Below are 288358 nucleotides of genomic sequence, written 5' to 3'. Positions count from 1 at the left end.
TCTTTCAGATTTGGGTTTCAGGACATGAAATAGAGTGTAAGCCATTTATAAGCACTGAGGGAATGAGGTGCAGATATTGATTATCTATTAAGGTTCTGTAACATTCGGCTGGATTCAAATCAAGGACAGAGAAAAATAGGTTTGGCTAAAATAACATTTCTCACTTTTCCCTTTTATCTTTTTCTTAGCTAGCAAAGCTTTGCTCCCCAAATTACTTTGCATTAGCTGCTTCCCTCACAGTCTTTCATTGTGCTCAACCTCTGCACAGCCTTGATATATTCAGGTTTAATTTACAAAAAGACAGAGGGAAACTCTGCCAGGAAGAGCTGCATTAAGCTGAAGATGAGTAGAAAACCCAGATGAAAAGAATCTGTCAAAAAATGCTTAAAATGTCAATGACATTTTTGTCAACATTGTGAATTGCTGTCTCCAGTAAAGGAATATTTCTTTCTAGAAGATATGACTTTTTTTTTTTTTTTTTTTTTTATTATTATTAACCAAATATACTGACATTTGGAGTAGCTTTATTTATTGAAGTACAAAGTCCATGCAGTATTCAAATAGAGGTGCTTTCTCTTCCTGCAACCTCTTCAGACCTAGAGTGTGGTTCTGAATGCCACAGCTTGAACCTCACTCTGTTCACCTGAAAAACTCACATCATTATCACCATTTTGTAACTGATAGGAAACAAGACCTCTTTTGTTTCAAAGCACATCATTATGATTTGACACTTGGGGTCTTGCCAGATTTGTTACTTGTGATGCTAAAGGATATTATAGTAGTTCCTATTCATCGATAAATATCATTCAAATGTTGAACAACTCCCAAGCCTATTATGGCAAAGTGTGAGAACACAGTCTCTGTCCAGGTGCACAGTCCGTATAAGAAAGACAAACAGTAGCAGAAACTTTAGTTATGAATTCCCTACCTGAAAGCATCTGTTAAATAAAGCAAATTGTTCCATCCAACAAACAGCATGCAGATATTTTATGTGTGTTTTTGAGGGATTTTTAAGCAAAGATGATATACATATCATACATATATTCTTAGTGTCAACAGTTTCATTATTTATGTATTTCTCATATGACCATACAGCAGAACACCACATAATTTCTTCTTCTGTCTTGCCACTAAAGGTGAAGGTGCCGTAATAGAATTGACTTGCTCAGTCAGGTGGCAAAATGTTAATTAGTTTTCATAAAAGATTAATCCATTGAATTCTAAGTGAGTGAATTTGCTTCCAGGGTATTGAAAAAAAAATCACTGTGATATGCTTTGAATTAGTATGTAATGCCTTTGAAAAACCCCTCAAAATGATGTAGGATTTCTTGAGAGTACTATTCTGTATGTATTCCAGTAATTTAAAGGTTAAAACACCTGGAGGTATCACAGGGAGAAAACGATGCTACTGTTTTGATGCAATATTAGTAGAATCCACATTCATACAGCTAATTATCATCAAAATCTAATCCAATAGTTTTTTGAACTCTTACTCTCTGTTATGGGGGTGTTTCTACTGCCCACAGCTGAAAAGAAATTAAAAACAACCTGGTTTAGAGAAAGGGGCTGCAAAGATTAAATGAACACAGAATAAAAGTTGATAGTAATTAATAAAACTCAGATATTAGCAATTGCAGAAGGTTGGTGGGGGAGGAAAAGGATAATGGAAAAATCTGTAACCTGTGAGATTTGGCAGATAAGAAAGATTTTGGTGGCAAAATAAAAACATGAACACGGTCCTGGCTTATTTCTACCAGGAAACAATACAAACATTGATAAAGAAGTGCAAGGGGCATGTGGATTGAGTAAATATTTCTGTTTCTGGGAAAAAAAAAAAAAAATGTATTCCTAACAACTGATGGTCTTTCAATACTTTCATTTGTGCCAGTAACATGAGAAGATAATAAGAGAGCTACTACTACTAAATATATATTTAAGCAGCAGACCTACATAATTATGCACAAGTATGCACAAGTATTAAACTAAGTTATCTTTGATATAAAAGTTGATTTTCTTTAAGTCTTGGAAAAAAAGCAGATTTCCAGAGGTTGCTTAGATGAAATGACCTGAGTCATTGTCAGTCTGACACTGATCACAAACACAGTAATGGGAAGGCTGATCCAGATCTAGATTAAAACCAAATTAAAGGAGGGAAATACACTTAATTACAATCACTGTGGTTTTGTGAAAACCAGGTCCTGTCAAGCTAACATCAGAACTCTGAAAAAATTAAAACCTCATAAATATAGTAGATAAGATGTATTTCAATTTGATTTGAAAAGGTATGGTATGACATGAAAATTTAAAAATCAAATTACAGTTACATTAAATCAAAAACGCACATATTACTTGAATTAAAAGTTGTCTAATTGGCAAGCTTCAAGAAGGTACTTGTGAATTATATTTCTGTAAAAGACCAGCTATCAGTATCATCTAGTCAGGATCCATTCTTTTTCCTAAGCTGTCTGCCTGATGTAATTGCAGACTCTGAAAGTCTCAGGAGTGTGAGAATGTGAGCAAACCAAGAAAAAAAAATATATCATTTTAAATGTATCCTATTCCTTGTAAGTTTTCATTAAATATTTTTTGCTGGCCACTGTTGGAGATAAGGTGGCCTAGATGGTCTACTTTAAACAGTTGCCCTCAAATAGTACTTCTTTTATTGGCAGCTCTGAAGAAAACATAAAAAACTATTAATGTTTTCAGATAACAAAAATGTTAGGAAAGTGAAGTAAAAGGGAATAGAGTGGCTAATTAGACCACTGTACATATAAACAGGTCGAGCAGCTGTAGAGCAGTTGCATTGCCTCTATCTACACTTAGCAGCCTTGTAGCACTACCTGCAACACCATGCTCAGCTCTAGGGTCTGTAAACATGTAAAATATGGAATAATTGGAGAAAGTTCAGGGAGTTACCCTGAGAATGGTCAAAGAAATGAAAACACACCCTTCGAAAAGAGATTTGAAGAGCTCATCAAAAAGGTTTACTGCATAGCAGTCTGTAAGTATCTAGTTAAATCAAAAAAAAAAAAAAAAAAAAAAAAAAAAAGACTAGAGAAAAAGAGGGAATACATAATTCAAAAGTGTACTTTAAACACTTAGGTTATCTAAACAAAGGATACATTATACATTTTACTGTGGCTGTTGTGGAGTTCCTACCTCTGGCATTTTTTTTAATGTCCTTCAAGTTATGATTATCTTCTCAAACTTTGCATCATGATTCTACAAGACGTTATGGAAAACCAAAAGGGAGAAGGGTAAGAAATGTCAGAAAAGGCTTAGTAAATATTTGAGCTTAAGTAGTTCTACCTGTTTCCACAGGGAACTGTGTGAAGACTGATCATCAAATAAGGAGTTAAATTTTAAAAATATTTGGGAAAGAAGCAATTAACTCCAGAAATCCTTAAGGCCTATTACAGGAAGAAGATCAGGTGGGATAATCATGATGTCCTTTCAGTTCTTGTAATTTATTTATCTATTAATTAGACCTATGTAAGTGGGGATTTGATTGGACCACAGCACTGAGCTAGAAGCTTAATTTACCGGGTCTACACGGACTTATTGTACCAGAAGTGTATGAAATTGAACTTAGAGGTTTAAATATATGTCAGTGACCCAGCAGTTGGGTTGACAAAGGGCATGGAAGTAATAAGACAGCTATGATATAGACCTTTTGCAGGTATGAGTCAGGATTTACGCCAAATGAGGATCTGTCACTCAGTTTCAAGCCTCCACTGGCCAATACATTCTGCTATCATGAACTTACTAGAAGTTGTATTGTAATTAAGAATGGCTTCTGCATGTTTAAAACATCCTCTAACATTTACCTAAGTCTCTTGGACTGCATTTTAGCCCCTGTATGGCTGCCGAAAGTAGAGAAGTTCTTTGAAATGTTTATATTCATTATAATAGCACCAGTTGATCAGAAATCTCTCAAAAATGTATGGTGGCACTAGGAATACATATTTAGAATATTATTCAATAGGAAGGAAAGAAACAATGGATGGTTCTGGCTTTGTTTTGTCTTGTCCTCCCCCACCCACCCACACCCTGTAGGAGGAAGAACACAGAGAGCAAGTATTAATTTTAACAATTCAGCATTTGTTCTACTATTTCTTAAACAACTGGTTAGTATTTATATTGCTGTGTATTACCATTCAATATGCAAGTGCTACTCAGTCCACTGGTTCTTCATGTTATGGCAGGCAGCGATTCCCACTACTCCTTTAAAATAAGGTTAGTTAAGTAAAACAAGCAAAGAGGAGAAAATGCTCACTCTCCCATTATCTTGGCCATCTGTGTGTTTTCCTCACGGCATCTCTCCAAATGCTTTCAAAAAATACCACGTAAAGTGTTAATGACTAATGAAAATGCACAGTAGACCCTGCTCTCCTATACTTTGACCTTCTCTTCTTTTTCTTCTCAAAAAAAAAAAGTAAAAATAAAAAATCAGAATATATTTGATTAAATGCTCTGTGACCATTTGTGCTATTAAATCCTCTCAGGACTGATAGCAACTCAAACTAAAATCCTACTGCCTGTTTTTCCTGGGGGGGGGGGGGGGAAGGGGGCGGGAAGGGGGATGGAGTTTGTCTTGTTTCTGGATTGACACAAACCTACAGATAATCCCTGCAGTTCCATAGTGGTGAGTGTAGCAAGTATTCCTGGGCAGATCCCTACAGACTTCAGTTTGTCCTTAGGGTGCAGCAGCAAGTGCAAGACACTTCCCTTTCCTCTGGAAGCATAGAAACTAGTTGTATCATTCCTGGCTTAAGTCTGCCTATTTAACCATAAAAAAGGCAGCACCTCCACCAGGTGCAGAGCCTGGTGAACACAGACCTAACATCAAACACTGTCTCGTATGTACCACTGACATAAAGGCACATGGTAGTTCACAGGTGGAGAAAAACCCTCAGATAGTGTCTGGCCAGCTCCAAGATAGACTGCAGTGTAAGTCACTTCTCATGCTAGAAGGTACTAAAGGGGTTTTAGCCATCACTAGCCACCAGGGTCTTTAGCAATCACTAGCCACCAGTAACTGCAAGTGATAGAATTATATAAAAGGAATACAGCTGCAGAGAGATACACCCCAAATGTGAACAGACTGGATAACAACTGTTGGTTGGATATGTGTGTTAAATCACTGGCTATCTGCAGCCCAAGAGATGGATTCAAATGACTTATTTTTTATTTTTTTTTCCCAGCGTCTCCTTCAGTACGTTTATTCACCTCCTTTTGAAATCTATAGACTATTTGGCCCCAGTTGATGGATATCATGTTAAGGGCTCTGCCTGGATGATCCTGGACAGCAAGAACCCTATCTCCCTGTCTGCCTCTAAAACAGCATGTACACATGATTACCTATGGAAATGAAATATCAAAAGCTAATTACAGCAGTTTCCACTAGTATCACACTCTGATGTTTTCCAAACATAAGGATTCACACTTTTGGTCTTATTTTTAGAAACAAACAGTAAACACAGCATGCTTTTAGTATGGTTATCCTTTTATTTGATCATCACAAGCTCCCCAGAAAGCTATTACTCCTTTACCTCATTTTATCTGAGTGAGACTCCCCTCCACTACTGCCCCTCACACAAAATTAATTTGTCATTGCACTTGAAAAACATTATGGCTAGTTTGGCTGTGATGAGTCAGCAATGATTTATCATTCTATAGAGAACCCCTGTCCTGTAAGTACCAGAAAATGAGATTAAAAGAAAAAAAAAAAAAAAAAAAAAGGAAATTCTCCGGTCTCATAGGACAGAGCAAGAACAGATTTATTGAAGACAAACAGTATGCTGGAATGTGTGGGATGTAGCACATTTCTCACTTTCAGTCATATTTTTTATGTTTCAAAATCAATGGCATCGTAATTTGATATAAAAATCTGTTTGGAGAATAGGAACATGAAATTTTGTTTTGAGGTTAACATTACTTGGAAAAAAAAAAAATATATATACATATATATACAATGTTTTCTGACCAGATTTACATATTTCAAGTTTTATGAATTGAAATACAGAAGCATACAGTCCATATTCTCCTCAGGTAATCTTATGACTCTTCTTTCTCCTTGCATGTAGATTTATTATTTTGTGGCATTGACTTTTATAGGATGGTAATGTTATAGCTTTGATTTAGATTCTTTCCAAATACCACAGTCTATTAAAAACATCAGTTCATCAAAGTCCACAGTATTAATTTTCCAGGAATATCCCCACAGGATTTTTAAAAATAATTTTGTATTATGAAATCATGCTTCAAACTGAACTAACAGAAACCTAATTATAAATGGGAGCACAGTGCTAATTAAACCACCCACTTTAGAATTAAGGCCCACTTGGGGGTATTCACATTGGTAAATTGCCAATTTAAGCTAAATTTCAGGATATAATCTCCAAGTATTGGCTAGCCCTACCTTTCTGCTTTTCTTGGAAGGCAAGAAAACCTAAGATCTCTCAACCTTTGAAATATTTCAGTGATTAGCAGTAGCTGCTATAGTAGCAAGGGTCAATCCAAAACATGAAAGTTCCCAAGCCTTACTCTCCTCATGGTTAAAAGTAGCCTGGCATGGTGTCTAACATGCCTGACTTGTCTCAGATGCTACCCCGGGTGATTTTGTTTGCCTGAGCCATGCCAAAGGACTGGGAAAGGCAGCTGTGTGTTAATTCACACTCAGAGCTCCACCATTCTCCAGTGGAGATTTCAGGTGAAAGGGAAAACCAAAGCACAGTGGCCCCAGCATTGATATGGACCATCTACATTTTCTGCCTTGAGTTTTAATGGTAGGGGACTGGTTCTCCTGCAGAATAGTCAATAGAAACCTCTGGTCAATCCCACCTGAACTACAGTATCTGATGGTATAAAAACTAAGTGTTATATGGGACAAAGAGCCTTGATCTTATTTATTGTAATTTAGACATTTCTTTAAACATTTTTTGTTTATTATAATTTAGGTCACCCATGTGACAAGCAGCCTGTGTATGACAAAGTCACTTGCTGTGCCCTGATACTTATTTTCAGCTCTGAGTGTTCCTTTTAATGGGAAGGGAGAAAATTCAATTCCCGGTAAGCCAGCACTGTGCTGAGAGATAGTGAGAAAGTGATGTGACTTACTTGTGGACTTCATTTCAGAGTAAGGAGAGTGGCTGATACCTTTTGCTCTGAGAGAAAGACAGCTAGGCAATAGATGCCTCACAATTCTGATCAGACAGGGAGAAGCATGGATGGAGAAATACCACGGCAATCAGCCTTTACTAAGTGGTGATAATGTGGTCCAGGAAAGAAAGTATTTCTACCTATTACACAAAAGCATTTGGTCTCTTAGATACCGTCTGGCTGGTACCATCAAACATTTATGAGAATTTAATGATTTTAGTGGCCAGATCCACAGTCAAGCTGGGATCTTTCTGACTCTCTAGAAATGTTTCCTTCCAATCACATACATCTGGAGAGATTCCATGAGTAACCTGGAAAGTCTTGGGTGGTATATCAGTAAGAAGACACCCTGGACTATGATTTCATACAATATCTTAAATGGTGTCAAGCTTGTTCAAAAATTGGCTGAGAAATCTCTGAAGATAGCCTAGGGAAAGAAGTAGCACTAGTACTTTGCAAGTAAAAATTTCCCATACACAGAGAGCTCTGAAGCATTTATTATTGCACCTGGGTTCTGATCCAGCAAAAGGAAGGTTGTGCAACTGATTACTTGTGGACATTAAAACAGCTAACTGTTGACCAAAGAAAGCCTATTTCCCCAACAGGAAAATGAATCCTGTATGTGAAAATAAAATTTCCTCTCTATATAATGTTATTTTCTGTTGGATGTAGTAGTCATCACTTTTTCCTATATATTTATGTATCCATTTTATCTCCCGTGCTACTCTGTATTATTAACTGCCATAATTCATAACACAGTTTTGTCTTTCATGGAAAAAAAAAAATATCCAATTTCTTTCTTCTTTTTTTTTTTTTTTTAAAACTCTATTCCTTTGAAAGATGTTATGTCCTTATATCTCTGCAATGGAATTCCTAGGTGACATGAGACAAAAATAAGCATGTCTGGACATACATTGGATTTGCTTGGCACTAAGACAATATTGTCAATTTCTTGAAATTTTTCTCAACTTTGACAGGCTAAGATTTGTTATCCTGAATTTTTGTCTCAAACTTTATCAGTGACCTGGAGGAGGTGGAGAGCACACTGCCATGAACTTTTCAGATGACACCAAGTTAGTGGGAACAGTCAAAAAGTAGGAGGACAGGACTGTCATTCAGAGGGACATAGAGGGGATGAATAATGGCTTGACAGGAAATACAGCAAGGAAAAATGCAAAATCCTGCACTGGGGAAGGAAGGGTCCCTGTAGTGGCACAGGCTGGGGCTCATTCAGCCTAAATAGCTGGCTTTGTGGGCACCTAACAGCACCTTCTTGATACCTATAAGGAAGTTATCAAGAAAGGAGCCAGCCTTTTCACAGTGTTGCATGGTGAGAGGATGAAGGACAGTAAGTACAAACTGAAATAAGAGAGATCCAGATGGGTTATAAGCAAAAACTTTTTCACCATGAGGACAGTCAACTGGAGGGGCAGGTTGCCCAGACAGATTATGCAGTCTCTGTTCTCTGTTCTGGAATGAAACCCTGAACAATGTGGCCTGACCTATTGGCTGTCTCTGCTTTGAGCAGGAGGTCTAACTAGAGGTCTCCTGAAGTCCCTTTTAACCAGAATTCCATGACTCCAAGATCATTTTTTTGAAAGTTTCTGTCAGGAGAGTTCAACAATTTTCAAGAATCTGTTTTTACATGTACACGTTAGAATGTTTCTTGTAGAATATTATTTTGGAAGCACTCTTTGGAGTGCTAGGCTCTAGAAAGGGCACTTATTTGAAATGACCTCTGTGGCAAGGATGTTCCTGTTGCTGCTCCATTAAAACCCATTTAAAATAGAAACCTTTGTAAACCTCTTCTCAACAACAAAACGGGGAAATGTTTCGGACTTGCCAGCAAAGTTACCTGAAAACGTCCTCCCTATATGTTGATTGCCTAGGAAGACTAGCACTGATATTCACCTTGTCTACCTTTTGATATCTACTGTGTAGGTGTTCACTTCTGAGATAGTCACCCCATGCTCTTTTTATAGCAGAATGTAGGAGTTAACACCTGGTTAACTGAGTCCTGCCCTGGATGACTAGCTGAGACACAGAACTTTCGGAGGATTTAAATTAGAAGAGATGAATCTCATGACTGACAAGCAGATATCTAGTCTCTATTTATTTTTTTGCTCTTGTTATTTATTTTTCCTTGTTACCCTTCTTCCAGAAAGCAGTATACATTACTTCATAGAAGCTCTTCTGTAGTTCCTAATTGCTTCAAACACAGGCTATGTTAACTTAATCTTGTTTTGAGACTATTATTATTCCTACTGTATAGGTGGAGGACAGCACTATCTGCAGTAACAGATACCCACAGGTGTATTTGTCTAAAGACATCTCATCTCCAATTCCATGTCCTCAGTCTAGTTTGAGTTGGTTTGATGTAACCTTACCAGAGATCTTTAAACCACCTCAAATATGGTTTCTGCAAATTTTCACCAAAGCAGTACTTGAAGTACTTGACTCATATAACATATTACACTTCTCTCTCTAACTTTACTCATGCATTTATCACAAAATGTTCCACAAATGATGGTCAGCAGGGTTATCCCCATATACAAATAGATAAACAGAGACATGAGGAGTTCAGTGTGTGAATTGTAGAAGGATGCAAGTTATCATGTTGAAGCTCTAATGGGAATTGACCTCACAGGTGTTTCTCAACTAAGAGAGAAAATACATCTGAAATACTGAAGGGGAAAGAGAGAGAAGGGGGACAGGTGCTGTGGAATCATTCCTTTCTTAACATATATGTAGAAACAGGTTTAGATGGATAACTTAATGATTATTAAATATATTTCTCTTTTTCTTCCAGAAAAAGAATGAATCTTGAGAAAGTTGCAGGGAAAATCCAATGAGAACTGAGTGCCATGACTGATCCTACAACGCATGCAGTGTTAGTAAAATAGTCACAATCCACAGCATGTGTCATTTTCTCACAGATCTCTGAGCTACTTCCTTCTTCATTATACATCTGCATTTAAAGTGTAAGTCAGATACCTGCTCTGTTGTTTTTGGAACAGATGTGTCTTTGAACAAATTGCTGGGGAAAAAAAAAATAATCTTACAAATAAGTTAAAAATGTAGATTTGGCTCATCATATTACAGTTTGCTGAAGTCTTCCACTGAAGCTTACTGAGTTTGTCCAAAGCAATCTTACACTTGTTTCATAATGTTTTGTTTGTTTGTTTGTTTTGGTTTTGTTTGTTTGTTTTTCCCTGTGAGCCTAAAGGCAAAGACAGAGGAAAAGGCAACCTAAATACCGGTGCTCTATACCAAATGCTTTGTCAATGCTCTTGGGAGATCCTGGAACTGTACCGATTCCCTGGAGCAAAATATGAAATACCTGTTTACAGCAAGTTTTGCTATTGTCCATTTTTATCTATTTAGTTCCTGGAAACTGAGAAAATGCTGTAAGAAATTCTGTTACTTTTTTCGTGTGTAAAGGAACTGTTTTACTGCACTGGATGTCTGGTGGAGATTTCAGTAGAGTATAAGTGCAATTTAAACCTCTTTTGAACAAAGGAATTACCACATGTTCCTCATGTCCGTTGTCCTGTCATCATGTGCAAAAGCAGAGCACACTGATGGTGTTTCTTCTCCTGTTACATCTTGCCATCCCAGCGCCACAGTTTAAAGGCTCCCTGAGATGGAGGTTGTAACCCAGCCTTTGTACTGAATAGCTATCAAAAGACTTTGAAGGTTCTCTACAGTTTTCAGGCAGCATAGCAAGAAAAAAAAAAAAAAAAAAAAAAAAAAAAAAAAGTAAGGATCATGCCAACCATCTTTCAAGAAATGTGTATGTGCAGAAACCTGCAAGGTGATGATGGGGGATGCCTGGAGTGACAATGCAAAGGGCACTGGCTCTCGTTCATTCCTACTTGCAATCTGCACTGGAGACACAGCATAGTTGTAAAAGCAGCTGCTGATATTCCAAAGATTCTGGCAGGAAATGGTCTCACTTCTGGTTCGTCATAGGCTGAAGGTGTGTCACAGACTCCCCCACACAAATTTAAAACTCATTTCCTGAGGAAGACCAGCAATTCAGAAAGTTGTGTACATCTGTGTTGGGAGGGTTTCTTTCCTCCCTGAGTCACACATGTAATCATTTTATTCAGAATTAATTGTATAAAAGCTGAAGGGGGGCATTTTCTTTAAGCTGTTGTAAATATGTAACATTTACAAGTTGCCAGCTGGAGACATATATTTTATAGACATAATAGTTGTAAAGGGTTTACAGACATGAGCCTAATTCATAGACAGTGAACGGAGGCAAACAGAGTGAAAAATCAGTCCCAAAGGATGTTTTGTATCCTTTAGAAGACACTCAGAGCCTTGAAGTGAGCATCTCAATCCATCATTCAAGGAATATCACTAGATGCAGGACCTGAACCTCTGTACCTCCAAAAATCACTCTGTTAATGGCCTATAGAATTAGGTAATATTACTCCTGGGCCTAGTGAATACTTCATGATTTATACAAAGTGCAGCTTTTGCAGACATATAGAGGCATAGAGGCGTAAGTTCCTGTGTCTATATGGACATACAGGGAGATGAGCACAGTCAGAAACCCATTACTAGTGCCCAGGATGTGAGTTCAAAATTCTGCTTTCAGTCAAGCACTTCTGTGATTTAAACACGCTGAAAGTCAGCAAGCTGGATATAAGACTTCAAGAAAAGAGCAGTTTGGGAATGTTTCACCTAATCTACTGAAGAATACAACTGCCCTTGAAACAGAGACTCCTTTTGCTTTCTGAATAGCAACTGGCTGTCCTGCTCAAGAGCTCTGATATCACCGATGAACATTACAGCATGCAAAGAACCCAACAGATTGTTTTTGGGTTTTAAACACTCTGTCCACATCTGTGCAACACGTGTATGCCCAATTTATTAAAAAAACTCCTAAACAGAGCATCCTCTGTCATGGTTAGTATATCCTCCACAAAATTGTTGTTACGTACTCTTGCCATTTATGACAGTGGTAATTACCTGTTTTCTAAATTGAGCTGAAGCTTTGACTTTTGGCTTTGGTTAGGTAGGGGAGCAGAAGAGGGCGAGCAAGTGACTGAAGAAGAGGAATGAACAAGTTTAAAAAAAAAATAAAAAATGTTATCTTCCTGCAGACATGCTTCTTCATCTAGTCATTACTTTTTGCATATGCATGTGTGTGTAATGTAGATTTCATTGCTTATATAAGTTTCTGGTTAATATGCTTTAAAAGCTTCATGAAGAACACTATCATTTGAATTATTTATCATTACAGGCATTTCTAAGGCACTTATCACCAAGATATTTGGAAGCACTTTTTATAGCTTATATTAGGACATTAATAGCTAAAAAGAGAGAAAAATACACCTTCCTGCTATCCTGCTCTGCTGTACTCTATAGCAGAAAGGCAAAGAAAGTGTTTTTGGCCAGTGAACTAAAAAAAACCAGAAGCTCATTTCTTCAGATCAGCCCACACATAGAAGTACAATTATAATCATTCCTGAGAAGATCCAGATATATTTCCAAGCATTTCTGATGCAAGTTGTTTGCAAAGATAGGCCTCTTTTGAGGAACATCCTGTATCAACATCCCAGAGCCTTCATCCTGGACCTAGAGATGCCAACATTTTACATGAGTAGAAGGCACACAATCAAGATAACTGAATCCCATTCCTTGGCCTGATGAGAATGACAGAGCACCCAGTAGCTGTCTGTTCTTGTGGGACCTATTGCCTAACTCCGTGTTGTGCATGGAATATGTGGATGCTATGGATGAAATATGGAACGAGTTTTCTGCATTATGTTATCTTCTGGCATTAGACAGAGAGTTATTTTAGCTATATTTCACTGAGTCCTCAGCTATGTCGAATTACTTTGCATCTGCTTGAGGCTAAGAGGATGAATAGAGACAGTTGCTGCAGACCAGTTGATGCACAATAACCTGTTACCTATGATACTTTGTGCATGCATCTAAACCATTAAATGACTCTAATACAAAGCAAGATAACCTGAAATAGTTCTCAGCTGCCAAGAGCTGGAAGTAAAAGCATAAAATGTATTCCACAGGTTGAATACTGTCTTGTTGTTTGTTACCCTACTACATGTCCATGTGTCTAAACCATAAGCAAGATTTCTTAACCATTAGGGAAAATGATTTTCTGGGGCAAGCAGAACAGCGTTCAAATCCCACTTATTCTTGTGCAAAATGCACGCACATCCTTGTTCTATCCGATTCTGAATTTTGGCAACTAACCTTCAAAGGTCTGCTGAGCAGACCCTATGTTTTTCAGAGCATCAAGAGTCAAACTATTCAATACAGCACTTTCCCTACATGTCTCTCATCTTATATGCTGTATTTATTATTCATATCATGAAGCTTTCCCTGCATCATGCTGGACTTGCTGCTGCTTCTGGTACTCTATTTCACTCACACTTTTTTTTTTTTTTTTTTACACACTTATTTAAATAATAATAAGAAGAAAAACTTTCACTTGTAGTCAACCTTGTTAATCCTGCTCACTATCCAGGAGAGAATACAGCACTTTCCCTTATTAAAGCACAGTGGATCATTACCCCAGCTAGACTGAATTAGCCTGTAAAAAAATGCACTTGTGTTGTTACAGAAAATAAAAATAACTGAATAGCCATACTGAACAGCAATCTATCACTGGTCAGTGGCACAAAGGGGTAAAAATATAAGAAGAGGATAAGTCCACAGTAAAACTTCCCTTTTATAACATCCAAGATTCCCTCAGTCACTGGTTTACAGACTTCCTGAGCCACTGTACCTCCACCTTTAACACCTTCAAACTTCATAGCAGTCGGTGGACTTGTCTTCCATTAATATATATACACACACACACACACATATATATATATATTTAAACACATGTTGGAGCCCTGCAGCAATTTGAACCAGCAAATTCTTCAGTTTCATTGTATGAAAGATACTTTCCTTTCTTTTTTTCCTTTCTTAATTTAAAAGCATCCAGCTGATTCTTTCACTTGTACTCTAGTTCCTCTACACTATTCAATGTATAGAGCTCTACCAAACCTCTCTTTGGCTCTCTTTTGCAAGCCAAAAAACCTACTGTGTTTAACCTTTCCTCATGCAAAGGCCTCTGTTCTAGCTTCTTTTTAGTGTAACTCTGCTGACTTCTCCTTAGACTATGTCAGGACTTTATACATCTTTACCTCACTACTGTCAAGGTTGTAGGCAGAAGTTAGCTCTCCCAGCATTCACAAGACTTGACATGTGCATTTAAGAGACAAATGTCTTAGACCTCATAATTTGTTGAGAACGCCTCAAAGAAAAGCACAAATATGTTTTCACATTCCTGGCTCAGTGTGCCATGTTCCACTACAGAAGTTGGCTTACATGAAAAAGAAGCTAACTTCTTCTGCCAGCTGTTCTAGACTTCATTCCCTGAAATAAAGTAGAAAATTCTATGCTTTAATATGGAAATTTCTTGTTTAAAATTGTCATAGAATTGTTTATCAACATTGTAGATTGAAATTTCATGATAGGATAGATTAAAAGGATTTAAAAAAATAAAAAATAAAAAATCCTTTCTGATCAGTGACCTTCTACCATGTTGTAGAGCCACAGCTGAAGTACCTGTCACACAAATAAACTTAACTTACTAAGAAAATAATAATTACAATGAGGTAAGGCATTGACATATCTCTGCAGCTCTGGGCCAGAGGAGGACGAACTGCAATCTATATACTCATGCAAGGATATCTTATGTAGAGTGAGAAATACTGAATTATGAGATTTATCAGTCACTTTTTCCACTTTCAGACATCAAACCAGGACACCACTTTGTAGGAGTAACTCCGCTATGGTCAAATGCAGAGGGAATGCACTTATCTAATTAGACCCCGCTGATACCTCTAGTAAGTAATTTAAAGCAGTAATTTTCTGCTGAGTTATTACTGACAAAAAAATAAATAAATCAAACACTATTTCGGTGCCATCATATATGATTACATTATGCAATTCATATAAGTGGATATTCTCTCCAAACACCAAAAAGAAATATTTGAATACATTTATGCTTTTCTATATTCCTGAAAACTGCTTCCACCTATTGAACTCTATCTATATATATATATATATATACACACTTATTATAAATATGTTTCCATGTTTTTTCAGCTGTAATAAATTGATATGGCATGCCAAAGTGTATAAAATACCACTTTTGATCAGCAAAGTTAAAGTTAGTATTTTAGGAAAAAAATAGATTCTAACAATCCATGATTAAATTGTCAATAGTGATATGGAAAAGGTTAGCATGCAATAAGTACTATATTCTGCTTGGGAAAATATAATATGAATTTATATGATATAAGGATTTGACATGAGGGCTGACGATACATCTTTTCTTGGATTCAAGTTATGCAAAGTTAACAGATTGGAGACAGAACATAAGGTAGGTACTTTAAAACCTGGAAACTTAGCATAATGCAGCAATCCAACAGAGAAAAGGCAAACTTTGGGCTCAGTAGCATTTTCAGAGAAAGCTGTATCAGGTAGGAAGAGAAGGGGGAAAACTGGCACCAATCAAAAAGCTATTTTTTTCTTTTCAAACTAGCACAGAATAGCTGTATACTAGGCAGATTGGACATTTATCCTGCTGCCTATCAACTCATGTAAAATCTTTTGCAATTGGCATCCAATGTGCTAAACCTTGGTGCTGAGTCTTCAAGACAAATTTAAAAGCCAGGGAAATGTCATTCCAACAAAGATTCTTAAAAACTAAAAATTACATTGCTTTCCTGAAAACAATGTAGAACGAGAGAAGCTGTTGAAGGATGGCACCTTTAACATCTATGGTGCCCATGCTGAGAATCAACAGGTGCAGCACCAACACTGAAGGAAACTTAAAAGTAACTGAAGCGTGCACTATGAGAAAAACAAACAAACAAACAAAAACAAAACAAAACAAACAAACAAAAAACAACAGTTAAACAGTTATAACTGCTTATCAAATAAAAGGAAATTGTTTCTGAAGAAGCTTCACTGTGAGATCATGGAGACAGCAGAAGTCTATAAAGATTGTATCCAGAAAAGCCAAGTGAGACAAAGCAAGGGACATGCATTTCCTGCTTCAAGTCACAGGCTGTTAGCTCATACCTTGCAGAAAACAGCCAGCTGCTGTAAGGACACACAGCTGACAGGGTTTAGGCTGGGTTTTGGCTGAAGTTTAAGCCATAGAGAGTTAACAGTTTGACCCAATTTGTAATAAGGCCTAGTTTGTAATTTGTGAATTATTCAAACACAAAATACAGGAAGCTTGTAAAGACTGGAAATAAGGGATTGGTCAGAAACTACATGTAGATGCCCCTTTCTACTATCCACCCTTCAAAAGCATCAGCTTTGTCAGCAGCCTTTAAGCAACACAATTATCCTAAACCACAGAGAAAGTGGACAATGGAGTAACAGCGTATGTAGAGAAAACAAAAAAGAGCATATTTGTGCATTAGGCATAACAAGGAAGATGTCTAGAAGAAGGGACAAACTAAGAGTAAGGAGAAAGGAATTCACAAGAACTGGGAGATGGGACACAGCTGATGGCAATACTACATGTCATCGCTTTAGCAGTAAATCCATCTGTCCTTTCTTTCCAGTGATATCCCTGACTTCTGAGGCATGGACAAATTCTCCTCCCACCCTCAATGATACTTCTAATATTGTCTTGTGCCATTGAAATATATTATATCTCAAGCAAGAGTTATGAAATTGATACAGAATTTGACTACTGAAACACAGAGTTTGTGCTGTGCAGAAAGTCAGATGCACCTAGTGATAATCCCTTTCAGCTTTAATATCTTCTAGTCTGTATGGATCAGCTTCTCCAACAGCCTTATCTTACAATAGGAGAGCGAAGGTGACTTTACATGTACATGACATGATGGCTGAGACCCAGGCCCAGCCTCCTGATGTACTGATTCCACAGGACTCCAGGTTACCCAGTCTTACAGCACTGGCGAAAAACACTGACCTGTGGTATGAACCACTAAGTCTTAACAGAACTAATATGCAAGCAGCTGCAGTTTTAGATTTTACACTTGACACATTGAGTGCTCACTTTTCTCATCTTCATTTGTCTTTATACTTGGTTGGAAGTGGGGAGGAGGAGTTGGAGGGTTTTAACCTGCAGGGGTCATGGCTATCATTTCTATCCAGTCCCTTCTTTTGATGCTATTAGGACCTCAAAAACTGCATTTTGATTTGCTTAGTAATCAATAAATGCAGGGGAGTTCAAATCTAATGGTAAATACAATTTGTCAGAAGGGAAAAGATACTTTCAGATTTAGATCATATGGGAAAAATACATTTGTGATCTTAAAGGAAAACACTGGCCTGAGGCTTTAAAGGCCTCTCCTGCTATCACCTGTTTTATCACCTGCATTTGATCTAGGCAATATAGACAGGTTTGGGTACTCAAAAATAAAGCCAGGTTGCTCAAAAGAGGACAACAGTATTATAACATGGCTGTATCAACATCTCACATTTGCACTGAATTATGGGGAGAAGAAAAAAAGAAAAAAAAAAATCATTTTTATGTTTTTCTTAATATTTTAATGTTAGTAGCTTACTTATTACTATATGAACTTGCCCCCAAAAGTGATCCATTTTGTCATTAGATTACAGCTCAACAATATTTCAATTCTACTTTTGTCCTGACAAGTCATCTAGATCTCTGGTTTCAAGATGCTATTCAGTTCGACTGCTCACACACACCTTTGTCTTTTGCTGCCCTGCAATATGCCTGAGCCCAGACCCACTGTGATCATCACTAAGGTTGGGACTTACTCTTTCATGACCACTTAATCACCAGCCTCACTGCTGAAGCTGGCAACAGACGTGACAATTAGTGTGAATTACAGTGACCATTTGCATGGTAAAAAATGGTGTCTAGAAGATCTGAGAAGAAATTTTCAACCAACATGAATTGAGAACAGAAAAGCAACATCTGAAAAACTGCGAAGTGCCTGGCTCATGAGAATAAATAGGTGTGCAAGACATACATTCTCTTTCCACTCTAGCAAATATCTTCATCACTACAGCACTCAAAGGAAATACAATTTAATGAGGGAAAGATTTAAGTCATTGCAACCAAGTTCAGATTTAGAAGTATGGAAATGTCTTGTTCCTTGAGAAAACTGAAAATGAAATACTGCACTCTATCTGAATTTTAAAAAATGCAATGGTCATGTGGAAAAGGCTCAGTATTTCACATTCTTATAAATCTAGGAACACAAGAAGGTTTTGGTACAAAACAGAAGCCCTGGTTTTTGCTGAGCTCTCTTGTCTAGACTCGGCATCACAGGAACTCATTTCACAGAGTAATTGCACAGGCATTAGATCAGAATGCCAGCTCTCCACTAACCTAAACTGAGGTATAATCTATGATAGAGACACATTTTGCAAATTTGCTGTCATACTGGTACTTCCTGGAAGATGCTAAGGACTTTACAGGGAAAATATTCTTATCAAAAAATAACATAAGATGCAGTAAGGGCAGCAGCTTCTTAAAGAAAAAAATTTTAGAGCAATCCAAAGTTAATCTGTGAAGCCTGTTGCATCATGAAAACTCACAAAACCTAATATTTAGCAGTACTGAAAAATAACTGGATATTGATATAGGTAATGAGGACATCCATATGCTAATTTGAAAGTCTACAGAAATTAAGGGACTTGGAAACCTTTATGACTTTATTACCAGCTCTGAAAATGGGATAATACTAACCTGAAGGTAAGTTGTTTGCAACTGTCTATCATTCAGACACTTACAGTACTCACTGCAGAGTCCTGTTTCAGAGATAAAGCAATGTTAAATGGACTGCCAAGATGATAAGGCAATGGTCTTCTTTCATTCGGTGGGATCATCTGGATGGAATGCCTCTGGAAGAGTATGCAAAGACTTTCTTAACATGTAGCTTTATAGATTTACCTGTAAATCTACCTAACAGCTGCTGTAAAACTCTGTTAATGAAGACCAAACTCAGTCATCTGCATAACCAGGTAGCAGAGTAACTATAAAAATTGCTGTGCTTTCCTGGCAAATCCTTACATCCAGAGCTACACTCTTCTTTTTCTGATTGAGACATCAAAGAAAAGACATGTAGAAATTATACATGATGAATCTGGAAAAATGGCTTCAAATCAGGCACTCCTACTCCTGCTACGCCTTGCTGCAGTGCAGCAATGGATCCACCCTGCTGCAGAGCAGTAGACTCACAAGCTTTCTGCTGACACCTCTGGTGAAAGTGGAACAATTTATTTGTGTCTGTTAAATAAGTGATTTAAAGCCTCCTGGAGGATCGGTGCAACCCACAGGAAGCTGCTATCTAGAGTTTTGCCCTGCAGAGTCCTACACCTGTCTGACAGTGACTCTCTGGAAGGATTCCTACAGCTGTGAAATACAGATGCATAATTATTGCTGTCAGGAAAAGTGTTGTGACTGCAGTCCTGCAAACACTGCGCTGCAGTTCCCTCCTATTCTTCATTTCAGCACAGAAGTCATTTTTGTGAAGCTTTCAAAAATGCAAAAGTTAAATGAGCAGCCAGTGTTTATCCATACTGCTCTTCCATTAGGGCTAATCTTGTGAGGGCTGCACTGAGTTAAGACATTCAGTAATTTTAGGCCCCAAGATGTGCCTGGAGACTCTACTGAAACCACAGTTCACTAGAAAGATGGTATTTCTGGTGCTCACCCTAAATTTTCTTTATCTAGACATTTCCTAGTTACTGCCCAAGCTGTGTTTTTCCCTCTTCCCTGCTGCACACTGAAGTTTGCAGATCTGCTTTACATGCTTATCTCAAAGAAGGTTGAAAATGCAAGAAAGGACAGATATGGTAAAATTAATTTAAGTTCAGGGAGGAGCAACACTTACTGCACATTCCATCAAACAGCTCAGATGCCATTGTGACTCACTTGCATAAGAAACCAGACCACATATGTTAGGATACGTACACAGAGATGAGAATATCCATTCAGACAAGTAAAGAAGGTCCCTTAATTCACACTGACTGAAATCTAAAGCTCTGTTTTGCCTCCTGACATTTTGTTAAATAATAAAGAACTACAGTCCTTAGCAGAGTCTCTAACTAAATCCAGTTAGCAAGCAGTCTACACCATTTTCACTTCTCTGTTTTGCAACGGGAACTAGGCTGTAGCAGGAGCTGCCAAGATAGATTTAGCCTGTAACAAAAAGAAATTGACTGGTTTTCATGATATTTAAAGTGCATAGCAAACCGTCATAAATCCTGCTCTCTGTGTATATATATTGCTAAACAGGGCACCAACAGCACATATTTTAAATGGCTCAGAAATTGGTCTATTTGTAATCTTTTTAATTTACTGGCTGTGTTGCAGATTTATTTTTTGTTACCGTGCAGGTGGGAAGCACATGTTGCTCAGTCCAAAGAAGCCTGCTTTTTACCTCCAGTCTTCCTCCTTTTTCTCTGTCACTGAAGCAAATTAAAAGGGAATTAAAAATGGAGGTTGAAGAGGGACAACGGCTAACAGAGGAGAATGGGGTAGCAAAAGATCTGACAAATTAAAAATTAACCTGCACGCTGGAAAATAATTTTCCCAGTAAAGCATAATTGCAGCTTCCCCTGTTGCTCTAGTAAATGAAATTTAAATATTTAACCAGAGTGCTGGCGTCACAACGCCCGCGGTGTGTGCCATCCCCGGCCCAGAGAGGCAGGGGAAACCTTGCAGAACTAAAGTAGCCCTGCTGCTCTCCACTGCATGGGGCTGCTTGGCTCTGCAATACACCTACCTCTTCTGCTCCTGGCAACTCCACCAGCCTCAGGCAGCTGCAGATGGTGGTTCAAATGCCATACAAATGAGGCAGGTGGTGCCAGGTGCTTCTGCTGATGCACTTTATATTATCTCAGATACAAGCAAAGGGCAGTGGGACACCAGCCCTTCAAAAAAAAAAGTGGCATTGTCTACTGCATCCAGGACAAGCTATGAATCTCAGGCATGTATCATGACAAAAAAAAATAATCCAATGCAGCTTTCATGGTCACATAAATGGGAACAAGGCCATTGCTGATAAGCCATTTTCTTCTCAAAGAATTCGACTGCCAGAAGTCCTGCTAAAGCCAACTGTAGGCATAGCCACGTGACACATTTAGAAAATCAGGCCATTTACCAGGTAACAGGCAGGCTCCCTGCAGAGACGGGATGGTTCCTTGGAGTATATGCAATAGCACTCTGTCTAGTATGCTTTTTCAAATGGTCTGTGTAACAGAGCCGCCACCAGACCCTTAATATCTATCCCGTAATCAAACAGCTCTCTCTCATTTCTTGCTGTTCTGCTAAAGCATTCCCTTCTTAATATATTTATCCTCCCCCTACCTTCTTGTACTCACTTTAAAATCACTCCTTCATGATTCTCTTTGGGACTCCCACTTCCAAATACTTAAAGATTGATACTCCTACATTCATTTAAATCTTAATTGCTTCCCTTTTGTAGTAACCAGAAAGAGAGAGAGCATTGTTCTCTCCGTGTTTTTGCCATCCAGAAGGGATCAGGACTGTGCCATGCTTGGCTAAGGAACAGGCATAAAAGATGGACAAATGGCTTATGCAACATATGTTACTGTGGACATTACAACTGCATCAGAACTGTGCCTACTCCAAGCTTCTTCCAGGTAATGGGTCCTCTTCTCCAATCCCCAAAAACATTAAAGTTTGGACTCTGTCCTATTATATATTTGTAATGGATTTTCCAATGCATCCTAAAGGAAGCACAGACACCTGTAATAAATGCAGCTATTTGTAGCTGAGAAAAGTTTCTGCCTGAACAGAACTCAGTCAGGAAAGACAAAAAACAGTGCGCGTGAGGGTGGATTAAATCTCACTGGAAAAATGTCACTTTTTTCCAAAACCCAAGCAAAGCCTTCAAGATGAAAATCAGATCACAGGATGACATAGTTTCCTCTGACTCTGTCATTATCTCATACTGGAGCAGAAGCCCAAACCTTCTTGTGCGAGCATGCTGAGCCTGAGATCTGCATTGCTCTGTAGGCTGCAGGACATCTAATGGAGACAGGTGGGCTTCCCTTCATCCTAGTCAGGATCCCTGGTAAAGAAGGCACAGGGTACTTTTAAACCAGTTTAATGCAGCCTGGTTTGCCTCCAAAGAATACATGTGGCAAATGTGAAACACATGATGAATGCTACCCTAGTCAGGAGGCAAGTAGTTGAGGAAAAAAAAAAACAAAAACAAAAAAACATGTCTCATGTAGCCAAAATCAACCTAAAACCCTGAAGATCATGCCTGGGTCTCATCTTTGAGATCTTTAGGTCACCCAAGGAGTATTACCTTACCTAGGAGAAGTAACAGGAAACACATGTAACATACCCTCATGGGTCTTGCAGTCACAGAAAGTAATGTCAACTGGTCTTAAAAAACTTACACTGGGAAAGAGAACACAATTCTTAGGAGTTGAGCACAGCTTGCAAGACTACTACTCCTGCTATGCTGCTCCCAAAGACTCCATTTGAATATCATTAAGTATCAGAGCTGTTTAGCAGCCACTGGGATGGTTGTCAAGTCCTATCCCTACTAAGAAAATGAAGTTACACAGCCCCTTTCCACAGATTCTGGGCCTACTCAGTATCATCCTCCATACAGTTTGCCTGGTTATCTGGTGTCAAGATTCATGGACTGAATCATCTACACAGTATGTACTACACCACGAGTCCATAACAGCTTCTATAAAGTAACTTTACAGTCACCCCTTACCTGCTTATTCATAAGCCCCTGTGCTAAGAGGCAGGAATCATCTCACAAAAACTAATACCTGTAGCACATAAAGCCCCACTGAATAACCCTCATGGTCTATTCTGGTATTAATACCTAGGAAAGTATAAGGCTTGAGTATCTATGCCTTTCTCTGCAAGTCAAAATCTATAACCACTGGCCACTTATTTCACAAGGAAAGAGCTGCAGCAAAAAAACAACCCTCTCCTTCCTAGTAGTAAAGTGTACCAAGCAAAATCTGCCTTCCTTTTATCTCTAGTGTCTCTGTCTTTTTGATTCAGAAATCACCCTTTAACTCTGAAAGAGCCACCTTCTTCTTTCACTCTTATAAAATCAGGTGTTCAGAATCAAATGAAAACCTAAGGAGGGAACACCTAAGCTCTTGGGGTCTCTGCTCATCAGAGCCATTAACCTGACCTCTCCATGTGGTCTTCTAGGAGCAGCAAGTGTTTTTACAAAGTCTTTTTACACAAGAACAGCGAAGTGATTTCTCTACACTCCAGCATGGATGAGAGGGTCTGGAGAAAAGTAAGTCCTTATTTGCTTTTCTTGGCTAGAACTGTTGACACTTTACCACAGTGGTGATGAAAGGAGGCAATCCTTCAGCTAAAAGGTAGCAGGCATTTGGGGCTTAAGACCTATCTGTGTTTCTCCCTGATAGCTCCATTTACAGGGCAATGTTTCCTGTATGATACTGTTGTTCAAGCACAAAGCTGCTATGGCTCCTGGATTAACTGGATTAAATATTGAAAATAGAAGGTCCCTTAAGCTTCTGTGAGAAACTTAGAAAAAACAAAAAAAAACACACAGAAGTTGAAGGGAATGTGCTAGCAAATCTGGAGGGGAATGTTGGTGGATAGGGTAGGTTGAGAATGGTTTGGTATAAATCCATGAACATCTACAAAGACATAGACCTTAGCCAGCCTCTGTATGTGACAAGTTTAAGACCTCAACTTAGCAAGCTTTTCAGTGTATTCATATCCAGTAGCGGAGAGCTCCTTAGGAAATAGACAACATCTGTGCACCTAAAGGAACTTCTAAATTAGCTAATCACTCTCTGTCAAATCCAATTTGAATATTGCACTTCTCAAAGGGACAGGACATTCTGAGTCATGCTGCAAAAACCACAGTCTTCAGGTCACCAAGCTGCTTTTCCTCCCTCATGCTCAGAAAGGTCAGATTTCAAAAAGAATCCAGGTGGATAGATGCATAATGTATAAACTCATAAGTGTAAACCAGATTACAGTGATTATACAACAACACAGCCTGGCTGAGTTTCATCTCTGTGTTAGGCAATTCTGAGAATCACTTGCCAAGTGATTTATTGTTGAGTTCCTCAGAAAAGTTTGGTCTCACAAGGCCCTGAAGCTGCAAACTGAAGCAAATACATTCTTCCATCAAAAATAAATATAAATAAAAATGGAGAGGTGGTGCCTTAAATCTTGGTGTATGTAAGCCTGGCTCAACATCCTTTTTGCAATAGGAAGGTGTTTCCTGTAATATGATTGCTTTTGTAGAAATCAGAAACAACTGTTCAATTAAGAGCAGATTTACCTATCTTACCAGAAGAATTTTCTTCTGTAGCAGGGATCCCCCAAGCTGAGAATAAAGAAAGGTGATCTTTTGCAGCTATACCAATGTAGCAGAGTCATTCAGCACTCAAGCAAAAAGGTATGAGTCTAGCTAGCTTTGCTATTTTTCCTCCTCTAGTACTAATTTTCAGTGGCAGAACTGATCACTGCAAGCTGTTTTTTTGAAATCAGACCTCACAATGCTTCCTTACTATGTGAAGGCTGCTGAAATGTTTGGGCAGAAACACCTGTGTTATGAAAACTGAAGGCCGCCTCACCAAACAGAGCATGCAGGCTGAGAAAACCCAGGGGAAGCCAAGGAAGCTCTGTCAGTTTACACTGGCTCAGACAGAGTCCTGGAACATGAGGTGGAGGTGCCTAACAAATATTTATCACAAATCTTTAAATTCTTGAGAAATACCTGACATAATGATCTTTATCTTCCTCAAATCTACACCAAGATGCCTGTTGATCAGATCTGGGGTGAAGCTCGGTATGCTTAAGCAGAAGGGTACTCTTGCCACAGTCAGCAAGGGCCACCGTGCAAGGATTAAAGGCTAGTACATACTTTTGCTGTACGTGGCAAAGGGCCCCCATGCCCTAAGTTCAGTACTCAAGCAGTCAGATTCTGCTTTCACATAACACTGACATAAACCTACAATAACTCCACTGAAATTAGTGGCATTACTTTAGTTTATACCACCGTGCAATAATACCAGAACTTGACTGTATTAACTGTCTCTTAATTGTGCTCTGCACTTCTGAGGATACCTTTGCCAGAGATGTTAAATTTCTGCAGAATTGTCTATTATTTGGGGCAACTGAGAGATTTCTATCTTGGTAATATTTATTTCTTTGCTTCTATCAGAGTGGCCCTGAGGAGCCATCTTTCATCCCTGAGTGATACTGATAAATTCCTTACTATGTATACAGCTCTCCTTTTCAGTGCTTGAACTGAATACATTTATAGAGCAGATATTATTCTAATCTGGAAAATTTACCCCACGAGCGAACGTGCTATTGTTTTCATGGCTTAGCTGAGATGCTGCTGCTTTCTTCTCCCTGGTAACAGTTCTGGCTGGTGGAAGAAATCTTAAACCAAAGAGATCTAAGGGCATCTAGTGGTTCAGAGGGAAAACTGCATCTTCATGCCAGCGGTTTGTGGGTGGACTGACTGCTTTCATAAGTGAGGTGGTGATAAAGTGTGCTACAGAGGAAGAGTGTCACCTATTCCGAGCCAGGTCAGCAGCAAATCTCTGATCTCAGTCACAAAACTTCAGTCTTTTGGAGCTCTGCTTGTGTCACTTCCCCACCAGCATCATCACCATCAAATGGCAGTGATGGGTACAAGATAAGTTTGGGGGAACCCAGGGATTTGGTCTTTTGGCCTTTGCATCAGTTCACTGACTGCAACAGAACAGTCCAGTCCTAACTGGGCTATAAAAACTTGTGATTGTGACACAAAGCCAAATGTGGAATTCTGCCTCAGCTGTGCTTGTATGATTAATGGCAGGTATTTAAAACCTGAGGATTTACAATACAGAAATGCTACTTACTCCCACAAGAGCTGTCCTTTTGAGGACAGAAGCACAGGAGAAGGAGTGTAGCTGCCATAGCCACATACATACCATTCAAATTCTTATTCTTGTCCCTGTAAATGTCAATAGCTTGGCTAAGAGTGTTCATTTTGTGAACTATTACACACTACTTTGAGCCTATTTTTGTATGGCCTACAGGTAGACTGCAAGGGGCTTCTTTCTAAACTCTGCATCTTGAGGGCAATTGTTAAAATTTAAGTATCCAGAGGCCCCAGCTGAGACCAGACCTTTGCTGTGCCAAGTGTCGAGCAAAAATATAAAAGAGCCCCAGGTCTAAATTAATAATCTGAAATAAACTGAGGTGAAGGGAAAGTCATTTCATTTGTAGTGCAAAGAAATAACACCGGACAGAGATGAGCAAGGAGGATGAATGGAGACTGACTGTCACTTCTGTGTCCATCACCTCCCCCAAAGGCCTCTCCAAGCTCCCCACATGAACTGCTCTGTGTTTTTTGTGGTACAAGATAAAGCATGGGCATTTAAATGCCATGTCTGGGAAAGCAACTATACACTTCCATCCTGATTGTCAATTAGATCTGTACACACTATAAGAAGCAAAAAGCATTTTATTAAGGTTGAAAATTCACAATACAAAGTTAGAAAGTGGCAGAATGATGACAAAAACAGAACTTCAGTTCTCTTGTGTCTCTGTCATGGCACACTTCAGTTCTGTGATTGCTTGCTATTTTTCTCAGCAGCCCCTTGATATATTTTGCAGACCTGGGCTGAACTGATCATCGAAATTATGCATGGCAACTAGCAGAAAAGCTCTCAGCTTCTGAAGAGACCTATGCTGAATTCAGTAATTCTAGCAGAAAGAGGTCTGTAGTTCACCTGAACAAAGTTAGACTTATTTATCAGCTTTTTCCAAAACAGCATATTTTTGTCAAAATCCTTCTGAAGGTAACAGGGAAGACCTATGCCAAACACACAATTGATGTGCTTATCAGAGAGTGGATAGTTTAATATTTAAACACACTTGGAGCCCTCAGCAAATGGATCATGCAGTGACAGAGCATACGTTTTTGTATGTAGGAAGTCCTGGCAAACATGCATTGGGTTCTAGCTACTGTATGAAGAGTCACTTCACAGGAGTACACGAATGCTGTGCTACTTCATGTTTGTCTTTGCCAAAGCAAAGATATCTAAATGGTGGTTCTGGTACTAATTCAAATATGTGGCAAGGAAGATCTGAAACAATTAGGCTGAAAAAGACAGGCAGAGTAAATGTGAGTAGTGATGGGTAATTCTTCCAGAGCTGCTTTGTTACTAGCAAGAAGTAGAACTTCATTCAACACTGCTTACTCTTGGAGCAGATAGATCACAGATGTTTTTTTTTCTCCTCTGGCATACTACACAAAAACAAGGCATCCTTGAATTCCCAAGTGACCGTAGATTTGCATTTCGAGCAAATAACTTCAGCAAATGTTACCCTGTTTAAATGTCACCCACTATCATTACATTGTTCTTCACCATGTTTAAAAAAACAACCAAAGAACAACAAAAAACAGCTGGAAATTGAGAGAGCTGGAATGTATCTATTTTATTCAGATTACAGAGTCCAGGTTGATGGCAAATGATGATACTGCTGGTGTCAAATACCTCAGAGAGTCAGCAGCTCTGAGCAAACCAGAATGCTTGACTTAATTTCAAAGTGAAAGTATTCTGGGTAGTAGGAATATTTCAAAGGGTTGAGATAGATACATCATGACAGAGGCCTAAAGGTAAAAAATGATTGTAGCTATGCAGTCTTTATTGATTCAATCACAGGAAAGCTACTTGAGGAAGATAAAGAGATTTAAGGTAATGTTAGATATAAAAAAGAGTAAGCTTATTCAGAGTTATTATAAAGAATAACATTATTAAGAAGTGTATTTTAATGCTGCATATCCCTGCTAGGAAGAAAACTGGGAAGAGAGCTTGTATTCCTGCTCCAAGATACTTAGTGAAAGTGGCCCTGGTAAGATCACTGAAGAGGAGGAATACTTTACTCATATATACTCAAATATCTTATATGCTCATATATATGGATAGCATACCCTTAGCTATCTATGTCAGTTCAGGGGTTATCTAAGGAAGACTTGTGCATATCTTTAATATTAATATATTGCCCTCTCCTTATAACTCCACTTAAATACTTAAATAATCAGTTTCCAATAAGTTCAATTAAGAAGCTGCTTCTCTTCATCCATCACACAGAGCTGTGTGAGCAGTTGAGGGGGGGGGGAAGTGTCTATGAATATTCAGATGGGTTCTCTGTAGAGACATTTCTTGCTCCGTGCAGGAGGAGGGTGGTTGTTTGTGTATGTGTGAGTATCTGTTTTTCCATAAAATTATGAAAACAAATATGAAAGGAAACCCTGCAACAGATCCACTGGGGGGAAGATAACAAAACTCATTTCTTCATTTAAAAAATGTTTTGTCATCTTTCTTATATGAAGCATAAACACCATTACATGTGACCTTCTAATACTTTTTTGTCTCCTCTGAAAATAAGAAATCACTGATAATAGCTTGTAAAGTGTAGAATTGTAAGAGTGGGGTCATAAGGTTATTCTACAACTGCATCAATAAGATTGTTTAGTAAGTCCCCCCCAGCAGAACCAAGAGGGATACCAGCATTTCTTGAAAGTAATAGCACTTGATGACAGGTGAATTGACTAATTCTAAACTCATACACTACTTGCTTCAAGTGAAGAAGTAAGGCTTACTTCTACATTATCCTCTAGGGAAATCAGATAGTTTATTTCTCTCTCACTCATGTTTTTTTCTTTCTTTTTTTTTTTAAATATTTTCTGCAGGAAAGTTCTTTTAAAGACATTCAGGACAGCAATCTAACCACTGATCTCTGGGGCAAAGATTCTGTTCAGTCTATGGTGTAACTTCATGCCAAAGTCTAGCTAGTTTATCCACTTGCTAAAACTTCCCTATTTTCCTCCTAGCATGTAAAAATTAATGAAAGTCCTACAAAGAAGAGAGCTTTGCAACAGGTCTGTGTCAAAACTCTTTGTTTTTTTCCCCAGTTATGCTCTGATTTGCCGCGTTACCTTATAAATAAGTTGGTCAGATTTGCTTGTGCCTTGCTTTCTTCTGCTCTGTACTATGGAGGTAATTAAAAACGCCTACCTCAGGGGAATGCTTTACACTGATACTTAATGGATTAACATTTGTAAAGCTCTTTGAAAGCCATAGATTTGGGTCTCTACACAAATTCAAAGTATTGTTATATTGCCGGATAAACAGACTTTTCTCAAGACCAGTCCTTCTTTGTTCACAATATGTGAAAGACGATAAAATTTGGGGATTGATACACTAGTATAATTCAGATAATATATAAAAGCTTGCTTACTTGCTTTTCCTTCTAAGAACATATCTTGTCTTTAACATCTTCTGCTTATCTTAGCCTGAAATTCTCAGTGTACATAAAGGAAACAAAGGACTTAATGACACAAATGCGTGTTTTTTGAAATTCTATGTCAGGTGTTGGAGAAAATGCATATTCCAGTTAGAATCCAAAACATATTTATTTATTTATTTTCTTCATGCAGTGGACAGGCTAAGAGAAAGCTTAACTTAAGCAGACATTTTCCCCATAGCTGTCAAATGATGTTATCTTTCTAAAGAAGAGGAATGTCCCCTTCTAGACCGTGGTAGCAAGAACACTCAAATCTTGCTATCAGAGTTGTCTTTTAGCTTTGACAGTAAAGGTCTGTAAAGATAAGGCATGAAAAGTCTAATTCTAGTTCTCTAATTCTATATGTATATGGTTTATCTAAAAATTTTGCCTGCCTACTGAGAACAGTGAGACCTTCAAGTCCGTACTTATTTCTCAAGTCCATAACTAATCACTGTTAACAGGACAAATGTAAATGGCACACCTGAAGTCTTCAACATACATTGGATCATACAGCTCCAAAAAGAGTCATATGCCCCACCACCACACCATGCACCAGCTTATGTTTTCCCCATACTTAGGTGATAATGGAAGTGAAATCCACCCAAACTAATACCAGGTTACGCTATATATGTGCCTCATGCCTCTTGGCAATAGCATGGTTTTGGAATGCAGCTTTTAAATACAGAAAGGTTTTGATCCTTGTTCTAATTTCTCTGTTACTTTCTTCCTTCCTTACAAAATAAGTCCATTTCTTTTCCTAATCCTGCCTAACACACACAGATGAAATCTCAGATCCTTTTTTGCTGGTTATAACTAAAGTGATATTTGGCTAAAATGTTACAAGTAATCACAAAACTGCTGATAATCCTAAAACAAATAAGATAGTTGTGGTGAAGAGCCCTTTAGGGTGCAAAATAGCAAAATCGGGGCTGTGAAAATAACAACTGAGGATTTCTTCAAAGATTTGGATTTGTTTTCATCATTTATAAAAGCATTGTAAAGAGAGATATAAGCTTTCCAATAAATAAAAGATTTTCTACATATACACCAAGGGAAATTGAAAAAAAGTTGACTATTTTTAGCAAAGAGATTTGGGCTACATACAAGGAGTTGCATTCTTTCTAGTGGACTAATGAAACACTATACCAGGCTGTTCAGAGATGTGGAATCGCCTTTATGCATAGCTTAAAAGAGAAGCTAAACAATCTGAGAATGGTGTCCAGCTAGCTGGTCTTCTGAAAGAATAGGAGATTGGAGTGTATTAGCTGTTAACCTTGCTTCCAAGCACATAGTTCTATTTAATGTGCACGTATGGTATTTCTAGTTGTAGTGCATATCCTACTCTCAGCTTGGTTTATGCCAAGTAGTCATATATTTATGTAGCAGCCTTTAGAGGCTTGTTTTTCAAAGCAGAGCTCATTTCATAAAGCAGATGAGAATCAATATTTTTACAAGTGGTGTAGGAAAACAATGATTCCCCTGAGGTCAGTCAACAGCTTGTTTTGATATGTGACTGCATGAAACTTAAAGAAGTCAAATCTTGAAGGGTCCCTCCCTTACCTCCTGTTCAATAAGCTATACTGTTTTCTTGTTTGATTGTCTCTTCTCTTACTTTAAATGTTCACTTGCATTTTTTTCTTTATTTTAATATAAATGTGCATTTGCATGTGACTTCATTTTAAGCCTTCTATTCTTTTGGAGTATTTCATTGGGTTTGTTTTATTCCAGAATGGTATTTTGGAGGGTTTTGCTACTATATCAAAGCTGATGGTTGTTTTCCATTTGCTAGTTGGCTCTGAGTCATCAGTAGAACAATGTTCACAAAAGTGGAAGCAGCCAGTATCCTATTCACCCAGGAGATGTTGACACTATGGACAGAATTCAGCCTATGTCTTGTGATGTATTGAGAAAGGTCAGTGTCATGTTCTTCTGTTGTTTGATGTTCAAAAAGAGCCAGATCATCTAGATGTGTGAAGAAGCTTTCCACTATGTCTTTTCCCCCCACCCTACCTCCCATGATATGCTAAGATGAATCCCATGGGTTTTTATACAACAATAACCACTACAGCCTGGTGTAGGAGATGTGTTATTTGAATAGACACATTAATCTCAAGATACAAAGATGCAAGATATTTCAAGTTATAGTTAAATTCTTATTTAAATCATTGGGACATTAATATATGAATAAGAAAAGATCATTTCTGTGGATGTCTTCAGTTTTGCTTTGGAATAAATGAATACTGTCAATACTGGCTTTGGTTTGGTATTGTGGTTTTATTTTCAGTTTTTTGGGTTTGTTTTTTTTTTTGGTTGGATTGTTTGTTTTTTTGTTTGTTTGTTTGTTTTTTGGTCACAATGCACAATGAAATATTCAGCTGTGATCATGACTTCATTATGGGGAGAAAAAAGAACATCCATTTAAGTGGACTAATAAGTTGCTTTTGACAATTTCTCATAAACAAGCAGATTCAAGAATACAATGCCAAAAGCATGCATCTATCTGTTTCTGTGGGTAAAATAGATCTGATTCAGGAATAGCCTAATCAAAATATAGTTTTAAGAATTCTGGCAAGCCCGCTTGCTTCAGTGAGGCAAACAAAACCTTTTAACATTCATTAAATGTCTTCCTGATTTGATGCCTGTAATAGGAAGCATAGGGGATACTTTCTTTACCTTTTGAAATGGTATTCCATGATTTCTTCTGATTCAAACGTGTGTGCTCATTCAAGACTTTGCAGTTCATCTTATGAAATTTGTGCAATGGTCTAACTCAGTTTTGCAAACTGCTGTGTGTTAGTAAGCCTGTCTTCCTACCATTACAACTTGTTCTAGATCTTACTGATATCACTGGACTTGCCCTGAAGAGGAATCTGGATGAGAAGGTCAACAAATAGCAATGCAATATACTCTTGGGACTTTGATATGATGAGGGCATGATGATCATTAGTCCTCTGGAATCTTGTTCTGGTTGCACGCTTTTTTTTTTTTTTTTTTTTTTGTTTTGTTTTTTTTTCACAGAAGTCATTCTATTGACTTCTTTTATTTTGCAACAGAATTAAGTTTGTTCCCTCTTTTGTTGCATATTTGGATACATTAATAGGTGTTTGTTGTGGGGAGAGAATGTTGAATTTCAGTCACTCTTGAACAGTGGGATTCAGTGACTAACACAAGCTAGATCCTAGTCGCACAGGGCATTAACCAGCATGAGCTTAACAACACAGTGTTAAAAATGAGTCACTTAATTAACAAAGGCAGGGAGTGATTAGTATAGACCAGAATAAATGATATCCAGCTAAAAATATTTTCTCTGCTTCATTCTTTCAATTTATTTTTACTTTAAATTACGTAGATTAGGGACACCAGACTGATGTATTTCATCATAAAGTCCCAGCCTGAATTTTGCAATAACAGATAACAGCATCAGGTAAGTATGCAGCAAGTGACTCTACAGATGCTCATTTAGAGCTGTGTTGGTTAGGTGAGTGTGTGCTTTGGCAGGGGAGTTTTAAGTCAGCTGACAGTAAGTCCCAGAACACTCAAAAATGTAATGTGTTCTCTACTGTGTATCTTTCTAAGCGTCAGCCAGACATCTAAAGACAACACAGAAAACACCAGGCTTATTACCATAGAAATAAGGAACTTGCAGATTTATGTATGAAACTATCACATAGTCCACTTCTGACCAAAGCTGAGTACTCTCTCTTCTAATGCTTAACGTACAGCTTGTCTCTATATATTCAAACTATTGTGTTCTACCTTGCACTGCTTGTTTTCTGTCTAAATTGGAATTACTCCCACCCCATTCTGTCATGTCATTTAGTCATTCCTTGCACTGTTCTTCTAGTAAACCAAAAGGGCTGGTTAGTAGCAGGTCTTTCCTTCATTTTCAGTTTTAATTTCTGCTGTTTCTACTACTGATCACCTCATTACTGACAGCAGCTCACTAAAAACATTTTCTTTTAAATGTCAGCAAATTCTTTGTACTGCCTTCTTGACAGCTCATGTTTCCATTAGGAATAAAACAGGACTGTGAACAAGGTATTTGGTCCCACGAGCCTGCTTCCTCCTTGCCTCCAGGTTTGTAGGGATGTTCTTTTACTCCCCACCTCTAAAATGGAGATGATAATTATGTTCTACAGGAAGGGAAGGTTAAAATAGCTTATAGCTTGTTTCAGTCAGATGGCAGGAGCTATACATGTATTAGAGATGTAGCAGAAAAATGCAAATCAGAACTGAAGTATGGTAGGCAACCATAACAGGACTGAAATAATAGCATGCTGCAAGATCAAGACAGAAAATGCAGTACAGGATAACTTGCTAACTTCCCCATGCTGTACAGAGCTGAAGCTACACTGATCACTCCCTTTGTTTATGTTCCTATTATCACTCATTTACTGATGGCATTTTACTTTTAAACAACTGCTCCTGATAAGCTTATTGTGGTCTCCTATGTGCCCACAGGAGAATTACAGCAAAAGAGAATGTGATTAGAGGCAGCTGCCAAAATTGGAGGGTAGAAAGAAACAAAATTTAAGTTACATAGGAAATGAGGTGAAATGAAATGAACTAGCCCAGCTGAGATAATATAATGGTATATGCATTTGCCACACTTATAAATAAAACATTGACTTGTTATTGCACTTCCAGGGTGTACAGATCCCAGGGAATTTAACATAACATGATGCACATGTAGGGGCAGAAGGCAAGGTCATATACAAAAATGTGATGTTGGAAATGGCTTTCATGTGGTCTGAGGAGAAGGAAGGGGGGAGGAAGGGTGGGAGAAAGCAAAGAGTATTTAAAACTATACTCTTTTTTTTTTTTTTTTTCTTTAGAACAAAATTCTAATCAGGACCTGGGCATAGAAAATACGTTAGTTAGACTTATAGTGCAGTCACTCAAATGATACAAGATAAGTGTCACTTCATTTTTTACTGTCTTTGAAAGGTTTCTACGTCTTTTTCAATTTTTATCACCAACTCAATTCATTGAAGCTTGATGTTTTCATTACCAGCTGATGCAAACCTTTCTGATAAACAGAAGAAAGCGTCCAAATAATGTGATGTGTCTTGTTTAAAATACACAAACATCTGGGCTTTAAAAAGCCAGTTCTCTTTCTTTAATTCCTGGTGTTTTGAAAGGAAGGAGAAACTCAATAGTGTGTGTTCCAAATGGAGTGGGCGAGAATTTGATGAATGAACAAAATATAATTCAGAGGTATCCTGCAGAATGTCTTTGATGTAAATGGGATCTCAAAGTACTTTATGAATTTAAATTAGATAGAAGGATCAAGAAATTAAAAGCCAGGAGAGGAAATTAGGAATTTTATTCAGCTCATGAGGCAGAAAGATACAGCTTTAACACAAAAGTAGAGAAAGGTCTTACACTATGGTAGTAGAAAGTTGCAATGAATAAAATATATATGGAAAGCAATTCTAAATGTGTTTATTAAATGTGTGTAAAATTCCTTGAAGGTTTGCAGTTCATTGGAAACTGAGGGTTCTAGTGGAATGGCAAATACAGAAGATTTATTTAAGAGAAGTAACTTCATAACCTCTCTAAAGGTGCCAGGGAGGAAGAAAAACATTTTCAGCTTCTCCAGAAAGATTTTAGAGGAGGCAGGAAAAATGGCTGTTCATACAGATTAATCCATTTTCACTCTTTATGAATCATATTATGCAAACAACCTCTGTTTTTTTACATATGTATTTCTTTGGGACATTTTTTGTTTCTGTGTTGTTGTTGTTGTTTTGCATCCATTCCTTCAAACAAGAACTTCTTTTTGTGGAGTTTTATTGGCATTTTGAAGGACAATTGACACCCAAGTTATTGATCTGTGTCTACCTGCTTACTTGTCATTTTCTCAAAGTCATTCTGTATTTCATTTTAAAACCTGCAACAAACACATTAGGTTCTTCTCAGGTCTTTATAGCATTGCTGCAACACTGAAGTCAATAACTGAGGAAATCTTTCTGTATAAGGAATTAATTTAAATCTATGACCAAACTAAAGTGTCTTTGACAGTGCTCATCAGAGTATTGCTGTCTCCAACCACTGGGTCATTTCAGTACTGTTTGTACTGATTTCAGCTGTTCTGGACCTCAAGGAAAAAAAATCTGGTTTCTCTTGCAAAGTAGCATTGGCTTGTAGGCACAACTACTAAATTTGTCCTGTTGCTTTCCAGCCTCCCTTCATTGTTGCTGATTTCAAACATTTGTCATCACAGGCAAAGGAGGACATGACAGGAATGCCATCATGTGCTACACCTGGATGCTGCCTGCTCTCACTGTATTCCTGAGGTTTAGAAATACAGCCTGGGGGAGTTACCTTTTTGTAGCAGTTTCTTGGTCATCTTGACAGCTGCCTGTGTGTTGCCAGCAAAGAAGACATGATGAAAAGAAATTTTTATGTTTGATTTCTGTTGATGTTGCAGAGTGTGCAGCATTCCCAAATGCTGGATGGAGCAAGATGATTTGCATGTCATATCATGAAGCTTTTACATAGAGGAAAGCAAATCTCTGGCATTCAGTTCTGTAGACTCTTCTTTCTTACACATAAGGGATTTAATTTCCAATTAATGTTTGGATGATTAAACATACAAAATGGTGTATCCTGTGTTTGGCATCCATATATTACCTCTGAGGGTTTTCCTATATTTACAGATATCCCAACCATTTGCACTGCAGCAGAAAACTCGGTATTGCCTACTCTTACACTAAAACATCTCAATGTATTTGGCCAGCTCTACTAAAAACGAGTTAAAATTAACTTCATTTTCCAGATCTTAAAAAAAAAAAATTAAATTAAATTAAATTAAAAATAGCCCTCATAGTCTATTTGTTCTTGAGTAACCTAAACTGACTTACTTTTTATTAACAGCTCTACCTGTACAGCTAAAACTCTTCCAAACCAGCTGGCTAATGCCTGTGAAAAGCTCTGCGTTATGAAAGACCAGGCGTAACCAATGACCCACCCATCTGCCCCAACATCTGTGTGACAGCAGTGGAAAAATAGTTCTGCTGAACACCAGAGCACAATCCTCTGATGAATAACTGCAGCCACACTGATACCACAGTGACGAAGAGGCTTCAGTGTGGGCTCAGTACTTGCCCTGTTTGCCGTTTCATCAGCCTGCCATCTCCAAGATGGATACTTGCATAAGTGGGCCTGGCAGGATGCCTGCAAGCCTCTGGAGTGCTCTGGTTGTGCTTGAGGCCGTCCTCACAGAGTTTCCATGGAAAAGAGAGGCCAGCAGCCTGCAGCAGCCCACAGATGTGTATCCGACTTGAAGGGCTGCATTCTCAGGTTGATGTGCACAACTTCTAGGGTAAAATAAACTTGTATGGCCTTCACTGAGTGGGAGCCAAGCACCTGACTGTCACACATAGCTTGCAAGTGTGATTAGGAGAAGCACTGATGGAAACCTTCCTCATTCTTATCATTGTCCTGTCTACCTTATGTTCCCTGTGATAAGAATAATGGATTTTCTAATGGCATTAGTAATTTTATTTTATTTTTTACATTCAGGAAGTTTTGACTGGTAAAGGCATAAAACTAAACAAGACACAGCACAGATAAGTAGTAGGTAACATTTTTCTATACAATTCCTCTGTACACATTTTCACTGCAAATGTCACTACAAGAAAGAACTATATAATCACGGCACAAATAAAGAGCACAGAATAAATACAATAGCCCTCTTGCTGCAAGACATACAGCTTGTACTTACTGAAGTGTAAAAGAGTGTACTGAACACTGAGAAATGGATCACCTGTGGTGAGATTGCTTTTCCTATGATGATATGGTTCTACGTGACATGGTGACTCAAGAGCAGGGAGGGAGGTAGAAGAATTAGAAAGGGAATGAAGGAACATATCTCTCCATCACAGGAGGAATGTGAAACATAAATTAGTGGAAAGGCAACCTAGCTAAGAAGGGTTTTGAGACCCTTCTAGTGCAGGAGGAAGCCACAGATTTTAATCCATTAAGTGATTTCAATCCCCTTGAAGCTAAAGGCTAAGTTTTGTAAGCTCTACATGTAGCCAGCAATGTTCTGTTGCCCTTAGGGCTTCTGTTGCCCCTATGAATGCTCTCATATGAATGCTCATTATTTTGCTTAAAAGGGCTTATAGATCTAAAACTTTTCTCCTTTGCCTTTTAACCTCTTATATAACTGACTATTTTGCTCTCTGTTGAATTTAATTTACCAGATGTGTCTGGTATTTTCAGAGCATTCCTCAAGTTTGCTGCTAGGGCCTTGAGCAGAGAAGTTCGGCCCCTCTCCTGCTCACATCTGTGTTGTGGAGTTTCAGCCCAGCCTACATACATGCCTGCTCTGACAGGGATTCTTCAAAGCAAGCACATGAATTTAAGCTTAGACACTAAGAATCCTTCCTTAGTAGCCCAAAAATAGGAATATAATATCTAGGCAGTGCTTGAAAGCAGCTGGTCTCTGTGGCTCATTGAAACTCATCTGAATTTCAGTCTCAATTCAGATGGAATCCTACTCCCAGTGTGCTTGTGCATAATTCCCAAAGGGGCCGTGTGACCACATGAGCTGCAGTGAGCTCTAGAACAACAGAGAAAATGAGCCTGACTTCTAGAGGGATGCATGTGGTATATGGAGAGATTCAAGATAACTAAAATTTGAGTGTTATAATATCTACTTATAGCCAGTGATGTTCTATTATTTAAGCCCTATGAAATGCTGTTCCTGTCTTTAAAATTGTGTGATCAACAGGAAGCTACAGAAACTGGAAGTAATGTCTTGAATATCTTAACAGTAATAAAAGTTCAGAGGCTGACAAGGGCCTACCTACTACCCCGACACTGCATCTTCCTAGAACACACAAAGGGACAGAGCCATACCTCTTTGCAGTCAGACTTCATCTAAATCCATAACCTGCATACTTTGTGAAGTGAGCAAAGAGATTTCAATCAGGGCAGAAAAGGAGAGACTTACTCAATAGCTGTAAGAGGAGAGTGAATCTTCCTCTGGGATGCAACTTTGAATTTTTCCTTATTAAATATAGATACAAAATTTGTGTCTAGCTGAAGTCTGCCTTTAGCTTCTGAGTGACTAAAATTAGAGGTGAAGCACACCACCTAGGTCAACTGAATTCTGCCTTCTAACAATTGCATTGCTTCTCTTTGGGTTTTGCCATTAAGTTCAAGCTGGTGAGCCACACGATCCCAGTGCTCTATTAAATGCATTCATGTAGTAATGATGCATTTGTACTCCATGTCATTTATACTGTACTATGCCGTAATCTAAAAATTAGGAGATGACCTCAAATTTTAAGTTGTTAGAAAGGACGGAAAAGTTCCAACTAAAATGGTTCTGTGAACCTCAAGAGCAGTATCGAATCACTCTATTTGGAAAATAATATTTATAAATGTACTTAGCTCATTTCCCCAGCTACATAAGATTGCTGTGGGAGTTTCTTGACAAAATTCATACTCTTTTTGAGGAATTAGGGGAGTCGAGGAAAAGTAACTGAAAGAACTGGATAACTATTCAGGAAAAAGAATAAAATTTATATATGATATTCAGGAGGATGTCACTAGAGAACATTCTTCCATGTGCACAACAAGACCACAAGCATTAACACAAATCTTCTGTGCATGTAATCTCTCCTAGGATTTCATAACGTTCAACTCCAGTCCAAGCAAGATGATTTGCTGTGTGTTTCTGGCAGATCTCATTTCACATCTAGCATTCATGTGAATGAGCTTGATGAAGAGCTCTTACAGAACTTAAGTATGTCAGGAAACATCTCTCTTCTGGTACAGAAATTCTCCATTATTACACCAATTCTGCTGCTGCACAGGGGGATCTTGCAGTGATTCTCATTTGCCTTGGGGGTGTTGTAGGACAGGGAAGAATTCTAAAGTACCTACTATTTCTGCAGCACTAGAGATGGCAAAATAGACTCTGAAGCAATTTCTGACTCAGATCATAGCCAGCTTTTGTACAATATCACGTGTAAAGTGCAAGTGCTCTTACACAGCATTGATGATTTTGTCAGGCTTGCATAAGGCTATGGCACCATCTAGCTGCAAACACTTGATTTTTGTTTATTTGTTTAATTAGTTTTAATTTTTACACTTAAAGAAGTATCTTTCAATTTGGTTGTCAGCTTTAATTCAGCTAGCACAAAACAGAGGGGTTGACTAAGCAGTTCCTACAAATCTGCTTATGGTCTGACCTATGGTTGCCCAGATATTTTCCAGGTCTTCTGCATGTGCTGGCTTGTAATCGATCTGTGATAGGGTGGTACGTGAGTGCTCAGCTATGTGCAATGACTTAGTGGAGATAATGCAGCTGTCTAGGGCTAACTAAAAATTGCAAAACTGCTCATCTGAGCCAAGTTCCTAACTTGCATTTCTTCCTTCTGAATTGGAACACATGATTAAGTTTTATGTTTAATTACAAAATTGTGGTGCCAAGCCAAACAGAAACAAGATTTAGGAATCTAAAACTAAGCACACAAAATATTATTTTAAAGTAGGAATTATGGCTGTCCTTCAAATATTAACAAACAAGTCTACCAAACTATGCTGTTTTATGGAAATAGGAAGTACTTGTTTCTGTGGATCAAATTTAGAAAAGAGTTTCAATTCCTCAGAAAGGGGTAAGAAATATAAAGCTGCCCAAATGGTGTCTCTTTCATTTAACTTCTTAAAAACATGACAAATGTATTTTTGTTTAAAAACAAAATGAAGCATTATAATATTCAAGTTTAAAGGAAAAAGTAAACTTAGAAATGAAACTGTTGTGGGAGCCAAAAGAAATATTTTTACTTAATAGAAAATGGTGTTTTCTCTGTTTTCTTTAAATGGATATTAATTTCTATGTTAAACTAAACCAATATTCCTTCTTTTTCTATTCTGAAGCACTTCGCACAGCCACCAAACAAAATCAAATACCATGTTATTTAGCCAACTGCACAAAGAAGGCTGGAGACACATCAAGATGTATTAGTATCTTCATTGCTCTTGATTTGTTTCCCAGAAACCTAGCATAAAAGAAGTAAAATTTGACATTTACAAAATTGGTCTTTTATGTACCCAGTGGCCTTGCAGTCAGCAAAGATGCTTGAGTGGTAATGGAAAGGTCTTCATGAGTGAGTGATCATTGTATCAGGGGACGTTATTAGATTTGGTGAAAGAACAGGAAGTGGAGGTTTTACTTTGTCAGTGTTCATCTTAAAAAAAAGATCAGAAAAATGCCTTCAAGGAAGATAGAGTACATGCTTTAGAGTACAGAGAATAGTTTGGGGATTTTCTTTTTCTTAAAGATATCATTTTAGACATGTCAGCTTTCTTTTGTCTTCATAATATGGATACAGGATTCACTTAGGACATTGTGAAAAATTACTTGGAGAGATTTATAAACAACAGAGGCTTTTCTTTCCATATTATTATCAAAGGTCCTTCAGAGAAGTTGAAATGATAGCTTTAGTACAGTTGGATCTGTGCTTTCTCAGCATGCGGCCAGCTCCTTCACCCATCTCTGGTGCTTCAGAAGATTTATTTTGGAAGCTGAAGGAAGCAAAAGCAAGAGATCATAACACCAATACCTTAAATCTCATGCTCCAGTCCTCAAAGACTGCTACCACAAACACAATAAAATGTGCACACTTTCTCCCCAAGCAAGTTTTCTGTTAGCAATTAACCACACAGTGACCCAGAGTTGTAAGATTTTTATTAAGCACAGCAAGGCTGTTGCACTGCAGTAAGGCAAGCCATTTGAACGAGAGAGGTGATTGCCTTGCATTTCATCAGTTCTATTGACATATTGACACTCAGAAATCAACATCTACCTGCACAGTATACACAACCGCTTTTCCAAAGCTTAGTGAAGTTATCGCATACTCCTTACAACATAAGTGCATTGACAGCTCTTCCCAGCTGCTCTTGAAATTTCCCAGAAATTAAAAGAGGAGAAAACTTTTGAATAAGTCATGTGTTCTTTCCGGCTTTCAAGAAGGTTTAGAATGAATTTCAGGGCAATGGTTTGGGACAGAATTCAGTATTCTTAATGGCTCATGCTTCCAGACTAAGCAAGTGGGGGTAACTGCTAACAAGTAAGCAAGCTATTGTGTGTGTATGCACACACACACACACACACACGCAAATAAAAAAAAATATATTAAAAAAAAATTAAAAAGGCAGACAGAAAGTCCAAGCAAACTCTCCCAAGAAAAGAATAACAGGAACAGTCACTTTCCTTTTCTTCCACTTTCTGTTGATGAGTTCTTGATTTCCTGTTCCTCATGTAATAATTCCTTACTGCGTGATGCAGTCTCATGCTAATACTCCATAAATGGCTCCTGATTCTCCCAAGGAAAGGTCCCACTATACAATATTCTGAGGATTCATGTGCATATGCTTGTTTATATGCTCTCCTGTGCTGGGTGATTTATGCCACTGCTGTTTACGTGCTGCTATTAGCTGGGAATGATCTAGCTCTGATCCTTAAATTCTGAAAAGGATTTACCTTTAATTTGGAGGCCTTTAGACTCCTGCTTATGTCAAGATAAGGATACAGGTCAGGGAGAGGTAATTGAATCTGCATATTAATACAGGGAATCTAAACAATGAAAATGATGCCGTGTCCAATCCTAAATGATAGAAACCTGCTGCAGTAGTGATTACAAGCGAGCACGTGCTAGCTGTATGCTGTTCAGGAAAGATAAAGGCAGTAGACTAACTCTGTCCTTTAATGATGTAAAAGATTATAAAGAAATGTGGGTAATTAATTGTTGGACCAGGAGCCCAGAGGGGGTCTGGAAATCTCTATACTTACTGGTTCTCAAAGCTCGACTGGATATGGACCCAAGAGGCAGAGGATGGTCCAGTTAACCTCCAAAGGTTCCTTGAAACACAAACTATTCTGTGGCTTTATGCAATATAAGTTTAGGGAAAAGTGAGAAAATAAATACATTTGGGGTAACTTAGCATGCCAGAGGACACAAGGGTAAAAGAAAAACATACTATTGCAGTATGCATCCATACTATTGGACACGGCTTCCCACAAAGAAATTGGATAAGAAAAAAAAATAAAATAAAATATCTGTTTGTCCTAGACATTCCTTGATCCAATGGACAAGAGATTTTATTTATTTTTTTCCACCAGCCCCTTAACTAATAACTGCTGCTGCTTAGACTTGGTTTTGGTATGAAAGGATATTACAAAAGAATCCAAAGAAAATGGCTATACTCACCATTACTGTATTCATTTAAAATTAAACTCCTTAGCTACTCAGTTTAAAAGGGCAAACTTTGAGAGATAAAAGAAATTTGCTACAGCACAGGAATATAAAGCACTGAAAAGGAATATAATTTCTTCCCAAACTAAAAAAGGAGGAAGAAATTTACTCAGGGAATTAAAAAAAAAAAAAAAAAAAAAAAAAAAAAAAAAAAAAAAAAACTATTATCTCCCTTTTGTTTCAGGAGTTTGCTACTCCTGCAGTATTTTACATGGCACAGTCCCTTTTGATGAGTTTGAGTATCCCTCATCTAGACCGCAGTTACATCTGGGATAATAAAATCCCATCTGCTATTTGCATCCCAGTCAAGGTGAAGAATCTTTAAGGATGAGCTTTGAAGCTAGCAATCACTTCCCCAAGAATATGGGGAATGAGAATAGGGAAGCCTTGACCAAAAAAGGGAAGTTATGCTTTGAAGATTCAAAAGTGGAAAAACAAAACTAGTTGGTAAACATCAATGTGTGTCTTGCAGTGTTTCCAAAGTGATGACATGTAGCTTATTTGTAAAAACAAAAAGTAATAAATGAAAGAAATGTATGGAGAGTCTATGGACTGAAGATAACTGATACATAAGCAAATAGTAAAGAATATCTTCTCTAGTTTTGTGTTGGCACTTTCTCATAGAAAGTGCCGACAAGAAAAGGCAAGTAGCCTTGCACTTTCAATGGAGCAAGACTACTAACATGAAAGAGTGCACAGAGATGCAAAGGACACACTGAGCAGGGAAACAATGGACCCATGTCTGGTGGCAAGGTTTTTTAAAAAGCTAGTACATCTAGTCTTAAATAGTCCCACGTGATTTGAGGATAGGATATTGTATTTTCTATTTAAAAATGGAATAGTGGGGTGATTCAGATAATAACTGGCCTATTATTTTGACCTCAGATGCATGAAGGACAATATTTTTTCCTCTGTAATTTTTTCTAATGGTATGAAAGTACCTGGAAAACAAAATAAAACATATACTGAATTTAGGAAGCACAAATTTTAGAGACTATTTTAATATATTATTTGGTAAAATTAATACCATTTTAGAGAAGAGAAAAGCAATTATACAAGTCTTGCTTTATAAAGGTGGTGCTGAATGACAAATAATTAAATTTGAGAGATTAGGCTCAGAAGAGAATGGTAAATTGGTTAAGAACTACTTAAAAATGACAAAAACACTTTGCTGAAACAGAAGGGCTGGAAAGAGATGACTAGCAGAGCTCTTCAGGGTTTGACTTCAGTCTTTTCCTGTCAAGTATTTCCAGTAATGATGTTGCCTCAGAAATCCGGTGCTCTGATGAAATTTGTTCCATACACTTTGCAGCCATTAGTAAACCAGAGGCATACTGAATATCAGGAAAAACTGGATTACCATGAGTAATAGAAATGAGATGAAATTAAGTTGCACAAAACAGAAGGTCGTGCATGTGCAGCATAAATTATTGCTTGTTCCTCAGCAATGAAATGACAGAAAATCCCATTTTTACTACTCAGCTACATACTTGTACATAGCTTGTCTATTACCAACACGTAACAGTATTCAAAAAGAAAAATACACCTTGGGATCATATTATGAAATAGATTTCCACCAGCATATGTACTGAGAAAGAATTAATTTTAATATATAAGGGAGAGTTCAGATTTAAGCTGCTGCAATGATGTATCCCAGAAGGTACCTCTAAGCAGCCACGCAGATGAAGATAAGGATTATCTTCTTTCTTAATACTGGAAAAAAAGCAAACAGAGTGTTGGATTGTGTAGTAAAATGAACAATGTATGTGCCATGTCTAATGGCACTGGGAGTTTATAGTACTGTTACATGTCTGAGGGCCTCCAGGAATGACTTGGCCAAAAAGCAGCAATGCTCGCGGGGCTCACTGCACCTAAAGAATCGTAAGAACAGCTTCAATCACCCAAGAGCAAAATAAATTATGGCAGAAAAAGTGCAGGGAAATGCTTTCCATTTCCCTGCTTACCCTAACAGCACAGGAACCTAAAAGAGATGTGTTTCTTTCACCTGCTCTGAAAAGGGGTACACATTAATGGAAATTGGGACAAAGATGTATATACAGACAGAGGCCAACTTGTGCATAAACTACGAATAATGTTGGGAGGGTCCAATCCTAGAAGAGGCTTACAGCCATCAGAGCTCCTTAGCTCTAAACCGGTTTCTCAGCAACAGCAAAGGTTCAAGCTGGTGATGTGGCCATCTCCAACAGCAGGGGACTCACCTTGATGATCCTCAGAGTCTTACTAAGTTCTGTCTTACTAAGTTTCATAAGGAATATTTTTAGCCAGCTTTTCCCCTCTCCCTTCTTTTCTCCCCCTCTGACAAGTTTTTTTTTTTATTAAAAGTGTTACTAGAAAAAGAGATGCAGAAATGCTAGCAGGCAGCGAAACAGAATTATAAAACTCTGTTAATGGTGGTAACTCAGCCACTTAGGAAGATAAGCAGAGAGAGTATGAAATGCCAGTGGCTCTTGTTTTGGCATTACCTCTGTTGCAATATTTCTGCTTAGAATTACTTTTTGCACATTCTCATTCTCCAGACTCTCAGTCTGAACAAAGTCTCTGTAAACTTCCTCAAGACTGAGTTAATATTCTGATCATACATAAATTAGGAGGACAAGGAGCATATCCTTCCTATTAATCCAAGGACAAACTTTTTTCTCCAATTTAGCTGAAAAATTGGATCAAAGGGCTCAGTACTCTGTAGCCCTGTTCACTCATGCAGTCATTTACCAGTGCAAGATGATTGCAAATTGTTGTACAAGGCAAAAGCCAATGATGAAGCAACTGCTTGGATTATATCTTCTATTTAAAGGACACTCTCTTCCCCCTCCAGGCATAAATTGTATTAACAAAAAATGTTAGCTGTTAAACAGTTTAGTTCTTCCAAAGAAGCAGACAAACCCGCTGCCAAATTGCCTTTTTCCAAGGGAACATGTTCCACTCCAAATTTTCCTGAAGTCTAAATTTTTAATGAAAAATTCTGAGAAAAAGCTTGCTGTTATTTTGTTATATTTTACATTTTTGCAAATATGTAAAAAGAAAGGAAATATATGTCGGGAAAAAACTGTACATACAATATTTAAAGTACTAATAAGGAAACAAACAGAGCAAATATACTCTCAAGGTGTTCAAATTTGCAGACCAAAGATGACAGATTAGAATGAGCCAAAGATTAGAACATTTAATTTAATATTACAGCTATGTTTTGTCCTAAAATAAGTAAAACAGGTTTAATTGGGTTTTGTTGTTCCTTGCATACTAACCATCTTAAAGGGAAGGCTTTATTATGGCTATGTTCTAGATTACAATTTCCTATGTTAGTCAAATATATTGACAGCAAAAACAAACTGCACTTTCCAGAACATTTCGTTGTCAAGACCCACGATTAGTTAATGATTTACAGAAAGTGGAGCCACTCCAGCTGGGTGAAAATTTGTGGACCGGCATCAGATCCTGAAGGATCGGGGTTCGTTTTCTTTTCTTATGTCTCTTCCCCAGCTCCCTGGCCTTTCTTCTGTCACTCTTCTTGCCAAGTCAGAACTAAGTTCTTCAGGAGAGATGTTTTCTCCTCTGATGGGTCAGCATAAGGACTTTCGTATGGCCTGCCTGTGACAGGATTTTTGTAGCTTTTCCTGTGTGCTTGTTTGTATCCTTCTGTTCATCCACAGGTTCTGCTTGCTGCCATTACCAACCAAAGAGGTCAGGGTCTTCCAGTCTTCCCATTATGTGTCCAAATGCCTACACAATGGTAAATACATCCTAATGCAGAAAAATTAGGAATTTGGATACCTGCATTTTGTTCCTACCCTGTACACAAGCATATTTAGCTGTTGGAGCAGTGAAGCGTTAGGATGCACTTGGGTCTGTGATAGGAAAAAAGGTTTGGTGTCAATGTGCTGTGGCAGTTTTACTGCGATACTACTTCTTCCTGCCCCTGAGGTGTTTCAGAACAAATGAAATGCTGGCTGTTAGCGAGTTGTAGCTGCACTGTGAGCCAGGGGCTGCAGGATCCCAGCTACCAGACTACAGTGATGGGAGAAGGCAGAAAAAAGCACTGGTAGTAAAAGTGAAAAGGCATGCCTGTTTCACCTCCTTAATGAGAACTCCGTTATTTAGTTCTGCTTCAGCTGTCTTGACATTCTTTCCAAAACCATATCAGCAGTGCCCAACAAGCACAGAGCTAACGTTTCTGTGCTAGCAGGAAAGCAGGAGCTCCAGAAGCAAAACAATTTCATCAGCTCCTCGCTGCACCCACACAAATGATCTCTGTTCCGATGCAGATGTGGTGGCACTACATGTATGTCTGTGCTTCCCTTCAGCTGAGCTGGCACCTCTGCAGGTGCAGGCTATGCAGCATGTGACTGTATGTGCTCTGCTAGCTTCAGCTCAGCAGGGTCCTGCCCTGCTGTGCCACGCACTACAGGTAGTGTGTTCAGCACCAAAAGAGTGGAGTTATCCCCCAGGAACCTGGCTGACACCACGAGCTGCTTTAAAGACAGTTATCCTCCCTAAGATGTGTAAATTGAAAAAGGGCTTTCTCTGGACTGCCAACAAATGAGGCACGGAGCTGCTTTCGTATTTGTCCCAAAGTCACCTCTGATTCAAAATCCATTTCTGGTAGAAGGAATCTGAACTATGCAGGTTTCCTGTCCTCTGTAACTTTGCCAGAGTCCAAAGGAAAAGTCTATAATGAAGCTCTCATAAGTGAGTGAATGTAAAATAAATTAGGTTACTATAATTAAATAAATGTGAGGATTTAAACAGACTGATTAATTCAATGTTCCTTAGACAATTGGAGGGGGAACCATGAAAGGAAATTATTTTGTTTAGTTATCAGTCCTTGTGGCTACAAAGTTATTAACTGTCACTGGGACAGGCGTACAAATTCCAGTCAAAGAAAGGTACAGGGAGAGTCAAATCACTTCCAGGCTGGAATTAAAATTGCAAGCGCAGCCTTTGGAAATTACAGGTAATGAGGTTGTAAATCATCTCTTTTCTCAGAGGCAGGGTTGCACACAAGGAAAAAAAAATAAAGAAAGTTTGAAGACACCTCACTTGTCCTGGTGACCACAGAGGGACATTTCAGTATTACAATTAGAGGTCCTAACCTATGAAATACGTGAACATCTGAGCTTTCAGACAGCAAGGTTTCTAACAAAGGTTGCCCTAGGAATCATTGCCTTTTTTTTTTTTTTTTTTTTTTTTTTTTTTTTTTCCTGTAACTGTGAGCATTTATTTCTGCCCACTGATAAATTCTTGTGTAGAAATATATTTCTCTCACTCCCCTATCTCAGATGCATAGCGGGCAGATGGGAGGAATGAAAGGTAAAGGTGAGGGGTTGGAAATAAGGGCTAGTAAAGGGGGTGGGCAGTGGAACAGGTGAGCAGAAGCTGAGAGATGAATTTAAGAGAGTGGAAACAATAATAAAGCAAATAAACTTTGAGAAGGAACACTTATGTAAGGGAATGAACCCAGAGTATGCAGCAATGGATGCCAAAACCAGGGCTATTTATTTCCCTAGCTACCTGATTTTGCAACTTTAACTGCAGAATTGGCTGTGGAGGGGAATAGCCTACAATTCTGCTATTAAATTTCAAGGCTGGGAAAAAGAAAATAGAGGGAACTACTATTACCCAATAGGGTGTGGGTTTGCATCAGTGGACATCTGAAACTCCAAAGCAGTAACTGTCCTTTCTGTCAGTTCCAAGTCCCTCTGAACCTTCAGGCTGATGGTCTTTCTTTTACCTCTTTCTGTCCTGTTTTAAGAAATCTGACTGTTTTTCAAAGGTGTTATGTTGCATTACAGAGAGAGCTTCAATTATGTGGAGGAAAATACATCATGTTAAAGCATGCTGGAATCTTATGGAACAGTTACACAATTTAACTGAAAAGACGCAAAGTCCCTGGGTCTAAAGGTTATTTGGCTTCTTGAATGTAGATGTCATTTTCAGCTGTATCCGAAACCTAAAGTAACGACTAAAATCAAGAATCTTAGCCCCACTCCTCTGCTAAGTCCTTTTTCTCTCCATTTTTTGCCATGCTGCATTTAAGTGAAATGCTCAGCCTTCCTCACGGGTATCACCCGAATGCTGTGTGTATTGATTCATGACAGCAGAATGAGGACTGACTGCCGAGCACCGTTGGGTGTCTTTTGGAAGAGGAAGTCTTCATCAAGATAAAGTTATTTTCTTTGGCCAGAAGAAGAAATAAGGTTGTAAACAGCAGCAACACAAAACCTCTTTGACTCAAATTTATAGTGCCAAAAGAGGCTTTAGTGCACTGATCTTTCCAGATTTTGAAAACAGGCAAAGCTGCCAAGCTCAACAGAAAAGAAGGAAAAAATTTTAAAAAAGGCATTCCACTGTCTAAGATGGACAGACTTTCCAGTAAACAAGAGTCCATTCAGGTCATCATTGAACCAGCTTGTTCCACTTTCATGTCTTATTTTATAATTAATTTTCTTGTTTGCTTGCTTGTTTTGTTTTGTTTTTAACTTTACTCCCACAGGGTTTGAAGCTGAAATGAAGGGGTCAGAAGATCAAACTTCCAGGGCTGAAGTCCTAATGAATACATCACTAGCTATGAGGAAATATAAAGTTAATAAAATGCCTTAAGTGCATCCTTCCTGTGGAATAAATAACTCATTCTCACTTCCCCACAGTGGAGTATTTCAGAGACCCAGTGGTTAGCCAGGTCTGAGCAATTACCACTGCAGTGAGTGAAAAGCTTCAGAAGAGCAGCTACTACAGAAAATAAAGGCTTTGACCTCCCAAATACACTGGGCATAGGTGTTGTAACTTTTGAAACCTCTGGCCTGGTGGCTTTGCTGAGGGTAGACTGGCTGCCATTGTTTAGATTGTAATCTCTCAAGGGCTTGATTTTCTGGAAGCTAATAGACTTTGTAGTCTATTTGTAGTGAAGGCGAGTAGCAGGAACCAAATTCTCTTCTCTAAAGGCAACATCTCAGGCTTCCTTTTCCTTCATCAAAGAGACAAAACAATTAAAAAAAAAAAAAAAAAAAAAAGCTTTCCCAAAACATTGTCACATTTTGACTTTTTCTGGATATGCAGCTTATAAACTGGCAATACAAAAACCTTTGGGAGAAGAAGAAATGTGAAGAGGAGAGAGTGAATCTGCAAACAGCTCCTTCCTTTTTATTTTTTTATTTTTTCACAAGATGATAGCCAAAGATGTGAGAGGGAAATATTCAGTGAGATTCTGTTTGCTTAATCACAGTTCTTTATTGTGATTTGCAAGAGCTGAACAGGACCATAGCACCTAGGGGATATGAAATGACAGAGAGAAATATCTGTGGAAAGCTAAATTGGGAAATGACTTACAGTATCTGCAAAAATATAATCTTTGATATAAACACCTACAAAACAATAATGTCACCAGCCCACAAAGATGCCCTGACGTTTTTATTATTTAGTTTTATTTTATTTTGTTCCAGTTTTTTGCATTGTGACTTTCTAACTTGACAAAGCCCTTTGGATGTAAATTAACTTTCTCGGAATGCTGTTTGCTACAGTTTAACTTACCTTCAGGGGATGCTTAACAGGCTGGAAGTTTGCTTCTTTAGCAAAAAATAGGCAGAAAATAAATCCTTTCCTAGGTAGATGGTACTGTGTTGTTGTGAAAGTTACAGGGCGGGTAGACATTAGAACTTAGGAGGAACCAAATTGATTTCCAAGAGGCTTCAAAGAAAGCACACAAAAAAGTCTGCAAACTTTTTGTTGGGATGTGAAGAAGAGTTTTCCCTGTTACGAATGATCATTCTTGCTTCAAAGCAAATGTGGAAAATATCCAGCATATGTCATACGATCAGATTTCCAGCTAACTAAACAGCTGTTTCTAACACAAGGACCAACACCCACATTGGAAAAGAGATAGAACTGGAGCTACCTGAGGTAGCCCCGCAAAAGTTAAGCTGAGACAGGATTTGACTCTGTCTAAACTTTCCTTTGGTTATATCTGTGACAACCTTGTTTGGTGGGGTTGTTCTGTGTCACTGTATTTCTTTCTTTCTTTTACATTTCTCAGGGTTTAAACATGATAAGCATCCAGTTAGACCAGCAAAGCTGTGGTCAGCCCATAATTGACCTGCTTATCAGGAACTTTGTGTAAAGGGTGGAACTCTTGCTCCAGATTTATAAATAAATAAATAAACAAATAAGATGTAGAATAGGGGGGCTAAAAGTGTGCTACTATTGCTCAGTTGTGTCATGCGGAATGCTTGGTGATAGCATTTCATGTAAAGGAAGAAATCCCAGGGAGAAGAGAAGAGTCATACAGAAATAAAAAAGTCAAACTCAGAGTAAATATATTTACCCTTCCTTCCTTCCTTCCTTGATTTCCTCCCTCCCTTTCAACTTTTCTCTCTCCCCTCCTTCCTTCCTTCCTTCATTTTTTCTCTCTCCCTTTCCCCCCTTTTCTACTGATAACACCCTCTGGCTTTTATGCATTTCTTGATTCTCTTTTTGTAGTGTAGCAGTGTAAAAGTAAATATAGATTTAGATTTATCACGTATGATCAGTTGGATTTGTTGGTATCCTACAGCCCATAGACATAATATACTGTTTCATCAATCAAATAGGGAATGCTGAAATGTTCATCTTTATGCGTTGAGTAGTGTTAAATTAATGTTCTTTCTTTTATTATTGTTGTGAGTATAAAAATTGGTAGACATCAAAGAAAATACAGCAAAGAAGGAGGGGCAATAAGATGAGGGAAGAGAGGGTTTCTCCAGCCCACAAAAGAAAAAGAGGGAGAGAAAAAGACAGCACCGACACCTGTTTTCTAACCACCATGGCTGGCTCCATACCAATGATCTTCAGAGCAGTGTAAGCAGAGTGGCTGGTTTTGTTCTGACTTCTGTACATGCACTGATGCATGTACAAATATTAATCGACATCTTATCTAGGAACACCACAACGGGTGGCAGTGTTCTCATGAGTATTTATAAAATGTCTATTTTTAACAACCACCTCTGTTTTTGACATATCCTTGTTAATTCCATGGCAGCAGAGAACTGTGGATGTTATTCTGTGTCAGCTACCAGGAATAAACACCAAGAAGGCTGTCGTGCCTCTTTCTAAAGAGGAAAGCAAACTACAACTGAAACTTCTGCTTTGTCAGCAACCTAGGATTTCTCAACTGCAGATAAGAATATTCATGCAGTACTGTGCTTTGAATTGAAAATTGCTGTGAAGCTCAGGAACAACTGTGATATGTCTTAAGGCAGTCCTTCATGTATGCCCTGATGTTTAACAGCGAATCTCTATCCTAGTGGTATTTTCTTTAAATGAGTGCCTATGTTGCTTATTAATAACAGACACAAAGAGGGGTGGCATTCTGCTCTTGCAAAATATAGACAAAATAATTAGTGTTGAATTTTCAAATTCAAATTAAATTCAATTCCAGTTATTTCCTGCTCAATTTGCAGGAAGCCAGACATGGTTGCTTGCCATAGGCTTGCTCTAGACTAGGCGTTCTTGTAGCCTTTCCTAACCGTAGCCCCAACACAAGCCCTGGCTCTGTTCCAGCCTCATGTGTGGACAGGATCACATCTTCCACCTTGCCCTGTTTTTTGTTCAGGTTCCATGCCCAGTTTCATAAGGTGTTGTGAAACTCTTAATGAGTGCCTAGTTTGGAGAGCAATGTAATCATGATTCAGTGTGACAGCTCCACCAGCTCACATGCTATGCTTTCTCCTTGATTTTCTTTTTATAACTATTTCATTATTAGAAAATATTTAAAGCTTTGTCCTTATTTGAAGCATCAGAGTAGTCCAGCACTTTTTTTTTTTGTTGTTCTCTCACAGAGAACACTGGAATATGGACTGGACTCTGCCCTTTCATTGCCAGGGTGGGAGTAATGCTCCTTGGCCAGCAAACTGACTTTTATGAATAGCACAGTGCAGAGTGTCTTAAGAAAAGCTAGATAATTTCTGAATATGCTGAATTAGACCCGGAAGGTATTAAACATGAATTCAGCAAAATCTTGAAACAAATAAACAGCTAAATCAGACATGGGTAATCAAGGCTCCATGTAAGACAGAAAAGAAAGCAGCAGCGGGAAGGGCAGGCAATTGCATTGTTTGGAATTTGGACTACAGAATTACTCTGTATCAAACATAAATGAAAGTCTGCAAAATGTCTGGAAGACAGTTGAAAGCAAAGTAGCAAGTTTCTGTGGATCCTAAAACTGCCTTGGGCTTCACTAAGTGACAGTGCTTTCTTCAGTTAGATGTAGATAAGTATTATTTTGCCGTGGTAGAACATCACACACAACTTTGGATACAATGCAAGAGCATGCCACTGCACAGCATCTTGACCTAAATATACAAACCTCAAAGCTTTAATTTTTCATAGAATACTAGTTCTTCAGACAGCTGCTGAGACAAGCACAGAAACCAAACCTCCAGCTGCTGTCTCAGATGTGCAAAACCACTGACTTTTCATGACCTGTGATATAACTTTATCCCAGTAAAGTTACAAAGGAATCTTCTCACCTGAAGTTGCTCCTCAAATTTATTTTACAGTTTTGTTTAATTCTGGGCGAATGCTTCTGTCAAGCAACAGTAGCTAGTTCTGAGAGTGAGAGGTTGCCTTTGGAGTTGTAAAAGCTAGTTTTATGCTGGTTTAATGAGACATGCCTATATTTGTATGGTATAATAAAACTGGAAAAATACAAGGCTTCAAGCATGCAAAGACATTTCATTTCTTAACTCTCCTGGTATGCTCAGAGTCACCATATTCACTTAGATTACAGATGTAAGTCAAGCTTAATATAGTCTTTAAATAATCTAAAATAACTATAGAACCAGTCCCTTCACTGTGGGTAGAAACGTTCAAGGGAGAATGATGCCAGGGATCCTGTGGATTTTTTAGTGTTGGTTAAGCAAATTATAATTTTTGTCCCTTCCTGAGGTGTTGTAATGAATTTTGGTCTTTACTCACTTAACACTTTGTTAAACTTTTTTTTTTTTTGCAATTGAAATGTTCACTTAATTGAACAATTATGGCATTTAATATAAAGCTAAATTCCTTTCTATATTTCAGCCGTCATCATCACTTGCTGTTTAATTAAATTCAGGAAATCCTTTAATTACAGTTATTTCTATTCTACAGGGAAAGGTGATGCTTCATAAAGCTACTGTAAATGTAACCATCAAGCTTGCTTCTACATCTTTTGAAAATTGCAATTAAAATCAGTATTTGCCTTGTTATCTTCTCTATTGTTTTGATTTGTGTATGTGTTACCTTGACATTATACCAGTGAGAGTGGTTTCATAACAGATATTTGTTCACATCATGTCATTCAAGTCTATTTCTTCTCAGATGTCTCAGCTTTAAAAAAAAAAAAAAAAAAAAAAAAAAAAAAAAAAAGTTAAATTGAGTTGAACCTTAATGTCTTCCTGTTAGCTTCCATTCAGCCTAGTAACTGAATAAAGTCTAAAGTCTGAATACTAAAGGCTGAATTAGAAGGCAGCATTATGATACAAAGCAAGGATTTAAGTATAACCTAAGTAAAGATTTGAATCTGTACCAATACGTGTAGCTACATCTTGAAATAATGGCTGACACAAGCAATTACAGGGCCCAGTTATTCATGCATCAAGTACAGTACAGGTGAAGTGCTAAAGGATTAAGACTGTGGTTACTGAATGCAGGATTTCTCATCCACAGCTCAGCAAAGAATTGTTAATGCTTTTGTAACCATTAGTTGCAAGAGCAAATGCCCTCGAGACAGTAATTTGGTAATGAAAAACTAAATAATTTAAACTGGAAGAGTAAACATGAAAGCAGCATGGTATATAAAGGCATGAGTTGTACTTTAAGCAGCTGTAGCAATTCAAGAGCTGTAAAGTTTCAATGCCAAGAGCAATAAAAGTCATATATGGAAACGTGTCTTTTGCAAGTGTAAGTGACACAATTAGGGGAAACTTTGGGGGAACCGAGCCCTCCTTTCTGGTATGAAACAAGTTCAGAACAACTGCCTCTGGTGCGGCCTGGTGCGGTGAGGCGACGCATTGCAGAGCGCGGGCAGTTGGTGCCTACCATCCCCTCCCAAGACGGGGATGGCAGCAGGCCTTGAGACGCTTCTTCACAAGGCCCCCAGCCTGTGAAAGGCTGGGTGTGCGGGGCAAAGCATACCAGGCTAGAAAACCAAGAGGTTCTGTTTGCGCCCCATGAGACGAGGACAGAACTTCCATCTTTTGACAACGCCTCACACCATTTCCTCAAGATTGAGGCAGGACTGAGGTGGAGGGCTGCCTTTTCACAGGGCGCGTTCTCCAGCTGTTGCTAGCTGGCTTTCTGTCTTTCACTGATAACTGGATTTTGCTGTTTCTCTCTCACTGTCACGACAGTCTCAGGGCTGGCCGAGCGCCATCACCCCCTGAGGGCAGGGGACTACAACCCCCGGCGTGCAGCGCGGCACGGGCGGCCGCTCCCCGCCGCCCACGTGATGGCGGGAGGCCGGTGCCTTGCCGGTGCCCCCCCCCCGAACGGCGGCGGCGGCCGCATGGCGGCGGCGTGGGGGCGGCGTGGGGGCTCTGCGCTCCTGCGGGGGGCGCTCGGGGCGGCCCCGGGCCGCGCCTGCAGCACCGGGGCGCCTGTCAGGGCTCCCACCGCCACGGCTCAGGTGAGATAAAGGGAGGGAGGGACGGACGAAGGCTGCGGGGCAGGTGGGGGAAGGTTCTCCCGGGGCGGGGTAGGGGGCTGCCCGGTGGAGGGGTGATAACGGGCGTGGGGGAGCTCCGCGTGGTCCCTGCGAGACCCGTGCTGAGTCATTTGGGGTGGCAGGAATTAAAGGAGCGTGCCAGCCCGGGCGAAACTTGGCCACCCGTGCCTGTGCCCTCGCTGCGTGCGGGGGTGACATTTCAGCCTCCTGCAGCGCACCGCGGCTGGGTGCTGCCCTGGCCGGGGGAGAGGTTGCCCGGTGGCGTTTGCTTTGCCGAAATCCCATTGAAGCGCTTCGGCTGTGCGCGGTGCCGGGCTGCGAGCGGTCACCCGAGCCGTGCCGTGAAAGCAGAGCCGTGTAACAGAAACTGACTGTGACATCCAAACTGATCCCAGATGGCACTTATTGATTGTATTTTATTTTTCTTTGTGACTCCGTGGCTGGCTTTAACAAGCACGAAATAAGCTAAAGTTACCAGCGACAGTCTTTGTGTCAGCAGCATTCAATGCGTGCACTACTGTTTTATTTATCTACTGAAAAAGTCAAACGGGGTTGTATAGTGCTTTGTTGAACTCTTACTTGGCGCAGTAATCTAGAGAGCATCTTGAGTTTCTTTTTTCTTTTTATTTTTCTTAAACTGTATATATTTTAATAAATTCTGATCAGAATTACTTTTAATTACTTTCAGTAAATCAAGTAGCTCTTACGTACAGCCAGGAGTTCTTCCGGAAGACCTTGATTACAATGCCCAGCTCTGAAACCCCTGTTTCCTTTGGGGCGGAAAGCCACAGTGGTTGGAAGCGTGGAAGTGGTTGGGAGATTTGTGTGTGCGGCACAGGAACAGTGACAAGCACACTGGAGCACTTGCTGATACCCTGCAGGGCATGAGAAGCAAGCCAATGCAAAAGCAAAGACTGTGCAAACTTCTTAACTGTACCGTGATACGTATCTACGAAGTTGTTTGTAAATTGTTTAGAGATAAAACGCAGACCTTGATGAGATGATTATTGGACTGGTTAGTCCACATGTTTGAGCCTTCATGATAGAGCTGTCAGTCTTAGAGGTGTGACTGTCATGTTGTACAGGGTGTAATCCCCTTTTTAAGACTAGATAACACCAAGTAGCAACATGCACTCTCTGAGAGCTGCTTTTCCATGCTTGTTTGGCTGTATACAATGTTTTTTTGAGTAATTCACAATTAACAATGGAAAGTTTGATGCCAGCCTGTCATCTTGTACATATGATGGTACATGCCCAAATGATATTACTCAATTAAAGAAAAAAAAAAGAGGATTATGTATTACTACTACAAAACAATGTATTTTCCACCACAGTAACCAAATAGCATTTGTACTTCTTTATTGTAGGCTACAAGTTTACAGGAAAAAAAAAAAAAAAAAAAGAGGAAGAGAGGTTTCTTAAGGTAGTCGAGCTTCAAAGCAGTAACATAACATTAAGGAAATTAGCACTGTGGGTTTTTTACCCCTTTGTAGATGTATAATTTCCAGTAATTGTCTTTGGCATCCTGCTATGAAGCTTCCTTTCCGCTTCTGCTCATGTAGATCATGTAATTCAAACATGGCTAACTGAAATTTTCTGTGATCTGAATGAAGTCTTCACCACTGGGATAAAGGGAAGAGCCCAGCTTGCGTAGAGAAGACCTGATGTGGCCTTTCTTGTTGGCCAGTCATGCCTGAAACTCCCTGTGTCCTGGAGCTCCATTTTGTGGGTAGCTGGTCAAAGTCTGTGAGCAGCACTTTCTGTGCCAGAAGCCAGAACTGAAGCATGTTGTTTAGGGCCAACTTGTGCAGCAGTTGTGGAGCCCTCAGAAAAACATTTGTCTTGGACTTTTCAGCTCAGACCTCATTCTGGCACTTGACCTACTTAGACCCATTTCAGCCTCTGTGGTTGTATAATTTCCAGGTTGAACAAGGACACTCTGCCACTTCTTCCCTACCCAAGATGTTAAAGGTGAGGCATGAAACAGAAGAGCTTTTGCTGAGTTGTCTCTGTGATGCTGTCCCAGAGCATGAGGCATTATACTGAGGGGACAGCACTGGTGCATAGACCAACATGACGGAAAAGGACCAGCAGGGTTTGGCAGCAGAAGCCATGCCAACGCTGATGTAAGTGCATAGGTTCTGGTGCTCCCTGAGGCCTGTCCAAAAGAAACGTTCGCAAGCATTACTGTTTCAGAGTGCACAAATGTCACTGGGATAAGGTGAAGGTAGAAGGCTAGAGAAAGTTTAGTACTTGATCTTCAGCTTGATAAATAGATGAAGTTTTACTGTCTTCCCCTTGGATTTAACTGAGCCTTTCCAATATCTGTCAGTTTCTGGTGGTCCTGATGGTTAGTAATAATTCTGGTGGCAGCTTCCAATTTTGCTGCATTGTTAGAAGAGTTTTAGAAATTGCAGGTGAATTGGCAGGTCTGAAGGGTTGACAGCTTGTCAAAATATAGCTGCTAGGTGCAGTCATCTAAGCTCTCATTCTTTCAGTACTGGTTTAGAACATAGGATTGACAGCCCAGAGAGTGAAATTACCTTTTCCTAGATCAGTTGTAGCACACTGTGACAGGGCATATTCCTATGTGCAGAAGTGTCTCCTGTCAACTGCGGAGAAGGGAATTAGGGGCTGGGAGATTATAACTATCCCTTTTAAGTGAAAAAGTTATGTGGTTGGACATTGATATGTTAGAATAGCTGCAGCCACCTTCTTTCCCAACTTTAGGGAACTGAATAACCCATTCCCTCTAGCCTGGGAACTGTAGCTGGCAACTTTTCCTTTTTCTGTGCCCTGATGGCTCACTCAGAGGCTGCATGTGACTCTAGGTTCAGCCTCGTCATATTTTACCCCTTCACAAAATCCTGCTTACCCAACTGCCTGAGAGTGAGCTTCATCCTTACCCAGAGTTACTGGGAAAGCAGCTGAGTTTTCAACCCTGACATTTGGTCCTCCCTAAGAAATTGATTTAAAAACAAAAAAAAAGTGTCAGTTCTGGGTACACTGGCAGACTTGGTAATACAGGACCTGAGCCTGCTGGAGCTCAACCTTGACACTCCTGAACTCCTCTCCTCATGGGTGTCTCCTAATTCCTCCTTGCTGACATCAAACTGGACAAAAACTGTCCTAACAGCTTAAAAATGTCATCCTCAGTTACTCTTTTCTCCCAGACGAACCCATCTCTGTATATGAAGGGAAGCTTATGAAAAGAAGTTCTAGTAGCTCTGTAAAACTTTTGGTTTTAACCATTCCCATTGTGTAAGTATCTTGTAGCAAGAGACAAAAGTTGTTATCTCCAACAGGAACTGTAAGGAGTATTAACACCAGCTGCCTGGTGAGTGCCTGTTTTGTAAATGCTGCTTCTTGAAGGTAAATTTCAGAGTAATTAATGAAGGTCAGTGTTATTCAGCATGTAAGTCCTTTCACTCTAGTTTCTTGTCTGTAGCAACCACCCACATTGGATGGAAGGAACAGAAAAAAACATTGCTTCCTGCATCCCACGCCACTGAAAGTTTCTTCATGAATATAGGAAATTCTTTAAGCATGTTATTGTCTTTGAAAAGAAAGTGTGCTGTTTTGGCATCCATTCTATAAATTCACTAGTTTCCCTGTCTTGCAAAGGACAGTGCGTCACTTTTTTTCTTGCTTGTAGTTCTCACCCTAAAACAGAGGGGCAGGAGGCTGACACTGTTCTGCCTTCAAGTGCTGTGAGTAAGGAAGCCTGGTCTTGCAGAAGGTGCAAAAATGAGTGACTAAGAAAGAAATAGGGGAGGAGTGCTCCTGCAAGGAGGACTAAAATCTTAATAAGCATAAGACTGCTTTCCCTCTCAAATATGGTCACCTTTCTAAAACGATAGGAAGCAGAACATCGGAAATCCAACCTGGCCAGAAAGCAGTGTGGTTTTCAAAGAAAATGCTGCAATGTGGATTTCAGTGAAAATACTTTTGTATTATGATTTTTGAGATTGGCAGTATTTAAAGTGTCCTCGGGTTTAGTCTGTTCAGGGTTGAGTTTTCTAACTGGGAAACAACTACAGTTGAAGTCTAAGTATTTAGCTGGGCTTTTCTGCTGCTTGTACTCTCAGAAATTTTCAGAGTAAGTACAGAAGAACCATCGTTTCTAACAAAGTAAGTTCCCAGCTTTTGATTTCTTGGGGGAAGTAGAGCAGTAGAGAACTTGCAAACAATCCCAGGTGCCCCGGTGGCAGCAATTCCCCAGTGAGATTAAAAACCATGAATTGTTCTGCCTGTGCACATGTGAAAAGATTCCTGTGCAGTAGTTCACCTACCACCTCGTGTGTATGTCTTAGACTATGAATGTGTGAGCAGTGTGCATGCCTGAGGGTTGACCAATTTTTACAGCTGTTGTCGCTGACATCTCTGGTACTGCAGAGGAGGGAAGGCTGGGCCTATGGAGGACTGGGTTTTCACCACTTGGAGGTCTCCAGTTGTGGTTGTTGCGAAACAGAAACTGAAGGAGATTTTTCTTCTGGCAGAAGAGCAATTACTTGGAAACTAGAACCGCTGTTTTATCAGGGTTAAGCAGATGCGTTCTGGGCTCTGAGATCAGCCACTTTGTGTCTCCTTTATCTTCTCTAGCCCTTCCGTGGCCAAAGTTATTCTTAGAGATCTTCTTATCTAACCACAAACCCATTTGGATCAAGAAGTGTAGTAAATTGTTTAAAGGCTGGTGGGATGATTGTGCTGCCAAGAAAGACTGCTTCTGGTGTAAGGTCAACAGCAGCCGTGGTGTTGGCTCAGCTGGAGTCAACATTGCTTCAGCTGCCAGTGGCTGAACTTGAGCCTTCTCCCCAGGTGACCTTTGCTGACTGGCCTGTGTGCTCACCATGGGTGTCCTCTGCCTTCCACCCACCCCAACTCTTAGAAATACTTCCATAATAAAATATTTTGAGGGAAGTTACCAGGGTTATTTAATGTTATAGCTGACCGTTGGGGCTATTTCTGACCACTCTGCGGGATGAACTCCTGTGGTTGCTACTGATGATGACCAGAGCCAGGGAGGTGATGGCCACGGCTGTGTTTGTTTCTGCCCAGTCCCTTGGCATTGCCCCGTATTGCCAATTTTAGTGTAGTTGGAGATTTCACAGGTCAGTTTTGTTCCAAATGGAAATTGTGAGCTTTGCTCAGTTAAGCAGTGTCAATACTAGCTGATGCGTCATTTTGTCCAGCTCCTCGTTCTGCATCTTAGATTTTTGTCAAAGCTTTATTTAACCCTTTACCTACTGTGACTTATCAAGACTAGCAAGCATGATTTTGACTGGAGGTGCAATTCTGTGGCTGAATTTTTACCTTCATGTTTATTTTTTTTTTCATAGCATTTTGTACACCACTGTATCCATAAATCGTTTGGTAGGTGCTTTGTCACTGGAGATGAAGTTCACTGTACTTCCAGGAATCCTTTGTCTTTCCACTGATTTTTTTAGCTAGCTATTCAGTGTTTTTGTGTGGTTTTGTTTGTTGGTGTGTTTTTGTGTGTGATTAACAAGGTCACTGTGAAGGTGGTTCCTTCTAGCAGGGTTCCTGGATCATTGGTTCTAGCAAGTGAAGAGACAAGTGATTGAAAAAGCTACCTTCTATTATGCACAAAAAGCCTAAAGCACCTGTGGCAAAGTGGCTATATCTTAAAATGTACAGGGAACATTTGTAGTACTATTGTATGGAATTAAGTAGGGTGTAAAAATTAATCACTGAATATCTGGGTTTGCCCATGAAGAGAAAACATTGTGTGTTTTTTTTTTTCTTGTGCTGCTGTCCTGACTGAGGGGAGGAGGGAATGGGATAATACTTATCATTTGAGTTCAAAGTTAATATTTATACATCAAGTTTGTAATAAGGATAGCTATTCAAATATTTAGCTCTTTCTTTTCATACAGGAACTTCAAAGCTCAGGAAGAGGACGTTTTCTACTAGAACATGCTGCTCCCTTCTCTGCTTTTTTGACAGACAGCTTCGGGCGTCAGCACAACTACTTGCGAATTTCTTTGACAGAGAAATGCAACCTCAGGTGTAAGTGTCTGCTTTTTTGCATAAATCTCTTAGGCACCAGTAGATAGAAACATTGTGCAAATGCCAAGAATTGAGTTAGAATACTAATTGCTGTATTAGCCCTGTGTTATGTTCCTCATCTTGGCAAAACAATGATACAAGATAATTAGAAACCGATTCATGTTGAACTGCTGATAGGAGCAAGCCTCAGGATCTGCCAGAGGCGGGTCTTTCATCAGACTTGGCATGGTTAGTGGCATGATAGTGTTCATGGCTGTTTGTATACCATATTTAAAGTATGTGATAAGCATGAGAGCTCATACCTAGACCACATACCTAACCACAATTACATCGACAAAGTCTGCAGCAATGTTCCCATTTTGGCAGGTCACATTGGTGTCTGAATGCAGGTACAATAGAAATAAGGTTAGCTTTTCCTTTGAAGTGGGTCTATTTCAATTTAAAGACCCATCAAATGAGTCTTGAGCTTTCTTTTGAAACAAGGAAATTGCTTGTAAGATCTGGTGTATGGTCTTATCTGTATTTAGGAAAGGCAGAGTCAGATGACATCCGTTAAAGGTAGTCACACATTGTGCGTTTTGCATATCAGTGTTAGGTCGACTGCTGCTGAATATTTTTGACATGCATTTCTGTATTCTTTCTTTCAGGTCAGTATTGTATGCCAGAGGAAGGTGTTCAGCTGACTCCGAAATCAGAGCTGCTTACTGCTCAGGAGATAATCACCCTAGCCAGACTGTTTGTGAAAGAAGGTGTGGAGAAGATCCGACTGACGGGAGGAGAGCCACTTATCCGACCCGATGTGGTTGATATTGTAGGTGAGTTCCTAATAAATAAGCCGTATTTCAAAGTGGCTTGCTATATAGTCATCTGCTTATACACCAATAAATATCTACTAATATAGTCCCACAACCTGAAGAGTATATGTGAAGTGGTGATGCTTTTTCCCAACACTGTGAAATGTAAGGTAGTTCCCATTAGAAAACGTCCAATTCTGCTCTTTTGCTTGGATAAAAGCACTTCTTGTCACTTCATAATGTAACAGCTGAACTTGTGCATTGCGTTCATATTCAACATCTATTAGAACACCTTGCAGTTATGCAGTGTAGGGGTGAAAAATCAAGAACTGATTCGACCAGGTCCTGATGGGAGAAGAGGTGATACTTTTTTACAAACTAGAGGACAAAACAGGTTCTTTTTTGTTTTGTTTGTTTTTTGATGTCACTTGCTCATCTGTGTTTAGTCAGGAATGGCAGGAATGTCTGAGCTTTTATAGTTGTTTTTTTTTAGCTATATTTTTATATAGTTATATTTTATAGCTATTGATAAGAATGTGTGCTTCAATGGAAGATAAATTACTGGATAAAGCTTTGAAGTCCATCTCCTTTTGATTTATCTTGTGTTGATTGACTGCGTCAGATTTTATTTCAAGCCAGTTGCTTTTTAACTTGTCCAAAGTATCATATATTACAGACATTACAACAGCTTGGTGTAGTAGTAATGTATTAGATTACAGCTATGATGGTATGTGTGCTTTGCTGTATTGTAGGCAGTGGAACTTCTGTTTCTGCAAGTATACTCCTATAAGTGCTGAATTTAAGGAGGGGTTCACGAAATTTGAAGGTCTTGAGAAATGTAGAGTTACTACTGATAGACTGGACTTTGCTGCATGCAATACTTGGTTTCTGTTCGTGCCCTGTTTTGTTCAGAGAAGTGTTATATTTAGAGATGGAAAAAGCATGGCTAGAGTGAGCTGGCTTGAGTTCTGCTTGGATCTTGGTTGTGAGGAGTCCCAAATCTGTACTAACTTCACTTTTTTGGAACTCAGTTGAATAGCATCCTCTTGGGTATTTAGCCCATACGTGATAAATTATTTGTATTTAGGATTGAGAGTTCTGTGTGCCTTTTAAGAAGTATGGTGGTTGTGTTTCTTGCAATAAAAAGTGTAATTATTTTAGCCATATTTTTCCAGCCAAAAGAGAAGCAGACTCATAAAATTACATCCAGCTAAAAAAGCTTTATTAATAGCGTTGGTATGAAAACGAATTGAAATCAATACCATTGTCTATTTAGTGCAGTTTTCTTTGCTAGTGCTTGTGCCTTCTTGATTTATCAGCAGTAGCTGATGGCTTTTTATACTGAACACTACCACTCCGATGTTGAAGGTGTACTTTGAGTAGCCAGTTGGATGCAATATAATTCTGTCATTGCTACAATTCTGAACTATTGATATTGGAACGATCAAAAGCTTGTTTATTTATTTTACTGCAGTGATAGCATTTTCAGAGACTTATTTTTATGGCTAAAGGAGGGAGATAGATCTTTTTTCACCACTGGACTTTAATTATTCTGCCTCTGTTCTTGTTCACAGTTGAACTCCGACAGAATCATAGTGGTCATTTTATTAACAGATGAGAGGAAATTAGTCATCTTGAGGTAAAGGTGATGGATGTTAAGATGATTGTACTGTTGCATTAATTTGTTCTGTAATGAATTTGTATTAACATGGCTGTTTTTTTCTTAGCCATGTTAAAAACTTAGAAAATAAAGTCTATATACACTTCCTCTCTTCTACAACTGTGTTCTGTGGTGCACGTTTGGGATCAAGAGTAAGTTGTCAAAACTAAATAGATCACGTGTAACAGCTAGGGGAAAAATCACTGAGGCAAAACAATTCCAAAAATGCTTCCTGCAAGATTTCAAGAATGCAGTTTTATTGAAGCCATATTATCACAATATAATTACAAAATTGTACCAGAAGTGAGCATCTCAAGCTCTGAAGATCTCTGCTTTGTAATAGTATCTCAAGAAATAAATGCCTTATTTTATAACCCGAGGTTGTTGCAGTGTACTGCAAGCAACAAACAAAAATGTTTGATCCATTCTGTGCCCAAGTGGCAAGAGCTGTACTTCTCTAGGAGGACTTTTCTTGGCAGTATATTCATTAAATGAGCTACTGCTGCAGGCCAAAAGCTGTCTCTATACTTTGTGCTTTCTGGTTCTTGGGTAAGAACTGAAGAAGCAAAAATTGTGCTGATTCAGGACTAGCAGAATTATAGCATTTGTGATTCCTTTAACAGGCTGGTAGGAAAAACTTGACAGACATAGAAGGAAGCTGAGGCACAATCAGAAGTTCTGAGTTGTTTTATCTAGTGATTCCATGAGTGTCTTCGAATTCGGTATTTAGTCTGAAATACGAGCTGTAGCGGATTACACAGTTCTACTGTACTCTAAAAATCCTACTTCTGGTTACATAGGAAGAAACTGCTGGGCTTAAGATCCAAACACTATTGTCAAGAATTTGAATTCTTCAAGTTTTCTGAAACAGTCTGAGATTGAAAATGTTAATAGAACCTGGGCTGGTGTTATTAATTTTCATGATGCTGTGCTGTACTGCCCATATTTCCAACCACCTTGTTTACTGTCGAATTGCCCTTGCAGGACTATTTGTTGTTTGTTTGTTTTATAACTCTTTGAAATATGTCTCCACTGTTGAGGTGTCATTACCCTGGTCAGGTCTTTCTGACTTCAGCAAGCGTGCTGATAAGATCGGTGTATAGAATTTTGGCACACGCAATCTGTTTGCGGCTTTTCATGGCTCTGACCTACATTTCTTTTTTATTGGAGTGCCAAGAAGTGCAAAACATTCTATGCTGTTACTGTATGTTGGAGTTGAATTGCTCCTCCTAGCGGCTTGTTGAAAACTCTTAGCATTTGCCATAAGTGATGGTCCTCTAACTCCAGTCTAAATGCTCTTGTAGTTTTGAAAATCTGAAGGTCCACAATATCGGAAAAAATGGTTAGCAATTGCTTACTGTGGTTTTAATTTATTAATATCATACAGGAAAATGTTCAAACTTGTGGAACGTCAGCTTTAGAATCCAAGAATAGTTAAAAACTAAAACTTAGCTATGATAAGATTGTAGTAGCAAAATCACTGATGATTTCACTCTAAATTTTCATTAAAATGAGTGTTCACATGTCAATTGATTTACTTTTAACTCTGTATAACAATATTACATATATATGAACACGAAATAAGATATCCAAAACAGCCTAAGACTCATGGGTTTATTGTCCAAAAGCGTACATTAGACTGTAAAAACTGAAGGTTTCAAAATTGCGTTATTGACTTGTTTCTGATGTTTCCTAGTTTGGATACTCAAGTCCCAGTCATGTCTGACAGTGCAGATGGTTTATGGAAGATAGCTACAATGCCTCAGGTGGTGAATTGCATTGAGATTTAAGCTAGGTTTGTTCTCAGCAAGCATCTCTTAAACATAAATGATGTGTGGAACACTGATAAAGCTCATGAATATTAATACTAGGTTATTACTACCATATTTTCCTAATTCTTAGACTCAAGCTTTTTGTTGCTGTTGTTTCAATGAGCAAAAGTTATTTGAAGGTACTATAGGAGATGAGGCCATTGAGAGGCCATCTACAATTCCTTTAGATTATTGCAAGTCACCTTTTACTGTGTGCACATACGTAAGCTCTGACTCAGCAGCTAACGCTTGCTGAAAGCCCTATCACTTCCTAGTGACTGCCAAAACCACGTACATTTGTTTGAGACTTTTCTGAAGCGGCTGATAATGGAATATGGAATCCATCTCCCTTGGGGTACTCTAAACTTAAATTAGCGTTGGGCTTAACCTGTGAGAGCTGTTTATTATCATCTGAGAAGTGCAGCTCTCCACTGACAAAATCATTTTCCAGGGCGGGCTTTTTATAGCAGCCTACATATTTCCAGAGTGATGCTGTGCAGGGTAGATTTGTTAATGCACGTATTAGGAGATAAAAATACCTTTTCTGGGCTCAGTCAGGAGAAATATAATTGAATAAACTGCTGGAGGAGAACATATAAGAAACTCATGTATTTAAGGAAATGCTTCTGATTTTAACCAAAAATGTAAACGTAAAGGGCTTTATTTGATGGCTTGAGCTGCACAAATAAGTTTTTATCTTCATGCTATTGAATTACAGCATCTGTTCTGTTTCCTGGTTTACTTGATAGTTTTATCAATTGCATTTGCTTATGCTGATTGTTGCTAAAGCACTCAGCAACCAGACTTAAACAGGTAAAAGGTGAGTTACAACATTATGAAACCTCTTTAATCCATTTTGAAATTAGAAGACAACAACAATAAAAATAAAAAAAAAAAAAACCTGCAGATGTTCCACTTATCTAAACAGTGTACTGACTGGTTCATTTTAATCTGTTGGTCACAGCTCTAAGTCTCCATCTCCAGTTTCTTGTAGTTGGGTTCTATCCAAATTATTACAGATGGTTCTGCATATTAGAGTATTTCCAGTGCCTCATCCTGTATCTCATCCTGGAATGGGAGGAAGAAAATGCATTGATGAGAGCTGCTGCCTGCACTAAGTGACCTAAACAGTTCATGCTTTTTTTTGTTGTTTTTTTTTTTTTTTTTTAGTTTTCCATTTTAAGGCTGCAGCATTGCAGCATGGGTTCGGTTTTATTCTATGCCTTTATGCATTTTACATTTCTAGCAGTGAAGCCTGTATGGCAGCTAGTTTTTTCTTCTCTCTTAGGAGTTTAAGTATTTTGTGTGTTCTGAGGCTGTAAATAAAAGTAGTGGTGTTCACGTCCTTTCCCCTGACTGTAGAGTGTATCCCATGCTGTCAGAAAGACAAGCCTGCTTAATGTTAGCTAGTGTTAAATGATTTTTTTGCAAACTTAGGCCAATAGCACTTATCTACCAGGAGAAGGTTATTCTTGGTCAATAGGGAGGATTTTGTGAGGTGAGTAGAAGCATGCCAGAAAAAAATCAGTTCTCAGTAAAGACTGCTCTTCTGTTACGATATTAGGTTCTAGATATCTTTACAGGGCTCTTAATCATGATGCAAAATGCTGCTGATGTATGCTTCAGCATCCTTGGTGTTATCCTGTTTGTCCCGTTCCAGAGTTCTGGGCTGAGCTTAGGCTGAATGTTTTCAAGAGCAGCTGGAAAATGAAATAAAGCAGAAGTAAAACCCTTATCCACATGAACAAATAGAGGTAAAATAGGCAGTGAAGAAGGGACTGTGAAATATTTGTGTTGTAACTAAAGCTGCCCCAAGAATAAGGGTTCTTAAAATATTTTTCATGTAATTAGAGTTGGCGCTATGAGAGAAGGAAGGAGGAGGGAAAATAAGAAAAGAAAATGACTGCTTTGGTTATGCTTTTGTGAGTGGTTTATGAGGTTTAGGACTTTTTTTTTCCTATTAGTTCTTGTACTGATAACTGGGGTTTGAAAGGCTGCCTTCTGGAAATCGGATATGCTGAGGATTTCCTCATCTATCTTATGAGGAGGCAGCTATTTTTTAATCTCATGCTGTTAACTGTTTCTTTTGTGGTTTTATTTTGTTTTGAGTGTCTTGCATTAGCCCTCTTCAGTTGGCTGGCGTGCCTCAGTGCGTAATGGAAAGATTTCAGTTGTCAAGTGCAAGTGCTTTTGTCCACTGGATGTTGCATCAGATAGTCTGTAACAGTCTGATATGCTGGCCTTTTTTTTCTCTGGTTGGGGGTATAGATGCTATTTCTTTTGGCAATTTGAAGTCACTACTGCTGGCAGCTGCCTCTAGGTTAGGACTGGCTTTTCTGAAGCATAACAGGATAAATGTTGCTACATAAATGCAGCTAGTTGCAGGTGCCAGGTGTAAAAGGGATGGCTTACTATTATTATTATTACAGGGCACAGAATTCAGTTTGCAAGGCTAGATTGAGGAAAAGGTGGAAAAGGAGATCAGAGGCCTTCTAACACTAAAGTAGGTGTTTAAGAAACAAAACAAAATTAGCATGCATTTTCAAAGTTCTTTATAACCAGTTTTGCTTACAACAAACTGCTGTCATTTATACCTTCTGAAATGGGTTTGTGTTAAAATGGATCTCTTAAAACCAGTACAGCTGGACGAAGGCTGAAATGCTGGTGTCCTTGGTTTCCACACACCCTCAGTGAATTCTTTTGTTTCTTAAATCTTCTGGATTTTTCCCGTGTATCTTACAGTTGAATTAATACTTTTTCTAAAGTGTTCCTGTTATTTTTCTTCATGTTTTGTTTTTCTAGGTCAACTGAACAAGCTAGAAGGGCTGAAAACCATTGCCATCACAACCAACGGGATCAACTTAGCCAGACTGCTGCCCCGACTGAAGGAGGCAGGCGTGAATGCCGTTAACATTAGCCTGGATACTTTGGTCCCAGCTAAATATGAATTCGTTGTCCGGAGGAAAGGTATAGGCTTATCACCTAAGGCAATGTTGTTAACACTTATAGTACCGTTGTGAGTTGCTTGGTTTGTCTTTCACACTCAGTTGTTCTGGGAGAGAGATGAGTTACTACCATTTTGAGGCTAGGGAAAACAACCTCCATGAGCAATTTTGATGGTGACTTTCTTTCTACAGCCCTTAGAGAGGCAGAGCCTCTTCAGTCAGAGCTGGGAGAGGCGGAGAGACTCAGCTCACCAACAGGCAGTGGGACTGTGCCTACAGCTGCCAGTAACTGGCTGAGTAACAGTTAGTAATGGAAGTCAAGAGGACTCTGCAAATCTTGTGCTGGTCTCATGTCACTGTTCTCTAACATTGTTCAAAGATCAGGTTTTCCCACTGTAGCAGCCAAGGACTAATATGCCACAAAAATTAATTCCTTTGTCACAAATAGCAGCAGTTTCTGAAAGTTATGATTGGGATGTGCTAGCTGTGGTTTCATTTGTGATTAGTGGTGTTCCCTACAGCGCTACATTTTAATAGGACTAAAAATAAACTGCGCCTGCATTCATTTGAGGAAGGCTGCTAGCTTTGTAACTTCTCTCTGATTGAGCTAGTAATTCCAGACACAGTTTCAAAAATGCTTAGATATGTCCAGTGTTACCCGTTCTTGTTTAATGAATCCTAAAGTTCCTCACGAAGTTCAGTCATAAATGTTTGAGCTTCTTTCCAGCCTAAAACTGATAGTCTTGTATCATTCTGTTTCTGTGTAGTAATACAACTTTGTCAGTCTGTGACCTGGTAATTCAGACAAAACTTCCAGGTAGCCACTAGATGGTGCAATAACCTAAGCTAAGTGTATGTGGCAAGAGCTGAACAAATCTGGGATGCTGTGAAAAGTAATTTCAACATTTCACAGAATCACTCCACTATCAAATTGAATTTCTGCTGACAGGTGTAGAAAGGGGTTCTTGTCTACAGTCTCTCTGGGAGCGCTTCTTCAGGTTTCTACTTCACGGTGCAGAAATCTGTTGCTGTCACAAATCTGACTGGAACGGTATCCTTCCAGCTTAGGCTGTTTTATTAATGTGATTGTGTCATGGCATAATTGGCATGCAGAGAAATATCTGGGAGTATATAATCACAAGCAGGTGTTGACTGTGCTCTTTTCCTCTGCCCTCTGCATTTGAATGTTACCTGATTTGTGACATTCACTGGAAACAGGACCCTCATTGCTACTGCAGTGGCAAATACTTCTTCTCCTCTTTAAAGATAAAAAGACTCTAACCACATAGAATGAAAATGCTCTCATAAATAGCATAGAGAATGAACAGGGAAACTTCTGAGTCAGTATTTTTTAAAGAGGAAAATAGATTCTAGATACTTTTTTTTTTTTTTAATCAAAATCGGGTAAAAAATAGCATTGCTGACTGGTTTTATATATTTTTTTTTTCCTTTTGTTAAGGGCTGAAATTATGTAAAAATATTTTTAATTGTTTTTGAGGGTTTTTATTTAATAGGAGATTTCCAAGTATGGAATGAGCAGAGAATAAAGCGTCTGCCGTACTGTGCTACCCTGTCTCGTGTGACAGTTCCAGAGGCTTCAGGATATAGCTGTATTAAGGTGAGAGGGATTCCTGGTCATAGACTCCAACAGTCTGGTAATTTCTGTGGAAGGCAAAGGTGTCGTCTAAGTGGAGCTACCCAGGAACTCAAGAAACTTGAAATAATTTTTTCTGCTCCTCTGGAAACTCGTTCTAAGGTTTTGATTTTGTATCTTTAATGCAGATTACCTGCATTACACCTGCTTTTATTCCCAAATGGTTGGGGTATAGAGAACAGCTGTGAGGTGATCAGAGAGATCACTGATGAGTGAAAGCAAGTTGGAGGACCATAAGATTTCTTCTATTCCCTATCTACTACATTCCAAGGGATGAATAAATTAAAAGTATTTGGCATTGCACGAAGCCAGTCTAACCTGCTTCGCTGTCTGTCCCCTCTTTTTGTTCAGTACAAAGAAAATGAGATGATATGTTACTGTAAGTAGATCATTAAGCATTGTCTCGAAACCTTTGTTCTTGCAAGGATGAAATGTTGGGAGGTGTTGTCCCACATGGGATAATTCTGGATGTGGTGAAGAATCTCTGCAGAATACTGCTTGCAAGCACTGTAACTGTGCTAAAGTTGGCTAAGGTTATGGTTCAGAAGAAATTTGAAAAGATGAAAATACTGAAAATTTGTATTGGCTGGAGCACGGGGTAGGTTGTAATGTTGAACTGTGAAACAAAATGTTGAGAACTTTTTCTGTGTCTGGACAATCTTTTCTGACACAATGACATCTAGTACTCATTTTTGCTCTCAAGTTTTGAAATATTTCAGATTTATTCTGTTTGCAATTCCATTAACACATAAGGATTTTGATCTAGAAGGGAAGCTTCATCAAGTACTTTATGGCAATACAGATAAACTCCTAACAGCTTTCCAAAAATAAAAATAGAAAACAGTTAACTTTAAAATATGAAATGCAGTTACAAATTTACTTATTACTCTATCAATTTTTTATTTTAAATAATTACCCTGCTCCCTAAATCTTTTAGTGGAAACAAGCTCGTAATGGTTGTTAATCAAAATAGTGTTTTTTTTGGTAGAGGTTTTTGACAGCTGTTATAAACAGCATTCTTGTGCTAGAGTAGTAAGAGGTAAGAGACTGAACTGGTTAGAACATTAATTTGGATGCATTGCAAGCTGTAGTCTTCTTCCATACCTTTACGTGCCTACTTGTTTGGGGTTTTTGATGCTTGCTAGTGATTGCTTTCTGTCCTTTTTAGTTGATTTCAGTTTCACCTTTCTGCAATCCTGAAGTTGCACATAAGATTTTCTGAGCTGTTGCAGAGCTTTTTGATCCCATTCATGGCTCCGGGATGCGTTTACAGCAAGGTGTCATTTCTCATGCCATATTCAGTGCACAAACTTGTTTAATTGGAAGGAAAGCTGTCACCAGTGCTGCAGACTTCCTGGGTGCATGCAAAACAACTAGGTGATGGAGAAGGGTGAGAAGTTATAACTTAAAACAGTTGTTTGCGTTAGTTACTTTAATGTCCCCTCCGTGCTCTTCACCTCTTTTTGCATCCAGGAGTAGCATTGTGACCTGTTCATAAAGTGATTAGTGTCTTCTGTTTTCCCGTGTCCATGCTTGATATCTTTACCAACCAGGAAGCAGTTAAGTGAAACCTGCACGTCTCTCCTTTTTGTTCTGATCTGGAACACATTAAGTATCACGCACACACAGATTATGAAGTGAGCTATTTTTATTGAAGCTATGATCTTCTCACCAGAGAACCTGAGTTTCCACTAGATAAGAGATAGGGAAAGGAGGCTGATGGACCTACCCAGAAAAAGGTACGAATAACAACAGCACAGGGATTATCAGCACAAGCTCCGAAAAGATACTGCCCCTTTGCTAGCATATGTAAACTTATTTGCTGTTGGAGGCTACAGCTGTGGGAGGAGTTGCTCAGTCTCATGCAGTGGTTTGTCACCTGAGGTTGGAGAGTAAAAGAGGAAGGGTGCTCAGTCAAGTACATAACTGGTTAGGAGAGATGTTCACAAACACAATACTAACAGCTGTGCACATCCACTCACCAGAAATGTACCCAGTGGTTAGCAGCTTTCCATTTCATTCTTGCTACTATCACCTTGTTTCTCTGCCAGCTGGTGAGTGTGGCAGGGAAGGAGCAATCTGTCAAACCTAAAAGTGATATCTCAATGAAAGGTCTTAACTTTAAAGTTGACAGAAGGTGTGGTTTGAATGAGGTGATTAAGAGGTTTCCCTAAAGGCCTTTGGAATCGTGAAATTACATACCTCCTTTTTTTTCTTTTTTTTTTTTTCTTTCCTGTGTAGGAGGTGCATGTAGGGGGAGAAAGTGCTTGCTCTTAATTAACTCTATCTCTGTGTCTGGGAGCAGTTGACAGGTATAGACCATGCTAAAGGGTAGTGTGAGTCTGGGCACTTCATTCCTTGAAGTCACTGCAGCTCTTGACACATCTAATATGTTTTCAAAGGCCAAAAGACGACTGAGTTGCTTTCCTAAATGCTCTGACCCATGCCCCCCACACATTGTGGTCATCAAATCCACATGTTCGAAGTAGTCATAAAATGATGATCCTGTAAAACACTGCTTGTGAACTCTAAAGGATCGTCAGTAGCTTTGGGAAACCAATTTCATCTGTAGGTAGGGATGAATGGGGAACTGGGGGGCTTTTGTTGGTTCCTAACTCTGCTTCTCCCCACGTGCACTTTTAGAAAGATCCTTTTAAATTCACTTAGCAACAGTGTAAGTATCTGATTCAGACCAGTGAGATTCTGTTGTTTTAGCAAAGACACATGTGCTATTATTATCAAATAAACATGAATTTAGTATTCTTTCTTCATTGCATCTGGAGGCAATTCACAAACATTTGCCACTCCCTTTAAGAAGGACACAATACAAGGCAAAGCTTAAGTATGGGGGACTGGAGAGTCATATGTTAATGATATATGGACGTCCAAAGATGGAAAAAAGCATCCCAATATTTTTGACACAAATACTTAGTTAACAAAAAAAATTATCTCACTGACTTGACCATAGTAACACTGGCAGCCTTTAGGGGAGGGAGAGTGTTTCCATGAAAGTCTCTCTGCAGCTCATCGTACTTTTAACACAATACCTTCTGAATTGGATTGTTTTTTATTTGTCATCCTTTTGTCCTCTACCTTCTTCTGTGTTCTGTTTTTATACAAGAAAAATGATCTTATCCCTTCTATATCTTAGGCTTTCACAAGGTAATGGAAGGAATCCACAAAGCTACTGAACTTGGCTACCGTCCTGTTAAGGTAAAGGCAGTGTTTATTTACTCTGGAACTGTTGTTTTACCGTAACTTGTGATAAAAGTTACAGCTCACCTGATGAGGAATTTGTTCCCCCCTACACCTCTCTGAATAATTTTTGGTAAGTCTGAAGATCACATCATGAGGCGATGGGGAAATTCATATTACCTGAGGCAGTTGAGGATATGGGTTCACGCTGCCACAAAGCCCATTGACTGCCTAGCTGCAGGCTCCAGGGTGGTCCTGCTCTGTGCTTACCTCCTCCTACCCCCTCTGTAGAGTTGGCACTTGTCTGACCCAGCTGTGAACTTTGCCAAGGGAGTTAACAGGCAGAAAACAACCCTGCAGAAAGACATAAATTTTCTCCTAGTTTATCTCCATCAGCTGCTCACAGCAGACTCTGATGAGTGCCGGAGAAACAGGCAAAGGGAGTTCTGCTTTGGGGGTGCAGGTAGAGCTGCTTAGCTGTAACATGAAACTTCACTTAACTCAGCTGTTTGCAGTTCTGCAGCTGTAGTTCCCCTCTGTTTCACCAGTGTTTTTTAAGATCAAATATGTGTAAGTGGCATAGGCTATAGAGCTATGCAAAGCATTTAAAATGAAACTGGGTTTTAGGCTTTTCCTGCAAGATTGTAAGACTGATGGCATTCTACACTTGTCTGCCTTGCTAACAGGGAAGAGATAAAGGAGATAAGATAAAGAGGAGAGGACCTGAGGCTCTTTATGATCTTGGAGGTCTTTTCCAGCCTTCATGATTTTATGACTATTCATGAGGATAGCGAAAAAAAGCTCAGTTTTAATCTCCCTTTGGAGGGAGGCATAGCTAGCTGTCCTGCAGCCTATGAGTGCAGAGTGCTCTGTGAATTTATCTTGGTCTGGGGCATTTTCCTGTGGTCTGCCGAAAAGAGTGCTATAGAAGCTCCCCTGACAGTGCTTTTACAGAAGCTGTACAATGTGGGTCTAGGGAATGAAGCTGTCATTTTAGACAGCAAAACTGTCATGCATTAGATGGCTAAGACAGTCTCTGTGTTATGTAGCTTTAACTAGCATGGCAAAAATTGTTAGATTGGATGTAAAAAATTAAAGGTGAGTTTGACAGAAACAATTGTCTGTACCATTTCAGTCCTTCCAACTTCTCTCTTTTCTTTTAAAATAAATTGTTCTTTCCATCTACTTTGTGTTCTGCAAGGACTACAAAACCTTCTGTAAAATGTAAGGAAGTCATGTTCTGCTCACTAATTTCAGGTGTCTGCTTTTCCTGCAGGTAAACTGTGTGGTTATGCGAGGCTTCAATGAGGATGAACTGCTGGGCTTTGTGGAGTTCACAAAGGATCTTCCCCTGGATGTGCGGTTCATAGAATACATGCCCTTTGATGGTAAACAATCCTCTGAGATTCTTTGTGGCATGTGGTGTGCTGTGGGTATATGTGAATTCGCTTGGGGCTATTTACTTCTTGGGCTTGTCTCCAGAAGTTTTGATGAGCTCCTTTGGGGGATTAGGAATTGCCTTAAGTTTTATGTTGTGTCTTTTACAGTTTATGCATCTTCCCTGGCTTTGTTGGAGAAGGATTAGTAGCAGGATTACTTGGGACTGGGATGCCTACAGGGAAAACTGAGAGTTGTGGAGAAATGTAAAGGTGGTTCTTTTCTAATTAAAATAAAATCCACAATCTAAAGTAGTGCTGGTTTTGTTAATTCTAGGCAATAAGTGGAACTTCAAGAAGATGGTGAGCTACAAAGAAATGCTTGATACAATTAAACAGCGATGGCCTGAATTGGAGAAATTGCCCTGTGAAGCTTCCAGTACAGCCAAGGTGGGGATAGACAGAACATATGAAATACACTCCTACTCTTTCCCCTCTTCCTGCCCCACATTACTTAATTCTGACAAGTTCAGTATTTGTATGTGACAAGCAAAGCTGTTTTGTTTTGTTTCTAATTTTTTTTAAAGTTAGAGTGTAGTAATTGTGGGATTTTGGTGGGATGAGTGCCTGCATGTGGTTTGGCTCTTACTTAAAACACTGGTCATAATCTTTACCTGTAGAAACACAATGAGTTCATTAGATGCCTTGGACCCATATAAAGAATGGCAGGATTATATCCTGTATTCACAGCTTTTGAAACTTCTGGCAGTCCAAGTTTGTGTGTCTGAATAAACATTAATAAGCCTGATGAACCAGTTGTTCAGTGAAATAACATTGCTTTGGAGTGTGCAGTGTCACATTGGGAATTTCTAGCCTGTGTGAATCTGTGTCTCGTCTGAGTAAGAAAATCCATTTTAGCATCACCTACCAGTTGATAACTACAAGAGCAAATGTAACAAGTTCGTGAATTTCCAGGAGAAAGGAAAGGGTAGAATAGGCTGGAACACCTGACAAAACTGACTTCAGTTTTTTGTCTTGCGTGACCTTAGAACCAATGAAGTGTCTTCTGGTCTTTGGGCACACGGAGCTTTTAAAAATGAGGAGTCTAATATAAACTTCTTTTTTTTTTTTCTCCCCTGCATTTCTTTAGAGTTATAAAGTGCCACATTTCCAGGGACAAATCAGCTTCATTACCTCCATGTCAGAGCACTTCTGTGGATCCTGCAATAGGCTGAGGATAACAGCAGATGGGAACCTGAAGGTTGGTGGTGAAACATGGTTCTCTTTTTGCTTTCATGAAGCTTAACTGATGTTGAAATTTTCCCCTGAAAAGTAGCTGGGATGTAAGGTAGCTGGTAATAATTAAGCATCTTTCCTTCCGAACTCCAGCTTATCTGTCCTTCGATTTGTTGCAGTATTTGTTCCTGTTCAAGTTTCCTGGGCTGTTAGGGAACTGTTACATCATGTTTTTTGGTTTCTCTGTTTTGCTAACATAGCTAACTTCAGTTGTAAAACATCGGTTTCAAGGCCAGTAAATATAAACATTTATTTAAATCTTTGATTCAAAATCATCTTAAACATGTGACAAGCAGATGATTTCCCGCTTAAGAGAGAAGAGTAAAGATCCAAGCAGCTGTTAGGGCTTGGATTTTTTGTTCCCCAAGGATCCTGTCCTGTTTCACCAAACATCATCTTGGAACTCTTCTCATTCAAGAGCAGGCTGTACATTTGCTCAGCGGCTGTAGAAAGGGGAGGGATAACCGTTTCCTGCCACGTTAAAACTGGCAGTTTCTGGGGAAAAATTAAAGTTTTCAATTAAAAATTGGCACTTACACATTGTCACCTGATATTGACAACAGCTGTGCTGCTGTCTAATGTCATATGACCGAGGCAGCCTGAAGGCCCAATGAGCTTAGGTTACGTAAACTTTTCAGGCTGTCTGTGTGTGGACATGGAGAGAGAGAAAGAAAATCTCCATAAAGCTTTTTCTCTAATAGACTAGACCTCTTCAAAACTCTTTACTTTGAGGTAACTGAGAAATACTTGTAAAAGATGACATGCAGTATTAATAGAACCGAACCTTAGCTGTATGATAGAGAACAACAGAGCCCTAAAAGTAGAACTAGAAGGATGATGAATTGAGGTTTGTATGGTAAAGCAGACTGATGAGGTCTGGAGAGAGAGCAGGGGAAAGAAAAGAGTAGCTATCCTATAAACTGGAGCCAGACTATGAGAGTTGATAGTCAAAGAAGTGTTCTGATGCATAATATCGGCATTTTCCAGCATGGTATCTACTCGGTTAAAGGAGAAAAAGAACTAAATTTAATAAAAGCTCACTTCCTGTTTTAGATAGGGTTGTGTCAGTAGATTTTCCTTTCTGAGGAAGTCAGGCTTATGCAGTCAAGCATGTAAAACGTAGCCATGCTTCTATGTAGGTTACTGTTTCAGTTTTCTGCCACGGTTTTTAACTTACTAGTTCACTTCGGTGAGACTTTGTGGAAGGGTTTACACATGAAATATACGCTTCTCTGTCCCACTTCCTTAAAATAAATGATTTGTCTCAGGTGATGAGCTCAAAAAACTATTACTAGACTGCTTCACCCCCAAAAAGAGACAAGCAACAGGTGAGTGATGTTAAGGGATTCATAATTCCCATTTAAATTTCCAGGTAAATTGTCCTTTTTAGTTTTATGCCTTCCACCTCTTTGAGGGTATGATCTGTTGATTCAAGACCAATTACTGAGCAAAAATGCGTAGTTGCTTTTCTAGTGCTCCACAGAGGGTAACGACACAAGGTTTTGATGATGCAGTCACATCTTAAAAGTTACAGAAGACACATTTATATTGTTCTGCTTTAAAACTACTGCTGTAATTAAAAACTGAATCCCCAGAGTGACTCATGGTTTATCATTAGGATCAGTATGGACATGTGTTCAGAAATCTCTCAGCATCTAAAATCTGAATCCAAGAAAGGACGTGGTTGTTGGCTTCATTAGTCAGCTGTCTATCATGTACCCATGGCTTCTTTCCCCAGTATCAGAGTAGTGAAAGGGACAAGTAGTTTCACAGCATTACTTCACAATGTTAGCAGAGTACTGTACTGACTTGCTAGCATAAACCTTCCTAATCTCACTGCATTGATCCTACTGGAATTGAATTAATTATTTGGTAGCCTAGTAAACCACTGCTTAATGTTGTCAAGTGGCAGTTATACTTAATCCTACTAATAGTGAAATGTGTGTTTTGTTTCAGCTCATTCTGTCCTTAGCCACAAATAATCACTGGGATGTGCCTTCCCTTTAAGCTGACCATGGAGAGCTGCTCTGATTGTCTTTGCTTGCTTACCAGCCAGGACGCCAACCTTTAGAACAGTGTTATGGTGTCACCTTCAGAGCCTGACAACTGTAGGAGTCTGTGCAATAAGAGAGTGTTGTCCTAGGTTGCAGCCATGCAGCTGAACGGAGACTGCTACCTCACAGAAATCTCTCTTATCATTGACCTAAACCTTGTGTGTTGCAGGACTGCTTATTTTAATCTTTCTCACTTCTCTTTTGTTTCCTTGGGTTGGCTGCAGGTGTGCCTTTTTGGGAGTTCAGAAGTGTCCTTGAGAGATCACCTACGGTCGGGTGCCTCGCAGGAAGAGTTGGTTGAAATAATTGGAGCAGCAGTGAGCAGGAAAAAGAAACAGCATGCTGGTAGGTTTGCTGGATTGGAGAAATAATGGCAGTGACCAGGGCAAAAAGTGTCCTACTGCAGTGGGATGCAATGACTCAACAGTAGAAGGAGGGAAGGAAAAGGTTCTTGAATGGGGCTGCATTACTTAAAGAATGTTCCCATCTGATAAAAGAGCATTTTCTGCTAGAAAGTTGGTCCTTTCCCAGTTGTACAGTTACTCCAAAATTTGGGTGCCAGTTTTGAATTTCCTAACCCTCCACAAGACCTGGAACCCAGACTGTCTAGCAGTCTTTCAGACTGATTTTTTTCTTCAAAGAGGTGCAAATACCACTGCTAATGATCACAACAGCAAAGCATAAAGCTAAGCAGAAATTGATGGAGTTGCACCAGATCCCTCTTTTCCAAACACTAGCATTCTGTAAAATAAGTACTGAAGTTAAACTGAGTTGTCAGTTCAACTACTTTCTAGAAGTGGAGACTCCTTTTTTGAGTATACAGAACTGTGTAGCTACTCTAGTGCTCTGTATAAGGTAATGACACTTAAAAAAAAAATAAAATAAAATTGCTTTGGCCCTTTTTGTCTCTTGCACGTTCTGCCAGGTTAATAACAGGTGTTTTTGCTTTTTTGTAGTTATATGTCAAACAAATTTAAAAGAAGTTTGTAAGCTTGAGTATAGATTTTCTTGCAAAATGTGTTGCTCTTACCCAGATTAAATAGTACCTTATAAAGGTGTGTGTGATTGATTCCTTTCCATTCAGACCATTCCTTTTTGCATTTCTGATTTGAGAAGGAGAGGGGGGAGTGTTCTCCCATCTGGTAAAGGCTTTTTGGCCATCAACAACATTTATCTGGCACTTTCTTCCTCTGACTTGTGTTAATCCCAGTATTATCCTTGAGGCCTTTTGTGATTAGACCTCTTTGACCAGGAACACTGTTAATAGCTTACCTCTAGAACTCATATAATTAACTGGTTAAGAAATAAGGTAGTCCTGAGTTGTTTGAATTCTGTACTAGATGGACTGTAATTCAGATTGTGAAAAATGTTTTCTGAAAAGGTTCTACAGTACAATAGATACATAGTAGCTGGATGCTTGGAGACTGTGGCAGCAATGTTTTTAAATATCATGCTCGATTCTTCCTCCCCTAGTTCCCTTCATCTTTATTTAGCTTTGGTTTTCCTAGCGTGCAGGTTGCACTGTGAAGAGCAGAAACCTAAATATATAAACCAGATGCATGAATTAAACCCTAAAAAGCTAGGATTTTTATGTGTTCCTTATTTTATTTCTAGGCATGTTTAACATTTCCCAGATGAAAAACCGTCCAATGATCCTGATTGGTGGGTGACAAATCAGTACGTAATAAACATACCATGATTTTGTTTGGTTTATGTCTTTGGGGGAGCAGAGCGGATTGGGCTTTTAATTCTTGTACAGTTCTGCTTTAGGTTTAGGCAGAGAAATGGGTTTCTTAAAATGCAGTTATGGTTAAAATTAAGCTGAAGTTGAAAAGAAGGAAAGGTTTTGTGTCTCTACCAAGCCTTATATGATCTTCTGACTGACAGCACAGATTGTGTGTTCTCTAGTTTTGAAAGTGTATTACTTTTTCCAAAGGGAAATAGCTTCCTCTTTCCTGTCTGCTTCCTTTGTACTTAACAACAATAATATAATAATTAATAGGGCAGTTTGAGGTGAGCTTTATGAAATTTACCAAACTGTAATATGAACATAAAGGATGCAGGGCTTATTTTTGTTTCTGAATTAAGAAATTCAACTTTGATCACATTATATAGAAGCAGGGACATGACAAAAATGCAAGTTCTTATCTCCCTGCTTCTTTACTTTGGAATTCAGAAACTGCATTTTCTTTCTTTTTAAATGGCCTCCTAACGTTTAAAGGGCTTAGAGTGTAACTTTTTAAACTGTAGTATCTGCTATGTCACCAGTCCTGGGGGAAAGAGCTTTTTTTCCTTGTTAGGTCCAGCAAAGATGTTTGCTAACGGTCCCTTCTGCTTGAAGCTCTGTCCATGACTGAAGTAGCACTAAAGAGGATGCTCTTACAATTTTAGCAAATACCTTTTACTGTGTTTCTGCCTCTTCTGTACCTACTTTTCTCCATTTTGTACTATATCTATCTTTGCAAATACCTGTCATTTTCAGACAACTTAAATGTTTGTGAGAGCTAGCTCTGTGAGATGTATTGGACATTGTTCTGGTGGTTTTTTATCTGTGAAAGGAAAAAAATGCAGCAAAGGTGGGAGAGAGAGAAACATTAAATATCAAGCCCAAACTCTCATTCTCCCATTGATGCTGTGGAGCAGGTTAGCTACTATGCAGCTAAAAATACAGCCTTTAAAACGAGTTAGTGTACTGGGAAGGGTAACGTGCATTAATTGGCATGTCTCTGCTTTGCTACGGGAGATATACTAACTGTTGTCTTTTAAAGCAAGACCCTACTGCTTTTACTTCTGTTGCCTTTATTGCAAAATACATTCTTCCAGGAAAAGGGGAAAGAACTATTGCTTAAAGTGTGTACTCACTTGTTGCAAAAAGAAAATCTGTATTTTTTTAAAGATGATGGAAAATACTACCTTACATTTCTGACAGTGTACTGGAACCTACATAATTTTACAAGATGCTTTTGGGAAAAAAAAAGTTTTGAGAAAATACACTCCAAAATTAACATTCATAGCAATGTTTGGGTATGTACAGATCAGACCTACGTAATTGCCTTTTGAAAAATATTCTGACTTTGTCTAACATACAGTAGGAAAGAGCCTGTCCAGGTCCTCCCCAGCTGTTCCATGTCCCTCTGAGACTAACTGCTGGCAGTCTCTGCATCAGTGGTGCAGAGTCCATAACTGGAGATGAGTAGAGACTCTCTTACTGTGCCACATGGGGAATCAGTAGGAGATTTCCTAATGGTGTTTTGAATTATTTACAAGCTTCAAATAATGCTGGCGTGCAAGTAGTCAGTGGAGAGAATATGGAATTCATTTAAAGAAACTTAATGAACACTGTGGAAATCACTGGTTTTGCTAATCCCAGTAAGCCAAAGCTGATCTCTTCCCTACACTGCAATTGGCTGGTTCTTTGCTGTAATGTGGTTTGTATCATATTTCCCTTCACTGAACTAGTCCTTTCAGCAGGTTGTTCTTCTCCCAGGTTCACTTCAGTTATGGAAAGTTCATCTTTAAGTATCTCCTGGCTTCTTTTTTTCCCACCCTTGACACAGTGCTAGCTGGAATCTAACACGCTTAACTTCCATGTGCATTAGTAGGCTACAACAACAGGCAGTGTGTCAGATACATACAGTTGTATAATGCAACTGAAACTATTTCTACTGCTGTAGAAAATAATTATCCATTTTTTATTTATATGAGCAAGATGTGAAGATGAAGATAAATAAGACAAAGAAAAGGTAGGTTGTTAGGAAAAACAAATGTCTTGCATGCATTGCTCTCTATTGCTCTATTTTTACTTCCTACTCGAGCAAACATTACTTCTGTCCTCCCTGTTCCCATGGCTTTGTGCTTAGCCTATGGAACTAGGTACTTACCTGCCTCCACAGTCCAGCTTTTCTTGGAGACAAGGTACTCTGCAGAGGTTTAGCTTTGAAGCTAATCATGGAAAACAGAAGAACAGAGTACTTTGAGTTCCTGGCTTTTTAAAGGAATATTCAGATTAACCTCTGCTGTATATAAAGGGAAAGAAAAGAACAATAAGCACAATTTTCTGTTCTTCTACAGCAGAGCGATGTTGCATTCAAAACATTCTTGTTTACTTAACCCATTCCTTCTGAGGGTAAATACATTACCACTTAACTTACAAGAATCTTAATTGTGGTGGATAGGCCACCAGCTGTGGACCTGAAAGTGCCCATGCCTGAATTTATATACACTTTAATCACAGCAATAATCTATATGAAATGATTGATTAAACTTCAGCAATTGGCATTTTCAGATCAACAGTTGGAAGGTATTCTGGTTGAGAAGGATTTAAGTGCATCAGTCTCTTGTTATGGCAGTGTCTGGGACTAACAAGGAAGAGATTTGTTTTTTTGAAACAAAAAGGTGAGGAATACAGCCAGTGTGTTACCTACGTTGTTATTGCAATATGGACAGTCCAGCTGTAGGTCTGGGCAGTAGAGGTAGCTCAGCAAGGTACTCCAAGTTCCTCACAGTAGAGCAGAGAGAACAGGAACTCCAGAAGAGAAGGCTGGTTCTCAGTGAGGCTGAGAAACTAGGGTTTAGCCACTTACCTCTAGACTGCTTTCTCTGTGCTTCTTTTACAGATCACTTCTTTCATGTGAAAGACTTCTTCTGTCTTGACGCTTGGCATTAATCCCTGTGCAGATGCCAAAACCAAGGGATTAAATGGTGAAAAGGGCAGGAGGGCTTACAACCTCTCTGCCAGCTGGGAGCTATGCCAGCTCAACTTGGAATGTAGCTCTAAGTAGATTTAAAATCTGTCAATGAGGGGAGTGTGATTTTTCCAGTGCTTAAACTTCAGCTGTCATTAATGCGGTAAGAGCTGGCAGTAATAAGGAAGGTTCTCATCACAGAGCCACCCCGTGAGCCGTAGTTGGTGCAGTTACAGATGGTGCTTCTGGTCCCTGCTGTCCTCAAGCACTGCCATGACCCTTCTCTGCATAATGAAGCAGTAAAAAGTATGTGCCTGTGCTGGGAGAAGGTGTTTGGAAAGGAGGAACCGAGAACTTGAGGGCTAGAGTTTTGTACTTACAATGCCAAGCTTTCACAAGACAACTGGAACTGGGAGAGCCTCAAATGAGATACTGTGACTTGCTTATCTTTAGGACTGCATTCTTCTAAGCTTTCTTCGCTGTTATTTCTCAGGAAGTGTTTATGCTTTTTGAAAGCAAGTTATTTCCTCTTGTCAGGGACCATGAAATAGGTGTTTTAAGTGCTGGCGTTTATGTTAACAAAACAGCAAATTCTGGCACACTGGTAAGACAGAAGAGAAGAGTGGATGGTTGCAGGCTTCTTCAAGTTTTTGTAATGCAGGAAGTCCCAAGCAGTGCTCTGACAGGGTTCTCAGCTATTGTAGACTTAGCTTTGCTTTGCTTCCTGGTTAGTAACACACCCTCTTTTTTTTTTTCTTTTCTCTTTTTCAGAGCCTGTATTGCTGTCATTCCCACTACGCCAAGATGCCCTGCAGTATCCCCCAAATTCAAAACAGTGGGGCCACACATCTAGCCACTGGCCAACTTTGAGAGCAAGTTTATCCAAACAAATGGAAAAAGCATTACTGAAAAATAAACTTCCAGGACAGCTTATCCTGCCAGTATCTCACCCAGAGCAACAGTGCTACATAAGGACAAGAATTCTACAAACCCAGCTGAGAGGCTTCTGTGTCTTCCAGGAGGACCCGAGCTCCACATTTGACACGAAGTGCCTTGAGGCTTCTCCTGTTGGCCAAGTTTCTGTGGACTGTCAGCTCAAAGAGGCAAGTCCAGGATCTGAATTCTGTACCAGGGATTCAGCATCTTGCTCCGACGTCCCTCGTGCCTCGGATAATTTGACTCACACTGATGAGGAAGGACGGGCCACCATGGTGGATGTCGGAGGGAAGCCGGATTCCAGAAGAAGGGCTGTTGCTGGTGCTGTTGTCCGCCTGGGTGAGAAGGCATTTGGGATGGTGAGGCAGAACCAAATGAAGAAAGGGGATGTGCTGGCAGTAGCCCAGATTGCAGGGATTCAGGGAGCCAAACTGACCAGCCAGTTGATCCCATTGTGTCACAACATCCCTCTCAGTCACGTGGAGGTGTCTCTGAGCCTGGACGAGGCCCGGTGCGCAGTGGTGATCCACTGCTCCTGCCAGACCTGGGGGAAAACAGGTGTGGAGATGGAAGCTCTGACAGCTGCCAGCCTGGCTGCCCTGACTGTGTATGACATGTGCAAAGCAGTTACTCACGACATCGTGATCGAGGAGGTGAAGTTGCTCAGTAAAACAGGTGGGCAGAGGGGAGACTTCTCAAGGGCATAGAGCATATCCAGATACCTCCAGCCCTCCAGGTAACCACTGCTCACACACAGCTGCTCACATTATCTGCGCCACTCAGCTGTGGTAGGTTTGGAGATCTCAGTAGGTATAGCACACAACTCTGTCAGCTTACTGCTGAGTGAACAGAGGAGCCACTTACCCCAGCTGTTGAGGATGTGTGTTTTTTAGAGGACAGACTTCTCCACTCAGCCAGTAGTTCCATTTCAGTGTCCTCACCATGAGCTTGAACAAAGCTTCCTAGTTATACCACAGAGGGTTTTTTTTCTTCATGCTGTGAAATATTCACAGCTGCTGTCATCACACCATGCAACTGTGAGCTCTGGAAATGAAGGAAGTGCTGAAAGTACTGTTATTTGACAACTATTTTTAAGTCAAGGATTAGGATTTCAGAGTTCTTTCTGTCTGTCTGTGCCTCCATCCCCGCCAGTTGCATTTAGAGAGTGATAGTAAGAAGAAAACAGCTCTGGGACCCTACCACACAGCAGAGATTAAAGCTGAGGAACAGCTAGGGTCAGAGAGGCAGCTCCCATCCCTTTGAATTGGTATTGCTTCCCTTGCCCACAATTGGGAAACACCCACCTGTCAGCTTTGAAAGAAAAAAAGAGGGCAGCTGCCCAGCTCTCTGCCGTAAATGCTGTGAAATGATCTAAAACAGAGGGTTGCTGGTGTTAGAATTATTTTGCTGATCTGAAAGGTAAGTTATGCAATTTTGGAAGCGTATTGCAGTGTTCTGACCTTAGCACTCAAATACATTGAGGCACTGTGTCTGCACTCTTAAGGGCTTAATTATATCAAGCATGGAAGTAGGTGTCAGCTCGCCCTAACTTTAGACTAAACTGTCACACCAAGCCCCAGAAGGTTCCACTTTTTCCTTCCTACAACACAGCTCCTAGCAGCCAGCAAGCTGCGTGGTCCTGACAGCCGAGACTAAGACCAGTAGCAACTTGCTTGGAAGAACAGGAGAGGTGCTGTTGCCCCACCTGGAGAGTTTTCCTGCACGATTTTTTAACTTGATTTCATGAAATCTTCTGACCTTTGAGCATTTAAGTGGCCCCATGTTAAGTAGCTGAGGGGGGGATTATCAAGTAGCTCTATATAGTTTTGATAATTGACTATCCTAGATATTAATTAACATTGTTTTGTTGATATAGATTGATCCTTTTTTAAACACTAATTTAAATGCACTAAAGGGGAGGATGTTTTCAACCTTGTTTTATGTGTTTTCTAGTGTTTATGGCTAATGTGAGCTCCCATATGATTCAGGATTTTCCCTTTCAATACAGAGTCAAAGACAACTCTAAGTTAAAGAGGTTACTGGAAAAGTGTCTTAAACTTGGCAAGTAGTTGCTTCTCATGCAATAAGATTAAAATGTGAGCATCAGGAAAGCACATACCAGTCACGCACACCCTGCTTGCTTAAAGTAAGCATAGGTTTAAGCTAAGGAGGCAATAGGTTACATTACAAATGTATTTGCTTGTGCACTACAAGTCTCATACAGTGGTTAACACAGAAGGAGCTTTGTCCAGAGCAGATTGATTTTTTACCATTGTTACTGAGGTAAGGCACACACAGCAGCTGCTGAGCAAGCTCAGAAAAGGAGGAGAGACTCTGGGAAGCCTGATAAGAGAGGTGCCCAACTCCGTAACCATTTGTATGCCTACATTCAGTATTGTAGTCCTGATTCCATCAATGTCACTGATCTGTCTGTAAATCAATAGTAAGTCAACTTAACATTGTACAGGAGATATATAGTGAATTATCTCTCTGTGTGGCATCAAGCCAGGCAAGAAGCTGCAGGTCCTCGCTCCCAAAGAGGCTAAACCATGCTTGCTTTTGAGGAGATTGCCAGGTATCTCTGCTAGCTGAAGCACAACTGAAGAACAACAAAAAAGCCAGTTGCCTTCTAGGTTACAAAGGAGCAAGAAACCCAGAGTGGCTTTAGCTAACAAAGGAGACTACAAAGCAGTAACTGGAAGAAAGAGCACTTCACCTTTCCTATGACTGCATCGAGGAACACACAGCTCCCAGGTTGTGTGAGGAAGCTGAGCGAAGAACTTTAGGCTGCCTACAGCCAAGACACCATGCCACCTTCTGGGAGGTGCCACCTTCTGCAGCACACACCTACCTTCTTGCGGCACTGTGGAGGCTTCCCCTGCAGGACACACAGCCTGACTGCACCAAGCATTTCAGCTCACCCTGCAGCGACAGCGCTCATCAGTGGAGCTGCTGTGCACAACAGCTTCCCTCATTTGGCACAGAAGCAAAGCCTCTGGAAAAGGAAGCACGTCTGGAACCTGCTAAGGTACTGCCTCACACAGGCACTGCACTAACCCCCACCACGCACAACGCACCCTGCCCTCCCTGCCTTCACCCAGCCTCCAGCTAGTTTTCAGAGCTAAAAGGAAACTAGGCAACTCAGTAGTGATAAAATGAGACTTTGGGGCATGATTCTTCGGCTTCTGAGAAGTTTGCTGTCATGCTGTAAAGCTCACACAAAGGACTTGAGGCCCTACAAAGCACACGCATGACTGCCATGCACATCCCACTACTTACGCACACATCACTACATTTTCTTAGGTTGAGAGTGAGTGGAAGCTTCAGACGAACAGACTTTGGTGCCATTTTATGCTCATGTTTGTAGTATAAAGTCTTGAAACTATGCACATTTATAGATAATGAAGCCAGCATAAGTCAACAGAATATTTTGCAAGAGAAACAAGCTGGTAGCACTGTATGTTTCGGTGGTTCTGGGTGGGCTATGGTGTAAGATGTTGATGAATACTTTTTGGAGGCTTGCTTTTTTTTGTGTCCACTGTTTTTAATAAATACTAGTTGTTCCATGTGATTTTGAATGCGCTTTTCATTCATTCAAATAAACCTTTATGTTTTAATCCATAAGCTTCTATAAATATTTAACTGAGGGTGAGCACCAAAACAGGCTTTATGTTGCCATGATTAGTCAGCAATTAGTAGCTTCCCTACAGTAGTAAGTTATCTTGACTGATCTCTTGCAATTTCATTGTTGTTGTTGAATGAAACTCAGCTCTATTTGGCCCTTCTTAAACTGAGTAATCCTGTAGATTTAGCATCATAATTTTTCATTTCTTATCTTTAACCCAGCTTCTCCCACTTGCCTGTTCTGAGCCAGTGGACACATAATGTAGCACTGCTTTGTGCTGCAGTCACGTAAGAAACTGGTACCTCAAGCACTCTGACTCTTAGCCTGAGGAACCACAGACTGAAACGGCCCCAAAATGCTGCAGATCCTGGAACCATAGCACAAAGCTCTATACCCCCCTTTCTAGGGGACACTTCCTAATTTGGAAGTGAATTTTTGTCAATTTAAGCAGAAGAAACAGAGTAAAGCATTAGCCCACCACATCCTTCTCCTGGAAGATGCCCTAAGAGCAGCAGCAGCACCGCTACCACCATACACACCAAACCCAACTGGAACACAAAGTGTTGCTGATCGTGGCAGCCCTTACAAGGCACCATTTGTCATTTCCTCCAGAAAGGTCTCACTTGTCCCAGCTAATTTCCCATTTGTGTTTTATTGTCAGTTCCCTGCCAATGCAGCCTGCATCTTCCTTCGTGGCCACATCCTGAGGCTAGCCACCCCACCCTTAGACTGCCCTGGAAAAAACTGGATGCAGAGACTAAAAGGGAAGCCAGCAGAAGCTGGTCACTAAGTATTCATGAAGCCATGAACTGTGTCAAAGGGAGCAGTGCTTTCAGAAAAGTGCTGGGGGAAGAAGAGCAGGGAATAGAAGTAAGGCATGGCCTGAAATACCTTAGAAAGGGACCTCCTTTTCCAGAACAGGAACCACTCAAACCATACCCTAAAAATAACAACAGCTGAACACTAAAAATGGGGACAAACTTTTAGCTATTTTAAACCACTGGTGACCTGCAGTAATTCTTCCTAAGTCCCTAAAGTTACTCAGCTTTACACAGGCTTTGACTGAACAGAATCTGGTCCCACATCCCACCCCCTCCTTGGCCTGTAGCTCGTTTGTGGCTCCTGGCTGCCTCAGCAACACTTATGCAGGCGTGTTACAGCTTAAAAACGCCTGTAACTTCGTGTGTGTGCTTTGGCCAGGACCTAGGACTGCTAATTAGTTAAATAGAAACAGTTTACTTCCCTCCATTTATTACAGACTTGTTCCAAGACCAGCTTAGCATTTCAGCAAAGGTGAAAACAGGAGTTGCTGGGTGCAGTGGGCTAAGCAATTGTGGGGTTTTTTGTTTTTGTTTTTTTTTTTTCTTGATGCTTTAGCATGAAGTCTCAAAATGTGTCTCAAAATCAAGTGATCTGATGATGGCAACTCCTGACACATCTGGCACACTCCCTGGAAAGGCACAGGGTGGAGTGGCTTAACCCTTTTTCACAAGCTGGGCCTGAAAGGCTTTGGGTGAGCTCAGTGCAGGCTGTCATAATAAGAGCACATTTTCACTGTGGTCACAAGAAGCCTATGCAGCAATAGCTGAGACACAAATCCAGCCAGCTCTACCTTCCTCTCCCTCCGTGCTGCCATGGCTGGGTTTAGAAAGCCTTGGGTTTAGCACTTCTAATTTTGAACTCATCCTACTTGCTCCTTTGATGAGGAGACAGTACCCAAAATTGTAGTGGTTAAGCGGGGCTGAGTACAAGTTTACTGGAAGGGCTGGATGCCCTTGGACACTCACTCGGAGCAGAGCTGTGCGACAAACCGAGTATTGCTCAGCTCCACTTTCACAGCCCAACTGCAAGGGCAGGGCCGTCACCAGGCAAGCTGCCTAATGGCTGTGGCTCTCCCCAGTGCCACGCACACAACTTCTGCTCCATCTTGCTGCTGCCAAGCTTCACCTTGCATGGCTGACTTGGGTTTCCCCAAGCAACAACTGTTACAGATACCATTGCTTCTTTAATAGCCTCAGCAGAAGAGGGCAGAGTTTATCCTCAAATTCTGGACAGCCTGCGCGAAACCAGAAGATCTCCATCCTTCTAAGCTGTTCCCACACAGACTTAGTCTCAAACTTCTCTCCTCTATACCCATGACACTTCCAGGGCACACAACTGAAAAGAGGCAAGGCCAGCAAAAGCAAGGTTTCTGGTTCCACTGTGAAGGGCAGCTTGGCTGCAAAGCGTGCCCAAGTGACAGGAGGCAGGGGAGGAAGAGGGGAAGACAGCAAAACAGCCGGGCAACTGTAAAGTTGTGTTAATATTATGCTTGGAAAAAACATGTGCCAGCAGATACACAGCTGCTCCGTTACTAGTGCCTTAGGCCAGTTAGCAGCTGGTACAAGTCATGGCACAGCTCCATCGCCAGCAGCGGAGCTGCACAGCCTGCTACCAGGTAGCATCTGCTCCAGAGGGAGAAGGGTTTCAGCTCTGACTTCCCACTACCACTGCTTTCCAAGTCCTTAAAGAACAGCCTGTTTAATTAATGGGGTCATTCCAGCACTTGAGAGTCTCCCCATGTGCAAAGTTGCAGCTGAGCTGGAATTGCTGCTGTCCCGGGGTAGCGCGTGGGGCTGCATCCTCCCTCCCCTCCAGCCACCTCCCCGGCTGCCACCCACAGCCTCTGTGCTTCCCCACCCAGGGCCTGACGCTGAATGGAAACGTTTTAGCTCTGTGCGGCTCATTTGGCTTCTGCAGATCAGCTCCTGGGGCCATCCTCAGCCCAGATCCAAGAAATAAGCGGAGCTGAGGGGAGGGAATCGTTTCTGCTGCCCTTGAAGCCTCTTCTCTCCTATTGCAGCTGGCAACTCAGAAGGCTCCATCCTGCCAAGACTGAATCTTAATTGGGTTCAGTGGAAACACAGGCTGCTGCTAGGGCTGCCGTGAGCCCCACCTTGTAGGGAACACGGGCAGAGCTCGCCTGGCCCCTCAAGAGGGTTTAGAACAAATAAATAAATAAATCTCTCCAGACCTGTGGTATCAGTGGGAGCCACGGGCTGAGGAGGAGAGGAGATGGCTTAACCAGGCAGTTCACAGAGCAGCCATGAGGAGGAGCAGGCAGAACCATGGCTGTGGAAAATCCTCCCTACCCTGGCAGCCCTCAAGAAAGGGAAGCCACCAGCTCACCCAAGGGGAGGCCAGCAGCCCCCAGGCCCCGCAGTGAATTCATAAACTAAACCTGAACACACAAAACCTATCACATTTTTGCACAGAACACTCCTCCCGAGGGCTGTGGGGATACGAAGGACAAGATATGCTTGTCTTCTTACACAGGAAGGGGCAGAGCAAAACCTCTTCAAGCATCCTTGCCTGCATGACAAGAGGATGCTACATAAAACTTTTTCCAAGCCACAGATGCCAATTTCAAACCCAATTGCTAAAAAGACTGTTGCCAGAGCTCACTCATACCTCTGCGATTAGGCACAGTCTAGCCACCCCTTTGGCTTTGAGGAGGCACCCAGAGTGCTGCTGCCAACTCCTAATGCACCCAAGATGGGTGCTCCTGACCTAATTTCCTTAAAAGCACAGCATCCCGTCAGCTCTGCCACCGTATTGTCCCAGCAGCAGCAGCATGCGGTGGGAGGAAATCCACAACAAAGCCAGTAGCCAGGGTAATTTTAACACCATTTGTTCCATCTAGCAGATTTTAGGTACGTCAGAGGAAGGCCATCACAGTAAGATCTTGCTCAGACCGGGAGCCCAAGAGCTCTCCCTGCTGATTCAGGGCAACAGGGCTACAATCGGCTTATGCAACAGATGCCATGCAGGCATTTCAGAGCTGCTGGACCCGAGAGTGCAAATGGGCCCTTGCTCTGGTAAAATGGCTTTAACAGGATTTTCCAGCCAGCAAGCAAGCTTTGACAGACACACCCAGGACACTCAGCCATAAGCAACACAACTGCGTGCAGAAGGCTCTTGGCCAGCCAGACTGGGAGGGGTATTTAAACACAAGTTTCTTGCATTCATCTTTATAGCCTGCTATTTCCCCCAAGGCTTGCCGAGGATGCCTAGGAGCACATCCTTCTGGGATGTCCCAGATGCAGCAAAGGCATGGACAGTAACACTTAGCCGATGGCTGGTAAACCATAGCTGTTGCAAACCTACTCCAGAGAACTCTAGCTGAACCCCAGCAGCTGGAGGCGTTTTCATTTCCACTTCTCTGAGGCTGGTATTTCAAGGTGTTTTTATTTCTTTTTAATCAATGCACATGGCCTGCTCAGGAGGGGGTCGAAGTAGGGGAGGGAGGCAATGCAGCCACTGTATCTGCACAAAGTAGTTCCACATGCAAGAGAAACAGGGCTCGACTTGCTCGGTGCGTGTTTTGCAGTGCGGTTATGGGCCATCATTCCACCTCGACAAAGCTGTTATTTATTTACTTAAAGACTTGCATTCCGTGGAAAAAGATGCCCCAAGATAGCACTGTGTTTCTAAAATTAAACCCAGCTGGCTGGAGCAGGCGAGCGAGCACTCCGGTGCTTCACCAGCAGCAGGAGCAGGGCTCCCCACGTCCTGGCCTCCCCTCCCTCACTGAACTTGACAAGATCTCCCCATGCCCTCAGCCAACAGCAAGGCAGCTCCTGGGGTGCAAGGCTTGGACTGAGCACCTCACGTGAGAGCAGGGGTACCACCACATCCTACGGTGTGGGATGAGGTCTCAGTAGCAGCAGTTCACTCCCTTCACCTCTCACTCTGCCACATGACAGCAGACATCCCACTAGATGTCTGACACAAGTCCATGCATGGCTGGGAGAAGTCCTTTCACAATTTGTGGGAACAGGTCACATTCCTGATCCCCAACTCCTACCCAATCTGGCCAAGATCTTCCTCCACTTCATGGGTTGCTGGGAGCTCCCTCTTTACAGCAAAGCTCATCCATCCCTCACTGCTGTAACCTAAGTTAAGAAACCTGTTTTAAACGTAACCATTTATAGAAGGGAAGAGTGCAGAGCCCAAGTGTTCCTCCACCCTGGCCTGGCACCAGCAAAAATTTCCCCTGCAGACACACTTTTGGCACCTGTTCCCCTGCAGACACACGTGCACAGAGGCCATGTTCACATCAGCGAGGAGCTCAATGGGGAAACGAATACTTGGGCCTGTCAGAGCAGCTGGTGCTGGAGCTGCTGTTCAGGGGTTTTACTGCAGCCTAGATTTAGCCTCCCCCCTCAGACAAGATGTCTCCACACACACACATGATTGCAGCTTGCTGAAGGACCGGCTGGTCTCCAGTTGAGCCCCTGCTTCCATTGGGGCTGGGAGCACCTCTGAGGCATTTGGGAAGCAAAGCTGCTGGGGTTAGCAGAGGCAGCTCTGTGAGGTTTGGCCCCAAACCTCACTGCTCTGTGCCAGGGGGCCCACACAGAGCGAGAGTAGAGAAGCATAACCTGGGCCCAGAACCAGCAGTGGAAGAGACAGAGATGGCTGGTGGAGGCCAAAGAGCAAGGAGGGGGAAATGGCGGAAGTGCTGGCAATGCTGTGGAGCCACTGACCTACAGGTGCACAGAGATCCCCCATTGCCCAAGCACCATGCCCTGTCCTGGACACAGGCAGAGAGCAGAGAAATGGGCCCTGGCATCCCACATAGCTTGCTGGGACCAAGGCAGGAAGAAGAGGACAGTCCTACTGCTACAGGCCTGGACCACGACCCAGGAGGACCTGACCACAGGGCTTTGGGCCAGACCAACACGTTGTGCTTGCTAAGTCATTCAAATTATTGTTTGCAGATGGGGACACTATTCCAACCTTCCCATTGCTCCATGCACTTGGCAGTGATCACCCATGATCAGATCTTCAGACTTGAGTGCTTCATGTCTGACATATATCTGGAAAAGTTAATATTTGCCATCAAGTTAACATGGTTGCTTTTAGCAGATATGGCTTCTGCCCCTCAGCTTCTTCCAATTGTTTAATGAAGATTTCACCTTTCTGCCTCCCAAGGAGAAAAATCCACTTCCACTAATGACAGCCTAGGTCCCATTTCAGTGACTGCAAAAGGCACAGGCAATTAGTAGTGGTAAAGCTCCTTGCAGAGCTGATGGGAAGTGCTGGAAGGAGTAAGAAAGAAGACAACTGGCCACCACTCCTCCAAGAAGTTCTCAGGAAAGAGCCTACTCCTCATCAGAGCTCAGCTATTTGTATGATTATGTTCAGTCGCCCATAATTATACTGGTTCTGCTCTGTGCAGCACTGTCAGCACTACTGATCCCTGTCCAAGCTCCTGCTGTCTTTCTGTCTTGATTAGGATGCCAGCCCGGGTTAAAAATTAGAGACTGAGATTGTTTCAATATCTGATTTAGCCCCTTTCTCCTCCCATCCCATTTTGGGTTTGGGATGTGCCAGTCAGCATCCCCTGGGAGAGGGTTAATCAGGAACAGATTGGCAACTGGCAGCCGCCTCACAAGGACAAGTCCCATAGCTAAGATCAAGCTGATGTCTCCCCCTTTGACCTTGTTGAAAGTCCAAGACATGCCTGCTGATGCAGCCCAGCACTGACACCCCGGGAGCTGGCACAAGATCAGCATCCCCAAGGCCACAGCCAGCTTGGTCCCAATGTCACATTGCCTCAGCTCTGGAGCTGCTTCAGCAGTGAAAGGCCATGTGTCCCCACTGGCCCCAGAGGCAGCTTCAGCTCTCCAGCTGCAGAAGTTGCTTCCTCCCTGCTAAAGGACAAGCTTTCATTCCAGAGACCAGAAGAAGGGAAGATGATTTGTTATTATTTTAAAAGAGCCACATTTTACATGTAAGAAGGTTCATACCAGGGATGATCTTCTGTAAGGGGCTCTAACCAGAGCCCAACCTCCAGCAGTTGCTACTGCCACAGAGAAAGGGCAGCAAATCCTCCTGAGGCAAGTAGCAAAGGGCCATAGTGACAAAGAAGACAAAAGGGGGGCTCCAATGTTGAGGAGCATCAGGAGCAAAGGTTGCTTACAGCAGAACAAGGCATGGCACTGAACAGTTGTTACCCTGTTTGGGAGCCCAGCTGGAAGGAAAACCCTGCCAAAAAAAAAAAAAAAAAAAAAAAAAAAAAAAAAAAGAAACACTACCTTTGGGTGTTAATTGAAATAAGAGCAGATCCAGACTTGCCTGGGAAGACAAACAGCATCCAGGTTACCTGAGGAAAGTCTTGTCCAGTTAAAATCCTGAGGTACCACAGTAACCCCTCATAACTGCTTCCACTGTATCACCATGATGGTGGACAACTGGCAAAGGCTTTACTATATAACACAGTAGACATGACACTATAGATAGCACTGACAGACATTTCAGCCAGACAAAAGCCTTCTTCCACATCTTGCACAGTTCAGTAAGTTATGATGTCCTCTTCATACTTTTTCCTCCATTTTCTGGTTGTTATTTTTCTAGCTAACGTAACTACAGGCACATTCTGCTTTTAAGAGCACTGCAAGGACTTGCCTCAACACTACAGTACTCCACATCTAAAATAAAGTGGGCAAAGAGCATTTCCTTGGCTCCCACATTAACTTAAGCCCAGCATTTGAGTGGTGACCCCAAGGGTTTGATGTTGTTGTGGTAGGAAAATGCAGCAGCCCTCCCCAGAGGAAAGCCCCCAGCGCACCACAAACCCTCTTTGGGCCTGTGGTTGCCATAACCTAAGGCAGTAGCTGGTGAAGAGGGGAAGAGAGTCAGGACCAAACCTACCCATCCTTTCAGCAGAAGCAGCGAGGAGACAGGGAAGGTTTCTCTCACCCCCATCTCCACCACCCAGCAAGTACCTGAGCCATCCCTGAAGCCACAAGCTCGGGTGCCAGAGGCAACATTCCGCAGTGCTCTGTCAGGGATTTCTGCCTCCACTTCACAGGCAGATAGGCAGGCCCAGGTGGCACGGTCACACCGACATGCTCTGCCCCAAGTAACCCCAGCTTTATAGTCCAGAGGCAGACCCTCAGCCCGGGTGCTGTGGGTACCCTAGTGAGAGCGGGCTTGCAGGTACAGCCCAATGGCTGCAGGACCTCTGCTTGGATTTGCAACTCATACAAAGGTTCTCCAAGACCAAGTGAGAAGAAAGACTGTCTTGGAGGGACAGTGGCAGCAGCACAATGAAGCGCTTAGTTTAAATTTTACCATTAAAAACAGAAAATAAACAAGCAAACAAGAGTCTACAGCCACTAGTATAGATACTAGTAACTATCTAAGTATCTCAAGGAATAGGCCCTGCAGAGACATACAGCTGCCCTGGCCCAAAGCACTGAGAGTGGGCATGGAGCTGCTCCCCTAGGCAGGCCAAGGGTGCCTGGTTCCCCTGTCCTCGCCCCAAGTGACCACAGGCAGTGGGAGACCCCAGGGAGAGGCAGTAAGCGCACTGGAACACCTCACCATATTCACGTAGTTTTTCATGCTTTGATCGTGGCTGAACAGGGTTGGGCTTTGTGGTTTTTTTTCTTCCCCCTTATGAACCAGAAGGCTCCTCCTCATTAATTAAGCATAGGAAGAAAGAGGGGAGCGGACAAATATTTGTCCTTAAAAAAGCAAAAGTTAACCCTTTGAAAGAATCCTTACTTGCAGAAATATACAGACTACAAGAAACAGATTAAAACCAGGTATGCCAGACTGACATCCTATCCTGTTTTATTCCTCCTCTGCTTCATTCTCTCATCAAAGCACATGTGAGCAAGGTATTTTGCCTTCTTAATGCATCATTTCATTACTATCTCACATGAAAATTCAGTCTGACAGGCTGATAGTCATAAAGATGAGCAGACCCTTCCCCTGCCCCAATACAAAAAAAAAAAAAAAAAAAAAAAAAAAAGTAAATAAAATCATAAGTATAGAAAAAAAAAGTCAGAAGAAGAAGACAGGGAAAAAGAAAGACAGACAAAAGAACCTTCCCTCCTGGTGAGAGTCTGACTAAAGTAGAGATAAACAGCAGCTATGTCTCAGTGGCAACAAAAAGAAGCCATCACAGAAACATGTAATGAACAAACAAAATCTAGTACAACAACCTTGAAAACCTTCTGGGCTCTAGGAGGAAGTGAAGCAGGGGGGCAAAAGTTTTTCATTATTTTGTTTTCAAGCAAGAGAAACCAGTTCCCAAGTGGCTAAGCAGATTTCTAACAGAAAAATTCCTATCTGCTATGGCAGAGATAACAGTCATCTTTGTTTAAAGAGAAGCCAAAGGTTAAAGAAAGGAGAAACCAATGAATAATAGATCCTCAGACTTTCCCAGCAAGGGAGAAGAGCTCCCCTTATACTTCTCCTCACTGCCACTCACTCACGGCAGCTAAACCCTGATGCTAGCTTTGCTCAGAAAAAAAGCCAGGAGGCACTTACCTTGCTTCTGCACAGTGATGACAAGGACAGGCCGGTCCATGGCCATAAGGAGAAGCCAAATGAGAAGACTGAAGGAAACTTCTGCAGGAGAGCCATCGTTTAGGGCAGAACAGCAGCCCCTTGCTGTGGACTCCAAAACCAGCCAAAATATTAAAGAAAGAAAAGTCTTCTTCCTATAATTCCAGTAGGATACGTCTCTGTTTGCACAAAGCAGAATGAAAATACTGCTGGGCTTGACCTCCAAGAAGAGGAAAAGCAATGGTCTGGCCTCCTTTACTGCAACTCAAGGAAAGGAGACAGGCAAGTCTCTGCATTTTCATTTTCTCTCTGCCACTCACATCCTGCATGAATTTCAGAAACATCTCTTTGCGTCTACCTTTGCATCTGTAAAACAAGAACCTTATAGCAAAGACTCAAAGCAAAGCCTGACTTAAATAGAGAGTCCTTTCAACATGTACAAAACAAGAGCTTTCCCATGCAGCACTCAGAGCCCCCACCTGCTGTCCATTGGCCCTCAGCTTGTGCAAGCAATTATCCCCTGATTCCTTTTGCTCATTGCCATGGCCCTTCCCACCTGAGAGCCAGAACTCAGAGCAGGGGCTTTGTTTGAGGTCCCTGGAAGCCATGCACTGCAGGAGTATGCTGCTCAGCCAGCAAGCCCCCCCCAACAAAGCTAGGCACCAGACTCACCGGAGCTCACAGTTAAAACATCACCCCTTGATGGGCTGAAGATAAACATGAAAAGTTGCGGCTTAAGGATGAATTTTGTCAGCAAGCTATTTCTGTGATCAGAGACAGGGGGATCTGTGTGTAAATGAACCAGCTGTGTCTAAGATGAAAATGAGGTTCTGCCCTTGAACTCCAAGGAATTCTTTGGCATGTCCCTTCATTCACCCGCTCGTCAAGCGCACACAGATTAGCCCTAGCTCTTATATGCCTCCTGCCTGCACTGCTGTTGCATCTAACTCCTCTCCCCCCTCACCCCCCGCATCTCTGAAGGCTTTAGGCCTGATGTTGGCTCTCCCGGCTTCTTTTCTTATTTAACTCCTGCCTTTGAAGCCATCGTCTCCTCTCAGTCACACTCTTGCAGTGAGTTTATGGCCAGCCCTGCAGCCTTTCCTGCTGGTGTACTAGCATGTTCACATGTGGATTATGAGCTCTTAGATAGCAGGCTTTTTTTTTTTTTTTTTTTTGTTTGTTTTGTTTTTAGTTTTTTGTTTGGTTGGTTGGTTGTTTGGTTGTTTGTTTTGTTGTTTGGTTGTGTGTGAACCCCAGTGTTGCCTGTTGTTCCACCTTGCTGCCAGAATAACCTGTGAAGTTTCTCATCAGCTCTGCAGTGCCTTTGTCACTTGAAGAGCTACAAGCTCTTGACCAAAGAGAAAGACCTAGAGCCAAGCAAAAAAAAAAAGTATACCCAGACCCCAACTTACCTTTAAGACTTTCCAGCAAAAGCGCACAAAATGCACACAAAGAAATTACTGAGACACAGTGGGGGCAATATATCTTTAATTTTTTTTTTTTTGCTTTTGGTTTTGTGTTTTTTTTTTAGTATTACAGTATATTCTTATAAAAAGATACAGATAAAAAGGACACTACAGGATTTGTACATTTAATTCACTTATAGTCTTAAACTGACTAAGAAATGAGGATACGCCAAGGCATTACAGCAGCTTGCAGCCTCCCACTCAGTAAGCAGCACTGTACTTTCCAAGCTCAGCAGGCAGGGGCACCTCCCAAAACGACCTGCAAGTTTCAAGCTGAGCAGGCTCGCAGGGGTGGAGGGTGCATGAAGATGGAGATGGTTTGGAAGGGAGAAGTGTTGAGTGTGGTACCTGGTGTCCCTTTACAACCTAAAACTGCGAAGGCTTCTAAAGAGCCTTTTTAGGGGGAAGTGTAAAGATGGGGAGGGAGGGGTAGGTTGTGAATGACATGCCATAGAGACTTTTCTAGATAAGCTACGTGAGAGCTCCTAGCAGTGGACAGCTGAAAGGACTTTTGCAAAAGCCCTTCACAAGCTCCATGGAACATCTTGTGAACAGCCAAAGCTGTTTAAAGGAGAGTTTTGATCCAGATGCTGCTATGAATTATGCTGGTGTAAACACAGAGCAACTTGTACTGGGTATACTGGATCTATTCTATATTAACACCAGTAACATAAGACTCTGGATTGCAAGATCTACTGAGCATCCAGACCCTCTTTAGAAATTAGGTGCCATAACACCTTTCTAAACTGATGGCACCCTTCTCAGCAGGCACAGCGAGCATAATCTGGCCAGCTTTAGGAGATTTGGGTCATCAAAACTACTCCTTAGAGTAGCAGATAGGTTTAATATATATATATATATATATAAAGTCTACATTTTTAGTTAGCCAAATTGTGGTACCTAGATTGGTTTCTTCATCCTTTAATAACAGAAGTAAAGGTGGCCAATGGTGGCTAACTCTTTGGATGGCAGGCAATCAGAAATCTCCCAAGTCCAGTACAGAACCCAAGGAGTCATCACTAAACACGTAGTGATTGCTAGAGAGTTCATGGGTACAAAACTAATCTGCCAAAAAACTTTGTTTACCTGGATAATCTGAGGAGGTGGAGTGGAGGAGGAAAGAGGGAAAGTAGCAAAAATCCTTCTTCCTTGGCCCTGAAGATGTGAAAGAATCTTAGCTCTGAGGAATGAGAACTGTCCAAGTTTGTCCCACCAACATGTTAACTCTGGTGAAAAGTTACAGGGCATGAAGCACTTTTGCACATCTCTCAAAGCTTCTCTGACATTAAAGACAGAATTTGGGTTGAAGGGTGAAGTTTGAGCTAGCAGCTGTGCAGTTTTGCTCTTCTTAATCTTCTAACCATAACTGATAACAAGAAATTTATTTTTTTTTTTCTTTAGGAAGTGTTCTAAAATAACCCACCTGCATCAGTTCACCACATGCTTTAAAAGCCACGTCTTCCCAGGTTGAGTATCACTGGGGCAGAGTGATTATGATGAAAGCAAAAGGGAATTTTTCCCCTCTGTCCCTTCCCACACCAAGGCTGCTCACAAACAGCCCCTCACCTGGCTCAACTTGCTGCTGAATAGCCACGCTGGCTGTCTCGCTGGTGTAATGCCCTGGCACGGTCTCAATAGTCTTTGCTGCAATGCAGTGTATACATACAAACATAGCAAACTAAAATAAGGCAAAATAAATAGAGGTGTCAGATTTACAGGTTCCCTTTAGAGATTCCTAAAACCTTTTTTTTTTTTAAAAAAAAAAAAAAAAATAATGTAACCCCCAAACAAAAAAGAAAAACAAAACAACAAAACAACCAACCCAGAAACAAAACTGCATATATCATGTACATCATCAACTGTACAACTGATTTCCTTTCCCCTCAAAGAAACTCCTGACACAAGCTTCTCCATGCAACCCAGCTCAGAGTGCGAGCTTTCCTAAAAAAGAGGAAAGATTCAGCCAGTGGGGCTGACCATTGTGGAAACACCTGCCCCACAGTTCTCCATCAGGGCCCTTTACAATTCCTTTCCCTTCCTCAGACACTGTGAACACATTACAGAAAAGCTTCAGAAGGATGCTCAAGTTGTCTCTCTAGCGGGGAGTCTCTCTCCCCGTACATTAGTCCTGCTTCTGCTCTTGTAGGGAACCGGTGCCCAGACGATAGCTATGCTGCACAGCATGGAAGGGCCTCACTGCCCTGAAGTCACTTTACCTTGTAGTGTTGCCAGAGACTTATGGCCAACTGAGAGGAGTGACACAAACCAAAGGGAGTGTGATGTGTGTGTGTAGGGGAGTTCTGCAGTCTTTTCTGGGGTCATCCTAATGCAATCTGCTTAAGAACAGTGCAGAGACATGCAATTAAGTGAGGGAGCACTAAACTTCTACGGACAAGATTTGGAGAATTAGAAAGCACCTCCTCTTCTAGGTGTGAAGAACTTCACCATAAAGTTAGCAACAACTACACTTCTGTAGGAAGAGTAACGCAGAACAAGCCCTCAATTATAACCTTCTGTTACACTTTTCTTCCTCCTCTACTTATTTCCAAAGACAGAGTGATTTCCACGTAAAATGCTGGTGCTAGGCACAGCTGCAAGGACAACAGCAGACTTTGGTTCTTCTCTGTCTCTCAGAGTGTGGGGAAGAGGTTCTGCCTCAGTGTCCTGACTGCTTGCCATACCTGTTCAGGCTGTGTTAGCACTAGAGGACAAGTAATAAGATTTTCCTGTCTTCTTGAGCGCTAAGCAACTCTACCACAACCGCATATGAAGAACAGAGCATAGCTGCACTCACGGCACCCAAGGGACTAGAATCAAGGACAAACTTGGCTTCAGCAAAAATCTGAAGCCAGGCCCTACAGCAGAGCCAACTTTTTCCTTATCTCCTGTGTGGCCAGCCCCATCTCATATGGTAGACATATTAATGGGCCTCTCTGCCTGTCACCACTTCAATGAAATAACTGCTTGCCTCAGTGAGTAATCAAATGCTTTTCATGAACATTCACCATGGAGTGCACAGCCAGGGGAGACTGTTTAGCACGCTGAAAGAAGTCTTCAGCCACCATCACAGATTCAAACCAAACGTCTGGGGCTGTGGAGTGCTAGGAAAGCTGAGCTGCAATGAAACAGGGGCATGGCTCTGGGCTGTCTGTCAGTCCCACTAACGTATCCCACAGCTGATTTACAGGACTTGTACAATCTCTTATTACTGGTGTATGAATTGAGGAGGTGGCAAAGCTACAGCAGCTTTCTTTGACTCTGTCAGTGTGACTGGAGCGCCGCGTACCATCACACAACTTTTCAAATCAGGACCAAACTGTGTACACGAACGGGCAGAGGGCTTAGCACTCTCCCTGCTTTTGCTACATCTGTGGCCTGGCAAAGTGACTTCAGTTGCAAAAAGCACACCACAAACCTGGTTTGAAAAATACCAGAAGGGGGGTGCTGTATTTATATTCAAGGGTTTTGCCCTGAGCTGTTTCTTCTCTAACAGCACTGCCATGCTGACAGCCTGCTTTATCAAACAAGTACCTGGGGAGCAAGCAAGCAGCCATGAGTTTGACAGAGCCACAGGTCACATCTTCTTGCACCAGGGCTGACCTTGGCACTACACCTGAACTTCTGGGTAAGTCCTAAAACCAAGGAGAATGAAGAGGGGAAAAATCTACAATGTCCTAATCCCTAAAAACATCATCTTTGGAATTCAGGGATTATCAAAATCTAAACTCAACTGTATACCAATTTGGCACATATTATCACCTCTCATATGGCTTACATGGCATAGGTTATATGGCATGCTTTAAAACAAGACAAACAAAACAGGGCTGGGATATAGCATGTCTACTTCGGGGAGCAGCAAGGAGCTTGTTAATATAATTTACAAGAGACATTTCTAAAAATCCATTTTGTAATTTAAAATAAAAATGCTTAAAAAAGTGAGAGTTTTTCTTAAACTTTCAAAAACCTTTAAGAAATACAGTCTTTCTTCTACAAGGTGCTTGTGTCCGCTGCAATGGATATTGCTGTTAATAGCTAATCCCAGAAGGGGAGTGGGATAGTAAGGGAGGAGAATGCACCCAGCTCTTGTAAGATACCAGCTCTTTACGATGAGTATTATACAGAGGCGCGGCAGTCTGGAATGTTGTAAATAGGGAAATTCTGGGGTGGGAGACTCGAAATTCAGTAAACAATGAAACATTAGAGTTTAACAATTCTGACTTTTTTGCTTCTTTCCATAGTTTACATAATTACTTTAGTGTTCAGAAAACCACCGCAGTTGGTTTCTCCAATATTGGTAGTGTGTAATACTGATCAGGCAGCGTGCATGGCAGAGAAAGTTCTGTTCTGCAGACTCCGTGCAGAGCCTGAGGTTAAGTGACATTCAGAGAAAAAAATCAAACCAAATGATTAAAGTGACTGACGGAGTTTTTTTCAGTTCCCTGGGATTCCTTGACATTTGGCGCTGTTTACTGTTGATGCATAGTTTGTATGTGGTGGGCCCCTCTTCTCAAATGTTCTTGTTTTCTGCTCGTCTAGGAGGAAGAATCCATCACCATTTTTTTCTTTTCCCTCTCCAGGGATGATAATCAAAAAGGAAGACAAGATTTAGAAAAAAAAAAAAAAAAAAAAAAAAAAGGTCACAACAGCCTGCATAATCCAATCCCTTTCCTAGAGCCATGAAGATGCACCAAATTCATAATTCAGTCCTCTTCTTGGGGTCCTCTGCTTTTTCACTGTGTGCTTCATACATGTAGCTTAAATGCAATTTTATTTTTTTTCTTATGAATTCACCCATCTCCAAAGCCTGCTTGGCTTACACAATTTTGTGTCCTCCTGAAAAAAGTTCTTAGTTTTCCTTACAGGACCTTCCACTGGTTCACGCTAAATAATCCCTTCTAAATGGAACAGGCCATGGGCTCCACAGCTCTCCTTTGACACCATTTATATCCTAGTATACTATGTGATTCCCCTAAGGAGGAGTGGGGTGTGTGCAGTGAAGGTCAGCCTGTTAAACAGAAAGTCCAGTCCATCCCAACAGCAACTGCAGCTAGCATCAAGTGGAAAAGAAATCTCATTTCTTGCAGCTTTTGACCCCGTTTGCTTTTTGCCACTTACGACCTGTGGATGATACAGGGGAGCTCCCAGAGTCCATTGGGCTCCACTAAGAAACCTTGCACAAACAGGTAAGAAATGTTCAGTTGTTTCCTTCCCACCCTCCAGCAATTACAACAGGCTCCACAATCATATAGGTGTAACTCCAACATGCCAGTGGCATAGTTTTCTAAACAAAAGCCAGAACTTCTTTCCTAGAAGAGGCATTTCATCACTTTGAGGCTCTACCATCAACAAGTTCCAGAAAATCATTTCTAGAAAAGCAGAATCCAACAGACTTTTGCAAAACGTTTTATGTCGATCCTGATTCTTGAATTCCATTTTCTTCCAGAACCGATTACTTCCTTCTGAGCATCACTTGCATTGGACAATGTAGGTCACACAAAAATACTGTACAGAACATGGTATCAAAAGCATTTTTCAGGCTCTAATCAATATGGCTTATAAAAATACAATTCTGGGAGGGAACTTGTAACCTCAAAAACCACATCTTGACAAGCCCCCGAAGGCCAATCTAGATCCTGAAGAAGCAACAGGTGTTTACAGAGCTCTTCTGAAATTTGTCTTGCTTATTATCAGCAAGATGGAGATCGTAACACATTTTAACTTTGGCACACAGAAAATTATCTTTCTCCAGCTGTGAGGCAGTCTGCAAGGCCCAAGTACTTTCTGTCATCACCATGAGGCCTTTGATGACACAATAAACTCCCAGAAGCAAATCTGTCGGCTCTGCGTGGCCCAGTCACAGACCCTGCTGGCTCCACAGAGGCACTTTTATAATGGTTCAAATTAGGAGCACAGAGGGGGGATGAGAGGAAAGCTGATCATGGAAAGGTAATGTCTCTAGCCACAGACCAAAGAAATCCTTTGGGGCAGCTGTCAGCCAGGAGCCATCACACACATCCATCTTCCTTGTTTTGCACTTTTTCATCACCTTCTTTCGGTTGATTATTTTTCTTTCTCTTGTAATTAATAATTTAGCTTTGTCACCACCCGCTCCCGGCTTGAATCTAAGCCTTGGTTCCCCGAACGCTTGCGGTTACGCTTGAGCTTGGATAAGTCTTTGTCAAAGACTTCACCCGACCTTAATGCTGACACCAGGTCATCAAATTCCCCGGTTTCTTCAGAGATGCTTCCTGCTTTCACTTTCTTTTGTCGCCTCTCTTTTTCCCTTTGCTCTTTCAGCTGTGGAGAAAGACACATTTAGGTTTTAGGATTAGCTGACCAAGATGCCAGGTCACTACATACACTGTGTCAAGGAGTGGCTAAGATGTGTTAGTTTAGGAAAAAAAAAAAAAAAAAAAAAAAAAAGAATCAGGATCCTATCCACAAGGCCATCACCTATGCCAAGGGCAACAGACGAGCATGCTGGGCTTCCCTTCTTCTGCAGAGGTGAGCAGAGAGCAGGAGAGATGACGAATGAGTAGCATCTTTTATTTGCCACACAAAGCATTACCATCCCGCAGCAAAAAGGACACATGGCAGCACCTACTGTGCTCACAATACCTAACGTGGTGAGTTTAAAGTTAGTCTGATGTGTCTGCACAAACCAGTCACTACTATATTCACAAACAGCTCTGCACTTGGGGCATGGGCAGCTACATTCAGAAAGGCAGAAAGGTCACAATCCTGCAGAAGGAGGAAAGTAAGAAGGGAAAAACATCAGAGAGCCACGGGCTAAACATAACAGAAAAGGAAAATTGTGTGAGATATCAAAACGTCAACAGAAGCTCATGAAACAGTTCATGTCTGGATGCTGCAGTGGTGGGAATGTGGAACATTGCCTCGACTCTGCAAAGAGACACTAGTTATAAATAGAAAGAGCAATGAAACAGAACTACCGATTTTACAAAAAAATAAATGGATAAGTCCCACTGTCAAGGTGATGCCCTCAGTCTCCCTAGGGTAGCAACAGGGAGCTCAGTTATCTCCCACACTGCTCAGCTCCAAAATAAGTGAAAATGGCAAGGCATCAATACGTGCTCTAGTCCCATGTCGCAGGAATATTATTCTCGTAAGCAAACTGCAACCTCTCTTGGTGCATCAGGCCTACTAAAGCATCCTAGTGCTTCAACAGACACTTTCTAGACAGGCTGAAAGGAAACTTGAGCCTAAGTCTTGGCATTTTATCTCTGTGTCCAACAGTTCCAGGAAGTCTGCTGGCATCCTAGAATTTTACCTCTCTCCTCTTCTGAAAGGAACAAAAAGCTGCTTTTGGCACAGCAAACACCTGAAGTAGCAATGCCCCTCAGTGAGGCCTGGGGCCATGGCAGCAGCCAGGGTTAAAGCATTGGCAAGGTGGAAAGAGGCAGGGGAACACTAGGCCATTCTCATCATCCCCAGGAAAGCCTGAGGTCAGAGGGGGAGGCTGGTTCACACGAACCCCTGGCGACATAACACACTGAGCTCCCGGCAGCAAAATCACTGATGCACAGAAGCCCACTTGCCACATCAAGGGTAAACACAACCCCAGTAATCAAGGCATTAAGGCCAGCCAGAGAGAAACACTGCCAGTGCAGGCCCCAGCAGGCTCCAGGGCATTTGCTGTGTCACCATTCACTGTCAGGGGACAAGCACACAGCAGGTGATGATAGAGTCTGAGTGGAAGCTGACCAGCTGGCAGGACAAAGAGAGACCTGGCTCCAAGAGCTTTTGCACAGCCTGAAAACAAGACAGTCTGGCACTGGGCAGTGTGAGCACCATCTTGCAAGTTGCCTTGGCAGAAAAGGTAGGGCTAGATTTGGTACCCGAACCAAAGAAGAGAAATTTGGAAGCCAAACTTTGCAAATATACTTTTTTTTTTTTTTTTTTTTTTTTTTTGTCAGCTTCTGAAAGCTGACAGTACAACCAACAGGAAAACACCATTGCTTGTGAGGAGAAGGATGGCAAATAGAGGTGGCAAGAAGGAGAACATAAAACAGTAACAGCAACGAGCACTGGAATTGGGTCTCTCAACCTTTCTCTGGAGACACGAACAGGTGATGAAAATAAACCCCTTCCTGTGCCCAGGTTCTCACCATGGCCTCCATGCGTGCCCTGCGCTCCTCCTCTTCCTTTTTCTTCCTCATATTCTCCAGATCTTGCTTTGCCTCTGCAAACGACTGCAAGAAAGTGTCGAAGATGCCAAAAAATTCATCTGGCTGCATCTTGCCCTCATTCTCTCCAAAATGCTTCAGTGCCTTGGCATACTGTCAAGGGGGCAGAAAACACAAGAGCAACAATTAGGCAGGCAGGCTGATGAAGACAGCAAGGAAAGCTTATGCGTAACCACACTGGTAATTCAATACCCCCCGAGCATTCATGTGGTGAGCAGAAACTCCTCCCCCAGCCAGCAAGAAAAATGCCTCTCATTATGGCAGGTGCCTCTGTCCTGAGGAATCTGCTCTCATGGGTATCCTTTGGGCAACACAGGGCCATGGTGCTGGAAAACACCATCTATCCCGCTGATGCCAAAAAAATGTTCAGTGCCTGAGGGGGATGGTACAATTTCAGAGGGTGACCATCTGGCTACAGCTGTGGGACAGCAGGGGCATGAAAGGCAGTGAGCTAGCTGGAGAACAACTACCAAAGTAGCCCAGTCTTTCACCTTCCACCTTCCCTTTCCCCCTCAAATCCACAGTAAAAGGGCTGACTTCAGAGGTTTTGAGAAATAATGTTGTAGCCTATCCTTTCAGGAGCCTTTTGTCATGTCATCCATCACTCTGCAGTTCTGAGTCCATGTTGCCTGGGAGAGGAGACTGAGGACAGGCATGGCATGAGAGAGGGGCAAGGAAAGCAGCCAGGGCTCCCAGGCAGACTTAAAAGAGAGTGAATACATCACAAGTGGCTTTTATTTTAAAAGGCAAATGTTGAGGCTGCAGGATACATGTGGAGGGAGCCAACTGGCAGGACTTCAGTCATAGGGCAGTCCTGATCTGGATGTGGTAAATTCACAGCAACCCCTGGCTCCTGGACATCAGTCCTGCAGTACCCATACTCTGTTAATTACTCCTTTCTGCTCACAAACGTGCCTCTGTGCTCACCAAAATGCATGCTGTCCACAGCACATATGCACTAACTCCTAAAAATCTGTACATATCCCTAAACTGCATCATTGTCCTTCACTCACACACCTCCATGCTGCATCAGGCAGCATCAGCATCACACTCCTGATACTGCTGGTGCCCTTGTGCATGACTGCCCTGGCCTTCCCTGCTTGCACCTTAAGGTACCACCACTGAGAAGGAGAGCATCCTCACAGACACCCATGGTCACCAGACCAAACCCCAACTCTCCCAGGCTACGGACTGTCTTCAGTTAATCTTGTGTGTGTGCTCAGTTCGTACTAACGCAGCCCAGCTTCTCTTCCCTTAGGTGGGTACTCTTGCAGAATGGAAAAGAGCAAGAACAGTTCAGGCTCAACACAACATGAGTTTGGAAGCAGGACTTATAAACCCCTCTGGCCCTGTACCAGGTGAAGTACAATGTCTCCCAGTCAACTGCAGGGGGAAGAAATCTCCAAGGAAAACAGCTTCCTTCTGGCACAGCGCGAGAGATTTAGCATCTCCCCTCCTCTGCTTTCCCTGCCAGGCCCACGAGGCAGTTTGAAGCACTGGCTTCTTTTTTTTTTCCTTAAAAAAGGCTGTGTTCTCAGCCAGAAACAAACAAAGAAACCCAAAGTTTCTGAAAATGAAAAGAAAAAAAAAAAAGTGTTGGAAGAAATGCAAGTTGCTTTGAGCTACCAAACATGGCAGGAGTTGAAGGAAGCACTACAACAGCAGCAAGTCGTGGAGGGACTTCAGGGTTTGGAAACAGCAACAGATTACTTCTCTATTTAACTCCTTTTCCCTGAAACCTCTGAAGACAAATGCATGCACATATGCACACCTACTCCCTCTCCCTCAGTTTCCCTCTATATATTTATTCTCTCTATACATAATGTACACATAGTCTACTTAAATACTCAGAAAACTGCAGCAGATTCACAGTAATACACAGTGACCAGCACTAGCTTTTCAGCAGAGAGAATACAGGCTGTAAATACCACAAGCAGTATAACGTATCTCCATGTGCTGTATTTTGTTGGCTTGCCTACACCGGTGTGGCCATCAGCCAGGGAACTGGAGACACCACAGAAAGACTTGAGTCTTTCTGTGGCATTGCCACTGATGGCATTGCCACTGGTGCCTAAGCATACACAGCACCTACAGCTTAGTGCTGCTCATGGGAGATGTGCTACCTGGAATCTCTTCCCTCTTAACTTGTGGTTAACCCCTGTGAAAACTGAAAATAAGGCCCAAATTAAGAGCAGTGACTTCAGCTGCCAGCTAGGAGGAAGCCTGACAGTGTTATTTTTCAGCATTAGCCCAGAGGAGACAGCTGTTGTACCAGTGGTGCACCATTTCTCTTCCCTCAGCTCCTCAATGCTGCTGTGCACAGCGAAGGTGAGTGCTGGGGTCTGCAGGAGCTGTGCTGCTTTGAGCCCGTGGGTGCTTGTTTCCGGGTCTTTTAGGGAGGCTGGGGGTTGAAGAGGAAAAAAGTCCTTGCTTGGGGCTGTTAGATCCTACATACACAAAAGTCTCCATTAGAGGGTGGTGTTGTCTGCAAATGTTCTTCACATGGCCTGTCACCCAACTACCAGCACCAACTAATTCTTGTCACACAGGAAGAGAGGTTTTTGACACTGCCTCCCCAAAGCCACCCAGAAGAGGAGCAGTGTTGCTGTGATGGAAGGGCCCAGCACTCTGGGTGCTGTGGTCTCTGAGCAGCAACAGGGAGGATGAATCCTGAGAACAGCCTGACTTTGGCACCCAGTTACATGGCTTAGCAGATCACAGTCATTTATGGTAAAGCAGTCAAAGATGAAAAGTAAAAATCTGCGAGCAAGATGTCCCAAAATAACTGCAATAGAGAAATCTGCAGTTCTATGAAGTAAACATTTTCCCTCTTTCTCTGCTGCCTCCAGAAAGATGTGACAGGTCAGAGGGAGGCAGGACAGGAGATCCAGCTAAAGTTGCAAGCTCTGCCCATGATGTGGCTTGGGAGCTCATTTTCCTCTCTAAGCCTCTACTTTCTCCATTTGTTAAAGAACAGAAAATGTTGCTCCACAAATCTGATACAGGACAAAGAAAAAACCCTCACTTCACAGCAATAGGGTGCGACATTTATTCAGTGCACTACCGTAAAGAGAACCACACGGTCTTTTCACTGCTTAAACTCCAACAGACCCCTCTGTTTTTATTCCTTCTTCTGTTTCCCTGTAACTCTGGTGCTGCCATCACATGTGCTTTTACAAGGTACTGGTGGTGGGATGAGGGGCAGTATGCAGCTGGAGGCAGCATCCTCAGCCCTGGAGCCAAGCCCAGGCTCCAAGCTGCACACCGGGGCTCACAATGGCTTGGGGCGTTGCGGGTAGAGCAGCATGGCACAGCACAAGCAGCAAATTCCCTGCATAACAGTACCCAGTTTTGGGTAGGCTGTGAAACCCGGAGCTCAGTCCGCAGGCGTGCTCAACTCTTCCCAGAATTTGGTGACGTGCTGTAGTATCACAGGGAGCGGTCTTTGAAACTTGCGTATTCCTCAAGTCATTTGGGGACAGATGACATGGGCAAAAGCAAGATGGAAAACTGTGTTTCAGCAGGTTTTCCACTGTAATACAGGATGGTATCTCTTTTTTTTTTCATTAAAAAATTCATTTCCACACCATAAGGGCCCCCAAGCTCCATGATATAACAGGTCCACGAGCTCAGTGCCAGCTCTGCTTCCTCTGCCAAACTTTCCACTGAATTCATCCCCTTGCCAAAGCAAATCGTTTAGACAGTTGTTTATTTTAAAAAGCCATTTTAGCAAGGAGAGGGAAAGCGGGACAGCAGCACACACACTCTCTGCTGTGCTTGCCAATGAAATGTTAAACAGTGGCAGAAGAGCTCTGGAAACGGCAGGAATGGGGACTCCAGGAGGAGGAGGAAAAACAGCCATGATAAAAATTTCCTGCTGTCTGTGCTGTCCACTATCAAGGGAGAAGCCAACACAAAAATGAATTATACCATGCAACATGAACTGTCTTCCCCAGAAGAGTAATCCCGAGTTTGCTGTTACAAAGAATCCAACCCTGTACCAAGGCAGTTCAAATAAATGTCTGTTCTCTTTATGGGACAGATTCAGATCAGTTAATGGAAAGAGACCTGCTGGTTTCAGGCAGGGCTATGCCCAGCTCTCTTTGCAGCTTCATGCTCTAAAAGGATTCCTCCAGAAGACCAACAGTGACTCTGGAAGCCCCAAAGCCTAGATACAAGTGCTATAAACATTTCCGATATGCTAGATACCAACCTGCCCTGAAGCATTTGCAGTCCTAATCACAAGAGCTATGCAATTTGGTCACCAAATGGCTGTTTCTGATGGCAGGCTTTGGGGCCTGCCCCTGCCTTTGAAACACACCCTGCCCTGACATCCTCCATCTCTGTCCTGATCCTTTCCTCCTCTGCCAGCACCAGAGGCTGACAGAAAATAACAGTCCCCCAAATGAATGACCGAAGTGCACAGCCTGTAACTGGCACTTGGAGCACAGTATTTGCATGTGCTTCATAGCATTTTGCCATTAATGGCTACTTTCTGAAATGGATTTTGGCTTTCACTGCCTTGCTGCTCTTCAAAAACATTAATACACGTGCTAAGCTTATTAAAAGCATGCACGGAGTCTGAACTTTGGTCTCCACAATGCTAAACACAAACACTTTGCCTGCCTGGATTTAGCTGTCATGAGAAAGTCTGGAGATGGACATTTTTCCTGCCTTTCTCATCAGCCTTGCCCACACTGTGGCCCCTGAATGAAAATTCACAAAATGAAACCCTCTTCGGTAGAAGAGTTATACAGCAATATAGTGATTTAAGTCCGTACCTGTCAACATTCAAGTGTATTGTAAAGTTACACATAGGGCAAATGTCACTATTCGAGTAAGAAAATCAAATTCACACAATGGGGGGACACTGTTTGTCTCCCTGGGTATTTTCATTGCCTCCCCACAGGAAGCATAGGGAAGAATTTTCACAAACAAAATTTAACCCCATTCTGTTTTTTTCTGATTTGAAAAAATCAAGGTTTCATCTGTTCAAGCATGTAAGAATTTCACTTTCTTCTACCCCCACCTTCCAGTTTTATGGGAAATGGCAGAAAACATTATCCCTTGATCTAATCTATATATTCCCTTATAAAGTGGTATTGGAAGTGAAAAAAAAAAAAAATCACACAGAAAGAACAAGAAGCAGCTGTGCTGGGGTGCCTATTTAAAGAGTTGGTCTAAGTTTTCAATCACTTTTTAACCAAGCCATCTGTTTACTGCATGGAGATAAGTATAGTTACAAAGCTTCCTCTGCAAAAACGGGTGCCTGCATCTGACAATCTGGCTCTTTAAATTTTAAATACCACTTCTTTTCTGTGACTACTAACAGTAAATAGTCCTGTTTCAGCATAAAGGCCAAAAAAAGTACTGAATGGGATTGTGAAATATATCCTTTACAGAGAAGGTCAGCACCACACCTTAGTAATGGGCCGTTTCCAGAACTTCAATACTGAAATTACTTTTGCCAGTACTAAAGATATTTTAAAAATAAAAAGCTTCCCAGGTTTGAAATGATAATTTGTATTGTTTTAAATCCCAGCTGAGGAAACATGGCTCTGATTAGCTCATGGCAATCAATTAGCCACATCTATATTTAGAAAGATACCCAACTCCAGCTGTTAAAACTAGGGCTTCATTATTATTAATAATTCTGTGAACTAGACCAATTCTTCCTGGGCTCCTTTAAATATTTTTAAAAGTCTTCCCTCTCCCACTACTTTTTTTTTTTTTTTTTAATTATTATTATTAGCTTTGCTTTGAGAAATTAAAAAAGAACAGGATAATCAGATGTCTTAGTCCCTCTCTTCCTTTAATTGGCTAGTTGGAGTAGGTTTCCATGGTAAGAAAAAAGCTCCCGATTCAACAAACACAGAGAGCCCACTGAGAATGGAAGATGTTATAGGCTTTGCAAAGCACATCTGGTTTGTTGAAAATTTCCAGCTTTTTTTTTTTTTTTTTTTTTTTTTTTTTAAAGAAAAAGAAGAAAAAGAGGAAGAAGGGAGGGGAAAAGTAATATGAGGCAAACATGAGAAATAGCTCAGCATTGGTAAGGACAGACAGTTCCCTTTCAGGAGTCCAAAAGCAGCTTATTGCCAGTGGAAGAAGCAAAGCCATAGGTTGAAGAGAAGTTGGAAGGGCATGTGTTCAAACATAGTAAGGGTGTGTGAGGAGAGGTAGAGAAATGTTTCCTAAGCGTGTTATAGTCATTAAAGTAAAACATCTCTTTTTGTCAAGAGCTTTATGTTCGCTATGTCTAAAAAAAGTGTACAACAACTTCCAGACATATCAGTCCATGTGCAGGGAGGCTCTCTGGTTGTTCTTAAAGCAAAGGAATACATTTTTCCTGCAACTGATCGAAAGTTGCATTGCTGTGCTGGATGTGTACCACTTGCTGGGTTTTACTTTCACTTGCAGAAATGGAACTATAATGAAATTGAAAATGTACCCAATCATAAAATGGAAGCCTCCAAACCATAGAAAAATGTGTTTTCCCCAGTAAATTCAGTGGAGGCATGGAATGCAAAATACTGCTTTTGTGATTAGAAAGCAAGCATGATGTGAACATCATTCTGCTGGAAGTGGTTTGAACATTCTCAAACAATGCAACAACAATGAAAAAATTAGGCACATTATTCTCCACAAAATGTCCTTACAACATTAACAAGTGTTATACTGCCCATCTTTGTCTTCAAAGTGAAGTAATCACTACTGCCCCACTGGCATTTGCCAGGATAGCTAGCTCTAACTGAGACCCTGTGGCTCCCCTTGTTTGCAGCTGGGAGTCACCAAAAGTATCTCCACAGCAAGGAAATGCTTTTGAATTGCAGAATGGCATTACTGAAGAGTGACTGGATGAGTGAGGACTCTTACTCTCCACATCCTTGGCCTGTATTTTGCCTGTCCTTCAAAATCTAAGGCCTACCAACCCAAAGGCACAGGTTTCATTAATAATGCAAGAGGTCCCTTAACACTGCTATGTATCCCTGCAAGGTCTGACACCAGCAGTGGAAACAACTCAATCCAAAAGAAATAACACATTTGCTTCATAAAGCCAAGCACTTTTAATATGCCAGCCAACAAGGGTAGATTTGCCATTACATACCGTTTACTTTAGAACTTGCTCTTCTCTAAACATTTTCATATGCTTATGATCTTTGCCTATAAATTCTTCCTCATTCAACTGAGAGACAGAGAGGGTTAGTGCCAGACTCCAATCACCAGCAAAGAGCAAGCACCTCCTTAGCTGTACAAATCTGGTAAAGGAGGTGCAGACAGTGGAAGTACAACATGATCACAGCAGCACCTGAAGAGTAACACACCTGGTACTGGCTCTGTGAGAAGGATCCAAGAAGGTCTGACAAACTGCATGTTTGGGATCTCTGTGCTTGCAATCAAATACAAGCAGAAACAGAGAGTGCAAATGGAAAATACTGGGTATTCAGCATTATCAAACTACCCAGAGGTGCACTTTTAAAGGAAAGAAATGAAGTCCAAACAGCCCCAGTTGAATGAGCAGGATGGGATGAAGTCTGAAGCAGAAGCTAAAAGTTATCAGCTCTGTATCCAATCACCAAAGGGCCTGGTTTTGAGAGACTGCTTAAAATGCTGTCCCTTCAACACCACAGCATGGCAGTGTCTTGCTATCCTGGCGTGGACATTGCCATCACAGTTCTCTGTCACACACAGATAATGTTAAGGAAGGCTAACAAAATGTGGGCAAGTACGATGAACCTTCTTTTAATCCTAAAATGTGTTCTAAATTGCTATACACCAGATTAGGAAAAGATGAAAACTTCAGCCTAAAACATGTTCAGTGTCTATTATAGTTTTCGCTATATGCCCAGCATCTGAAATTGCTGCTTCCATTTTAATGCATGTTTTCAAGAGGTATTCATACCTTGTCTCTAGCTTCGTTGAGAAGGTCTTCTAACTCTGAGAAGCTGAAACTGGCCACAGTGATGAAATCACTCATGACGGGAACAAACCTGTCCCCTGATTCCCGTATGCGTCTCTTCTGATAATCCAGTTCCTGAAAGAGAAGAAGTAGGAGATATAGTTCTTTGGTAAGCACTGTCTGGACAGCAAAAAAGATGCTAAAATTGGTTCTCCTACAGAAGAACGTGCATAAAAATATCAGGTACAACATTTGCCAGCCCGCTGCTAAATAGTAGGCATTTGCTTGGATGTCACAAAAGTCATGGAGTTATAAACTGTGGCTATTGTGATAAGATTTATAGGACAAAACAAAACATAATCCCATAAGAAATTAAGCTCTATTTGTCTGCTACTCAAAAATAAAATAATTTTTTAAAAAATCTTTCTTTGTGGCTCAAGTTTTTTTAGTGTTAAACCAAGATTATCCATGTCACCACTTCTTGTATTCTATTCACCATGCCTGAGGCACTGAAAAAGCTACAGAACTTCTCAAAATGACTAAACTATAGTAAGACTGGCACTCTCCCATGCCTGTGCTCAGCTTGTGTGCAGTTGACAGGCTCATGGGGACAATGAAATCGTAATCTGGTACTCAACTTTATTCTCAGCTGAAAAATCAGTGGGAATGATAAAGTCATGCTTTCTCTGTAGGGAAAAACAGCATGAAACAGCAGGTCAAGTTATGATCTGACCTTCTGTTCCATTTGTAAAAAATATTTTCCTGCTGGCTGCAACTTCAGCTACATGTATGTTTGGTGGTCGCTGTCACTGGTCCTCAAAATAGTGTTTCACAGAGCCAAATGAGTGGGTTTATAAGAATCTATTCAGAGAAACACCTTGGGATTTGCTCTACAGCACTGATGAATGCAAAGAATGACTTTGGCTATCAACAATGTAAAATCAGATGTGACATCTATTCTCTTCTGATGTGAATTGGAAAAAGAATGTAACCACTACAAAGAAAGACCACAAGGTAGAAAAGTGACAGGAAAAACAATGAGTAGGTGGCTGGAGAACAGTCCATGTTAAAGAAGTGCTACCTTCCCTGATTTATATTACATCCTCTTCTCCACTGGTTTTCCTAATACACCATCAGAGATTGTCCCAGGAGTACTATTCAGTTACATCACTTCGCAGTGCATTGCCTCTATGCTACAATTGCTCTGAATTGGACCTTAGAAATAAAGGAAATGTCACTTCACATGCTTTCTAGAATTACTCATATTTTTTTCTCATTCTAATTTTTAAGTTAATTTTAGCTAAAGTTGCTCTACTTGTCCCTCACCCTTCTCTAGCCCCCTCTGCTCCTTGAGCAGGTAAGTGTAATAGTTTTGTTATCTTACTCACGCTGTTGAAAACTATGGCACTTGGGACTGTTACTGGAGAGCAATGTGTTTCAAAGTAAAATTAAGATTAGATTGTCTATTCTTCAATTTCAAATCCAGTCCTTCCCTGCAGAGTAATTCTTCCAAATTAAGAAAACCCACAAAAGTAACCAGCATGATTATGTAATCAGCCCAAGAGCAATGCCAGAGAATAAGAAACTCCTCTGTATCTTCTAGAAATGGCCTCTACTAGTCATAACAGCACAGCAAGTTAGCACTGCTCTTGGTGGTCCGGGCTGCTGGATCTCCGTAGGCATGAAATTATTCAGTCATGGCAGGGGCTTCTCAAGTGGAGGTCATGATCTCCTTGTTGTGCGAGAGAAGGGCTCCGCTGACAGAATTCATTTCTGATTTGGAGAAGACCAAGAATTACTCAGCTGTTCTGGGAGCATCCTACACAAAGGCAATAGCTGTCTTGACAAAGGAATGTATCTTATTTTTACAAAAAAGCTGCAAGTCCATGAAAATGAAGGGTTAATAGTACCTTTAAGAACATCTGACTGTGAAACTATTTTTAGCTTTCTATTCTTAAGGGGCCTTGAAGAAACTTCTCAGTCACTGGAGCCAAGGCTGTGGTGAGAACACACTGGACTGGAATCAAGAATCGCACCTTCCCCTTCTCCCCCTTCCACCTGACAGCGATCTCTTATTGCTGCTATAGTGCCGCTTTTTACATGCCAGAAAACCGCGAATTGAGCAAGCAGACTGGGAGGTGCTGGCAGCCCCAGATGATAAATACCATGGCAAAAAGAGTGAGGGGGGAAGACAGTGATTGAATGGGAAGAGAGATTGCCCACTGAACCCATGTATAGGAAAGAGAAGAAAAATTGGCTGCAAAGGGAAAAGGACAAATAACCCAATCACAGACAGTACAACAGAAGTAGGTACTCACATTTCAACAGGGGGGAATTGCCTGCCCCAGCCAAAACTGGGCCTCTCTTCAAGTCATGAACTTTATGTCAGCCTTCACTTTACAAGTACTTTTAATTCCCAAACATGGCTTCCTGCGAATGCAGCAGTATCTCTTCCCATTGCTGCCTTCCTCTTACCCCAACAGCCCAGAAATAAGGGTTGGAAGACTTGCCTTTTCCCAGGAGGATCACTGACTAATTAGATGATGAACTGCTGGAGACAGCCAGAGAACCTGGTAGGCTGCTGGTAGGCCCCACAGTCCTTTCTCTATCCCCAGGATCCAAACCAAACTCAGGCCAGGTGAAGGGAAAATGAAGTCATCACTGCCTGTCTCAAAGCAGGTATGGGGGACTGGAGAGTCCTGGTTTAGTTTCTTCTAGATAGGTAATCATTTCACAGAAACCACCCAATGTGATTCCCCAAAAGCGGTCCCTTTGCCAGCAGTCCCATGGCAGGAGCTGCAGACAAACAGCAGAGGACATCTGCCAGAAGACAGAATTTTCCTCTAGGATGGTGCTAAGGCCCCGTGCCTGGAACATGTGGAAGAAAGTCACACATTAAAGCTGCTGCTGTTACCAGTATTGCCCCCATTGAGACACTGGAGACACTCAGAGTCAAACATCTGGAATGCTCCACTAGCATTACACTGTCTTGATTTTAAAAAGTCAAGTAAAACATAGCTTCCTGAAGACAGAAGGACACTGAAAAGTGTGGCTAAAGAAACCCTGGTTGAAAAGGCAAGAAACAGCTAACCACTGGAAGGACCTTCTTGGCTTCCAAAGACCTCTGTCTTGCCTCTCTTCAGCACTACCTGTGCCTCAGTATATCCAACAGGCAAGAGGTGCCAGCACCAAACTGAACATATGACTTTGTTCCTTGTAACAGATTTCTGTTCTTAGGGGCAGAGCATATTTATTTGTGCAGATAATGGGAGATGTTAAGAGACTGAGAGAAAAGAGTAATGCTGGCATTTAATCTTTATTTCCTCAAGCATTTTGTGAACACTATTTTGCTATGTACCATGTCAGCCTTTGTGAGAGGTAGGTATTTTTAACTGCCATATAGACCTTCACAGAAATGAAGCAAACATGAGGCTGTTCAAAGCCATGCATATAGGTCAATGGCATAACCAAGAAGCAAATATGAGAGTTCCTAGATCTTGCACCAAACATGGTGTCCCACACTATGCTCTCCTACTTCAGGAAGGCAAGAGCCATTCCCCAGGAAGAAAATCACCATTCTCACTAAAGAAGGCTTCAGTATAGGGGAATCACAGATGACACATTAATTTGTAACTCAAGGGAGCATTCAGACCCATACCCTCAGCTTTTTAACTCCTACAGTTCAATATACACAGCTGCATCAATGCACCATTTGTACTGCTGTCTACTGAGATGGGAGTCTCTGCACTACGTACAGATTAAAAACAGGCAACCTAAGTCCAGCTTAAAGGGTTTTCATTAATAGCTGGAACATTTCAGCTTTGCTTGACAGCTCAACTCCCTCATCCTTAACTAGTCTGTCTTTTCCTTTGTTTTCCCAAGGAGTGCTTACGATACTTTAGGGTTGCATATAACAGTGCACTACCTGTTTACTAGTACTCCAAGAGGCACGTGAAACATTTTCTCAGCAGTCATCCATCCCCCAGTAAGAAAGAGAAAGAATTTTATTTTTCCTTCCAGTGCATGCCGTTTGTCAAACTGTCCTTTTACTCTCCAGACCGAGATCAAACAAGCTTTTCATTGGGCCTAAGTCTGCTAAGATCATCAGCAGGAGCTCCACATGAGAAGCTTTTATTTGTTTTTTCTTGGTTAATGCATTCTGGAAAGGAATGGAAAGGAACTGAAAAAGAAAGCGCACCTTCTCTTATCATAAAATATATAGTGCCCCTGATTCTGAGTGAGATGTTTTAAGTATGGAGCTTTGGAAACCTTCAGATACTTACAGCTTCAACAGCTTTCAATCCGGTCTTTATGTTGTTGACTTCCTTCTCCAGCTCTACCAGGCTGCACAGGAGACAGACACAGAGCAGATAAAACAAAAAGAGCAGTGTTACACAGGAATACAGGAACTGTGTAGCAGAACAGACCATTGGCCCATCAAGTCTGGTATCCGGTCTCTGGCACCAGCCACAGCAGATGATTAGAAATAAGGGGAAAGGGGTCTGTTCGTGCTCTGTGTTGCTTTTTGTATGAAATGTAAGATGCAGCAGATCCTGCTTGCCCGTGGACACATTAAAGATAGTGATTTTCCTGGGAAGAAGCAGGGGGTTGCCCTCAGAACATCTGCCCTGTGAGCTGAGCCTGACCCTCCAGCAAGGAGTGGCCAGCCTGCAAAAAACTGCCTGACACATTACAGGGTCCCCAGATTTAGCATACACATTACTGTGGTCTCAGATTGTCTCTGCATACAATTCATGAACCAGTCAACTATTAAGTTCCATTATAAGTATATTGACTTGTGATTTTCGTCTTCCTTATGGTCCAAAAATAGCTGATTTTTTCCATCTGTATCTCTACCATATTGTAGTCCTTGCAAACTTGCACTGTAACTGAGCATATAAATTTACTGTTAATAAATACTTCCCCAGACACAACTGGCATACTGATTTTCTGCCCATCATATACAAACAAGAAACTTTCTCTAGGACTTTTATGAAAAAAGACATTTAATTTTCAGGTAACCAGTTGGCAGTTATTTGTGAGTCAGCAGGCATCTCCTCTAAGTATTTGCTAAGGAGTAGATTACACCTCTGAAACACCACTATAGCCTTAATAAATGTCTTTAGGGGTGAGCCTACTTTTTTTTTTTTTTTTTTTCTTTAACTCCTCTTTTAGTAGCTGGTGTAGTTCCCTGTACAAAGAACCATAGCTGGGCAAATAATATGCAAAGGTTATTTTTGAACAGTGCCAACAGTGCTTTGTAAAGAAAAAAAATGCTAGCATTTTAGGGGATGGCTTGTATATTCATTTTCAACAAACATCTACAGAAATTGAAAAAATCATCCTTGAAATTTGTGCAGACAATACAATTCTTTTGAAATTTCTGTGCAAAACTGATTTGTGCAAAATTTTGAAGGATCTTCTTGAAAATGACTTAATTTAGCCTCTGTGCCTAACTGACTCTAGTTTAGGATTATCCAGAAAATCATCCAGATAATTAAACAAATTCTCCAGAAAAAAATGGCACATGACATAGATGACCTGCCACAAAGTATGGTGAGTGAATTACAAACAACAACCAGCCTAGTTACAATATCTGATTCAGAAACAGAGCAGATATAAACATATCTGAATAAAGTAGTCATTTTATTTACACAAATGGTTTTGGACAAAAATTCTCTGGTCATCTACATCTGAATAACATCAAAGATGTCAGCAAAGGCATTTCAGGTACCCCAGCTGGAGGGATGGCCATGCGTTTGTTAGACAGCAAAGAAAGAAAGAAAACAAATAATCATTAAGTTAACAGAAATCACTGGGAACTCCAGCTCTGGGAATAAGCAAGAGGATTAGACTTACTTGACTTTTGCTGCTTCTGGAAGATGCTGCAACTCAGATTGAATATCTAGGATATCTGGATAATTCTTCTCAAAGATCATAATCAAGTAGTGCAACAGTGTAATGTTCCTTTTAAAAAAAAAGGAAGAAATGAGAAGGAAAATGGTAATGAGTAGGACAAGGAAAGTGCGAGGATTGTGGCGAAACAGTGAAAAATATTTAGGTAGGAAATGTGCTTGACTGAGCAAAACAAGCAATAGAGCAGCAGTTAGCAGTTTTGTTATTGAAATAAAAGTAACACAGACAAAAATGAATTAGCCCTTTATGAACCATTCTTACTAAAGCCCCAAGCGATATATTCCACTTCAATTTATTCCAGAAACAACAGCATGCTTCCAGCCATCTGTGTAGATGGTATAATGGAAAAGAAAATTGCATAACACGCTATACTCTTCGTCCCGTATATTCCAGAGAATAAACAAGCAAAAAAACTAAAGTGATATCAACTATCAAGGCAGAAGTGAATTTGTTCTCAGAGGCAATGTGGAAAAAAATGAGTTCATTGAAAAGAAGAAAAGATTCTTGAAGACTGAAGAAGGTGCAAAAAAGATTCCTACAGTAAAATAGCTAAACTTAAGTATAGCTATATTAATATATATTTATATATATATTATATACATATATAATACAATATAATATAATATATATATGTGTAATATATATAAAATACATTATTTATTATATATAATAATATAGCTATATTAAATATACTTAAATATAGGATGGTTCCCTACTACAAAAGCAATGGCAGCTCAAGTAGGAGTGGAAAAAAATAAGATTGAGGAAGATGCAGGACCAGGTTTAAGATTTGTAAAGTAAATGGTGAATTTTGTATGTAGAGAGAGCAGCCAGCCCTAACAGCTTCTTGAAGTGGGTGTTGTGTGGTTAACAGACAGGCAAGAAAGCATATGGTCACTGTTTCACACAGACTAGAGCCTGGGAACTGGAGAGAGCACAGAATCTGCAGAGGACATTTAATATACGGAAAATCAAGTCAAGTTACATTAAGGCTAAAAAAATGTTCAACGCTAGCTACACAAGTGTTAGCCTTGGAATATGGAAAGGACATCATGGTAGTCAAAACAGAGTCCTGTTATTTCAAACTCTATTAGGTAGGGAAGAATTTCCTATGGCTTCTTACAGCCATTATTTATTCTGTCACAACCTAAAGTCATTTCACCACAACTGTGGTCTCAGCAGGTCTCACAAGTCAAGAAAGGTGCAAGCTGGTATGAACCAGTGTAGGAAATCTCCAAGGGATTAGCACTGCTGAAGCCAAAGGTGATATTCTTTTCCCAGTCACAGATGGACTAATTCCCAGAACACTATGGGGATGTGGAGCAAAACATGGGGTAACAATATAAAGACCTGCAGCCCACATCCATAAACAATAAGCTCCAGCATATCCCCTTCTACTCCCCCCCAAAAACAGCTATTTTCCTTAACTGATCTAGATCTAACCAAACTCAGTCTCACTGAGCTATGCCTTGTGGTTCTATTGCTGGTGTAGGTAGAGAGCCAGTTTATGATAGTTCTGCATCAGAAACACATGCCATATTCCCACGTTCCACAGAATGTGTAAGACTGTGGTCAGAGATTTTTATGTTTTCTTTTTTTGCAAAACCATGACCATAAACCTTTGGTATAAAGGGCAAATTCCATAGAAATCCTCCTTCCCCCAAAACTTACTTCAGTTATTTGTGTAATACTATATTTTGTCATCTTTGCACAGTGTTACAGAAACCCAATCCAACAACAGATGTGCACTGCCCAAAGAAATGGCAAAATTTGAGCGGTCTGTTAATATCTGGTCTTAAAAGCTTCAGAATATTTTAGAATTAAAAGCACTACTTAAATGCTAAATTATTTTAAATGGTCTACAGAGTTTAAAAAACAACCAAAAAACCCCCTCACTTTCATTGCTGTGACAGAAGACGCAGCAGCACAGTAACTCATTTAGAGCCTTCTAGCCTACCTGTCTATGCTGGATTTGGTGTCTGCAATTTTGTTCAAGCTGGAGACTTTGAAGCCATATGCACTTCCCCTTTGGCCCTTGTTCATATAATTGCCAAAGGCCAGAACCACCTCCAGGAGTTGCCTCAAACGTTTGCTGCGGATGAGTTCTTTGGATGCCAGAAGAATGGCTTGAAAAGAGGGGAAAAAATGAACAAGTTATTGCACAGTGGCTGTTTTTAACATATGTTAACCCATAATTTGAATTGCCCTAAATGCCGATCTGACTAGTGCACAGTAAATGCTACAATGTAGTCTGCCCATGTACTGTCCTTCCCTCATCCACATGCCCAGAACCAGGACAACTAGAAGGAAGATGCACCCCATCTAACCCATACCTCTGAACCCAGGAGTGGGGCTGTTCTCCTATACCTCCCACTCTAAAAACATAGGTAGAAAGAACAGGGGGAAGGCTTGATCTCATCTGAAAATGCAGAGTGGAAGACACTCTCCTCCTCTCTTTGATAACCGGAGATGTTGCACAGGAGCCATGCACCCCCTCCTTGTAAGCAACACATTTCCAGAATACCACCATCCCGAGGTACCTATCCTAACTGCCCCAAGGACAGGGATGGTGCAAAGACTAGGGGGTGAGAAGGGGAGGCTGACCTGCATGGAAAGGCCATAGAAACTTTTGGCAGCTCAGTAATACTTGGTAGTATTGACATATCTGTCAGGTCATATAAACAGCATAACAAGCACAATGCTGATTTTATTGAGTCAATGGGTGTAAGAAGCACGTCAGACAGAATTTGTTTCCCAGCGCATGACATGTCTTGGACTCACTGGATTTACAACCATAGCATGCAATGTAACAGCACTTCCTTTGAAGACAAGACTCTCTTGACCTTTCCTGCCCCTTTATCCAGCTCCTAACAGAGGCTTTAACTATACCTTCTACTTTTGGCTTTGCTTCTGCCAGCCTCTCTGGAAACTTCTTCTTAAAGAATAATGCTTGGAGCCGCTGCTGGTAGTGGTCAATCCTGTACAAAAAGTAGAGCAAAGTCAGAACTGAACTTGAACCATATTTTGAAGACCAGGGCCAGTACATTGCCTACATAAACTAATTGTTGGATTTGAGTCCCACAAAGTCTGTGCATGGGATTATGGACGTAGTTCAAAAATCTAACTCTACTTAATCAACACAGTTTGGAAAATGGAGGACCTGAAGGCATGAGGTCCAGATGAAAGCAAGCTGGAAGAATTCCCATTACTCTTAAAATATGAGGGTGATGAGATTCCTTTTTGTGTGAACAAAGGAAGCAGAGGAGACAGATTTCTGCTTGTCATTAGGGGGCTGTCCTTAAATGACAGCATGAAGAGAGTTTATTATCAATAAAAAGTTTGTGTAAAGAATGCAAACATTTGTAATGTTTGTGGGCTTCGGGGAAACGCAGGGTATGATGCTGGCTCACAGACTCTTGTATATTCCCCCTCAGTGCTAGACAATCCATTTTCAATAACAATTACAAGTGCTTCTAGGAAGCACTCGGTGCATATTCACATAATGCATCAAACAGACCTGCTCATTTCAAAGAGGAAACGATCTGCCCGGGCCATGCGCTCGATTTCATGTTTATGCTCCTCCAACAGGTCGGTATCACTCTTCTCAGGAACAAACTTCAGTAGCTGGAGTGGCAGAGACAAACCAAACACCAAAATGAGAGATTTCTCTTCCACCATGGGGAAGCATTGCTTTGATTCAGCCATACGACTGTAACTTCAAGAAAGTGTAGCTGTGGCTACAAACCTGACCTTTGTTAAATCTCTGCTCGCTGTTCTGTCTTTATCCTTCCCTGACCCTATTAGATTCACTTTCGTTTCCAAGGGGGGTTCCCATTTCCAAATCCTAAAGGCCAAATGCTACTGTAGCTTACCAAGGGAAAGTACAGAAAGAACTTTGATTCCCACAGACTTACTTCAAGTTTAGCTTGGTGCAAACAGGAGCAGGATGTGTCCCAATCAGTGTGAACTACCCATCCTGCACACACAAAGACTCATCTATCTCTCTCAGGCCTGCCCTACTCTGTGGAAACAATAAACAATAACCAAGCCACTAGATGTGTATCTGACACTAGCTGCTATTCATGTGCTGACCTTAAAAGCTCATACTTTGACAGATTTTTGACATATCTGGTGGTAGCTGTGCTTTAGTCTTGTTATAAATATTGGCATGCACACAACCTCAGCACACACCCACATGGAGAAAACTGCTTGCAAGGCACACCAAGCACTTTGCTTTACACCACTTCTTTAATACCTTATCCCACCCTTCAAAAATGTAATATTCAAAGGTGTGGAGCATCAGAAGCTTACAGAGACTTTAAGAGCAGCTGCAAGCATTCAGTTAAGATGACAAGCAGGCTATAAATTTCTGAAATGGAAAAGCTTTTGTGTATGATTAAATACTGTGACTGCACACAAAGAAGGAATCACATTTGTCATGGAGCTGAGAACTTTGCACACTCCTAAAGAATTTTATCATATGCATCTTTGGTCAAAGTATCATCTTTCACTCTTTCACCCTCTATAAATGGGCGAAAAAATGGGGACAATGGTGGTTTAATTGTTTTAATTGGTGTTTTTTTTTTGTTTGTTTTGTTTTGTGGTTTTTTTTTTTGTCTTGGTTTCCCTACAGGCTATGCAGTGAACAAAGTGCAGAGGACAGAAGTCTCTCACTCCCTTTCTAACCATTCTAGCAAGAATGCAGGTTCTCAGAGGTTAGAGTCCATTGACATACATGGCCTGATTCATGACATTTCCCAATGGAAAAGCTGGGGGAGTGGGGTGAGGGGTAGAGGGTAGGGAAGAGATTAAGAAAAGAAAAAGATCAACAGTATAAAGAGTTACAGGAAAGTCACAGGTAAGAAGAGAGGGCATGAAAGGAAATCCCACACCAATAGTAATCATGTGTATTTTGCATCAGGAAAAGTATACTGTTATGAAATCCAAAAGCCCGAGGGATCAAATTCAAACTGAAATACACAGGGAAGGAAACACGAGGGAAGTATGTTTGATGACACTGGGAAAAATAACATGTCTCATGCTCCAGCATGCAGTGTAAATCTGCAGACATACCAGCAGAACCAGTACATATATCCACACACTTCAGCTGAAAAAAGGCAGTGAGAAAATTATCCAGAATAAGATATAGCTGACTGTAATCGTTCTCACCTGCTCAAGCATATCTTTTGCTAGGTCTTCTTGTTCATCCATCTTCAAGATTGCTTGTCTGATTTCTTCATTAGACAGCTTCAGCCTTTCAACAGTATCAATATTGTACCATTAGTGCAAAGTTTAAGTGACTCTGACAATTCAGAAAAAAAGAGGTCTGAAAAGCTGCTCTAAAAAAGCACAAAAGAACCAGAGGAAGGTCCAATATGAAGCTATGTTGTAAAGACTGAGATTTTCCAGATCATGTTTTCAGCTTTCTTTTTTTAAATCCCCTTCAGCTAATCAAACATCGAAGATTATACGTTGATTAAGAAGAATCAGGTCCTCACAGATTAAAAGTGCTTCCAACTTCCCTTGTATCAAAATACCTCCCTCATCAAGTTTTTACTGTACTAAAACCCCTCAAATCCACATGGCTAGTAAGTGATTGTTAGTCTACATTAGAGTTCACCTTGTTAGATTGTTAGTCTACAGTAGAGTTCACCTCTACTTGTAAATATTAAAGAGTCTCCCAGGGTAACAAGTAATGACACTGATCTTTCCCTAACAGATCTGAGAAAAGGGTTTCTGGTTGTGCTTGGTAAATTCATTCTGTCAGCAGTCACAGATGAAAAAGGAACTGACAGCACAGAAAAGTCTGTACTTCATATCCAATATGAAACAAGCCTTAAAACCAAGATCTTATCCAAAGTATTAAAAATATATTATCCTTCCCATCTATTTCTGTCTATCTGTGTGCAATGAGTAGGGGTAATCAGTAAAAAGAAAACAGAGAATGAATTAAAAAATCCTCAAGGTCTCCACTTGAAATCCAGGGCATACCAGAACCAGTCAAAATTTGTGATAATAGAGAGGATGTTTGATAGTTTGCCTGAAGTGAACTTAGTAGTTCTCAGTGTGGGAGACAGCAAATAAATGTGCAAGCAAAAAAATCTGTCCTACCATCCCGAAACCCACAACACCCTCATCACTGACTAGCAGAGTAGGGCAGAACTGAATGAACTATAAAGAAAAGACTATCCACAAGAAAATCTCAATCTGGGGACCGAAACAGGAAAGTGTGAAAAGAAATATTTGAGGAGTGAAGTCTGCAGTCTCCATGGGGCTTCTACAATCAATATAATTAATTAACAGCAGAAAGAGAAAATACAAATATAAATGAGAGGCAGGCTGATGCATGAGCCAGAATGTTTTTGTCTTCTGTGTTAACAAATTCCATGTTGAAATTTCACATTGCTAATGCCATTTGGATGGAATCACATTTTTGGAACTATGTAAAAGCAAAAAAAAAAAAAAAAAACTTTATTTGTACAGACAGGAAATATTACTAAATCTGAGAAACTTAGAACATTTTAATATTGCCCAATATAACCAACAGCTGGAAACTAAAATATGAATCAGCAGACATTTAAAAGCTTTTAAATATTACACCTCTTAATTAATTACTTGCACTCTGTTCCTAACTAGTCATTTTGTCTGTTTTTGACAAGGAGGGCAAACTGATACCTTCTAAGTAAGATAAAGGCTACTGAATTTCCAGAAAACCTACGAAATCAGGCCATACTTGGATGAGATAGAAGGATCAGAAGTTTTACAGTGAAAGGCTGGAAACTTTTAGCTTTGAGTCATCAGTTTGATTCCGATCAAAACAACAAACCTCAGTACAAGGGCTTTTGCAAAAGTCCTACTGTCTCAATCAGAACTCCGAAGGGTTTCTTTTTGCTTTAATAATCATGAATTGTAAAGTCCATGGTTGTGTGACCCAGAGCTGATCAAACCTTATTACCACATGACGATTCAGAAGCATGTTGTTGGGTGCAGGCCTGGCTCCTAGCAGTCACGCATACACATGTCCAGACAATTTGGTGCCTACAGTTTGGAAAGTGTTACAGTGCACCTTTATTTTCCAGGATCTGGCCTTCACACAGCGGACATGTATCTTGTGACACAGGCACATAGCCTGTCAGAGGAGACACAACAGGCCAACTCATGAACGCCAGCATGTTGTGGTTTTTTTTTGTTGTTTTTGGTTTTGCTACTTTCACTAAAGTTTAAAAAAAAAGGGGGGGGGGAAAGGGTGAGTTTCATGGTTTTTTTTACGCAAATAACTCAAGCAATTATTACACTGATCACCCCTTACATCGAGCAAGTTCCTCTGTGTGTTTGGGGGTGCAGTAAACAAGACCAGCTAGAAAGGTTTGAGGCACATTAATACCACAGAAGGTGTAGCTCACATTACTGCTGATCTCGCTATTCTGTCCAGGAGCCTGAGGACTTCAGACTCCAAGCTTCTCTGTCTGCCGCCATTCATCACCACTAAATACACTTTAAAACATCATCTGTTCAAAAATTATTGAGAGCCCCAAGGACAGACAGTTATACAAACACTTTGATTTCTTGAATGATGCTGTGCCCTGCCATCTGGCTTGGATGGTTTAGCCCACAGTAGAGAGAATCAGAAAGCTTGCCAGCCCCCTGCTGAAAACAGTTTAACTTAGTCACTTACAGGCCTGTAATGGGGTCACAGTGCCTGCAGGTGTGCATCCTCAATTATTACCAATCCAATTACAAGTACAGAAGAATTTATGGCAAAGCAAGATTACTTTTCTGAAGCGGGCTTGTTCCTTGTTGGAAGCAGGATGCGTTTCAAGAGCTGCAAGCATCAATAGCACAAAACAGGGGTCTTCCCAGTAAAAACTGGCTGGAATACTGACCAAAGAGTTGTTACTCAAGTGATTCTTCATCTATTTTCAAAATCCATGCCCAGCCATGCAGTAGATCTTAAAGATGGCCAGTGGTAATGTGAAACACATGTGCTGCTTTAAACAGAAACAGGTGAACTGATTAAAGAGGAACCTAAAGCAGATGCATAAAATCTTTCCATTTAGAACTGAATAGAGGCATCCCTCAGAGCCTAAAACTCACGTGGGACAGACATCAAGTTAAAGTGGAACTATAGCCCAGAAATTTACACTATAGAAATTACATTTCAGTAATTCCAGGATCTATTGGAAAGCCTGCAATGACTTTCTTACAAGGTTTGCAGATCCAGGCTCTCTTCCTCCAGCTGCTGGAGATGACTCAATTCAGAACAATGTACAATCCAAGCTGTATTCTCTCTGCCTCACACTTCTTAACCAAATCAGGGATCTAACTCAGGAAGCAAACGTGACCAGAATAAAATACTGTGGCCCTTTCCTCAGTTGCAACACATTCATTCATTGACAGTGGTTTTGTTTAACACTGACCTGATGCTGGTCAGATGAGCAACAAAAAGGATCTTTACAGAGAATGCTCCCTCCTTCTCCCCTTACCCATACATCTGGTGGCAGCGTATGGAAGTCCAACTGCTTGAGTCATCTTCAAGCAATGTTAAAACTCAACAAGTACCAAATAACTTCTGATATGGTACTTAGCCTGCCTCCCTCTATCCCCTCCGGCTTCATAAATAATCTCTATTGACTCTGCAGAGTAATTCATCACTAATCTCCCCAGGACACCTCGGCTGATTTAACACCAGCTTCACTTGCAGACATCAAGTGGTTTATTGTTTCATCCTCTCGGAGAAAGCCGGCAGCCTGACTCTGAACATGCCTGGGAGACATGTTGCAGTTTTACATCAACTTCCCTTACAGACATCCAGCACTCGCTCATTTTTCCTTCTTAAATATACCCATTGATTTAAGTCACAGTAACCTCCCCCCTTCATTCCTCCCTCCCATGGGTCAAAACAGAATATTTGTCGCTCATTAACCATCTAGCCCACAGAAGAAAATGTGAGTCACTTCATGGGTTTGTTCCTTGGATCTTGCTTAGCTTTTGAGAAAGAAGTGTGGCTGCCTGCTACCAGAGAGCCCTGAATCTTGTTGCAGCTACATTAATATCCCATACCACATGGATTGCATTCCCACTCTTCCTTTTTCTTTGGAGAAAGGGACTGGTTGTCATTTACTGAGACCATTTCCTCTTCTAACTGAACTGAACCACAGTGCTTCCAAAGATGCTAGCAGTAGTAGTTGTGACGCTGCTGCTTGTACAGAGGGCAGCAGTGAAATAGCCCTTGCCCCTTCCTCATGCATGAGCATGATCCCACACACATGCACATACTTAGCTGTATCCTAAAGCCAGTTTGTACGGCTCATCCAAATCTTAGCTTTTGCTGACTGCAGACTTCTCCATCTCCACAACTCATTTCGCACAGTCTCCTAGTTAATTCGCTCCCAAACTTTGGGACACGAAGCTTCTCTAACTCCTGAGCTCTCCTAAGGTCCTGTATGACTGCCAAGCTGCATGCTGATGTTAAATAGCTACCTTCTGGGAATACTGTCTCTACTTTCAGAAGAAGCATTCAGGAATGTCAGGCTGTCAGGCTAGTCTAACTGCAAATTCACCCAGAAGATACTGAAGCCTTTTTTTTTTTTTTTCTTTTTTTTTTTTCTTTAGCACTTCATTGTGAAAGTATTTTGCTAAGTGCATAAAGAAACAGGCCTTTCTTTTACTCCTTCAGAGAAAGCTCATGAGTGGCAAAGATACTTTCCTTCCAAACACTCTCAGTTTCCTGCTGTGAAGGATCTGAGATGGCCATCTTTCCAAGCCAAGCAGAGCAAAGCAGGGACAAACTTGACAATCTCCAAATTACAGTGGTGTATTGATGAGACAGTGGTTCATCCTTTGTGACAGCCCTATGTACTGGTTCCTGGTCATGGTCTAAGACAGGACAGCATTGGCTGACGTGTTCAGTTTAACCCTGGGGTTTATCATACTCTGGATAGCAGTTAAAGTCATTTATTGTGGACATTTACTTAAAAACAAAAAAATCCTCCAGGAAACCAAGAAGTGGTGTTTATTGCCTAGTGTTTTTCAAGGCAGCACATCAAGGAACTGAACTGCTAAGTTCAATGACCTGTTTCTGCATCAGGATATGATCTGTACCCTAAACTACCATCATGCTTGGGATCTGCCTTGATATAAGGGTGAACAATGTATGGCCACATGGCAGAAAGGCACGCAGGGGTTGGGGGCACAGCAGAAGGAGCACATGGAGATTGGCATTGACTGAATAGCATGTACTGTTAACGTCTGAGCTGAAAGGGTTTAGAACTTGTGAGAAGGCAGAGCTCTGTGAGAAAAATACTCAGTCTCTTTAGTGTTCTGGTTGGAAATGATGCACTGGTCCCTTCTCCCTTACTGCTAGATGTTTGAATCAACAATCACGAAAGCCACAAACATTTAGTAAAGCTGCCTTCTAAGCCTGGTTCACAGTATCTAATGACTATGATATTCACATTTAAAACTATTTTTATGTAGTTAGATTGCGTAGCCTTCTCCTGCTACTATATTTATGACATTTTCCTAGCATTCCTACTGTTTCCAGCCTCTTGAGGAGGTTTCTGCTAACTAGCTGGGCCACAGGAATAACAAACACGTCTCAGAACAGCTTTGACATAATGATTTTGCTGGAATTCAAGCAAAATAACTTGTGCAAAAATGTTCCATAAATATACATTCAACCTCCATGTTCAACGTGAGCAATGTGTCTCACAGAACCAGAGCATTTCTCTTAGACGCATGCTATAGGCGTGTTCTGCAGAGAACATTTAAAGATGTGCTACAACAATAACACTAGAGCAGTGAAAATACTCTATGTTGCTTAAGTAATAGAGGGAGAGAAGCCATACTGGTGAGAGAGGTCAGAGAAATTTCCAGCTGTGAGGTGAAAGCAGGGAAGCACAGGGATCTGGGATGGCTCTTCCAGACCACACAAGTCTGACAGTAAATCTCCAGCCTGGTGGAAACTGAAGACATCAGGAAACTCATGAGGGATAGCAGATTTCCAGTGTGACAGAAATAACCGTATGTTGGAAACACCATTAAGAAAGCCAAACTCAAAGACGGTGGGTGCCTGGACTCACCACAGACAGATGGTTCCATGTCTTGGCTGAATTATAGCCTACTGGAAATAATGTGAGATCAACTGATCTTGTGCCTGTTCAAACCCTTACAGTTGGCCTATGGGACAAAGCTTGGTTCTGGGTCCATCAGACCCCACTGAACATGGACAAGTACATCCTTCCATTGAAGGAAAACTGAATGTTGTTATCAAATAGCTGAAATAAAGCTTTCTATAAAATAGAGATGAGAACAAGGAGGAGATCTTACAAATTCCAGTGTTAAGTGTCAGCAAAAATTAGCTAACAATTCAATTTTCATCTCATTTCAGCCTACCATGCTCCAGTCTCTCTGTGAAAGAAAAGCAAGAGACGTATATTTCTCACTCTAGCTAAGTTTTGGCTTGTTGGACCATATGAAATATGAGCTCTGCCTGACCCCTTCTAACACAGTGTTAGTAAAACAAAAACATTTGAGTAGTGGAGGGAAAGAAAACCCAACCCATGCAGCTATTTTACTTTAAAGGACACGACAGTTTAGTGTAAACAAAGGGGGAATAAACTACAGGGATAAATGCACCGTTAGAGTAAATTGGAAACAGCTGTTGGCAGATGCTATGGCAACCTGAATGCTGGAGCTCCAGCTCAGGGTTGCACAAACTCTCTTTGTTTGTCACCATTTTTAAATCTCTTCTCACTGTGTGTGTGCACACCCACAAGTGCATGTGTAAGGTGCGCTGCAGGAGAAGCAAGGACATGGCAGCAGCCAGGGATGGTTTGGCTGGGAGTGTCTTTCAGGGTTTAACCTAATGGAGGAGGAAGAAGTGGAATAATGAAAAAAAAATAATAAATAAGCTGCAAGGGGTCGAAGGAGTCATATAATCCTGTCAATTATTGTCTACGGCCAATCCTCCCAATTGCTATCTTTAACAATAGATCCACATAAGCAGAAACAGTAGTTAGAGGCATGAATACAGACAGAGGTGCAATTTTAGTTTCCAGTAATTTTTGCTCTTCTAGTTGCTTTGAAAGGGAGGTTTGGGAAGAAGTAGCAATCCTGTGCCAAGCTGTAAGATCTTTCAGATATCCTGGGTGTAACACTACCCATTACAAACATTAAATGATCTAAGCCAGTGATAGCCCTGCTGATGGGCCATTCCCATAGCATAGCACAGCAAAGCTAACAGGGTATGATGCAAACTGGCAGGATCCTTAGGGGCAGTGAGATCAGCCTCAAAATCTCCGTCATCCATGTTAGGCCTGCTAACAATAAGACCAGTATATTTCTTAGTGGAGAAGGTGGTGGACACAAAACACAGCTTTTCAGCTCTTGAGTCCAAACTAGCAACTTGAAGCAGACGGGTGTCATGGCACACCTGGAGTGACCACATGCTGTGTACCCTGAAGAGCAAGGCTAATGCTGCAAGGCCGCTTTTCTGGAGGCAACAGGGGGAAAGACAAAGCACAGGGACTGTCCTTTGTCTCTCTCTCACCGTTTAGAGAGGATTAGGCCAGATTTATATGGTGGAAGAGGTGATTGGTGACAAACATGTTGATGCCATCCGTACCACTTCTGTTCTGGGGATAGCAAATATTTAAAAATAAACATCTCGTGTCATAGCAAGTCATGGCGAGTCACCTTCCTGGATCCTCCTCAGCCCAGCCACTTGCACACACTACGTTACCACTCTAGGAAATGTTTCATGTGCTTACATGACTTAATCTGAACCCAGGCACACTTTCACAGGTCTGTCAAACAGCATGAAAATCCTGTTGCCCCCATACCTTCAGCATCCCTCTGCCTGAGTCTGCAGACAGCTGCCAACACCAGCAAAGACATGTGTTGGCAAATACTGCAGGGAGAGAAATGTAAGCCTTCTCTCCTTGCTAGTTTGGATGGCAGGGGTCCTGCTGACATGCAGGCTAACGCCACATAAGTAGCATAATGAGAGAGCCTCCATGGTTTTCACTAAGCAGTGGAAAGAACATATTCCAAACCTGGTGGTCGGGCTGCAACTTTGTTTTTAACTGTTACTTTGCTAGAGCAGACAAGCAATCACATGAAACTGTATTTTCTGCTGATCAGTTAAACTGTTAACTTGTGCAGTACTGTCACAGGTTTCCCAGCACCTGTCACCAGCCTTGCTATCCTTTCTCTGGCAGAAAAAGCAACCTTCTTGGGTGGATCAGTGCCTGCACAAATTTGCTGCTCAGTGACATCCAGCCCAGTACTCTTGTTGGTAGAAAATCATGAAAACCCTAGAGAGCTCTGATGTCACAACATTTTAAGACATTAGAGTCATTGCAGGAGCATGCAAAGACAGATCATGGTTTCCAAAGCCTACCTTGCAAATACAAGACCTAATTCTTGAATATCTCTTCTTACATTTATCATCTTTCCCTTGAAGTGCCAAAAATAACAAAGACGAACACCACTCTCAACACTGCTGTATTCCAGGGAGATGCTCACATTAACATTTAGAAAACAACATGTAGAACAAGCAGAGCCAAATGACATACTAAAAGCGTGGGGGACACATCACGTAGAGTGAAGTAGAAGCACTGCCAAGCAGCTGCTTTCATCTGCCTATAAGTATTGACAGTTTTCTAGTGATGAGTGTTCAGATAAATCCTGGTGTCTATGTTTATCTGTTCAATGCACAAAATGTGTATGTGAATATGTGTGTGTGTAGTAAGAGAGCTAACACTTCACCAAAGGCATGTGCTTTTATCACACTGCAAGAGAGGTTTGTCTGAAGTGCAACAGGTATTAGACAGCAGGTCTAGGTGAGAAAAGAACATGTCCATTTGTTAAATTTCATTCCCTCTTGCCTCTACATTGACCACAGCACATGCTGTGAGCTAAGGCTCGGCACACTTACTTGGAAAGGAGAATGACACAATTCTGGGCCCTCCGGCCATCAATCACAGAGAGCTCTTTCACCTTCCGTGTGGAGAGGTAAAGGTCTTCTGTTGAACCCATCTCTTTCTGCATATAATTCAAAAGGGGGGAAAACAGTCAGTATCATGTTTTTTCCTTATCTACTCACTCAACATTGATAGATTTAGCTGAGTGTGATGAAAAAAAAACAAAAAACACAAAACACAACATCCCAACTTGAGAAAATCCACCCACATGGTGAGAAAAGGAGACAGGAAGGCCAGAAGACATGTAAGCAGAGCTTGTATTACTAGACAAACAGAAGTAACTCATTAAAACCTGTAAGATCATCTTTGACTGAAAATACTGGACCTGATTCCAACCTATTGGACTCATCTACTTGTATTATTATACTCATCACTTGTATTATTATGGTGTTCTGGTGTAAAATTAGGGTGACAGGAAAATTGGGCACATGATGGTAAAGCCCACTGGTGTCATAGCATATCCTTCTGTGGATGTTTCCTGCAGAGTTTACACAGCAGTTTTGAAAGGCTGCAGCCCTATGAGGAATAAAGCTCCCACCGTCTCTTAAGGCTGCCACTGGGCCAGTCCAATCCATATTATGCGGGAGATGCAAACAGTAGGACAAGATGGCATTTATCTTACAAATGTATTTTACCAAAAGGTCAAAATCTACATGAGAACTAGCCTCTCTTTTAAAATGAATTAATACCATTAATCATGAAGAAACTACCTTTTCCCAAAGTTTTCTATATATCCCTGTTGCCAAACTCACCACTTGGGAAAACCCTGGAAAATCCCAGTCCAAAATGTTTGACATAGAACATAAAAACTAACTGCAGACCCAGTCTGACCATCCAGAAATCTCTGACTCCTTGTCCTGCCTACGTACCAGACTCAGGACTTTTGTTTCATTTCCAGAGATTGGCTTTCTGTAGTTACTTTGAGTGTCTTTTAACACCATTCCTTAAACGGAGTAGAGATAATGATAAAAAGTGGTAATCCTCGATAATAGCTCCCTTGTAACCAACAGAGAAGAGGAAATTGGAAACAGGACCATTTTTATCTTCCCAGCTAGCAGCTGCTGGAACCTCTTCAAAAATGCATTTTCATGATACCCATATTGTCATTGCTTGAGATTTTGAAACTAATGAGTATAATCCAGCTTTGAATGCATCCAACAAGCTAACAATCTCTCTTCTTTGTTAGGACATAACAGCAAGCATGCTGGGTCAGACCAAGAGGTCCATCTACCCCGCTTTCCCATATCTGAGTGGGATCAGCAGCAGACACCCGTGGAAAGATGTAAGACCATGGCAATCATGGAATTCCCAGCATTAACTCCCAGGACTGAAAGTTCTGCAGTTCAGGCCTTCCTTCTGTTAGTGTCTGATTTAGTTACTAACTCCTAATATGATGTTTTTGAACGGTTTATTACTCTCCTGATTAACCCACTTCAAAATTCTTTTTTATGCAAATATTTAAGATGTAAATGTAAGCCATAGAGAGATTCATACTGTTACTTGTCATTTGAGTTCATGCTACAACCAGCTACACTCAGCTTGTGTTGCTACTGGATATACAAAGGATTCATACAACAGACAACTGCATGCAAATGTGTTGCAGTGAGCCACCACCAATATTAAGCAGCACTGATAAGCAGGTACAGTGCACCACCTTAAGACACACACACTATAGGTCTGCTGGAGGTACCCAATGTGTCTAGCTTGGCAGAAAAAAAAATGCATCTCTATGGGATACATCAAATAGTGTTTCTAAGAAAGGAAAAGTTGAGCATTTGACAAGTTTGTTATTTTTGAGGAAAACTAACAAAAGCAAAGAGCAGTGCACCCTCAGGATGTATTATCTGATATGCAGAGATGTCAGGGGAATAGGGCAATAAGCAGCTGTTGAACAGTGAGAGGTAAGAAAGGTAGGTCTGTACTTTGCTCCTGGTTTAAAAGCTTCACTGCCCCTCACTGGCTAGTGTTTGCAGACAAGCACAACTGGTTACCATTATTCAGCACCCATCCCAAGGAAAAAAAAATTAAATAAAATTTCAGGGCTTGTCTACGCACTGTGTGTGTGTGTGTGTTCAGATGGTTTCCCCTAAAGCCATGTAACGGGGATTGGTGTAACAGTCTCCATCTCGTTTCAATTCCCCAGCCCTGAAGGTTCAACAGAGATGAATACCTGAACTATTCAGACATGGCCCACTCCTTGTGACCAAGGATTGGGCTGGTCTCATCTAAAAATATATTCTCTTGAACTCATATTGAGGAGAGGGATATTTATAGACACTTGGAGTTATGTGTAAGCAAAAGCAGATGAAGCCTCAGGTTTTACTGAAGCCAGATTTCAAATTTAGCTGAAGGAAAACAGATTACATATGGACTATCTGCATTTTCTTAGACAGAAAAAGAGGAGCAAGGGGGCAGTAGTGACCAGCTTTTGTGAGATAAGTCAAGCACGCAAAGCAAGAACAGTTGGAGCTGCTGTCAAGCTAATAGACAACATCCCTACATTTTATTCCATCTTGCTTTACCAACTTTCCATGTGGACTAATATTGTGTTATATGCTTCAAAGAGTATTTCAGATTTGAGATTTTAATTGCAAATTCAAAGATCAGCTAAAAAATTCACTACTGATATGACTAGACATATGGGATACATTTCTCATACTGCTGTACTGTTTCAAATACAATTTGAGTTTGGTGAACTGCAGAACATGTGGTCTGGTACCACAGCAGTATGCTAGGTTTCAGTAATTGTCAATACTTTTGGAACCATTTCTATCACTCTGACTTGCTTCATGGTGCACATTGCCATGATGATAACCCAGGTTCATGACCCAGATCATATCAGCCTCCTCCAGTGGCAGAGGAAACTTTCTAGATACAGTTTCCTGAGCACTCACAGTGAGGACTGCTTTCTTATAAAGACATGAGGGATGACATCTGAAAAATCCCTTATGAGAGTGTTGCTCTTCCCAAAAGTTCTCCCACAAATTTTGCTTAAGATGATGAATAAAGTGAGAGGTAGCCAGTTTGAAGACACACTGGCAGTCTGATATCTCTGCATCATCTAAACACTATTTCAATCTTGCACTGAACTCTCTGAGGCTTTCAGCAATCCTAAATGTGGTAGGTTTCCCTCTAGTCTAACCCTTCTGCTCCTCTCAGTTGGCACAAATCCTTTTGTCCAACTGAAGTACATCCTTGTTCTACAGAAAGAAAGATTTTCTTCATCAGGAAGCCTGTGGCTGGTGAACACATCTGAAGACTTCAGTCGTGTCCAAAGCAGATGCACCAAAGATGGGAACAGTGGGAATGAAGGCTGCCTTACAACCCCTTTGTTCTCCACTGGAGAAATTATTATCATGGTTAAAGAAGAGTTCACATTCACATCTCCTCTGTCCTTGGTCTTTTTGCCCAGGATCATCAAAAAGAGAACTACAGAGACATGGGCAGAAAGCACAATGAGGTTATAGCTAACTGAAAGAAAGGAACTATGTCTTCCTATTGCAGAGCTGATACAACCAAAGGATTATTATTTTTTTTAATTTCTATTTTATTTATACTTTCCTCAACTAGAAAACAGCAGTGCAAGGACATATGAAAAACTGGCATGAGACGAGGCATGATCCTGTAACAGTGCGGTGCAGTGCTTGATCTTCCCAAGCACTAAGAGAGGATCAGAAGGCAGACAGTGATACTCACCTGCTTACAGGAGGAGGGGTTAGTTAGCAGGTCCTATGCAGGCAGCAGCCACAAATAACAAAGAAGGAAACATGCCAAGAATCAGTCACAGAGAAGGATACCAAGTTTAACAAGGCAGCTGAATTTAGACACATACTGTTTTCTAAGAGAATAAAATGCTTAGCAAGTAATACTGGGCCAGATGGTTTAAAGGTATTTCAGCATTTCTTTGCATATTTTAAATCAGCAGGTGTTAGGGAAATAAGAGTTCTTGGTCTTTTCAGAAAAGAATAAATTTGGTCTCCAAACCATAAATCTCTTAGGTCTCGAAACATTAACTACGATAATGCTTAAATACCTTTACAAATCTAGTCCAGAGCCTTACTGAAAGAACTGCCAAGGTTAAAAATCAAGGGTCAGTTCTCCTCTCCTGATGCAGAGGCACAGTTTGCCGTTAACAGTAACAACTTGTTTCAATAGCACATTATACCCTTTAACAACTTATAGCCAACAACTTATAGCCAAAAGCACTCTGTAACCACTAAAAAAATCTTACAGCACCACTGGGTAACAAACACCAACTGTTTCATAACTTATTTTGTACTCCAGGAAAACATCAAATATACTGAATCAAAAGGTCGATATTACACAGTCAGATTGGAGCAAAGTCAAAAGACAAGTTTTAAGAACTCTTGGTCCAGTATTCTGTATGCTGGACAATTTTGGTTTCCCTGATAGGCACCCAAAATGACACACTGGGCTTGAGAGAGGAGAAAAGATCCTTTGACATTAAAAAAAAAAATGACGAAGAAAGAAAAGAAGCTGTTTAATATAAATGAAACTGAAAAAATATGAAGATCATGTTAATAGCAGCAAAGAAAGAAATGTCTTTATTTGAATTCGTTCAACATTTCAGATGTAAAAGAGCAGAGTTTTGCATTGACATTTTTCTTTATAGACATTTGGATGAAGCTTAAAAGTCACAAACCCAGGGTAAACACATACTTGGCCAGAGTGGTATATTTAAAGAAAGAAAAGAGGAGAGAAGACTATGTGTGAATCAACTGGAAAAGTTCTCATAAGAATTTGATTCAAAAGCAATTTTGGTTGCCTGGACTTAAAATTAAAAAAAAAATAAATAATGAGGATTTGTTGATTGGAATCCAGTTCACTTTGGAGTAAGTATGGATGAAATAGGAAGTATAAATTAAAGTAGTAACAATGGAATATTTAAGGAAAAAATTAGCAGTGTCAAATCAGAATGAAAGATGGAAAGATGGAAAGGTGGCAATACACTTAACTACATAAAAATATGATGAGCTTACACAAGTGACACTCCAGCATCTGGAGTCACTGTCATAAAGTGTGCTTAATAAGGATTGAAGAGGACTCTTCTGAGACTCATGGAGGTCACTGATGATGGCTCTGTTCCAGTGGGAAGATTTAGGTTTAATGTCTGTTTAAGGTCAGCTTTACTTATGGCTGAATAGGCCAGGCTACTTTGCAGTGGTTGGTTATACATCCATTAATGTTTTGCTTCTGAGAGTCTGCAGACCAGGATGCCTTTGGCTTTGGATTTTGGAGACCAAAGGAGGCAAAGCTTTGGGAGGTTGTTTCTAGTGAGGAAACTGAAATGTTTGCACCTGAAATGGCATGTGTTGACACAAAACCACTACATTGGAATGGCACCTTCATGGTTGCTCTTGTGCACAGATGGTAGTCAGGCTACTTGTGTGACTCCTAGGAGCTCACTGCCGTAACTAAGCTGTAGGCAACAGGGTCTAATCCCAGTGCAATTTTCTGTGCCTTTCTTTCCCTCTGTGAACCAAGTTCTTATTTCAATGAATGGGATTCACAGGCTGAGAAAGAGAGGGACCCACAGAAACAGCAACAGCTATTTGCAGGAGCATAAGAAATTAAATCTCATTGTACAACGTTCACATTAGGATGCTTATCTGGATGGTTGTAAGATAGTAAATCAGAAGAGTTGTTCATTAGTTATTTATTATGGTCATTGAATTAGACAGGGAAAAAATGAGAGAGATAAAGAAAGGACCAGATGGAAAAGTCCAAAGACAAGGGTTTTGCGTGTTAATTCTAAGGTACTGAATAATTACAATGAAGTTACCATCATCACTGTAGAGCTTAATCATAAAGGCTGTTTATGGCAATTATGTCTGTGTCTTTTCCTAAAATTCCAAAGCAATGATCTGATTCCACAGAGTAGCAAAGATTGAATTTCTCCAAGCACATTCCAAAAACAAATGAAAGCTGGGGGAGTTCAGGGAATGCAAGTACAATCCCTCTCCTGCTAAATTTCATTCAATGGAGATAGATGGATTGAAGGTGACTTGCTTTCCAAGAAAAAGAGGAGGGAAAAAAGACATTCTAATAAATGGCTACTTTTAAAGCATGCTGTTTGTATTATAATCTCTCATTCAGACAGTTTCTGTCACCTAGCCAGTTGGATCAGTTGGCTGTTTAAGAAACAAAGATATACAAAGCAAAAGACAGCTAATGCAGTCACCTTGCTTCAGTACTTGGGCAACTACAGACTTTTTCCTTGGGAAATAGAGAAGTAGAAAGATATGAGAGAAATAAAAAGATGGCTAGTAAGCATGAATGTAAAGCTCAGGAGCTGTTGGAAGCCAGTGGCTGCTGAGGTCAAACTGAGCATTACCTGTTGGGGATTGTTGTCTCAGAGCTGTCTATTAGTATTAAGATAACTGAAGGTTATACTCTGCCCACTGTATCCTCCCATCTTCTTTTGATGTTGTCATTTTTTAAACAGTGACAGAACAGCAAATAATGCAGCCTGACTGCAGGTGGGCAGTAATCCAAATCACTGTAATAAGTGTTCCTTTCTCCTCCAGAAATTCAAGGAAGACAAGGTACGGAAAAGTCCACCCCTACCTGGTGTCTCTGATATGCTGAGAACATCTTTTCAAAATCTTCTAGATCCAGCACCTTGAATGCCTTTAAATCATCAATCTCATTCCAGATTGTGCCATGGATCCTCTCCTGAAAGAAAAGGATGTATTTTAATGAGATAGCAAAACCTTTTAGCTAAGCACATCCAATGCCATTTTGGTGTTGCTGGGTTTTGTTTTGTTTTTTAAACATTAGTGTGAAAAAATAGCCTGAAAAATCATCACAGCAAGCCTCTGATGAAAGGCCACATTCTAAGTCTAGCAGACCATATCTCAAGCAATATCCATGATTCTACAGTAATTTTTCGTTCAGGACTGACCATCTCTTTAACACAATGGTTATGGTCACATGAAAGAAGTGTCATTATCACGAAGAAAAAGCTCAGGAAGGACACTAATGTATGACAAACCCAAGACATGTATTCCCATCTGCAAATTTTGCCAGGTTCTGGTGCAAACCCCAAAGGGTGTGTGGTTTCTGCCTGCCTGCTAAAGTAATTTAAGATTTTATTTTACTTTTAAGGCCCTGAGTCTTTGAAGTCAAATTGTTTCCTGTTATGTGATCTCTCCTGTTTATCTGAGTTCTTTTTTGACTCATGCACAAGCTATACCCAGATGTCTGAGAGAGCATCATCCACACTAATTGGAAATATGCAAAAGCACAGACTCCTCCTTCAATTTTGCTGTTCACCAGCCCTGGACCAAATAAGCTCTTATAATACAAGTATTATCTAATCATAAAATCATAGAATCACAGAATGGTTTGGGTTGCAAGGGACCTTACAGAGCATATAGTTCCAATCCCCCCGCCACAATTAGCAGTCACACTAAGCTAAGAGAGGATTTGGGGTCTCCTGTTGATATTCTCAGGACAGATGTCCTTGCCAGAAAAGAGGACACAATGATTGAGCTACTTTCTCCTTCCTGGTGACTGTTAAGGTGCATATGGAGTGGGATAAGTTTTGGGCAAGTACCCATTCAGAACAGGGTTCATTCACACCCATTCAGGACTCTTCACACCTGACCACACTGTCTTTCAGTTCATTTAGTTAATAAAGTGTACATTTAATGTATACTTTATTAGCTGGAAAAATAAGGAAGGTGTTGATTAAAAGAAAAAGAGAAAGGACAGAAAAGATTGTAAAGAGACCTAAGCAAACCTCAGGAGATGAAAAAACATCAGAACACCGGTGGAGAGAAAGCCAGGAACAGCAAGCAATGGCAATGAAACCCTCACACAGGCTCCAGCTCTGAAGTACCTGACTTGCACCTACACAGCAAAGTGCATTAACACTTCATTATCAGAACTAATTAGGAACAGGCTCTACTTCCCATTCACAGTCATCAAAGGAATGAGGGAAATGTGCTAAGCCACAAGGCTCAAGGAGTAAGGAAAAAACATCTGATGAGAAAATGAAATGAGGGGGAAATAAAAGTGTGAAGTGTTCTGGAGGAAATTCCTGGCGGAGCAGACACTGTGGAGGAAAACCAACACCCTCCCTCCAGAGGCAGCCTGTGAGTGCCCGAGGGGAGGGAGGGCGGGCTGTCTGGCTGAGATTGCTGCAATGCTGTTTGCAGTGAGAGTGTGTGCTAGATGGGAGCACATACCCCTGAATAGGCTCACCAATATCTTTGTATCACTCCTTGCAATCAGTGTGGCTCTCCTTTCCATAAAAGCAAAAACATGACCCTGTGACTACAATACAACAAACAAGTTTGGGAAGCTCATCTCAGCTAAAGAAATATGAGACAAAGTTAATTTTTGTTTTATCCTAATGTTGGCTTCTACTGCCAGTCTCAGCCAGAAGCATCCAGGCTGGGTGTTCAATCTCACTTGGTTTCCAGGCTGGCCTTATAAACCTTGCATTATAAATCCTAAGGGATGTATTTGAACTTGGGAATGTTTCTCTGAGTTCCTCCCTGTTTCAGATTGTCCCATCAAACACTGAGATGGAAAAATATATCTTGAGGGGAGCCAGTGGTCAGAAATTCATAGAATCATTAAGGTTGGAAAAGACCTCCAAGATCATCTGGTCTAACCATCACCCTTATCACCAATATCACCCACTAAACCATGTCCTTAAGCACCACGTCCAACCTTTAAAGGCTCTGGACCTTCTTCAGGAACCATCCATAGAGTTGTTATTGGGACAGAACCCTGGGGATGCCAAGAGCTACGTGCTGTGTTTGGCAGGCACCAGGAGCTGTATGCTGTGCTTGGATGTGACTCAAGCGACAGCTACTTATGAGAGTCTTGCCCATCTACCTGTCAGGCTGGAAAGCCCTCATGGGAGTGAAGTTTCCCCATGAATGGCAAGACTGATGAAAGCACTACAGAATGGGCTGGTCTTACTGGATTGCAGAGGTGCCTGAACAGGCAGTTCTGAGACTCACAAAGGGATCGCAGAGAGTGGTTCTTATCTGTATCTTCCAGAAAAAAAAATGAACCAAGGAAGTTAAAATGATTCCTGTTTCATTCATATTCATTTTAAGACTTGGGTTAAATCTGATCCCATATAAGCTAGTTTGTGTGCTACATAAAGCATGAAGACAAAACTCCAAAGCAGCACTCATTGCAATGGTGTGCACAAACAGAACTTTGACCCAAGAAACCCTACTTAGTACTTAAAAAATAAGTTAACTAGTCCAGTCAAAGAAAAACTTAGGCAGGCATAGGTATAAACAACCTTTGCTTGCAATGGGATTGTCCTTTCTATTTCTATCCTAAATTCTGCCCTTGAAAACTTTGTTGTTCTTGCCAGATAATTTCCTACACTGACCTCTTCCTACTCAGTTATGGATTAACTGGCTGATTGTGCCTTGTCATCAGCCAGGAGAGACTGAGAGTTATAGGAGAAACAGACTTGTGTAACATGGGTGCTATGATAAATGATTCCCTCAACACCAGAAAGAATACTTATGGTCCCTAACTCAAAGTTTTAAAATGAAGAAAATTCTTATTTCTTCTTCCCTTTCTTTCTTCCTCCTTAAAAAGGAAAAAAGAGAGGTCACTTAATCAACATGCTTTCTCCCATCTTTATGTATTTATTTACGCATTTGTTCATTCAACAAGTCTACCAAGACCTGTGGTTTCTCTGCTTTGCAAAGCCTTGGCCCATTTTAAGAAACACACCCTCTGAACTACTTTTCCCAGAGTTCTATCGAAATGGTAGTACATACTAGTTAAGGAAATATCTTATTTTCAGAACAATTATTTACAAGACATTTGCTCCATCAAGTTGAAGTTTTGGTAAGTTGCATTTAATAATTAGCTCACTGGAGCTGCTACAATTGTTATTCCACCTTTGTAATGAAGCACAATTTGTGGACAAAACAATGAAGATTAGAGAATAGGAGTGCTTCTAGGAGCTAGAAATCATATTAAGCTATCCTCTGCTACATCCAATGGATGATTTTATTTACCCTGAAGAACAAATAATGATACTCTGCAGCAAGTCATCAAAATCCATCATGACTCAACAACCTCACAGAAATGTGAAAGCTAACAGTACTTTGGGTCAGCCTTTCATTTATCCTGCAGGGCCAGAGAAACCATAGAAACTATGTGTGTTCTGCAAATACTGAACCAGACAATCTCCAAATGTTTGTAAATTTAAACCACCAAAAAGTGTAAAACCTTAGAATTTTGATTCATAATTCCATTATGTATCTGAAAAAGGATGTTCAAGGCCAGTTTGGATGGGGTCTTGGGCAACCTGATCTAGTGGGTGGCATCCCTGCCCACGGAAGGGGGGTTGGAACTGGATTATTTCTAAGGTTCCTTTCGATCCAAACCATGCTATAATTCTAAAATTTCTTTCTTGATATCAGATCCTTTTCTCAATGGAAGAAAAATCCACTGTGTACAAAAATTGGATTTCTGGCATCTTTGTTAACCGAGACAGCTGTTTTATCTCAGTGTAGGACTGGGCACCACCAAGGTTATTACGAGCAGCTTCACACAGAGATCTTGTAGGAATCTTTCCATTAAGTTTGAATTTCTGACAGAAATCCTGTATCATTGTCTGCTGTGATCCTCAGGCTGTTTAAAGGAAGAAAGTTCCAGAAATCAGAATAATCAATAACATTACACGCACAAGTTCACCCAGGTCTGGATCATTTGCTGGAGTCATTACCAGCCTGTCTCATAATGGGATATTTCTTCTCTAGCCATGAGATAACAAGCACCACAGTGGACGGTTGACTTGGATCACTTTGACAACTTCAAATTAATATGTTTATGTTTATTAAAGAGTTAATTATATGAATCCATAGTTCCAGAGTGCTTGAAGCCACTCCATTGTTTGGATGAACCATAAATGTCTGGACCCTGTTTGATCTTGGGTGTTATGTAAAATCTGGGCTGGGAGAGCAAACTCTACATTCTGTTTAGAAACAAAGACAGGAATCTTTCCAGGGCATTACAGTAGTTACACTGCAGTATCTTTTTCTTGAAAAACAGAGATCCTTGGCACCAGCAGTACTCTAGTGCTGTATGAATGGAATTCACAGACAATGCTACAGTGCTGTATGAATGCAGCTATGGTGTGGAAGGGCTTAACCAGAATTCAGCCCACGTATGCATCTAAACGGCTTTGCCACTGACCATCAGCTCATATCAAAGCTAGTACAAAATCTGTAATTCCCAGAAGAAATTAGTGGGTTTTTGGAGTTTCCTTGTTAGAAGCATGAATACTTTCCAATCAAGCTCTTTCTAATTGTACCCATGGGAACTGCGGACAATCTGTTATTGTCAACTGCTAAGAGTTAGAATATATTTGATCATTCTTGTAACGCCCAGCAGATCAGTCCTTTCCTTCCTAAAACAGTACTGGCGCTGGGGAAAAAAAATAAAAATCACATCAATTGCCCCAGAGAATAGCCTTGATTCCTCTGCTAAGAAAGTATACCATGGACAAATCCCTCGTGGTCAGCCTTATTCACGCTCATCTAGGACTCTGTCAGCTTTCTTTCACTCCACGGACAGAAAGGGGGTCAAAATCACGTGGGCTGCCTCAGTCAGAGCATCATCTTTTTACTACACAGCTTAGGATAGAGAGCCTGCACTAACTACTTTGAGAAGGGTGGGCACAACGGGATGCAAAGAGCTGAATAACATACTCGATCTGGCTACAGCCCTAAGTGCATGTGCAGCTCTGTTTCCAGCACTAGGTCACTGCACCCTGCTGTGTTGCATGGTGGAAGCATACCCTTAACTTTGCTATCTGGACCAGCTTTTAAAGATAAAGAAAAACATGGTATCAGATGTATTTTTTCTCAAACTTTTTTGTGGGGAAAACTTGCATCCATATGAACTGGAAGTTAAGCACTACCATGAACCAAAATAATATAATATTATTATATAATATTATAATAATATTATAAAATAATACTATGCACACTTCCAGGCCTCGGTTTCCCCATGCTCAAGAACTGGAGATATGCTGCTGCCCCCCGCCAGTATGCTGGTTCTGAGTCTTTATTACTTTATGTATGGCTACTTTGACAGTTCAGGAGAACATCGTTAAAGTGCTGCAATAGAAGAGAAATGCAAGATGAGGCTATCTGACCTACTCATGACTTTGTACCCAGAAAATTCATAACCACGTGAACAGAAAATGAGTGCCTTGTACTGAAGCAGGGAATCCAGGATAACTGATGAAGGTGGACAAAATCCAGCACCTTCTCCAGCAGACAGCGGAATTATTTAACGCCATAACAAAGGGTACCCAAAGAACAAGACAAATGCAGCTCTACACCTCAACCTCTGCAATTTTGCAGGGACCTTACTAGGTCAAAATGCTAACACAAACACCCCAAAATGAAAACTCCTCCCTCTTATGTCCATTTTTCCATCTATTCTGCCTTCTTCAAAATACCACGTTTTACCTACCTCACCACCCAGGTCTTCAATTTTATTAGTACAGCTGCCTTCACTCCTAACCAGAGGGCAGGATAAGCCTAGAGTTACTGTACACTAAACAGAAACACCTGTGGCTCTCCCTTTTTCATATATATTCATATATATATACACATATATTAGTTATTATTTCTTTTTTTTCAGAGCACTAAGTCCCATGTTCTGCAAAGGAAAATAAATCCCCGTCTTTACATTCTCTCCCACACCCCCCACGTGGCCTTGACAGACAAGCACAGACGGTGCAGCAAATATTTCACTTCACTTTATTTTAAAGAAAAGGAGAGAGGGGGAGAGAGAATTCTTGTGGCATTCCAGAGGTCCCTGGACACTCATTCCAAATGCCTGAGTTGGGCCCTGGGTGAGTTTCAGTCTAAAAGAGAACCTGGGTTTCTAGGCAGCCATCCAAACTCAATACAGACACTTTTTTTCTTTGTAAATCAGTTAAAAAAATTAAGACCTAAAGAGAAAGGGAGAAAATGAAAAAAAAAATCAGGGAGAGAAGTGGAAGGGAGGTAAAGGCAACTAAGATAGCAGAATATGAGTGCAACAGGAGGAATCCAATTCCTCTGCTTTTATTTCCACTTCAGAGTTTTATTCTCAAGTGGCAAAACTGTAACCATGCAAGGAGAAGGGCAGCTAGCCTCATGGCCACGAGTGAATGGTGAGGAGAAACAGGCCACCTTTCTCTCCTTGGAGACTGCTCCTGTCAGGGTAGAGGAGGCTAGTTTGGAAGCTGGTCCTCACTGTGCTTTGCCTGCACTGGCTCTAACCGTCCCTTTCCCTGATGTGCAAGTGAGGGCAGTTCTGGCATACCAGCCCTGGAGATGTCCAGCTCTGGCTTACAACATTTAGTCCCACTGCAGCTATGCTGAACCACTGGTATGCTCAGTTCCACTGCAGCTCAACCTAACTGGCACCTTGGTCATGACAGGAGATGTGTTGTGCTGCTGCTGGAGAAGTGGGGAGGCTCCCTCAGGACAGTTACTGACTCCTACTGACTCAGCCTAAGGAAAGCCACAATATCACTGGCTTCAGTCACTATGGCATTAATTAACACTGATTCACACTTGGAAAGTTAATTAATTGCTGAGAGTACTGCAGCTTCTTACCTCACTCAGCTTAGCCCAGTTGAAGGATTTCAGTGGGTGTGAAGGCTGCGGGATAGATTTCTTCTTCAGGCTGGTGCCACTGCTGCTGAAGGTGGTTGTTGAAGGAGGGGGCACCCCCATACTGAAGAAGGGTGGTGCTCCTGGTGGGGGAGGAGGTCCTCCTGGAGGAGGTGGTGGAGCAGGAGGAGGGGGGCAGCTGGAGAAGGGCAGAGGAGGTGGCAGTGGGGGCAAATTCTCAGACATGAGAGAAGATGACAAAGCCAGTGGGCCACCTGGAGGAGGGGGTGGTGGGGGTGGGAAGGAAATACTGCCCCCGTGCTGGAAAAAAAACACAGAGAAAAAGAAAGCAAACGGTTTAAAAGGCACAATAACTCCATGTTGCCAGCTGATGTGATTTTATTACAAGTCTCAAAATATTTGATGTTTTCTTTAAAGCCTCCTGCACTCAAAGCCATGCAATAAAGGGAGGAATCTCAGCTTTCATTTAAGAGAAAGTTTCAAGTCCTTGAAGTTGTGGAGAAGAGCTTGAAAAAGGGAACCATAAATGGCTCAGAAAAACAGAAAGCTAGTAAAAGAAGCCAAAATGTATTATTTTCTCCTTATGTATGAAAAAAGAGAAAAGTTCAATCTTATGAACTTTTGAACTCCTGGGTTTTAAACCTTGGGTTTGAAAAACTGAATACCTGTCATTAGGCCCCACCAACACAAAGTGGGAGAGGGAGGAGGGAATTAATCTGCTTTTTGCAGTGTCTAACTTCAGGCCTGTGTCCTGGGAGTTGAAGCTCAGGCACACTACTGGAACAGGCAGGAAGAAGCAGATGCAAATGTCACTTCTGCAGAGCTCCAGGGTGGCACAGGCCCTCCTGAAGCACAATGGGAATCCTCTTTCGTCGCTAAATTTGCTTTCATATCTGGGAGATTTCTCTATATTCCACCAAAATATTCCTCCAATCAGGACCACCTCAGCAGTAAAAAGAGTGCCTAGAGGAGGACGTGTGCCTCAGCAGCTTCTACAGAGAGGGTGGCTGAAAAGAAGGAATGGAGCAGGCCATTCATTCATTACCCATTCTATACCACCAGCTCAGGGATTTTGGTCCAAACTGAAAGCTGAACAGCTTCTAAGTGTTCATCTTTGCAGCTGGCTAGATAATGTACTTTTGTTCATCATTCACTTGTTAGCAGGCTTTAAACAAGGTTGGGAAGAATCCCAGTCTCTTACCGAGAACTCATTAAGTTGAGCTACCAGGTCATTCATCTGGTCCCGGGTCTGGCGCAACTCCAAGGATTCCTTCTGCAGCTTATCCTTCATTTTGTTCAGTGTCTTCATCATTTCATCTTTCTCCTGGGTCTTCGTCTCACATTCCCGCTCCTTCTTCTCTAGCCTACTCATCAGCTCAGCATGATCTAGGAAGAACAGGTAAGTGGGGCTAATGAAATAAAGCTCATGGACAGTTCCCAAAGAAACGGAGGTTACACTGAAATAAAGTTGACAACTCTGTCAGTTCATCTGGGGACGTTTAATGAAAGTAGAGAAAAGAAAATGGAGTATGACTGTTCTGATGGTAATATTCAGTGACCAATAGAGCAACGCCCAAGTTTCACTTAGATTGTAAAATCACTTCACGTGAGGATTGAGGGAAGCACTATCCTATGAAGCAGATAAACTCATCCTAAGACGAAATATACTGTAAGGGACAAAGCAGGTTTAGTCCATGAAGGAAAACCTGGACAGCCAATTGTGCCTAGCTTTGTTGCCCACTGCTCTGTGACTGAATCATGCTCTTCCTCTCTTTCATCCCCAAACACAAAGGACACACTTACCTTTCCGAAACTTCTCTGCCTGATCCCTCCATTGCTTGACTTCATTTTCGTTCACCAGCCTGAAAGACGAAATCAGATCATTTAAATTTGTTCTGAGCTATCCAGCCTAAAAGGCAAGTGGCCATTGCGTGAAGTGATCAGCAAAAGACAACCTGGTGAATTTATGTTTAATCAGGATCATACCAGTGGTCAGTCTGGGTCCAAATACTGATCCTTATTGTAGTTAGCAGCTTATATTAAAAAGGTGATATCCTGTAGCTTGAAGTCCTAAAGAGGAATAAAGGAATGTCTGGGGGAAAAAAAATCCTGGCATTTCCATGTCTTCAGGTAATACCATCAAGGTCCCAAGGCTACTTATTTTGAAAGGCAGAAGTCATAGCTAAAATCATCCTGCCATGGGATACAAATTATCCTATCATTAATACAAGGCTGGATTGCCTTCCCTTTTTTTTTTTCCTTTTTTTTTTTTTTTTTCCCTTTTTCTATTTTTTTCTTCCTTAAGAGAAGGGAGGATGCTTATCTGTTGGGTAATATATCAGTAACAAGGCAATGCTCGTATCTCATACTGGCACAGCTATTTCCTATTACTGACAGAAAATATGCAGGGCATGCTGGAGACTGATTAGATACGCAAAATGAGTAGTAGTTATGAAAGTAGAAATGGAAGATCAGGCACAAGTTCTAGAATGGAGTCTGATATCCAGACAGACAGAAAGAGATCAGTACCGGTGTACTTTTCCACTATGAGAAACCAATTTTGATTTTGACTCATGCCTGTAACAGGATGGACTGTAGAATTTTTAGTACAGAAGAACTTGATTTCATCTGAGGCTTATGTTCTATAAAAATGCTCTACCCAGTAGATATTTCAGAAGGTTAATGGGCCATGAATTACCTGAGGTAGATGGATGGGATGGAGACTCCAAAAGTTTGGCTAAAAAAGGACTGTGAACAGGGAAGTAGAGATGAGAGCCAGCTAATGTAGCTAGACTTCTCAAATGATGCGCCCTATGGGAAAAAATAATGGTACAACCCTTGGCCAAGTCTGTGGGTGAACACATGCAGATGCTTTACTGAGAGGTAAAAGGTTTTATGTGCTAGATGGGGACTATTTTCAACTATTTCAAATCTTTCTAAACTACGTGCTCATTAATGAGGAATCAGATCTAAGTAGAAATGACAACATTTTGGGGAGAATATCAATGAAAGCTTTCATCAACATTTTGAAAGAAAAAGGAAAAATGAGATAGTTTTGTTATACTATCACTTTTTTTTTTTTCTCTGCTCTTCTAACTAATGTTAAAATAAATTAGAAACCAAAAGCAAGGAATTTGCTAGAAAATAACATCTGTTGAAGACATCATTAAAGGAAAATTTGGCTATAAGACTAGCAAGTCAACAAGAAGCTGTAAATTAACACAGGTAATTCTTCAGGTAAGATATTTTATTTCCAAAGTATCTGCATAGTTATCATATACTTACACCTTTATAAGAGAAACTAAAAATAATGCTGCAGCTTACATTTTAATTATATTTTTGACATTGAAGTTTTCCAGCGGAGCTATATCTGGATCATCTCCTCGTTCATCCTGCAGAACAATCTGTTGGAGTATTCTGTCCAACAGCTGCCATTGCTGAAAATTTCCTCCATTCCTCTTATCTGTATGGAAAATGACCAACCCATGAGAACTTCAATTTTCATGACAAAGTGCACAGATCTACTGACAAACTGGCATTCCTTCCTTTCTGGTTCCCATATTAATCTCTTATATAGTAAATTACAGTACACAGAACCTGACACTGACTTGAGGCTAGCAGATTATTTACAAACACTTGGCATATTAGAACAGCACATAACAAGCATGTGCAACTCTATGTCTGACTTGCATGTTCAGGCTGTGCAATCCTTTTGACAGACTAGCTCCAGCTTGCACTTTAGATGAATTCAGAATGGATTCTGTCATGATCATGATGGCTGTTACTCAGTAATTTATGGGGATTGATAGCTTTTTGCTTTGTTTTTTTTTATGCACCTAGGTAATATTGTGACCAAGCATTATAAAAACAATTAGATGTTCTATCTGCATACTCAGTTATTCAGTTGTCTGCAGATCAGTGAAACTCAACTGACACAAAAAGTTCATTCAAACATGATCAAAATGTGTTGAGAGAAAGAACAGAAACTGAACAAAATGGACTGATCCCATGGATGTCAAATAAAAGAGCCAGAGGAACATAAAATTCACTTTAGCTCCCTAAGCTACATAACCTAGACCTTAAATTATTTTAAATTGCTCCAGTACAATCCTGTCCTACCCTAGAAGGACTTAACTCTTCTGCCACCAAACACTCCAGGTCGATACCCAAAGCTCAAGTATTGTCTTAAATGGTAATAGCAAGGAGGCCACTGGGACAAACAACTGCTTGAATTTGTGCATGGCAGTTCTTAAACCTAATCAGTGCCTGAAAACATACCACACTACCTCCTGAAAAAGCTCACTTCATACTTCTTCCTAAAGTTGACTTCTTAGTTTGACTGTTCAAATATGGCTAAAAGTAACCAAAACCAGCCCCTGATACCTAACAGGATTAAGGCAAGTGGTTCTTATGTGAACTTGCTATGCTTTCATGCAGCTGCTACACTCTTGAAACATGACTGAATTACTTTATTACAGTTAACAAGTAGATTTCTATCACCTCTCTTGAAAACAAATGCCAATGTTATTTTTCAGTTTGAGTTAAGGAGCCCTCAGCTGACATTTTGCCACAAGATAGCAGCCCGAAGACTTATTGTGGAATTTCCCAGTGAAAGAACAGTTTTCAGTACTGTATTGTTTCACCAGAAAAATTCCTCACTGCATTTTGTTAACATTCAAAATGGTGTCTATTTCTGAGAATTCTCTGATCTGAAGCACAAGGGCTCTTTCTTTTTTAAAGCTCTTAATTTAAAGTCACTAAGAGCTCTGTCAGTGACTAACTGGAATGTCTCCAGCTACTTAGTTTTATTTGTAAGTGCAAAGAAGTCAAGCTGCTGCTTTAAGTATTGCACAAAATCTGCTGGGTGGGATCAGTGCAAGATACTAAGTCCCTTAGGCACTGCCAAGTTCTGAATGGAGGACAAAAGCAGTGTGTGTCCTGGTAACTGTGACCCTGCACCCATGCCAAAACTTCACCCATTTCTGCAACACCCCTTCCTCTGGAAAACTGTGATGTACTCACATGGCATCTGCAAGCAGTGCTGGAGGATGGATAACAAATAGGGATAGGCATCTGTGTGCTTCAATCTTTTCTTGATCAATTCAAACATCTGAGAGGCACTTTTTGTATCAATGTGGATCTGAAATGAGGAAAGGCAGTGCAAGGACAAGTCAGAGAAAAAACATGCACAGTGAAAGAAAGCCTGACTAACTGTGAAAGGTCAGACCAACATGGAGACAGCAACTGGACCTCTGCAGTCTCTTGCAATGTCCAGCTATAATCTCAGTGAGGAGCTTGTACATGGGTCTCTGAGATATGCATTAACCTACTCCAGAACAGAAAAAGATCCCCAAGGCAAAGGGTTAGAAAGGTGGTTAGAAAGTCACATAGAGCCACCAAGACACCTAGAGCTGTCCTGAAGCAAGCAAAATAAATAAATAAATAAGATACCCCATCACTCAAAGTGTCCAAGATCAGACTGGGTGGGGCTTTGAGCAACACAGATTCATAGAATGGTTTGGGTTGGAAGGGACCTTAAAGATCATTTAATTCCAACCCCCCTGGTCTAGTGAAAGATGCTTGTTGCTGCCCATTGCAAGGAAGTTGGACTAAGTAATCTTTAAAGGTTCCTTCCAACCCAAACCATCCAATGATTCTATGAGAATTTTTGGGTCCAAGGAGTTGGTGGCATAAATAATAGACAATAAGCAGGGAAGGATTAATTGTTCTGTATCAGTGTTTGGCAGGAACTGATTCAAAAAAAGAGGAAACTACAACTGTTCTGGATCCTACAGCCCCTTACTGTTGCTAGAGGTTGTAGAAACTGTTCTTGTTTTATGATCATCTCAAACTCCACCCATTCTAAAGTACTGATTCTCTCCACAGTCTCTGAGGTGGCAGTATTCAGGAGTTTCCTGTGATCTATTGGGAAAAGCATCAAAAATGAGCCCAAGTCCTGTAAAGAACCCATACTCCTGTAATAGAGATGTCTGAAATTAGAATGCATCTTGATCGTTAGGACTGAAAACATGCCTAACAGTGTTGATAACCACCTCTGCTCCTGAACCTTCGGCTAAACAAAATAAAGAAGGCTTTGTGAAAGGCATTGCAGAAGCCCTGTCTGTGATCATTGTTTTAATTGCTCATAGATCAGAGATCACCTACATGCTACATGAGAAATGGTGAAAACAAGAGTACCAGCCACCCTCAGCACCAAAGCCAATCATTGCTTTCAGGGAACACAAGGGGAAGTTGCATCAAAGATACTAAAAAGATGTTCAGCCTTGGCAAGTTCAGGTACACCATAGAAAATCTTACCAGGTCAAACCGCTTGGCAAGTTCCAGGTCGTCTTCATTTCTGACCATTTCAAAGAAATCTAAGTGCCTAAGAGAAAATAGAAAAAGAAAACCAAAAACCACCAATGGTCATGGCATAATTCAGACTTAAACTAAGTGTGCCACCATAGAAGAAGCAACACTTGGAAGTTGGCAAGCCTTTCTTACATAAAATGTTGGAACATGTATGCAAAGCAACCCATGGGGGCCAATAACAGGCCAAAAGAAATGATCAGCTGCGGTCAAAATGTACTTTAACCCTTGTGCTAAGTCACTGTGTTGAAGTAAGTGTCTAAAAATAAACATACAATTGAAAAAGGATATTCCACTTGTGATTAATGCAATGCCTACATTGGTAATACATTCTAGAAAGTCCACCCCATACTTGTTAACTAGACAACATTAGCTGCATCTAGAAAGTCCATGCCATGTCAGGCAACATTAACAAGCGGTTTCGTTTATGTGGTGGAGTAGAGATGTATTCAGTGGATTAGTTAAAGATCCCTTCCAACCCAAACCATTCTATGATTGTGTGATAAACAGCAGAGTTTGCAGCTGTCTTTCCATTTACCTATTAAGCACAACAGCATGCTTCTGGTGGGATCTGGGGGACCTGGTGAGAGATGCAGTTGACGAAGGCATATGGACTTATCTTTCACAGAGATCAGAGCACAGCAGATGCTGTGGAAAAAGGCTGTGGCACATCTCCTTTTCTTGGCTTGGCATACAGCCTACATAATCTAGACATCTGGGATCCTCTCAAACCCCTGTATCAGTCTCATCACTATAACTTGTAAGATCCACAAGTTCCTAAAATCTTAAGTTCTTTCTATACGTCCTGGTTACTAGCCAAAAGAACAGGGAGTCATACAGAACAGATCCTTTTCTTGGTTATAATGTTGTAGACAAAAACCAACATTACTTGTTCCAGCTTTTCAGCAAACACAGGCACAAAACTGTATGTAATCTTTCCCTGTAGCATTAATAGATAGATACAAGCCTCCCCCTGCTCAAAGATACGAGGTCCTTCTTCGTAATAGGCAGTTGGTGCTAACCTCATGCTTATGCAGAATCCCAGAAGCACTATATGCTCCATCACCCTATAGCAACTCCTAACAGTGGATATTTGAGAAAACGGTCCCTTGAAAGCTGCAGACATAGGCCTGATTAGTATTTTTTCATCATATACTTCGGCAAACTTGACATTCCCACCTAGAAAGTCCTAGATACCTACAGATCAGCCCTGCTCTGTAGAAAGAGGCTTGAAGTAGCAGACAGTAAGGGACAGCAACACACTTGCCAGCAAGTATAATCTGATAGCAGGTCTGTCCCTCTCCACAGAGCTTAATGTGGTCACAGGAGAAGACAGACTTCCATGGCTGCCTGCTTTTACACTTTAAAACATTTCATTTTGTTAAGCAAATAGATTTTACCGGGCTCCCCAATAGTTCATTGGGTCTTTTAGCTTCTTGAGATGTCTTAGTCAAATTGCTCAGATTGCCTACTCTGGGATAATTTCAGCATGTGGCTTTGTGAAAGATTTAAATGTAAGGTCATTAACAGTTTCAATTACTGTGGCAAAATATGGAACTGCTAGTGACCTTAACATGGGTCACCAGTAAAGTGGAGTTTCAGTGAAGAAAACATTTATCTGTAGCACAGTAATTTGAAGGTGCCATTCAACGTTAAATTTTGCACAGTAACAAAGACATTTAAAATAGCTACCTGTTTTCCTCTTTTGTCTGCTTGGCATCTCTACCCCTTTGTCCACCATAGGTTCCTTTTCTCTTACAGTTGTGCTAGTGCTACTGTTTGGAGGGTTATGTTACAAAATAGATCATAAAAATGAGTGAGGTTAAAGAAAAATCTTGGAAACCCAGAACCTGCATGATGTCCACACATACTCAATCTCAATGAAATCAATGAACTGGTTTATTTCCCTCCAACCAGGACAGGCTTTTGTTACACTTTTGCTATACAAGAAAAGAATTACAACATTTATTTTTTCATTCTGGTTGTCATCCTCAGCTTAGAATAAAAACAATTCATGAAATCCTTGTCACAGCCACTTCCAGTTTAGCATGTGTGTTTCCTACTTCATCTGCTGATTTTAATTTTAAGGACAAATCTCCTTTTTGTCTTTAAAGGGAGACAGTTATAGGGAGAGACAGAGACAACTTTGTGCTTAAATCTGAAACCCAAATATAGGAGATCAATGTTTCTCTCTGCTGATAAATGACAGTTCTCAGAAAATGTCTTACCTGTCAAGTGTTGCATTCTCATGTCCTCTTAGCTTGTCAATAACAGGCTGAATTCCCAGCATTAGAAATTCATATCGTAGGTGTAATCGGAACTCCAAATTGTCCTTATAAAGTGGGGGAAAACAAGTTACATGGTTCCAGAAGCTTTTAATCACACTAAAAAAAAATTGCTTAAATCCTTAATATTTCCTTTCTTAATAACCTCTATCCTGACACCAAATACACACGATGATTACAGGATTCTAGTAAAGTAAGTAAAAAAATTAAAGTCTTTGCCTCTGTTTCTCTTAAAAATACTGTCCTCCTGTATCTACAATGAATTCTGCAAGGCCAGTTACAATGATAGCACACTTCATGTTCCAAAAAGAGCAAAAGTTATGAGTGCTTGCCTTGCTAGTCAATTAGAGATCTACCTTCTGTTTACAGATGCACAGAACTACAGTTCATCCTCACATTTTTTATAGATATTTGTCATAAATTCACCATATACTCTGCTAAATGACACCTACTCAGTAGGACTTTAGAGGGCTGTTGCAGATACAGCCAAATACACTCCCAGAAAGAGCTCTTACAAGATTGTTGTCTACTGTGGTTTAACCAGAAAAAAAAAAAAAAAGGAAAAAAAAAGTGAAAGTAACACTTCTAGTGAAACAAAATCAGCTTAAACTATTCTCCAGACACAAAAGAAAGAGTTGCTAATGAATGAAAAACAACAAACTGACTTTGCTGAAAGCCTTTGACGTTTTTAAATTAAGATGTTTTGAGTTTGGCTTTGAGTCAAAACATATTAACATTTCAAAACATTTCAGAAGGTAAACCAAGATGGTTTCTAAAAGACTGATATGAAAAAGGTAAATGCTTTGCAGTTCTTAAAAAAATAACAAAACCGAAAACCACAATCATTTCAGTGAGGTATGTTATATTAGAAGAATTAGAAGAGACGGGGGAATGAAATAATATGAAGACATTGTAGGACTGAACTTAACAATTAAGCATTACTTTACACAAACTATATATGCTCAGGAACACAAGATTTGTGACATAATCTGCTAGCCTTATCCAAGGTAAATTAATTCAAGCATGACATTTGAGATGGATTTTCTAGGGCAGTGACTCACCTCACCAGCCCCAGCATTCAGAACAGCATTGATAAAGGACATGATAGCTGTTTTGAGATTTACTTCATCTCTATATCGCCCCATGCTTCGGTCTAGCTCATTCAACAATGTCTGAAACAGAACAATAGATTAGGTTAGATGATACAATCTAATTCCTTAGACCATTTTGCATACTGCTCCTGGGACCTGCAAATAGTCATCTGATTTGCTATACACTTGCTTAAATAAATAACTTTTTTTTTCAGGCAAGATTGTTAACAGTCTTGGCCATGCCACAATAACTAAAGAAGAATAGTGATAGGAATAAAATGCCCACATGATCCTAATTTAAAAAAAAAAAAAAAAAAAAAGTTTTTTAAAACAAGCTATTTGAGAAAAAGCAGATGCCCTTTACAGTTCCTGCCAACATGATCTAAGAAAGAAACAGAATGATATCTGTCCTTATCAGTTAACTCTATGGGGAATATGATGAGGAGTTTATACATGCAGAAAGCATGTTCCTTCACTTACAACCATTTCACATGAAGTAGACAATTACCTGCCTCTTGGTAAGCTCCTTTTAAGGATTTTCAAATAATAGGAATATCCCCAGGTCCACACTTATTGCAGCTTAAAGGTGAATTACAGAGCTCAAGTGGAAGTGCAGTTAAATTCATATTTCCTTATTACCCCTATTAACCAAATAGCAGGGGTATTTAGCACTCAGGGAATATTTAGTACAGAAATACTGTTGGTCTAATCTCTACATATATATAGATGGGTCATCATAATCTTGTGAACACCAAGAGAAAGAACAGAGGAGAAAAAAGCAAAACACTAGGCAAATAATGTTGGTAGCCTATGCACTATGCAGTCAATTTAGAACTGCACTGATTTAATTCCAACTGAATATTTACTGAAGAGGTTATACGTAAGAACTGATTAGCCACAGAAGCAACTCTACTTATAGCTTTGTGCTGATGATTGTGCATCTTCTCTTCAGGATCTTCTCTGATCAGTTCATAATTCTAAGGATGATTTTCCTTACTGGAAGAGTAACAAATTCCACTTGAGCTCTGTCAATTCAATTGTATGGATCTCATTCCAGCGTTAATAATAAACACACCACACTGATGTTTGTTTTGCTGATGCACTAGAAAAGTTGGAATTCTTTTTACTCTTCCCAAGAAGTTCTGACCATAAAGGGAGAATGGAGACAGAGGTAACTTCTTAGTGTTCAGCTCAGCAGATCCATCTAAGTAACATCTTGAAGCTATGATGCCGAGTAAAGAAGTTCATTTTCCTTTAGTTAGTCTTCTGTTCCTGGCTACTGAAAGTGTTCATTCATAGCAAAATCTTTCCCATGCTAGTCATCAGTTTCATAGGTCTATCTTGCTTCCTGTAGAAAATGGACATCACCATTATCCTATGCCTGGGGAAAAGGCATCCCCTGAGGAAAGAAATCCTTCCTGTCTTCATGTGAATCCTTTGTTTGTTTTTGTGCAAAAATATTTTGATCTATCCTACAATGCTACTGACAGCTGTCCTTATATCTGAGCACAGTTTGTTTGACTTCACTATCAAGCTTGCTTGATTTCATAAACTCCTTTTTCCTGCATCTTCTGAATTGGCCAGATGGCACCTGTGTATGTCCGTTCTCCTGGAATTTAAGCTTCCACCATGTCCATGATTTCCCAATAGTCATGTTATGACCAAACAGCAAGCCTTCCCCCAAGCTTGTTAGCAGTGGGAATGAGTCTTACATAAAAATACAAGAAATGGCCTGATGTCAGACTGATGGTCAATCCAATCCACGTCTGATAATGGCAATAGGATACTAATTAAGCAGTCTTTAACTCACCCCCCACGTCCCCAGTTTTACTCTTCAACTTGCAAAATAAGCAGAAGTGAAACAAATGAGAGTAGTTCTGTTACTGTCGGATTTGACACCAAAATACAAAGCATACATGTCTTGGAATAATTTAAACAGTCATAACTATAAAAGCATCAAAACAAATGAATGTTTTGCTGGTTTTCTTCAGAGGCCTCATTCCTACCATACATTCTTAAAGACGTTTCAGAGCACACTAGAATCTATACAACAACGTGCATGACAGCATCAAGAGGATGAAGGATGTTAGCTAAAGTTTTCTATCTCCTATTTCAGAAGGCTGAAGTAGGAGCAGAACACAGGGGCAAGGGGGCAAGCCAAAGAGCAAGAGTAACAAAAGCTCTAGCCTGTAATATACTCATTGAAGAACAGCGCATCCTCATGTGGTTGTTCAGCTCTAGAAGGAAACACTACGAGGTCAGGCAATTCCTAAAGATCAGATTCTACGCCCACACTATGGCCAAATTCCAGTATCTCTAACCCTTTGCAAATGTCTGACGTTCAAGTCTTCACTTGAACATTTTCTGTGAAAAAGATTTCACCACGCCTCTTGGCAGCCAATTCTGTGGCCTAATTGATCTTATGGTTGTAAAGGTTTTTCCTACTATTTAAGCAAAACTTTCCTCACTTAATCCTATTATTCCTCATCACTGACATCCAGTAAGATTTCATTCAATCTACAGCAAACCTCAAAAGGCTTTGGATGAGCCCCGAGGGGCAGAAGCAACTCAAGTGGGAATACAGGGTTTTAATTTGTTCCTTTTTAGTTCCTCTACTACATTTCCAAATTGATCAGATTTCTCTCTACACAACATGCTCTGTACTGATGGTGCTTAATGCAAACCAGGCAATGGGGCTCTGGAAGGAATGTTTCTAATCTCCACCTTTTCGACCGACAATATCAAGCTTCCTTTACTCCTTCACCTTAAGCTTTACAATTTCTAGTAGCATTTAGGAGGAAAAACAAGAGTGTTCTGTCCAAAGCAACCCAGTTAATATTTTCACCAGCAAGTGAAATCAGCTCCTTTCAGTCTGAATCGAACATCTATGTTCACTCCAGACTAAAAGGAAAATTCTTTCTCCCCCAACAGGGCCGCAGCTGTATGGGTGTTTCAGACAGCAAGTTAGGCTGGAAGGTACTGACATGTCCTGAAATACTTTCCTGGGCCACTATAGCACTATGAGTTTGTAACACCAGTTTGACAGAGAGGAGCAGAGTACGATTTATAGGCAAATTAGCACATTTCAAATGAAAATTGGGTGAAGCAAAGGCAGAGCTTTTCCCAAATTGCCTCAGGAATGAGATTTAAGGAATGTCTTTATATTATTGTGGTATTTGAGTAAAGATGAAATACTTCTGTGAAGAGGTCAGTTTTCAATGAATATTTTATTTTTATCCACTATTTTTAATTATCCATTATTATTTTAATTATTATCCATTATTGTTTTATCCTTTATTTTTATCCATTTTGTGGACTGCCTGCCTGTTGGACATTTAAAGGAGAATTATTCCAGGCAGAAGGGCAGCATAAAGAAAAGGTCAAAAATTAAAGAAGGTAAGGGGACCAGCTCAGGCAAGAAGCTGACAAATGTGAGAATATAGGAATAGACGCAACAAAAATTCAGTCACAGACAGATTAGAGAGTCTTGTCGCAAGTACAAAGAGAAAGCTGCTGGTGATGGCCCCGTGAACACACTGAGCGATGGAGATATAGAGTGAAGTTGTAGTACTCGAATGCATTCATTTAAGTGAAGACTGAAGTTTCAAAGGAGAAGAGTAAGTTCTGGTATTTAGGTACTTACTCCTGTATCTGTAAAGTGACTTATCTTGGAAGTTAAGGATTGCATTGAATTTTTCAGTCAAACCCATAAAGGAAATGCTGGCAGTTTTTCCAAAACATTACAGCACAGTTTTAGAATAGTGATCTTCAGTTGGTGTACCCTAGAGCAATTTAATTAAATTGAGATTACAACTGTTTAAATCACCCAGGAATCTCACTCTAATTTGTATTTTGACTGCAGTAACACAAATATAAAACTGCACGTTCCCTATCAAAACACAAGGAGTTGTAACAACACACAGGCAATGATGCAAGTGTAGGAAGAACCACACATGAAGTCCCAGCTTTCCTTCTCTACTAATTCACCAGTTGCTGGTGCTTCTGACTACTCTTGGCTGCCTGTGCCAGGTAGTAAGTGTTGTGCTTAGAAAACTGAGCAGCAACAGCTTCTGACATTCAACTGAGCATGCAGTGTTTTATGGTAACATATTAAATATATAACCTGCACATCACTCCACCACACTTTAACATGTGCAAATTGGAAATAAACAGTGTTTCAATCCAAAGCTGTCAGCAGCAAGTTACCAACAAGGTCATGTTTTAGATGGCTGCCAATAAATAGTTCTGAACATCACTTCCTCATTCTTACAAAACAGCGTGGAATCAGAACGATACAACCCACAATTTTTATTCAGCACCATGACATCCTTATGAAAAGGTAGGAAGGAAATAAGGAAGGAAGGAAGGAAACAAGGAAGGGAATAAAGAGGAAGGAAGGGAGAGAGAGAGAGAAGACAAATTGTACTGGGGAAAAGCAGTTTTGTGTTTCACACGTTTACGTCTTGATTTCTCAATGTACGCACTGCCGGTCATCACAGATGATATGAAGAGAACGGAACACTAAGATTTACTACTATCCGCAAGAGTGGAAAATAATCCAAACACATAGTATACAAATAAAGTGCCAGCTTTCACAGATGAGGATTAATCAATTGACAGCGAAAAGGTTGATAGGAATGAAGAATATTTCCAACCACTGTTGCAAGGAGGGTAACTTAAGGAAGAGGACCAATTACATTGATGTTGTCAGAGGTCAGTGTTACATCTAAGTTATTTATTGGATATTCCAACAAAAGTAAGCTCAGTAAAGCTTCCAGAAGGCCCTGTGCTTTTTTACTTAACAAGAACTTTTTGATTTCCAAATCTGAGAGGCTGAGATTATTCTCCTCTTGGGTATTTTGTCCTTAATTAGGCCATTGTCTTATAGAACTACATCTAGCTGTCCCTTTACAGTTCCCAATTTTATTTTATTTTATTTTTTTTTAACTTCTCACATTAGGATCAGTCTTCAATAATGAACATAGAGCCAAAGGAATTCGCTCCTACTCTGCACATTCAAAATATATTTCTCCCATTCCTGAAGTTTAGTTCTTTTTTAATTACTTTTCAAAGAAAAAAATATATATTTAAAAAAAATATCTCATTTTCCTGTCCTGCCAGATCCCCACTTGTGGGAGATCATTTTCAACATAACAGTGATTAGGTGTGGCCAGCTAAAGTTAACCTAAAGCGGCAAGCTCTAAGCTGTTTGGACACTTCAATATACTGATTGGTACTGCTAATTGCTCAAGATACAGGAAATACCTCCCTAAAGAGTTTGATTTAAAATCTGAAGGAGCTCTTCTGGTATTTGCAAAGTCTAGGTTACAAAGCTTACATTCAGGACTAGGATGAAGAAAAAACAGGCTTTCACTAGCTTGACTACAACTTCATTGTACATTATGTCTTTGAAGTTTAAAGAAAGGCATAGGATAAGCAGTCAGTTCATCCTTTCCTTACGTTGGCCTCCTATAGGTACAATGAGTTACAATGGATGCTGCTTTCTTGATAATAAGCTGCAAGATGATTCTGAGTTACAGGTGTGGGACAACGAAGCCACACACTTGAATGGAAAGAGGCAAAAAGATACAGCACTCTCTTAACTCACAAATCCTAGAATATCAGAGAACCTTCCACTAAAATCTAAGGAAGACCATGACCACATTTGTTCAATCAGTGTTCTGAATATCGCCACTGTCCCTCTATTAGAAGAAAATGACTGAAGGCAAATGGAGGAGGTCTTTGGATGAATGCTTACCTCCTCAAAATTAGGAGAAAAGCTGTTAGAACTCAAGCTATCACTGAATGTAGTGGAAAAAAGCATTCCAGCTTCAAGACACAATTGTTTGTAAACAATTTTGTAAACTCCTGCTAAATCAGGTGTGTTCAGTCTCAATTTAATGACAAACATTGGCAGCTACTGTTCATGAGCACAGATTGTTCTCCATTTACTTTTACATTTGTGAGCTCATTGTACCCCGAAATCTAGCAAAAGGTACTGTGGTAGAAGGTAATGGCTGACACAGACCAGGATCCGGGGCCTATTGGTTGAACACCACCCTTACCATTTCACCTAAGAAAGAGTAGCAAATGGGTAAGGCTACCCCAAAGTTTAGGAACTAAAGGTTCATACACAGCAACAGATTCTTTTGCATCTTTTTGTAAAGGTGCTCAGTTCACTAGGAAGAGGAACAGCCAGAAGTATTCACAATAAAAGCCTGTCAATAATATAGTGACCTACCAAGGTTTCTGAGATTCAGCAAGTTTCCCTTCTATTCTGTGAACAGGAGATATAAGAGGCAGCATTTGATAGGTGGTGATGATTTGTAACTGATTGTTAAGTGACGATTTAAGTGCTCCAATGTTCATTATTTAATCCACCGTTGCCATTATTTAATTTACACCTCTTGTGTTACTAAACAAGCTTAAAATCGGGACAGAGGCTCCTGGAATTCTGTGTCTTCAGCTTCCAGGAAAAAATAAATGATTAGCACCCCAATGACATCAGGTTAGAGTATGAACAGATTAACAGCTTTCATTTAACTTAGCAACTCCCCATTCTAACGTAAAATATAGGAGATCATAAATCAGCATTAATGACAAGCAATCGGGTCTTAAGAAAAAAATAGAAATATAAAAAAAAAAAGATAATCTATTTGAAGTGTTTTTTTCCTAAAACACAATGAGAAATATTGCCTTTTGACTGCTTAGCAATATTGCAATATGTGCACTGTAAAAATCGCTCCTTGGCTGAGATGGCTATTCCTGTCCAAGCATCCTCCCCATACCTGGAATCTTGTCCTTTCTGCAGCATAGACTTGATAGTGAAGCATGGCTTGCAAGACTTTCTTGTGACCATCTGGTACCAAGCAGACAGCCCCTAGGATCTCTAGCACAGCAATCTTGGTCTTGATGTTCTCAGTCCGTAAGCTTTGGGAGATGATGTTGATACTCTCTGGATGAGCCAGGACATGAGCCCGTCCTTGGGAGTTGTTCATCAGTGCCTTGATACACCCTATAACGGATGTGTGTATACGGCTCTCTGAGGTCTCATAGTCCATGCTCTTCAGGAAGTTCAGCAAACAGCTCAGGCCATCCAGCTCAATGAACCTGGTCACAAACCTGAAAAAGCAGGTAGGGAAAATAACAAAAACAATACAAAGGTAATTTATTTATTCAAAAGATACTCAACCCTGTGATCCCAGCATCTGCAAAAGCTGGCTAGCTTAAAGATCACAGGGTAATTCCCAGGTATTCAAGAAAAAAAAAAAAAAAGGAAAAAAAAAAGAGAGAGAGAGAGAGAGAAAGACAGAAAAAAAAATAGCACAGTACCACTGTAACTATTGGCTGTACTAACCCAAGTCCAGACTTCACACTCTGATCCCATGACATATGCAAAGAAACATAATATATGTAAGAGGCACATGTTTTCTGAAGTCTCTTATAATAGCCTTGGCTGCATTGGTGTTTTTTTGTTGTTATTTGCTTGCTTTTGGTTTGAGGAGCTATATTAAGGATGGAGTAGGGCCTCTGTCAACCTGTAGTAGCAATATGTATTGTAATAACACCATAAATTACGGAAATATAGAATTATTCAATTACCTAATGTCAAATGACTAAGCCTACACTGGAAGAAGTGTATTTAGACTACTGAGATCACTGGAGTTCTTTTTCTACCATATTCTAGTATAAAATTTGCTTTTCTTCAGATTAAGATCATGGAAACTGAGTATGGAAATAATACAGAGGAAATTCAAACTAGACCATACAAACAGCCTGCTAGAGAAGTTGACATAAACTGATGGAGTTATACAAATCTGTTCAAACCAATAATTCTAGCAATGTTTCATTTTGAGCTTCCTGGATTAAAAATGGGGATGCAAAGATATGAAATGGGCTGCAAATCATTTCTCAGGATAGCTCTGTTTACCTCCTCTAGCAGGTCATTCAGGTAGATGCAGGTTTTTTTAGAATGCCTGAATACAAACCCATGTGAATTAAATTTGAATCTACCAAAATGTAATCAAGAACAATATGACCATGACCATGTCCTAAACAGCATAATGTAGATGGTTATCTCAAATAAATGAAAAGACTGTTAACAATTGTCACATGTATAACAAATTAAGAATACCTAAGTATTCTTAAGCCTGTATTATTAAGTCTGTATCTTGGAGCTTTTACCCAGCCCCTCTTTCTCCCTGTTGGATATTCCCTAATGTGCTGTCTTTCTCTTATCTATTAATAAGTGAGATGCTGTTCCTAATATCCATCAGGTGGGAAATTTCATATGGAAAGACTCCCAACATTTCAGTGATCTCTGTTAATGTCTCTGCACCGGCAAGACAAACCTTAGACATATATCTCCTGGATAATATGGACTTGACACATGTGGTTACACCTCACACCACAGAGGAATTTTCAGGGCCTACCTGAAAGCTATGCTCATTATGCTGATGGATTTGCCAACTTTCAGCTTATTTGGGCCAGCAATTTGACCAGAAACATGGCAAAGCCTGGTGCTTTCAACAAAGCTTCAGTCTGAGGTTTGGATTTTGTTCAAAACTGAATTTCAAAGTGAATATCAGAATAAGGGCAAGCACACACAGGAACACATGCACACCAAAAATGAAAACAAGGTTTAGTTGAACCCTTCTAAGATGGCCTGCCAAGTTTCACACAGGTTTGACTGCACATTCTTTGGATGCATCATCTTGTGTACCCTAACAAATCATAGGAGGATAAGCCCCTTTGCCTCTAGGCTAGATAGCAGGATCACACATTGTGCAGCAGGAATTTAGTAAGTCACTTGAAGTAGTTTGTTACTTAAACTGGTTATAGAAAGATTAAAAGTTAGCTCAGTTTCTGTAATGCTGCTAGAATGCAAAGAAAGACTGGAATAAGCACATTCATGGCTAAAGGAGTTGCTAAGGATTTCCTGGGAACCCAAATAAGCACGACCTCGATTTGTTATCAAACAATGCAAAGCCGATGCCTTTAGAACATTTCTTTAAACCTGGGACTAAAAATCTGTGTGGATCTTTGCCTGTACTATGGGAGGACTAGTTTAAATTCTCCTTGCTCCTCTTTACCTCCAAGGTTCAGCTCTATGAATCCACCCTACACCTTAGCTATTCCTTCTAAATCCCTTTGTGCACACACACACAAAGGAAAAAATAAAAATAAAAAAGAATGCACGTTTCACTGTTCTCCTCAGTTCATGGCTGCAGGAAGGCATAAGATGGATACCTTTCTCAAGGCATGGAGCTCTACTGACATCCTTAAGAAGCAGCTGAACAAAGGGTCCCTAAACCCTACTTTCAGATGGAACACCTGCTCTTATGACAAACATACAAGATAGTACAACCTTTATGCATCTTGGCCTGCTCTTATGAACAGATGAAAAAAATGAAATGCACAAAAATCACATTGTACCAATTAAGTACAATCCCTTACTAAATTCATTGGCAGAGCAATTTTTTCTAGGCCTGTCTGGATGAGGTCATTCCAAAAAGAAGGCATGCGCAGGAAAGTGGTGTGTGTCACGGACTTTGATTAATGACATAATTTAAAACAATGTTGGGATTTTCCTGTGCTCTTCCTAGTCCAAAGAGCAAACAGTAAGCTGCATTACTCAATAGGAAGCAAAACCAAGTACCTTCCCATTTCAGCTGACATCAGAAGCAGGAATCTAATGATGATTTTCACCTTCCTTCCAAAACACTTAGTCCCCTATTCTCCGGAAAAGACAGAAATCATGCAGAAGGGAGATAAAAGGAGAAATGGTGATAGTTATTTCTGGACAAACAGTCTCAGTATTAGGACCTGCTTGATGTGACCAGGGAAGTATGTGTGTAAATGTCTGTACAAAAAAGAAAAAGAAGTGGGAGTTCAGCTGACAAGCTGAGCACCATAATCTTCATGCTGTTTGATGTTTGTGTATCTGTATGCCTGTAAACACAGATGTGTGTGTATGCACTCACATGTGCAAAGGCAAACCCAACTTATGCAAATAAACTACCTTCTTCCCCACTATATATGCATGCCATAACTAACTGCCATCTTATAAGCCTTGTGTGCTGCAAAGTAAGGTTTTGTTCTAGACTGAAAGGTGTAAAGTTAAGCATATTTGCCAATGTATTCTGGCTAACATACTTAAAAGCTCAAGTGTAAATAAAGTAGGGTGTGTTTTAATAGGTGCTAAACAAGCATATTAAAGCCTAACCTCACCTCAGACTCTCACTTGACCAGTTTAGCACACATTAAAAGGCACAGCACCTTTTAGTCTTTCAAGTTTTAGAGTGTTGATCAGAACATTTTAGCTAGCTCTAATAACGAACCCTTCATCCAAATACAGATGAAGCCTAAAAGGTAATGACCCACTGATGGATTCCAAGTGCCGTGGGGGAAAACTTCCCTGTGAGGCTTGATCCAGTGCAGGAAAGACAGAAAGATCATATGCTGTGGGTGTGCAGAAGGCAGGATGTTCCCACCCAGCTAACAGCCAAGGTTGCACTTCCCTAAAGAATCAGGGGACACATATAATCCTGACAACCACTGGACTGCTGAAAAATTCATCAAAATGGGTTTTGCTTGCTAGAAACATAAATGTTCATCTCCAGTATGAACTGGAATGCAACATGACTAAATCAGGCAAAAATAACAAGAGGTAAATCTGAGTTGAACAGAAGGAGAAAAGCAGACAGAAAAGGGAGTTAGTGCTGATGATTCAGACTAAAGGAGGTATTCTTTTGTGAGTCCAAAAAGTTATTTTTTTCCAGACCTTTGTAAGTTTTTACTTCTGCTGCACTTCTGAACCTCCATTTTTGGGCATTAAAAAAAAAGGGGGGGAGGAAAAAAAAGCTCTTCTCTCCTGCTTCTGTCCAACAGTTTGTCATCACACTTGTTTATAGTCATAAGTTCTTAGAAACCTAAAAGAAAATCTGTTTCCTTACAAGATGCAGATGTGGGGGTTTTGTTCTCTAAGGCTAGGGTTGTTCCTGCGTGCTGGGACATAACCTGGCTTTATTATTTCAGGGCAGCTCCTAAATACCAGAACAAAATGGATTTTCTCAGAGTGAGCCAACTAGCTGCCCAAGGATGCTTCTGTCACCTTTTCTCTAAGGGAAAAATGAACTTGAGTTTAGGAAGATCTGCTTCAGTTTTTGTTGGGGTTAGAACTACTAGACTGGAATACAGGCACAGACTAGTGCCATTACTCTGTGTTTAACACTAGAAGAGATGCAGTTCTACAGTAAAATGAAACCTAGAGCCACACATGCTTTTTTATTATTTTGGGTCCTCTAGATCGGAGAATTTAAGCAGAGGACCCTGCTGGTGAACTGTCAGAGACCCTCTGTACCCTACCCACCATAAACGGATTCCAGACAATCTATCCTGTGTAAATTTAGGTCTCTATTTTCTTCAGAGCTCTGATCAACAGAAGTGGCAAGGAAAACAGGATTAGATGTCCAAATTCAACTAGAAAGACTAGTATTTTGAAGGCTGGGGTATAGTACTGCTTATGAGAGGGATTTGATGGAGCTGAGGGCCTCTCTACTGCAACCTTTCCATCAAGAAGAAATTGGCTTGTTGATCAGGCATTGGCACGCAGCCCATTTGGCAGCTAACGAATTGAGTCGCTGGAAATTAGTTGAGACATAGGACTTAACTCAAAATTTGGCTTGGCTTAACTATTTTAAAAAAAAAGCCCCATAACCATCGCCAGTGATTTAGAAGAGAACACTTTATAGGGCAGCTCATAGATGCTTGTACTGAAGCTTGTTAGGGTTATTATAAACAGATGAAGCAACAGCCTGTTGTCAAGGGGACCCAGCAGAAGCAATATAGGTCTGGTCTGGAAAACCTTGCAATATTTTGAGCAAAAGACATTTACTTCTCTTCTCTTTTGCCTTGCTCTCAGAAAGGAGGCTGAGCTATCCTACTCAAAATGTCAGAGTACAACTACCAAATGGTGGCCACCAACGTATTTCAGCTAGACAGAACAGAGATGCCTGGCTGCTCTGGTTATGCTCAATGATATGAGAAAGCTATCACTTTCAGAGGAAACATCACACCAGTTCCAAATTAATGTAACAGAGTTGCTACATAATGTCTCAGTGGTACAGGTCTTTGGTTAAAAATCCCTGTAAATTTGTAGTGTGACTGTTGTCTTTAGCTTCCATTTTATCATTAAGTCGAGCTGCCTTTTACCATGTTCTCTACTTTTGAATAGTGATATGATCAAACTGTCACTTGTTCTCTTGGACTCTTTCTCAGCACAGGCTACTGTTTCTCCAGTTCCATGTTAAAAGCAGTTACTGTACCCGCATGACTAAAATTACCAAAGCCTGATGAATCCCTATGCTTCAGAATCTGTCTGTGCTTTTTTACAGCCCAGTGAAATAGGAGGTAAACTACCAAGGTTTAAGGTGATGTGCTCAACCTTGCACTTGCTGTGAGCTGAGAAGCTCCATGTAGTCAATGCTAGAAGCTCTGCTGATAATGAAGTAACTTAGCTAAGAGACTCCATTTACATATGTGAGCCCAAAGAGAAGATGTTGCCCACTGCAATACAGCTGCAGCTACAAATCTCCCACCACAAAGGGCTACAACACCTGAGGTGTGATTGCAACTGAATCTCAGCACAAGTTCCATTGTGCTGGAGACTTCCTCCTACCTTTTGTCTTCCTTATTCACTTATCTCTTAGTAATCACTCAGTATCTTGTCATTCGCGCATGAAGAAAGAGACCATAATGATGGCCTCTCTGTATTTGCTTTCTGGCTGCAGAGAGGCGATGTTCCAGCACTTTAAATTCCTAGAGCTCCCTCAGTCTCCTTCACATCTAGCTTTGTACAACAGAGGAGCAGGCTCAACTGCATGAAGCAAGGATGCTTGTCAGGGAGGACTCCTTCTCCAAGTGCTTTCTTAAAGGGCTTTTCTTTTGTTCCTGCCCAGAAGAAACATTAAACATCATGAAAAGAAGAGATGCACATAATCAGCACTTAGCTCTGCAAGGACTCACAAAAATATTTTCACTTCCACTCAGCCTAACTACAGTGCAAATTCTCTTGTGATTATTTTCTGTGGTCTTTTATTTATTTGTTCTGTTTACTTTTTTTTTTTTTTTTTAATTTTTAAATTCCAGAAGATCTGTGTGATTAGGCATTACTGAAGGCCTCTGAAACTATGACTTCAGCATAGTGTGGATGTAAGCACATTTGGTTTATTTTGGGCTTAATACAAAGACATTCAGAAACTTTTTGTTCAAGTTTCTGAATACTTCCCCAAATTGTATCAACTGAATATTTCCCCAAATTGTATCAACTATGGTTATTGCTTCAGCACAATGTCCTTCTAAGTGTTAAATGCAAAAGATTTCTATACTAGTTAATTTGCAATTGCTCAGAGCATTGTTCCCAGAAAAACAAAGATGACCTTACCTTCAAACACACTGTACACAACAAAGACTCGTAACATTTCTGCATGCCACAGTTACACACAGAGCAGGAAGAATGCCAAACCAGGTAAAGTCAGATAGCTGCTTTGTGCCAAAAAAGCTCACATTACTAACGATAGGAAGCTTGAATTCAAAATTCATAGTAGAGGCTGAGATCTTGCCCATCATGAGTCAAATCACATAGGATGTTCAGGGGTCTATGAAGTCAGTAAGTTTGATCTTCACAGTCCTTACCTGTTTGCTCAGATCTGCCACATGTTTTTCACAACAGAATTTGTCTTTTATTTTCCTGAAGCTATATGCTTCAGCATTACTGTGCCCTTCCAGCTAGACAGGTTCAGAACAGGAACCGTAGGGCTCTCTGTGGATTGTATGAACTATCAGAGAATGTTTGTGTGAGGTGAGACAAAGAGGTTTCTGTCCTTGCCACTCCTTCTTGTGCCCCATCTGACCATTGGGAGGCAGTGAGTTGTGATGAAAGATGAACAACATTACCTCATGGGCTGAGTCCGCAGAGCTGTCTTCAAGTCTTCAACTATTTTATTTTTCATTTCTGTTTCTTCTTCATCGAAAGCATACAGCGTCTGCATCTGTTCAGAAAAGGAGATGACAATCAGAAAAGCCTGAGCTGCCTGGAAGCTAAGAGACAGGCCAGGAATTATGAAAAACAACTATCCTATCAACCCACGGAGAAGTGCCTGCCGACCTCTCACCAGGAAAGCAGTGCCTCAGCTACAAAACTCGATCCAGATGAGGCTGCTCATGTGGACTGGCAGCAGCATAGAGCCTTGCCACACTGCCTAAAACTAGGGATCTCACATTACCCCCCAAAAATCATACTTGCCAGGATGCCCTCAGAAAACTACCTAATTTAGAACAGTGATCCACTGTGGTGATCTATGGATATATGAGGAAAAGTTTGTAGAGAGAGGCAAAATCTTATTAGACTGACTTGGCTGGAGGGATTTGAAGTTAAAAAATATATATATATACATACTATATATATATATATAAAAGAAAAAGAAGAAAAAGGAAAGACAACAGACTTCTGTGTTAGGTTTTAAAGCAGAAAAGCTTTTTCTTCAGTTGACTAGACAGCCTACAAGTACCCTGAATTGTAGTTTGTGTACCCAAAAGTTTGACTCTTCTCCTTTACCCTTTTTTTTCAACCTGGTTTAAGATATTAATTTTCTCTATACACTTTGTCCTTGCTAATTGCAAACATTTACTACAAAAAGCAAGAGCATCATAAAATCCTTGTCCCTGTGTTTTAACATGTAAACTGAAGCATTCAGAAAATAGAGCCTATATTTTCATGTTTTTTCCTATTGGGAGCTACCTCTGTCATTTTTCTCCCTGGTACGCAGCTTGCAGGAACTGAAGATTCTGTGGGTCACGGTAAATTAGGGTGAGAGGTGATGAGAGAAATACACACAAAATACAAGGTTCTGAAAATCAGACAAAGCCATTACGAAAAAAAGTGGTATAGCAGGAAATCAGGGCTTCAGATCTACACTTAGCACCACCACAACCTTGCAATATGAAGCAACTCTTCAGCACCCACCCATGTACCATTCGGGCTCACAACTTCAATGAGCGGCTTCATAAACAGTCAAGACACAATGCCGGAAATTCGAAGCCTATACTAATGTCTTCTTAGCCTCTTTAATTGTACAACAGAGATGATAAAAGCTTTTCTTATTGGAAGGAGTTCTGGGGGATATCGCTCAGTGGGATCTGGAAAGCAGTTCTGAACCCCCTCCCAAATGAATACCCCAATTAAACCAGTGTTATCTATCAAGGGTCAGATACTATACCTCTCTGTGGTGGAATCTGAGTACCTAAAGTTATGGCCCACTACTGTGAAATATAGAAGTCTTTATTTAAGTATTTAGCATGCCGAAAAGGAAACCTTCCTCTCACTGGAACTTCCTTTAACTCTCCCACCCTCCCACCCCACCACCTCACTTCCCTTGGAAATGCTCCCATGTTGCTTGCTTTTGCAAACCCCGTAGTGCCAACACATGTCAGATCCTGAGGGTGGTCATTTGGCTACGGGCCGTTGCTGTCTTATGCTGAACAGCTGGCATAAGAAGATGTGTTTAACTCTAGGGGTCCTCTCTCTGATCCTCGCTAAAGTCAAATTCACTCAGTAACAGAGCGAGCTATTTCCTGCCCTAATGGAATGACAGAGCGCTACTGATGGAAAATGAGCTGATGATGTTTTATCTTTTGCCAGCATCCCCCGACAGCCAGAAACATAAATTGAAATGCTTAAGCCAAGCCATATATGATTCCCCTCTTTGAAAAATAAACAGAAATCCTGAACAGGCATTATAGAATCTCAATGGCAGAATCCTGGGGTGTGATTTGGGGTTTGATTTGTATTTTCTTGGGTGACGGCCCATCTGGTCACCTTTCCCTTGGCCCATAAATGCTTCTTTGAAAGGCTCCCACTCCTGCAACAGCTTAATTTCTGCTCTGAGCCATTGTGGGGGGGAAGCAAATGGATGGCAGGAAGGTGCTCAACAGTATTTCGTTGAGAGTGAAAAAGGCCCACTTCCAAATGAAACAAATACAAATAATCCTGCCTTTACAACTGAGGGCGATTATAGAAAACCCCTTTTCTAAAGCTGCAGGCAGCCAAGAGCCCTTCATTTCTCACCCCTGTGCATGGCCAGGAACTCAAATCCTCATGCCCTCTCTAAAGACAGCCTCGTCAGTCATGCATTTACATTATGAAATAACTTTCTCGGCAAGAGTTATAGAAAACACAACTGTCCCTGGGAGACAGAGGGGAGGGAACTGTCGTTATTTGAGGCTGGATTTCATTAATGTGGCTGGCTGATGCACTGCTTCCCTGAACTACAAACCGTACTCTAGTACTAACATCTGCTGGGCTGAGGATGCAGCTAGCTACTGTCAGTTAACCAAAACTGTTTCACCCAAGGAATAGGAAGCAAAACAGTGCCAGGTCCTCATCGGGTCCCTAAAAGGCAGTATACATATGAATCTGTTTCATAAGCATATTTTGCATATTTTAAATTTTCCAGATTAAGGGCATCACCCAGGAAAGCATGACATCTAGCTATCTGATTTGCCAAGTCAAAAAAAAAAAAAAAAAAAGTATATGTGAAAAAATCATTCACACAGAACTGTACATGTAAAACTTCAGGTAGTCCAAGAAACTGCTTTTGAAAATCTTGATTTTATTCAAAGCATCAAGTAAATTCTCAGACCTTATTCTAATAGCTAATCATTCCCCTAAACTACCAGGAAGGCAAATAGACCACCATAATGACAGCACATTAGGAAAGAGGCACCAATAATAATAATAAATATATCAACTAACAGCAGAAAGGAACTATATGATTGACCTAGTTTCATGCCGATCTCACACAAATGAAAAGAAAAATGAAGCAAACAGAGTAAGTAGTGAAAAAGCAACCAAGACATTCTGATTTATCACTATAGACCAAGTTCTTTCTTTAGGTCTTACCTAAATCATAACTATTATCACTACTGAAATCATTTCCAAACAAATAGAAGTGAAATTAAAGTTTAATAATAAATTATTGTATTGCATGCCTCTTATGACATATCTGGACAACACTATTTTAAAACATTTCTTTAAAGAAAAGAGGTCAGTTGAAATTCAAGGTGCACCACATCTCTAGCTATATTGAGGCCAAACTAAGAGAGTAAACTACAAATCATAAACTATGAATAAACTACGAATAGATGTATTACAAAAACAAACAAACAAACAAAAAAAACTTTCAGGCAAATAATTTTAAAGTAACACGGATGCCACCTAACCCAGAAAGAGAAGAGTTATCGTCCTCTTGCTAAATTCTGGTGAATGGGCATCCACCCACCTCATACTCTCATCTGAGCAATCTCTCCAGAAAAACACTGTTCACATGAAAATCTCTCTCTGGAAATGCAGGTACAGCCAAGCTCATCAACGCACTGCTGTGCTGTCAGAACTTTTCCTTTCCAGTAAAATGAAGGCTGTGTTTATTTGTGCTGCCAAGCAGGTAGTATCATGGAGTGATGAGGGCAAGAGGAGCACAGGGAAGTTTCTTGTGATATAAACAGGGCAGCTGCTGCATTTTTAAGAAAAGTTCTGTCTGTTGATGAATCAGTAGAAGATAGCAATGACCTTGATAATGGAAACGATCTCTGACTGTGGGCCTGCAACCTGCCTGCAGTCACCAGCCTTATTGACATCATGATGTCAACAGCAGCATGTTGACATTAGAGGACTGGGCAAATTTGGAGGCTCCTCTTTCTAACTTAGATATCATTAGCAACCATGCCTTTCTCTTAGGGGTGGGTCTAGAAGACATTCTACCAAGGATCTTCTTGAGACTTTCCTCCCAGTCCTGAAGGATGGGACATTCCCTCCACAGGAATTGCGTACTGCGAGTTAGTAAAGAGATTCGGTTTTACTGTTATACACTCTCATGAGAATTAGGATTAAAAACTACTAACATTTAAAAAGTCACGGTAACAGAAACAATTGTGGGAACAGACTTGCGCCTAAAATGCATGGCTTTTTGAACTACTGTGAAAGTGCTTCCCAACATAGTGGTCTAGGGTTACAAGTAGGGAATGTCAAACATGTCAGGAATCACCACATTGCTCTCAAGCATAATCTATGAGGGACAGATATGATTGGTAACGCTGCAGCAGATCTTCTGAGAAAATGATCCCTGAGTGCAGGGGCCTTGGCCTCCTGAAATCCACAAAAAGATACCTAATGATATCCATGGGATGCCATTTTCATTTTATCAGCGGGTAGGAAGAACTATTTTGCCAAGCTAGTATTTAGAACAGAACCTCGTATTTAAAGAAAATTATATCAAAAAAGACGTGAAAGCTGCATGTAAAATGATTCTTATGTACTTACTTCACAGAAGATGCAAAGATTAAATTTTATTTTTAAAAAAACAGGACTTAAAGCATTTTAAACTAACACTTCTGTGATTATTGCTACCATTTCAACTCTAATACTTCTTGCCATATTTCTAATTAAAATACAGCAATACCTGATAGTGCCCAGGAGACGCAAACTGAAGTAGACTAGACAGTGTCAGGAAGCAACATGAAACATGCTTTTCTTTCACCACTTCTTAGCCAACTGTACTTGGATGAAGTTAAAAAAAATTACAAAAAAACCCTCCATCACTAAATTTAGGACTGAAATTATAAGGGACCCAAAATAACCATTTGGAAGTTAAGAATCTCAGAGGTCTAAATAATAATGAAGAGAACATGTCTTTTAAAGCGTGTTGGAGCTGGTTCTCAGCTCTGTTACTCCAGTTTTCCGCTGATATGATTCCAGTGAAATCAAGTCAACTAAGTTTCACCTGCCTAAAACTGAAGCAATTAAGTGGAAAATCAGATGCAGGGGTTTAACCCCACTGTATCTTCTTAATACTTCAAATATAAGAGTAAATTATGAGGCTTGAAGCCAAGTAAAAGGTTATCAGTCATTCAATGCTGAGCCATGCAAACAATGTTACCAGGGCTGGTGTTTATTGGTGCTCTTAAAATGTGTTTAAAATTAGAAACATGGGCCAAAATATAGTCTCATTCCATGGAAGTGCTCCAGTTTTGCAACAGTGACATACATATACTCTCTCCAGATTTACGTCAAGATCATTTAAAGACTGGTCCAAAAGCCACTGAAATCAATGGAAAAAACTCAGTAGATTCAAAAGGCCTTGGATCAAGTCCTACCAGAAGTATTTGGCTCAGTGACTTTGCAAGGTTTCATACCTATTTTTTCCTTAATAGCCCTTGTAGAGTGAATTTGTTCAATCAGGAAATCAAAGCACAATGCCATGCCAGCACAAAATCTCAACCTCTCTTTTTTCAAAACCAGCCTATAGTCTTTCTGTTCCATTACTCTGCTGCCAAAAAATCTGGCGTGAAGGAAGGTGATCATTTTGGTTATTCATGACTCAGAGTAGAAAGCAGCTTTTATTTTATCCTATTACAATGGGTTATAGTGGCTTGTAAAGTCTTCTTTTTTTTTTTTTAACTGAGCAAGACATATTTCACTACGAGAAATATATCAGTATTGACATATTAAGTATCCATTAAGGCATTATTTTTATGAAATTATTTTATGCCTCATAACCATGACAGAAAAGGTGCAGAGAAGCCTTCAGAAATCAAACATAAAAGTATAAGTAAACAAGCAAAGTGTGCTACCTTGGATGCTAGGAAATGAATACTATCTACCACTGCACACATGCAAAAAAAAAAAAAAAAAAAAAAAAAAAAAGCTGAGTAGACCCTGCACATAAATAACTGAAGGCAAAAATTGACTATAAAATTAGTAACAAGATCAAATTCCAAAATGTAAGGTCTACCATATCACACGATATCAGTGAATACACTACGTGCAGGTGTTCTACTTGTGCTGGTGGCCAGATCTACAGCATGCTTCAGAGGAAGGCACACCTTCCTCAGCTATTGAACAAGGACAGTTAAAGACAGTTTACCACAAATAACATGCCTTATATCTGATGTCTAAGGTGTTACAGACTTATGTTTCTGTGTTTACCTGCTTTTATATAAGCGGCTATTACCGTATGTGAAGAACTACTTTTATTTTTTTATTTTTTTTACTAAACTATTAATCCCAGTGTTATTTTTTAGATTAGGTAGAAATAAATTTAAAACCCTCTATCATTGAAGTAAAAACTGGAAAATGCCTGGTGTTATCTAGTCTTTTCTTCTGCTAAAGCAGGGCCCTTTCTTAAGACATATGCTATTCTTTCAAAAGTCCTGTTTCAAACAAGTCATGCACTTGGGCTAACATCCTTCCTTTGGGTTTTCTTCCTAAAAAAAACCAGATCTCTATGAAAGGAAACCTTCCCTGCTGTGCAGAAAAGGTAACTTACTGCTGCCATGGAATTGATGCGGTCAATGTAGTAGTCTGGCCAGCTGGTGGCAAGCTTATTGGGATCTTCTTGTTCCTGAAACAAAAAGTTAAATAAGGTTACACAAGAAGTCTTTGTAGGATGAAGTGCCACTGTAGAACCACCTGGGATTTTTCACTGCACTGTTCTTTACTGTAGTATCTCCTCCCCACATTCTTATATAAACACCACAAGCCTATGTCCATTATTACAAACATTTCTGAAAGTGTAATACTAGCACTGTCACCTTGGTGTGTCAGAGAAAAAAAGACTTCCCTTCAGCTAAGATTATTAAACAAAGAATTACAAAGTTTGTTGGAGACATGATTATCTTTGGCATCTAAGTGGCAAACCTTAACCCCTTAAACATACTGACAACGTTTCCAAGTAGAAGGATAGCACATTTATAGATAACAGGTTTACATTTTGTAGCTGTATACTGACATATCTTTGAAATTATTCTGCCTCACTGCTGCTGAAATGATGGTAGGATTCACCAATAAAGGCATTTAATATCTGCTATGGAGGAAAAAAAAAAAAAAAAAAAAAAAAAAAAAAAAAGAGTTAAGAAATATAAAATGAAACCAAAGGGGTGCCTCATTTTGACTTGAAAAATAACAAGTTATTTAAAACCTCAAAACACCTGAAGGAACATCCCTTCAATTACAGTAGGAATTAAGAACAGAATCACCTTTCTCAAACGAAGCAATAGGTTTTGCTGTTTTTCCCTTATTCCCATTCCTGACCATTGTCAGAGCAATCTGATAAACCCAAATCCATGACAAATGACACATTACAGAAATCATAGAATCATAGAATATCCTGAGTTGGAAGGAACCCACAAAGATCATAAGGTCCAACACGGGGATCCACACGGTATCACCCAAAAATTAAACCCTATGTCTGAGACCATTGTCCTGAGAGTGTTCTTGAATTCCAGCATGCTTTCTGCTGTGACCACTTTCCTGGGGAGACTGTTCCAGTATCCAACCACCCTCCCAGTGAAGAACCTTTTCCTAAAATCCATCCTGACCCTCCCCTGTGACAGCTCCATGCCGTTCCCTTGGGTCCTGTCACTGTCCCAGAGAGCAGAGCTCAGCACCTGCCCCTCTGCTCCCCTCGTGAGGGAGCTGCAGGCCACCATGAGGCCTCCCCTCAGCCTGCTCTGCTCTTGGCTGAACAAACCAAGGGACCTCAGCCACTCTTGATGTGTCTTCCCCTCTAGAACCTTCATCATCTTTGTAGCCCTCCTTTGGACACTCCCTAATAGTTCTATGTCCTTCTTATATTATGGCATCCAAAACTGCACACAGTACTCAAGGTGGGGCCACACCAGTGCAGAACAGAAGAGAACAATCCCTTCCCTCAACCGGCTAGCACTACTGTGTCTGATGCGCCCCAAAATACGGTTGGCCTTTTGGCTGCTAGGACGCACTGATGACTTATATTCAACTTGCCATCAGCCAGAACCCCCGCATCCTTCTCTGTGGGGCTGCTCTTCAGGGTCTCAACTTCCAGTCTGTAATCCAGGATTACTCTGTCCCAGGTGCAGAATCCAGCTCTTGCTCTTGTTCAGCTTCATGTGGTTGGTGATTGCCCAACCCTCTAATTTGCCAAGATCTCTCTGCAAGGCATTTCTGCACCTGAGGGATTCAACAGCTCCTCACAATTTAGCATCATCTACAAACTCAGTATACCTTTGAAGTCCTGCATCCCAGTCATTTATAAAAACATTAAAGAGAACAGGTCCTAAAACAGAACCCTGCGGAACTCCACTACTGACTGGCCACCAGCCTGATGTAACCCCATTTACTATAACCCTATAAGGCTGACCCATCAGGCAAATATTCATCCATCACATCACGTTTTTGTTTAGCTGTGTGCTGGACATTTTGTCCAGAAGGATACTGTGAGAAACAGTATCGAAAGCTTTACTGAAATCCAAAAAGATTACATCAATTGGCTTCCCTTGGTTAACTAGATGGGTGACCTTGTCACAAAAGGTTATTAACTTCATTAAAGAGGACCTTCCCCTCATGAGCTCATGTTGGCTGTTACCAATGACTGCATTGTCTTCTACGTGTTTTTTAATAACTCCCAAAGTAATCTTCTCCATAATTTTACCAGGCACTGCAGTGAAATCAACAGGCCTGTAATTACCAGGGTCTTCCTTCTTTCCCTTCTTGAAAATTGGAACAACATTTGCCAGCTTCCAGTCAACTAGGACCTCTCCAGATTCCCAAGACTGTTGAAAAATTGAGAGAGAGATCACGATAGCATCTGACAGGTCTTTCAGTACCCTGGATTAAATTCAATCAGGCCCCATATGCAACCAGCTGGAGCAGCAAATCCTGCACAAGTTTGGGGTTGCTTGGAGTTTATCATTACCACAGTCATGGTCCTCCAACTCAGGGCTCTGGGGGATTCAGAGTCCATTACTGGTGTTGAAGACAGAGGTGAAGAAAGCATTAAACGTCTCTACTTTGTCTATGTCCCTATTTGTGAGGTGACCATCCTCATCAAGTAATGGACCAATGTTATCTCGAGTCCTCCTTTTGCTCTTAACATACATTTAAAAAAAAAAAAAAAACTTTACATTGTTCCCCACAATACTAGCCAGCTTCAACTCTAATGGAGTTTGGGGTGCATGAATTTTCTTCCTACAATGGATAATAGCATCTTTGTAGTACTCCCATGTTGCCTGACCACACTTCCAGTGGCCACACAATTTCTTTTTCCACATTTTCTTTTTTTAATCTCTAGAAGAAGATCCCTGCTCAGCCAAGCTGACCTTCTGCCTCACCTGGTTGATTTCCAGCATTTCGGAATTGCCTGTTGCTGTGCACTTAAGAGGTGGTACTTAAAAAGTGACCAGCACTGATGAACCCCAATACCTTCAAAAGCAGCTTTCCAGGGGTCCTTACTAACTAGTTCCCTGAGCAGCCTGAAGTCTACTCTCCCCATATCCAGGGTTGAAGTTTTGGTGCCAGTTTTCCTCCTGTCACCAAAGATTTTAAACTGGACTACTTCATGGTCATTGTGACCAAGACAGCCACCAATTGCCACTTCACCCATGAGACTCTCTGTTTACAAGTAACAAACCTAGGAGGGCACCTTTCCTAGTAAGCTCCCTTAGTACGTGTATCAAGATGTTATCATCAAGGTGTTTTAGGAATCTCCTGGATCTGCTTGTATCAGCTGTGAAGTATGCCCAGTTAACGTCTGGCAAGGTGATGTCACCCATGAGGACAAGGGGAGCTGATCTAGAGGTATCTCAGTCCCTTAAAGAGTAAGTCATTGGTGTTGTCATCCTGGCAGGGTGGCCTATAGTAGACTCCCACAACAATATCCACTTTATTTGCTTGTCCTTTAACCCTTACCCAGAGGGTCTCAACCATGTCATTGCCAGCTGCAAGCTTGTTACAGAAATACGCAACTCCCTTCCAGTAGATAGTTAGAATCACCGCTCCATGTGTTATTGATACACTGCCTTTCAGTGCCTGATTTCCCTGTAGCATACATAGTGGCAGTAACACACCTGACAATCATTTTGCACTCAGCAGACTATAACCTCCCATGCAAAAGTCAAAATAGGACCTTGATGATGGAAAAATAAATCAAAGCTTGCATTTGGTAAATACACCATAATTTTTAGAAGATAATCTTATCAACCACAAAGAGAACAATTGAAATGGGGATCTAATCTAGAGGTAGTGAAGTAAAAGTCATTCTGTAGGGAACCAGGTTAAGCCACCAATAGGAAGTGCAAGGCCTGCTCATATGCTCTTCTGAAGTTTTCTCTCTGCATAGAATTATAAAAGTGCAAATAACAGCTGTAATTTTTGAAGAGTATAAGCAACAAGAAGATAGGAACAGGAAGCCCAGGGAAGTGGTGGAGTCATCATCCCTTGGGGGTGTTCAAGGAAAGGTTGGACCTGGTGCTTAGGGACATGGGTTAGTGGGGGACATTGGTAGTAGGGTGATGGTTGGACCAGATGATCTTGAAGGTCTTTTCCAACCTTATTGATTCTGTGATTGTTGAAATAGGGAATACGTACATTACTTATACTCCTTGTGCCTCCATTCCAAGCTCCAAGAAACAAATACAGACAAATTAAGGACTTCTGAATCCATCCTTTATGTCTGAAAATAAACTACAATACTTTTCTCCCTAGAATTTTTTAAAGGGGAAAAAATATTAAATCCAGAATGCCACAACTAATTTTTCTAGATATCTAGTATAGACATGTGACCTCAAGAACATCAGGAAAGATACACGAAAATATTCAGAATCCTGGATGCTCTCCTACCAGCACCCAAACCATTAGAAATTTCACAAACAGAACTACAGATGCGAATACTCTGATCCCCTAAATTTTATCTGTATATTTGGATAGATTGGCAAATGAAATAAGGTCCTTGGTGAATCCTGCTTTTGACCGTTCTCCGTCCACTACAAATTGGTGTGAACTTTTAGCCCATAAGGATGGTATAGTTTTTGGTTTTAGTTAGAACTAGGATAAAATTGGTTTCAGTGGAACACAGCAAGTGTAAGATTTTTTTATTTATTTTTTTTTCTTTTCTGAAGCTCAGACTGAAGCTGTATATTGGTGAGGTTAAAAATTTTGATCAGATAATCCTCTTTGCAGTCCTTGCTTTCTAAAGTTGTTTTGGTCCAGAAGCAGATCCTACATAGCAAACAGAAAAGCCTATCTAACTTTAGTGACCCCCTCATACTGTCTGTTCAGACCACAATTTTACAGATGTCAGTGTGTTTTGTTTCACTGGAATAAATGTGATTATATATTTAAAACTGGTACTCTATTTCCATTATGAAGCACCACAAAACTACTTATACTTTCACTGGACATACAGATTTTTATCCAGTCCCCTTAAGACATTAGGTGTCGCAGTGTTATTTATAAGTCACCTGGGCAGCATTTTCACAAAAGACACCAGATCACACCTGTAGCATTAGGGCCATTGGAGAAAATTTCATTGCCCAAATTATGATGAGTGCTGCCGATGGTAAGAAATTGTTGTACCATGTCTCCTCACAGAGAAGGCAGGATAAACCAAAAATGCACAGCAATTCTTTTTTTTTATTATTATTTTATTTTATTTTTGTGTATATTTGATGTGTTTTCAGGAAGGAAGAAGTAGGGAATGGGGGGAAGGTGTGCAATGACAGAGTGGTGTTTATTGCGTTTGGTATTTTTCTTTTGTATTCTTTAATGTCTTCAGGATTTTGATCCTCCAACGAAACCTCAGAAACTTCAGACAACTTGATGATGATGGCATAACCCTTCCTTGCTCCAGGAGATTTAGAAAAAAGAAGGAAAAAAAAAAAAAAAAGAGGTCCCAACATACAAAGCCACATAGGCATCAAAAGCTGGAAACAATAACCCATCTGTGTAAGGGAAAACATCAGCTGAAGGAATCTATTAAAGCAAAGCCTTCTTTTAGCTCCTTGAATAATGTAAATATTACATTAAAAAACAGACGTCAGCTTGTGGACTTTATAAGGGGCTATATCATTCTTCACTGGAGTAACAACTATGTAACTGCTGTGAAAACAGGATCCTGATACGATACAAGCCTGTAATATAGCCAAGGTATTATACAGGCTTTGACACTAATTTGGACAGGCTCCATCCCTTGGTGGAAAGTGGAACTTTTGACTTCATCCAAAATAGGATTTAATGGAGTAGGGCAAGGATTTGGACCATCTGAACCAATCAAAATGAAACAAAATACAACAAAGTATTGTCTGCACAGCTAAGCTTATCCTGAAAATCTTTTTGAGAATCCTGGGAGACTGGATGCATTGGGCAAGCCATTCTCTAGAGAGCAGAAACCTTTGGTGACTGCCATATCAGCAGAACAAGCACTTGCAATACAAAAACTGCCATCATAACAGACATAATCTAGAAGTACCAAACACAAGAACTGCAGAAGCCATGTGCAAATGCCAAATATTTTGTATTAGTGGATCGTGAAAACGAAAGCCACTGCATATATGATGAGTGCTTCTTTCAAGATGTCTTTTTTCTTAAAAGAAACAACACAGGGAAAGTCTGGACAAAACTGCCTGCACTGATGCTCTTCTGGGGCAAGCACCGGGTTTCAGTTTCCAGTGAAGATGCATTGGTATCTCACACTGCACCAAAAGGACCCCAAACAATGTCAAGCAGCCCTCTAGAGCATTTCCTGAAAACCTGACCACGTGCAGGCATTAAGAAATATATCCATAAAATCAGAAGCAGTACAAGGCTTCCTTCCTGCAGATGGAGGAAAGGAGAGAGTGACATGACAATTAAAACTCATCCAGGAAATCACTAGCAGAGTTAGGAACCAGCACTGACCTGACATTGAATCCAGAGTTCTCCTGTTTCCACCACATAGATTGTTTTTATGCAATGTTGACAAATCCCAGCTCCATGGGACCAGTGGGTGCTTGGCATCCTTGGGTGTCCAACCATGGCATGGACTTTGCTACTACCTGTACACACAATCCTGTGGGAAATTGCCAGGGCTGAGGATTCATGAAGCTTTCTAACATACAAACTGAAATAACACTTCCTCCTGGAACTGTTGCATCAAGACATACACTACATATAATGGATGCCATGTGATAATCATGGGTTATGATTATTATAGGGATGATATCTATTCACTGGAAACATAACTTTCTCCTCAAAACCATCTGCAAGCAGCTGACCTTACTGTTTTGCACTGTTGAGAACAAAACAGGAAAAAGCCATGTATCTGGTGCTGAAAAATGGAAGTTTAAAACCTGTTGCTGGCAAGGAACCATGATATTATCACTGAGTTCCTCTCTACATCAGTGAAAACAGCATGCAAGCACAGATGAAGAATATGAAATGAGGCTACTGTAATAAAAATTCCTGTTCCAGCTTGTATACTATATTCTGTCCAGAGACTGTACGCCTAAATTTATACTTGGGTCACAAAGAATTGAATTTGCCTGCAGAACTCACATTAAGGTTAATGCAGTTCTTCCTCTCAGCAGCCTGCATGCACCATTCTAGCACCTCTTAGAACTGAGAAACAGGTTATGTGGTGTAAAGAGTAGAGTAGAGTAGAGTAGAGTAGAGTAGAGTAGAGTAGAGTAGAGTAGAGTAGAGTAGAGTAGTTGGAAGGGACCTATAAAGACCATGGGGTCAGCATCATCACATACAGTTCAGAAGATATAAATCATACAAGTCAATATAAGAAACTATTATATTTTAAGAAAAAAATGAAATATGTTATTTGTTTGTCATAATGAGTATGTCCCTTTAGCTTTTTTTTTTTTTTTTTTACATAATTCTTATTAAAAGGCAATGGAAATTAGGATCTTGGTTATGAATAAGTGGGGATTTTGCAGATTTTGCAGATTTTTTTTTTTTTTTTTAACTCCAGTTCATTGAAACTTCTAATGTTCTAATGTGACTTACATCAACTGATGAGAAAGCTTTGCCATAGAAAAATTCTCTGCTTCTGGATGAAGCCCTCCCACACTCTCTAGAACAACAGCTTAGCTGGTAAAATGTTTATTTGAGATGTGCAGGATTCAGACTCATGTTCATGTTCTGCGTCTTTCAAAGTGAAGTACATGAACCTTGCTCTCCACATGAATATTCTGGCCACTATAAACTAGGTTGGGTATTTGATTGTTTTGGGGGTGGAGAATGGCTATCACTTGTGTTTCATTTCCCAAAAGTGCTACTCTGCTCCCTTCAGATACTTTTTAAAATGACTCAATTTATTGCAACATCTGCTATTAATGCTGAATACAATACAATCCTGTAACACCTTGCACTCTACACTGTCAAAGGTCTTTAAAGAAATTCATGCATTAGGTTTTTCAGTCTCCCTTTCAGTGAGATCAGCAGAAAGAGGGAAAATGGGATGCAGACAACTACAGAGTTCGCAGTCACACAGGAAATCTGTAGCACAGCCAAGAATCAATCGACACTGAAGTTGTACATCCTGCACTCTCATCCAAATCACCATTCTCCCTTTTTTCCATGACTGACTTACTGCCTTTTCTTGAAGTTCACTTTAAGGAGAAGTACAGCTTTCAAAGAAACATTTACCTGTTCATTAACACACTGTTCATCCATTAACATCTGTCTCAGTTCAGAGCAGCCAAAGTTGCATAAATAAAAAGCACTTTCATTAAAAGACAAAAAATGTGTTTGATCTGCTTTGGGATGAAATACTAATTCAGAAGTGGAGCTAAAATACATCCAAGCTTTTCAGACGGTTTACACGTCCAAAAAGCCAGCCATGTCCCAGGAGATGCTAATTTTGAAACAGGGCAGACCATAGGACCGAGCCATTCAGTAGACAGATGTGGTCACTGCTCCATTTCTCAGACGCCATGACTAGCGTTTACACAAATATTCTCAGGGTTTGGGGGAAGGAGGGAGCTATACCCAAGTACTTTAAGTACAATTTATCCAGAGTGAGAAAAACAAACATTACTTCTCTCCCTGGAATTAAGTTATTGATGTGCAGATAATAATCCTTCTACCACAAAAGCAGTCTACTGTATAACTTATTAAAATGGAATACTCATTAATTACCAGCTGGAGCAAGTAACTGAGTTCTAATGGCCTCTTATAAAGGTCAGGTATAGCCATACATGCTTCCAGTTCACTGGATTATGACACAGGAATATTCTACCTAACAAAGCGTAGGATTTTTTTTTTTCTCTCTCTTTTTTTTTCTTTTTTTTTTTTCCTTTATTTAGCCTGATCTTTGCCCTGCTGCCAGCAACTTGACTGGCCTGACAATGACCTCTGGTGCTGGTTACTAACTAGTCTTTCAAGGGAAGAATCAAAGTCTTCATATTATTATTCATATTAGAAAATGCCTTATACTGCCAAACCAATTGTGGAACTCACTGCCGCAAAATATAATAGAATCTAAAAGCACAGAAGAGAAAAAGGGATACAGTTTTTGAAGAATGAAGATTCCTTCTTATAAATCTTTTCATAATACTTAAAGAAGTTTCAATGCTGCTCAAGTTCACCAGTCTTTAAAAATTAAAATGGACTATCAATCATTTGTGAAAGATGGTTTGCCCTACCACAGGCTGAACATTTTCCAATAAAGTTACATCCATCCTTTTTTTGAACTGCTTATACCATCCATCACCATTTTTGCTTCCCAAACACTCACAGACACAGCAGAGGTTCTACACTGTACACACATAATGTGCCACTTCCAACCTCATCTAAACTCAGAACCACTTCAAAATAATTAATTCTAATTAATAGCAGCCTAATAAAGACCATGTTTTTATTTTTTACATTCAAGAAAACATTCCAGATCCTGTTCATAGACACACACACAGATACATAGTTTCTTACTGAAAATGGACTGGATTGCCCTAACCGACAGGGGGAAATGTTGCCAGTGCACTTTAACAAGCTGAAGATAAAGGCTATTTTTTTTTTTTCTGAAACTGAGAGAGATCAGAAATCTCAACCACTGATTTCAGTAAACTGTATAATTGGAGTATTTAAAACAAAATTAAGTTTTACGATAACCATGCCTGGCACAAGACATCTGTAGATTACTGGACAGAAACCCATTTTAAGGAACTCTAAATGATAGCAAGATTGCACAGTACATTTTAAGTTTTAAGAATGTCCTTATGTTTAATTCTCTTTCCTCTTCTGTTTGTATTTTTTTTTATAATCCTCATCAATGCAGATATGTAAAATTGTTGCCAGGGCTGACTACATCAGCTCCCCCTTGTTATTTATAGATCACTCAAGTGTGCTTGTCCCTGGGCAAACACATTTAACACTACTGTAGAATGTGGATCCCCCATTAACAGGCACTGATTTATGCATATAGTGCAGTGACCAAGAGGAGAGGTTCTGCCTATATTTACAGATCTACTGAAATTACAGCTGATGCCGCACTGAATTATGCAACTCCTTACACCCTCAGGATAAAGCTTACTTGCCAAATTGAAGCCTACCGGTATTACACATTGCTCCCCTGTGAAAGTTTCACCTTTCTCATGGACACTGTTCTCCCATTGAACATATTCTCCTGACTATTTTGCTGCCGACAATCATTCTTTCCTATTAACTGAACTCCGTGCTCATGTTTAAAACATCTTATTGCTCTACTTTCCACCAGCCCCAATCAACTGATATTTTGCAGTTGGTAGGTGGATAGCTTAAATAATGAGTTGCCAAATTAAGCAATTCATGAGTTCTCTGCAAATTCAATGAATGAGCTCTTAGGAGACAACTTTCCCTTGCATCATTTCATCTTCTTTTGGATGTGAAGAGAAATGTCCACTGTGAAGCACCCCACTATTTAGAAGTCAATTCAGGTTCATTCTACACAGATGATCTTCAAGAGAAGGCAAAACACATCTCTCATGACACAGCCTGCTCTTCAGTGTGACCTGGGACTGAGATTGTCCTCCTGGAGTACAGCTCTGTCCCTGCAAACCTGTGGTGAGCTTGAGGTCAGGGTCGAGATCCTGTGGTGATTCCTGTGGCAGGTGAAGCCAACAACCTGCCTCTATCCCAACAGCTTCCAAGAAACAGCATCAGTGGGACATACTCTACAGTTTCACTAACATTCAAGCTCTGCTTTGTCCCTACTACTCTTTTGACTCTGCGTTATGTAAAAATATTGTGAATAAATTTCCATTCTAGCATTGACCATCTCGCTGTACAATCTTACAGCCTTCTTGAATTCCTACTGTGAACACAGAAAGGGACTTTCTTACCCCACAGCTGGCTTGCTGCTTTTAGCTTACCTTGCTCCCTTTCCAAGAGCACTGCTTCAACTATACCCTACTGGTACTTATTTCATTTGGACTGTGAGAAAAAACTCCCTTTTTTCATTCTCCTTCCTCACTTCCTTTCCTCCTCCTCCTCCCGCCATTCTTTTGCCAACAGTGAAAAGCCACAGAGCAAGCCCAGCCTGCGTAACTGAACCTCCCACCTGCCACATGCCTGCACTCAAAGTTTATCTTTTTGTCCTGCTCTGTTTATCTCCAGCAAGCAACCACTTACAATCTTCTCTAAATAAAATGAAAAGTCACCTACCATTCATAGCAGTCACCCTATTCGTTGCTTGATGAAGGCAATGAAAGGTCACTAGCCCTGTTCAAAGGCACAAGGAACAACCTAGAACACAACTACCTAGAGTTGGCACAGCTACCTAGGACAAATCTCTCTGGGAGCACACAGAATTAGCTAATGACAAACTCTAAAAGGTTTTTCTTCATTGTCTTAACAGTGTGGAAAATGTGGACATGTCCATTGTGCTTCCAGTGGCACCACGTCTTGCTTTAGTTCACTTCTGCTTCTACAGAGAGGGATGACAAAGTTGGATGGTGAGAGTAGACACGTATTTTCAGTTTGTTTCCCTCCTTTAAACTCAGTCAGTATTTGAAAAACCAGGAGAGTTAAGAGCTGTTTGACAGGTGAACAAATGGAATAAACAGAGACTGGGGAGGCAATGTTTTTTAAATTGCTAATCAAATATTTGAGTTTATCATTTAGGTGCTGGGTCTCTCCCCTTTCCATAAACTTGGATAAAACTATGTCTTGTCTCCCAACCTTCATTTCTCTCACTTATTTTATCTGTAAAACCTTTGGGATCCCAGATGCGTTTCAACAGGTGACCGAATATGAGGGAAGATTATGTGACTTTCACCTTGATTCAGGTGCATAGCTGAAACTACCATATCTGACTGTAATGAAAACATGGTTGTCAGTGGATCCTGGCAACAACTCTTAATTGTTCCTATTTATAAACTTGTCACTGAAACAATAGGAAGTTCAACAACTCTTCATGTTCAGTATTTGCTGGCTTTTGAAGGGCTGGTGAACATTCAGTGAAATGCAGAATGCAGAGAAAAATGAGCTCTGGTCTGTGCCAAATCTACTTCTCACATACCAGAGACACATACTCGTTATTTACATATTCTCTGCTCTTGCTTATCCACCTGAGACTAGTCAGAACAGTGAGAACTACATTGCACAGAGTATGTATTATTACTGCTGCATACCATCAGCAGGATCAACTCATACTTGGATTGTGGAGACCCAGAACTTTCAAAAGAGGACAGACAAGGACAGAACAGAATACTGGGACAGCACCTAAATCACACAATCACCATTTACATGTACTTCCCACACAGCAAAATCGGATTGCTCACCATTATTTTTCTTTTTTAAGTACAGCAAATTACACCATCTTAGAAGGATGACAGCTGGGTAAATGTTTTGGATTTTTTTTTTTCCATGATAGGGTCAAATCTGCTCCCACTGAGCTCTCCCAATTTCCCACAGAATGCAAGCCTAATGCAAAACACAACATTAGGCACTATGATGACAATTTTCCAGCTATCACTGTATAAACTTGAAACTATTTTTGGCCAGATTTTTGAGTGCTAATTTCAATGGAAGAACTAGTAGCACACCTGAAAAATACAGAATCTGGAAGATGGGCACTCAAATTCTACGTGTTCTGCATATCTATAGCAAATCCACAGCAAGTTTATGGAGTTTATGTCTTCAGCAGTCTGAACCAAAGACCCGTGAAGGCATTTTCTAAGAAATGACTAACTTTTCTTATTGGAGAGAGAGACAGAGGGAGGAAGAAACTAAAAATATTCCGTGCTGTTCCCATGGGGGGGTGGGGAAGAGAAGACTTTTTGATTATATGTAAATAAATATATAATTTCAAGGCCCTGACCCAAAATAACCTCTCATACTAGAATAAATAAATGAGTCTGTAACTGTTAGCATTGCAGCATGGAAAACATAAACCAAGTAAAAATTGTTTGGAAAAATCTCCTCTTATGTCTGCTACAGTGTGGTTTTTTGTGGTTTTTCAGGTATCACAATTCTATACTGTGCTAATAGTATATCAGCTGAACTGTGTAAGCATTTTTTTCCTCGACACCAAATTCATCCTTTGAACTGCTACAGGAGTAAATCTGGGCTAAAAACTTTTTTTAAGAGAAGTACCTCTCCTCATTACATCTACTATATTGTTTCTCAAAGTAACCTCTTGGGAGTACTTCTAAAAGGGAAAATATCAATGTGAAAAAAAGAAATAAAAATATAATTAAAAAAAAAAAAAAAAAAAAAAAACACAATGGCCAAATGTTCTTCTCAGGTATGACGATCCGCACAAGGAACAATGGGGTCAACATCAACACACTCATGTGAGATGAGAAAAAAGCCTAAATTCATTGTGTGGAAGTATACGAAAATGAAATTGCATCTTAAAGGAATTTCAAGTTTTATTCTGGCAGGTGAAACACCTACTCTGCATAAAACGATGTAGAAGGAAATACATACTATTCTAAGGTTTATTTTACATTCTTCTAACAATGTTGCCCAAATCTGGGAGCTACTATTTCAGCCTACAATACACATTGGAAAATGCCATCAATCAAACAGCTCCTTCAGACTGGAAAGATCTAAGTACAGTGCTAATCAGGAAATATGTGTAACTGCTGCATTAGTGACACTTAGTGCATTTTGTTGGTTCCCATCTTGTTTGGTGTTTGTCTTAGTTTCTGAATTTTCTGCTCTAAAGCCTACATGCATTTTTTACAGAGTAATTTCTGAAGCCTTGTGCACGTCTTCAATACCTATACTAAGGATACAGAAATCACCCGATGTCAGTATCAAGCTAACAAATCATCCCAAACATCTGAGCATGAAGTCATTCTGTTAACAGAAAAAGGAACAGATGCTGGTGGGAAAAAAGCAAGTTAACTCCACAACTGCTGGCATTTTCCAGACATCCAGCTGAAAGAATGCCGCGGTTTGCAAAGGGCAACATCCTCCCACCGCGACTTACCAGCATTACGAGATTTCCACTGAGCCATAGGCTAACAGAAAGCAAGGCTATTTTCAGAGAATTCATTTGAGAAGTTCCACATTTCAGACTGTTTCACCAGCTGTCTCCTGAGTTAAGGAAGTCAGACAGTCACTCAGACCAAAGCAACCATGGATCCCAGGCACTGGGAGGGGACCAAATAACTTCTACTAAAGCTTGTTTCAAGGAGTTCATCTCATAGCAGTAACTCCGGAAACAGTGGATTGCACAGAGCCTTACTGTTGCCCCTTTCTTTATAGGGCCATACAGCTGCTTTCCTAGTTTGGCTTACGGTCAGTTCACAGAATCACAGAACAAGTTAGGGTGGAAGGGGCCTCAGGCAGAAAGGGCCTGCGCAAAGTAGGGCTAATTGCAAAGTTAGATCAAGTTATTCAGGTCCTTGTCAAGGTTTGAATACTGAGTTCAATCAAAATGTTGACTGAAGACCTGAATTCCTGCCATGAACTTCTAAAGCATCGGTAGGAACAGAAAAAGTTACCTGATGCACAAAAAACTTGAAATAGATTCTAATTGTTCAGCTCCAACGTATAAAGCAGGCTTTGCCCTGCGTGCATCAGATATCCTCATTGTTTTTGCCAGCAATGCACTTGCACTCAGCTCTCCAAGTCCCACACAGCTTCTTCAGCCTCCTGCTGTCTACCAGTTGCTCCTGGTTTTAGCCTATCATGTGTGCTGTGTGTGTTATTCTTTTTTCCTGTCTTCCCAGATGAAGAGAAGAGAGCAACAGCCCTCTTTCCCCGAACATTTCATGCAAAGCTCAGAGAAAAGCCTTCACAAAATGACATCCAAGCCTTGTCAAACTGAGATTGCTTAAAAGGGCTTCTCAAATACTGTAGGAAATCACCTTGTGTGTTCATGTCTTCTACTCCCAGAAACAGCGTGTGGAATAACAACTCTAAAGAAGGGAACTTATAAGCGACATATTAAGTGCTCCTTACAGCTATAAATCCATAACCAAAACAGTTGAATATTCCAAATCAACAACAGACTCTAAAAGTATTTCAAAGAGGAAAAAATACTTCAAGAAGATAGAATTGAAAACAATACAACTTCAAACCACCCACTTCATTTATTATAAGACAACCACGTGCTTGGCACTCTTCGTACAGAAAGGATGAACCCCAAAGGGCTTTCATAGCTCAGATCAGACAATACAAAACCAAAAACCCACACTCAGACAACACAATGGTGTGATCTTCATCTGGTATATTGTATCACTAAATGAGACCAGATGAAGATCCATTCTCCCTCTTCTTCAGGGAATATCTATCTTCCTCTGACTATCTCCATGCATTATAAAGAACATACATTTCTTCAGGTTCCCTTTCCTATAGCAAAAATTGCAGAACTCCTATCCAAACACAGCAGATGCGATGCAACTTCTTGCCTTAGAGCCTCCACATGAAGCTTAAATACACAGAAAATACCTCAGGGTTTTGGAAGAAAAGTCCAACCAGTTCATGTCTAGTTGAAAAATAACTGCCCCTTCATCTTAACAAAGCTGATACTACACTTTACAGTACAAAAACAAAGAGTGGAACAACACAAGAACAAACAGTAGGTGCAAGAATTTGCATTCAGCTCAGAAAGCTTCCTCCCAAATCACAGAGGACTCCAGCTTTTATACCTGTATCCCTCTTCCACTTCATCCCCACCAGCTTAAGGAAATTATGCCAAAATCTGCAAACGCAGCTCCAATAAATTTTGCATCATGTAATATACGTGTGTGTATGTACATGTATATGAATTGATATGTTTCATATGAGTTATTTTTAATATTTATAGTTTTAACAGGAGTGTGCATCCTACGTACAGGGTGAAATGCATTCTCTGGAAGCTGGAACTGTAGCTGGGCTTCAAGCAGGGTTCATAGCAGTAACACAGGCTGGTGTTGGACTGGGGATTCTGCTTAGAGCTCTGCAGGAGTCTGAATGCAAGCCTGGCCATGGTGGTGGAGGACAGAAGTATCTTACGCTATATTCAGCTGCACAATATCAAGCTCTATTTTTTATGGTGACATTTTGCTGACAATGCGAGCCACAGGGTAAAGCTCAGAGAAACTCTCAAAGAAAATTAGGTGATATATAGACATTATTTTCATTAACGTTAGACAGTCATCATGGGACCAAAGTGGGAGTTTGTGAAATAGAGCTACTAATGTTATAAAAAGCCTTCAGAAAAATTGCTGAAAGTTAGACTAAGGCTAGGATTCCCAAGGGCATTCTGAAGCCAAATGTAGAGCTAGATACACCCTTCAAGTTAGGAAAAGGGAACTGAACATCAGGTGATGCAGCAGTATCTGCTGCTGTTTGGTGGAAGAAGCATAAACATTTTTTAGAAGCACTTCTAGGACACTGAACCTGGAATACAGCCTCAGTACTGAACTGAGCCTCAGTCCAAAGGACTTAGGCTCTTTAGTGCTGGTGTAATGCACAGAAGTGCCTTCCGCTCCATTCTTCCTGCTTCTTGCAGTGAGCTCTCCCACGTACAGACACTTCCTTCACCACAAAATCCCTTCCTACAAGGATGCTAAACCTATCTGTCTTTTAAGTTAATGTAAAATAATGAACAGTACTTAATCAGAAAATATCTGAGATTGTCTCTTAAAAAAATAAAAATAAAAAAAAATGGGTATGTGGTATGCAGCCAAGGCATGTGTATAAAATAGGGAAAAAAGGCATGAGAGGATGACATGACCAGAACATGGACACAAGGTTTCCCTAGATTTACTATTTTACCATTCTTTCTTTCAGATAGAGAGAAGTGCATTTATACATAAACATAGTGATGACAAATTCTTTGAAATTATACAGCAATTTAGATCAGAGACTTTTAGAAACAAGTTCCTGACTCCTATTTTCATATTCAGTTTCCTAGTTTTCCTATTCATCACATAGATGAAAAATATAATTGACAAACACTAAAAAAAAATAATTGCAGGTGATGGATTCATAAGGAATTTCTCATTTCTGCATATTGTCTGGCACAGCATGTATTTTAAATAATTTTCCATCAGAATTGTTTTAAACCTGTTTTGCTATTGTAGAGAAGTCTTTCCCTGGATCTTCTTCTGGTAACAGAAAAAGTACAATCAATTTGAGGATTATACACATGTACACTTTTTCAGATGCCGTAATTACTTCTTTCCAGAAAGTTGCTATTCTGTGACTGTTGCTTCACTACTTGACTTGGAATGATGTCACTTGAACAGGTACTGCACAAACAACTCAATATTGTTACTATTCAGTGCAACTAAAATGGAAAAAATAAAAAATAATCCCAACGTATCTAGGAAAGTTCAACATACTTGGTTATTAGGACTGAGCTTTTAGTTGACTTTGTTTGTTTGGAGGGAAGCTGTATGGTATAGTTAGTCCAGTTTGACTGTACTTTGCAAAGAGATTTGCTACCAAATTTTCCTCCAAGAAACATGGAAGTTAAAAGCAGCAGCAACAACAAAGTTGTTTAACTCAGCAAAATATGTTTTCTTCCTACTGAAATCTGCTCAACTGAAGGTTTACAGATTAGCCTCTGGCAAAAGCCATAAAAAGAAAACAACTTGAATTGCTATCCAATAGTAAAAAGTCTACGAGCTTGTAGGATAGTACAGGAGGCAATAAGCTGTTGCCTGCACACTGAGGCCTCATTCTTAGAAATGCAGGCTGCATCCAAAGCAACGTGTCAAAGCAGATCAATATATGAGTTTTGTATCCTTTTTGGAATCCCAATATGAACTGATTTACAGATGAAATAATTGAGCTGGCAACATTTTCTTTCCATATCATTAGCTGATCAGTATTTAACTAGACTATATACCTTAGCACCAGCTCCAGGTAAAACAGTACTAAGTAACTGCATTTTTCTAAATGTTGGCATCAGAAATTTTACCTTTTTCAAATACATCTGAAAACACGGTCTAGTACTTGATCTAATTCCTGCAAAACATACAACAGGAAATCTAGAGAAGATTTTACAGGAAGGAATTACAGGAGTGAACTTTAACTTTTACATAAGTCTAAATTTCAACTGTGGCAAGTCACAAAGAGCATCCTAAACAAAATCAGAATAAAAGTACATGAAGTGGGGGAGGATGCCATCGTTCACATTCTGTCGCCATATGGCTCTACTTAAAACTGTATGGCATCAGGGCAAGTTCATACTGCAGAGACAGGGGCATTCTGAACTCGTAGGACTGGCGTTTTGGGTAGTGTCAGGGTGCCAAAAGGGGACTGATTTTCCCCCCAAAAGGGGAAATGGTTGTTCTGATGCAAATGGACAACTGTATCTCTCACTATCCAGTCTGTACAGATTAAAGGCAAGGTAGAGGAATGGCTGAGACTGAGAACACGTTATCATTTTCCAGCAGAGCAATGTTTATTCCTTTATTATGATTTTAGTACTGGAGGTTTCAGGTGCAAACCTAGAATGACCAGCAGTGCCCAAAGCAAGCATGGCTGTATGATGCAATGAGAGCACTCCATTGTAGATATCACCCACTATCACAAAACTCCCATACAAAACTGAGTCTCCTTTGATTATGCGGGAACTTTGACTGGCAAGCTGTGCCCTCAGGATATAATTTTAAATGCACTGACACATCCGTCTTAATTTCTTTAGAAAGAGTTGGTATCAGAAACAGGTGGAATGAACCTTTTGGTACAATGACGACTTCCTGCTAGCACAGTGGGAACAAGTGCTGTGAAAAACTATAACTGAAGTCTAACTGCCAAGAAAAATGGACAGTGTGCCTACAATAAGGAGTGCTCTTCATTTCTGCAGGTGACATTTCTTTACTTCAGGCTGCTGACTAACCTTGCCACCTTTGGAGCCGATTGGGAAGCTCTGACCTCCCATTATTTTTTGGACTAGCAAAAGCATCTGAGATTAATGAATGAACAGTTTCCTCAACTTGTACTTTTTGACCTTCGAGTTCATAGCATTTTCACTTGCCATGTTACAGAGCTTTTCCTCGTGGTGGATGCAGAGCCCTCACTTCCCAGAAAACAGAGAACTCAGCATCAGCAAGACAGAGCTCGTTGGGGGGTAGTCCTGGATGGCTGACAGAGCTCTGTCAAGTTAGAAATCGGGCCCTTTGTGGCTAAAATCAGATTATGAACACTTCAGGGAAGGCTGCAACATGCTTTTCTGTCATTGTAGAACAATAATGATAGGTGGATTAGGTAGTAGGCTAGAGAGAGATGTGTCAGCACCGATCATCTGACTGACTGTGAAGGGAAGCAATGAATAACATTGGACAGTTAAAGTTTCAAGTAATTGAAAGTATCTACAATGTAATGAATAGACATCTGGCAACAGTATAGTGTTTCAGTTAGCACATCATTTTGGATAGCTGGAGTTCAGCTAACTGAGGTTTCACTATAAATGCATTATAAAGATTTTCCAGTATGCAGCTCCTTTAACTCTGGAGGTCTTCAGGATTCTTATATCAAATCCACTACTTTAAGGGAAGACAAAAAAAAAAAGTGTAATGTAGTGAATCCAACCAACATATTAAATGCATTAAAGCCTGTATCTTCCTGCCAAGGCTGACTGGTCCAGGAGATGGAATGTGTGTTTCTCTAAGACGACTACAAATAGATCCTCTCCCACCAGAGCTGAAAAAGTCAGCTGAGCCTGCCAGCAAAAATGTAAAGCAGACATTGATCACAACAGCCTGCACCTTCCCTCCACGTGCAAGCTCTATGTACTAGCAGGAAGATGAATGAAGAACACCAAGCACAACTGAGCCTAGGCTGCTTTTATGCACTTCTTGAATTATTGCTAGCTCAGAGGCACTGTAACTAATTTGATGCTATTAACTTCTCTGTGTGATGCATCTCAAACAAAAATAAGATACATGCAAAGTGTCCATGTGATTGGTTTGACTGAGATTTTATTTAATATACATGGTAAGAAAGCTGATTTCATATATGTTTATTACTTGTTGAGGAAAGAAGCCAAGCCAGCAGTCTCGGATACCAAAGGCCTTCATTTACTCATAAAAAAAAAACACCTGAAAGTTAGCAAACACAATGACCTCAGAAGGATCATCATCAGGGTTTCAATGTCCCACCTTCAATATAGAAATCTAAACCTTCTCTTACAGCTTCTGTTATGCAAATATATATATAAAGACTAATACTCTCATAGCATGACTTGCATGTTTGGGAAATATAACTATTGAACTTACCACCTATTTTTCTAACATTTACCGTTAATGAATACATACTACCAGGGCTATCTTTGCTTCCAATTACCTGCTTCCTTCCTCCAGCAGCAAAAAATTTCCACTCCACCACTCCTGCAGAAATTCCTCTTTTACAAATTTCACATCAGTGACACAACCTTTCAGTTCACTTGGCCGTCATTCTTCTAGTGACAAAGAATGGTACCTCAGTGTGAGGTACCAGCCTCTGATGTTCAGGGCCTCTCACCGGTTTGTTTGAGGTTCGAAAACCTTGACTGGAGAAACCTCACACAGAAATTGACAAGAGCAAGTCCTTCTTCAATTTCCAATGCAATGCAGAGCCTTTCCTACTAGCTCTGAAAGATTTTAAAGCTAGGTTTTAAGATACCATTATTATGCACTTTACAGATATTTGAAGCCATCCTGAAATATCTCAGTAATAAATTTTCTATTCTAAGCAATCTACAAAAGTTTTTTAAAATGCCTTAAAGCATTTCCACTACAGCTTTTGTTCCAGCTCAAACAAGAAACCTTAAAGCTTCAACATGGAGCAACATATGATTTTAACTTATTAAAAACTCTTCAAAACTCACACATGCACACACTACTTGTGAAAAAGTTGTACCATATTCATGCCAATAAAAATCCTTATATCAATTATGTTCTTGAGAAAACAGTGGTAAACTTATAGTTCACATCTAGATATGTATCAGTGATTATGTTCATGCACAGAGAATTTATTGGAAAGCTACTTCAGTTAGGACATCGGTAATACCTTCTTTTTGCTGCAGTAAATCTGCCATTTCTTCTCTGGAGGGAGTGCAAACATAGCCTCTCTGTTCTTGTCTGTAAGATCCAATTCATCCTGGAGATTGTGAAAAAGAAAAAGAACATGGTCAACAGCTGCATTGATGATCTCTAACGTATTGAGAGGAATCTGAATCAGGTACATTGACTAACCTTCAATCAAAAGGCATAAGACTTTGTGCCCCCCAAAGACCCCAAATATTACTGGTTTCGTAATCTTTGCATTGCTACTGCAAGCTCTCCCTGTCAGAGCACAAGGTATGACGCGGGCAGCCTGAACAACTGCCATGTCAGACTTCCATTACTCGTAATTAGTAAGGGATGGGAAAGACCACATGAAAGGGATGAAGTTAAGAACTCAAAGTACTGGCTTATGTAACATCGACGCTCTTTAAGGTTCTTGGAGAAAAGCTAAAAATTCAATACAATTTTTTTTCTGGACTGCAGTACCAGCTTGGTCTTCCAGTTAAAACTGCCAATGGATTTATGGCACGTGCCACTTTCTTCTATTTCTGGGCAGAAATTGATAGATAAGAATAGTGGTTTGTTTCTTCCCAGGACTGACAACCATCTAGAACAAGAACAATGAAATCACCATATCTTTTAAACAAAGGTCACAAGGCTGTAGTCTAGAAACAGTAATGCCATCAGCAACTTATAGGTTGAAAAGGTTTCAGTACTCTTGTGTTTGTCCTCTGGACTACACAGTCCCTGGTTAAATACAAATAACAGTTCAGAATCAGAGGACCTAACTCCACACAACTTTACATCAGGTTAAACAGATCAGCAAATTCAGTCTCCGTTAAGAGAAATGAGTTCAGCAGAAGACACCCTGTTAGAGCCTAGCCAATCTCACATTAACAAAATGAGGAATAATGCTGTGATCTGGAACTGACTCCCAGCTGTGTCAGGAGCCCCCTGTGGATATGCCACTGAATTTCCTAGCATCAGTTTCTCTCCTGTAACAGGTAGATACCAATAGCCTCATTTCCTATTCATGGCTCTATAAATCATCTCAGCAGAGATGGCCACTTGCTCTCTGCTCACTCGGTGCTGACCAGAACAGGACTCTAGTCCCAGCTGGCCATTTCAGTTGCTGGTGAGAACAAGTAGGGATGGTCTTCAGAGCAAGCAGCCTGCATGAGCAGGGACAGACAAAGGTGTCTAAGTGAGAGTTACAGCGATAAGAAGACAAGCTTCCAGTAATATTTCAATGAATCAGTTTTGGCAGGGATTCCTTCTTCCTATATATTTGAAAGTGTTTGGAGAAGGAAGTGTCCGGGGGCCACTATCTCGATGACATCGCAGCGCTGAGAACGCCACACATGCAGATTCTGGCACCCACACTAACCTAACCCAAGCACAGACAATACCTCTTTAACTCAGCCCAACAATGGCTCATTGGGAAAGCTTTCAGGGCTGGGAAACTTGTGAAAACAGTGAGCTAAATTGCACACTGAGCCTGGTAGCGGCTGCTGACAGATTTAAAAGCCCATAGAGATTTCAGCTGCAAAAAGGTACAAAAGAAATGCAAACAGTAACAAGACAAGGTCAGTGCCAGCAGCCCAAGGTAGAAGAAGCTGGAGTGTTTTGTTTTGTTTTGTTTTAACACAAGAAGTTTAAAAGAAAAGATGAAAAAAAAAAAAGAAAAAAAAAAAAAACTCGAGCTGTGCAAAAAAAGTACAAACCATGTGGAAATGTTTAGGGTGAGTTTCCAAACAAGAGGGCAGCCAAGCGAGGCAAGGAGTTTTATCCTTGCTACACACAATTAGAAAGCTCAGGCCAGGATCGCATTCTTGGGGAGAGAGGGAGAGTGAAACGACATGTAAGGTCTTAAGACAAGCGAAGGAATGCTGTTGGAGGTCAAGCATGTGGGAGGGGAAGGAGGGGCAGACAGGGAATCAGAAATGCCAGGTTTGGAAGAACCACCAAAGGGGCCAGAATACACATCTGAAAAGGGCTGGCTGGTCTCAGCTAAGTTCTTAGAAAAATTACGATTGTTTTATTGAATGGCTTAATGATCTTAGCCTTTTTAAAATATAATAATAATAATAATAATAATAATAAAGCTGAATTCCACTGCAGCAGCAAGCTGAGAGGTTAACTGATTCTGCTTGGTTCTCACAGCAGCTTTGTCCACCAGACCAGCCTGCTGGCCTGTTCTCAAAAATGATGATCTCAAGCAATCCAGCACAAGATAATCATTTCATCAAAAGAACGCTCCTATTGACTGAATGCACCCGGAGGGCAGGATGCTGCCACTTAGCGACTTCTGGACATTCCCACAGACACTGGCAGTATCAGGGACATAAAGAACGCTCTGCCTTCAGCGGGGCAGTGAGAATATGCGACTTCTAGTCAAGCAATTTTGCATCGTGAGAGCATTCTTTTCAGGATATAAGTTTAGAAAGGCTGTTTGAAGGGATGGAAGATCCAGTGGGAACAAAGGGCTTCTGCACCCTACTTCATCATGACTCAGGAGGGTAGGTGAAGCTAGAAGAGTGCAAGAAGTCATTACATTAGCTCAGGGAGCATAGTAACAACACAGAAAGCTGCTCTAGGTTACAGGCATAACATGCCCTGCTCTACCTAAACCCTTAATCAAATCCCAACCTATGAAGAACCACAAAACCTTGCAAAATACAATAGATAAGAACCCTCCTTCAAGAACCCTCTGAATTCTCTTGTGTCTCCTATCTGCAAGCCCCTTCTGCAGCAGGAGGAACAGAAGACCTCCACGACTGCACTGGCAACAACGACCTAGCTGAGAAAGAAGATCCTTCATCAGATGGAGCATTTTCCTATTTGGACATGGGATCTGAACAGACAGCATGTAAAGAAACTTGCTGCTTTCAAGGGAAGCAGGAGTAGCTACAGAAAGAGCTGAATGTATTTCTGAAAGGTAATTTGCTTCATGAATTTGCTTCTGACATGACTACAGAGACAAAGCTGTCAAAAAGTAAAATTTCAAGCCAGAAGACTTAGCTCAGTGACAGCAAGCAGCGATTGAAGAAGAAAGGAACTGCAAAGACTGGCAGGAGAATGGAGAACTACAGACTCTGAATGGAGTCATCACGCCTGGGGCTGGAGCCAGGTTGAGGAAGCCAATGCGACTGAATGTCCAGGAAACAAGCATGAAGGGCAAGAAAATAGGGTTTGTCAGAACAAAAGGGTGAAAACGCCCTCCTCTACCGCCCAAGCCCATTTCCCAACAGAGACGTAGTAGCTCTTCTGCCATGCCTTGGATGGAGGGCTCGACTCCGGCAGTTCATGCCAGCATGACCCTGCACAATGGATCTTAGCCTCTTGGCTCTTAAAATACTTGATGTTGCAAGTGTTCTCATGAAATACAGATTAAAAAGACATTTGCCAGGCTGTCCTGAGGGAGATGTAAAGTACCTCCAGTTAATACTCCTTGCATTTCTCTCCTTTATCTATTTCCTATTTTATTTTATTTACTGAGAGAGGGATACTTTCAGTTAATTTCACTTTCATGTGGGCATTTTTTACTGAGAGATTGAATTTCAATGATAAAACATTTAATACATACTGGAGCTGGATTTAAGGTTCGAATATTTCCAGCCCAGTTCTTGGGCCAAAAGGGAAGATGGCCTCCATTCAAAATGGCTACAAACCAAGGAAATAAGAGACAGAGAAAGAAAGGGAGTGAGAAGGAGGAATGGGCAGGAAACATAAAAGAGTATTTTGTGGGATTTAAAACCACATTATGTCCCTTGTTTTTGGGAACATTTATCAAAGTGAGAAAGCTGGATCTGATACTTGGTAGCCATCAGCTTGATAATGATATCACTCAAAGCTCCAAAAGAGCTGAACAGAAAGGCATTTCTCACCTAGACTGGGCAGCACTTTTCTTAGTGATGTGAAATGAAATAATGTAGAGGAAAAAGGAATATTCTGGGAATGTAGAACAGTGGTTCTTCTGGAGAGCCTTTAATACCTACCAAGACCTCTGTACCAAGATATACATTGCCTCTCTGTCATTCAGTCATTTATGGGAGGCTGGGACAGAGTTAAGTGTAAATAAACTTTCAGAAGGGCTTGTTTGTTTGTTTTTACAGTATGTAAACAGAAATACACTTAGAATTCCCTTTCCAGAAGAAATGCAGAAATTCCTCATCTGGTTTGGAGTGAAAACTTTTTTTCAAACCATTAGAAATGCCTTTGAAATTGAAGCATAGCTCTAGTTTACTATAACCTCAAAATCTGCACTAAAACTTACTAAAAATCATAAAAGTGCAATGAATTATGCATAGCATTTCCAGCACAACGGGGCACAGAATTCTGATATGATATGTTTTGTTCACTACAGGCGATAATTTCATTAGCATGGATGTAACACGCATTTTGCCAGGAGGGAAATGAGATTTTGTATATTTTCTGATGTTTAGCTGGATACCTGTCTTTTTTCATTAAGTTCTTATGGATTCAGCTATGGATAGTTGAATTATATTTTTAATTTCTGTCTGTAGGTCACACTCTCTCTTACAACGTTCTTGAAAGCACATCCTTTCCATTGTTGCTTTCTCTAAGCATCCATCTCAGGCCTGTGTTTCACATTTAATGGCTTTTATGATTGGAAGCAGTTAACGACATTTAAAAGCACATTCTCATTTTTTAGTGTTTACTTATGCCTACAAATTCATGCAATTATTAAAGAATTATTACGGAATAATTACAGAACTATTACAGAATGTAAACCTTCTGCTGTCCCCAAGGGGAATAGCTTTGGCATGAAATCAATCTTTACATCACAGAATGCAGCTAGGAGATGCAATACACTGACAAATAGAATCATCACTTCTGTTCTTCACAGAACTGCCTATTTTGACTGACTGATTACAGTTCTACTGCACCATTTGGCTCTTCAGCAGAAGATGGGTACTCCAGCACAAGACAGCCAGGTCCCAGCACTAACAAGCACCACGGGAACCAAACTCTCAGATGGCACAAACTGGCAACACTCCACAGAAAAGTTAAACTTTACTCTCCATTGTTAAACTCAAAATGGAAGCTCATGTTCATCCAGAACAAATTAGACTAGCAGTTATCTGACCTGTGACCAGCACCATGAGCTTCAGAGGGCCGTGCAAAAGCCCTGCAAGTTCAAAGCTACAGAATAAACTATGTAGACAGTCAAACACTTCCTGACTCCCTGCCTCAAAAGTCGGGCTGATTCCGTGATGCTAAGGTCCCTTTCAGGATGGGGACAGCATTGGTATCTGCAAGTATTTTTTCTCTTGCTCATTCATGCCAGCATGGTTCTCTGTGAGCCATCAAATGGGGAACAAAATTGAACAAGTAGAAATGACATTAAGGTGCCTTTAGAAACAGGCTCTAGAAAACCTCCATGATTTGAAAATTTTATGTTTGAATAACTTGTTTGCATACCTACCTCAAAAATGCAGGTTCCAAGATTTTCACGTTATGACCTTGCACTGCATGAATTCTAGTTAAATGCATCACGTGTATCTTGCTTCCTGTTCACATCCCTATTCTCTATTTTTTTCCTTCTCTTGCACATACATACCTTTAACTTTTTGTCCCCCTCTCTAATCTTTTTCTCATTCCCCTTTACCCTTTTTTCCTGTCACACACGAATGCACTCTCCCTTACCAACCTCATCAATCATTCTCTCAGTCTCTTAACAGCATCAAACCCACCCAAGTTACAAAGTGAAGTACAATATACTGCTACCAGTGTAATAAATTCCCTGTACCATATAATACCTGTTGCCTCAGGTTCCACAAGGTCATTTATACACATCTGTCACTGTGCCCCAAAGGAAAGGCCATATTCCAGTTCTACTGATGCTCTCAGGTAGCACAGTAGAGCTGATGACCTTATGCACTGGATGAATTTATTTAAATCCTGTATGAAGTAAACAGCAGTTGTGACACACCATGGCATCCCATTCAACATGTGCTGCCGGGCCCCAGATAAGGTTCGTGTTCTCTGTGCAGTCACTGTGAGGGAATAGCTGCTGGTGGGTTAATTGATGTTGAGTACAGTTCAGGCTGATATGTGATAAATAGGTCTGACATCTCTGGGACAATAGAGGAAGGGGAAGCAGAGGGAAGAGATCAGGGAGGGGGCTGTCAGCGGCGTGCTTCAAGCCTTTGCAGTAGAGGATCCAATCCAGCATAACAAACCTTCCCTATTTAGTCACTGCGATCACCTCCAGGGGACAGTAGAGGATTGTTCCCCTACAGTTCTCCTTCCATGGCTTTGTTCAATCCAGCTCACCAGGCTGACAGATGAGAGGCAGCCTGCTGGAAGACTCCCCAGTTGTGATACTGAGGAGGCCAATGAGGCTTTCTGAGAGGCTGCCTGGCCGAGCTGTCAGTAAATGAGGTTCATTTGACTAAACAACCTGATGTAAACACCAGTGCAAAAGAAGTAGCACTCAGCAAAGCCCCCTGCATATATGCAGGCAGTGTGATTGAGACTGACTTTGAGAGAGAGGGAAACAGAGCCCTCTTCTCTAGACAAGCGTTTCCCAGCCCCAGGGTCTCAGAGCAGGGCCTGGCACAATTCATGGCTGGTTGCCATAAATTTTAACCAGCCATCAGGTCAGTTAAAGTTCCCACTTGGATACTTGATCTATCTCCCAAGTCTTCTTGTAGTCCATGAAGAAAAAAAGCAAGAGAATCCCCCCAAACAAACCCTTCTCCTCACCAAATTCTTGCACCTCATCCTAGCTTCTGCAGTTAAAAGCAGTCTCTGTGAAGTATGAGGAAATAATGCACCACATGAGGCTGGAAAGCAACATTTTGATCAGTTTCACAATTAATAAGAATTAAGTGGATCACTGGTAAACATCACTGGGTTTCTATGTGTCTGCATTCACTCACTGTATGCATGTGCAGATGCATATGCCACTTGCACCTGAAGTACACTACAACTATATATATAACACATATGCCATCCACCAATACCTACAATGTTTTATTGTTACATTTGTGCATGATGAAAACACCTTGCTCTCAGGAGCTTCTCCCACAGCCTGCTGGCACAAGAAGCGATGTTTCTGTTTCAGCTACTGCCATAGATCTAATTGCAAAGCAGACAGACAAAAGGCTTTGATTCTCACTATACTCTTTTTCCTTCTTGTTTTTTCAAAGAGATGCAGCTTTAAAACACCCTCAGTACTGGGGGCCCAGATCTCTTGATTCTCAGTTATAACATTTCATTACAAAGCAGAAAGCACCTGATGTTAGCATACTGGGAGATATGTTTCTCCTCTAAGCTGCCAACACAGAAGTTATTCATTCTTATGACTCAGCTTCAGCATAAGAATTTCATCTATCAAGGGCACTGCTTTTTGGCAGATAAAAGTATCTAACAAAAAGTCAATTAATTCCCCAGGACCCCACCCTTCACACACAGCCACCACCACCCTCTACTGTTCTGCTCCCATTTTTCCTCCTTAATCACGAGTTAATTGTTTTGTTTGCTTCCCAAAGAGCTAAATCCTGTCTCGCTCCTACTCCTCTCTGTGACTTGACAGCATACCAGGACATACAAGCAGCAAGGCTGATTGTGGCATTCCCCTTTTACAGGCCACTAGAAACAGCTGTCTGCTGCCCATTTCTCTGCCCTTTGCAGGCAAACCACGTGGATAAGACAACAATCTGCTGGGGCAAATAGAAAGAGAAAGAATGAGGAAAACCAGTACCTACTTATGCAACAGCACACACAGATGTTTGCAGAGAGATCATGCTCTAGATACACATTCTCACATATGCAGGGATATAATATGGGTATGGCAAGAGGGAAGCCCCATGGATACTCCTCTTGGGTGGGCATTTGAGGACGACAATACAAAAAGTTGACTGTCATCACTGCTATTTCAGTTAAGATGGGCTGCGTGTCCATGTCAGTGAATTGGAACGAGCCCAATGATAGGGATGGGGATGGAAACTGAATAGTCAGGCTCATGTCTAATCTAAATCCCTGCTGCTGCAATTTAAGCCTATTACTTCCGGCCCTATCAACCACAGACATGGTGAGCAGATTTTTTCCTTCCTCTTGATAACAGTTTTCAAGCCTATTAAAGGCTGTTGTAATGTCCCTCCTCAGTCTTCTTTCTTGAGGCTAAACAAGGCCAGCTCTTTCAGTCTTTCTTAGAGGTCACATCCTCTAGACCTCTCATTCCTACTCTAATTGACTTCTGGGCTACCCCCGGTCAAAGTACTTCTTTTTTGAAGTGTACTGTTCAAAAGCCGGGACAGTGTTCGAGCTGAGACCTTATCAATACTGAGTGCAAAGATTACTTCACGCATCTTCCATGTCACATTCCTGGTTATATATTCCATGAAGATGATTTTTTTATTACTGTTTATTTTAATAAACAAAGAAACAGCATGACTCATGCTCACTCGTGATCCACTATAATCCTTATTTTCTTTTCTGTAGAAGTGTACCTACCTGGCTGCTTCCCATTCTGCATTATCAGACTTGCTCCTAAAAGAAGCCCATTTTATCTGCCCACCCTTTTTCATGCAATTTATTCTTGTTTTAAGCTTGTCTTTTAACATGCCTGGTGTTTGCAGCTTAGTGAAACCTGCACAGTTGATAGGTGTACCCTGTGTCCCACTGTCCAGTCAACTGAATGAACACACTGAACAGACCTGAAGCCATTTATTCTGCTTGATACATCTTTTCACTGTGACAAATTGGAAGTCCTCCAAGGCAAACAGCACATTTATCTCTGTGTTCTGGTTACACACAGTATATCAGACACCTCTCAAACAGAGCTCCCAGTATCACCGTATATAACACTAAATAACAATAAATCTGCTGTTTCAGCACAGTGCCCGTTCCCCACCCCTTGCTTCCCTTCCTTCTCCTCCCCTTATTTCCCCCTCCCTGGGCCAGGGTCTGTTTTTCATGCCAAGGTCCTTCAGATGAGACCCCATACGGGAAGGTAGGTGTGGGAAAGGTTATTAGGAAATGGCCGTCTAAACTGCTACCTTTCCGGCTTCCCCACCCTCTCCCTCCCTACAAAGTCTCTTCTGTTCTGTTTTAATACTAATGAGTTCAGAGGAGGTTCCTATGTTGGAGCAATTCACAGCAAGCACTGTGCCAAAGCACACAGGCACACACCTCTCTGATTGCTTCCTGCCCAAACACAGTCCTGCTGGCTCAACCCACAGAACGTGGGCTGGGAATTGCTGCTGCAGCCCCGTGACAAGGGCAGGCTGAATTTCCAGGGGTGTCGGTGCCACCTACTTCTCTCCTCCCAGCTTTATCCTCTTGCGCGCATCCTATTTGCCATATGCCCCCATGGAGGAAACATAGGTAAGTCAGAGCTTGGCTGACCTTTAAATCTCCAATAAAATATTACGTAAAAGAGCAGGAGGAACTGAGAGGTTGGTTAAGAAATTCATGAGCAAAATTAACATCTTATCAAGCTTTGTTTGTGGTGCTCAAACATACATGCTCGAAATCAGCTCTTAAATGCAAGGGTATAACCAAAGGAACTCCAAAAAATCAACATAATTCCTGGCACTGGTTCAGGTTTAGACAGATAGAAATGAAACTAGAAGCTGGCTTTAGTCCTTCTCTTGCTCTCAGAATAATTACCCCAGATTTAGCAGTGCAAACCAGAGATCAGAACGTATCCTAACTCTACTGAAGTGAGTGAAGTTACCCTGGATTTATGCCAGTGCAAAATATCAATCTCTCTCCCAATTTACCTGCTTTAAATTGTAACGGAGACTAAATGTCTTGGCTAGACAACCTTTAATATAGTCTCACTCAACCGCCTACAACCCAGGCTTCAGGAATAGAATAGACTTAGCAGTCTATCAGTCCCCTTTTTGCTAATAGTTAAATTCTACTTCAATAAATGGAGATGAGCTGTATTTACTATTAATCTATCCAGATCAGCTACAAGAACACCCATTTATGAGGCTTCTCTCATCTCCTCTGGGGTGAGGTGGAGGACAATTCCACAATAGTCTTGCTTGCAAACTGAATATTTCCACAGTCAAACACTGAGCTGAAGGCATGACAGTATATTTGGTTATTCACTCACACCCTGTCCTGTCTCATTGCTCAAGTACTCTGATAATCAGAACAGCAACTACTGCACTGACATCACTGGGTTTCAGAAAGCACCAGACAATTTTTTTTTCTCTAAGTATTTTTTAAGAATGAACTTATCAGAAACATTCAGAAAATACAGCAAAAGGAATAAGAGAAAGATGAGCATTCGCCTTGCAGACCAAATTTGTCCCCTAGATGCAACGAGGATTTGTTGTTATTTGGTTAAGCATTCGTAATCCCAAAGTTCTCTCTCCTTGTTGAAGCAGAAGCCAACAACTTTACACTGTCTGACAAACTCATCCAGCTGTTGCTCTCTGTACAAGATGTAATGCTGAAACACAGCCACTAAAGCAATCCCAATGGTTTTCCATGACTCAGGGATCTCCCTGGACAACTTCCAAATTGGGAAACTGCAATCTGCTTTCCCCTTGTAATTTCCTTTGGAGAAGTTATTCTTCAAACCTCCACCTAGTAAACCATTGCATAACAATGTTGTGCACACTGCTAATTTCTTTTCAAAAGATGTTTGTGTTATTGGCCTGGGGAGCCTCTCCCTTTACGTGGTCAACAAATGATGGGAAACTGCAAAATAAAAAGGTGCCCTTGAGTGTTTTTAATATAAAAGTGCCTAGAATACACAGATGCTGGCTGGGGCGCTTTGGCACATAGCACTGGGTCCAGATGTAAGAGAAAGGAGGGTTTGCCCAGGACGGCTACAGAATCTCATGTCAGATTCCGCCTGAAAAAAAGAGCAGGGCAATGTGTACAACAGGATGCAGTAGCAGGGATTTGCTCCCGAGATCTTCAAATACAACACATTTTGCCACTGAAAGGCTACTGTGCTTCCTGTGACCTCCATGTGCTGCATCTTTTCAGCACCTTTTCAATCTGGCCACAGTTCTGTACTAAAGCTGGTTTAAGAAGCACTACTATTCCCTGTTTCACACTCTGGAAGCAAACTCATGAATGCATGATACAAGTTGTGCAAGTGCGTCCTAGGAAACGGACCCTGAAAAAAAAAAAAAAAAAGGAAAAAAAAATAGTAGCGCTCTTGAAATAAGTTTTCCTCTCAGCAAGCTTACAGCCTTTGCCAGTTAGAGAAGCAGTAGTACCTAATGTTCCAAGCTGTGGATAAGTGCTGTTCCCATGCCAGGTGGAAGACATCTGTCTGTACTTCCTCTGGACTAAACATGTCAAAGACAGCAGCTGTGGATGCGGCCCAGTGCGATGAGTGACAGAAAAAGCACCTTCTGATGCCTGCCCTCCATGCGCTGTTCCCATCCGGTGCCGAAGCAACAAGTAGAAGTGCCACTTGTTGTCTGCATTTAGTGACACAAACAGCTCCCCCTCAGCAGCTGCAGAAGAAGATGCCTGGAAACTTCTGACAGGAAAGCCTCGTACCCTGAAAAGGTGCCTCTCCTTCCACTCAGCCTCACCTGTGGCACCTTGCTTCCCTCACTCTGCAGTCTTGCAGGCCAGGCACACGACAGGTGAAGACAGTCATTTCCCACCAATCCTGAAAGAGCCTTGCCAGATACCTTAACAGGTAACGATAACTACCTGAGCAATAAGCAGCCTTGAGCACTGTTTGAAGACAAAATCCACCTAGAGAAGGACACAGAGGCAGGCATGAAATAATTGTAAACTTCCCTCCTCCACCCCCCCAGGCTATACTATACACTATTTGCATGATTATTATATCTGATATAAACTGCTATTAGATGAGCACATACAGAAACTGATTTGAATCAAGACATTAAAAAGATAATCCTTACTGACTGTTATCTACTTCTTGATTCAATTACCTTGTTTTGCTAACAGTTTCTCCTGTACCCCAGCTACTTTACCTCAATAGGTGCAACTGCTTACCCTGCAAAACACTCACACCCAGACCTCTTTCACAGCCTTTCCTCCTCACAGAAAAACTTCATTGCCTCCCCAGCTTCAGGTGGTTACTTTTACAAAATAATTTTATTATAAATTTTATAAGGTCTTCATCATCATAGAGACCTGGTTCCCCTTTTCTTGCTCAGATCAGACTAAGTGACAAATCATTCCTCCTAGGACATCTCAGAGCTGACCCTTCTTCTCTGAGCTGCAGAAGAAACACGCATCTGTCATTCAGCTTCCCTTCATCAACATGCAAGCTCTCCCTCCAAAACCACAGCCAGAAGATCATTTTGGCCTGGCATTTGTGCCATGCCACCTCCATCTTTGCACCCTCTCTTGCCTCTCCCTTCAGCACCACAGCTACTTCATTTGCTTTGTATTTTCCTGCAATGCTTCGGAAAACATTGTCTCTCCTTATAACTCCTACCCAGTAACAATCCAGCCATCACGCTCTTTGCATAACTCAATGCTTTCCTCTGCCATTTCTCCCAGATTCATCTCCAGGTGGCTCCTTCTCACCTCAAATGATCTCTCTGACTTGATCCATTCTCCCACCCATCCTCAGCAAACCAAATCTAGAATTCAAATGTCCTCTCTGAAGGGTGTTTGTAGGACATTTAGTACAGCTTTGAACAACATAAGACACTAATAAACAGAAGTAAAGAAAGAAAAGAAACTGCAGAAGGGCAAGAATCATGCTCTGAGAAGCCATGTCAAAGGTGCAGACCAGTAGGATGTCTCTGTCCTGCTGCTGGCTCTATTTCCACTAGAGATGGCAGAACCTGTTACTTTAAGACAGCAGATGTCAAACTGGCAGGAATTTTATAAGATTGCCGGTTCAATTCTAGGAGAAAGTAGGAAGTTGTCTACTTTGTACCTATCCAACTGGAGCTGAAAGTCCAGGGAACTTGAAATAAATTAATTTGATCCTTCCAGCTAGCACATATGACTCCTACTATTATCATCTCAATGTTTTATCACTTCAGCAGCCATCAGACTCAGTCCAGGAAGTTCCTGGCTCATCATTACAGACATAATGAGACATAAAACCTTAAATGTACTAATGATTTCCTTAACAAGAGAAAGGCCACAGTAAAGTTTTAAATTATCATTATTTTTTATTTTTATATAACACTGCCTATCACTAAATGCACTTGCAGCTGTACTGAAACATGGCAGTGTTCTCCAGTCAGCTGGTAAGGTATTAGAAACACTTGGGCAGATGTCTGAACAGCAAACACATCCACCCTACCAATGGCTTAGGGGGATATCATGTCATTTTCCAAATGTTCAGTAGAGGGAAGACACAAGATAGACTTCGAAAGCACATTGATTCTCTAGTGCCAGGATCTGTTCCTTCCCCTCTTTTTGCACCCCAAACTATGTCTCTGCTGTGCTTTCAAAATCCAGTGCTGCTCCTTTCATGCTCTAGATGGACTATATGCATTTCCTCAATCAGGGAACATCATGGTTATCCCATTACAAACATGTAGCACAGCAAGTAGGTGTTCCTTAGGTGTTTCCTGTCTACTGTAAGCAAATCATACCCAAAACATACACAAAGGGAATGTTTGAACATTCCCTTCAAACATTCCCACCACGACCACAACCTTCCCCACCTCTCAGGAAGGCAGCCAGTACGCTCTGCTTGGGATATTCAGCTTCCAGCAGTCCCCACAGACACAGAAAACACCACACAGGCCAAATTTCAGGCAACGCAGAATGATGCAATGCTGCTACTGTCCTCAGTGGAACCGAGCTGCTTTGTATCAGCTAAGGATCTACCCATAAGTCTTGCAGTAAAGCAACAAGATCTGCAAAGCAATGTATCCCTGCACAAAAGCCTTGTAACTACACAGGTACTTTGGAAACTGCCCTGGCTTTTTCACACCCAAATCCGGCATGTAAGCCTAGGTCTGTTTTTGCATTTGTTTATACAACCCTACTGATTGTCATGCACGGAGTGTGAGACATGGTTTGCTGGCTCCCATCTCATGCTCCTCTCACTGCATCTGGGTCTCACACGTCTGCAGCCCAGCAACTGCTTCTCCTCACACAGCTGGTCAGGGAGCTGGGAGCTGCCAACCAGCTGTGCCTATTGGACAGGAGCCTGGAGAGAGGAAGAGTGCGGTGCCGCGCTCAGTGCCACGAGCCTGTCTCCTACTCCACACATAGGTGAGTGTGAAGGGCAGAGTTATCTCTGCCATGAAATCTAAAACGTAACATACCTCATGTAGCAGGACCTGAGTAACTCCAGAAAGCTGCCTGTAGTGATACGTGTTAGAATCAGGACTTGGACACGTGTACTGCACGTGGGACATGTGTAAAGCAGGCCTGACATTATGAAAAAATTTATTTGAAGAGCTAAAAGTAAAGAGGAAAAAAGAGATGGGAAAAGAGACAGGGATTCTGGATATGTGCAATTAAACGGTTGTTTTGTTGTTGTTTTTAAAGTATCAATCTTGGACTGAAGAACTGTGCTGGACATAAACAAACATCTGTGCATAACCAGACAGACCGTGATACTAGGGAGAGATTTTGCCTCCCAAGCCTCAGTCTCCTAATAGCTTCAGAAACCTTAAACCATCCAGTACTTCTGCCATGATTATAATAGAAGACAAGTGCATCTGAATGTATGAAAAATGTTAATCTGACAACTACAAACCAACCCAAGAGAAAGGAAAGTTTTGTGGCCTGGCCCCCATCAGCTAGGAAAGTGATCTGTTGCCTCAAATTGCTGCCCATTCTGCCTCTGGAGGCAGTGCCTTACACTCAGAGGGCAATGCTAAGCCTTCTTCCTGGATAGGAGCCTCCCATCGTGAAAAATCCAACTTAGTCTCATAATTTGTATTTTCTTCTAGCCTCCACTGGCACACTCTCATCAAGTGCAAGAAAACAAGAGCAATAATTTGGGGCGGGGAGTCTCCCCTGGGCCAAGGCCAGCAAGTCAAAGCAGTCAGTTTGCTGAAGTCAGAGCTCATTACATGCAAATAAAAATGAAGGACCTCTGCAGATCTTGATTGCATTTGGCACTACACAACCTTCCGGACTGATTAGGTACAGTCATTCATTAAAGGAAAGCACAGAAGGGATGGGCACAGGGAATAAAGGAGCCTCATCTTACAGGAAAAATGACACAAAGGCACTTTGAAAATATGGCTGCAGAGAAAATTGCATTGATAACAACTCAAAGCCACAGGCCTGTCAGAGGTACAGTCTGAAACTGAGATTTACATGTAACACAAGCGACATAAGTTAAATCCCTGTATTAAAAAGAATTCAGGAAGAAGATAGAATGACTCAGAAGATTGATAAAGTGAAACTGAAATACTCAAACCTTGGCAACACGCCTGAATTTAAATGTGATTAAATACTGTGATCAATATACGACACGTGTTTGGGGTTTGAAGTGAGGGCCTATGGATGTATTTCTAAGCCACAAAATTTCAGTCAGAAACTATGGACTAAATAAGTTTCAGAAATGAAGGATACTTTTCTGGAAAGGTGGTGCTCCACGCTGGGCACCCAGACACAGAAGAGCCAACTCTACGTGTATTTCCATCAGCTTCCCTGGAAGGCTGCTGGGGAACAACAGAGAACTTTGTTCTCCAGGCCTGTCAACAAGCACAGAGAAAGGCAGCTGATGTTCTCTTTTGCCTACATACATAGACTAATGTCTAAGGCAGTCTATATTCACAATAGAGGCAATTCTTTTACTTTTTACCCAATAAATACTCTTGCAGGTTGCAGAGCCAAAGAGGGGCCTCATGAACACTGCCACAGCTAGGACTTGGCAAGCTTGAGTGGGGCTGGTGATATATGGGAGTACTTATTCAATGTGGTGAAGCCTAGTTTTCATCTGAGGTTTATGTTGTATCCATTACATTAAATGGCCTGCAAGGGAGAGCTAAGCAAGAAGGAAAGTTGCTACTTCCAAGTCAGCTGTTTGCAGTGGGAACTGCTACTACTGTTATTTCGACTTGGATCCCATCTCCCTGTGGCTCTTGATGAAAGTGTGTTATCCAGTACATGTCGCACCGATGCCTTGCTCAGAAATTGTTTTGCTTTCTCTGATAAATTAAGTAAATGAATTCTCAGATAGTTCCATGCATTTTTGATTTTCAGTGGTCTTGTTGATCAGGACTATATACCAATTCAGTGTGTGTCTTCTCTATGACAACAAAAGCTGGGGTTTAAGGCCAGAAAACATGATCTATTCACAGAGAGAGAGGGAGGGAGGGAGAATGTGTGCTGCCTCACACAAGTAGCAACTTACCTCTTTTGGCAACTAAAGAATGCCAGGGCCCTATATGGAGCTGCCATTTAAATCAACAAGAAGAAACAAAGGCAGACCAAGGCAAACGCTGGGTAATTCTGGTAATTCTGAAGTTATTAAAAACAGAGTTCAAAAGTATTTATGCTACTTATTACCTGTAACTAATGTAACTTAGTGGGCACTGTTAGCAGCATAAGGTCTAAAGTTTAGTTCTGGCAAAGCTGGGGAGGTTTGTAAATAGTAAAGTGGGTAAAGAGCTTTTGTGAATCTATAAAGTCAACACAACCTCTTACTTAGGGGCTCTGGGGGGAGAAAAGAAAAACAAAAAAACACAACGATCCATGTTTAAATGCCGTGTAAGAGAAATGAACCATGATAGGAGAATACAGTCAATGTCCCACCTGAGCTAAATACCAAAATGCTCCAATGACTGAGGAGATAAAGGCAAATATTTCTCAAATCTTAGTTTAACAATCTAGTACGGTACAAGTAACTCAGATAAGGATATTATCATTCAAGTTTGCACACTGTAGTAATGTGATCAACTTTGAGAATGGTAGCTTAAAATGACAACTCCTTCCTCACAGACCTTCCCTCCTAAAATAGACCATGTTGAATTCCACCTTCTCAAACACCATGACCACATCAACAGACACACTAACAACAGAAAAAGAGAAAAACATCAAAAGCACAAACACTGCTTTTTCCTCTGTGCTAACATTCTTTATATTTTCCTTCTTTTCCTGAATTTCCAGCATCTATATTACCCTTAGTACGATCTGAGTTCACATTTGGGGTCCAGTTGCAGCTGTAAGAGAGATATAGATGGCAACATCTTTACTGTCAAGCAACCCACTATCTTAACAAACAAGAAGAGTCCAGGACTTTTAATATTGAACAAAAGGAATCAGAATCCACTGTGGCAAGAACACACTACTGCTAACAAATTTGAACAAGGAGTCGGAGAAGCATTTTCATGAAAAAATTGATTTTCCCTTGCCTTGCAATAGTTCTTCCAGATTATTCTGCAGTTCCTGTTCAGTCAATAAATCTGTGCAAGGAAAAACACATGTGCTTAGCACAGCCATTTTTGCCAGCAGGCACAAAACCAGCTTGGCACTTGCTGAATAGACCACCAACTGCAGCAGCACTTTACTACATGGTACTACACACAGTGCCAGCTGAGAAGAGACTGAAGGAAAAAGAAGTGATGCTGGCTAGAACAACCTTGACAGTCAGGTAGGGCCATTTTTAAAATTTATGAGGTACAGGGCCACTCCACATACCCTTCCTACTGTATAGAGCTTCTCTTCCTCGCCTGTTCATTGAAGAAGAGATGCTAAAGCCATCTGTTTTCCCCTCTTTCAGTTGGAAGCATGAAAGTGGCCCTTTGAGGAGCAAAGTTTGTGGTTACATGTAATTGTTTGCTTTGTTTCTTGTGCATTTAGACATGTGCAGCAGCACAAATGCTTGAGATCCATCCTAGAACTGTTCGTCTGGTTGAGCAGCATCGAGAGCAGGCATTTCAGCTGAGATCAGCATCAGCTTGTCATTTGACAAGCACTGCCATGAAACGGTCCAGTTAGGGCAGCTGTCATTCCTTGGCTGGTTGATCTGGGTGCACCCCCAAAAGAGAGCAGCCCACACATGTAAACCCGCCTCAGCTCGGATTCCTCACCAGCAGGTTTACAAGCTCTGGAGGTGTTTGTGATCCTAACCCAAATAAAGGATCCCAACACATTCCTAGTTCTTCAATCTCCTCCTCTTGCACAATGTACGTCTCCAACTGCATTTTTATGATAGCAGTTGAAAGACCACAAGACAAGAGAAGTACTTCAAAGTGCCCATTTTCCTCAAAAAGGGGGTGGAAATGTACTGAATATTTACTGGACTGGAAAACCCATCACAGGGGAGGCTTTTCCAGAACAGCTAGGCTTAGCTCTTCTTGTCATTAACTCTTGTATAGGACAATGCCCCAGATTTTAACTGCAACAAGGGGAAAATAGGGCTTTTAAAAATTCATTCAAGCACACCAATATGTTTCATTATACCCCTTGTAGAGCAGATGGCAAGATGAGGATTTACCCTCTGGGCCTGCTTCAGGAAGCAAACGCAAATGCTTTTCTCACTACAGATCTCAGATGATGTTGGTGTCATCATTTCACTTGGGGATTTGGGTCAAAAGGCTTTACACTCAAACCTGTCTTTTATATAGTACAAGTGCACCCACACTAGACCCTAATGGATAAGCAGTGGAGAGGCTGGTATGCAGGAAAGAGCCCTCTCAGGCACTTCCAGGTCGCTGACTTACACTGGCACATTTACAGACTGAATCTTTCTAATCCAATTAAAATCTCATCTGAGCTGTCAATACAAATGTAGCCTGTTTTATTTTAGTGTCTCGTGGAACATGCATTAATCTGAACCTGTGGACAAACAAGCCCTTCTGGGCAAATTCTGCATTCTGCTAGCCCAGTTTCTCTCCTAGGTTCTCCCACTCATAAAGCTCTTGCTGATCTCACATCATCTGTCTGCACAGGAACTCCTATGGACACACACAGTCATCCTACCTGAATGCTTTATGAAAATGTGATATAATTCATTAACCTGACAAGTAGCACTTTCCTCTCCTAGCTCACTTCTCATGCAATGATGGGTAGGGTACTATCATTAAATACAAGAACACAAATTTCATCAATTTTTATTTCAATGGCTTCATTTGTTTGAAATATATATGCCAGTTACAGGCTGTCAGCACACTTGAGAAGTTATAGCATAGACTAACAACTCACAAACTCCTGGGCCAAAATTTTTTGCAGCTCATCATGTATACTTGTCATTACATTTTGCACCGAAAACATTATAAATCTTACCATTTAATAGACTTCCACAGGACAGCTGCAAATTATTCTGCCACAAGCACATAGAAGAGAAATATTTGCCATAAAGCAAAAAGCTAAAAGCACCCTAAATACCACCACAGACTCAAACCCCTCGTAGAACCCGATACCCTTCTCAGTAAGCAAAAGCCCAGCAGCAAATACAAACAGGTCTTTCACTAGGACCTGAAGGTGACAAGTTCAAGTTAGGGCAAGCCAAGATCAGGAGCAAAGCACCTCTACTGGTGACATCTTCAGGAAAGCTAGACTGAATGCTTCAATGGCATTGGATAGGGATGAACTTTCATACAGGTGTTAAAGCCTTGCATGTGAAAACCAATTCTTAAGCAGCATCAGAAATAAATAGCAGAGCAGATTACAGATTACGCTCTTACTCAGGACAGATACCACACACAGTTCTCCAGTCAGTCATCTGCATTTTCCAAGAGGAATTCAAGTAGCCTCACAGAGAAAACAGACTGACTTAAATAAAGACCCATACTTTGTGAACCACGCTCATAAGAAGAGATTCTCCATCTGCTGGTTAGGCTGAAGCAAGGAGATGCTTTCTTCTGTTCATGCCCTATTCGTACTGAAACAACTGCAAGTCTTACCATCTCCTTCCCACACCCTGCCACTGAACATTGGAAATGCTAAACATTTTCATAGCTTCTAGGTATGACAGAAAGAGATCACAGAGAAGAAATTCATACTAATTTACTATGTACGCAGAAAGCAGCTTTGACCAAGGAAATGCTTCGAGCTCAAATTACTAGAGGGTGGGAGAGTATTCTGGCAAAGGCCTTTCTATGGCTGCACCCTGGGCATGTTTTTTCTGCATTCTTCCCTGGGCATCTGATTTTCACCAGCATCTGAAATAGTAGCCCAGGCTAGGTGGGCAGACCATCGTTCTGACAAACTATAGCTGTCCATGTCTTTGATCTGACACACTATAGTTGTCCATATGTTCACCTCCACCTGCATACCCAAATTATATAGCCATTTTTATTGCTACAGCACTTTGAAGCCATGCTCATACAAAATAAAATAAAATAAAATACTGGGGTATTGTTATGTAAGTGTAATATTGAAAGATTTTTGGCAAACTCCTCCATTCTGAGATCCAATATGCTCTGTGCTATTTCTCACTCAGTAGCAGAACTCAGGTATAGATTACAGGTACCTCACTTTACATAACCCCCAAACTCAGAGTGATGATGAGACAGTTATCAACTGCATCAAATGGTCATCACCTTTCTGACGGAAGTCCCAAAACAGCACAGTCCTACGACCTCTGCAGTGGTTTGCACAAATGCTGAACAAGAGGAAAAGACAGCAAGGCTCTTTGATGCCAGGCATGAATAGCAACTGACTGCTACCAGTAATCTACAACAGCATTTACCATAGAAGCAAACAACAAAGTTCATCTGAAATAACTGCTTCTTTTCATGTTTACATCTGCTGCTGCAATAGCAACAGTTCACGGATCAAAGGCAACCAGATGATGAAACACAATGAGCATGGTCACCTGATCGTTACGCCTCATCAGCAGTATGTTGCCCATCAATAAACCAGTATAGTCCTTATTGACTGTCAGGAATCTGTTCTCTAGAGAGCTTACACGGTTTCTTCTAATAGACTCAATCCTACACCTGAAGAAGTCCTGTCAGAATAAATCCCCATATTTAAGCATTTTATTTTTTATATAATTCATCCACCCTCTAAAATATAACAATCTGCCAGCAGAAACTTACCACAAGTTCAGAGAACCTGGCATTGAGCTCCTCTGCAGGTGGTATTGGGACAGAAAACTCAAGGAACTGGAGGGGGTTGTTGTCCTTGAGGTTGATTTCAGGGAGGTCACTACCTCCAAAACAACAAAGAAACCCCAACGCATGACGATTCCTCTTCCGGGGGGCCATGATCATTGTGTATGATGCTATCTTCTGATCATGTTCTGCAAGGAAAAAAAAGAGGGGAAAAAAAGATGAGCGAGACTCCACCGGATCTGTACAGCTCTCTGCAATTACAATGGTCATCATTGGTGTAACAGCTTGGATAGAATGATTTGAGATACAAAAGACCAAAATAAACATTCAAGCTAGACAAGGTAGTTAGCTTTAATATAGAATTACAGAATCACAGAATCACTTAAGTTAGAAAAGACCTCTAGAATCATCAAGTCCAACCATTAACATGTTCTTGAATGGCAATGTAGAATCGCTTCTCCCAAAGTTTCTCAAAAGGTTTTACTAACTCAGTGATCTTCCAACAGACATATTTATCAGTAAAGCTCACCAGCCAAGGTTGAATGCTATCATTGGATACCAGTTTTGGACTTTTGCTCACTGCTACAGTAAAGGAACTAAAGTATGTACTGGAGTATTTACCCAGAAGGAATGGGATAATCCTCCAAAGACGTGCCATTTGATCAAAATAAAACAACAACAACAAAATATCAACAATGAAACGATAAAACAGAAGTCATTTTTTCACCACTCTGGAAGCACACTGGCAAACATTCATTTATCCCTTTATGGCCAGGATTATTGCAGTAGGACCATTTTGTCTATCATGTTTTCAAACACGTGTAACCAGTTTGGGCTGCTTTATGTATCCAGGGGTGAAATTGCACAGTGCTAATGCACGCTTTCAGATTTACATTTGAGCTGCCAGATCCAATCTTGACAGGACCCAGGCTTGAGGGGCTTTGGTATCAGGAGCATAAAGGGAGGCAAAAGGAGGCCTGAAGTTGGATTTGGAAAGTGACTGATTTCACCACACAACACCGTTTGTGAACAGCCCATCCAAACAGGAAGCCTCCTGCCAGCAGTTTGAAAGGAGGGATCTGTGCAGTCCACAGAGAGCCGCATATTTTGCCCTTTTAAGGGACTTGTTGTTTGACAGCTCAGGGGCTTATTTGTGTTATATTTTTTAAGGACTTCACTTTTTCACTTAATCTGCAGAATAAGCCTTATCCTTAGAGAGTAAATAAAGCCTGTTGCAAAGCCTGGCTCCCTGGGCACAAGGCGGAGGAGCAGCGAGGGAGGTGGCAGGTGAACGGAGCCGCGGGATGCTGGATGCTATAACTGCAGCAACACAGCTGAGCTTTGTCATCGGAGCAGCTGCTGCCCTAACCTGCCCCACAATGCTTTGGCCTGTTTGCTTGCCAGAACAAGGCTGCTTTGAGCTCTCAGAGAGACTAAGTGGCTGTGCTAGGAAAAGCACCTTTAGGTCAGCAGTTGCATCGTGGGACTTAACATACTGCATTCAGCCAGAAGCTCTACAGGGAAACTTTGTGTAGAAATCTGAGCACACTTGCTTAAGAATAAAAAAAAGAAAACAAACAAGCAAACAAAAAAAATAACCCCAAACCCCCAGCCTCGATGCACTATGTGCTTGGCAAGAACCAGAAGGCTTCTTTGTGCTGGAACTAACTTACTTAGCACCTCCTTTTACACACTGGGGGACACCAACTCTCATGCAGATTGAGCTGGTATCAGGCCCTTTGCATGCCTGTCTTCCTTTGCTCTCCATGCCAGGTTTGCGATGGCTGCTATGTCTCAGCAGGACCCAAGAGAGCAGCGTGATGCCAGCTGCACCAGCACATTGATAAAATCATTGGATTCTCACTAAGAGAGGCCAAAGGCCAGCTTAACCCTGGAACCTGGCCTCTGACACTGATCTCACAAAAAGTAAAATGTCCTCAGTTCCAGCACAACAATGTACGCAACTTAATTTCCTCTCAGTGGGGTAGATTAAAAGGCTGAGTTATTAGAAGATTTCACAAGAGAACTTCAGAAGAAGTTGATCTTGTTCACTGCAGATCATCTCCTCAGGGACTTCTCTGAGTGCAATGTCCTTTATGGTAGCCTGGCCATGGATAAGGCCAGAACCCATTATTTTTACATACCATGAGTTTGGAAGGAACTCATACCAATGAGTCAAGCCTGATTTACATCCAGTATAACTACATTTCCATCAATTTTGTTGCAACTAAATTCTGATCTACTGTTGAGATACTTCCTCACCAACCACCAAAGGACCAGAATCCTCTGGGAGCATGAAGAGTGAATCCTCCTTGGAAAAACTGGCTTAAACACTGAAGCAATAGGACCATAATATCTTCCTTTATGAGCTCAGGTCAAGATTTTGGTAAGCACCGCTTCAAAAGAGGCACCTTACCAGTAAATAAGTACTACAGAGAAGGCCATGAAGGTCAGCATTTTCTGTGGGTTAAGTACTGCCCTGGTCAGGGTACCACAGGATACCTTGAACTAACATTTTATCATTCAGCTTTCATTTTAAGCAGGCTCACCAGAGATGAGCAGTCATTCCGCAGGCCTTCTTCATCCATAATACTGAAAAATACACGGGCTTGTTCCTGCAATGCTTTAATGAAATTGGCACCTGTTCCTTAGGATCCATACTTAAGACACTCAACAAAGCTATTCAACTTTGATTAGTTTGCAAAAGTAGGCAGAGCTCACACAAGGAGAAGCCTTGTAGTGCATCGTTTTCACAGAACATTCCATTGCACAGCCTGTACTCTGGCATTTTCCAGGTCCATCTCTAAGAGACATTCAGGAAATTAATACTGACATGGAAGGGTTATATGGCCCTTCTGTATTGCTACAACACTGTAATTCTAGAGAGGTGAGGTGTCTAGATGGATTTAAAATAAAAAATAAAAGAGAGAGAGAGAAAAAACTGCTAGAAAGGAATCCAACATAGGTAATTTAGAATTGAATCACAGATTGAATAAATTAATATATATTTCTAGCTGGGAGCACTGTCTTTCTAAAGATTAAGGCTGCCAACCACAGGATTCAGAGAAGCATTTACTTAAGTAACTGGTTATGCTATTCAATATTAAGAAACGTTTATTATATTTACTACTTATTCTCTTTAAGAATTAATTACTTCTCCTTGATTTTTGTTTGTGAGTATAGTTTTGAACAAAATAAACATTTTTCAATACCCTCTAAATCATTATTTTTTTCTTCTTTTCTTTCTCTTTGTCTTTTCAAGAATCAAATCTGGGGGAAAAAAAAAAGGTGTTTCCAAAGAAAAAAGGGAAAAAGAAGGATGAAGCAAAAATCTTTCATTTTTCAGAGTGGTAACCAATAACAAAGCTCTCATAAAAACTCTTTTAAAAGCTCACAAAAATAACAAGTTTTATATTTTTATTTTCCTAAAGAAAGATCTGTTACCTTTCAACTTCTTACAAGCAAAGCAACTGTAGAAATGAAACAAACGTGAAATTATCCATTTCTAAACACCTACAGTGAGAATCAATGGGAAATCTCTCTCTGGAGGGAATCCCACTATTCAACATAACTCCCTTCCCGAGCTCTTCTTGGTTGCATTATCTTGCCCTTTTGCACAACCCGAAGAACTTGCTGTCATTTCAACAGCTAACCGCACATCCTCGCCTTGTAGCGAGCCCCCTCGTGCTTCCCAGCCCCATCTGTGGTTCGGCTCAGGTCAGGAGTCACAGTCTGGAACTTTGCCCAAGGTCTAATTATAACAATGTCCTCTTCCCCTGACAGAGCGTACGTGTTCATTTTTAAACCATTTGGCCCAGTGACCAAACATAATTAAGCTAATGCTTTTTTTTTTTTTTTTTTTTTTTTTTTTAACTCTTATCAGAAGTTTTAGCCACATGGGATGGGATTCCTGCTGACTGCACACAAGGCTCTTTCAATTGCAGATTCCTAATTGTTTCTCCAGTCTCACTCATTTCTTTATTCTCTCTCAGAAATTACATTTTTCATGCAAAAATATCCTAACTGAGCAGAGTTCCACAAAGAGCAAGACACCTGAAAATGCTGTGTCAGCAGCGATGCTGTGTAGAAAGCTGAACATTATAGTTTTTACCTAATTACTGCCCTCTCTTTCACCATAGTGAACAGCCAGGGCATAAGCATAACCATAACCAAAACGGAGAGACTCACTTTCATACCCACCATCTTTTGGAAAACAGAAGGAAGAGTGAGAACTCTGTGGGTTGACTAAACACACACACAGCTTGAAAAAACAGTTTGCAACATAAGGAAGCATTAATAGAAACCACTGATGCACCATCTTCCAGAGCTGAATCCCTACTATCCTCACCAGATGCAAAATGTCAGTGGATGCAGCCTAGGCTCTCATCTGCAAAGGAAGAATGGGACAGCATGATGCAGAATCACTATCTCCACTAGTTTATTGTAACAGGTGAGGAAACAAAGTGAGCCATTTCCATTTCCCTGGTAGATCTCTATTTCTACAACAGAATGGAATGTATAAATTTGATGCAGTGCTGCAGAAGTAACAAGAAACCTGAATCTGGACTGACTTGGAGCAGAAACTAATACCACCACCCCAAATCCCATCCTAATTCATCAATTCTGTGCATAGGCAAGCTTGCCAACGCCTCACTCTCAACAGGCCCAACCATTCTGCTATTTTTAGGTGGTGAATCCAATGGGATTGTGTACCCCCAGACACAAGGAACCTTTCTGTTTGAATACAGTATTCTAGAGCCCACCATCTTTCTTTCCTTGCCCCTACTCTGTCACTACTTCCAAGTCTTTTAGAAGTGCAGCACTACAGTTTCCATAACATCTGCAGATACTGAAGATACACTTTCTTCTAAGAAAGTCTGTACTGTTACCTACTTTTCCTAATTTTCCTTTCTCAGCAGAAACCACATTTTTTTCTGTTTGTATATATCACTAAATATTGCCCCATTACCTTCTATGGAAAAAAAAAAAAAGTGGCAAAAGAATAAAAGTGGCCAAAAAATGAGGTGGTAAAGAAAAAAAAAAAAAAGGGAAAAAAAAAATTCTCCATTAGCCAAGGAAGAACAGCACTTTCCAGTTCTAATCTTAGTTCTCTCACTCTTTTCTACCAGTTTAGTTTTTGTTTTCTACTTTTTTCCATTCCATTCCACTCCATTCCATTCCAATATTCTTGCCTTCTTTCACGACAACTCTTAAATGGCTTCTAGTACCCACTTCAAGCACTTCAAAATGCAAAACTCCTCTTTTTTTTAAGCAAGTATTAAAGAAAAAAAAAAAATAAGAGAGACAGCCACTGCATGACATATGCTGTAAAGACTGCACTACACTCTGTGTATGTTTTATGCTTGCTGTATTATACTCTGTTGCCTTAGCCAAAGCACAGGGGTCGTAGCTTCTCCAAGGTAGGTTCTTAGTTACATACTTAACTCAAATCAGTCATTGTATAGTGCCAAGTAAATTTATGTTACCCTACAAATAACAATAAAAACACTGTTTTGCAGAATGTAATCACCCAAATGGAATCTGTTCGGGACACCACGGTTCACACCCCAGTAGTGACACAGCTGTAGGGGCAGCATGTAGCAGTGTCTACAAATCCAGTGTGAATAAATTTATGTTTTATGAAATAAAGGAATTTATTTGATGGTTTTCCCTGCCACAGCATTAACTTCACTAGATGGGTTGGTTTGTATGTCATTGTTCTTCTCCAAATCACTGTGATTGTAAGAGCCTATGGGAAATAAACTACATAAAAGCAAACATGGGAAAAGAATCCCACAAACCCCACAGATGTCACCCCTGGATGCAATCATAGCCAAGGAGAAGACCATCCAGCAGGAAGAATTTGCAAATGTACTCTGCAATACCCAGATTTTATTCTTGAAAACAATCATGTGATAAAAATGTTGGTTTTAGGACTTCCCAGGAATATACTATAATCTTAGGGCCATGAAATTCAGGACAGGACTGTGATCCAAGCTTCATTTATACTACCCAACTGAGCTGGCCTGAACTGCCTCTTCTGCAAGCTGTGGATCTAGACAGCATAGCTTGGGTTAGACTCTCCAACTTTCTATTCTCTCTGTTGGTGTTCAGTATGACAACAATACAATTTCACAGAAGAAACACGGGACCAGTGCATTGGAAGCTGGAGCAAGGTGAGCCCTTTATCTGATATAATAAATTCACAGAGTGAAAATGAAATATGTCATCTGTCAAGCAGACATAAACACTGATTGCCAGAAACAGCACATGGTTCTGGCAATAAAGTTTAGTTCCTATAGTTTAGTCCTAAACTATATATATTAGTTCCTATAGTTTAGTCCTATAGTTCCAATGCAGAAGACTTATTTCCTCTACAGTAAGATGAAGCACTAGGCCTTTTACAGGTCTTACAATATCAAATGCCTTTAATGCCATCAGTCTGAAACTGGCCCTAATTAGTAATAGCTGTCAGTTCTGTCCATGTCTTATGGACAGCTTCAGACAGCTCCAGAGAAAGGATATTGACACCCCAGAGCCAAGTTTTTGGTCACCTCAAGAAAGAAGTCAAGGATAGAGTGATCTGGAGAACAAACTGTCTCACTCATCCCTCTATGTCAAAAGACCAGGAATTCTGGTAGCGTAGATTAGTACAATAACTTGGTCTAGGGACTTGACATCTCTGCAATATTGGGAAGAGTAGGATTTAGTCACAAGGATTATCGGTTCAGAGGTTCCCAGTAGCATTATGTACCACTACCTTCAGAAGAATGAATGAACAAAATCCCATTAGTAAGAGCATCCCTGTCTTGTTTGAGTCATTGTAATTTTTCCATTCTGTCATTGCCCAACTATTTCCAGACATGATGTAACTATTTTGCCAGGGGTTTGGGAGTCAAAATGTTGCTGTTGTTGTCATCGTTATCCTGGGTGCTTGAATTTTCCAGACAAAATAAGCAGCTGAGGGCATTAGAGTGCCTCTGTTGAGAGAGAAATAATCTGTAAGAGCTGCCAGTGTGCTCCAAGAAAAACAAACAAATGGTAGAGGTCCAATTACATCTTCCCAAACTGCAGGTCATTTCCATGTAAAATGTTGTTTTCTTTTTTCAGACAATTAGCAGAAGAATGTTTCATCCCTGGTCCGATGTCATCACGGAGTACAAAAATTGATTTCCATTCTAACATTGGGTTCAGGGCCAGTACAGGACATCAAAGCTTGACTTGACTGGAAATATGCCTTAATTATAACCACTGACAACCAGCCACAGATGTAGGTGTACAGACATAATCTTTCCTATTGATGGTCAAATCAATTATTTGCACTGGTGATTTTTTCCTCAAGTTTTGTCATTGGAAAGAGCAACTTGGTCTTTATAGTAAATGGGTATAACTGGGGAGAAATCCAATAGAGACGACGTGAACTTTTCCTTTTTTTTTTTTTTTTTTTTGGGGGGGGGGGGGGGGGGAGTAGTACAGATCTCTTTAAAACTTCTGTTTAACAATGCCATGTGGTAAAGCCACCTTCCAAATCTGCTGCTTTCCTATTTAGCACACCAGCAGAAGTAGAATGTATTTCTGTTTGTCACTGCAAACATGTAAATAATGGTGGTGGTTGTCAGTTCAGTTCCATATACTGAAAAGCAACTGATTGAGATGATAGCTAAAAGGTTTCTTTAGTGATCCGGTAAATGGAAAAGACAGTCAGTAGATGCAGCACAAAGGGAACAGGTCTTGAGATTTTAATGCTCTCTCCATCTTAGGGATGGTTTCTCTAGATCAAGGCAGAGACAGGGTCAAAGTGTCACTGATTTTATATACCTGTTTTTTAAGCTACTCAGATTCCATGGTTGTCAATTTGGCACCAACAATAAATTCACTCCAGAAAATGAAATTAAGAAAAGGTCACATACAGTATTTTATTCCAGCATTTTTATTTTTGTTCAACATTCTGACAAGGGATAATGTGGGTTCATTGCCCTGAAACCTCAACATTACGCAAGTAGGTTTGGACTCCAAGCCAGCAGCTTGGTGAAATTGTTGAACTTTTAACCTAACGTGTCTTTGTGAAGAATGGATATTTGGAAAGAGCTCTGCTCAAGGATTTGGGTTGTTTTCTGTGTGTATTTTTAAGTGGTATCCAGATAAAATATATTTTCTGGCTGCTGTAATATTTATAGGAGGAGACTGTACACCAACACTGAAAGCTGGTTTCAGAGCTGTGACCTGATGCTTTAGGTTTCAGGGCTGGTGTTTTATAACATTAGGGTGAACAAGTCCTCATCTACATCTGAATCAAATTCCATAGAGATAATGCTTTGAATTATACAGGTAGTGATTATGAGGGTCTGAAAAAGAAACTGCTACCAAAAACCAGCCACCTTCCCAAAATAATCAGTGAGCTCTTTTTGCCAGCGGCAGCATGTTGCAAAGAGTGTGGTAAAAGGAAGGATGGAGGAGAATGGGGGGAACCCCCCTAAAATACCCAATGTGAGGATCTTCCCTATAGTGGTACATATCCATAGAAAACATGGTATAGAGCATATGGTACGCAAGAACGTAGTACCCATGCACACCATGCCAGTCACCACCATCTCTATTTTACTGCTTTATCCAGCTTGTGAATTGTTAGTTCTGGTCTCCCAGATTCTCATGGCAAGAAGTCACGTCCACCTCAAGGCCCTTTACTGTCCACAATTACGAAAAGTTTAAGTAGTGAAGTATAACTACGGAAGATTTCCTAGAACTGTAACCGACCAACACCCTGTTCTTCCCCAAAGAGAACTCATTTGCCTAATGACTGCAGAGAAGCTGCATACAGCGGATGTTTGGGTATTGTCTCTGGACCTCTAAGTACCTGCGGCAAGCCCATAGCCTGCCCAAAGACACAGCAAGTTCTTTCAACCTCTGAACCAAAGCTCTTGCATCTTATTGACAAAGATTTGAGTACAGTCCACAGAAAGCCAGACTGCACTATAAAATTCCTTTAACTCCCCAGCACAGCTGCACACTAGAGAAAAAAAAAAAAAAAAAGAAAAAAAAAGAAAGGAAGAAGAAAAACACCCTGCTTCTAAACAGCCACTTGATCTGGGTACACAGTCCTTTGACATGATTTGAAAAGAAGATTCATTGTATACAAACGGGACAGAACTCTACCCTCTCTTAGGGAAGGAACATCATCTTAATCCCCTTAGGGCTGCAAACATTATTATTATGTGCGGTTATGCATGACTTTGCAGAACATGTACCAATATCACTGCTTGTTATCTCTAGTTCTGTACAGCACTGAATTATTTGATAGATTGCACAGGATTTGATCCAAATCATTACCTGATACATTTTGTTTTGTCTTATACTTCGGAGGCATATTTAAAAGTCACTTAAAAAAGTATTTATTACATATATTACATCTTAAATGTGGGGATAGTATACATACAACTAAAGACAGCAAAGTCAAACATTGCCTCTTAAAACTTATTCAGGTGTTGGCTCTGCTGCCCTGACTGTGCAGGGACATTTATAAACTAAATACATATTGTGCAAGATTATTTCTCACTGCAAGAAAAAAATGAAATTACTGTTTCTCCAATTTCTACTTGCTGTCGAGAAGACACAGGCAACCAGCACCAAAACCCTTCCAGTAACAAGAAGTCATATCAGCATTTTATTCTCCCCCTGCACAGAAAGCCCTCTGTACAAAGAAGCACTCCTGACTTTTCACATGGCACTTTGTACCTACCTTCCAGCATAATCAGTGGAACTGCAAGATGTCAGAAGCTCTGAAAAAAAAAAAAAATTGAGACCAACTACATATGCAGACTGGATAGCAAATTCAAGCAGAAATACCTTATATACAACTGAAAACTCTGCATGCAGGCTGATAGGCTATCACTAAATTTTAAGTTTTGTCTAATGGACCAGCAAATACGATATGAAAAGGGCATATGTAACATTACTGAATTCCTTTGTTTGAATTTATATTTTTCCTTAGCTATGCATAATACAAGCAAAGGGTACAAATACACTACAGTGGTGCCTGGCAATGCTTAAAACAGAGGAAATTGTAGAGAGAAGGAGCTCCGTCTCTGAAAAGAAGATAAACCAGATGTGTAATGCAAACATTGAACACACACCACGGAGACACTCTTCAGGGCGACCTCTTCCCTAGTGCTCATTCTGCGCATACCCTATCATCAGTCAAATGGAGCCTGTAAGAAGCATGGCTACTGCCCAGGAAATGTTCTTAGTGCTGGGTTTACACTGTTATCAGCTATTAATCACAAAAAGCTCCACTGGGATAACCCCAGAACTAAACAACTCAGACTGAGCAATGCAAGTCTAGAGAGGGGCGTCGGTGTGGATAGTACTTTAAAGGAACGTTCTTTTGTTTCCAAGAAAAAAAACGTTCTTTAGACAGGCAAGAGAGTCCACAAGGTCTTAGAATATCCTGTTCATGCTGAGATTTCAAGCACACACAAAGATTTTCTACATTTTTAAGAGGTCATGCACGATAAGGAAACAATTCATCTCCAATGGGGCCTACTAATAGCAGCACTAACTCTTCTTAATCCCCAAAGCACATTTCATATCAATATTGCAGGATACATTTCCAGCTTTTACTGGAATGTTCCTACAGTAAGAGTTTCCTCCCATGTGAATTGCAATAGTACAACTACATGGGCAACTGATCTCAACCATCAAATGCCAACATGATAACCACCAGGTCACCTGCAAGGGACAGATTTTCAGAGCAGTTAGGAAACCTCTGTGCAAAAGAGGTTGGAAAATATAACGTTGCTCAAGGGAAACAACAATAATGAGCTTTAGTACTGGGACTTGATAAACCTGGAGAAACAGTTTTGACACATTTTTTAATAGAAAGGAGCCAACCTTGACAATATCTTGGAAACGAGATGTCTCTACCCTCTAACTGACCACTCTGGACCAAAGAAAGCATTCTGAAAGCAAGAGGAGTACCTCTAATGACCCAAGTTAGAGCTTGAGTTAGTAAAGAAATGAACAGAGAATCTGCTTATCACAGGAAATGGAACAAAGGGCAAGATGAAAGGTTTTTTTTGTTTGTTTGTTTTCTGGCTAGAATGCTCCCGTAATGTGTGAGCACTACAGCTAGTCATGTACTGGTGTGGACACACACGGTGGTGTAGAGGTAAAATCAGTAATCAACCAGCCAATAGTTCAGTCAAGAAAATGTACTCATGCCTTTGTATTCAATTCTTCAAATATTTATGCTGAGGTGACACCTGAGGAAATCTCTTATCAGGTACGAAGTGCCTTACACGCTGTAAAAGGAATGACTTAAGATCTTGGTTAGGGAATCCCAGAAAATATTTCTGTAGATAAAACTAGGAAGAAAGATAAAAGGAAATAAGAAGCATTTCACACTTCTCTACAGGAAGATATCAGAAAGGATACTCAAAATTTTGTTCACCTTATCCCTTGATAATTTCAGTAATTTCAGGGTGCACGTGTTACTGGAATTAAGTTATAGAGATTCTACAAGAGCCTTTCATTCTTCAGATGAGTAAACAACATACATTTCTTATATAATTTCCATTCTGAGTCTATAACAGACTCCTATTAATGCTGATGGAAACACATAACCTCGTAAAACAAGACACCAGCTCTTCCAAACAGAACTTGGACTCAGTTCATTTCTGGCGAAATGTCCTTCAGTGGAATTGTGCCAGGTAGGCACCTGAGATTATTTTTCTTAGAAAATGAAATATTTCATTTTCTGCAAAGGCTTTCTGGAGCTGACTTTAGCAACATCAAAGTAGAGCATCCAAATCATCATTTCCTGACTCCTGGGGAAAATATTCCAAGTCATATGCATACTTTAGTAGGGGCTGGTATGAACGCCTATTTTTTAACTGCATTCACCCATGCAATTTCTATGATTAAAAAGGAAAAGGAAATCTGACTATGCTAGGAGCAGTGTTGACAGAGAAATTTCTTTCTTTTAATAGCTGAGATTTAAAAGAAACAGATTGGAGATAAAACACCTTTTCATTTGGGCTATAAAGCTGTTCTCCTCACTCTACTTCAAGAAGCAAGCAACATAGTGAAGCTGAAATCTAAATCTAAATTTGAGGTAGTACACTGGAGCAAGAAAGCATTCATGTACATGGTTAGTGTTGCACAGATCTCTTGTCCGGCTGGATATACTCCAAAAAGGTTTCGTTTCCAACCTTAACCCTAACTCTGTTAAAGTCCCTGACCACAGAAAAAGCAGTATATGCCATAGCGTATTAGGTTTATGCTTCAGCTACCCTTCCACCCTTCCCCTTAAGCCATCCTTGCCCAGGAATACTCTCTCATATTGCCTACAAAACCTCAACCAAATTGCCTCAAATCATAAAGAGAGGGAAGAGTCATCATTGCAAGCAGAAGCTGCTCTCACACTGCACAGAAAATCAAAGCTTTCCTTTCTCTCTGTACCCTGAGGGGAGCCTCTGCACCTTTACCAGCCACCATCTGGATATTCAGTGCTGTACCACAGTCATACATCCTGGACTGCATTGCAATAACCTTCAGCCCTCTCCATCCTGTGTCCCTATCTTCACCACCAACAAAGACCAAGAACTAGGTGCACTTTCCTCACTGTTCTCCTTCACCCAGATATTTCCAATGTGTCACAGTGCAGCAGCAGAAAATCAGCACTCACACTGGAGAGGATACTAAAAGGGGAATGTGACCTCAGATTCAGACTTCTTCCCATTGACTGAAGAACTTGTTGAGTTTTGCCAAAGTGTTATGAATGTGTCTTAGCTGATTTTAAATGAATATTTTATCTTCGCTTCTTACTTCAAGTTACAGATTCTCTTCACCTGCTATATCCTTGAAGCTCATTAAACAAAATGGCTCTCACCTGCCTACCACTTCTCAGACAACCCCATGGAAACAAACTCGTCTGAGAATCTGCTCAACAACCACATGAGCTATTCAGTATCAGCCATACATGAATAACTGATGCATTCACAACCCAAGGCGCTGTCAGACAGCCGGTCAATAATAAAACAGTGTCCTCCTGTTCTGCTGGTCAGTTAAGCTCCCACAAATAGCTTGTGAATAAACACATTAAAAATAGATAACAAATTTGGCTGGTAGAACATATACTTGAAGCTCAACTACTAAAATGAGAGTCAAAACTGTAAGCTTCTTTCACTGCTTTGGTTGCATATCCTTTGCTTTCAGCGCAAGGTGTTTGCACACAGTAAATATTTGTAGGCTAACAAAAATAAACAAGCACCCCACCACCATAACCCAGATCATTTCTAAAAGGAATTACTTTGGTAAGGAGATTTAAAGATAGACGGCCTAAAAGAAAGCTTTAATATGGTCCTGATATGTATCGTTCCCTGTTCACATTCCCACCATTAGACTGACCCAAAAGCCCATGATGTTTTGATAAACACACCAAAAGTAGCCGAGGACGTAAGTATGAAAACATGCACAGTGAGTTTATTTTATGCCACTTTGTTTAATGGCTCTCCTCCAGCATTTTGGATGCGCAACTTCACTAGGGTCACAGTGCTAAAATTTTCCTTAAACAAGTCCCACCCAAATGTTTAGGACTCTTCTTCACCCTCTATACCACCTGCTTTCCAACACTCCTGAGAAAAACAACACTTACCCTGGGCAGAAAATAATAATGTTGCGTATCAGTACAGAGGGATGTACAGTGATGTACAGTCCTCTCCTGGCTTGGCCTGTGCTGTGCCATGTGTTTCTCCGTCAATACAGTTTTCCCAAGCAGAAGGAGGGGAAGGGATCTGTACAAAGCTGAAAGCCCAACTGCATTGGCTTATTGTGTTCAGAAGCTGTTGGGGATGAAACCTGGGAGCTTTGAAACAAACACAGAAGAATAGCTGGAGCACCCTGCTTCCCTCAAAGCCTTAGTGAGATGAGACAACAGCCAGGGTTCCCTCAAGTATTACATCCCACAATAGCTTTACACACACAAAGAGCCTCGTCTCCCAAGGCTCTGATGCCCCATCTTATGCTTCAATACATTTGTCTCCATTGCTAGGCCATTAGAATCCCAAACCACACACGCCCAAGTGGTACAAGCTTTATTCTGTTCCTATCTGAAAGGTAGAAACAGTTATAAGTTTACATTATTTTACCAGAGGATAGAGGCTAATCTATATGAAACATATGGAAGAAAAAGAATGGCTAGAGGGATGATAAAAATGAACACAATGCCTGCAGCCTTACTGAAAAAATATGTATCTATATATCTCTCAGACAACAGTGCTTCTTTCACACACTTATAAAGAGAATTTCTCTTACTTGCAAACACTGCAGTGTAAAACTGAAAACAAAATAAAAACAAACAAACAAACAAAAAATTCCTAGATTAACATAGAAGAGCTGAAAGGTTTTTGTTAAGAAGCAGACCAAACAATTCTTGGAGCAGCTGGAGCCATGTCATTGAGCCATGACACCTTTCATTCAGAAGTTGATAAACAAGTTCTGAGCAACTGGTAGAGGAAGAGAAAAGAGAGCAGGAAAGTGTTAAATGACAACTCCAACTACCACCTTAAAAACAAGAAAAGCATGGGTTTGGTCTGAAAGGGGGATTAAAAACAGCATTTAGAGGTAAGGTGTGCAACTAAGGATCTTTTCCAAGTATGGCTCAACTTCCCTACCCCAGAAGCAACATGACAAAAACATTCATGTGGTGAAATGACTGCAGTTCTAGTACCATCCACAGCATAGACACTATCCCTGCGTTAACACTAGTAGAGATGGTGACAAGTACAAAGGACACGTATGTCTGCTGGTTCCCATACCAGGTAAGATGGGGCTATTCCTAATCCACTGGCTTGCTCCAAGACATTCCCTAGACAGCTAGTCTACAGCCTCATTACTTCACTGCTTGGGAATAAGTTTTTGCTCCTGGAGACCATCCAAATTGAGATACTTGAGTCTGGGTTTTAATTCTTCAGAAGTTTAGGGCTTTGCAGAATTGTTCCCTTTGTACCACTCAGCTGCTTGTACTGAAGTCAGTGGATGTTTGACCACTCATTTCTGTGGGAACAGGATGGGATTTTAGCCACAGCAGGACTCCTAACCACTACCATCTACTAGTTGCCCTTTGGAAGCTTTTCAAGCCAAATGCTCAGAAAGTAGTTGAATTCAGTTTTTATAAGTAAAGCCCAGAAAAAAAAAACCTTTCCCAGAGGTCAAGCCCTGTTCCCTGAGGCCTGGGAGCAAGCTTTCTGGCAGAATTTCTCCTGAGCCTGTTGTGTGGAAGATAAGGAATGTGAATGATTTCCTGCTCAGCAGCATGTAGCTCACCAAACATCTGACAGTTTATGTACTAGGGATGGTCTCCACAGTAACCTGGCTGGAGAGATGACGATGCTGAAAATGACAGCTTTCCAGTAGCGAGAAGGTCATCTTCATGCCCTTGCACTCTCCATCTCTTTCTACTTTCTAACTTTATTCTCTTGTCTGTAGTTTATCCGAAGCACACCTGAACACACGATTTCTCCAACCAACCACCTCAGAAGGAAAGGATAATTCCTCCCACACCAATGCAGCACTGCTGCATATGAAGCCGCTCCCCAAAGGATCCCGAAATCAAACACACTCTTCCCATTCACCTACACATCATGTGCCAAGTGAACGTACACTTGGCCCTGACTTGTCACCCTTCTGCACTACGTATGTTATCTCTCAGATATGCTTTAGATAGTGCCCTTGGGTGATGTCTTCTTCATAACTGTTTCAAAATCAAAAGTGCCTCCCCTCAAGACAGCTTGATTTTTATCTCTGAAGACTTAAAAGACAGAGGAAAAATAAAAGCAACACTTACACTTCGGGTTATCCCAGAACAGGGCTGTGTGCACCCCTGTGCCAGAAATACCAAGTAGGCCCCCAGGGACTAAAAACTGGGTGTTCTCTCTCTTCAGGCAACCTTTTACCATGCCACCGCTTGGTCTCTTCAGGCTATTTGCCTGCTAGACTATACCCAGCAGATGCTATACATAAGGTGCTTTCCAGTAAAATTGCCCAACGTTCCTTGGGGCAGGGCTGATCACACAGAGAAGTTGAGTTTATGCATGGCAGGGTTGTTGTAGCCTAATGGAATTAGTCCTTGAAGAGTAAGAGGGATTTGGCACAACATAGTTCTAAAGGCTTACCTGAAACCATGCCTGCAAAGATGCAATGGCCTCTCCAAGTTATACGTGGCCCTTCAGGGCATTCATTCAAAATGGGGATTAATTGAAGAGGACATCTCAATCAGCTGTTGCTTTTTCTGTTCAACAGTATGCTATAAAAGGAGCATTTTACTATTTAGAGGAAGCGCAGGAAATCCTTTCTCTAAATGCACTGATCTTATCAGTCTGCTCTGCAGCCGATCCTTCTTCACCACTGTCACTTATAGGAATAGGATTATACATATGATGAGCAAACTTCACTTTCCATGCTTGTACAAGACACACTTGAATTTCAACAATTAGAATTAATTTTAAACAGAGCTTGGCCCCTGCCATCAAGAACATGTTTTGTCAAAACTGTCCAGCTTCCATTTCAGCACAAAACAGCAAGCAGATGTCCAAAAAGAGTGGACAGAGCTGCTCCAATGGAAAAAGAACTGCCTTCAAAAAAGAAAAAAATCATATTGGAAAAAAAAAAAAAGGCTATTTTAGTGCTCAGAATTCTATAGATGCCTTTTGAGTTTGTTTGTTTTTAAGGAAAATAAAAACTGAAGAAGTTTCCCATTTCACTAAATCACTTCCCCTCCTACTGAACCCCAAAGGAATAAAAATAAAATATAAAAATAAAATATAATTTAGAATAACCTATCACCATTGATTTTTTTTTGAAATTTTTTTTGATTTTTTGCAGTTGGCAGCATAAAAAAAAAAAAGGAGGAAATAGTTACAAATAAACACATGTTTCTAGTGTGATTTATCACAAATTTTGAAATATCCAGTTCTCATAAGAATGTGGAAACATTCGGGAAACTCTATGTTTTCAAAATTTGCCAATTCTGAGATCAGACCTTTTCATGAGAAAATCTCAATGGAAAAATGTGCGAGACATACTGAGCTCTTTTGAAAGCCTAACCACCAGTGTCCATGAGGCACAGGAACTCTTACCACGAGCTGGTCTGTCTTCTCAGAACAGTGCCTCAATCAGCCAAGGGATTCTTGTTTCCAACCTATGTGGCCATTTCAGCACCTGTAGGCTATTACCAGCTGCGGTCCTTCAGCAACAGCAGTCATTTAGCTGCTAGTTTGGTCAGGAATATAGAGACTTCTACTTTACCCCTGAGCTGCCTGATCCACTTTGAACAAGTAGTACAGCACAACAGGAGGAGACTTTTAACAAGACCAACTGGGCTAGTTGCCTTGTTGGGAGAAATAGAGGATCTCCATCTGATCTGCTGGGCAAGTGTCTGAAGCATGGGGAGCAACCTCACATTCAAGGACCCCTTCTTTTACTGATTTTCAAAGGTACTGGGGAAAAAAAAAAAAAAAGGCAAAAAAAAGACACAAAATCATCATCACAAATACACATGCATATCCCACATCAATCATTGCCAAAGGGACAGCAGAGCAGGAATGTCCAGCTGTGTCCACAATCTGATCTGCTTCCTTTTAGATCTGCTCAAGCCTTCTCACCTTTCAACTCACACTTCCAAAAAAAACGAATAAAACAACAACGACTAAAAAGAAACATCCCGCAATTTACAGGCACACATGGAAGGTACATAGCAAGCTAAGTGGCACAAGGCAGTGCTAAGTAGATAAAAGCAATGCAGGAGGATATTTCCATGTGTTAGCTGGCTAACAAGCCAATACAGGCTCGAAGTGAGAAGGATGTGAAAGAAAGCTCTGACCTCAGGTTTATTTTGCTTCCACTGGCTTCAGTGAGACTTGCACTCACAAATTTGAGGACAATCTTATGAACTACGAAGCAGAAAGGGTTGTACCAATCAGCTAGGCTGACCTCATGCATAACACATGCCACAGGATTGCCATAAATTAATTCCTGTCTGAAGTAGAATATAACTTTTCAATAGGCATCTCATTTGATTTAAAGATTTCCAGCAACAGAAAATCTACCACAACCCTCAGTAAACAGTCTCTAACTTTAGAAATTTGTGCTTCATCTGCCAAGTTTCAATCCCCTGAGCCTGGTTCCTGACTTGATTTTCCTAGCCTGAAGAATGCTATCACCAAATATTCTCTATATAGCTAATTATAAATGGTGATGAACAAATCACCTTTTAAGTACCTCCTTAAGTAATTAAAGGATAAGCTTTTGAATCTCACCCATCAATAGAGGGGATTAATCAATGTTAAATTCTGTAACCTTCCATTTAGCACCTCTACAGCAGTCTGTCACATGTACAGCAGTCACTTCACAGTGGCTCACTCTTGGATCGGAAAATTATTTAAATCTAAACCAGAACTTGCATATCATGGCTACCTGGAAAGACACAAGGATTCACAATACAGGCATGAAGACCATGACGGCCTGCTTAAGACCTACAACAAGCAAGTGGCAGAGCCTGAAGTAATACCAATTAATTCTGATTTTAAATCCCTGTCCTTGTTCCCAATGCCATCTTTCTGCACGATACAAGACAGAAGTTATGCTAGAAACAAAACAAAAAAACCACATCCCGGAATCTCTCCAGACTTTGAGCAAAGTTTGAGAGTTATTTGCATGCAACTGAAAGTAATATAGAAAAAATCTTGGGATCTGCATAATAGTATCCTTCCTGATTATTTTGAGGCATAGAAAGCATACCAAGCAAATGAAATGCTGAGGCCTGCACCCACAACAGGCCCACTCGCAGATTCTTGTTCTTCTGCAACTTCAGAGGTGCTTGCCAAGACCAGGTTCAGCAGCCTACTGAGGCTTTACTATCGGTTTGATTTCTAAGAACTAAGAAGTCAACAAATTCTCTTAGTTCCAATTTTACGTCTGTCCCACAAATTCCAGCCCGCTAATGTAAACACCATAAAGAAAAACAACTTTAAAAACAAAATATTTGAAAGTCAGTTTCCCTTCTTTACTAGCTGCCAAGAGCAGAGTTCAGGTCTCTGGGCTTCTTGAGTTGATGAAATCATTAACACCTACAGCAGCGTAAGGAATGTAACTCTGCCCTCAGGACTTGGTAAGTAATAAGAAACCGGTGTCAGTTTCACCTTTAAAAAACAGTTCCAAGTAATAAATTTCCAATTTCAGATCCGGATGGAAACCCGGCCCAAACAGCACAGGAGAGTCACAATTCAGAGCGCTGGGTTCAAAAGGCATCAACACTGGCAACTGCACCAGCAAGACGCTCGTGAAAACAATCAGAAGATGCCCACCCAAAAATGACGCCTCGCTGCACAATGCATCCAGCACCGTGCACAGGGAGCTACTGCAGAAACACAGTGCACAACGCTCAAAGCACAGAAAACTGGATTCATTTTCTCTTCAGCCTGTAGCGCTGATGGTCCTTTCCTTGCTACAGACGCCAGACCAAGAATTAGGGAAACCTTGTGTGGCAACAGCAGGCAGCCAGTCTGGAAGCTGGAGAGTCAGTGTGAATTACAGGGTCTGTACGCATTCAGCCATCTCCATAAAGGACTCCCTTTATACTCATTACAACACATTTCTGTCTTTGCTACTACAAGAGGGAATACAGAGGAGGGATTTGCAGCTGTTGCTTGGAAAAAGCAAGGTTTTCTAACAGCATGAAAGTGGGGTGCATCTCTTTCCAGCAATGTGAGCCTCAAGTGCCCTACACCACATGCCAAGAACTTGGTAGCAGCTCATCCACATCTTCCCCAAACACAGCACAGCAGGCACCATCCTACACAACTTGGACGTGCCCTTTTCCATTTCAGGGGAGAGGGAGTCATGACTGCAAGTTCAATACTATCCTCATGCCATCAATTAGGGCTGCCCATGAGACACACAGATGGCTTTCCAGTGCACTTAACCCACCACTCCCCTCATTGTGCTACCTCCACCCCATTCCCTCTGGGCTTCAGGCCTGGAGCAGAAGCTGCTGCTTTTCCCTCTCTGCTATTTCCATGTTCTTCAGCTGAATTCACTCCAGCATTGTAACGCATGGTGGAAAATAAATGCCACAGTGATAAATTGCCATTTAATCTGTATACATTTCAAGCTCTAGGCAAGCTCTCTCTTCAGCTTCCATCCTGTTAGGATGGGATGCTCAGAGCATCCTAGCATGCTGAATATCCTGCAAACTGTTGTGTATATTGATGCCAATGTTGTGTTTTGTTCCTCCCCATAAGCATGCGTCAGATACCCTTCCTGAAAACACCTCCTCTGGCATGTGCTCTCATGCGCTGCTGGTACTGCATGCCACTCCTCCTGTAAAATTCAATTCCTTACATCCTACCAATAGCCCAAGAGTCCAGGATTCTCAGTCATTTCCCGTCCCTGGGATTAGCATCCAACGATGTCCTGTTTACATTTCAGGGCTGTGGTGGAAATAAACACCATAATGTCAGGACATTCCATCAGCAGGATTCCAGCGCAGCCATGCTGGGCTCCGAGCAGGATGCCGAACCACGTATGGTCTTACTTTTTATTTTCTCTTCTTTCCTCTTCCTTATACTTCCATTACCTAACTGAAATAGCAGAGGGTGCCTTCTAATGAGTCTGTGCAAGTAGTTAACGTACTGGAAAGACCTTTACAATTGTGAAGTTACTAAATCAAGGGAATCAACAAGCAAGTAAATAAACAAAACAAGCAATGAAGGGCTACTGCATCACAAAAATGATATTATTTCTTTAGTAAACAGAAATCTGAAGCAACATTGTAACCTCCTTCCCCACCCCCATCAGGCAGATGATGAAATTGAGGCATGGACAAGACAAAGCCATTCCCCACTTAGCTGTCTGTAAGGAATAAATTCTGCTGTCAACTGTGGTACAAGTAAGAGTAAACGTCGTTCAAAAAATTATTTATTTCAATTCTTCTTAATTACATTTCACCTACATAGTTAAATAGCAACGCCTGAATAATCAGAGGAGACAACACAAATGCATCTGCTATGAAATCTCTGCCAAGAGAGTAGGTTATAAAACTTCCAGACTAGAAGAGCCTGTTAACAAATAGGCTGTCCCGTAGTATGATTAAGAACTGTATTTCTCACCCCTGCAATGTACAAACAAATGCTGTCTTCTCCATTCCAATCAGAGTATTAAATATAAATATTTTGAAGAGGGATCTCTCAGGACACACAAACTGGACGGCTACCAAGGACAGCCTGAATACTCTGAAAATGACATTTTCTATGATGCAACGGATCTCTCAGAATCAGAGAAAACAAAGGGAAAGATATACCAGGCTTCTACACCCTGTTTGTCCCAATGCAAAACCACTGTGCTGTACAATATTCTGTTGAGTGGTTAGTCCAATCTAGATTTCTAGTGTTGTCATTTTATGTGTGGTAGACCTACTGCAAAGGTATTGATCCTTGATGGAATATAACTGGAAACCAGATATTGGAATAAATGCTTGCATTTGGAATTGAATTGGCACGGAAATGGCTCCCTAGCACTTGCATGAGATTCCACGTGATTTGGAGATCCATGAGATCTGCAATTTGCAGCCCAGGCTAGAGCTGGCTGTGGCAGTTTTGTACAATGCTTTAGTCTCATAGTATTTCATTAGTTAAGAGTCCCTCTCTTTCAGGATAGCTCTGATGGTCACCTAGAAACTCCAGGAAGTGTGACGAGAGCTGCACTCCACCCCTAAATAAAGCCAGGGTGACAATACCTGTGCACCAGGCTGTCAATGGCCTCCCTCCCCACTTCTACATGTTCCTTATTAGCCACCATTCACCGAGTGCACTATCCCTGCCAAAATGCCACATATGACAAGGACAGCTTTGAGGATCAGGTGCCACAATGCCACACGGAGCATTTTCTGTTCTGCAACATTTGTTTCAGAAGAAACGTATGGAAGACTACACCTCACCGCATTTAGACCATGATGCAAGACTCACCTCTTTGTCCAAAACTTAGCACGATCTGTAGACTCAGAACCCCCTGGCACTTTTCCATAAACTGTATTTTTCTTTCTGCTTGTCCCTGAAGTTTACAAGCATATTGTTGGAGGCAGGTAGGGAGTACTGGTGCTTTTGCTCCCCCTATTTGGGAAGCCGTTGATTTAAACCATGTGCACACGCTGAAGTCTCAGCAAGGACATTATAAATGCATGTAACGATGTGACGGCTGCTGGCGATCAATGGAAAGAAAATAGGGGGGAGGGCGAAGTTTACTGGGTCTCGGGCCAGCTCCTAATGGACAAGCTCCCACATCACCAAACCAAACGCTGCAGCTGCCGCTAATCACATCAGTCAACCGGCTCCCCTGCTCAGCCAAGAAGCGCACACGGAGGCTGCCCGAGCTGCTGTCTCCCAGCGTGCTGCCACAGGACTCCGGAGGGCACTGGCGAGACAGGGCACGAGGAAAGTTCACGTCCATTGCCTACATTTCGCCTGCTGTTTTAGCGTCTTCCACAAATACTACGCTAACTTTAAAAATATTCGGTGGGCCCATGTTAAAAATAAAGTGCAAGCTGGCTTCCATGAGAAAGCAACTGAGCCAATGCCATTTATAGTAATTCGATGTGTCACTGAATAGCATCATTTTTATAAATACACTGAAAGCCGGACATGAAATAACTGGTTAACAGCTCCCTAATCACAAGGGCTTCCTCTGCTACACATTTTTCCTATTTATCCAATGGCTTCTGTTTTATATCTAGTTTGCTAATGGAAAGAGGGGAAGGGGGAGGGGGAAAATTGGCCTAAACTGATCCAGCAGATGCACAGAGCAGGGGCCTCAAACACTGGCTTCTTTTCTGCAGCCACCAAAGGGCGGTGGGGGAGAGACATTTCAGCAAAATTCTTTCTCTGCAGCAACTACCGCAGAAACACATTTCCCTCTGTTTGGAGCCACTCAAAATAACTGCAGCTCAAATGCCAGAAGAGTATTTTGTGCTTCCTGCATTCAGAAGGAGAAAGAGATGGGAAAACACTGAAGAAAGTTCCTAGTATGGTGGTCTCAAGGCAGCAGTAGCAGGCTTTAAGGGAAAAGAAAAAAAAAAAAAAAAAAAAAAAAACACGCACTCCCTCATAAAGAAAGCAAAACAAAACTAGCCCCCAAATATTTGTTCTTTAATGATCCCAAAGTGTTTCACAGCTATGCATAGGAAACGTGTTATTTTATGGGACAGCCCATCTTCTAGGCCATGCAGACCAGTCAGATTTTTCCAGTTCTTCTGTGTACCCAGTTTCCCCCAACTGCCAGGAATCCCTGCGCAGTGTGACTGCCTGCAGCACATGCAGCTATCATCATTTCTGCATGCACTAAGGTAGGCTGCCAAAGCCCACAGGAGATGACAAGGAGAGGAGACCTGTTGAAGCATGAGGCTGCAACCACCATCCATCCTGCCTCAACCGCATCATCCCATCCAGCCCCGCCACATTGCTTCAGCTTCTCCTTGGTCCCCAGTCAGGAAGCTGGCAGCCTGATGGCACATCCATGGCTGGCAGCCTGTCCTGTGTTACCTTACGGGGGCAGAGGGTGGGTGGGAGGAGGCTTCACACTGTCCCAAAATCATGCACCAAGACAGGTTACAGGATTCAACATCTCCTCAATGCTACATCTACCTTTGTTCTGTCCACTTTAATTTTAAGCTGCTCAATAACTACTCAGTGGTTTTACTGTGCAGAGGCGGATGAGGGTGCACAGCACATACAAGCAGAACGTGACTGAGCGCTATCCAAACTGAACCCAGCAGCAGAGGCAAGAGGCAAACTCCCTGTGTTGTGTGCTCCTGCCCACGATGCCCTCAGCTACAGGGAATAACGTTCTGCTCTCACCCCTCGTTCTAAACTGCAGCATTAGCCCCAGAAAGAGGCATGCAGATCTCCTATGCTAACCACACTGCCAGCATCTTCATATCAAAACTACACCTATGTTACCGAGTCCTCACAGGCCACCATCTGCACCTGAAGCAATGAAGTTGTCTGTGTTGTGATGACTTAAATTCACTTCCCAGTCAATTGTAAAAAAAACTATCTGGAAGGAAAGAGACAGTGACAAATACAGTGGGGTAGTGGCACTGGAACAGTTTTACCTCTGCACTCACTGCACTGTGGGCAGGTTGTAGCCCCTGACCTCTCCCTCCAACTGCTTAGGGTAACCTGTGCTGAAAGCACCTCCAGGTCTGGGTCAAAGGGATTTCTCCTTGTGAATGGTACGAGTGGATGTGGTGAAAATGTAGGTATGTGTCAGGAGAAACTGGACCCTGAAGACTTGATTTCATTTCAGAATTGAAAATAAATATGTAACTTTAAAATTATATTTACTTACAAACAAAGAGCTGAGTATATCCACTTGGTAGCTTTGCCCCAGTTTGTAAAGCAGGCAATTTATGGCTAGGTTTTGTATTTCCCACCTAAGGAATCCCAGTGTAACAGGAGACAACCAAACTAGCCATGTGCTGATTGACCCCAGTGCAGAGCCTTTGCCACCAGTGGAGTAGGCAAAGGAGAAAAAGAAAGCGAGAAGCAATCTGCACTGGAACTACAGGCACATGCAAGCCAATGATACCATGAGATCTGTTCCCTCCTGCTCCCCCTTGTTTCTCCATCTCCTTTGACTTGCAGTGTTCACAGAAGCAACACAGTGGCTTTCTGTGTAAATAATGCAGTGCTGCAGAGAGCAGTTCTTCCTTTCTTGCTGAAGAGTAAGGAGAAAACTCGTCTCAAACGGGCTGGCATCGCTGGACCAAATGCACACGCCTCGCCTTGTGCTGCATCAAGTCAGAAAACATGATGGCCCAGCAGCAATGCCTTGACGTGCCGAGTGGGATTACAAACCGGGGCCTGCACTTTGTATGGAAAAGCAGCAAGCAGACTGCCAAGACCCCTCTCTAAATACATTTCAAAGTGGGTTATTGTGAGGAGTGTGAGCACTATGATCTCAGCTGCCAACAAGTACTTCTGTGGGAAGCAGTCTGGAAGCAGGAACTCATTCTCCCAACAATCCAGGCTTTGACCCACATTCGTGCTGTGCAGTTAATCTAAGTGGAATTAGTGCTGGTGAAAGGGGCCATATGGACAGCCCTTGAGACAGAAATCTTATTTACCCACAGAAATTCCCCTGCGGCCAGCAACATTGTAAGATACATTTTGCATGCATGTGCCAAAGCCACGTGTGCTTCTCTCCAGCTCAAAACAACAAATCCTGGACTATCCAACCCCAACCTTCTGCAAGATTACATGGAAAAATTTTGCAATTCCTATGTTCATGCAAAGTAAACAGCAGAGCGACTCAAAAGCATTTTTGCACAACACACAGAGCACCTATCAGCCTTTCCTTATTTGTGCCATATTTGTATGGGGCTGAGGATATCAAAAAACACATTGGTGGTATTCTGGTCAAATTGCAAAATAAACATATTTTGCTACAACCAAAATGCACCTCGCCATACCTGCTGTATACTATTTTATTTTCTCTCTTCTCAGGCTGCAGTTCCTGTAACTCCACCCCAGGACTGCTTACTAATGACAGACCAAAACTTCCAGTTAACATGTCTTTTAGGTATCATGAGGTATGAAAGCCACATGAACAACACCAACTCAGCAAGGCAGAAGATAAGCCTGGACTTAGATTCTACTTTTCCTGGAAAGCAAGGCTTACAATGTAATTCCCCTGTGTCTTCACAAGACACATGGACTGTGTCTACACAAACTTTGGAGGACTCCATGAATACTCCTCACATGCAAGATAGCACCATATCACACAGCTGTCAGAGAAGCATCCCTCGTTAACATTCTTTAGCTTGTTTTATGAACTGAGATATTGCAGAGGAAAAAGAAAATTGAAGAAGCTGTCTAAAACCAGCAATGTTTGATGGTCCGTGAGTAGAGACTGGCAAAGATAGGTGCACCAGAGATCTGTGCAATGACTAAGTAAACCAGAACATTTTTTCTCTCAGCTATATTATATGTGATTGAACAACTACAGTAGCCCAGGGACCTTTCATTTCTGAAAACACAATGGTAGGTGGTGTTAAAAAAAAAAAAGCAGTTGAATTTGCTGTTTTTCAGCAAGTGTCAACAGAAACAATGTTTGGCTTGCTTGCTTGCATTTCTCTAAGTTTTCAAATTGAAATATTCCTTTGTTAATAACTTTCTAGACACCCTACACAAAGCATCCCCCACACACTTCTCTGGTGGATTCTCCTACAGGAGTGTAGGTTGAAATATTAAAGTAACTCACTGGCTTTTGGTATCGTATGTTTCCATGCTAATCATTGAAATTCTGGACTGACCATGACTGACAGGTATTGAGGCAATTCAAAACCTCATTGCTGCAGACATCATGAAACTAACAGCAAGCACAGAGCAAGCACATAAGGTTACTAGCAGAACAGGTACAGCTTCAAGCAAGCAGAAAGCCTTGCTGCTACCCTGTACCCTGTCATCCCTGACCACCATCTCTGCCTGATGAGAAGACATTCATCTTTCAAAAGAGCATGAGGAGAGAGCAGAGGCTCTGAATCCTGAGTCCATCCCTGGAGGAGGATATGCTTATGCTTACATGCCATCACCTTTTTGCTCATTCCTGAGGCAGACTACTCAGTCTTCACCTGGCTTCTGCCATCAAGGTCTGTATGTTTCAGGAGTTAGGGCACGCATTCATCGGCAGCACCTCTGCTTTCAGCCCTGGGAAATGAGACTGGCACAAGGTTCACTCCCACCTTCCTCCTGAACTTAGGGGTAAATCACAGTTCAGGACTGAATGAAAAACATTTTACCCAGGAAACTGGAAGCCAGCAAGTGTTTACCTTGGAACTGAACCCTCTGTTCCACCAAAGCAGTGTGCTGGAACAGTTATGCACCAGGACAGCCCTCTCAGATAGGAAGCGCTTGGGGAACTCACAATAATGCCTGATCCAGCCTGAAATCCCAGTTGGCCACAGTTCACAAAATACTAGTCCTTTCCCCCTCTAAACAGTAAAGTGGTGTTACACATCTCCATAAAAGTGAAGCCCAGTCCTGCTTTTGCTTTTCAGGCTAGTACTGTTCCCACAAACTCTCCTGTATCAGTTCCTTAGCTTGTTTATATTGCAAGTTCCTTGGAGCAGTGGCAGCTTCTCCTTTTGCTTCTCATTGGAGCTTAGTTACAAAGAATAATAGTCAAATCTGCATTGGCAACATCTTCTATGGCCAGGCAAAAAGCCCAGAGAAAGCGTCAGAAATTCTCTGACCTTAAATATATTCTTCTATGCTTGTTCTGCATTCTCAGTCACAGCTTTTGTTCACTTCAGAGCGATGAGTTTGCCTTTGAACACATTGATTATGATCATCCAATCATAGCAACACCTTCCCAAAACCTTGCTAATACCAGACCACCCAGATGGTATCACAGTGAACATGTGGGCAATGGGATGAACAAATTCACTTCAGATGAAATACTAGGCACTGAATTCACCAACCCAGGCTAGCACTGCTATTTACTGATTACAATACCTACACACACGAGGCTTTATGCCATGAGGTCTTCCATTCCAAAAATATATACACTGTAATGCAGATGGCAGAGAAAAAGCGGGCAGAGGAAAACTTAAACACTCCTCCCCTTGAATTAAACCCCCTTGCAGAAGCCTGTTCTCCCTCCACAAGTCTACTCTGAAAGACCACTGCAAGTGTTCTGAATGATGAGCAGGAGATGCTTTGTTTCATACTCTAACTCAGCCCTAAGCTTCATGTTTTATGGATAAAAGCACAGCTCCTGCTCCCCAGCACCCAACAGAAAGATGAGATGAAGGTCAGAATGGACCATCATGGCCATCAGACCTGACTTCTGCAGACCACAAACTGCAGGATCTCATCTAATAACTTCTGCAACCCTGGTCTCTCATAGAAATAGAAACAGAGCTGGCATCACATGGTGGAATACAAATAAATAAATATGATATATTAGGATAAATAAATTTTATCCTAAACTGTTTTCTGTCTTTGTGTAAATATAACACCACCTTGAATCTGCAGGATATGGGCTTCACCACAAAACATCTTTCTACGGCTCACCAAGCACCCTCTCCCCGATCACTGCTTACTAGATTACCAAATAGCAGTTGATCAAGTCTAGCTAGCTGTAATTCTCAAACACCACAAAAGAAACATTAAGGAGTCCTGCTTAAGAACAATTTTCTTTCCAGTCTAATTAGCATTTGTGACAAGACAGAAAACATCTACACTACCACAAAGCTAAGCAGCAGCTACAATTTTGATGCCTCTGGACAAATTCTTTGCTCAGTCACGGAAGAACAAATTTGTTTGTCTTCAGCAGGATTTTATTGGTATTTTAAAGGTGTCTTTGGTCTCCAGTGGAAGGGCAAGGTGTAAATGAGCCAAGAATTTGATCCAAAATTACCTAAAGTCACTACTTTTTATGATGCTGTTATTTTGCTCCAATCAACGGCACCCAAACCAAGTGGCTTTCCTGCTGACCTGCTAAGAGATACTTGTCATTTTTCAGGCTGACCCTAATCACCATTCAGTGTTCTTAGAAAGGTACGGCCTCCTTCTCCTCTTTGCTTTTGAACAAGTCTGAGCACTCTGGTACAACCCTTTTGAATTGCATTAAGTTCCCCTTGATTTTGATGAAGTTCCCTCTCTCAGAAACAGCAAGTAGGTTCCTCCACTACGTCTGGCACAAACTGTGATCACCGTCACAGACAAATATTTCCAAAGCCAAAGAAATCCTGTGTGTGCTAAGAGAACACAGTGGAAAAGAACACCTTGAGATGTGAGATAAGCAGAGTAACTAGAAAAAACTATGAAAAACTGTATTTGAAACCTTCAGGATATAAGCCAATCTCTGAAGGAGTCAGGAAGAATATGTCCTCTCCGCCACTCTTCTGTACTTGAAACAAACAAACAAACAAACAAGCTCCCTGTGAGATCTGAACAATGTTGAATAGCTCCAGATCACAGGATGAGAAACATGACCTCTTCCAAAAAACAAATTATGGGAACCTTAAACTGCAATTTCTGTTCAATGGAGATGATGGAACACCATGAAGTTCAGCTCATCGTTTCCTCAGCACAACACTTTTCTATTTTCCTTGCCAAAGACATTATTCTTCAAGACACAAGCTGAGCAGAGGTTGAGAATGGGGACAGTTACCCCTGTAACTGGCAGGCTGCTTTTGTGAGGAATGCAGGGGAACGTGCATTGGCTGCCATCAGAGACAAGATTCCAGCTGAAATGACTATTTGGTCCCTTTTGGCATGATAGTTGTTGAACTGCTACACTTTGCTACTGTAATAGGACTTTGTAACCTTGCTCTTTCTGTACTGGTTCAACATTGATTTTGGTTGAAGTTGCTGCCAATGTAACATCCTGAAATACAGGGCCCCACCACAGTCAGAGGGAAAAGAAGGTATGATGGAACCAGGGAGGGGTTAAAGAAAACACAGAGAAGAACATTGTACTTGGCTGAACAAGTAACTTGTGAATATGTCTTGAGAAACGTCCTGGATTATCAACTGTAATAAAATCCATCAATGAGGAAAACAGGGATGTCCAAGAGAACTATAAGTTCTGGTTTTCTGTGTTCATTTCATGCATGGTTTGAAAAAATCCCTTTATAAAACAATGAAGAAAAAAAAAAAAAAAAGGAAAAGAAAAAAAAAAGAGAGGAAGGAGAAAGAAAAAGGGGAAAAGGGGGAGAAAAAAGAAAAAAGAAAAAAAAAAAAGTAAGAAAATGCAGCCATAGAAAGCTCAGTTTTCCAGGTAATTAGACACTGATTTATGCACTCCTCCACTTAGGAGGATGACAGCAAACTAACATTTGGGACAGGGATGGATGAGCAAGGATGAAGAAATGAAGTTTTTAAGTTAAGTTGGAGACTGAGAGCCTGCCTGTTAGTTCAGAGAGCAGCAGTTCCTTTATGGAGAATGCATCTGAAGGAAGGAAGGGGAAGTGGGGCAGAAACAAGAACCAAAGAACAAAATGGTCCCCAAATTACATAGGTGTATACTTGAGGTGGGTAGCTGGTCCTCAGGCAAGAAGACTTCAGAAGCAGCGGTAAAGATCTCCAATTTTTTCCTCTCAGAGTTCTTACAGCACGATCCTCCCTTTATCACATGCACTGGAGACGTCCTTTTTCCAATCTTAAAGCAACATTTAGTAATACCTTTAAGATATGGGCCGGAAAGAGCTTTCTGCACAGTTACAGCACTAATTACTTCCCCTGAGTTTGAGGAAGACTATCCAAGTTTCCACACAAGTTCTCTGTTTCCTATTGAAACAGAATGGCTTAGCACGTGAATGTTTCTCTCCCTCCAGCACCTGGATTCGTTTGGGTAGGAATAAGTAACTAGCCAAGCTGCTCCTTTATCTCAAGCCATGGAAGCCTATAATTTTCTTGTTGATATCCTAAGATCTCTGCATGCCAGAAACACAGGACAAGTATCCGCATGCACTACTTGGATAGAAGGCTACTTGTTTGTTGTTGTTTTTTTTTTTTTTTTTTAATGTATGCTGTAGTCCCATCTTGATATGGTTGAAAACTACTTCAGTTTCCAACTCCCTACCTGTTGAAGTTAGGCTGGCGTGTTTGCTATTAAATTTTTTCGTGATAGCCAAGTATGAAAAACTATTCTTTCTAAACAGAGCAGTGACCTCGAGCAATCCAGCAGTCTGCTGCAAATGCTGGTTAAGGGGATAAGCTCTGCTTTATCTCCAGCATCCTTTTAGGATGCCTAACTACGTGCAGGAACAAAACGCAATAAAAAGTTTTAAGAAAGGAAAAAGAGCAAGCAACAAACCTTATCTTCCTATCTTCATCATAAACATGCAAAGCTACCCATATGGCCCACTGCAAAAGAATGCATTTCCTGGAGGCACTGTGCTGTCTCACTAATGCACACATACAAGATGTACTGTACAGATATCAACTGGAGGTCACAAAATCCCACTGCTGACCAGCACAAAAAATAAAAAATCCTCATATTTCACAGTTAGGAGATTCTCGCACAGCCACATTTCACAACACAGCAGCTGAGTAAGGATTTTTCAAAACAGCAAAAACATCAAAGTATGTTGAAGGGCCCAGATACATGAATCCTGCTCAAAATCAAAAATGTCTGTTCCCGCTGCTCTACAGAAGAGAGAGCTGGATGCATTTGTGGGTTTGTATAACGATGTGCATGCACAGCATCATGCTAGGAAACTTGCAGATCTCTGATGAAGAGTACAAGCGTATGTTCATTTATCCCAGGACAGAAGTGTGCGATCGCATGCCCTGTCGCATTCTCAAGGGGTGCACACGTTGGTCGAGCAGGATGAGGGCAGAAACACAAGTACACACACATGCAATTCTTGCTTCTTTTTTGTATACAAAATACAGATTTAGAGCCTGAGTGCTACATCTTGGCAGTCAGAAAAGAGTGATGTTTCTCATGTAGCAAATACCACCCAAGCTGCAAAAGCCATTTTTCTTGTTGCTCTTCCACTCCATGTGCATGTTGGCACCTCATGCCGACATGAAGTCATAGTATATTCCAGGAACAGCTCTAGCTTTTTCTTTTCATTTCTTTTTTTTTTTTTTTTTTTTTTTCTTCTTCTTCTTCTTTAAAGGAAAGGAAAAAAAAAATGAGTTAAAAAAAAAAAAAAAGTGACAAGCTTACCAAAATTGGTTTAAACCATAAAGACTGAGACTCTGAAAGGCATGAACATGCTTTAATCACAGGGCAAGCATCCTCCAAGAGAAATCTTGGGAATCTTTATTCCTGTGAACTCCAGCAGAGTCAAAACCACAGTGAGGTCATTTGATGACTGTGGAAGAAGACAGAGGCTTCTGCAGGCTCTTATCCAGTTTGCCTGCACTGTATTAATAACCTGGGACTTCTGACATACATAATACAATCCAGTCATTTCTGATAAAAACAGAAGAGGATTATGTACGTTTCACTGTATATGACAGCATCAAATGAGGCTTTGAAGCAATGCTGTGGGTCTTGGATGGCTTTTCTACTTTTTTAAGCCACTGGCTGCTTCAATTGGAACCCAAACCGTGCTTTTCTGTGACGTGTCTTCTTTCACAGACATTAATTATTTTCTAGAGCATTCTAGGCCATCTAATAGAACAAAGGACTGGAAATGCAAACAGCTTCTCTGGCTGCTCAGGGCTGCTACCAATCTAAGATTTTCAAGGTCCCTGAAACCACAGAACCTATCTTCTCCAGTTTCCCAAAGCTGTGCCACAGGATCCATATCCTGTCCCGACAATTTCTAACCCACCAACGGAACGACAGGAGCCTGAGGCATTACAGCAACGTTCAGCAGGCGCCGCTGGAATTCCAGGCAGAGAATTAAAAGCTGGTTTTGCTTTGTAGTAACAAGAAATTATTCCAGCTAACAAATGTTCTGCAGCAGGAAGAGACAATGACTTTGTCATCTCTATCAACTCTGAACAGCAAGAAACTCACAGCAGAAATCAAATGTTACAGAACCTTACCGCTAACTAATGTTGGTGCTTCTTTAACCCCTGTGCTGGTGACCCTAACACCAGACTGACAGCTTCGGAGGATGCTGGAAAGGATGGGTTCTCCAAAGGTATGACTGCTCGTTGTTAAACCAGCTAAAGGATGATAATTCTCCATCAGTCGACATTGTTTCCAGCCACACAGTTTTGGTGGTGTTTTTTGTTGTTTGTTTTTGTGGTTGTTTTTGGTTTGGTTTGGCTTTGGCTTGGACTGAAAGTGAAAAGAAACACTCTGCATTGCTCTGAACACTGGGAAACAAAATTCAACAAGAATACCTACACCAATCTTCCAAGTCTGGTATTGGAAACTCTTCATTATCAGGGCTAAAATGCCACTAAAATCCTTAGATAAAAGAGCAACCTGATGACAGGTATTCTTTCCTAAATACGTTTAGCCACATGTATAGAGAAGAAAAGAACACATTATCAAGGGATTGAGAGCAACTTCAAATACACCAGTTCTATCACATTTTCCAACTTGCTGCATTGGTCTCAATCACACAAGTGTCATTTTTTTTTTTGCTTTGTCCTCTAAGCAAAGCTCAGTTAAAGAACACAACTTCCTTTTATTCTGAAGTATGTGGACTGCAAAGAATCCAGACAATTTTTCAAGCTTAGATGCCACAGGGGAAGAGGGAATGATCCCCAGGTCATGCTATTTTTAAGGCTTGCCTCCCCACCATGTCATCACTTCTATGCCACTTCTACAGAGAATGGTAGCTTTGGAACAGCTTCAGTGAAGAAGATATGAAAGTCATATAAGAAGTGTAATTAGTGGGTTCCTACTGTGAAAAGTGTCAGGTCACAGCCTATCCTTAAGATCTTTGTGTTTAGACCCCCAATGCAAAAGCAATAATCAGTTTACCTCATTAGTTGCAAGTACTGAAAGAATCGTGGACAAACCACATAATGAAACATCCATGAATTTAAAGCTCTGTATAAAGGCACCAAGTTTCAGGATCAAAGGAATGTTTGCAGACCAGCCAGTTCCAAAAGCATCTTTTGATGTTTATGGACTGAAACTGTTCCATTTTCACCCTGTTCAGTTATACACTGTTTGTGATCTTTGCTATCATGGCAGGAAGAGTGAAGGAGGAAGGGGGAAATCATCATCTACTGATCATCTGGGGGTTTAAGAAAGTTTTTGTTTGAAGAAGAAAGTGGTGAGGAAAAGGCTAATCTCAGGCATAAAAATTGACTCTGTTTTCTGTGTAGCTGGATATGCAAAAAGATCTTAGAACTGGGAGCTAAAAGTGGAAAAATAAATCTGCCCAGGAACAAAGATATTCAGAAGAAGAAAAGAATTTATCTAGAGAGCCATTTGCAATCTTTAATTTTAATGGGAAATCAGACATTAAATCAGACTAAACACCACTCAACTGCCTCATGAGGGACTCATAAAAGGACTCTCTATCAGGGAGTATAGCAATAAGACAAGTGGTAATGGCTTTAAACTAAAAGAGGGCAGATTTAGATTAGACATTATGAAGAAATTCTTTACTCAGAGGGTGGTGAGGCACTGGCACAGGTTGCCCAGAGAAGCTGTGGATGCCCCATCCCTGGAATTGTTCAAGGCCAGGTTGGATGGGGCTTTGGGCAACCTGGTCTGGTGAGAGGTGTCCCTGCAGGGGGCTTGGAACTAGGTGGTCTTTAACGTCCCTCCCAGTCCAAACCATTCTGTGATTCTATAATCACCAATTCAGGTTTATCCCCATCTGAATGTATCCTAGATTCTGTTTCCTGAAAAAAATCCTACATGGACTGAGATCTCCAAAAAAAGATTTGCTGTTGACTTCTAACCATTGGTAGGATTTCAACATGATATTTGGCTAGTAAGATCTCTGAAGTTATTTCACAGTGACCACAGGTCTGGTTGGGTGTTTTAGCCTGTGCACGTCTGTGCTGCTTCAATTTTATCAGTATTGGTTTAGAATTTTCTCTTTGCATGGAAATAGTATCTGTTTTAGTATCATTTTTAATTGTACAGCTGGAGCTGAAAAAGAAAACAGGTTATTTCATCTTTTGGTTTCCAATAGCCAACCTTTAAGTCTAGACCACCGAAGTTTATGCAGAACAGTCCTTTATGTTGCCAATCTCTACTAACTTATTCTAATATCCTCTTATGTATTTCCTCTTATCCTCTATGCATTTCCTGGTATGTTGGCAGAGAGGCTGAGACAGATGAAGTCATTAGACAAAGGGGTCAATGCTGGTGAATGTTAACTAGGCAAAGTATTAGCACCACAATTCAGCTGACCGCAGCCCTTCACGTCTCTGAAGCATCAAGGTACAAAGAGGATATGTGTACATAGAGGAACTGAGATACAGGAAGAGCGAGAGACTTCATGCACAGTAAAACCAAGGAAATATGAAGACAGACCCCAAAAAGGTGCGTGAGTTATTTTTTTAACTCACTAACTATATGAGGATTTGTGGTTGTTTTTAGCTTAATTAAAGGTCAGACTGTGGTGCATGAAGCTATCACCTGTATTCAGTACCATGTCCATTGTGGCACAGAATTAAATTGTGTTGCCTTTAAAGTGGCAATAAAAATCACTTTATATCAAAGAAGTACTGTTGCACTACATTAATTGTAACATAAGCACTATTCTTACTCTTGGATGTTTAAATCATCAAACCTTGTAAATTTCTCAATTCTAGTGATAGTCTCGGAAGCTCTTTCTTATTCAAACTCATTCTTGGTGGGACAGAGTAGTAATTTTCTGAACTATTGTATCGCAGACTGCCTCAGAATCACCTTAACATTATCACAGAGGTCACATTAAGAGTTCATGTGGAAGAATGAACTTCAGGAAAATCTGTACTATCCCTCAACATGGAAGGTTAAGATGGGAGGTCTGAATGCACAACCAAATAAGCACAAGCTAAGAAAAAGGTCAAAAGGAAAAAAAAAAAAAAAATGGAAGAAAGGTGAGAATGGAAGACTAATCAGAGCTACAAATTCTGAGAGGACAAATATTTCAAGAGGGCCCAATCAACAGGTAAAATGTGGTTAAGCAAAATCTCAAGCCATTTAAGTTCAGTTTAAAGATATCCCCAAGAGAAAAAAAGAGACAAAAATGCCGTAGAGGTAAGCCAGTGTCTGTGACATGAGAAGAGACATAGAAGGTGAGGACAATTTAAATGAAACTTAAGTGCACAGAAATGGAATGCGCAAAGCCAACAAGCAAGTGGAAAGTCTGCCTGAGCCACTTCTACATAGATGCTCTGTGCACCACTTCCACCAACCTGACAGATGACAAATAAAAAAAAAATAATAATAAAAAAAAAATAGTAACACTGCAACACAGGAATTTGTGGAAGCTTTTTTTTTTTTTTTTTTTTTTTTTAGGAAAAAAAAAGATGACAAAACCAGGGAGTATATTTTAAGAACCTTAAAATTTTCATTTGGGGCAATTTATCTGCTTAAGTTCTAGCTAAAGTGGGCAGCGAAAAGCAGAAGAAACATAGTCCCGAACACTATGATTTGGAGAGGTTAGACAACTGTAGATGAACTTTGTATATCTCAGCGTATGTATTTACGTACCTACAGGTACACGTGTATCCATGCAACATAAAAGTGAGGAAGATGGAAAATTTTCCATGGAATTACTTGAATCTCCAGCCTAAATACACACAATCTTACTGTTATGTGTAAGGATGGATTGGCAAGGATGGATTTCATCCCTTTTAATTAGGAAAGGAGCTTTCAAACTCATTCACCATTTCTCTCACTGTATTATATTCCTTTCATCCTAGGGACTCTGCACAATTAGATGGATTAAATCCACCCATTTAAGCCTACCCACTCTTGAAAGGAGACAAAGAACAGACAGAGAAACAAATGTTAACAGACTGTCAAATTTTGGGAAGTACCACATGCATCTGTGACATGTAGGACCATGATGGCTGAGAACTTTGATAAAAATCTAGCTCCAAAACAGATGATTACATAGAAATAAATCTCACTCTCTGAGAAAGAATAGACTCTCAGAGAAGCCAAAGTAAGGGTGCTGGCATCAACTTTAACAAAGTCTGGATCCCACCCAGAATAGTTAGGTGATTCACCAAAGTTAGACAGCGAGCCAGTCTTCAGACTCACAAACCACTCTTCTATACCACACAAACACACAGTATATACTCGACAACCCAGGAATGACTGGAGAGTGCAGTAATGCATAGTACTTCCTACAAGTTGCCTTGAAAAGGTAAGTCTGGAGTGCCATCTGTTACTCATTGTGATCTCTGTCTGAGTAAGAGAATGAGTTCATAATTAAATTATGATTACGTTAAATTACGATTGTAAGTTAAAACAAGAGGAAAGGAAGAGCTGCTTCTGGGTTGTTCAAAGAAAACTGGGATAAGAGCTTTCTTGTTTCAGGCTGGCCCTAGAGATCTCACTAAAAGAGACATTTAGTTATTTGTAAGAAAAGCTAAAGTACCATAAACTTTCACTTTCCAGGTTACAGAACAAATCCAGAACTGGACTATGTTCAGACAAGTTGGGAACGGTATAGTTCATGTTGATAAATAAAAAACACTAAGCATTGCCCAGAAAACAGCACAGCAGCCTGCCTCAGGAAAGCAGAACTCTATTTAAAACCACTTAAAAAGGACACTTTCTACAAATTAAGATTTGGTAATGAGTAAAAAAAGATCAGAGGCAAAACTACATGCTGATTATGAGAGAACTTAATTAAGGAAATTGCACCCATCTGCACGAAGTTGAAATGGAAACATGTTCATTTCCAGGATTACCAATATTCCTGCTTCACAAGAAAAATCAAAATGATGCCCAGGCTAAAGCCAGGTTCATAACCTAATAGCGGTGTCCATGTGTATTTTGGATGTTTATCTCATACATTAAGGACATGTAGCAAGCTCTGGGTTCCTCACAGAGATATTTTCAAGCAAAAGCAAGGCATGAATGTCAGACTCGCATAATTGATTAAGAAGATAATCAACTTGAAGAAGCTAAACTTCAATCTCACATAATGAATAGTTAGAGCAAAGTCAGTGGCAAAGCTCTACAGTATGTCCGTAAAATCAGATTTTGGCCAGCTTTGTTTGACCTATAGTTTTTTCCTTACCCACCATGAATGGACCCAGACCATTTCCCATCAAACTCAGTTGTGTTTCAGAGGAATAATCTCTTGAGAGTACATGCTAAATAAAGTCCTGCATAAGATCCACCAGGAGAGTTTTCCTGCCTCCACACCTGCCAACAGCTATGGTCATCCTGACCCCACACTTGGCACTGACTACTGCCAGCCAGTCAAAGGGAATCCTGCTTTTTACATTAGAAACACATTAAATACCTTTGGTGCTGTTACTACAAAGCGTGTCTGAACTGACCAAGCAGCCAGCTGTGCACAAAGCTTCTGTGAATAAATCTGAAGCACATTATGACAAAAGACAGTAAGTAGGGCACAGTTCAGCAGGAGATCCATATTCAGCATGGAAAGATAGCCCACTGGACTGAAAGACAAAAATCACCTGCAAACTAAATCTCAGGCTGCTAATATCAGAGCCAAAGAAGCCAATCTAAAAACAATGCTACTAAAAACATCACTGAAACTGAAAGTCTTTTTAAGAATTAACCTTTCACAATACACACTTTTGATTGTTTACCTAGCCTTTCAATTGATCTTGATATGGTGAATGAAGATGCTGTTCTTTTAAAACAACCCATCAAATTCTTCTTCAGGCTACATAAAGACAATGTATTAAAAGATAGAAAGGAAAAAAAAAAAAGTTTTTCATTATATGGCAATCTCATCAATTAAAATCTATGTGCTTTCTGCTCAGACTAGACTACACTTTCTTATGTCACTGGTTAAACTGCATATCACATAGATTTTAAAGACTCTTCCCTTTCCCCAGCATTAGTGCTATCATATGCCCAGGAGATTTTAGGCATGTCTTTTTTCCTGAAAATGCTGCCTTGCTGGAACAAGACAGTTTTGGTCATTTGCCTTGGCCTTTTGGATGAATGGCAACCATGAGCTGTGGACAAAGAACTGAGCTGCATGTGCAACTGCTCCTTATACAGAGTATCACAGATGTACATACTTACTGAGAAAGTAAAGAAAACACAGGAGGAATGTCCAGCATCAGGCCCTCAAAGTTTTAACCCATTAAAGTGAATTCAATATCACATTTGCCTGGGAGGGTGGAAGACAATACCAAAGCAAGGAATTTTCTCATTCTTGGAAGCTGAATCCAGTAATTTGTTTCCTTCTATGGCTATTACATAGCCTTTTAAAAGAATGTTTATTTCTGGCTCTGCCTGTCCTGTGTGAACCTTCTACCCAGGATCCTGGAAGGATAAAATACAACTAATCCTGACCAAGGACCTCTAGCAAAAATCTCCAGCAGGATTCAGAGCACAACCACTGTCATGACCATCTACTTCAGTTTCTGTACAGCAAGTAAAGAGTTGAAAAGAAGAGAACGAGGGACTGTCAACTGATGCTTGATTAGAGCCCCTAGAAAGCTGCCCCACATTTCTGGCTGTGGATAAGACCATGACACAGCAGGTGTCTGAAGAGACTGTGGCCAAATGGAAAATGCTGTGCCAGAGCAGGTACATCTCGAAATGACCGTGGCTGTGGATAAATCCTTGCAGCACGTATACCTCTGAAGAGGCTGTGGCCAATGGACAAGCCCAGGCTGGAGCAGGGGCAAGGGGAAGAGTTCATTGCAGTGTTAATAGAGGGTGCAGAGGGTGATATTCAGAGTGATGGCATTTGTCTTCCCAAGAAACCATGATGCATGCTGAGCCCTGCTGTCCTGGATGTGGCTGAACACCTGCCTGCTGATGGGAAGTGGTGAATGGATTCCTTCTTTGGCTTTACTTGCACATGCACCTTTTGCTTTACCCAGTAAGCTGTCTTTATCTCAACCCGTGAGTTCTCGCACTTGTATTTTTCCAATTCTCTTCCCCATCCCACCTGGGGAGAGCGAGTAAGCAGCAGTGTGGTACTGAGCTGCCTGCCAGGGCTAAACCACAACAGTGTTTTAGGGACTCTGAGGCATCTTGTGATGCCATTGAGCAGGAGTAACTGTCCAGTGCCCAGAAAATCAAGCTGCAAGTGAACATATCAAGGTCATAGCAAACCATGCTCAGCTCTCTCTCCTCTCCATGCTTGCCCCTCGACTGCAGCATAGCGTGGGATCCTGACAGCAGGAGGTTCCCACTGCAGGCCTTTGGCTTCAGCTCTCCGTTGGCCCCAGGACTCTCTGCTCTTCTCAGGGACTCTCCATGCACTCTGAAGAAGAAAGATTCCAGGCATTCATCTGGGGCTCTGGGAGTCACTTGCCTCATTCCTTCTGAGGACACGGCTGGAAATGTGCCCTCAAAGACTCATTTGTGAATTGCATTCCCTCCAAAAGTGTTATCAGCTTGTTCATTTCAAACAGATTTTTGCAGAGGGATAGGAGAGTTGGGATAGATGAAAGAACTGCATCAATGCTTTTGCCTATCCCAGGCATATTCTTCTCAGACCCAAGTCACTCTTCATAAAGTCCATAGTGAAAGCTCTTTTCAAAGATGCAAAAAGATGCAGGCCACTTTATCCTTCTCTCCATCTCCTCCTCCTGATCCCAGAGTTAACATATTCTCTGCCTACCAAGTAAAACATGAACAGCCACCTTCTCCTGCATATCTGAGAACTGACCAGAAAGACCAAAGGGCTCCCAGAACTGTAGAATTTGTCAAACACAATGCAAACACAAAGCACAATGACACTGATAATAATGCACATTGCAATAAGAAGCACAATAGTAATTATGTTCCCTTTTTCAGGAAAAACAGCGAAGGAGAGAAAGTCAAGAATGCTCTCAGATCACAGGAGGATTGTTAGAAAAGTGAAGAGCTATTAAAGTTAGAGACCAGTGCTGGCACAAAACCAAATGGGCATGAACTGGCCATGAACAAATTTAGTTTTGAAATTAGAAGCAGATTTCTAAAAACCAGAGGAGTGAGGTTCTTGAATGGTTTCCCAATAGGAAACAACAGGAGCAAAAGCCATTTCGTTTTCAGACAGAGACTGATAAATTACAAAGGGAATCCTGCAACTTAATTTTCTGCAATTACAGAAAGCTGTACTCCATGACTCAGGTCTCTTTCAGTCTTGTATATCTCATCCTCAGCTGAGCCAAGGAAGGAAAAAATAATAATAAAATCCAGAGCTGAGGTGCAATAGAACCATAATATTACCAGGGCAGTTAGTACAAGGGTAAGTCTACTTTCTTTATTAAGCATATTTATGTTTTTTTTGTTTGTTTGTTTTGCTTTGTTTTTTGAGCAGAATGCATTTACCTCTAGGGACTTCAGTATTTTCAGGTAAAAATTTGGATCATAAGGGAAGATTGAATAGGGACTGAAGTTCTGTAATATCTATGACCACCTGCAAAGAACAGCATGGAAGCGAAACCTCCCATCTATCCTGCTAACATTTGACTAGACTGTGAGAAGTCATCTTCACAGACCTGTATCCAGGGATTACGGCTGTCAAAGGAACTGTATAAAGGGGTAGATAAGTGAGAATCTTAAAACAGCAACTGATTCAGGAAGAATCTGAGTAAAACAAAAAAAGTCTTACAGTTGCAAAATGTATAAATGGGTACAGAAATGATGTCTTCTTCCAGACTTGCCTGAAATCTTACTGGAAAGAAGTCTCTGCAACCATTAAAGAAAGTCAGCAGGGAGAAATCTTTTCACATTGTATTTCTATATTGAAAAACCCAGGATAATACCACCCTTTTCTGCACACAGAAGAAAAAGCAAAGTACACAAAGCTGAGAAAGCATGAAAAATACAGTACTGTAACATAAGAAGTCATCTGTGAACTCTCCCGTAGCACATCAAACATGAGGTATTCATTCATTCTCACAAATGGAGTCAGTGTTGATCTATAAGCTGCAGCTCTGTATTACACATTTCAGTTTCATGCGTTTAAGCCAGACAAACATTCCCAGGGGATTGAAAGAACCCGCTACAGTGAGTTGTGGTTCTATTTCGGATCATATCGCAGCATAACAAATCACAGTTTCAGACACTGGGATAAGGGGCTCAATAAACCAAGTAGCATGATAACTTCATGTATATCCCTTCCACACACATAGCCATGTGTGGAATCAAATCCACCTAAGGACCTTCAAACTGTACAGCCACAATACAATGATCAGTCTCATACCGACATACATCCAATACAGCATTATTCATCCCAACATATATTCTTGTATACACATTGTCTTACAGCAGTAGTTATCTAGCCCTGTCCACACGTAGCAAACCTCTTTACCAGATCTGACCTCTGCTGTTTGAGGAAACAGAAAAGGACATGATTCTTTTCAATGCAGAAAGTTCTTCTGGCACTGCTGGTTTGTTCCAGTGGATTTTTAACTGTTATCCATAGGAAGTAGTCCTCAAAAGCAGCATCACTAGAGCTGGTAACTCAGCAGTTCCCTGTGACTGCTGTCCTGCAAGAAATCTGAGTGCTGAGAATGATGCACTGGTCTGTTGTTGGTCTAGTATATTTTTAGTCAGAATGGTTTGCAAATTAAGTCTTCAGCAAAATCAGTAACTTCACGGCTGGATTGGAAAAACAGCTATGTTGCCAGTACCCTGTACTGGAACTTAAACCTACTGATCTTTGCTCCGGTTCCCAGAGAATTAAGATTACAACATAAAAGGCCATAAACATTTGTCTCTCTTAGTAAAGATCTGATCTGTACAGGTTGCTGTGAGATCTTTTCATAGTACGGAAGGACTCCTGTTAACCCACTGAGTAAAGACAAGAGGTGAGACTTCCAAGAGAGTTCAAATATTGCTGAGGTAGAAGTAGCTTTTCATACATTTTCGTAGACTTTTGCACATTAGATGTGTGACGAGTCATGTCATTTAGTTGCCTTCTCAGGATGACAATCTGAAAATGTAACTCTGAGCTATTCGGATTGTCTGGGCCTTAGGACATGAAGAAGGTCAAAGTGGCAAGCAGGAGCATAGGTCTCCAAATCCTGAGAGTCACACTTCTTGTTCTCTCTATATTTATTGCTGCTCTCAAAGTCAAAACTCTGCAGCAGTTGCCTTCTTTCCATTTAATTAAGGTGTCTTGAAAAGATAAATGAAACAGACAAAAAGAACCTGTCTGAAGTAAATTTTCATTTTTCCATTTTAATTTCACCTATGAGGAATACACAAGTCAGCCACCTTAGGCATGACACTGAATGGACAGCAAAAGCATACTATTGACTAGAGCTTATTTGGGGGTATTTTCTTAAGAGGAAAAATGTTCAAAATGAGTAAATCTTTGAAGAGCTTCCAACCTAAACACTGCACAGTATTAGGCAATGAAAGACCAGTTAGCAAAATGAGCACGAAACAGGAAGTTGGAACTACCTGGCCAAGTTTCACTCTGTAACCTGAATTAAGTGTAATTAAAAAATAACCAGCACAAAGAGTGAAAAACAGCTTCCAGTAAAGAAAAATAGGCTTTTATGGCCAAGTACTCTATCAACAGATTTTTTTTTCCTCCAGAGGATATGATTAAAGGGCAATTACTGTCTAAAGGTCAGGAAAAAAAAAAAAAAAGAAGGGAACAAGACATATATATACACTTGAAAATACAACGTTTGTGAAATGTTTTCAAATAGTATCTTTTTTTAGTACAACATCCTGCCAAAAGTTTAGTCTGTGCTAAGATTATTACACATCGTTCTAGGTATTACCACAACCTCTGCACCACAGTCACACGTACTGCCTCTATCCCACCTTCAAGCCTGAAAGAAAGTTATTACAGTTTGCATTCTTTGACTTGTGCATGAGCTAAATGCAAAAGCCCTAAATGCAACTTTCCCAAGGGCCTCTGGATCAGGCAAAGAATGCAGAGCCCAAAAGCACAGATTTTGTGCAATGCAAGTGGAGAACTGAAAAACCACATCAGGTGACTGAATGATTCAGAGAGCTGGGAATGGAATACATTATGTCCTTCCTCCTGGTCACTAGCCTGAATCCATTGTGGATAACAAGCAAAAATCATTACTGTTTAATGGCTGCTCTTGTGAAATTAATCGATCAAGGCTCTCCTGATAGCTGACTGACTTTGCCATGGTATTATTTGTCACTTGAAATAAAAAGATCACAAGGACCTTTGTTGGCATAGGAAGCCGTCCCAAAACTGAGTAGCCAGCCCTTCGCTGGCAACTGGGCAATGCAGGTTAGAGAAAATGAAGTTGAAAAGAAAGATGCTGAGCTTCAGGCTTGATCCTCTGACTGGACCAAAACACACAGCTAGAGAGCAGCACTGGGGGTGCTGACTCAGCCGTGGTCCAAGGCATCATTTGTTCTGTGGCTGAACAAAGGCACCGTGGTCTTTCAGGACTGTCACTTTAGCACCTTTCACCGGAACCAAATTACTTTTGCCTTCTTAAAATAGAAGTCCAACTCACTGGTGAATCTGTCAAGACTTTTTGAAATAATCTTTCAGCTTACTGGGATCTGCACTTACCAGATCGATGTGGATTCCAAGGGGTAAGGGATGCCACAGTTCCTGGTGCACCTTTCTGTTCAAGTAAACCCAGCTTCCTGCCTTCTAGCACACAGAAATTGGGCACATTTCATCTAGTCACTGCTCAAATTGCCAGAAAAAATGTTTTGTTTGCCTACCAGTGGATAAAATTAAGCCTTTAGAATGTTTTCTTCATAAATAAATAATCACTATTTTTATGCAAACTATTTTGAAGTTTTGATTTTATCTGGGTCTGTTTCAGAGAGGGAAGGAGAAGAAACCTGTAAACCTCTACTGTTTCACTAAGTCCTGTACCTGAAAGTATATGATAATGCACAGACTGCCATCAGAGGCACAAGCTGTCAATGCAAGAGTGAAGCACTCCTGTATGCATGCACATACATGCACACACATACGCACAGTATTTATAAAACTGCTGCTGTAAGGGGTTTGGGGTTTATTTTTTTAATTAACTGAAAATGATAACACAAGAGCTTTTCATCTGGCATGAGCTTAGGTTACATCAGCTGCTGGAAAAGATTCCCTTGGAAAAATTCAATTACAGTGTTTCTCCCTGTACTTTTTGTGGATTTCAAAATAAACGCAGCTATATGATCATGCCAGTTAATAGACAGATGTAGGTAAAATTACAGGTCCTGATATATCTGTAAAGAGGCTGCAGAACTGGACACACAATCTGGGTAATGTATCACATTGACTAAACCGCAGAACACCCAGTTAAAACAATGGCTCCAGTACAGATGAGAAGCACTGGGAAGGGCAGTTGCAAGGAGTGCCCTTAGTCTCCCTGCTGCACCTCATTATTGCATTGTACACCATGTGGCACAAAGGACAATGCCTTGTTTGATGATCCTTCTGCCCATCCACATTTCTCACCCTGCCAAAGATCTCAAGTAGAGCAATGCATGAGAGCAGGAATCTAAAAATGATATGGATGAAGGCTTCAGAATAAACTGATCTCACTCCATGCTCTACTTGAAAAGTCAGCAGTTCCACTGTAAATCAGATTACGCCCCCCAAAAAAGGAGGATTTGACAAGAAGGTAAGCTACAGCTCCTGAGTATAAAACTTACACTTTCCAATGAAGACATTGAAAAGCATAGCATGTTCTAAATAACAGCACTGCCAGCTGCCACTTTGGATTTTTCTTCTCATATGGAACCTTACAAACCATGGCCTCTTGAAATTATCTGATTATACAATAGGAAGGAGGATCTTAGCAGGGCCTTTTTTGGTCCCTAGGAGTCTAGAAATTCCCACTTCTTTTCCCCATTTCATCCTCCAGAAGACGTCAGCTTGATACATACTTTTGCTAAGCGCTCAGAAGATTCTTTCATGGCTTTCAGGGTGTAGCAAAGAGAACAAAAGGGATTTCGCCATTGCTTTGATTTACTGGCTGGCAAGGTCAGTGCAGTATTTAAATGTGATTATTTAATCATATATTATGTCACTATCATGTTTTTGCAAGTATAATTAAACTGGTAGAAAGCCTAAAAGTTTTTGAAAGTCTTCTTGTTCATTATTTTTGACATTTAAGAAATAATCTCTCAATAATGGATTGAGATTGAACGGAGTGAAATTTTCCAAAGATTCTGACGAATCTGGTTAAGAAGAAAAGAATTTTGGAGCTGCAGATAAAAACAAAAGAACAGCTCAGTCATCAACTGTTTCAGACACAAGATGACAGCTGTACATATGTGAAGATGGAAAGAAATTAATTCCTTAGAGGACGTTTGTGCATATAAGCATTGCTGACCTGATGGAGTTTGGAAAGGCTGCGACTAGCTGCACTCTGGTCTCTACTCCACTGCAGTTATTCTTTGGGGAACACATTCCTGCAGTAATTCCTTTCCATCTCCACCTTCAGACCCATTAAATCTTATTTATTTTCCTTCACCATTTCCAAATGATTACAAAAGTAAAGACAGGCAAACAAATCACAGATGAAACCAACCTCTATCACTATCCAGTTTAAAAAATTATCTGTGAAATCTGTTATCAGAGAACAAGGCAGGTTACAATGCTGTCAGCACAGTGAGTCTTTGGCATGCAACTGAGGTTTCAAGTTGTGAGCTTGCTTCTGTTATATAAAGCAAAAGGAAGTTCTACCTACAATGGAGAATAAGGCCAGATCCGGCTCAGCTACAAGAGCATCAGAAACCTTCACAACCTGCGGTAATGTACTGCTCTACAAGAACCAGAAACGTTCTTAGAAAAAGGATTTTACAGTAAGTTTCATTAATTAGACTATGATAATGTGGTCAATGCTGAATGAACAAGAAAACCTGCAAAACAATGACCCAAACTAGTAATATTAGAAACTGAACTGTCAGCAGTTTGTTAAGTAACCATGAGTCTTGCTTTGGCTAGACTCACTCAGCAAAGTTAGTGTCAACGTAAGCAAGTAGTAGACAAGCACTCCAATGGCAGGCACAGAATTCACAGCAGTCACAGCCAACATCGTAAGAATCTACTGGTGGGTAAAAACAGCAGTCTCTACTGAAAAAAGCTGTTCAAGGAATCTCTTTAATTTGGCATAGATATAGGTGCTGGTGGGTTGTCACACTTTAAATATCACACACGTCATTTTAAGCTAATGTTTTGAAGACTCTGGAGGAGTTAACTGCATGACCCCAGCATCAGCCACTGACAGACTTACAGTATGGGCTCTCTGGTACAACGTAACTCAAAGAAAAACACTCAGGAGCAAAATAAAATACATCCTAAAGTGAATTTCCTAAGAGCACAGTAAAAACAGGACCAGTCACATCAAACTGTCTCTTCCATGTATAAAACACAGATTTTAATTTGAGATATAAGCAAGTAGGAAAACGGTACTTAGAACTGAAATCAGTTGGAGTAACATATCAAAGTGATCTTGACCAATGGAATAGAGGGGAGATGCAACTGATAAGAGCTTAGCTGAACATCAATGGCTGTGGAGATGACGTGCTTTCAATTAATAAATTAGCCTCCTACCAAGAGAAGCATCTGTTAGGGTCAAATGCCTCAGGAAGCCTGTTAGCTTTATGCATCCTCAGTAAACTTGCTCCACTGCCAAGGGGTGCACCATGTTCTTTACAATACAAGGGGGACATCTGAGTAATCCCATCACGTAGTTTGCAGGAAGGGAAGGGGAAAAGAAAAGATTCTTCAACAAGTTACTGAAGCTGCAGGCTGAGATCTCTGAACTAGTAGGCACCAGTGAGATGAGCTGAAGAGGGAAATCCTCCCCTTGATCCAGTAAATCATCTCGAAGGACCATTCATACATGGGTGTTTAATGAACAAGTGTAAAGAAATTGCTTTTTTTTCCTGATGAAATTCTAATATCTCAAGGATGCATGGACTCACAGTAACTGTTTAACAGTCTTTTGCAGTTAAGAAAGTTGACTTTGCTCTCATACTCCACTGAATCAGCAGATGCAGTAGCAGTCTGAACTCCTCAATGAGGTGCAATAATTGTGAGTCTGAATGACTGGAGTCCATACGGTCATTCAGTTCTTTTAATCTGCTTTGCCCAGCAAGCCTCACATTAGGGACTCAAAACGTGCAAATCTTTCCATTCTGCTGCAAGTGATTTTTAAGTAACAGGAATAAAGCCAGACAGAAACACCTTGTTCAAGGCACAGCCAAAGCCCCAGGACATAACAGAAACATCAAGTTCAAATAGATGGTGCATGAGACAGGAACTTGATGGCTTTGGTCCTTCTCTATTCACAGTAGAACTACATTGGTTAAAATAAATAACTTTATTCCTTTCAAAGCCTTTGATTCAAGGAAACACAAATTCCTAGTCCACAGAGCAGCAGAGTGTCATTATACTCATCTAGCTGTGCATATGCAAGTATCATACCCAACAGTATGGTTAGTCTACTACTGTATTCTCTAACTCTTCTTCTCTATATACAGAGAGGATATAGCACAATTACTTGCCTCTTGTCCCAGTAGCAGGACCAGGATTTCTATGAAGAACACTTATGCCAGCCTGAACACGTGCCTTCTCCTTTCCCCAAACTACCTGACAATAAGAGGTTCAGTGACTGGGGTTAAAAGGTCTTAATGTTCAGTTTCTAGGTCTCCAACCTCTGCAGCACATTTGTGCTAGACATAAAGGATGTTTCTGCATCAGATGCCTACTTCCAGCCTGCAGTTTGAGTAACACTGAGTGAGAGTTCTTCCTTATACCCTACATCAGTAGTAAAATAACATTTATGTCAAGAGACTCTACGCTTTTCCTCTCCTTCTCAACCAGGCTGACCCCACAACACCTTCCAGAAAAGACAGCAGGAACATTATTCAAATTATAATTTCTGAACCTGATCTGATCATCAGAATTTATATTTTTCTTTATAAATTAGATTATCACTTTAAAAACAAACAAACAAAAACCCATAAGAGAACAAAATTGAAACCATTGACTGCTCTGATTGAATGTTATATGCTGTAGTTTTCTGCATGCGTGAAAAATTTCTGTTTTAATTGTTTAAACCATTTTATCTCTACTTGATTTTTCACGAGTTTTACCAGATCCCTGGTTTCTTCAAGGTTATGCCAGATGCAGCAACAGCGCCCTCTGTCCAATGCCGAGAAAAATGCATTTAATGCCTCTGCTTTTCCAGAGCTGCCAATGCATTTAGTTAAATTTAAACATACACATGCAACATTTGCTCAGCAGTCCTTCTGCATCCAGATTTCCACCGATAACGCGTTTTTTTAAAAGGATTCTTATCCCTGCCGCACGCACCTGACCGCATTTTAGAAGCGTTTAACACGACATTTGCTTTTACTCTGGAAAAGTAAATGACAAGTCCCTTCAAGCTTCGTGGAAGTCTTTCTTTCAAATCTCCCTCTTTAATCATCTCCACGAGAAAAGCCAATTGCGACTCTTCCCAGCTTTCTTCCCCCCCGTGCAAAAAACATTTGCCGGTTTCCCCTTCCCCACTCGTGCAGCAAAGCGTCAACGCGAAAAAAGGATTGCAAACCAGGAGAGCAAACAGTGACAAATGCTCAAAGATTTTTTTTTTACACTTTTGTTTTGCCTCCATGTTTTCCCAGCTGCTCCGCTCAGAAGTCGATAAAAAAAAAAAAAAAAAAAAAAAAAAAAAAAAAAAAAAAAAAGCAGCCTGCTAAAAGCATTACAAATGAAGAGACTGGAAAACTGCAGCCCGGAGAGGAGGATGTGACTTGCGTTTGACTTACCGATTTCATCCAGCTGTGGATTTTCCTGCTCACTTTTTACAGCCGCTGAGCTCAGCGCTCAGGCACGTCCATCCCGCGTCCGGGAGCCAGGCGGGAGCGCTCAGCTCCTCGCCGCTGGATGCTGCTGAGGGAGCGAGCGGGGCCGCGGCGGCTGCTGCTGCTGCTGCTGCTGCTGCTGCTGCGTGCGCTCGCTCGCTCGCTAGGACCCAGCCCGAGAGGAACTGCTCCCCGGAGCCGGAGCCAGCCCCGAGCCGGCCCCAGCCCCGCTGCAGGGCTGCGGGAGGCAGGAGGCAGGGCCTGCCCCTGCTACCGCGCTGCGCCTTCTTAAAGGGGCCCGCTCCGCACGCCGGCTGCGCGCTCGGGGCGGCAGCCTCGCAGCTCCCGGAGAAGGCTTTCGGGCGCTGCCGTGTGGCCGTGGCCCGCCTGCTTCCCTTCCCTTCCCTTCCCTTCCCTTCCCTTCCCTTCCCTTCCCTTCCCTTCCCTTCCCTTCCCTTCCCTTCCCTTCCCTTCCCTTCCGAGTTTGACACCTCCACTCTCACCCTGCGCACCCCTGGCCACATCCCCACATTTGGTCCCTAAGTGATTTCATCCCCTGTAGTGGAGAGGATGCAGCTTGACTGTTAAAGCCCTGCTTTCCCAGTTTTTCCTCCTTGGTCACTCTTCAGAGAGCTTTAAGGCAGTGTAACCCGCTGCTCCCAACCTCATTTCTGCTTTCTGACTTCACTTTCAACCGCACCTGATATTAACAGCTAGATTAATACAGGGATTTTTCTGCCCGTGTGCGCTGCCATCTGCAGTGGGAGAAGCCGCATTCTCTGTGAGACAGGAACGCTGAAGTTCAGAGACAGTAACACCATCTGCAAAATCTCTCTCTGTAACCCGTGGAAATATATGGTTTGCTCTCCGTATGTGTAAGCCATTTGTTTTCATTACAATAACCAAACTCTCATGCTGACAACACACATCAACACAGCGCAAGTCGAAGTCATATACATACAAATATGTACGGGTGTAACGGTGCAACTGAAAAAGGCAGAGTTACCTGGAAAAATCCCCCTTCAGGTCAGCAGGCCAAACCAAATGAGATGAAGCTGAACCACCCCCGTCCTGCTCCTTCTGCCCTTACATCCACCAAGCACAGAGAGCACATGAAGGGTACATACTGGATATAACAGCCTGACGTGGTGCCTTTCTGTTCTTTGACCCTACGGTGAAAGGAGGTGGGTGCTAAACAAAGGGAGAATCCAGCCTTTTCAGTGCCAATGGTCCCTCACAAACAGGCTCAGTAGGTATCCGCTAACTACTGGCACAGTACGTACACCTTCTGCCCTGTAAGCAAAGTAGCCGCATAGCCACGCTGCTAAATTATAATCTTCAGCATTAATAGCCTTGTATTAAACCACAGGGACCCATCAGCGTTCCTCTAGCATGAGCTGTGCTATGCTCCTGCCTTTCTCTGCGTAAAGCTTGGGAAAGTTTTACATGATTTACACATGCAAATCAGATGTGATGCACAGCAGATGAGATCTGATGACTGTCAGAGCCCCCTTCCACTCACATTTCCATTGGTCTATTAATCCCCAGTTTGCATTCACAGGTCTGCCCACTGCTTCCTTCATCTCATCCTCTAAGTCCTGCCCCTGCACTCCTCTTCCCCCTTCTGCATGACATTGGTTCTTCTTTAGGGAAGTAGAGACCTTCTCCCTTCCCTTGCCAGTGCTGTCTATCTGGCTTTTTCTCCCCCTTTTCCCCCTATCCCCTCAGTTTCTCATAGGAAGAGGAAAGAGTTGCTGAGAGGAGAGGCAGAACTGATTCCTTCTCTTGCTGTCCCTATGTTGTCCCCTTCGAACAGCAAAGGACCTGGAGCCAGAGAGCTGTACCCAGCTGGAAACAAACCTGCAGCAGCAGGCCAAGGGACAAAGGCTAGATGGGTTCACATTACCAGCACAACCTCACTTAGAGCACTCTGCCATTTATTATGATACAGCGTAGCGAGATAAATGGCCTTTGTCTTGATCATTAGTTAAAAGTTAACAAAACACTCATCTTTAAGGCAAAGCTCATGCTCCAGTTGATATTTCAGCTAAGGTTAGGCCGATATGTTCAAAACAGCTAGGCAGTCTGCCTACAAGAAGGCAGAGTTAGCTGCTGCAGCAGATGGGGATCTGAATGGCAAAAAAACGATGATGGAGAGAAACTGGGCCTTGGGGGGAGTGAAAGCGGTGCTCTATCACTCTGCACACACGAAACAGGAACGTGCAAAACACCAGAAAGCACCCAGCAGGAAACAGGCGTGTGCCATTGGACTAGAATGATCGAACCACTATAAATGTTAAGATAAATTAAGAATATCTGCTATTCCTTACATATGTTGTTCCTTAGAGTCCTTATAAACCCATGCGAAAGCCGTCCCCCCTCTCTCACCGCAGCATCTGGATGTTCCATTGACAGAGCATTGTCTAATGGTTACAGCACAACTCCTGGTTTCTATTACTGGCTGCAGGAGAAACGTGTGGTATATTAAATAAAATAAAGGACACAGCATTCAGATCCTGCTGCACGCTTCGATATTCAGTCAGAACTACATTCAACTAGATAAATCATTGATCCTTTCTGTGACCACTTCCCCAAAACAGAAAAGTACATTAAACTGGGGTGTTATATAATTCAGTGCTTGTATTAATAACAGCCCAGGATGAAGGCTGCTGGAGAAGCCAGCTTTTTTATTAGTACAGACTGAACTGCAGATACCTCAGTGAAAGCTGAAAAGTGTTGTAGTTTGCAAAAATGTTTAATTCTGCAGAGTAATCCCCTTGCACAAGAGGTGACCTTCAACAGTAAGTATTTTGGTGTGTTCAGCTTACAGGGGACAAATTCAGAAGCTACCAGGCAAGAAAACTGCCATTGCTCTTTCTGAGCAGCATATGACATAGTTTCTATGTCCCAGGACTGCACAAATGTACTTACACAGGCAGTTCCTCTAGAATTTAGGAATAAAACCATCAAAGCATTTTTAGGCTCTGACCATCAAAGTGAGAAACAAAAGCTATAGTATTATTTATGGAGAGTGACAGACTCCATGGATGAAGCCCACGAAGTACTGGCCCCACTGACAACACCAAACCAAAGATTTTCCCCCAGTTTCTTACTTTCTCGTGTTTTATTTATTTATTTTTTTATTGCTCCCTTGTGTGAAAAATACCAGTCCCAAACTGCAGACATTCAGCCCTCAAAAACTCACATCTAATTGCTCTGAACTGGAAGAAGCAAATGGATCAAACATCTATATAGATTTAAACAGAGCCCTTTGGGGGCCCTGAAAGGAATGAAAAGACAAGGGTAAAGGGACATCCCAAACAAAAGAGATGATGTGCTGCTCAAAAGCAGATTCCTTGTAGAATGCAGAAGCAAAAGCTTCTGTAAGATGTTGCTCCACCTCTGGAAATCTAAATTGTTTGTCTGATTCATTGTTAACACAAAAGGACACGGGTATATTAATCTAACAACAACAGTGCCCATTGTGAGAGCAGATCCAGTGCCAGGCTGCCTGTTCCATCTGACAATGAGATTAAACACCGTGGCTCTGTGAGCTCGGCTGCCTTCCATGCCTGACACCACCACCCAGTGAAGATACAGGGTCAAAGGCTTCTTCTGCTCAGTCACCACAGGCTACAGAATTAGTAGGGTTTTCACACCCTCCCTACAGATGTTATTTCTGCATGTCTGCCAGTCTCTGAAATGCCACACAATATTTTGCATATCTCTTGAGTGTGCCATGCAGGGTAAATTTATTATTTTTATTTATTTTTTTTACTTTTATTTATTTTTATTAGTAGTATGCAGTGACATCGGATATAGCATGGGTGATGGGACACAACTACCCTTATCACAGAACCACATGAGATTGTCCCCTATCTCTGAGGGGCTGAAACAAGGAGTATATAGTCAGTACAATACAGACATACATACATATACATTCTTTTAGATAATATAATTCTTCTAAAATTCTTTAAAACTGTTTTTATCTTTGGGTTCAAACCAGACCATCAGATCTGAGGGTTAAATTCCACACCCACTGACTTTCTGACAACTGAGGATGGGGAGTATACATACACAATTCTGGAGTATATAAATTTCAGATAAGAGCTTTTGAACCCTAACCCACATTATTGTGTTAATCCAGAAGTTTGAGAACATGTTTTGAACTTTAAAAAAGTAGGAATCTGGACAATGCTCAAATGAAATAATAGTCATTATTAATTGAAAATTTAAAATATTAATTGAAAATTAAAAATATTAAAGACATGAGATTGCATTCCACCTGATTAATAACAATATATGTACATACATGTGTATGAGTATATTTACATAAGTGCACACATGTAGATGTTTGAGTAAAACTGTGACAGAGCCTATTGCTATTTAAGTTAGCTTGCATCTGATGCATTGTATTCCTGACACTGTGGAAAACTATTTTTTCCTTGTATTCATTTTATTTCCTTTCACTTGTGTGCATATTCATTTATTTCCTTTTATTTACATCCATGGATTTGTTTAGCTGCTTGGCAGGGAGGGACTCAAGAGCTTGTTCTAAGTTTTGGAACCATTTACGGAACGTCTGATATTGTATTGACCATCACTGAATTAGCAATGATGAGGATCACCGTGTCTTGTCCCAAACAAGAACAGACATTAAAACAGCCAGAAACGTAGGTATTCTATAGCTATGAATACACAGACCTCAGTGACCTTCAAAAAAAAAAAAAAAAATCAAAGCAAAGTCTATGTGAAGGAACCAGTAGCTGGAAATGTACATGGTACAAAAAAAATCAGTGAAGTGTCAAAAGTTGGGAAAGGCAAAGGATATTTCTACTTTTTAATTTGTGACAGGATCTAGGCCATATCTCTATCTCTGGTTGACTTCTGGCTAGCACAAGACCACAGTAAAGAAGTAATTGCTGTTTTTAAATTGGCCTGCTGTCTTTGCAGTCTATAACTGATCAAGGTACATTAAGACTGATGCCAGCTTAGAACAGCCTTGGGTTTTGTAAAGGACTCATGGCTCTTGAAACAGCTGTTCAGCAGACAGGGAGCTCCAGCTAAATATGCTTTTCTTTACACTACTGGTGATGGAGCTATCACACTGCTCCTATTCTGCCTAGGAAACGCTCTTCCTTCAAAAGTGACTTCAAGGTTGCCAGTTCTTCTAAGAGCTTTGTAGCACCTCAGAGGAAGTAAGCAGCTGGAGGAACAAGTCCTGGTTCCACCTGTGATGCCAGACAGGGAACAACATTTGCTTATTGTGTATTCTTTGCAGAAGAGCAAGAGGGATTATTAGTTATGGTCAGTGCGGCTTGCTAAACTTAGATTATTCATGTCCTCTGAAGTCTACATGCAAACTAATTGGCAGCACTGATCCCTTAGTAAGAAGCTGAAATCAATTAGGAAGCCAGCTGACCTTATTACAGCAATTAATTACAAATGACATTTAGTCTCAGTACTCAATGGCCAAGCTCTTTATTCTGGCTTTTGAGGCTTTGGCTGTTTTTTCTTTTTCCTCTGTTGCACCACGGCTAACCCACCCTGATTTTCCTGGACATAACTTCCATCACATAGAAGCTGCCCTAATTTGTGACACACACTTTCCTGGAGAATACTTGGCTTTCTTTACAGGAATTCCTGTATGCTTAGGAGTCCTGGAAATGGGACAAAGTTCCTACGGAAATGTGGCTCCTTACTTTTCAGCAAAGGATGCTGAGTTGCTCTCTTGGAAACCTCCTTGACTGTAATGGGTGAAGGCTGTGGAGAAGAAGGGTGTAAGCCATCTTTGTTGGACTTGGCAAGACAGTGAAGCTCACTGGGAATGAAGAGCACCCATGCTCTAGTGGGGTGCTGAATGGTATGTGTGTGATTACCAGCAAGACTGAATTGCTCTGGAGACAAAAAAATACATCGCTCTCTCTGTGAAGCAGTTGACTGGGATATGAAGAGGGACACACCCAGGTTTTGCAAGGTTTAATTCCATCAGTGGCAGCTTGAGCCAGAAGATTTGGTATATGCCAAGAAAGCAGCATATATTTAACAAGGTACTGGCCTTGATTCTTTGTAAGAGGTACATACAAATACTGGGCTCCTAAAAGCACTCTTTGTTCCTGAACCACTACACATGCCAGAAAATAAACTGGTCACCTCGAGGGATGCAGCTAATTGAGAATTAACTAGTTTTCCACAAGATTTCAAAGACATAAAACGCTAATGATTTAAAATTATGTGGTGTAAACATGTTCCTCTTCAATATATATTCATATATATCTAGGAAAATAAAGCTGTGAGCAAAACATCATACTTTGTTTTAGGCAACAGAATCTGAAGTTTAGCATTTGTGTTTTTTTCTGTCAGCTGTTTGTGAAGTTCTAAAATCTGGGTTCTCCCCATTTAAAATATCGAAAGAAGGGCAGGATTATGCATCTGGAGACAACTGCAGAAGACTTACTGCTCAATTCAGCAGAAGTATGATTGAGCTTGAGCCCTGACAACTGATTCACCACTGCCCTACTAATTGATATACTCCTTTACATCCACTGAAGCATGCACCATCACCCATACAACCTCACAGTATTTTGGATCCTGTACAGTGGAAATATTACATGAAAGAGGTTTCACGCTTTTTTTTTTCCTGTGATTGCTGCAAGCACTATGAAAGAAACAGAAAGGATGCTGAAAATGATGAGGTGTTAGGTATAATCAGACTTTGCACACAAACTGAATACACAAACTCTTCTTAATAGACTGAAGCCCTGAAGGATTCTAAATTGCACTCAGGAGGAAGATGCTGACATTAAGTTTTCTTCTAATTGGTGGTCACTGTAGAAGAACAGAGGAGTGAAAAAGGAAGGAAAGAGGGAAATTAGAGCATAAAATCAAGAACATTACTAAATTACCATTTCCAATGTGCTTATTTACAAGACTTAGAAGAAAATTATGAGAATTTCACTTATGAGAAATGCCTCCAGTTTAGATTAATTCTAATCAAAACCAGGTTATTATGCTGTCCCTCAAACTGAGTGACAGCATGACTAACACTTGTAGCATAGCCTGGATTCAAGTTCTGTTCTATTTTATTTAAATGACATGGTAAAGAGAACAGAAGGGGTAGGAGTTTACAATTTTGATGACATTAGGAGTTACATTGCTTCCAAACACACCTGGCTTGTATATAATTAGGGACAGTAAGTGTTTGCTGTAACCTTGCTCTGTGTTGAAAACCACCTTGCAATCAGTGGAAGATCCTTCTTGCCTGGGGAATGTAGGTAACATCATGAAAGATTAACAGAACAAAAAGTGATAGCTAAAATCCCATTCCCAGTATTTTCAGGATTTCTACTCCCATGCCCATCCTGTAAATCAGAACTAACCTGGATGATCTGTGTAGTTTCTGATTTGTTCTTCTCTCTCTGTATAGTTCTGTGTTCAGTTCAAGGCCTTGTCATGTAGGAAAACTTCACCTTCAGATGACTTAGTACAGCTGCTGTGACAGTAGAGATGGTATTCTGGAGAAACAATTACAAATACATAGTTTGTTAGCTTTCTATCAATATAAAAGGCATCTACAATGTTTCAGTGACTTTGAAATGAAATTACAGAAGAAGCGTGTACAGAAGTTCCAGTATGGCCTCTATTAACTTCAGTAAAGGGTTGGCCTTCCAGTGTTTTGGTGGAATCGCTTTGTCTGAAACCAGAATGATTGATATGTACATACTTGGTATAAGAAGATGCAGGCAGTGGGTGCTATTTGTGCATGCAAAGTCAAAAAAGCATTTTAAATGCTTCTTTGCTGAAGTACTTAACAGTGCACAGAGTACACTGTAGAATCAAAGGTAGTATGACTACCTCACATGTACCTTTATATTTTCATCATCAGTTGCATCTGCATTGTAGCAAAACTGTCAATTGGTTACTCAACCCCTATCTTTGAGTGTGAGGAAATGATCCTAAGTGATCATTGTTAGAAAAAAAAAAAAAAAGTCCTTGCAGTGTGATTAACATATACAAAGATGGTTTTCAGCTGACAGAGAGCTATTGGCTCTGACTTCTTTGTATCAGCTGCTCTAGAGAAATGACTTCGAACATTTAGGAGAAGAGATCTGTTATGAATTACTTACTTTTATCAGTCAGCTAATTTTCTTGTTATTGTTTTGTTGGTTGTCCCCCCACCCCCCCTTTTGTTTTTTTTGGTATTATTAAAGGCAAATGATTATGTTCTAAGACATTCCACAATTGCTGCTGTACTGTCATTTTAGGAAATGCCATTAAAGTGACCTTCTCTTTGTTTGCTTCCCATGGCATTTAACTAAGATGTTTTAAGAGAAACATCATTAAAATCATCAGTTATTCTGTGGGTGCATTAACTTTATTCATAGAAACTGAAGTCTGGGGGATAACAGAAACACAGGGCCTTGTTTTCACTTCACTAACCTAATTTTCCACTGAAGAAACAGTATCAGTTTTAACACAGATTCATCAACATGGGGCAAACTCAGGATTTATTTGTTTATCTATTTCTTTGATAACTTGGTACTGATGAAAGACGACACATTAGAAACTTGAGAGAGTGAAGTCCTCTACTCAACCTCCGATTATATATAGCACAAGAAGCAATTCTACATGCCCTCCATAAACCTTTCACCACAGTTCCTCGTTTTTGCCCTGAAATAACTTATTTTAAGAGGACATAGGACAGCACATCCCAAATAGTACTTGGTCTTGCTAATAAATGCCACCTGTGACCATAGTTGTTTTGACTCAGTCATAAGAAAAAAAACAAGTAAGTTATCATAGACTCACAGAACAGCTGAGGTTGGAAGAGACCTTTGGCAATCGTCTACTCCAAAGTCCCTGCTCAAAGGAGGGCAACAAAAGCAGGTTGGTTAGGGCACCATCCCATCAGGTTTTGAGAGTCTCCATGCATGGTGCCTCCACAACCTCTCTGGGCAGCCTCTTCCAGTGTTCGATTACCCTCACAGTAAAAAAATGTTGTTTTTATTTGTATTGTTTTGTTTTTAATGTTTGAATGGAATTTCCTGTATTTCAATTAGTGCCCATTAACTCCTGCCCTGTCTCGGGGCACCACTGAGAAGCATCTCATTACATCTGCTTTACTCCTCCCCATCAGCTATTTATATACATGGATAAGACCTCCTTAAGCCTTTTCTTCTCCAGGATAAACAGCTTCATCTCTCCCAGCTTCTCCTCCTATGTCAGATGCTCCAGACTCTTAATCATTTTCACAGCCCATTGTTGGACTCTTTCTGGTATGTCCAGGTCTCTCTGCTGAAGGTTATCTCCTCTCATTCCTTGTATTAGTACTTTGAGTCAGTCTATCCTGATATTCCCTTAAGAGCTATCCTTAGCCACGTGATTCACATGGCATTATATCTTCTCATCCATGAGTCTGAAAGTAGGGTAGCTTACCCTATGACACCCGCAATTGTAACAATTTTCCATTCTGATCCACTGAAACTGAATGTGAACAGCTGACCACATTTGTTTTGCCACAAGTAATAATTAGAAGCTTATTTATCAAGCAGACCTGCTTATTTCTACAGCATTGTTGACGATCATGCTGTTTGATTCTGCATTTGTACCTTTGCATCTGTCAGTGACACAGGATCTCACTACCCAATCTCATGACCTTTACATGTTTTTCAAAAGCCTTCTGCTCATATTTTAGCCGTGTCAACATGTGGCCACATAACTAAATCCTATCCTAACTTGTGACAGTGTTTCTACAATACCTGTTGTCACCTAAAAGAAGTGAACAAAGGAAGCATGAATAAATACATGACTCAACAAAGTAAAGTGGCAGAAATTAAAACCTTTAATAATACCAAGTAAGCATACAGATTTTTTTACTGGGATAAGTTGAGCAACTCACTCATGGCTCAACCACTTATGAATAATGTGGTCATCCTAAACACACAGAAATAAAAACTTTACAGCATCTTACAGCTGTGTTCATTCATTCATTCACTCACTCTTTCTTTGTCTCACAACTCTATAAAACCCATTCCTCATCTCAACAAAGAGAGTAAAAATACTCTGTTTAGATTTTCAGCCAGTGGTACAGCCACTGGTATTTCTATTAATTAATCTGGATGGCTGGAAAAACACAATTTTCTTTTTTTCTTAAGCCACTCAATCCATAATGAGACATCTCATTTGAGACCACAACTCTGTAGGAGGAGGCTAGATTTAATGCAAGGGAGACAGGACCTGATGCCAAGATTCTCTATCCACTTCTCCCCTTGACTCCCTCATGCTGTTGAAAAAATTACTTGGAGATATGGGGTAATTTTTCAACAAGGCAGGAAGAGTTTGCCTTGGAAAGTGTGTTGGTATTTGTTCATCCCCAGCTGAATTCTGTAGTGAATTTGAGAAATTATGATTCTGTATGTGTCACCGCAAGAGAAAACTCGTCAGTAAAGTGCAACCTCTTTGACTAGTCTTCACTAACTTGAACATTTTTCCATGCATCTGAGCAGTCAGAGGAATAGATAAACCTTAAGATGTTTTTTTGTTGTTGTTGCCACATCCAAATCATGAAGCTAATTCTCCACCTTTTCTTCTGCTCCAGTGCCAGCATAACAGGTCAATACTCCTTTACCATAAGGGGAAGCAAAGAATTTGTCTTCAGATGCCCAATCTGCTCCCCATTGCTGTTCCAGGAATACAAGTATATTCCAGAAAGCTTCCCTGTTTCAGCTTTCACTATTGCTATGGCTTCTGGAAAACAGATGTACCATAGACATAGATATTTTATCACTTCTGTGCAAATGATTTTTTTTTTTCCTGGTTAGAGAGCCAATGCAACAAAACTCCCAGTTCTACAACCTAATACCTTATACAACCTTCTATCCATCCTGTCCTTCAAGTTAAGTCTAATAAATGAGTATTCAAAGCTGGAGAAAAGGCATGAAGAGCATTCCCATTAATTCTGCATCTCTTCAAAGGAGCAAGCTGCAGGCCTAACCCCAAGTGACCGGGAAAGTGGAAAAACCCTGGCACCAAGTCCCCATCTTCCTAACACAACACGTAACAGGACTAGGATGTAACTTCCGAGAAGAACAAGCAACAGGCACGCTTCTGTGTAGTCCTCATTCATTGCAAAGAAAGCTCCTGCCTCAGCTGACACTGGGGCAGTGTACCCCTGGGGCTTAAGAAGCATTGCCTGGCGCATTATCCATATGCAGTCCTAAGTGATTTTCTCAAAACAGCTGGTGGAGATGGAGCAGAGAAAGAGTGGTTTAATGCCAAATTTCTTCACTTGATGCAAATATCAACCCCCTTGAGTACCAATTTAGCATTCCTCAGCACAGACACACTCTGCTTTTGAAATATTTACCTTTCCTTTATTTTATAACCTTAAGAAAATGCTGGGAGGAATGTGAACTGTTTTTTTGTTTTGTTTTGTTTTTTTTGTCTTCCTATGACGGCAGAGATTTATTTATAGCTAGGAACTGGAGGACAGTTCTCACGTGGCTGCTGAAAATTAAAACAGCATGTAGGGTTTTGTTTTGTTTTGCTTTTGTGCCTTTGCCGCTACAATCTCTCCCTGCGTTCCCTAAACCCATGTTATTGTAACCAGAGCCACATTTTGCATTGCTACAATTGCAGGGTTATGTAAATTCCAAAGGCTTTAAAGGAAAGGACCTGCAGATTCTGCTCTCAGCCTAGGGAAGTTGACACAAACAGTTATGCCCAACATTTAGGGAGAGGCAAAGGCATTCAAAAACTATCAACAGACAGGAAACACAAGTCTCAACCTCAGCATCGACCTGACGTTTTCTAAATCTTTTAGAACTTGCTGCTTTCCATTACATTTGTTGTTCTCTAATTTTCAGTGTTGTGTTTTGCTATGGCAAGGGAATTTTCCTTCTACCACTCTCTCATGTCCTCTCCTGCTTTCCACTGGTACACACCAGTTTGTCTAGGAGAGCCAACAACAGAAAGCTCTACAGTTACAAACAATCCAGACTCAAGGAGACATTTTTACAGTTAAGAAACTGCAACACATTGACTAGGATTACTTTATTCATGAACACTTTTAGATTAAAAATGAAATTACACTAAAAAGAGAAAAAGCATACTCATGAAAGACAGCAATAGAACAAAGAGTATGCATCTGACCACTGCACAAGAAGCGTCCCTACTTTACAGCAAGTAGGGTAGGAAGAAGTGTGATACATGGTGCACGTCCGTGTGTGTCTGAGTAACCAAGCTGTAATGCTGACTCTAGCTGTGCATTTCTGTGTGGGCATGGGCAAGCCAATTCTTGTTTCTGACTCTCTAAAAGAGGGATAACAACGCCTGACTCAGAGTCAGTATCAGAAGGCTTTGTGCAAGCTCGTCTTCTCCAGTTCCAGTATTAGACAACTCAGCTAAACAAGAAAAATATTTAGCATGCTTCTCCAGCCTTGCTTCTTGTTCAGCTCTAAATCACCACTCGTCAAGTTCCACTGAAACCTCAGAAAAAAACCTAGATCACATTATCTGTGAAGTATGTGGAGGTTTTGCACAGTATGGTGCACCCTGTTCACAGAAACATGCTAGTGAGAGCTCAGGAGAATTATTGTATTTGTGCAAAGGAGCAGCCAGAACTCCCCCAACAAATTCAGCTTACACACACGGAAGGATAAGGCTGTGACACTACTCCAGCATGCCGCTTTCTACACTTGTTGAATTTTCCAGGCAACCTCAATCTTAGCGCAGCAGGTATGGAAAAGCAGGGGTTGCTGCATTGTTTACCCATCTCTTGTACCACATGGAGCTAGTCACAGTAAGTTCTCAGGAAAGTAACCAAGAAGCACTGCCTCACAGCCACGTAGGTCAGTGCCAAGCCAACGTATGAAGAGACACTCCAAGCAACTCCCAAGCTGTGGTATTTTAAAAACAGTCACTACAATGGAAGAGATGACCTCAGTAGCAGACAGTAGTCCCTACTCAGCTGGTACTTACCGTTGCTACACAGGTAGTGATAGCTGTTGTTGCCAAAGTGCAGCTGTTTAAATCTTAAGAAAGATGAGACCCATTTCTGGAGCTGCAGCTACAGAGGACACCCACATCACGAACTGTACAAATTTAGAATGTAAAAACTGAAGGATCCACAAGTAATTAATATTTCTTGTAAATGTGGTCCTGAAGTTGGCTCAGTAGAACATAACTCCCAGACACAGAGAGGTGGAGTCCAAGAGATGATCTATATCAATTTCTTTTTGAAAGAGGACAGTTTGTTAAGGGTCTGTGGAGAGTCAGAAACAAGCAGCCAGAGGACAAACAGAAACCAGAAATAAAAGGCAGCTGTATTAAACTGTGTCCCACTCATAATGTGCCTCATGACAAGTACCTGAGAACTACATATTTTGCTACACAAACCTTTAATCCTTACCTCAGAGATGACTAATTCAGTGCTCCAAAGCACTGTGGAGCACAGGCAAGAAACTTTGATACCCCATTAATATCAAATTCCTCTCAGATTTCAGTCTTAAACCTGCATCAAGGTTTATATAAGCCTCTAAATTACCAGCACTGCTTCCTATAGACGTTGGTCTCTCATCCAAGTATTAAGAAAGGTGGAGGTTGCTTGGCTTTTGGTACTTGAAAAGTGTGCAGCCTGTAATTAATGGCCAAAGCAGCAGCATCGCTCCCATCTACAGCTCATTTGTTTGCTTGAGTAAACGAAATCCTTCCTTCCCTTCCATGTACTTTGACAGATACTGCTTGGCTCAGCACAGTTAGCAAAGCAGGCAGGACAAGGGGCCACTTAGTCAGCTCTGTGACACCATTTGCCAGCTGGAGACCTCCAATAGCTGACACAGTCCAAGCAAGGCAAAAAATCATAAAGCACTAATAAACGTAACCACACTGACTCTTTGATACAGCACACAGGCCTGATGAAACAGGAATATAATGAAATCTTCCTACTGATACCAAATGGCAATAAGAAAATGAAAGGCCTGTATCAGCCCTGTGGTTCAGTGTGGTGGGGTCTGGTTAGGCCCATATTAGATTCTCAGGACTATCATGTTCCACTGCTGGGTAAAGGAAGAAGGACAGAAAGAAATAACAGTTGTGACTGTATGGATAGAAGGTACATGTGTGTGTGTGCAAGGAAAGCTAAAAAACAAAACATGAAATGTTCTAATGCTCTCTAATGATGTAACTCAGGTGAGCTGCACATCATCCTCCAAGCAGCAGACTTCTCTTATCCTCTGTCCTTGCTGCAATCAGCTACACCCAAAAATATCTGGAGGGAAAATTATATCTGACACAGCCATGTAAAAAATGACCCAAACTAAGAAGTGGCAACTCTGAGGGTGTGGGAAAGTCTGCAAACAAATCACTGGGTGTGTCAGATACGCAGACGCTAATATAATGCGGTGATTACTGTGTCTCCTCAGTGAATATGTAAAAGTTAGCTTGGTGTTTTAAGAACCACGCACAGTGACCGATAAACAAACTTAAGTCTGGCTGTGTTTACCTAGGAGTAGTACAACATTGACTGTAACCCCAAGGCTTCATGGGACACTCAGAACGTAACTGAAGTCCAGAGATCCCGAATAAATCCAGCTTGGCATCTTTGATACATGGAGACTTCTTAGACTATTTCAAGGTATACTGAACTGGGAGAAGTGCTTTTTGTGATACCCACCAGTACATTTGTTGGGGAGCTTCACTGTAGCTACAGGGCCCACCATTCCCCATTTTATCAGCTGCACAAGATACAAAGTGTGTGATCCAATCAAATGGCCAAATCAGGCCCTAGAAACAAGCCCCCAAAACTTTGGTGTGAAATTCAGCTTTAGAAATCCAAATGCAACTATAGGAACCTAGGGAACTCATGAACTTATGGCTATGCAGTTTAAACAGGAAACAGAAAATACAGCTTATGCATTCACACAGCCTGGGCTGTTTCATTACAAACAGGTGGGCAGGTGCACAGACAAATAGATAACACATTGGAAAGCACATATCCTGACATGTGCAAACACCTAAGGGCAATTAATAGTAGTGGCCAGCCAGCAGAAGCAAGCCCAAGATAAAAATAGGGGGATTTTTAATGGAAGTCTTGAGGATATTTCCTATTTCTCTGGAGGTGTTGTCATCAAGTCTGGCAACAAATTGTCAAGCGCCCTCTAGCTTCTTTGTGAATTATATTTATTCCTGAAAGAGCTAAAGAATCCCAAAAGACCATGACTAATGAGCACTCCAAGGGATAACTGAAGTCTCTCCATATCCCTCATACACTGTGTGTAACCATTCAGTATTGAGTACCCAGAACTGAACACGGCGTTTCCAGCGCTGTTTCATCATATCTCAGAGACATATTTCCTCAGCAGGCTATTTGGATCAAAGACTTAAGGCAACATCCCTGAAAGACAAGACAAGGCAACACACAGGGGAGACTTTTTCACCATCTGCTTCCATTTTAATCTGCTGCACTCCCATATGTCACCAGGGGCTGTAGGATGTTCAATTGGATCCTGTGTCATGTGCATTCATGGGAGTATAGGACAACAAGGTCTTCATGTCCTGTTTCCTACAGCCCCAGACAATGCAGCCCAGGAGACTCCATGGAACATTTATCCCACTAATGTCACACATTAACTTTCCAAATGACCAGTGAGAAGTAGAATAAGGTAAGTTTTATGGCCTGAAGTGAGGCAGCCATTCTCATTCTTAGTTTAAAGCAGCTGACAATGACAAATTAGGCATTTCATTGTACAGAGGTATAGTATCATTTCCCTGACCTTTGATACCTGATTATAGAGAGCATAATTTCTTCTTTGAAGAAGAATTCCCTATGGATAAAAATACATAAATCTGTGGATAATATTATATCTGAAAAGTGAGAAAAAGCAAAATACTGATGTGCACGTAATCTGAACTGTAGGTGCAGACAAGTCCGTTCCTCCAGTTCTCTCTGTTGATATATCTTGCAAAAATCAAGGCCAGTAACTGAAAAATTAATTCTCATGTCTGATGAAGCAGTTTTCTTCAACCACTTTTTATGAAAAGTGCAGTGATACAATATTTTTATATTGATGTTTTATATTAGGTCAACTCCAGTTTGTATTTACAGTATTTTCTTAGATAAGGCTCCCATTTCACAGTAGCTTAGCTACACTAACAGATGTGTAAATCAGAAAGAGTATGGGCCTCTAGAGATGGCCCAATAGATGTGAACATACTAAACATCACCATTGTAAGTAAGCAGGAGATGAGGCAGTGTGGAGTTGCCTGCTAAATTTTGCCTCTGTTTAAACATAAAATGTGTCACAAAGGGCACAGTTGGACATTTATAGCTTAACACATGTCCCCCAGCAGGTACATGAAGCTACTCTAGATAAGCCCAGACACAGCTGGAAAACAGTTCATGGGTCCCCCAAGGCAAATTTCACCTAGTCAGAAAATGCATCTGTTTTTCTCCCTATAACGTAGCAATGGTGAGTGCCAAAGACTTTGTAACATTCACACAGGCTGCCTGAATCCTGCTGACGATGAAAGGCTAAGGTCAAGCTTTGTACTTCTGGCATTGGCAACACATTTCAGGGCCTCTACAACAGAGCCAGAGAAATTCACTCATTGGGATGCCTGACCCTCAGGGCAGTAAAAGTATGAAACAAGCAAGGAGGGCAAGTTCATATCTCAGTAGGGCACAGTTGGAAGACAGTTCATATTGGCAGGGCCCTAGTATGGTTATTACTCTATCCCTGAATAACAGTGCAGGAGGATGCTGACAGATCAGAGAACAGGCAAGAACAAAACCAACTGTCTCTCTGTGCATTCAGCTGTTAGAAACATAGTTTAATTGGTTCCCTCTGTATACACGGCTGCAAAAGTAGCAAAGGACTAACGTCCCCTCATGTTTGGTCAAGATCTTGCTTTCTTTCATCTGTTGTGCAGATGCTGATGGGGTCGCCTGCCTGGAGGGGGTCAGGATTCTGCCAAATGGATTTAAGCAGGGTACTCACAGTCCAGGCATCTCAGCTTAATAGCCAGTGACTCAGTGAGAAAACCAAGACTGTCTGCACAAAAGGATGGCTCCATTCCTGACAACATTTGTAAGGAAGAATGACACCCTGACAAACCCTCTCTGCAATTTTGTGCTGTTTAATCTAACAAGTAAGCCCATTCTACCCAGTTAGAGCAGGTCTCTTACAAGCAGTCATTACTGGAAGTACCTAAGTGTGAGTACCACTCAAGCCAGGCAAAAGCCTAAATGAAGGGTGGAGGAGGTAAAGAGAAGAATTGGGAAATATAAGTAGATGCTTGGGGGGGGGGGGGGGGGGGGGGGGGAGGGGGGTGCAGAACATAGGTTTAGGAGAAGAAAGGAAGGGGAGGAGTACAAATCCTTTGCAGTAGGGTGATAAACTTGTATTCTAGGAGAAGTACAGTTTGGGTGAATACATGGCTTGCCTAAAAGGCAGGAGACAAAAGATAACAATGATAAATGTGGTGTTACAATATTTTAGTTAATTGCCATGCCTTCATCAAAGTAACATGTCGGAGGATATACACATAACTGAAAAATAAAAAGGAGGAGGGGGTGTCTAACCTACCTGCAATGAGAGTGTTTATACAATAGTGCAGACTCCTGTCAGGTTGCAGGCATCTGAATAAGCCGTGCCTTAGTTTCATGGAGTGCTAAGTCCATTAATATTTGTAAAGTGCTTGGAAATTTTTCAAAGGAAACTGCTGAATGGAAAAATAAATTGCTAACTATATAAAATCTCTTCCCTTTATCCTCACACATTGATATAATGTAAGATTGAAGACAATATTCTCATGGTTTAACTTATGCTGGTTAAATAGAGCATTGCTTCAGTTCCATCAGAAACAATCTGGTTAATGAGCATACCATACCCACTGCACTCAAGGGCTTGATCTTAAATCAATGGAAAATACAGATCCAGTGGCTGATGATATATTGACTACAGGTTTTCAGAGAGGAACTGGACTGTTGTAACATTTTGGGGGAACAAAATAGTTCCATGTTAGAGGGAAATCACGTTACATGTTAAATGTTAAAAGAGTCCAGGAAACTTCTACACACAGATCAGCAGAGGCAAGGATGCTTATAGGGTTCTACAGTAGTTTCATTCCTTCTTGAAAAGGTTGCTCTCTTTGACCTGACAAGGAAAGGAGCAGAATTGGCAGGCTGATGCAGAGCAACATGGAATTCCCACATATTTCTGTCACAGCCTTCTGAGATTTGAAAGAAAACAGATGACAGCCTAGGACCAAGAGCGTGCAAATAGATTAATGATTTTTCAAGACCAGCCTGAAACATCTAAAAATAGCCTTAAACTTTTTTTTAAAAGCACTGAGCTTCCCTAGAAAATGGAAGCACTGGCAATATTTGTTATTCATTAAACATAGTATTGATAAATACACCTGATTGAAATGTTGAGATTTAGAGAAATATTTAAATCAAAAGAAAATGCAAAGCATTTCTAAAAATAACTGGAGGAATGCTAGCAAATTAAATCCTTTCTGCAAAAAATTGACAGTGTTTGTAATCCAGTTTTGAAATGGGGAACAGGGAGAGCTGCCAGTCGCTTTCTTTCACTGGCAAGGTACAGACAGTACTAAAAATGAAAGTATATTTTCTCCATGTTCATTCTTGACATTGAAAAGACTTCTCTAAAACGTGAATAAGTTTCTGAAGGTTTATGAAGTACCTGGTCAGGCTCCTCAGCCCACATTTTAGGAGTATGACTGTTTCTCCTGCACAGAACAGCTGAAACATCAAAGGATCTTCAGTGTTTTGACTCTTGAAGACCACAGGAATATAGAAATTGACTTCAATGGCTCAGGTCAGAAGTCCATCAAAACTAGTATCTTATCTCCAAGTAATGGTCAGCTGTAAATGGTTAGGGAAAGCAAACAAAAATACCATACATAGTCTGACCCTACTCCTGCTCAATTCTTTTAGTTGTTCAGGACCAGAAGATGGGAGTACAGCCAGATAATCAGGTTTAATAGCTACCAGTGGACCTATCCCCTGAGATTTCTCATCTCTTCCCACAGCTTTGTCCTGGGAGAAGC

General features: G+C 40.8%; 2 protein-coding genes across 8 annotated transcripts; one reads left to right on the top strand and one right to left on the bottom strand.

Moving 5' to 3' along the window:
• Positions 1-55286: 55286 nt before the first annotated feature.
• Positions 55287-87475, top strand: MOCS1 (molybdenum cofactor synthesis 1). Of its 5 annotated transcripts, none has more exons than XM_082757495.1 (11): positions 55287-55429; positions 61366-61498; positions 62146-62313; positions 68566-68730; positions 73514-73575; positions 74834-74945; positions 75271-75383; positions 76084-76194; positions 78508-78628; positions 79898-79945; positions 83740-87475. In XM_082757495.1, exons 1-11 carry the CDS (start codon positions 55310-55312, stop codon positions 84609-84611), a joined length of 2025 nt encoding a protein of 674 aa, XP_082613621.1. In that variant the 5' UTR covers positions 55287-55309; the 3' UTR covers positions 84612-87475. The 5 variants fall into 5 exon arrangements, with proteins under 5 accessions (XP_082613621.1, XP_082613619.1, XP_082613622.1 ...); XM_082757493.1 differs by lacking the exon at positions 55287-55429 and adding an exon at positions 56157-57439; XM_082757496.1 differs by lacking the exon at positions 55287-55429 and adding an exon at positions 60285-60579.
• Positions 87476-97862: 10387 nt separating this feature from the next.
• DAAM2 (dishevelled associated activator of morphogenesis 2) lies at positions 97863-269552 on the bottom strand. 3 transcript variants are annotated; one of them, XM_082757200.1, is made up of 26 exons: positions 269252-269552; positions 229665-229704; positions 219914-220116; positions 199012-199101; positions 178124-178198; positions 171699-171793; positions 164531-164864; positions 157713-157823; positions 156595-156698; positions 154316-154382; positions 153020-153137; positions 151322-151460; positions 149801-149859; positions 149199-149383; positions 147980-148297; positions 140934-141041; positions 134300-134406; positions 125530-125614; positions 123878-123984; positions 123250-123338; positions 122318-122486; positions 120304-120411; positions 118728-118788; positions 114448-114579; positions 106470-106640; positions 97863-104637 (listed from the first exon to the last, which is right to left on the bottom strand). In XM_082757200.1, exons 2-26 carry the CDS (start codon positions 229672-229674, stop codon positions 104422-104424), a joined length of 3261 nt encoding a protein of 1086 aa, XP_082613326.1. In that variant the 5' UTR covers positions 229675-229704; positions 269252-269552; the 3' UTR covers positions 97863-104421. The 3 variants fall into 3 exon arrangements, with proteins under 3 accessions (XP_082613326.1, XP_082613327.1, XP_082613328.1); XM_082757201.1 differs by lacking the exon at positions 269252-269552 and adding an exon at positions 240323-240367; XM_082757202.1 differs by lacking the exon at positions 229665-229704.
• Positions 269553-288358: the final 18806 nt, after the last annotated feature.

Source organism: Aythya marila (assembly GCF_965140915.1).
Source record: "Aythya marila genome assembly, chromosome: 3".
NCBI lineage: Eukaryota > Metazoa > Chordata > Aves > Anseriformes > Anatidae > Aythya > Aythya marila.
This window is presented reverse-complemented; position numbering and strand designations above follow the sequence as displayed.

What these genes read in the sequence shown, in the direction of transcription:
- MOCS1 (XM_082757493.1), top strand. Translation starts at nt 57,254, where the DNA reads ATGTTGTTTAGGGCCAACTTGTGCAGCAGTTGTGGAGCCCTCAGAAAA. An exon ending in AGAGAAATGCAACCTCAGGT is followed by an intron (nt 61,499 to 62,145) that starts GTAAGTGTCTGC and finishes TCTTTCTTTCAG; the next exon opens with GTCAGTATTGTATGCCAGAG. An exon ending in GAAAAAGAAACAGCATGCTG is followed by an intron (nt 78,629 to 79,897) that starts GTAGGTTTGCTG and finishes TTTTATTTCTAG; the next exon opens with GCATGTTTAACATTTCCCAG.
- DAAM2 (XM_082757200.1), bottom strand. An exon ending in TTGCCAAGCGGTTTGACCTG is followed by an intron (nt 153,138 to 154,315) that starts GTAAGATTTTCT and finishes TCCTCATTTCAG; the next exon opens with ATCCACATTGATACAAAAAG. An exon ending in ACCAAATCCAGCATAGACAG is followed by an intron (nt 120,412 to 122,317) that starts GTAGGCTAGAAG and finishes TTTTTTTAAAAG; the next exon opens with GAACATTACACTGTTGCACT.